The sequence below is a fragment of the Colossoma macropomum genome, unplaced genomic scaffold (genome assembly GCF_904425465.1).
Source record: "Colossoma macropomum unplaced genomic scaffold, Colossoma_macropomum, whole genome shotgun sequence".
Taxonomy (NCBI): Eukaryota; Metazoa; Chordata; class Actinopteri; order Characiformes; family Serrasalmidae; genus Colossoma; species Colossoma macropomum.
The window spans coordinates 31996286-32237949 of record NW_023494795.1 but is presented as its reverse complement, the minus strand read 5'-3'; the positions used below and the strand labels follow the sequence as shown (position 1 = coordinate 32237949).

General features: G+C 39.2%; 1 protein-coding gene across 1 annotated transcript; it reads right to left on the bottom strand.

Annotated features, from left to right (window-relative positions):
* Nucleotides 1-4511: 4511 nt before the first annotated feature.
* Nucleotides 4512-176578, bottom strand: gphnb (gephyrin b). The gene is given in 26 exon segments (XM_036582197.1): nt 4512-5750; nt 5753-5770; nt 7812-7908; nt 8439-8542; nt 9885-9949; nt 10041-10114; nt 11130-11217; nt 12937-13058; nt 13796-13949; nt 14041-14099; nt 15053-15172; nt 15774-15829; nt 20192-20284; nt 25454-25591; nt 27597-27639; nt 33376-33438; nt 43361-43435; nt 49680-49721; nt 78469-78603; nt 82109-82381; nt 86737-86803; nt 90373-90467; nt 93712-93804; nt 93958-94015; nt 113187-113265; nt 176508-176578. Coding segments are annotated over 26 exon segments (2388 nt in total). The 5' UTR covers nt 176572-176578; the 3' UTR covers nt 4512-5637.
* Between the last annotated feature and the right edge of the window lie 65086 nt (nt 176579-241664).

The window sequence follows — 241664 nt, the reverse complement described above, 5'->3', positions numbered from 1 at the left end:
AAAGACGATTTTATATAGAACCATGAACACTCAAATAACCATTTGCATACCTAAAATATACTTTGCATGGTGAGATGGTTCTTCAGATTGGTGGAGAATATGTTGTATATGGTCAAAAATAGTTCTTCTATTGTTACAGGCTTGACATTGTAACAAGAGCAGGACCCTTTTTGGTACTATTCAGAACCCTTTTCAGAAAGGTGGTACAGAACAGAAGTCATTCAGGGTGGTCTGGTGTGTACTGAGAGAAACTTGCCGAGTTGGAATTGTTCACAGTGGTGGTGATAGGAACCAGACGTCCACCTCTAAAAACTCCACCACAGGAAGTCATTACATGAAATGATTATGAATACACTGCCTGATGTCTGAGACATTGTTTTAGGGTAGTGTTGTGATAAAGTTTTGGGTTAAAATGTTTTTTAATCCATTTATTTTTATCCATTTATGCAGGGTACATAGGGTGTTGTGTCCCTGAAGAAAACTATTTTTTTCTGAGTTTCCACTATTTTACCATCATTAACGATTCCATATAAAAACTCAGAAGATGCGTGTAGGTTCACTGGTGGTTTTGGATAGTAAATTTAGATGACTATATCTGTGTTGTAGTGATGGTGACCCCTGGTTCCTATCACCACCACTGTAAATAAATCTGAGACTCTACAATCTACCATTTCACATCAAACTACTCTGAATGACTTTACAAAGTCAAAAAATTAAGCAGTAATTTTGGAAAATTGGTGGAATTCCCCTTTAAACCCACTTCTATCGTCTGAAAGGCGTCACAACAGCGCGTTCTACAGTAACGGGCTTTGTAACGAGGAATACCAGCCAATCGTATTGCAGGAGGACGGGGCTTGTCGGAATACAGGTGGGGAAAAATCCAAAGGGCGAAGCGGATAAGCAGTATAGTGGAGGATGAATTCCATAGAGCTCCACGGCGCCACCCTGTGGCTTCTTCATGAAAACGCTGTGTCTTTACCCAGGATATACTGCTGCATGCAAAAATTTGGGTTCATTTCCGTGTTTTGTTGATTTTCTAAGTAAACATAAGTGAAAATATCCTCTACAGTGAACACATTTATGCACATTTTAATGTGCAATAACTGTTTATTTATTAAATTTTACAAATTGGGAAAAATAAAATACATTTTAAATTGAGGTGGGGTGTTCAATTTCTTGCATATGGCTCTACCTCTGCCAGGTAACACTTTTTTTCAGACTGAGCACGAGTACAAATTTTTAATCTAATACTTGCCAATGCCGAGTACTGTACCATACTGAGTAACCGACTTAGAATAAAGTAGTAGTTGGTGTAAATGAGTCTGATTCAGCCAAATCTGGTTGATTCATTAAAATCTGGTTGACTTTGAGTGACATTAGCTAGCTTTGCTACACTGGTTACCTTGGACCGAGTAGCGCTGCAGTGGGGAAGAGTGGGTTTTGTTCCTCATCAAAAAAGCACTTCTGTACAGCTGTAAGTAAAGGCCCAGCTAACATGTCCATGTGGGTTTTACCTGGAAATGAGCTTGTAGTGGGCTTTTTGATAGGCTGTTTGTGTAACCCAAATGGTTATAGCCTTTGGCCCTAGTTAGGTTTCAGTCATGGGCCCCAAGTGGGTTAATGCTGTTGGCCCCAGGTAGGCTACAGTCATGGACCCCATGTGGGTTTCAGTTGTGGGTCCCGGTTGGGTTAAAATTATGGAGCTCAGTTAGGCTACAGATGTGGGCCCCCAGTTGGGTTAATGTTGTGGGCTTTTACATTTTTAGGAGAATACTTTTAGAATACTTACACATAAATAAAAAAATATATAATTAAAAGCTCAGCAGTTGTGCGTTCACAAAAAAAAAATTCCTAAAATTACAGGCTCTAAGCCATTTAATCCACTTTAAACTGTGAATTAAAAAAATCTTAAATCTAATTAGTTGATACTTGCAGATATCTTAAAGTAGACACCTTAAAGCAGTGTGGTAACTCACTACATTGCTCTTTAAAGCTGATTTAATAATGCATAAAAAATACTTTTTATAATACATGATACAGCAGACTCTGCACCCTGTGAAAGTATTTTAAATTTTGTGGTAAATAGTGTTTTTTGTTGTCAAATTGAACATAATAAATAAATGAATTCATGGTATGAAAGTACACTGGCTTAGTTAGTACACTGACTTCTAGAATTCATCATATGATTGAAAAGTGATGGCTGTGGGTAATTACAGTGTGAATGGGTTGCAGCAATGTAAAATATCACAGAAATCAGCATGTTGGTTTTTGATAACTGTATGAAATACACGTTATAATTCACTTGGGATCCAGGTTTACTGTCCATATTGCTCATAAGGGCCACACTTGTAGCCCACCTCTGCCCCATCATTAGCCCATTTAGGGGGATACAATAAGGCACCCGTGCAGGTCCAGTAGATGTTTGCCCAAATTGGCCTCATGTGCAGCCCTGCTTGGCCCCGTTAGTTGCCCACATGGGCTAACACACACAGGCCCACATGGAGCCAATGGACAGATCTGGGCCAAATTGGCAGCCCATTGTTAACCCATGTGGGGCCTGTGTGGAATGTTGGCTGGGGTATTTTTCATAGTTTTGATCCTCATCTGTCTCTTTCAACAACAGTCTCTGTAACACAGTGACAGCAGGAATCACATCCAAGGGTAACACAGCTGAGGAGCTCACATTTCAAGCTTTATGTCTTGTTGTTTGGCTGGTTAAGCTGTAGCTGAATGTCCTCTAAAGCCAGACACACTCTGTGCCATTTTAGAAGTCTTATTTGGTGGTTGGTTTGGTTTTGGTGACTCATACTGTATGTCTGAATAGTCTATTGTGTGCGGACAAAGCCTATAAACTCACACTGTATGAAAATTCTTGGTCTGATTGAAATATGAAACGCAGCCTCTACAGAAAGCTCTGTCTACGAACAGTTATCAATAAAGTTGTTTCATTTAACCATTATCTTCACTGCAATTTAATTATTTAGATGTTAAAAGAGCTGTCGGAGGGGTGTTTATAGCTGTGAATCAGGGTAAATGCAACAAGTTTTTACTTTAAGTTGTACTTTAGAACTAGTGGTACAGTTAGTTAACATTGCTTAAAGTCAGCTAATACTTGCTAGCTATCTAACTGCATGCTAGCTTACCTAGCACAAACTGTACCAACATAAAACAAACCATGTGATAGTCAAGTTAGTTCTTGGACCTTTTTCTGCCGTATATTTAATTAAGTAGCAGACTTTAATGTAGAAACTCACTTTTTGTAAGTGTAAATATGTGATTGCCCCAGCTAGGATACTGCTATTTTCAGCTAGCTATGGATTCAGCATCTGTGGGATTTACTGCATCATGTTAGTGCTACCAGAGGAGTCTGGCCTCTTCCTGTTTCCCTAGTTATATCAAAAACATGATGGCAAAACAGCAGAGCGCCCATGGAGCTCAACGCTTAAAACCAAAATAGTGGTAGTTAAAATAGTTTCTAATCACTAATAGTAATAGTTAAAATAGTTTCTAATCACTTGCCGAGAGCTTTCCTTTAATTTTAGAAAATAGAAGGATGTATTTTACTAAAAAAAGCAAAAGATAACTTACCTATATGTTTCCTATTTTCTACAGTAAAGGGGTTTTGGGCAGCATAACGCTGGCATTACTGCTACTGAGCGCTGATTGGTTGGCGAGCAGAGCAGTTAATTGGCTGTTCGCGCTCGCTGACGCCATGAACGTACATGAGGCCCATTTTAAACTCCTATAACTCGAGTTTAAAAGCTTTTTAAAATATAACAACTGTGTTAAAATGATATGATATTCAGAGTTCAGGAAATTAATTTTTACATTAAAAATGTTTAAGCATTTATAACCTATGATTTTGCTCAAATGCTCCATCTTAACCCTGTTCATTTTGGACTCGCCCTCTAGTGTTTGAGAAACCCAGATAACATTACAGAGCAGTGATTCTCCTCTCTACAAGTTCTCTGGCGCTACACCATGTGAAAGTTAAGTTAGTTTTTTGTGGTATATGTTATTAAATGAGAACTCCATTGATTTTGTAGCTATGTGAATGGTGTAGATGTAAACAAAATCATTCAGAATGGTTTAGTATGAAATGCGTCTTTCTAGAGAAACTTACGAGGTCAAAATTGTTTACCATTATAGTACTAGGAACCAGACGTTGTTATGTCTACACTACAAATATTATCATTTTATCTGCTATCCAAAGTGACCAGTGCGCTGGCAGTTTCAGTCTCTCTCTCTCTCTCTTTCTCTCTCTCCCATCCTCTCGCTCACTTTTTGTAAGTGTAAACATGTGATCGCCACAGCGAGGATAACGCTTATTTCAGCTAGCTATGGATTCAGCATCTGTGGGATTTACTGCATCACATTAGTTACACTGTAGTAGACTTACATCACATGGTATCAGGTGATATTGGATGCTGGTATCGGTGTAGGTTAAATGACCCAAACTTAAACACGTATAACATTCATTTCAAAATGTAAAGAAAACTCTACAAAGCATATTTTTATATAATGATCAAGGATTTTATTATCATAGTCTCTCTCATCAGTTTCATATCATTACAGAAAATGTTATTGTACAGAGTTGTTCAGTAATGTCTCCTCATTGCTTGGTCATTTTCCTCAGGAGTGCTGGTCACGTAGATCTGTACAATATGATTCTCATTTTTTTTAACTGTACATTTTTGTGTAGTAGGTTAAAAAGGCTTTCAGCACTTAAAGAAGCTGTTTTAGTCGTTTTTTTCTCTCTTTCTCTCTTCTTTTTGAATTTACTCAAATAAAAGTTTATCCAGTGGCTCCGCCCCCTGGGGGGAGGGGAGGGCTTCACCAGGTCAGGTGATTATAAGGAAGCTTCAGGGATTGGGCGGCCGGTTCGTGTTCCCCCAAAGCACAACCTTCACCCGCCCTCGCTTTTGGCACTGCGTACATAAACAAGACTCACAAGATAAACAACAAGCAAAGCTCTTTGTGAAGCCATAATGATGCATACTAATGGGAGAAAGAACAGAAGTGTCACGCCAATGACACCCGAGACAGAAAGTGCCACTTTCCAGTAGTACCACACACGGATTTCGTACTTGTTTTGTACTTGTTTTTCCCCCATTCTCAAAAAAACAGATTTCATTTCTTCATCTGTTTTTTTTTATCGTTAAGATGAGGAAATAATATTTTTTTTTTTTGTTAAATCCTGGCAGGCACCTACTGCTTTCTATTAAAATGCTACAGCTATCGATAAGGTCTAGCATTGAACACACAAAGCAATTGCAATGAAAAGAACAAAGTTGTCTTAATATAATAATAATGAAGAATAATGATAATAATTAATAATAATAATAAGAGTAATAATAATATATTACAGAATAAATCTCTTTTATAATTAGACTTTTTTTACTTAAAAGTTATATTTTTTTTTGAAATACTAGAATCTTTTTAATGCTTTTTTTCTTTTTTTTTAACGTATCTAGTTCTGTGATCAAGATGTTGACTATACTTCAACGTTATCCAAATCAATAAAAACTAGCTGTGCCATTGCATATTACAGAGATAGTCAATGATATGTGGGCATGCACCGTGAACCACCCTCGCTCCGTGGTCTTCCCTCCGCTCCTCCGTCCGTCTTTGATGACATCATAGCCGCCCTATGACCATGACGTCCACCACCTCACCCTTGTGCAGCTCCACGTATTGCTCTGTCTTGGGAGGTAGCATGAGGAGGCCGTTGGCGGTGCGCATGCTCATAGCCTGCTGCTCACCTGGTTCCCTGAGGCCGAGAGGGATAAACGGAAAAAACAGAAACTATTAATAAAGAATACCTAAAGCAATTCATTCCACTCTTTTCAGATTTCTAGGAAACTTTTGATGAAAACCTGCTTCCGCCCTTAGTTGGTTAGTTGCTCCTGGCTTGCTCACAAATTGATGTTTGCATAATGACTGATGCGCTTCTCAGCCAATCACAACCATCTCTAAGCGCTACTTCCTCCATCAAGCGAAGGAGAAACTCAAACCTGAGAACAGCTGTGGCAGAAAATTTAGTCTGAAGTATTAGACTCGGTCCTATTCGAGCTGGATTAGTTTCTTTTTCAATTTTTCCCAATTTTCTCCTTAGTTCTCACACGATACCACCAGCACTAGGAGAGCGAAGGAAGACATAGGCTTCCTCCGAGACCTGTGAAGCGCCACTGCATCTCTTGCCGCTCACGTAATGTCATTGGACAGCTGAACACCCTCGGAAGAGAACGCTAACAGGCAGTTCTGTAACATCAGCTAACAGACGCCTGCCAAGACTAGCATCACACTCACCCAGAGAGATCGAATGATGACCTTGATCGAGAGATCGAGGCCGAATGTGCTCTCTTGGACTTCCAGTCACGGACGGCTGTAGCATCACCAGGGATCGAACTTGCGGTCTCCTGATGATAGGGCCAACAACGCTCGAGCTGGATTAGCTTTAGCAGAATTTCATTTGTAAGGGATTCGACTGGCCACCTCACACGGATAAAGAGCAATTTCCCCAAATTACCTCAGGGTGTTTTCACACTAGAGTTTTTTACGGACCCAGGACTGCTTGCTTTGCAAGTTTGGTATGTTTGGCCAAGACTGAAAGCTGTTTTTGGGCTTGGGAGTGGTCCAGAGAACTGACGGTGAAATCAGTGGTCTGGGGTTCGCTTCCAGCCAACTCCGGTGTGGTCCTCTGTGTTTGTGGAAACAATCTGCTAACATATAACTTCAGCATATCGCGCCACTTCCGCTTTAAGTTTTGTGATGGCGAGCCGAGGATTCGGGAAGGGGAACATGCCTAAAATCCCTCCTGTTCCAATCTAATGCCCTATACCAGGTCTGTCAAACTCAACCACTAAAAGGGCCATATAAAAAATCTCAACAAATCTGTGGGCCAGCTGTTTTGTTTTTATTTCATTTTTACTTAACATTTTGCCATGAGCCCAACTGACCATTGTTTATTTAAAATATACCAAAACTGCAACAGAAAATAGACAATGAATACTTGAACTATTCAAAAACAATTACAAAAAAATAGATTGTTTTCTATAAAAATTGAGGCTTTACATAAAACAATAGGATACATTAGCTACAGATAACTGCTAAACCTCTTTAAATGTCCCAAGTGTACGGTAGGTTTTTTAAACCTGCCTGTTTGTTTGAACTAGACACCTGGCATCTTTTCTTTTTATGGTGCTGTCCCACAGATGCACATTATGTTGCAGTGCATGATGGGGATGGTAGGGATGCAGCTCATGGTGAAATGGGCTAATAATAATAGAAAATTAAAATAATTTTGTGGGTCGAATAGGGTTGTGCAGGCCTTGTGTTTGACATGTGGGCCTCATAAATTCACATTACTTTCCGTCTCCTGTGAAGAAGTTCTTGCAAACCATGCCACCACGCCATCTCCTCCCTGTTCCTTATTACAGGTCCTATTACAGTCCTACCTCACTTACAAGGGGGGTCTGGCTTTCTAATCACAGGCAGAAGCCGCCCAGAACTCCAGCCCAAGTTCTCAGAGTTCTCTCCCCTCCTTCAATCTGTCTTATTTCTCTACCACCACATGTGCAAGGCACAGTCCAAACACGCAACCTAGCTTTTTGTAAAGCTTCATCATAGTAGATGTGAAAGAACACATTTGTGGGCGGAGCATAGATAGATCAGCTGTTAGTTTTTGATGTGCGCTGAGTGAGTGTCCAGAATTACTCTGATATAAAAATGTCACCCACTGAGCACGCGGTCAGAGAATGTTGGTGTTTATATGAATTTATCCTTCTCGTTTGGTGCCTGTATGTACGTACCTGTGCTCTGGGCCCATGGCAGGGGCTCCTGATGGTGCCATGTCAAAATACAGCGGTGATACTCAGGACGTGGGTCAAGTTTTACATCACAAGACAACTGCAAACATCAGAGAGGACACAACTCACTGGGTTTGCATGTTTTCATGCTATAAATCAATCAATCAATCGATCAATTTCTATTTAGATTCAGAGTACATTGAAGGTGACCCTCATTTGCAATATAGCTAAGCGTGACAATACAGAATAAACAGGGAGTGAAAACAAAAAATGGTGAAAAATATATGCATAAACAAATTTAATCAACTGAAACAAGTAAACTATTAAAACTAAATTTATGCTATTTATATAATAATGTAAACATAACAGCATCATATGAATGTTATATAACAACTCACAAAGCTTTACAATAAAGAACATACAATCAACTCTAACATTACAAAATCAATACAGCTGAATCATCACCTTCAGGTCTGTTTACACCTCTAATGAAAACACTTTATAACACTTACATTAATAACTGCTGAACACAAACACATAATTGATCTGATGATGCCTGTATGTTATGACGCTAACACATTTATCTTCTACACCTTCAGCTGCTGCTGTGGGCAGCAGACTGACTCTTACCCTGGCTTTGATGATGGTGGGCCGGGGGTCCAAAATTCCCTGCATCTTCCTCAAGGCGGGGATGACGAAGAGGTTACACGTGACGACAGCCGACACAGGATTACCTGCGATAAAAAGAGAGCAGGGCTGAGACAGACATTCGGAATCAGACAGATCATGATATGAGGCAGGTTTTAAAAAAATCTGTTGCGTATCCTTTTCCAGCCCAACTTATTACAATATTCATCAGAAAACAGACTTCCATATATACAAAAAAGGGAAAAAAAAAAGAAAAAAAGAGAAAACCATGATCTCATGTGGGCTTCAATGGTCAGTTTTTCTCTCTTGCATTGCAAATGAGGGTAGTTTGATAATAAAAGTTGAATTCTGTTTCATTTCAAGAAATACGCATCAAAATTCAAGTTATTTTATGAACAATCAACATCTAACATAAAAGTAAAAGCAGACATTTTAAAACATCTATATATTTAACATTTTGATATTTTTGTGACATTCATCTTTACAGCATGGTATCTTGAAGACTTCTGAAAATAAGATGTGACATAAGAAATCCCCACCACTGGCTATATTTTGGCATCCCTGGGCTGGAAAGGGTCACTTTACTGTGCAAAAAAGTCAGAGACCACCCTTCATATATTTTATTTCCAGTCAAAACAGTCATTCAGTACAAGTTTTTGATTTTTCAGCCTCAGAAAATGATGAAAAAGCCTAAATATTACAATTTTTTCAGTGTTCAGTGTGTCACTCTTCACCTTTATTCCAGCTTCCATTCTTTTCAGGAGACTCACTTTCAGTTTCTCAAAGAATCTGCAGACACACCTCTAAAGTTCAGTCTTAGAAGCTGGTTGATCATTTTCTGAAGTAATCAAACACATTCAGTGATGTTGAGGTCTGGACTCTGGGGTGGTCAGTCCATTGTTCAGCTTCTTTGTTTGATGTATCCGTCTCCTTTTCTCAGTGAGGTTCTTCTTGACAGCTACACATCCTTTCAGACCCATAACAAAGAGTTGTCTTCTCACAGTGGAAGGATGGACAGAAACACCTGTGGATGTTTTCAGATCTGAAGCAGCTTGATTTTCTCCTCTCTCTCAAAGATGAAAGCTTTAAGTGCTGTTTATCTGATGGGGACAGTTTTGGTGTCTAGCAGGTCTTCCAGGTGATTGTTAGGAGACTTTCTTTTAATCATTTTTTGAATTCCATGTTTTTTTTGGGAAATTCCTGTTTTTTTTTTACTTCCTCTAACTTTTTCCTTAATTAAGAGGATTATCTTTAAACACCTCAGAAACATTTTCAGACAAATTAATAATCACCGTTTTGACTGCAAAAAATAATAAATGAATTGTGGTTTCTAACTTTGCACAGTACTGCATATATATATATATATATGTAAACAAACAAAAGTCATAAGGCTAGTAAAAACATACCAAATTTTCTCACCATCCCTACCTGGTAGAGCAAAGATAAGCTTTCGTGTACCATCCATGTCCAAAGTTGCAAATGTTGTAGGGAGACTATTTGAAAGAAAAAACACAAATCATATGGTCTACTGATTTTTACCCAGTTTTATTGTGCCTCTAAGCACCCATGCATCCATCCACTTACCCTGGTTTCATAAAGACACGTCCAAAATGGATCTGAGCATGGAGGTCAATATCAAGCACCTGCTTCAGGTAGTCCTGTCAAAATGGGCCAATTAACCATCCACGTTAACAATGATGGAATCATTCCCATAAAATACTCATAAAAATCTAGACAGCCACAGCATGACAGGCGAATCAATTTCATGAATTATTTATCACCATCTCTCACTGCTGTAGTGATCATCCTCTGAATTAAGAATCAGTCACTAGATGGCAGCATGGAGTCATGAGTAATGCCTGGAAAGATGTTTTCTAGGCCAGAAAGATGAATCTAGACTTCTCAAACACAGTGCTGGAGGGCCGCAGTGCTGCAGTTCAGTGTTTTCACTGATTCAACACTTGATTCGCACTGATTCAACTCACCTGAATAACTACGCTTTGACTTGAACTGGGTGAGTTAAAGCAGGGGAATGATTTAACTGCACTGAGCTGTCTCCCTCTGAGAATCTGTTCTCAGTTTTCCTTTTGAGTCCTGGTCCCTCTCAGTTGCTCTTTATGCTCTTAGCCAGTTTCTCAGTTTCAGTCTTGGCTCCTCTCACTGTTTCTTATGCTTATTGGGAATCCCTCTTTTAGAGTTTAGGGTCCCCTCAAGGGTTCTTCCTTATGCTCTTAGAGAGTTTATCAGTCTTGGTTTTTCTCAGTGGTTCTTCCCCATGCTCTTAGGATGTTTTTCCTTATGAGTGATGGTTCCTCTCATTGGTTCTACCTCATGCTCTTAGGATGCTTTTCCTTCTGAGTCTTGCTTCCTCTCATTGGTTCTTCCTAATGGTCTTAGGGTTTCTGTCCTGACACTTTCCCTCATTGACTCTCTTAAGGCAGCAGCACCCACATTTCTGAATAAGCTGCTATGATACGATAGCTGTTGTAAAAAGCATTACGTATATAAAACTGAACTGACACTGAACCGTACCGAACTGAGGCCCTCAAACACTGCAGTTTGACAAGTTTCTGGACATTTCTCCTTACTGTCTTCTAAAGTGAATAACAAGATGACTCTAAAAACTAAACCATATAGAAACAAACATGCATATAAAACACAGTGAGGCCACACCTTCTCCCCCATGGACACGCCCCCTGAGGTTATGATGACGTCAGCACGGCTTATTCCTTCATTCAAGGCGTTCAGAAGGTCGTCTGGGCTGTGGGGGGCGACAGCATGACAACAGATAAAATTACAATGAACTACTTCAAAGTTAGAGCTAGGCCTTCAGTTCGGGCCATACATTTAAAAAACTGGCCAAAACCTGAGAAATCCTCACCTTTACAATGATGCCAATTTTGGCTAGCTAAAGTATGTTAGCAATAAGGTAATGCTGGTGCACAATAACATATTGTGGTTGTTCTTGGTAAAGAGTCCTGGCATAGAGCTGCCACCACTGTTTTCCATTCCTAACAAAACTGAAAAACTTAAACCTGATTAGGATATAGCGCATATTCACACTCAGCTGCATTTAGGACATCTTGAAGGCCCAGAGTCTGACAAGGTTGGTTACATTTCAGTCAAAACATGATTGGTTGAAGGCCCTAAGTCCTAACCAATGGGACAGCATGCTTGGTGTATCTACAGAGATACCAAAACTTAAAGTGGAACTCCATCAGTTTTTCAAGTGGGTAAGATGTAAACAGAGTCATTCAGAGTGGTTTGGTGCAAAATGCTCTGTTCTAGAGAAACTTACCGAATCAGAATTGTTCACAGTGGTGGTGATAGGAACCAGACATCCACCTCTAAAAGCTCCCTCACAGAAGGTTATTACACAAAATGGTTATGAATGCACTGCCTGAAGCCTAAGACATTGTTTTACAGCAGTTTTGTGTTATGGTTTTGGCCTGAAACATCTTGTTAATCCACTTATTTTAATGCATTCATGGTGGAGGGATACATTAAGATTAAGATTAAGTGACCCTTATTAGTCCCACAATGCGGAAATTTCACCTCCGCAATACACACTAGTGAAGACACACACTAGGGGGCAGTGAGCACACTTGCCCAGAGCGGTGGGCAGCCCTATCTGCAGCGCCCGGGGAGCAGTTGGGGGTTAGGCACCTTGCTCAAGGGCATCTCAGTCATGCAGACATGCAGGGCATTCTAAGGCAAAACAGTCCAAAAGACAAATACATTTTTTCAGATTCATCACTATGTCATCTTCATCAACATTACATGTAAAACTCAGAAGACACGTGTAGGTTCACTGGTGGTTTTGGATAGTAAATAAAATGGCTGTATTTATGTTGTAGTCATGGCGAACCCTGGTTCCTATCACCACCACTGTAAAGAAATCTCAGTCTGTACGTTTTTCTACATTTACTCATTTCACATCAAATCACTCTGAATGACTTTGTAACAACTGAATTAGGCCAAACCTTTGAAAACTTGGTGGAACTGTCCTTTAACAACAGAATAAGAGTAGAACTGCAATGCTTGCAGATTATCTATTAGATAAAAATGAACTAAAAATTACAGAAATGTATTGTTTAATTTCCAGAAACTCCCAGTTTCCCACTGACAGTATGGCATAGCGTCAGAAAAGTGACGTTACTTAACAATCAGCGCAGTTTTAATAATTTACTCAATTCACACAGTGCTGATGTTCCCACACCAATTTATATAGTTCATGTTAACTACATTAGCCTTGTAGCTCCAGTGCAAAACTACAAAAGCAAAAGTCAGACACAGAACATACCTCGGCTAATCGATTACATTTTGGGTGATATGAAAAATGTGTAAATGAGATTTTTCATCGCTTTAATTAAAGAATCCTGTAAGCATTTGTGACTGGTTCAGTACTCTGGTACTCCTTTGCTTCGACTGGCTATATCTCTTTGTGCAAAGTGTAATGAGAACAATTAGAGAGTCTCACTTGTCTCCCACAATGCCGAGGTTGATGGTGGGGTAGCCGTGCTCCTGAATGGTGGCCAGCAGTGTGGAGCGGTTAGAGTCGCGGATCTTTCCGGGGTGCAGGTCATCCTCCGGGTTCAGGAGCTGAGAATCAAAAACACAGCCTGTCACACAATGTCCCAGCTGAGCGAAGGCACAGTTTAGTCAGCTATAAATATTAAACATGGCTCTAAGGCTCTAAATGACATGATGTTTCACTGAGGTAACATTCAAATCAGACTGGCACCATAAATCCCTGCGAGCGTGTTAGAAATTATTGTCTAAGTTTGACCTGACCTGAGTCTGAAACTGACCAAAGTATGACACCATTCTGCCCGAAACTGACTGAAACTGACTCATCATCACCCAAATTATTCAATAGAATCTGAGATTTCTGATTTTAGCAGGTAGAATTACTGTGCAGCAACAATAATAACCAGCATTAGATCACTGACAACTAAAAAATAATATAAAATAATATGCTATTACAAAATAATCAGCTGTCCAAAACCAAACCAGCAGAATCCTGCTTTGATGAATTTATTCATTAAAGATTCTGTTCTCTCACTTTGTGGTGCTGATATGATAAGATAGCCTTTACATGTTTAATGTGACACTGTTTCTTTACATACATGTTACATATTACATACTGAACACACAAAATAAAAATACTTTACAAATAAATTAAACATCTTTTCCTGAATTGATTTGCTGTATCATTTTCTCATAAGCATGAGCCATGCAGACCTCACTGCTAAATTCTGTCAACAACATAAATGTGCAGCAGATTAAAAACTGTTTTAAAGCAACAAATAGGAGGAAGAAGGTATGTGTTTCCTAACCTCATTTCCTGTGGACATCACTGCCACTACAGGGAATTTGTGCACCTCTACCTCAGTGACCCCCACTGTGGCCAGCAGGCCGATCTCCGAGGGGCCCATATGTGTGCCTTTTGCCAACACACACTCGCCGCGCTTTATATCATGACCAATGGGCCTTGGACACACAGGAGATTTTAAAAAACATATTAAAATTCATGTTGACACCTGCACTCAATCTCACACACACACACACACATACTGTTTACCTAATGTCCTGTCCTGGACGTGCTTGCACAAGAATGCGCACCTCCAGCTCCTCTGTGCCCTGAAGTGCAGAATTTTTGATATTAGTTAAAAATGCTCAGCATTGTGTGCCTTGTTTTGTATTCTACTCCTTTAATGCTATTTTTCATGCAGAACAGTGGGATTCAGTGGTAAAAAAAAAGAAATTCTCAAATGAACATCCTTATTATGACCAACAGCTGCCTAAGTAATTCCTTAACATAGCAAGTTCAGTAGACACTCTGATTTTGTAATAAATAATTGCTATAGATAAAGAAATGGGTGTAGTTTAACCATGAAAATAGGTGTAACATAACCATGGGAATAGGGTAACTATGAAAAACTGATGTAGCAAATTCATGGAAATGGATCTAACATAACTATGGAAATGGTTGTACTGTATCCATAGAAATGATTGTAGTTTAACCATGGAAATGAGTGTAGGATAATCTTGGAGATGGGTCTAGCGTAACTATGGAAATGGCTGTAGTGTAACCATGGAAATGGATGTAGCATAACCAAGGAAATGGCTGTAGTGTAACCATGGAACTAGATATAGTGTAACCGTGGAAATGGCTGTAGTGAAACCTTTAAATTGGGTGTAGTGTAACCATGGAATTAGGTGTAGTGTAACCATGAAAATGGATGTAGTGTAACCATTAAAATGGATGTAGTGTAACCATGGAATTGGGTGTACTGTTACCATGAAGTTGGGTGTACTGTGACCATGGAAATGGTGTAGTGTAATCATGGAAATGGGTTTTGTGTCACTAAGGAAATGGGTGTCATGTAGCCATGGAAATGAGTGAATTGTAACCATGGAAATAGGTGTAGTGTGACTGTGAAAACTAGTGCAGTGTAACAATAGAAATGGGTGTAGTGTAACCAGGGAAATGGGTGCAGCCCACTGATCCATATGCCTATCTACTTTATTTCACATAGATGAAGCTTTATTTTAAAAAGTGATTACAATGATAAGTGTAACTGTGTACTCACGTCCTCAGACTCTCTCAGCAGTTCTGTATCCTCCACCTGTACCACAGCGTCCGCCCCACAGGGGATAGGAGCGCCTGTCGTCACCCGCATCACCTGACCGGGCATCACTGTGTGTGTAGGCTAGTGTGGGGGGTAATCAGGACAAAAACACACACACATAAGATTTATCACAGTTCAGTACAGTGCAACAACAAATACAAATAGCCTATAAATGGTACAGTTGATGGTCAGTGGGCCGGCACTGCTCTGCTAGTCACTGGAAGCTAAACATTTTCACTACACTGTAGTGTTTTCTTTCCTCCGAATAATTTTGGCAGGCCCCCAACCCACCTCTACCCACAGACATGAGGTTGACATCTAGGTTTTGTTTAATTTGGCCATCAATAATATTTTCTGTTTGAATATTCTTGCCGTGTGCTGTGCAATGAGTTGATTTCACAATGAAATAATGACTACAGTATTTTACTGTGAAAATATACACACAGAGGTGGAAACATCAAAGTCTGGGACTGTTTTTCTTACAAAGCTTGTGTTTACTGATTGGATCGTGAACTCTGAAATGCACAAAGACATTCTGGATACAAGTCTACAGAAGTCTGCAAAGAAACTGCTCAGATCATGATGATGTAAGTGTGTGTGAGAGTGTGTGAGTTGTGCTGTGTGTTGAAGCGCTGCAGCATTTAGAGATAGAACACTACAGTGTGTGTGAATGTGGACACACCTGCTCTCCAGCCTGTGATTCTCCGATAATGAAACGATCACCAGGACCATCAGCAGCTAATAAAGAAAAAACACACAAAAAAAGTTACAAACTACATACACTAATGCCAGAATCAGACTACACAATATTTTGTCTTTCACGATGTTCACTATGTCAGATTAGGCAACCACAGTGCCATAACCTCATGCCGTTTCTTGGTTGGGAGACTGGCAACACTACAAGTCTGACGCTGTCCTGTTCCTGGGTGTCACAAAGAAGACAGCATAAGCCGTCTGTCCTTCAAAGAGAACTTAGGTAATGACTGTGTTAACTTGAGGTTAACATATCAAGAGCATTACATAAATGAAGCTAGCTACTAGGTCACTGTACATTTTGCTATGTTCTTTCAAATAAAGGAAATGTAGGGATGGCCTGCCCGGCAACAAGAGGAGAACCACGAGCAAGTAGGGGACGGCGCACGAATCCCGTACACCAGTGAGGGATGTGAGTGATGGCGGGAGGAGGACGTCAGCTGCCACAGAAGAGATGATAATGATGACGGCCACAAGAGGCACGAAAGCAGGATGCGAGTCCTGAACTCCACTGCATGGGCCCTGCCTCCTGGTCCGCAGCGAGGCCGCTTCTCTACACCTCAGGTTCGGTCCAGGCGGACGAGATGTCCTCCTTGAGCTCAGGGTAGCGCATGATGTGCTACAATAAGGTAGTTAATATTTTTTTTGTAAAAGATCTTTTGTTATTTTGGGCCTCCCTGAAGTTATATGTCCTTTTTTGTCTCCTTTACTTTTGTCTTATGTCTATATTAATTTTGATGGCTGGATAAAAGTGTAGAGCACCAAATAAATTGTTGACTTAAATTGTACTGTTGACATGTTTTTAGTTATTAATGAAATATTCCTTTTTGTTCTGGTCCGTCAACTAAGCGGGCAGTCTCGCTTCCCCTTTGTTGTGTCTTACCCCAAGGAGACGTAACAGTAAACATGCTATAAATGCTTTTTCTTGTCTTTTTGGCCTCTGTCATGGTGAAGTCAGGGGTATTGTTGCCACAGCTCAATTAACCTGTCCTCTGTTTCATTGTTTCTCCTGACAGCTGTAACAGGATCCAAAAAAAATAAGAAAGTCACACTATTCGTCAGGGTGTCGTGGGGTGTCCCAGACACCACATCACTGTTCTTTGATTATGTCACGCTACAAGACTCGTTCATCATTCCTGATGCTCATACTCGGGCCTGGCACTAAAAATTTGTCAGCTGCAACAAAACGTTTGAAAAAAGGGGCTGATTTTTTGTCGTCTGATCCTGGCATAACAAAGCATGCATAAAGGAATGGTTTAACAAAATTTTACAGAGTTTTCAGTTTTCCCTCCCTCACCCTAAATGTAGGCCCAATCCCATTTCTCATTTTTACCCCTACCCCCTTGTTTACAAGTGTCACCTTGCCCCTTGGAACAGAGTCACAAGAGATAGTGGTGGAAAACTTCCCCTATGAAATGGAACAACTCTCAAATAAAAAGAACATTACTTCATTAACAGGCTGCTAGCGGTGCTCTGAAGGTGACCCTGCCAGTCTGCAGTGGAGGGTAAAGTTCAGCAACCGCACTGCAGGGCTTTGGTTACATTTAGGGCATCATATGTCTTCAAAGAGGTGGGGCCAATTAGTTATTATCACCCCTTCTTGTCCAAATTTTCCCATTCCACCGTAAATGGAGCAGCAGTTACATTCTGGCACTTCAGGCATCAGTCAGTACTGGTGGACTATTTAAGGTAACTAGCTACAGAGACATTAGCATACTATTAGCGATTATGCTTGTTATGAAGAAAAGGACCATAATTCATTGAAATCACATTAAACTAAGATAAAACAACGGTTATAGTAATTTAAACAGAGAAGTTGTGACATTTGTGGGTTTCTTTGGTCATGTGCGCAGACATCTTGTCAGTTTTTCTTTTTTCCTCATAACACTCTGTTTGGAGTGTATCTCTGAAAAAACTCAATTTAGAGGGCCATAACACTTCGCCCTACCCCTCTATCTCAACAAAAATCAGGACACCCTACCCTTAGACGTGAATATGCAAAACGGCCGAGTAAGAGCTCAGTGGTAGGGGATAGGGGTGAACTAAGATTGGGCCATAGTCAATCAGCCAAGACTCTGAAGTTTGCATCTTAATTTTTAACTAGGCTAATGTAATAGAAGCCCATTGTTTGTTAGCCACATTGTCATCGCTCCAGTGCTAAAACTAAAGAAGCAAACTTCAGACACCAAACATGTCTTGGCTGATCAACAACATACGGAAAAAGGGGAAACTGTGTAAACCTGAGTTTCTGTCAAACCTTTCCTTTAAATATATCTTAAGACATCATTGAAAAGACTTCTTGTTTCCCATAAGCTTCAAATCAAAATTTAAGCTTTCATCTCACCTCTAAAATGTTTACTGATTATTGATTACATCACCGTGCACCAGTGGTCAGGTGCTATGTAGAACCATATACAACACATTCTCCATCAATCTGAAGAACCATTTTACCATGCAAAGTACCATTTATGCAAAGGGTTATTTAAGTGTGCATGGTTCTATATAGATTCATTATCTTTACTAAAGAGCCCTAGAAGAACCATCTTTTTTAAGAGGGTAGTGGACAACACAATGGCCACTTATGCTGTTCTTGGGAAAGACTTTTAACACTATGTTGGGCTTCCTCTGTAACCTGATCATCAGACTCTCTCTCTGGATGGTGGTGTCTGCCATCTCCTGACCCCCAAAATGTCTCTGCACAGGCCTGTTAATTTCTATGGTAAGACAAACACTGCAGTTACTGCTGGTTATAACAAAATCATGCTGAAAGAGAGGAATAGAGAGAGAGAGTGAGAGAGAGAGGGAAGAAAAGAGGATGAGAGAGACAGAATGGGAGAGAGAGGAAAAGAGAGAGAAAGATAGAGTGAGAGGAAAAGATAGAGAGGAAGATAGAGAGGAAGAGAGTGAAAATATTTAATATTAAATATATTAATATCTTGGTTTTATATATATTTTTTAATTAAATTTTAATATATAAGTAATTTTTGTAGTGTTTTGACAATACAAATGAAATGTGTCATATCAATAAAGCAAACTTGAACTGAACTGAGAGAGGGAGAAAAAAGGGAGATGAGATAAGAGAGAAACAGAGAGAAAGAATGAGAAAGAGACAGGGAGAAAAAGAAAGAGAGAGAGAAAGAGAGAGAGAAAGAGAGAGAGAAAGGGTGAGGAAAACAGAGAGGAAGAGAGAGAGAGCATGAGAGAGAGAGCATGAGAGAGAGAGCGTGAGAAGGGGTCCCTGTCCCCCGATATGTGCGCGGCCCTGACACACATTGATGTCTAGGGCAGGTGAAACACTCACACTCTCACAGCTGCAGCTATTGCTGTGATCAGAAAATGATGCTGAATATTGAAGTTAACATTTTCTCTCTCGTAGCTGTTGAAACAGGAACGCAGGGAACGGCAGGCACTTTAGACCGGGATTGCGGATCGGAGACGACTAAACTGTGTGAAAAATGCATTAGAAAAAAAGGGTTTAAAAAGGATAAAATAAGTAAAGCGGTTTAGGAGCACTGTGTGTGACCCCGGTGCGAGAGCGTGCTCCTCTGGGGAACGGTATAATAAAGGAGTGAAGCGTTTGACATTCATCCCCTCAGAAGCGTTTTTAGACCCACTCTGTAGCAGGAATGAGTGATCCGCCGAATATGGAGCTCTGACATGAGAAGTGGAGCGTGAGCTAACGAGGTTTGTCATAATGCAGGGCAAACACTCTCACTCATCATGACTTAGCGTGACTGAGAGAGAGAGAGAGGGAGAGAGAAACAAAATGAGAGAGAGAGAGAGAGAGGAAGAGAGATACAGAGAAGGAGAGGACAAGAAACAGAAAGAGAGGAAGAACGACAGATACAAAGAGGAAGAGAGATTGAAAGAGGAAGAGGAAAAGAGGGAGGACAAGAGAGATAGAAAGAGGATGAGACAGACTGAGAGTGGAAGAGGAAAAGAGAAAGAGAGGAAGAGAGATTAAAAGAGGAAGAGGAAAGGAGGGAGAGGGATAGAGAAAAGGGTAGGAGGTAGAGGGAGGAGGATGAAAGGAGAGAGGCAGAGAGGGAGAGAAAAAAAAGAAGGAGAGAAAGAGAGAGAAAAAGAGGAAGATGATTACTGTAATATCGGTGTGGATCTTGTGCTGAGGCTGCTGGATGATCAGGGTTAAAGAAGAGTGAACGCAGGTCGAGCTCCGTTTGTCTGGGAGAGGAGTGTCATTGAACTGTCTTATACCTTTACAAAATAAAAGTACTCAAGGCTTCACTGGGCATCAACCAATGAAAGAGCTGTATTTTTGAATGATTCCACTGTGATGTGAATCGTGTGAACTGTGTTCTGAATGTGAGTTCAGGACACGATACACACCTCGTACAGCGTAGCCGTCCTTCACAGAGGCGGGAAAGGGAGGCAGGTTGTCTTTGGCATAAACGTCCTGAGCCAAAACTCGACCCATTCCATCTGAAAGAGAGACAGCAAGAGATCCTACAGTCGATTACTCATCTCACACAGGCAGCGTCTCGTCTTTCACTCAGATGTTTTTACTCTGATCAAAACTACAAACTGCCCTTCCTGGTGCTCCCTAACCCTCACACCATCATCTAGAAATGCTGAAAGAAAGAAAGAAAGAAAGAAAGAAAGAAAGAACTGAAGGCAGGAAAGTGGAAAGAAAAAGAAAGGAAGAAAATAAAAAGAAAGAAAAAAGAAAGAAAGAAAGAAAAAAAGAAAGAATAATGCATAAAAACCAAAAGAATTATTTATTAGAAAGCAAGAAAGCAAGAAAAATAACAAAAATCAGTAGAATAATTAATATAAAGAAAGAAAGACAGAAAAAAAAGAAAGACAGAAAGAAAGAAAGAGAAAAGAAATACTAAAAAAAATAGAATTCATCTTTAAAGATGTAATATGTAAAATGAAAGTTTCAGATCACATAAACACTGTAATGGATTAAATATAACAGGGCGCTGCTGTGACTTACAGACCAGACGCATCTAATAATATATAAAATATTAGACTGAACTGGAAAAACAGAAACAGAGCTCAGATTAGAGGAGTCATAGAGAGAGATGAGGCTGGGAGATGAGGTGATGAGAGAGAGATGGCTGTAGATGAGAGACAGAAGCTGAGGGACTGGCTTATTAAGAGACAGAGCGGTTAAATATAGTCCCGGCTGTCTCTTCTCTCTCTGCTGATGTGTGTAGGTGTTCATAGATCAGCCTGGGAGCAGAACACCATGATATCAGTTCTAAATAATCACTCAACCACAACATGCTTTGTTATAAATATATAAGTGCACGCTCCTGAATATGAAATCATAAATATTAAACAGATATGAAATATCAAACGTCAGACTTATAAATACCATCTTCATTATGTCCTGTCACGCTGTTAAAGTCTACTGTAGTGTTTACAGTTTACTTTAAGGGTGTAATGATTTCAATACACATCAAAAAATCATTTGAAACAGTGTTACGAAGTTAAGTCAGTGTCACCAGAACCTGAACCGAAATTTGCAATTGTAACCCTGATTTTGTGATGCTGAACCTGATTTTGTGACCCTGAACCAAAATTTGTGACGTTGAACCTGAATTCATGATGCTTTTCAGGTTAAAAAATTCATATTGTAACATTCAGGTCTGGAAATTCTGGTTGTAAAATTCAGGTGGTAAAATTCAGGATGTAAAATTCAGGTCTGGAAATTCAGAATGTAAAATTCAGGTTGCAAAATTCAGGTGTGGAAATTCAAGATGTAAAATTCAGGTTGTAAATTTCAGGTTGTAAAATTCAGGTGTGGAAATTCAGAATGTAAAATTCAGGTTGTAAAATTCAGGTGTGGAAATTCAGGATGTACAATTCAGGTCAAGGAATTCAGGTTGTACAATTCAAGTTGTGAAATTCAGCGAAACATGGGAAAGAGAATGGAGTTAATTATGGAGTTAAATCAGTATCACCAGAACCTGAACAGATACTTATTTATAGTTTTATTGATTGTTCATACAGATATAAGCTGATACTGGATTTCTTTCTTATGACATACGCAAGGCGAACCACCAGTTAGCAGGCCAGCCTTTTCCTACACTTAAGAAGCCCAACGGTCATGTTATCATTCAAATAAATTTGTGTGCAAGTAAAGTAAATTACTTTACTATAAATACTAGTATCTGATGTGAGCTTATATAAAGAGAAGGAAGAATAAGCAACTGAAAATGTTCCAGTGACGTGCTCTTCTGCCAGGGTCCTTAATCGGCATGTACTCAATGGCCCCTCCCAGTGACCTCAGAGATGTTTATTAATTGGCAAGGTGTGAGTTTGATTACATCTATGCTTGTTTGCACTTTCTGAGTACACTGGATATTTCCCTGAATTTCCAGACCTGAATTTTACAACCTGAATTTCCCAACCTAAAAAAAAACCATCAGGAATTCAGGGTTCAGCATCACAAATTCAGGATCAGGATCACAAAGGCAGGTTCAGGTTCTGGTGACACTGATTTAACTCCATACAGTGTATGGAAATGTTGAATTGTATCACTGATACACCCCCCAGTCTTTTCGGAGGGTCTCTCATTTATCATTTTTAGTGGAAACCACTGTCACTGAATGCACTTAATAATCGGATCGGATTTCTGCTTTACAACCAGCCAACAAACTCACAGAATACGAAAACGTAATGTAAAACTCAAATTTCATGTTGTGGCTTTTTTTTAAAACATCACACCACTTCACCTGAAAATATGAACATACTGGACTATAACACAATTTCATCTAGAAGATGAAAAATATTTTAAATCCTTAATTCGTCAAGTGTTTTGCTGCCATTTTGCGACAACGCTGCTTATTTCCTGATTACTGATTCTGATTACTGAGCTAAAATCCAGCTCTCTTTATCAGATTTCTTAATCCGATTTCCATGACGATTAGAGCTAGGCCATCAATTTGGGCCATAAATGTCAAAACTCGGCCAAAACATGAGGAAAAACCCATCCCAAACCCAGCCTATTGAAATAAGAATTTATAAACATTTACGTAGAGTTACGTCAGTTTTCATGACAAGCTTATGTAGGTGTCATGTAGCCTTATGAACAACAGTAAAGTGTTACCGCTTCTCTTGAAGGGTAACATAACACATTAATAGCATCATCATCATCATCATCATGTTCATGAACGTTTAAATCAACATTCCTAAAGCATACATGTTTACATGATATTAATACTAAAAGGACTATTATGCCATTTTACTTAAAGACCTTTTTCAAAATAAAAGTTCTCATTTTTTATTTTGAAAAACTATATTATTTTCTGTAAAATGCCTCATTTCTAGACAGCCACTTTAAATGAAAATTCAGTCTAACGATTGTTTCTAAGCATATTTATGAATAATTTACTGTCTATATAGTAAAGTGACATGCAAAGCAAAAAATGCTTAAGAAAAAACAGATTAAAAAGAAAATTAAAAAGAAATTGAAAGTATAGGTGAAATGTGCCTAAGTGTCAAAGCACTTAAGGATCAAAGGAAATAAAGCGAGGTCATTTTTTGGCTGTCCAAAAAATAATTTACTTTTTCAAAATAAAAAAATTAGGACTTTTATTTTGATAAATGTATCTCACTAAAATGACATAGTATTCCATATCAATAGCATGTAAAACATGTACTCTTTATAAATGCTGATTTAAACATACATTGACATGTTATGAAGTGTTTATGTAAGATGTTATGAATGTGTTATGTACACACCCTTCAAGTGTTACCGGTATATTTCACCTTGTAGCAGCTTCACAGTGACTTTCAGTAGTGAGCTCAGGTGTGGAGCTGCTGCCTCTGTTTTCCATTTCTAACAACCCACTGATTAGGCTGCTGATCGCATTTACAGCCAATGATCAATCTAGAACTCCCAGAAGGCCTAGAGTGACACCCTTTCTCATAAAATTGCTCCCACTCATTGGAAATCATACCATGATTGGTTTAATCAGCAGTTAATCAGCATTACTATATCAGGACTTCTCTACAGCTCCTGAGCAGTAGGGTACCTCATTTTGCCATATCTATCTAGATACCACGGAGAAAAACAATTTCTAATTGGTCAACTTTCCGCAGGTCAGTTTTTGTTTCCATGCAAAACTTTACAATGAATAAAGAATAGTACTGTAATACATGCAGAGTTTAAATATGAACACGATTCTACTGAATAAAGATGAACTAAAAAATACTGACATGCATTTTTTAGTTCACAGAAATCATTAGGCCTTCTCTGAGCGCCTAGAAGGCTTGGAGGATTCCCCATTGATCTAAGGCAAACCAAGCTGTGTAGCTATGTAGAGCACTTTTCAACATTGTTAGCGTACAATATATCAAAAATTTATTTGAGTCTTGACCTCAAGTTGAAAATCAATTCAAACCTTAACATATGTGCACTGCACCAAGTGCTAATGAATGTAAGGTTCTTGCTTGGTGAAAGCATTAATGTTAACATCAACATATGACCACAAGGCTCATATTCAGGTACTCCTTATTTTTGCTGTCTCAAAAACTTTTCATATTGAGACAAGACCAAATCATAGCCAGTCAATTTTTAATGTTGTAAAGCCAGTTTGTTTTTGAATAATAAAGTGTTTCAGACGTCCTTTGACTTGAGAAACATACACTATATGGACAAAAGTATTGGGACATCCCTCCTAATTATTGAGTTCCGGTGTTTCAGCCACACTCTAACAGGTGGACAAAATTAAGCACATAACCTTGCAGTCTTGATAGATAAACGTGTCAACTGTAAGTGCCTATCCTCTGTTGAATCACTCACTAAATAGGGTTTGGCGAATGCCAGGAGAATGTTACCTGCCTGACTGTGCTAACTGTAAAGTTTGGTGGAGGAGGGATAATGCTATGGGGTTGTTTTTCAGGGGGTGGCCTAGACCCCTTAGTTCCAGTGAAGGGAAATCTTAATGCTTCAGCATAACAAGACATTTTGGACAATTCTATGCTTCCAACTTTGTGGGAATAATTTGGGGACCCTTTTCTGTTTGAGCATGACTGAGCCCCAGTGCACAAAGCAAGGTCCATAAAGGCATGGCTGGGTGAATTTGGTGTGGAAGAACTTGACTGGCCTGTCCAGAGTCCTGACCTCAACCCCATTACGCACTTTTGGGATGAACTAGAGCAGAGATTGCGAGCCAGGCCCTCTCGTCCAACATCAGTGTCTGACCTTACAAATGCTCTTCCAGATGAATGGGCAAAAATTCCCACAGACACTCTCCAAAATCTTGTAGAAAGCTTCCCTGAAGAGTGGAAGCTGTTACTGCTGCCAAGGGCGGACCAACTCCATATTTAATGCCTATGGATTTAGACTGGGATGTCATAAAAGCTTCTGTAGGTGTAATATGTGTGTGTCCCAATACTTTTATTCATATAGTGTAGTAACAGTAACTAAGAGAGCCTGAATTTTGCAAGCAGTCAATGAGGATTGTGCTAACTGCAACATATTTGCCTCAAAAGGTGTGGAGTTGTTTAGTATCTCTAATAGACTTACTTATAAGGTTTCTGACACTGTATGACTCACTGTTGTCTGTAAACATGGACCAAAGTGTCTTATATAGCTAAAGCCATCTTTTGTCTGCGTTTTTGTTCAGTATGTACCTCTGTAGTTGATGATCTCTGTGCCCAGCACTGGGGTCATTTCCAGCACAGTGATAAAGGCTTTATCCATGGAGGTCAGGGGGAAGGGGGACATACGGTGCCTCCGGGCAACCTTAGTGATGTCCACTGCACTGTGACCTACACACAGACACAAACACACACACACATAGAGGTTGAGGTGTTTGAGACATATGCATGTACCTGCTGTTTTTTATTTAATAATAACTTACACTTTAGATTGAGATTATATAAGCTAGACACCAGAAGCTGTTATGTCTCTAACATCTACCTCACAGAAAATTCTTACATGAAATCGTTATGAATATGCTGACTGATGTCTGAAACATTATTTTGCTATAGTTCTGAGATGAGCTTTGGCCTCCAAATTGATTTCCTAAAATTATTCATAGTGCGGGGATATACACAGCACATATGGCATTATATGGCAAACAATCACCAAAGAAAGCTCATTGTTTTGGATTAACCACTATTTCACCACTTTTTCACCATCATTACCTTTGATTTTGGTATAGTGTAATGGGTAACACCTCTGACTTCTACACTATTCAAATCCACGCCTGGGTAAGCACCCTACACTATACCAATAAGAGTCCTTGGGCAAGACTCTCAACACTACATTCACTTGCCTGTGTAAAATGATCAAATTGTAAGTCTCTGGATAAGAGCGTCTGCCAAATGCCATAAATGTATAATGTATAAATGTATATTGATAGTATTCAGACAATGTCATGTAGACAACTTCAAGTTCATTCAGTGGCGCAGTGGCAGATTGTTGTGAGATAACAAAGCCATAGCTGATCTAGCAAAGAGATTAAACTGTGTTTTTGGGAATACACACTTTAAAATTAGCCTTTAAAGCATACAAAACAATATATTTCAGTGTATTGCCTTGATTTTATTTGATTTGTTGCTGTAATGACAACAAATTAAAGCTAAAATCTAAATGGCTGAAATTTCCTGCTGTGTTACTTTTGCTGCAACTATCCCAAACCACATGCTAGCACACTAAACAGTATTAGACATTAGACATGCAATAATCAGTGTAGTAGTAAATTATAGCTCTGCTCAATAAACATTAAAGTGTTACTGTGGTATGGTGTTGGCTACTTATTAGCAGCTTCTTTTTCAAAATTCGTTCTATGTATGAGCTGCCTGAATGTAACTGCAGCACCTATTTAAGATGGAACAGAACATTTAAATAACAAAGCTGGTGAATGAGACACCAATTCAAGCTTAATTGTATTTATTATTTAAGAGCTTTGGCAGTATGGGGAGTCAATTTTATTAGTTTTTGTAAAATCTCACACATTGAAGTTTTCTGAATTTGAAGGATACACAGGTCAGAGTGATACAGTGCACCAATCAAGCTAATCTTCTAATCGCAGCTTTTTCTAAAGTGTCCACAAATCTTTTCATCTTTTTTGTGGTCATTCCAGTCTGTTTTGTTTTGGTCTTCATATAGATATTATCAATTTCTGAACTATTCAGTGGTTAATTCTGTGTGTTTTCATGCTCATATTTATCATAGAGAAGCTCGGATTTCTATACAGTGGTTGTGATAGGAAGCAGGGGTCACCAGTGAACCTACACGTGTCTTCTGAGTTTTAGGGAGCCTTTAGAGGTGGACGCCTGGTTCCTATCACCACCACTGTGAACAACTCTGACTCTAAGTTTCTCTAGAACAGAGCATTTCACACCAAACCTCTCTGAATGACTGTTTACATCTCAACCATTTAATCATGCAATTTTTCTAATCAGTGGGGTTTCCATTTAATTCAAGCTTACTGAAATAAGTGGAGAAAGTGTGTGGAAAGTGCAGATTCTGAAATTTTAGTCCAGACCGCGCTTGTGTTTGTAAGTAGAGGAGGAGATATTTTGTTATGTTTGATTTTGATGAAAAGTCATTGCTGAATGTACATGTCTTGTTTAAAGAAAATAAAAATATCCTATACATTTTTGTCTTTGAAACAAATATAATTAAAGTCAGAACTTTAGACTCACAGTAAATAGAATGTAGAAATCATTCATTACATAAATAATTATGCAATTAATCATGTAATTACATAATTACATTTAAATAGAACAGCACAGGGCTAAAAACCCACACAGACAAGTGACTTACTCGCCCGTAAAATATTTTCTTTGCTGCTGCATCGTGACTGCACCTGGAGAGAGAGAGAGAGAGAGAGAGAGAGAGAAGGAGGCAAGGGAAAAGAGAAGGATAAGGAAAGAGAGAGCGAGAGAGGCAGGAGATAAAAGCGGTTAGTTTGAGAGCGGTTGGTCTCCTGTGACAATGCTCAGTGAAGAACGATGGAAAATGTCATGTCACACCATGAAGCCGAAAATACATCATCCAGGTTTGTGACTTGGAAACAAATATGGAGCCTAGATTCCTCTCACGATGGAGCGATGAGCAAAGAGGAACGTTTAAATCTGATGGCCAAGCGGTCTAATGTACTAGCAGCTAATTCCTGCTTGTTAGCTGTTTTCCAAAGCGTAGCTGACATATTTCATCTGCCAACACGTCCTGCCGTCTCCCTCAGAGAAACCTCCGCTGTAGTATGACATCAAATCGATACGCTCTCACTGCACTCTCTGAAATAAAGCTGTGGACCTGCCAGTGAACTCTGACGCTCATTCAGGGATCAGAGAGGAAAACAGACTCTACAGTAGACGTGAGAGCAGCTTTCATTCTAGTGTTTATAAGAGCTAATATTACAGATGTGGTTGCGTGTGCAGTGCAGTCCATCAGTAACCGGACTGTGACAGTTTGTGTTGCTTAAGCTCCTGTAAACTGTATATATATATATATATATATATATATATATATATATATATATATATATATACACACATATGTAAACTTCATAATAGTGGTCATGATAGGAAGCAGGAGTCACCAGTAAACCTACACGTGTCTTCTGAGTTTTTATATGCAATGTTGATGATGGTAAAATAATGATAAATCTGAAAAACTCATTTATTTCCCTCACAATGCTTTGCATGTCTCTCTCTGCCATGAATGGATTTAAAAAGAGCTTTTAAAGAGGTTTTAAAGAGCTTTTAGAGGTGGGCGTCTGGTTCCTATCACCACCACTGTGAACAATTTTCACTCTAAGTTTTTTTAGAATGGAACATTTCACACCAAACCACTCTGAATGACTCTGTTTACATTTTAACCATTTAATTATGCAATCACAGTGGAATTTCCATTTAATTCAAGGAGATTTATGTCTATATTGGCCTTAGTCAAAATAAAGCCAAGTAAAAGTATGAGCGAAGTACAAGGGGTGTAGAATTGCATCACTGCATGATCACTGTGATAGATTTCTCTAAAGATGGTGGATTATCTGCATTGGATCTGCAATGTTGGAATTGATTATAATAATATTCGATAAAATATGCACTCATTTTTGGCCTAAATGAAATTCTTATGAACCTAAAAAGTTTAGTGTATTGCTTTAATTGTCTATTCTGTTTATACCAGGGGTCGGCAACATGTGGCTTTGGCCCTGTTGCAGCTCCACAGCAGAATTAGATTTTTTGGTAAACATGAAATAATTTGCAGTAAAACATAGTTCTGCTGATCGTTCTAACACAGTTTTAACAATAAATGGTCTTAAGCACTGGAGTTAATGTAGCCTTTATCTGCTAATTCTTTAAACTTTAACCCTGAAGGTTGGCGTGCAGACCGCTGGTCACCATAGCAATGCGGCCAGCTAGCAGCTAACAAAAAGGCAAAGAGAAAGATTTAAGATGAACATCGATAATTTGCTGAACGGACTTATTTGCGTTGATAAACACTCAGATGGTTTCCTGATATGTTTAATCTGCAACAAGAAACTGTCAAACACTAAAAAGCTGCGAAGTCAGCTTCGTGTTCACCAGCTTCACAAGGTGCAGCAGTTATATTCTGGTGCCTCAAACACCATTTAAGATAGAGTGGGAAAATTCAAACAAAAAGATGGCGAATGAGAAGCTGACTTCAGTAGAACATTAGTAGACATTTTACAAGAAACTGTTCTACTTTTGAAGAAAAGTTTCCTGCCAGAGATGCGAGAAAAGTGGCTATAGCTGAGCTACAGCTTAAAGCAGAGCAAAGTAAGTCTGTGTTTTCATTTATATTATATTTTTTAGGCTATACTAGAACATGAACACATACTAAGACATATTTACAGCCAAGATGGTAAAATGGACATGAAATGTTGTGGCTCCCAAATGGGTTTAATTTTTGTTATAAGGACAAAATGGCTCTTCTTAACATTTGGGTTGCCGACCCCTGATCTAAACTGACAAATCTAAACATGGTGAAATCTGGGATTTCCTGAATAATTTGCTGAAGAATGGTAAATAAATGGAGGTCAGAGAGTTACATTCACATTAAAAATGTCAATTTTAATCAAGATTGTTTTAATTCATCCAATCAGTTATGACCACCTCAAACTGGGCTTTGTGCTTTAACGTCAGTCATTGTTTTATTTCAGATGTGCAGCTGTACAGAGACAAAACGACATCTGTGTCACTGTTGGATTGCTCATGGACTTCACTGCACGTATGAATTTCTACTATAGTTAGTGCTTAAATCTCCCACAACAGCCCAAACAGCATGACTGCTCATGTGTGCACACTGTTTGTGTGCTTCATATTTTGATTATGGGCTGTAAACTGTGTGGGTTTGTGTGTTTCTCACTCTGATCACTCACACTGACCCTCATTTACCTTTCCATCTAAATCTGATCTTTACTGACCGACTGTCCTCAAAAGTGTGGGGACACCAAGCCGGTCAGAAGGTTTTAATAAAATTGATCATGTTTATTACTTTGTAGATGTAATAATATCTTTGATATTTGTCATTTCTCTTTGCAGAAACTGTAAAACTGAAGGTCTTCCTTTGGAAATGAAGCCAAATGTTGCACATTTTATTCCCTTGTCGTGATGTCAGCACTCATCAGCATTCATATGTTTACATTATTATTGTTTAAGTTTTAATATGAGCTTTTAACAACAGTTTGGAAAAACAAAGCTCTCAAATCATTACTTATTCAAAACCAGCTCTTCATCAGGACTTTTACAGTTTAAATTTTCTATCGAATATTATCTTGAATATTTAAATCTTTAATAAGAATAAGAAAAGCTGAAGACACTGAAAAGAAAAATATGTATTGTTAATTAATTAATAAAAATGTGAATTAATTATCTAAATTTATTATTACTTTTATTTTAGAAATTATTAACAAATAGTTCTAATCATATGTAAGTGAAAAAAATAATTTTATAATATTTGTGATACTACTACCACTACTAATAATAATTAAAAATACATTTTTTGTTAATAAATAAATAAATTAATTAATAATAAAAAATCTTGTCAAATTTTCAAATATTCTATCTAATATTATCTCAAGTCTTTGAATCGTCAATGAGAATAAGAAAAGTTGAAGACACTGAAAAAAGATCTATACTTAATTGATTAATTAATTAGATTTTATAATTGTTATCGCTTATTATTATTTTGTATTCTTCTTCTTATTATTATTATCATTATTAGTCGTAGTAGTATTGCAAAGATTATTAAAAAAATTCAGTTACATATAATGATCATTATTTTTTTGTTATTTTTGTTATTATTATATTTACATTTTGCACACATCCATTAGTTAGGAACATATTCTCATTAACCAATCTCTAGTCTGGGGCACAGAGTTGGCAACCGCATGCTAGTTACCATATAATAATAATAATAATAATAATAATCATACATTTCATACATGTGTATGCAGAAATTTGTGGTCTGGTGAAAGTGGTGGTTATTTGAATGGTCTTACTGGCCCATGCCAAAGCAGATAACTAATGTTTTTCATGTACTTATGTACATAATAAATACATTAATTATTGGCATATCAGTCAAATCAAAACTGTACAATGCCCATAATGTTTATTTAAGCAAACATCTGCTGATATCAGTATTCAAATATAATTGTGCATCCTTACACATCCTAAATATTATGTGCAGCCCTGATCTTCACGCCGAGGAGGACATTTTGATGAATATAAGTCTGAGTGTTGAAGATAAATACACACAGAATTAGCGTACAGCCGTGTTATGATCACTACACTTATACAGGTATCGAGAAGTAACAGTAGGAGAAGTCAGATTTCAAAAGAAAGCAAGGTGTCCCCAAACTTTTGTCTCTCTCTCTCTCGATTGACTGAGGGGTTAGATAAGAGGGTGTGCGTGTATGCGGGTCACCCTGTCTCTGTGTCCTAAACCATTCCTAAAGACAAAATACAGCACAGAGACTCTGCCAGACAGCCGGGAAAAAGAGAGGCGGATGAGACAGAGGAAAAGAGAAGGAGGGAGAGATGGAGTGATGTGGTCGTGGGAAAAAAAATGCTGTCTGTAAAGAGAGCACAAACACTCACACACACACACATACACACTGCATCTACAGCAAGTGGAGGACAACTTAAAACAAGAAGAGAGAGAGAGAGAGAGAGAGAGAGAGAGAGTGAGAGAGAGAGAGATATTACTGCAGCAGCATATACATACGCAGGACAGCCACTGAAACCGAGCAAACCACAAAGCTGATGGAGACAAAGCGTGTCAATGAGGAAGAAAGAAAGAAGGAATGAACTAATGAACAGAGCAGGAGAATTAAGAGTGGAATAGAGAGGAAGAAGAGGAGACTGCTCTGAACTCCTCAGAAACGTGAAAGATAATTATGTTATATATGTATTATGTTGTTATATTTATACAGCAATTTTCACTTTTAGTTATAAAACTAAGAAGAACATTACAATGTACGCAAAAAGCAACACTAAACTAAATAACTGTACAACAAGTTAGTCTGAATGCCAAATGTGCTCTTACCCTGGATTTAAAACGTTAAAGCCTAAAGTGCACTATTTAAGGTTCTCCATCTTAAAGTGAAATTTAAAATTTTCTGCATAATTACATGGTTAATATGTAAACAGAGTGATTCAGAGTGGTTTGGTGTGAAATGCTCTGCTCTAGAGAAACTTGCAGAGTCAGAATTGTTCACAGTGGTGGTGATAGGAACCAGACGTCCACCTCTAAAAGCTTCCTCACAGAAAGGTATTACATGAAATGTTTATGAATGCACTGTCTGATGTCTGAGACATTGTTTTATGATAGTTTTGTGATAAAGTTTTGGTTTAAAATGTATTTTAATCTAATTATTTTAATCCATTACTGGCAGAGGGGTACATGCAGGGTGTTGTAAGGCAAAATAGTCCCCAAAGAAAACATATTATTTCAGATTTTCCACTATTTTACCATCATCAACATTCCATATGAAACTCAGAAGGCACGTGTATGTTCACTGGTGGGTTTTTTTGTGTTGTAGTCATGGTGACCCCTGGTTCCTATCACCACCACTGTAAAGAAATCTGAACCATTTCACACCAAACCACTCTGAATCTCTCTGTTTACACCTCAAACACTGAATTATGAAGATATTTTAAAAGTTTGAAATTATGCTTCAAAGCATAAAGTGTCATATTATTCTGTGTCTCACTGAAAAGTTGAGAGAAAAATCTATTAAAAAATTGAAGTTAAATGCTAATAATATGGGACATGTATTACCTAAAGTGATTCCAGGACATTTAAATACACCATTTTGAAAGTTTCGTGATGGATCGTGATGAGGAATGAGTAAAAGATGATGGCAGACACCTAAAAGGAAACGGAAAACAACAAAAAGGGAGAGAATGAAGGAACAGCAGAAAGCAAGCGAAGAGCACGACCTCCACACGCAGAGAGAGAGAAAGAGAGAGAGAGAGAGAGAGAGAGAGAAAGAAAAAAAGGAGTGAAAGAGAGAGAGAGACAGAGCGAGAGTCTTGCATGTGGAGTGGGCTCGTGAGGGCTTGGGGATAGTTACTCGTGAGCTGAAGGTCCTATGGCTCCTTCGATCATCTTTAAGCACCTCCAACCTACACTGGAGCTACAGTGGAGACAAAGTCATCAAGCGTCAGTCCATCAGTCCCAAGCAAACGAAGGAAAAGAGACGCATGGCAAACAGAAGCAACGTAACGTCAGCGTGAGGCAACGCAAAAGACGGCTCACAGCAAAAGGAGGGAGAGAGAGAGAGAGAGAGAGAGAGAGAGAAAGAGAGAGAGCGAGAGAGAGAGAGAGAAGAGAGAGAGAGAGAGTAATAGGATAGTGCTAGGCAGGACTTTACTTTGAGGTGTAAAACAATGTAATTCAAATTCAGAGTATTGCAAACTTACCGGTTACAGCAGAAGAATAGACACCATATTCCTGTATATTACTGTATATACAAGGATTTTTTTATTGTTGTTTTGTTGTTTTATTACTGTATTATTACTATGGTTTATCTGTAAGACAGTGATTCTATTCATTTTATGAGTTGTTTACTGTGTAGAAGCACAAACACCAAAAAGTAAAGCTTTGTAGAAAGTTCTGTAGCTGGTGTGAACAAATATAGATTAAATGGAATGGACAAGGATGTGCAGAGAGAGAGAGAGGTAGAGAGAGAGAGACAGAAAGAGAGAGAGAGAGTTAGAGAAAGAGACTGAGAGAGAAAAAGGAGAGAACAGAAAAAAGAGAATAAGAAAGAGAGTAAGAGAGAAGGGAAAAAGAAAAGATAGCAGAGAAAGAGAGAGAGTGAGAGAGTTAGAGAATGTCACAGAAACAGAGAGAAGGAACAAAGAGAATGTTAGAGGAAGATAGACAGATAAATAGAAAGAGAGAATGAAAGAGAGAGAGAAAGCAAGAGACGGGAGATAATAGCATGTGTGTGAGAGCCAAACAGATAAAGAAATGAGAGAGAGAATAAGAGAGAGAATGTTACAGAGACGGTGATAGAGAGATAAAAGAGAGCTGAAAGAGAGAAGAGAAAACAGAGAGAATGTTAGAGAATACACAGAGAGAGAGAGAGAGCAGAATGTGAGAGAGCGAGAGCGAGTGAGAAAGAGAGCGAGAGAGAGAGGAGAGAGACAGAGAGAGGAGGAAGAGAGAGAGAGAGAGAGAGAGAGAGAGTGAGAGACATAGAGAGAGTGAGGGGAGTGTTAATGGTGGGTTTAGCTTTAGCAGGCAGCTGAAGCACACAGACTGTCCCACAGTGATTCCCAAAGCACAACAAACACTTCACAAAGAGAAGCTAACCTGGAAAATCCTGATAAACAAACCTGCCTTTTAGCTGATAAATGAGTTTACCTGCCTTTTCATATCAGATAGTTTGAGGAGAACAGTGAGATGGAAACAGACTGACGGTCCATAACATTCACTCCAAAACATTGGGATTAGTTCAGAACTGTACAGATACTGAGTCCCTAAAGGGACCTTATATGTGAGCTTCAGGAGTTACGACTTTTGGCCAAGGTCCCTTTAAGAGCTCAGTTTTAAAGTGAGAGGTGCAATTCGGTAAATTTCACAAAGGTTATTAACAAATTGATAGATTGAACGGTTTCTGTACATCATCAATATAAATCAGTATGATTCACAGCAGCGCTTGAGTGAAGTCCATCATCAGAGGACGTAGAGTTCTAATGTTCAAACAGAGAAATATGAAGAAATGAGGATGGACTGAGGATGAGGAAGATGGAGAGAGGAATGGAGGAAGCAGAGCAAAGCTGCTGGTCATACATGCACATACACGCAGACACACACACACACACACACCACACACAATCCTTCCTATACATACTCAACATCACATTCATGCTTAAAGGGCCCATATCATAGAAAAAAATTGTAGCTTCATTGAAAAATAAATAAATAAATAACACACATTCAAAATTACCGCCTATTCAGTCCATATCAGATTAACCTTCCGATTCTTGCTTAAGTTATAAAGGCTGTTTCAGCTCATACTTCTTTTTGAATCAGGCCCATTTCAGGGCAGCTAATCAGAACAGATCGATTTGCATTTATCAGTCTTAAAGGCACAGTAACAAAGACAGGGCAATTAATTCTGAAGGGTAAAGAAAGGCCGTTGACCAAAAATGTACAATATGGACCCTTTAAATACTACTATATGCACATAAGCATGCACACACACACACACACACACACATTTGTATTTCTATACTTTGAAGGACCATTTGTGCAGAAAAAAATCTTTAGCTTTTGATAGTCCTTTAAACTAAGGGTGGGCGATATGGCAAAAATATAACATCATGATACATCACAAGATTTTCTCACTACTCAGTATTTCATTTTTCTAACAGTTGAACAGAAAACAAAGAAATAGTGGTGCCACATTTAAAAAATATATTACTTAAAAAACCTTGATTACATCAGTTTTTATTTAACATTTCACCACTGTGCTTCATTAATCATCTAATTAAACAGGTCTAATTAAGCTCCTCTGCTTGTACTGAAACGTAGTTGGACGATATGCTGGGAAAACTGTGACAAAAAGGGATGTAATTTATCCCGATAACAATAAATGGTTATATTTCTCCCCCTCAGCTCTGCTTATAAATGTACTTTATACATGTACTGTATTGATGTTATACACCTATAAACACACATCAAAGAGATATAAGCTTGTATATTAACATTTTTATAATAGTATAGTAAAATTTCATATATTTCTTTCAAATTTCTGCATAATTCAAACTTGCAAACAAAGCTGCTCAGAGTGGTGAAATGGTTCACTATAGAGAAACTCATTTTATTTACTATCTAAAATCACCACTGAACCTTCTGCTGTGTTCTTGTATGTAATGTTGAGGGTGGTAAAATATGAGTAAATCTGAATTCCCCATGGGTGAAGCATCTCTCCAACAAGAATGTATGTTAAAGTACATTTTGGGCCAAGATCTTCTCTCATTGTCTATTGTAAACATCTCATTGAACATTAAAGCAGAGGGAGCTTGCCAGACATCTGGTTCCTAACAATCCTAAGTTGATTGACTGATCGATTGATTGATTCTTTTATTGCCACACGACGTGTTCATGTTAAATGTATCTGGTGCATCAAGATGTAATTCAGCTCTGTTGTAGCACAATACATATAAACATACGACATGATACATATACAGTAAACAATATACAATACAATACACAATATAAAGCATTTAGTATAGGTCAGGGGTTGGCAACATGTGGCTCTGGAGCCACATGCGGCTCTTGTACTGTCATGTTGCGGCTTATTTGCATTACAGTTCTATCTGTAACCTTTGTTACAACTACAAACAACTTAAAATATAAAAAATACAATACAAATATATATATTTAAACAAATACATTTTTGGCCATTTTCATACATTGCAAAAATATATTTGTTAAGTACATTTGGAATATATTTTTTCCATATGGGTAAACTTGGTATGTTTCTCTAGAATGGAGCATTTTACATTATACCACTGTGAATGAATTGGTTAACATCTTAACCATTGAATTATGCAGAATTTTTGAAAAATATGTGCACTTGTCCTTTAACTGTGGTCCATGTTGGAGTAATCATGGTCATTTTAACTGTATGCACACAACACTACTTTTTCTTTTTTGATGAATAGCAAGCTATTCTATGAGCACACTTTAGCTTAGGGGTGATGCATTACTCTAAGGGCCTGAGGGTCTGCAGGGGGTCTGTAAAGGTCTGTAAATGAGTGCACAATTCCTCACTCACATAACTACACATTAGCCTCACAGAAGATACAGAGTAGTTCATGGTAAGCCCCATTCACACTTCGTATTAACATGCGTCCTGCCTGATCTGATCTGAAGTGGACAGTGCTGAGTACAGGTGTGAACGGTGTACAGTGCATCTTGGAGAAACCTTGTTGTCTGATCAGGGACGCATATAACATTTACAAAGTGATGTGCCGAATGACCGTAATCAGCTGCATGATCACAGCAGAGATGAAAGCAGCTGAGCAGCTCATTTTTTTCCCCACTTCCCCATGTGTCAAACACAAGGCACGCAGGCCAGATCAGGACACAATCCTCTCCGGCCCACAAAAGTATTTTAATTTTCTAGTAATGTTAGCCAGTTTCACAATGCACTGCACTACAGTACATGCACTGCAACCTTAAGTGCACTCGGACTCTCTTACCCCAGCAACAGTCTATGGGACAACGGTTAAACCACAATTCTACACAATTCTACGCAATTTCACACCAAACACACTAACTGCATTTCAGCTGCAGTCCAACAAATATAAACACCTAACATTAGCTGAGGAGTTTAGAAATTTAGCCCAAGTATTAATGAACTTGCACTTGTGTCTAGTTCAAGCAAATAGGTAGGTTTAAAAGACCAAACTCCTGGGGACATTTACATTTTTAATATTTCAAGGTTTACCACAAGTGCCTATTTTTTAATAAACAAGGGTCAATTGGGGTTACAGCACAACATTAATTAAAAATGAAATAAAACGTGTTGTATAAAATAATAGGCTACATTAGCTACAGATGTATGTTAAACCTCTTTAAATGTCCCCAGTGTGCAGTAGGTTATTACAACTGCCCATTCGCATGAACTAGACATCTGGCATCTGGCAAGATCATTGTCGAGGAGGGGGTGGAAGCACACATTACGTTGCAGTGCATGCTGGGAAACTGTAGTGCAGTTCATGGTGAAATGGGTTAATATTAATAGAAAATGAAAATAAATTCGCTGGTCGAATAGGATTGTGCCACGGTCCTGACTTGGCCCGGGGCCTTGTGTTTGACACATGGGGTATAAGGGAGCCTAAACCACATGCCTGCATTTAGCTGTAACAAAAGTTAACATGATAAATGATTATAGCTAACTAATTTTTGATAGTTACCTTACCAGCGCATAGCCTACTTCATAATGTAGCTCACAGAGCAGCACTGCTGAAGAACCCAGCACACATTCACTCACACCTGTTTGCTGAGTCAGTTAGCCAATCACAGCAAGATATGCTAATTAGAAAATGTAGCATCATCAGAACTGATTGGTAGTTACCCTAATGGTAGAATTTCACCATAAAGCATAATTGATGTTTTAGTGATGAGGGCTGACTGATGATATCTCATAATCGGGGTGGCCAGATGTTTGACCATGCTTCATTCTGGGACCTCTGGCCACCCCTTGCTATGCCTCTGGGTTCCTGTGGTCGAAACGTTTGTAGCAGCCCTTTCATGTACACAAACATTGACTTTTCTCTAATAACAAACGGAGAGGTTTTACTGACGTAGTAAATGTGGGTGGTGCCCATCCTCCGGTCACTGGAGACACCTTTGGGACACCAGGTGTGAATGGCTACATGCCTCACTGTCCACTTATAATCGGATCACTCAAAAAGGATGTTAAAATCAAGCGTGAACAGGGTTGAAGTTACTGAATAATAAGTATAAGATTAAGAACTGAATATTAAGACAGCAGTTTAAATGGCTCATCTTTCATGATGGCAAACAGATGGCTGGATGAATCAAATTTGGTGTTTATGCAGCTAAGACAATTGAAAATGCATGCTAAAGAGTAGACCCTGTTTTATTACAAAGCAGCTGTAGATTTTTCTGAATGTTGGGTCAGTTCGGAGTCCCATCAGGGGCGATTAATTCCAACATCAGACTTGCAGATGCCTCCTTGATCTTCCAAGAGAAGAACGTAAGAGATCAAAAGGCCGATAATGAGGAGAGTTTGCTGAGCTCAGCACAAACACCACCCATCCAGCATGTTACACACAAAACAGTGGGAGTTTATCCTCCAGCCTGCATGAACATCCACACAGGACAGTGACAGAAATGATAATGCTACTCTATTGCTGTGATTAGTATATATTACAATGCATTGTGAATCAGTAATGTGACATGGGCCTGCATTATTCTGACCCACATAATTTCCTTTTGTTGGATTACACAACAATCTTGATAAATCTAAACACCCAAAGACACTCATCCGGAATTGTGATTGGCCGGATGCTCACAGAATGCTGTAAAAAACACTGTGACTGGTTAGAGCCTTATTTGCATATAGCAGCCTTTTGCAGTGTCAGCACTGCTAAGATCAATATTGTGCTGTCTTTCTCTGGCTTTACCTGACAGGGTACAAAAACACACACACACACACACACACACACACACACACACACACACACACAAAACATATATATGTATAAAAACAAAAGAACATGAATGGGATCGATGGGTGGGAGACTAGCAGCAAGGAAACAGGACAGGATCTACTCTTTGTACAGTGTCTTAACAGCATGCTGCCAGCAGGGGGCGCTCTGAGAGGCCTAAGACTTTCTGTACAACCTTTCTGTGTCTGAAGAGCTTGAATGGACTGCACTCAGCTATGTGATGCTTTACTGTGTCTGCTGGAAGGCCGTCGCTGTCCACAAAAAAACATAGCTCCATTTTTGTGGATTTTTATGTTTCCACATCATTTGAACTGTCCTTTACATCCTGTGAACTTTATATGATTAACAGACCAATAGAAATGCTCCAAAATGACTCGGAATGGAATCTTCTTAAATTAAAAGCTAGGAATATTTTTGCCCTCTCCTGTAAAGTTACTATTTCGGAGATACTTGTTTTTCTTTGAACAGCAAATACGCTATACTGTCTGGTGTGTAGGTGACTTTTGCATTCCCTGAGATACTTCATAGATTTTATACTGCCCCTCTACCATTTGGGGACATATGGCTTCTCAAAATGTTTTAATAAGTGACCATGTTTTATTTGTGGGTTTACAACAACTTAACATATACAGTACTGGGCAAAAGTTATATTAGATTTAAAAAACTGTTAATCTTAATTTCTTCTAAAAACCCATTCATGCATTTTTCACAAAGATTCTGACACTCACCAGCGTTTTCTTATTTGGGATTTGTTCATAGGTAAGAACAGAATCTACACACACTCAAGAGCACAAAGGTGAGAACAGTTCTGCTCTTTAAGAGCACATCATGAATCTGACTTGGACTTTTTCTTAAGACTTTTCCCAAGGACACATTTAAGAAAAAACGTAAGAATACATTGATGAATGAGGCTCAATAATAAGTTACACAAATAACAATAAATAATAATTAATAATTAATTTATATATGCCAATGTGTTTGTGTAAGCATTTCCAAACCTCTCCTCAAGGAAGCCCAGTTTTAACCGTAGTTATCATTCTATACCTAGTTTGGCTGATCAGTACTTCATTAAATTAAATCAGATTTGCTGCGGATGGAATTTAGTAAATCTATGCAATGGTTTGATGTATTTACTGTATTTACTGTATTTACGTTTATTTGTATGTATTCTTATGTTTTTACGAGCACAAACACATTTATTGCCAAGATGTATGTTTTTAGGTCCTTGGCTATGCTAATGGTTGAGTGGTTAGCTGTGTTAGTTTCTCTGTGGGCAGCTGTGTTAGTTCCTGTAAAATTAGCCTTGCTGACTGTTAGCTAGTGGGTATTTTAGTGTATGTTTAGCTGGGCTAGATACTGTGTTCTTAGCATGCTAATGGTTGAGTGGATAACTGGGTTAGTTTCTCTGAGGATTGTAGTGTTAATTTCTTTCAGTTAGCTAGCTAATGTGTTAGTCACCCTGTGTTTAGTAAGACTTTTGCACAGCACTGTAAATAGTGTATTTTGAGAAAAACACCATTAAAATATTTACATTTGTATAAATATTTGTGACAATAGTATACATAACTCTGTGCAGAAGTTCTGGCTTATAAGGGAGGTTTGTGCTTTTCTTTTGATGAGCATAAAGATATTTCCTTTTTTTTTTTGTTATTGCCATACAAATACATATAGATTCTGAATATAAACCTGATTAGTCTTTAGTGTGTTAAATTGTTGTAAACTGACAATGAAAACAGAATAATTTATTAAAAACATTATTTGTAAAGCTAGGTGTCCCCAAACCTTTGAAGAGGAGTACATCACTATGCTTTATTACTGCTGTACTGTGCAGCTCCATGCCTGTACATACTGAAACAAAAGCCATCAGAAACCAACAGACACACTTAATGGTTTCAATGTTTTTTTGTTTTTTTTTCAGCAGGAAAGTCATTGTTTGGACTGGTTGAGTTAAAATGGTTTAAGAAAAACAGTCACCTAAATCATTAGAGCTGTCCTTAGTGCACTAAAAAGTAAAATGAAAAAAAAAAAGATAGTTCTTCAAGGATTCTTTAGTAAAAGTAAAGCAGAGTTCTATATAGAACCATTTTCATGGTTAAATGGGTCTTTGCATGGTGAAATGTTTCTTTAGATTTAGAATGTGTTGTATATGATTCCATATAGCACCAAAAATGTTCTTTCACTGTTACGAGCGTGACATCGTAACAATAGCAGAACCCTTTTTTGTGCTGTATAGAACCATTTTCAACAAGCTTCTATATAGAACCATATGCAACACATTCTTTATGAATCTGAAGAACCATTTCACCATGCAAAGAACCTTTTAAGCATGCAAATGGTTCTATCTAGAAAAATTGCCTTTACTGAAGAACCCCTGAAGAACGTTTTTTAAAACTTTTAAAACGCTAAATTGTTTTGTGATCAGGTCAGATGGTTACTATGTGGTTAGATGTTACATACTTTGTGTTTGCTATGTTAGTTTCGCTGTAGTTAGCTGTGTTACCTGCTGAAAGTGTCCTCAGTCAGTAACTGAAAGTGTTTAACTGTGTTAGTGGCTGAGTGGTTAACTGTGTTAGTTGCTTTATGATTAGCTGAGTTAGATTCTGAGTTGTTAGCTGTGTTAGTTCCTGTACAATTAGCTTTACTGACTGTTAGCTAGTGGGTGTTTTGGTTGCTCTTTGTTTAGCTGGGCTAGTTACTTAGCGATGCTAATGGTTGAGTTTTTAACTGTTAGTTTCTCTGTGGGTAGCTGTGTTAGTTCCTGTACAATTTGCCTTGTTGACTGTTAGCTAGTGGGTATTTTAGTTGCTCTTTAGTTGGGGTAGATACTGTGTACTTGGCAATGCTAACCGTTGAGTGGTTAACTGTGTTAGTTCCTCTATGTTTAGCTGTGTTGACTGCTCTGTAGTTAACAAGCTAGTGTATTAGTTGCTCTAAGGGTGACTGTGTTTCTCTTTGTTCAGCTGTGTCAGTTGCTGTCCTAATTGCTGAATGGTTAGCTATGTTGCTCTGTATTAATCCACATTAGATGCTTTGTAACCACTCTGTGTTTGGATCTATGATTAGCTGTGTTGCTCTTTGGTCAGCGGTGTTAGTTGCTCTGTACTAGCTGTCTTAATAGATGATTGGTTAGTTATTTTGCTTTGTGGTGCTCTGTGATAACTTATTTTAGTTGCTTTATGGTCAGCTGTGTTAACCAATCTGTGTTTTAGTTGTATAAGCTGTTTAGTGGGTAGCTGTGATGAGCTGTGTTAATTGCTCTGTAGCAGTGCTGGCTCTATATAATAAGTGACATAAGCAGCTGCCCAGGGCCCCGAGGCCACCAAGGGGACCCACCAAACAACTTCTGCATTGTAAATCTGTAAGTTAAACTGCAACTTATTAGAACCCCAAATAAACATTCAATCATCCATACGCAGTTGATTAGTTATAAATGTATATAATTTAGACTTGTGACAGTCATTATTAGTTAGTATCTCATTTTACAATACATCAGCTAGCAAAATGGACGGCCCCCAGAAAATTCTGCTTAGGGCCCCCAAGAGGCTAGAGCTGGCCCTGCTGAATGACTAATTGTCTTGCTCTGTGGCTGGTCTGTGCTGAGATGGTTAACTGTGTTCAGCTGTGTTAGTTGCTCCGTAGTTAGCTGTCCTAATTGTTGAATGATAATAATTAGCCATGCTGCTCTGCAGATGTCTGGGTTAGTCGCACTGTGGCTGCTTGGGGTTTAGCTGCATTAGTTGATTAACTGTGTTGCTCTATAGTTGCCCTGTGTTTAGCTGTGCCAAAGTGTGCTTTGCTGTGAGTGCATGCTGTTGGAGGGAGGAAAGGTTAACTCTTTACCTGGTCCAAGGTAGAGTACCTTGACTTGAGCGTGATGACCTCATCCAGATGTGCCCTGAACTCTCTCCGTGAGGCCTGGGGGAAGCCACAGGATAGTCACTCACTCCACACACTCCACACATACATACACATGCGCACCTCTGCATACATACAACAGCAAATGCAACAGGCAGGAACACACATTCTCAAACATGCTGAACTACAGTAGCTACTCAGATACTGCGACACATTCACAGACTGTGACACCCACACAAACACTCACATTGAAAACACAACTTCTCATCGACAAGACACACCGAATTATTACAGCTGGACTGTGCCCTCAAACGGAAATGACTCAAGAGAAAAATGGAAATGAAAATGAAAAAAGTCTATTATGATTATATGATATCGTCAAAAGACAGGTGTTTAAGTTTTGGTCTTTAAGGAATGTTTCGGCGAAAAAAATCTAATTCAAACAATTTTCCACTTACCCCAGATGTAGTCAGCCAAGACATGTTTGGTGTCCAAACTTTGCTTCTTTACTTAAACGCTGGGACTACAAGGCTAAAGTTGCTAGCAAACAAGTCAATAGGCACACAAATCAATTCTGTAAATAAAACTTCTCTCCACCCATTCAAACCACATCCCAGACTTGTTTTGGAAAATTCCCTGTGGAGCTGAACGCTGACAACAGGTGTACCACTTTAATCTTTGCATTGTTTGCAGTTTTGGGGATGCATTATTAAATACTATTGCTAATTATCAGTGCACTGACACACACACAACTATTACTGCTGCTGTGGAACAACAGCTGGTCTATTTTCTATATTGCCCTGTGCTCAGTGGTTTTAAAGTTGTAGTTACTGTTTATTGTAGGGAAGAATTTATTGTATAGTGCTTGTGTAGTTTATCTGTATTCATTGTATTTATTTTCTGTCTGCTGCTGTGCTGTGTTAAATGTAGCACCATGTCCTGGAGAAACTACATTTCATCCCTCAATAAATGACAATAAAGCTGATTTTGACTTTGACTTTGAGAAGTGATTAGGTGTCTACTGACATGATTTGTTAGCAACATTAGCCTCACAGCTCCAGTTTAAAACTAAAGAAGCAAAATTTGGACATCATAACTTGGAAAGGCAGGTGAAAAACTTTGTAAATATGATTTTTCGCCAAATCATCTAATTCGCTAAATCACTGATTCGCCAAATCAAGAAAGTATCTTCTGAATGTTGACCAGGGAGTCTATATAAAACTAAACATTTTATGTATGAAATTGATATTTTTGTGTTTTTGCCTCTTATTGAAAACACACAATGGGCTTTATTCATCAATATCTTCCTAAGGTTTTTCTTAAATGTGTTCTTGAGAAAGGTCCTAAGAAAAAGTCTACATCTTCATTCGGACGTTCATAAGATGGAATACAGTGACTTGCCAAATTAATCTTCCAGTCTTTTTGGCCATTTGTACAGTCAACAGCACGTCTAGGAGGGACTTGGGCTCTATTCCAATAATCAATGACTGTAGGCAAAGCTCCTGCTGATTCCTCACAGTGTGCACTCAGCATTACGCTTCTTGAAGACTTTTTCTCTGCACTGTTGGGTGCGGGAAATGTGGCATGAGATAAAAATTTATGACTAGAGAGAGAGGGAAGTGCTGTAACTGCCCCCCGCACCATGAGCAGCCATAATCTTCTCTCATTAGAGTCAAAGATTGCATTTTATTGGCAAAGGAAATGTCCAAGAATGAATTAACAATCCTTCAAAAGCCCCAAAACTGCTGTGATCACAGGCGTTTTGATGAATTATTACAGTAAAACTCAAAAATTCACTGCCGGCTGCAATGCACTGAAAGAGGGAAGTATAAGGGAAGTAATGTGCAGCTATTTTTTAACCAGAGGACACTCTAAAGCGGTGGTCTGCACATATGCAGGCACCATCACATATGCTCCTCAAGCCTGGGTAATCTGATTAATTAGTGAATTAATTTATCGGAAACTAATTCATAATTAATTATTAATATAAATTAATTACCATGATGGGAGCGTGAAGGAATTTATATTTAATTTAACATGAATTAAATGTAATATAAATTTATTAACCTTCATTAAATTAACTTGACAAATGTTTAGTTAATATTTTGAATAAAACCGAAAACCTAATTGGATTTGCATTAACAAAGTAACACAGCCCTTTATGGACAGTGTGCTTGAGAGCTTAGAGGCTAAAGCTTTTTAACATTTGCTAAGTTAGCCCTAACCAGTTGTAGTAGCCTTGGACACACATCTAAAAAAGATGGTTCCTCAGGGCTTCCTTAGTGAAGGGATTGATTCTATTTAGAGTTCTATTTAGAACCATTCCAAGCTTAAATGGTTCTTTGCATGGTGAAATGGTTCTTGGGATTGATGGAGAACGTACTGTATACGGTTCTATATGTAACCTTTTTGAAAATGGTTCTGTATAGCACCAGAAAGGGTTCTGCTTTTGTTAGGATGTTAAGCTTGTAACAATGTTTTTTTTGGTGCTACATAGAACCATATTCAACACATTCTTCCTCAACCTAAAGAACATTTTCACCGTGCAAAGAGCCATTTAAGCAAGAAATGGCTCTATATGGACCTCTAAATAGAACCACCACCTTAACTAAAGAACCTTTAAGAAGAGTGTATCCTGTAGTAAACTACACTTTAAAAAAAGATGGTTCTTTAGTAAAGGGAACTGTTCTATTTGCTTAATTGGTTCTTTGCATGGTGAAAATGTTCTTTAGGTTGATGGAGAGTTCAATACACTTAAAAATGATGGTTATTTAAGGGTTTTTAGTAAAGAAAATGGTTCTATAAAGAACCATAAACACTCAAAGAACCCTTGGCATGATTAGAGTTCTTTGCATCATGCAAGAGTTCTTCAGAATGTGTTGTATATAGTTCTATAAAGAATATTTTTGAAAAGAGTTCTATATAGTACCCAAAAGGGTTTCCTATTATTGTTACGATGTTAAGCTTGTAACAACAGAAGAACCCTTTTCAGGTTCTATATAGAAGGTTCTACATAAAACCATCTACAGCACATTCTAAATCAATGTGAAGAAGCAAGTCATGATGCAAAGGACCACTTAATCACTCAGAGGGTTTTGAGTGTTTGAGTTTTTGGTTCTTTGTATAACCATTTTCTTTACTAAAGAACCCTTAAAGAACCATCTTTTTTAAGAGTGTATCCTATAGTAAACTATAGAAGTGGTATGAATTAACTGGAAGCTGCTAATAGGAATTCTGTAGAATTTCCAGTATTATTAGATCTTTTCAGATGGCTTGCTCTGTAGTTATTTGTGTTGACCCCTTAAATGGCCAGGGCCAAAGTTTATTACACACTTCTATAACCTAAGAATAGCTCAACCAGTTTGCATTGAAGTCCCTGTAGTTACTGAATAATAAGTCTTAGTATGTTAGAAGACAGGGATTTTAAGGGGTTGAGTGGTAAACTAGTGGTTTGCCTAGATAAAACTGACTGATTATAGGCTAGTAAAGACATTATCGATTAATGCTGGTCAGTTGAGGTCGTGCCCACTTCAAAAACATTGTGTGGGCCACTGCTCTGCTCTGAAGGATGCTACAGTAAGGCAGCATGAGCTTCACCCACACCCACTGTCTGAGAGGAAAGTATGAAGCTCATTACGTTTGATTCACATGCAAACCTGCTGTAACCCTGCAGGCTGAGTGTCCGAGCTATGTGGACACCAGCGTAAAGGAGCGTTCAGTTCATATCACCTTATCCAATACATTCTCCATGTAACATTTCACACTGAGCAGCATTAGACTCTTTGTAAATGTTTTGGTCACTCATGGCAATGTTTTTTAAAATATAATCTACAATACACCGACTGGTCACCTAATTAAGTCCACCTCCTTGTTTCTTCTCACTGTCCATTTTATCAGCTCCACTGACCATATAGAAGCACTTTGTAATTCTACAGTTACAGACTGTAGTCCATCTGTTTCTCTGCATACTTTGTTACCCTGTTCTTCAATGGTCAGGACCCCCATAGGACCCCCACAGAGCAGGTATTATTTTAGGTGGTGAATTATTCTCAGCACTGCAGTAACACTGACGTGGTGGTGTTGCGCTGGTGTGAGTGGATCAGACACAGCAGTAGCACTGCTGGTGTTTTTAAACACTGTGTCCACTCACTGTCCACTCTATTAGACACTCTACCTTGTTGGTCCACCTTGTAGATGTAAAGTCAGAGACGATAGCTCATCTGCTGCTGCACAGTGTGTGTTGGTCATCCTCTAGTCCTTCATCAGTGGTCACAGTGGAGATGGTTGGCCGGATGTTTTTGGTTCTCAGTCCAGCAGCGACACTGAGGTGTTTAAAACTCCAGCAGCACTGCTGTGTCTGATACACTCACACCAGCACAACACACACTAACACACCACCACCACGTCAGTGTTACTGCAGTGCTGAGAATGATCCACCACCCAAATACTATCTGCTCTGTGGGGTCCTGAACATTGAAGAACAGGGTAACAAAGTATGCAGAGAAACAGATGAATTACAGTCTGTAATTGTAGAACTACAAAGTGCTCCTATACGGTCTGTGAGGCTAATATAAAAAACAATGTATAAGTATTAGGACAGTTATAAAGTAACTGGAGTGATCTCTGAATTGAAACTAAACATTAGCTGAATAACACTTTAGTCTTTTAGTTAATTAATAGTATTTATAATTAATTCCTACTAAAATGTAATTATAGTTTTATAATTTGTTTACTGTGTGTGGGGTGTTAGAAACAAATGGAGGATGGAAATGTAGGACACAGGACAAAAATGGATTAATACTAATAACACCAGAACAAAATAAATCACGTGAAAGTGAATGATGATTTAAATCTAAATCCACAATGTCAGAAGACACACAGGCAGGGGAGACAACCACAAGACCTACAGACAACAGAGAGTCCCGAAAGAAAGAGTCAAATAAAGAAATGTAAATAAACTCAGAGGCCTGTGTCAGTGTTCCCTGCTCCAGTCCCAGACCCCCCTTCACTGAATAGGTCTGTTTTTAGCCTGAGGTAACCTGATTCAGCTTAAGAAGGGGTTAATAATTAGCTAACAGGGGTGTAAAGGTACTCTGTCGTGCTGCACTGCGAAAAGTAGCATTTAGTCAAGTGAAATTATCCTAGTTCAAGTCGATATATCTAATATTTCTGAATTTGAGAAGCTTGTGCACTTATTTTAAGAGTATTTAGCTTATTTTTAGACATTTTTTACTTGTTTTAAGTAATTTTCTGAAGTGAAATCATCTCACTATACTGGCAGATAATTTTGCTGGTTTCAAGCACATTTCTTAAAACAAGCAAAATGATCTACCAGTATAGTGAGATCATTTCACTTAATAAAATTAATTAAAACAAGTAAAAAATGTTTGGAATAATTTTACTTGACAAGATACTATTTCTTGCAGTGTGAATGTGCAGCGATTTTCGTAATGTTACAATTGATTATAATCAACTACAATAATATTCAACAAAATATGTGTATCATTTTTTGGCCATAATAAAATTCGCAATTTTAAAAAATTTCAAAAAGACAAATCTTGATTATATTGTCTGTATTTCTTAACTGTGTAAACTGTTCCTCCAGCTACATTTTCATATTTAGTGCATTTTTTAAATGAATTCTGAACTGAACCAAAATAAATTGAGTTTCGATAGTGCATTGAATTGTCTTCTTATTATTTTCTTTATAATAAAGCACATTTAATGTACTTTATTTATTATTAGTCATGACTGGAATTTATTATGTTTTCACTAAGCAATCTAGTTAGTTAAGAGAAGGCAATGGCTGCAAAGCAACGTAATATTTTTGCAAATTAACTGTTTAAACAGCCAAGATTCTCTATCAGCTCCAAACTTATACTGAATACTAATATACTTAAGAAATGATTAGCCAACAATTTGCTTTGTAGTTACTGCACAATAGGTTGTAGGATGTCATAAGCTGGAATTTTAATAGGTTAAAACAGACCTTAATTACGTACGTGTATGAAGTATTGATTGACCTTGGCTCAGCCAATCAGATCTCAGAGATTTACACCCCTGTAGGATAATCTTTTAAAGCAGGAAACTTCAGGGCTGGAAACACTGCAGGAGGTCAACAACACTTCATTCTCTGTCTAGAGACAGTTGGTGGGTGCATGCAGCACGACACAGGGGTGTCTCTCTCAGGTGTGTTTTGGGGGCAATCAGGGGGTCTTTCAGGGTTCTTTGGCTGCAGGCAGGATGCAACAGGAAAGGAGGGGAGCCACACGCATGCAGCGGTCCAACACTCATGCAGGGGTACCTCAGCAATGCTTAGGGTGGATGAACAGGAGGGGAGCCGCGCCTGGTGCCGCGAGAGAGAGAGAGAGAGAGAGAGAGAGAGAGAGAGAGAGAGAGAGGAAGGAAGGAAGGAGGGGGGAAAAGAGAAAGGTGATTAACACAGCAGCCAGCCAAGCCAAGCTGAGACAGACAGCGCCCTCCGCAGGCCTGGAGGACCGCCTGTGCACAGCAAGCCCAAGCAGCATGGAGCAGAAGACATTTAAACACACCCAGGGGAAAGGAAAAGGAACGCTTTTGGACTTCAGTAACACAATAATTCTTAGTAAGTCTGGAAAAACTTTCACGTCATACACTGTCTGTGGTTAGTTTAAACACATTAATGTCCCCAGGCATGCACACGTGATGACACAATTATGATACAACCATCGGACTAAATCAGTAGTTCTATTGGCAGACGAAAGGTTGTATCAGTGTATAATATAACAACATAACAATTTAGCCAGTCTATAACTCTTTCTTAAACAATTCACTGACAAATCAGTCACCACAGAACAAATTATAGAAATACTTAAACATTTTTCAGACTGTTCTCTCTCTCGCTGTCACATGTGTAATGCACAGTTGATTACCACAGAAAATAATTCTGATGTGTTTCCCTATACCTAGAAAGCATAAGAGAAAAATTGCTGATTTAAAACTCACTAACAGGAGAAGTTTCTGAGCAGTTGATAAAGCAGTGAATAAATTTATAAACACTTGACTGTATAATGCAAATTTGAAACGACAATCACTACTTTCTCACAATACAGCACTTGGTGTAGGACAGACCAAGAGAATGTCTAACCAAAGCTGTTCTTAGGGATGTTTTACTTAACTTTGCACTGGAGCAACACAGTGAAAAAGTAACATTGTATTTCCCATAGAGGTGCTACTGAACATTTTGTATATATATATATGTGCACTGTTGGAACAAAATGTCAGTTTTTGTCGTTTTTCAGTTTTTGACATAACTTGAAATGCCTGTTGCCCTTTCCATTGTGTGTAACCTTCTCAGAAAAAAAGTCTGGTTCCACAGACTTATATTAAAAGTAAAGTATGTTTTTCCTTCTCCTTTTGGAGATAAAGTTTTTGTTACAACAACAGCGATTTAGGAATGCAAGCTCACAAAATAAATATATTTAGGCTAGCATATACCTACAGTATTGGGTCTATTTTTCTCCTATTGATTGTAATTGTGCTATTATTTCATTTAGACTGTGGGGTTTTATTTTTATAATGTTTCTCTTATGTTCTTGTGTAAAGCACATTCATAATAAATTAAAAATAGCATTTACTATTATTAGTTTTGTCATTAGTATTTTTATTACTGCTCCTATTTTTACCTTGGTAATGAATAACTACGAATAATTCTATCTAAAAATCTAGTCCCATTTCTGAAAGAACAAATTATCACACCTTTGGCTGAAGAATTCAAGTGTTCTTGTTATCCATAAACGTTTTCGCACAGAATTCAGCAACTGCCCTTTGGCTTCTATCATAAGTGAGGTTTGAGTTAACAGGTTTTTAGTGGTTTTCTATGTAAGGGAAGCACATTAAAGCTATTGTCCATGGAAAGGCATACAGTACAGATGTGATAGATGGAGATGAGGTTAAAAATATTGGAGAGTTCCTATAAAGGCCACAGAAAGGCTGAACTGTATGGAAACAGAACAGCAGCTGATGTTGTTAACATGCTATTGGAGACTGTGGATCACATCTATGAGAATGGGAGTCACCTGACTGCCCGAGAATGTGACCTGTGCTGACAGATGCAGAGCGATGAGTTAGGAGTGTGACAGACAGTAAATCTGTGCAGCATGTGAGAGTCAGCAGGTGGATGCTAATGGTGTTTCACTGTCAGCAACTCTGATCTATCTGAGTCCTGGAGAAAATGGAGTCAGGGAGATCCGTAACAGCCAATGACAAAACCAGGACCTGCAACGAGGCCTTTAGTGTAGCCCACCGAAACAAGACGAGAGAAATTCTGTGGACACTTTCAATCCAGACCACATCTGTGTTTGTAAGTAGAGGAGGAGATAATGTATTATGATTTGAATTTGATGATGTTGTTGTGGTATAAAAAAGTTTTTGCCACCTAAACAAAAGTAAAAAAAAAAGTCAAGATAAATCATTATAATGAATAATACTTCATTTGTGCCTATGTAATTATTTAATTATATATATATTATTTTTTCATACAAATTAAATTAAATGTACACAACCATTGTCATTTTTTGTTATTTTATACACACTCATAACTTACACAATGTGGATTTAAATATTGTAAATTATTATTCTTTTTTAAAATTTAATTCAATATTTCAATATTTTTGGAGAGAAGGAAATGAAATGATAAATTCAGTGTAAATATAATAAATAACATAATTGTATTGTAAATACACTGTAATTATCTATTTGCATTAATTTTTTTTATTAATTTATCTACACTGAAATATGATCACCACTTCTGAAATATGATGAATTTGGGAAATTATAATATAGCTTAAGTATTGATGTTTCACAGCTTTTTCAGCCATTTTAGAATCTTCTACAGCTATGTCCATCGTTCTGGATCATCTGACATTTCATCATTTTTATTTAGTGCCCAACTCATCATTTGATAAGTTGTACAGGATGAGCAAATTAAAATCATTTTACACATTTTTAGAATATTAAAAACATTGAGCAACATACTCAATGTTTTCAACATTATAAAATGTGTAAAATGATTTTAATGCACTCAATAATTCAATCATAATCTGATTTCTGCAGTTATCTGGTTATTTAAATGGTCATGTAAACAGCACACTCTGATTTCTTAGATCAGAATAAGGTCAAGAAACCTGATTAAGAAATCCGATAAAGAGAGATGGATGTTAGCTCAGTAATCAGATTTCTCAGTGCATGTAAACTCTTACTCTGATTTCTTTTGGATTTCTCAGTCTGCACATGTGCGTTGCTACGAGACGCAGCAAAACACTTTTGGAGCGATGCTGAAACCGACTACATGCTTGACTTGAAATTAAGGATTTTAATATTCTTCATCTTCTCGCTGAAGTATGTTCGTATTTTCAGGTAAAGTGGCTCGATGTTTTAAAAAAAAGCCGCAGCAAGTTTTATATTACGTTTACGTCGTCTTCTGTGAGTTCATTGGCTGGTTGCAAAGCAGGAATCTGATTACTGCCTGACTCATGTAGACCCAGAGTTTTCCTATTATCTGATTACTCAGCTGCATGTAAACGAGTTGATCAGATTACTGACAAAATCAGATTTTCTGCAGTTATCGGATTATTAAGTGCATGTGAACACACTCACTGATTCCAAACTTGTGAACGGTACTGTACACAAACACGACAGTAAGAACTCAAGACTTCTGAGCTTTGGAAAACGAGTTACAATTTGAAAGGAAGACTGACAGAGACAGCATTACTACACGTTTAAAAGGATGGTTCTTCAAGGGTTTAGTAAAGGCAACGGTTCTATTTAGAACCATAAATTCTACATAGAATCATTTCATGCTTAAATGGTTTCTTTGCTTGATGAAATGGTTCTTTAGATTGATGGAGAATGTGTTGTATATGGTTCTGTATAGAACCTTTTTGAAAATGGTTCTATACAGCACCAAAAAGGGTTCTGCTGTGGTTACAATGTCAAGCAACAATAGCAGAACACTGCTTGGAGATATATAGACAATGACATTCTCCATCAGTCTGAAGAACCAGTTCACCATGCAAAGAACCAGTTAAGCATGGTTCTAAATAGAATAGAATAGAAAAGAATAGAATAGAAATAGAACTTTAGTAAAGGCAATGGTTCAAACAGAACAACTGCGTTTACTAAAGAACCCTTGAAGAACCATCTTTTTTAACTGTGACTTTTTTGCAAGTATTCAAAATGAACAGTGAAGAAATGTGAAGCACTCAAAGCTGTAAGAAACTGTCCTCACTGTGACAGTGAACAGCAGATCGGTTGTCCTAAATGAAGGTGAAAAACTTTAGCCTGGAAAGGCTTAAAAACAGCAGCCAGTGTTACAGAAATGACCACCTGCACTGTGTAATTCAGGACTTATCAGATTTCACAGTCATTTTATGGTCCCTGGATTTACGGCACAGAAAAAGTAGTAAAGCGTGCTGTGGAGAATCTGCAGCAATGCTGAGTTCTGCCAAAGTGGAGGTTCTATATAGCTCACTGGTCTAAAACAAACCAGGGTGAAATAACTTCCCAAAGCCTGCAGTGACTGTATGTTTAATATGAGTGATGCATTAAAGCAGAATTCCCTCAATTTGAAATTTTTTTTGCAGTGGTTTGGTGTGAAATGATTCCTTGTAGACACAGTGGTGGTGATAGGAACCAGGGGTCGCTATGACTACAACACAAACATAGCCATTTTATTTACTATCCAAAACCACCAGTGAACCTACACATGTCTTCTGAGTTTTTATACTTATCACTGACATTGGTTAAACAGTGATATATTTGAAAAAAATATTTTTTTTTGGGGCTACTTTTCCTTACAACACCTGGCATGTACTCTGCCATTTTAAAAACTTACTTTAGGCCAAAACCTTCTCACAACTATCTCAAAACAATGTCTCAGGCATCAGATGTAATGATATTAGGGCAAAAGCTGCTAGTTATGACTGAGTTTAAGTATCTGGGTGTCTGGATTGATTCTAACTTTTCTTTTATAACTCATGTAAAAAAAATGAGTTATTTTCGATTTATTAGAAAATCATCTGAGACTGCTATAATAGATATGAACACCATGGTCATTCCACATTTTGCATGACAAGCTGAGCACAGGCAAATCTACAATGAAACCAGTTAAAATTTTACGTAACCGTACTCGTAAAGTTGATCACAAACCCAACAGCTTTCATAGCTGTCAAGTCTTAAATAAACATAGACTTCTGAGTTGGGAAAGCTTAGTTAAATATGCCAACTTTTGCCTTGTTTTTAAGAAATTGCTAATACCGCCCCCTCCCCTTAGGACATACATCATGTATAGAACAAGCACTCACATTACTAGAGGTACCATAAGAGGAGACTGAATCATTTCTATTCAAAGAAGTGCTTTTAGCAAGTCAACGTTTCTGAATGGAACTCGCTACCAGTCCACATTAGAGAAAGCAATAGTTACAGCGTAAAAAAATGATTCAATGTTTTAACTTAACCCTTTGTGTGGTGTTTGGGTGTGTGGGACCCATTTTTAACGTTTAATTTATTATTATTTCAACCCCAGATTCCTTGGCCTTTGCTCATTTTCTGTGAAGAACATATAAAATAACACATTTTCAGTCACTTAACACTGTACACCCCCTACACATAAATGAAATCAGGCAGTGTATTCATAGCCATTTAATGCAATAATTTTCTGTGAGGGAGCTTTTAGAGGTGGATGTTTGGTTCCTATCACCACAACTGTAAACAATTCTGACTCGTTTTTCTAATCAGAGCATTTCACACCAAACCACTCTGAACGACTCTGTTTTCATCTTAACTATTGAAATATCTGTAGAATTCCCTTTTAATGGAACTCATTGATTACACTGAGGACAAATGCTGGATAAGCACATACGCTAAAATACACACTAACTCGGAATAATGTCTGTAGCCTGTAACTGACAGCAATACTGAGGCTGTGTGACCCAGATTGGAGGCTGGATGCAGATGCCTCAGTGAGTGGGTTAAAATCACCTGGACAAAGGAGCTCTGCACTGGATCAAAAGACTGACGGCTGCATCTGACCTACATGCCAAAATTACTCACCCTCACCATTAACATCCATCTGTTCAAAGCTGCATCGCACTCATAACCTCCATTTCCTCAGTGGAACAGACTTACGCTTTAAAGTAACCATTTGCAGTTCAGCAAAAATATTATATTTACACAATCCTCCCTCTTACATCCCCGAATGTAGTCAATCAGCCAAGACATGTTCAGTGTCTGAAGTTTGCTTTATTAGTTTTGCACTAGAGCTACGAGGCTAATGTACACTCTTAAAAAGATGGTAAAGAAAATGGTTCTATATCGAATCATGAACACTCAAAGAACCCTTGCATGAATAAGAGTTCTTTGCGTCATGGAAGCGTTTCTTCGGATTGATGGAAAATGTACAGGAGTGTGCTACAGCTCGTTCTATACAGAACCTATATAGCACCCAAAAGGGTTTTTCTGTTGTTCTCAAGCTCAACATCGTAACAGTAGAAGAACCCTTTTGGGTATTATATAGAACCATTTTCATAACGATGTCATATAGAACCATCTACAGCACATTCTCCAATGTGCTTGAGTGTGCTAGAGACAGTTCTATAAATAACCTTTTTGAAAAGGGTTCTATATAGCACCCAAAAGAGTTCTTCTATTGTTATGATGTTGAGCTTGAAACACAGAAGAACCCTTCTGGGTGCTATATAGAACCATTTTCAAAACGGTTCTATATAGAACCATATACAACACATTCTGCATCAATCTAAAGAATTTTACCATAGTTCTTAATAGAACCATTCTCTTTACTAAAGAACCTTTGAAGAACCATCGTATATAACACCAAAAGGGTTCTGCTATTGTTACAATGTCAAGCTTGTAACAACAGCAGAAACCTGTTTGCTGATATATAGACAGTGACATTCTCTGTCAACCTGAAAAACCATTTCACCATGCAAAGAACCCTGTAATCTAGCAAAGGGATCTTTGAGTGTTCATTATTCTATATAGAAACATTTTCTTTACTAAAGAACCCTTGAAGAACCATCTTTTAGGAGTGTAGCTAACAAGTAGTGGAAGCTTATGTACACCAATTAGCATGGTGCTGACTGCTTACCTAAATCACCTTACAGTATTGTAATCTCTAATCTCTAGCAGACCTGGTTATGTGGTTTCTGACACACTTTTATTTATTAATCATGGACAAAAGAGCAGAAGCGAGACTAACTGAGATTGACAGCATTCAGGTTAAGGGGAAAACTGTACATTTGATCTTCTTCCCATAAACTGTCCTAAAAACTGGCCACTGTTCATGAGCTTCGAAGCTGAAATGATAGAGACTGATGTTCGTCACTGCAGCTCCTGTTTCTAAAGAGACAGCTGAAGAGCTCTCGAAAAAAATCTGTGAAAACGCTGTGAGTGTTTGTGCCGCGAGTCTGGACAGAGGAAGCCGCTCAAACGTTCACACGCAAGCTGTTCTGCTCGAATGATCTCAGACAGTCGCTGCTTGTTTTTTGCTAAAGACCAATTACTCCACTGTTACGCCAAGTGTTTTTCCCCGAGATTTTCAATACCACGTATTTCTGATTTGCAAAACGCCATTGAAGCTGCTTGGCACACTTTTCTCCTCATTTATGTACACTGAGTATATCTCGTATATAAACTGAGTAAAGAAATGGAGCACCAGTTTTTAGAACCCAGCTGTGAGTGAAGCAGGGCTTTATCATGTTGAAGCTGAATGCGATCTGCAGCCGAACATTGAGAACTCTCTAGCCCACCTTTTACCCCTGTCAGTGTTGTGGTCTGCTCTGCAGTAGTGGGTACACTGTGGCTAACTGGAATGTGTTGTCCATTCGATCTGTAAAACATCTTAAGGTTCTGTTTTCTACTTGGCGGCAGCTTGATGAGAAGTGAGGTGTTTCATTTTCATGGCTGCTCACTATTGCATTTGAATGTTATTTATTTCAATTTTTCAGTTTTCAAGGGTTCTTTAGAAAATGCAATGGTTCTATTTAGAACTGTGAATTCTATATAGAACAATTTCATGCTTAAAGGGGTCTTTGCATGGTAAAATAGTTCTTCAGATTGATGGAGAATGTGTTGTTTATGGTCTTCTTGATAATGGTTCGACATAGCACTAAAAAAGATTCTGGTACTGTTACAAGCTTGACATCGTAACAACAGAGAAACCCTTGAACCATTTTCAAAAACGTTCTATATAGAACCATTTTTTATAATTGTGCACACTGGGACTTGACTAATGTATTTGTTGGGCAATATTAAAGATACAATATTTATCAGTATCAGCAAAACACCCTGCCATCTTAAAAGATGGTTCTTCAAGGGTTCTTTAGTAAAGGGGATGGTTATATTTAGAACCATGAGGTTCATTTAGAACCATTTCATGCTTAATAGGTTCTTTGCATGGTGAAAACATCCTTTAGATTGATGGAGAATGTGTATGGTTCTATATAGCACTAAAAATGGTTCTTCTACTGTTACAAGCTTGGCACTGTAACCACAGCAGAACACTTTGTACAGAACCATATACAACACATTATACTTCAATCTGAAGAACCATTTCACCATGCAAAGAGCCACTTAAGCATGAAATAGTTCTATATAGAACTCATAATTCCACATAGAACCATTGCCTTTACTAAAGAATGCTTGAAGAACTGTGTATTGAGCATATTCCTTTAATACTTCAATGGCGATGATTGATGATGCTATTTTCTACTATTTAGAAAAGAATAATAGGTATTACAGTTAAATTATGTTAAATATAGTATAATATAGTAAGTTATATCTAAATATAGTTCATTTTTTAAATTCCCAGAAATTACTGGCCCTTCTCTGAAGGCCTAGAAGGCCCTGAGGGTTCCTTATCACAAAATACCAGGTCATTCAATACTAGGCCCGGTCAATATAACAATATTTAATGTTGTCGTGATAAATCAGTTTAAAAAAAACAAACAAAAAAACACTCGCATGTTTGACTATAAGGAGAGCATAAGTAGTCCTATTTAAACTAATTAAGTGCAGCACAGTGTGTGAAATGTTAAATACCAATCATTGTACTGATAGTTCTCAATAGTATTGTTTAAATGTGGTGCTTCTTTGGCTGTTCCTACTTCTCAGATGCGATAAAAATAAATATTGTTACATATCATGTATTGTGAAAACTTCCTGAAGTATTGCGATATTACACTTTGCTCTGTCGCCCACCTCTTTAATACCAACTTACAATGTCTACGGTAGCTACCTAGACAGTCGTATCAGTGTCAGTGAGCCAATACGGATGTCTGCTCCAAAGTCCAGACTGCTGATTGACGGTCACATTTCATATGCATGTTATTAACAATCCATTGTGGTCAGTACACATACCCACTTCCAGCACCTCTCGCTCATTTCTGGTTTAAGCCACACTCACTTTTGGGTTCTAATTTACAAGAAGGCATCCAAAAAAGTATCATTCAGGAATAAGTATCCAAACTGAGGTACAGTTATTGGTACCAGTACTGAAAATTTAAATGAAACCCAGCCCTAGTGGTAACAGCCAAAGCCTACATGAATCTCTAACTGTTAGTGCTGTATCACCGCTTGTTTTTTAAAGTGGGTTTATGCAAATTCCAAGGGTTTCTTAGTGGGTAAAGGGCATTACCTTTGGCAATGCTGTGTGTATCTACACAGTGTATAAATGCATTTGACTTCATTCTCATTGGATTCAGATGAGGGCCTGTGCTCAAATGCTTAAAACACATTAAGTTAAATTTTCCCTTAATATTAGCCTTAAGTATTTTCTAAGGCTAAGCGTGTTGCATAAAAAAAAACCCTTTAAGGTTTCCTTAAGTGAAATCATCGTACACCCTCACATTTTCCCTTTACAATCAAATTTCTCTTAACCCCTGTTGCATTATCCCTCAGGATAACTGAAGGCCCATTACCCCTCAGGACAACTTGTCAGAACACAAGGCCTGCGGACCAAGTCAGGGCCATGACACAGTCCTATCTGGCTTGTGAAATTATTTTTAAATTCTTATTAGCCCGTTTCACCCTGAGATGCACTATAGTGCCCAGCATGCACTACAACATAGTGTGCATTCTGACTCCCTTCCATCAGCAAGAATCTCTGGGCCAGCAGATACAAAAATAGAAAAGATACCTGGTGTCTAGTTCAAATAGGCATTTAAAAAAAAAACAACTTTTTATTACTTTTATTATTTTTCAATAAGTATTTAATGCCTATTTTGCTGTTGCATTTTTGGCATATTTTGAATAAACAAAGGCCAGTTCGGGTCATGGCAAAATGTTATGTAAAAATGACATAAAAACACAGCTGGCTAACAGTTTTGCTGAAATTTTTTAATATGGCCCTTTTAGTGGTTGAGGTTGACACCCCTGACTTAAGGTAAGGAAACTGCTCCTTTAAGATTATTGGTCAGTGTGAGAAGCTGAGGTTAAGGCTGAGTCTGGGGATGTTTGAGGAGGAGAATGCACCTGTGTAAGTTTGTTTATGCAATAATCCAACATATTTCTTTGTAAAAGGAGAGATTTTAAGATGAGAGATAAGCTTTACTTTGCTGTGCTCCACCCATATAGAGACTGATAAATGCTTTAGAGGAACTTGGCTAAAATCCGCCAACTTTGTTAAGAATGGGACTGACCGACATGCAAAATGGCCAACCACAGTGATTTAACACAACAAGAGGTAGGCAAATGCAGAGCAAGTCAAAACATCACAAATTACATCAACTGTATTAAAAATGTCCATGAAATGTTTCCAGGGGAGTTTCATGCATGGAAGCTTTCTCCAAGAGTTTGGAGAGTGTCTATGGGAATTTTTGCCCATTCATCCAGAAGAGCATTTGTGAGGTCAGACACTGATGTTGGGCGAGAGGGCCTGGCTCACAATCTCTGTTCTAGTTTATCCTAAAGGTGTTCAATGGGGTTGAGGTCAGGGCTCTGTGAGGGCCAGTCAAGTTCTTCAACACCAAACTCACCCAACCCTGCCTTTATGGACCTTTGTGCACTGGGGCTCAGTCATGCTGGAACAGAAAAGGGCCTTCCCCAAATTGTTCACACAAAGCTGGAAGCATAGAATTGTCTAAAATGTTTTGGTCTGCTGAAGCTTTTGTTTTGGTATGCATTAAGATTTCCCATTTCATGAAGCTGTTGATGTGCAGTTTTTTTGCTGATGTTGCTTGAGGAAGCAATTTGTAACTCTTTAGTGAGTGACTCAATAGAGGATATACACTGTGAGTTTCAGCACTTGCCAGCCCCACTCTATGAGTTTGCGTGGTCTACTGCTTCATGGCTGAGCTTTTTGTTGCTCCTAGATGCTTCTATTTCACAATAATAGCACTTACTGTTGACAGGGGCAGATCTAGCAGGGCAGAAATTTCACAAACTGACTTTTGGCAGAGGCGGCATCTTATGACAGAGCCATGTTTAAAGTCACTGGAGCTCATCAGTACGACGCATTCTACTGCCAGTGTGTGTCTATAGAGACTGCAATGCTATGTGCTTAATTTTATCCACCTGCTACCAATGGGTGTGGCTAAAAGACCTGAACTCAATAATTAGGGGGGTGTCCCAATACTTTTGTCCACATATTGTACTTTAATATATATATTTTTTTAAATAAAATAAGCTTCTTATAAGTATCAGTGCTTTATTGGCAGGGTGTTTTGCCGATACCAATAGATATTATAACTCTGATATTGCCCAACACTGATCAGGGGTTCTTTAGTAAATGCAATGGTTCTATAAAGAACCATTTCCATGCTTATATGGTTCTTTTCATGGCAAAAAGTTAATGGAGAGTGTGTTGTATATCGTTCCATATAGAACCTTCTTTATTATGGTTCCATATGGCACCAAAAAGGGTTCTGCTATTGTTACAGGCTTGACATTGTAACAGTAGAAGAACCCTTTCAGAAGGGTTTTGTATAGAACCATATACAACACATTCTCCATCAATCTGAAGAAACATTTCACCATGCAAAGCAGAAAATGGTTTTATATAGAACTCATGGAACTCATTCCCTTTACTAAAGAACACTTGAAGGACCATCTTCTTTAAGAGTGTAGATTCAGAGTGCAACAGTTCCTCAGCCGCTGTGCAGAAAGCAGTCAGAAACAGTGCTAATAATAATGCTCCACTCATTTACTCTCTAAAACAATTGTCAGTGTGTTAGAAAGCAGCTCAGTTACTGAGAATGAAGGAATGGTGTCGTAAAATAGAGGAGGAGAGGAAGACAGGGAAGATATATATATATATACAGAGAGGGAGAGAGAGAGGGAGAGAGAGAGAGGCTATAAAGCGCCTTTACGTAACTCTCCATCCCCCCTCTGCAGAAAGCAAGAGGCAACATGGCACGTGTGTGTGTGTGTGTGTGTGTGTGTGTGTGTGTGTGTATGTGTGTGTGGTACACTTTCTTCCTCACTCTGCCTAATTTTTACGCTCCCTAAGGCTTCCTGTCTCATCTTTGTTAACCAAATTACACACACATACACACACACTCCTAAAGCAGTGCATTGTTGGAAACCAAAATAAGGAATGAGAAAAAACATACACTCACACAAACATCTGTATATAGAAAAAACACGTCTCCATTTTTGTCAATGTTTAGTTTTCTACATTATTTGAGCTCAGCAGTTGCAGAATAATATATGCATAATATGCATAATATACATAATATACATAATACATAAATATATATATATATATATATATATATATATATATATATATATATATATATATATATATATATATCATTGTCATTAATATATTTTCCTAGTTTGACCCTTTGAACCATCCTCATTTGAAGCCCAGCTGCTTGCACGCTGTTGCTCTGACTCCATGATTGCAGTCCTATCACTCAAACACAGTTTTTAAATGGTAGCTTCCACTGAAGGTTCTTGAGAGGTTATTTACAGCTACTACCATGCTGTGAACTGGTTTATCACTGAAGTACATCAACTACCATTTACAAGCAAAACCTACCACTGACACTGACAATTTCTGCAATATCAGTGACACTAGCAGCAGAGGACATCTTCAGCAGACTACACTGGACAGCTAACAGTAAAGAAGCTCCAGTTTGAGAGACTCTACTGTTCCATGTGAGCTGTATAAATGAGAGAGAAGCTACAATCACGGAGGAGCTGAACCACTGACTCAATATGATATATATATATATATATATATATATATATATATATATATATATATATATATATATATATTTATATACACTCATTGGCGGAAACATGCAGACACTGTTGCATTCACTGGACATCGGCGATGAAAATTGGAATCACATGAATTTCATGCTCAGGATCATGTGAACTCCACGCTCACACGCTAAATTACTGAAAGTAATAAACGCATTCTGATGAATCTCATTTTGTCCACTTCTATAGCTATTAGAGTGCAGTGCTTTATACAGGGAAATCTGAAATGAGATGTATTAACTACACAAAATGATCTGATTATTCACAAATAATTATTTAAATCATTTGACTGCCCTAATATTTACCCACAAACACATACACAGACACACACATACATATACACATATATATATATACATATACAGAGACAAAATAAAACTCCACTACACCAAAAAGCTATGCAGTAGAGAGGTACACACACACACACACACACACCCAGGAATAACGAGAGAGTGCAGGAGAAAGAGTGGACTCACCATCCTCTACACAGACTGAGATCAGAATGAGCTCCCACACACAGACACACAGCCACACACTGACACTCACAATCTGAGAGAGAGAGAGCCACTGAGAGAGAGAGAGAGGGAGAGGAGAGAGAGAGTGGAGAAGAGAGGGGGAGAGAGAGGAGTGAGAGTGGAGGAGAGGGAGGAAGAGAGAGAGAGTGGAGTAGGGGGAAGAGAGAGAGTAGAGGAGAGAGTGGGAGAGAGAGGGAGAGAGAGAGTGGAGGACAGAGAGGAAGGGAGAGGGAGAGAGAGGAGTGAGAGTGGAGGAGAGGGAGGAAGAAAGGGAGAGTGGAGTAGGGGAGATAGAGAGAGTAGAGGAGAGAGTGGGAGAGAGGGAGAGAGAGAGTGGAGGACAGAGAGAGAGAGAAAGGAGCGAGAGTGAAGGAGAGGGAGGAAGAGAGAGAGAGTGGAGTAGGGTGAGAGAGAGAATGGAGGAGAGAGTGGGAGAGAGGGAGAGAGAGAGTAGAGGAGGAGAGGGAGAGAATGGAGTAGAGGGGGAGAGAGGGGCGAGAGTGAAGAAGGGGGAAGAGAGAAAGAGATGAGAGAGAGAGAGAGTGGAGGAGAGAGGGGGAGAGAGGTGGAGAGAGAGGAGCGAGAGAGTGGAGGAGAGGGGTGAGAGAAAGAGAGTGGGAGAGAGAAAGAGAGGCAGAGAGAGGAGAGAGAAAGTGAAGGAGAGGGGGGAGAGAGGGGAGCGAGAGAGTGAGAATAAGTGAGGGAGACAGAAAGAGATAGCGAGAGAAAGAGGAGAGAGAGAGATGAGGAAAGAGAAAAAGAAAATAAACGAGGGAGAGAAAGTGGGGGCGAGAAAGAGAGAGCAAATGAATGATAGAGAGGAATAAAAGCAGTGAGAGAAGAGGCAGAGAGAAAAGAGGGAGAGAGAGAGGGAGCTGGAGTGGGGAATAAAACTCAGGAGCATGCGGGGTTCTGGAGCGCACGGCTGACTGAGAGAGCTGAGAGCACTCATGTGAAAGAGTGTGTCTGCATGCCTGCTGGCATTTCATACACACACACACACACACACACACACACACACTGTTGTCTTCAGCTGAAACAGAATTTTGTGAGTAATGGTGCATTTGTTAGTAAAGTAAGAGCAGAAATGAAAGAAAAGATATAAATGCACACAGAAGAGTGAAGAGACGTATGGACAGACAGACGGAGAGATGGATGGATGAGTGGATGAATTTGTCATGGACTCTTTTCAATGAGTCAGATCAATTGGCTCAGCTCACAAATAAGATAAATGAGGAACACTGTCAGATTTTTATTACAAAATTACCAAAGTTAGCAATATTATTGCTTCAATTTCAATAAAACTTTAATCTACCTTCTAATTAACTGATTACGTTTTCCAATAAGTAAAAAAAAAAAAATTAAAATAACTTACTTTGCTGTAGTACAAGCACTGTAAAAGTTCACTGTAAAAGTTAACTTTACTTACTTTATGAGAACATAAAGTAAGTAAAGTTAGTAAATAAGTAAGTAAAGTTTATTTATATAGCGCTTTTTACAACAGGTGTTGTCACAAAGCAGCTTTACAAGGAAATGAGCATTACAAAAAGAAAAGAAATCCGGGTCCAATCCCCCATGAGCGTCGCCAGTGGCGACAGTGGCAAGGAAAAACTCCCTAAGAGAAACAGGAAGAAACCTTGAGAGGAACCAAGACTCAGAAGGGGAACCCATCCTCCTCTGGTCGACACCGGATAGCAAACAGTGTTAGTATAAAGTATTATAAAGTATTATAGTACAAAAGTCCATGTATAATAACTAAACTGCAAAAATAGCCTGTTTTGGACTCATTATTTTTGTGGTAGCAAGTAAACCAACACATTTACATATTTCAGAACTGATTAACTGGTCCGTTATGACTTCAATTAATCGGTTAGTTGTGAAAAGAGAACCTTCAGATGTTTGTCTGGCAGTAATGTTTCATTCGGCAAATACAAAACCAAAATAAAATGATTACTCTCCCTTTATTAAAAAATCATTAAAACACCTACCAGCAACTGATTTCCTGCATCTGAAAACCTATAACAGCAATAATGGAACATAGACATAACAACAAAAATAATAAAAAGAAAAAAGTAAGAAACTAATAGAAAATAAATTAAATAGCTTCTGTGAGCCCTGTGATGGACTGGCGACCTGTCCAAGGTGTTTCCTGTCTTCCACCCAATGACCGCTGGGATAGACCTCCAGCTCACCATCAAGCCAACTAATCCATAACCTGATTCACTGGCAACATTTTTAACTGACGTTAGTGAAAATTATGATTAGTTGTTGCAGCCCTATTACATATATAGGCTCCGCCCATTCATGCTGTTATAGTTATAAGGAGTGTTTCAGACCGAACTGCTTTTAGAATGAGGCACGATACAGGACAGCCAATCAGAACGCAGGTCATTTGAATACATCAGTCGTAAAGAAACAGTAAAAAAATGTCTGCTTAATTCTAAGGAATATAGAAAGGTTGGAAAATCCTTATGAAAAATGAATGTGGTACATAAACTCACACAAACATTGTAAGTGGATATGCAGAATATATATTATTTTAACAATGATATTATTTTAACAATAAATTAATTATCTTTCATTTAAAGAAACAAATAGAGGCAGGGATCAGGGGACAAACAGACTAAATGAAGGCAAATCCATCAACCAATCATCAACAAAGGCACACTCTTAAAAAAATGGTTCTTCAGGGGTGTTTTAGTGGGGTGTTTAAAGGGTTCTTTGCATCACGAAAGCATTCTTCAGACTGATGGAAACTACTGTGCTGTAGATGATTCTAAATAGAAACTTTTTGAAAAGGGTCCTTCTACTGTTACAATGTCAAGCTTGTAAAATGTAACATTTGTAACATTTTCAAAAAGGTTCTATATACGCTTTCATGATGTGAAGAACCCTTTAATCATGCAAAGGGTTCTTTGAGTGTGCATGGTTCTATGTAGAACCGTTTTCTTTACTGAAGAACCCTTGAAGAACCATCTTTTTTAAAAGTGCAAGTAAAAGTTAAAAATCAGAAGAACTCATGAGGCACGCTTGGAAAAGAATTGCATGAAAAACCAGACACACTAACACAACAAGCAGCAGGTTTGGGGATAATGAGGGGGCAGAGCCGGAATGTTCCAAGGCGATCCAGGAGGGGGTCCTGTGACTTTCAGCTACAGTGTCATAAAATCTACCTAATCTCTCTTAATCCCCCCTCCCCCAAAAAATCCCAAACAAACAAATAAATAAATGGCTCTTCAATGTGTTCCCGAGCGATACATCACTAGCATGAATACATGAGTGGTGAACGGATGGATGGATGGATGGATAGAAGGGTGAATGGGTGGAACAGATGGTGGAAAACACATGTGCAAAAGTCAGTGTGAGGACAAGTGGACAGAGATGAACAGAATTACAGAACCTCATTCTCATTCTAGTCCAGCAAAGTGCGCTGTATTCACACTTTCAGTCAAAAACATGTTTGAAACTTACAAGATAACAAAACACATTTTTTTTTTCAGTCCAATGACATGCCTAATCAGAATACCCAATTAAACTGAAATTACACCAAATTTCTGCATAATTAAATGTTTATGATGTAAACAGAATTATTTAGAGTGGTTTGGTGTGAAGTGCTCTATTCTACAGAAATTAACAGAGTCAGAATTGTTCACAGTGGTGGTGATAGGAACCAGACGTCCACCTCTAAAGCTCTCTCACAGAAAGTTGTCTGATGACATTGTTTTATGATAGTTTTGATTTAGTTTTTCATTCCAAATATTAGATCTTTTTAAAAATGCATTATTACAGGGCACTGTAAGGCAAGATAGTCCCCAAACAAGGAGATTTACCATTTTACCACTATGAACATTACATATTCAAATTCTACTTCAATAACTGTTTACATCTCAAAGACTGAAATACACAGAAATCTTGAAAAATGGTGGAATTCCCCTTTAAGTAATGGAAGAAAGATGAGTTTGGATATATGAACCGTGGCCACCCTAATGAGCATCAAACGCATTTAATTTAAGGTTCGCTAGTATGAACATACTTAATAACACCACTGCCAAAGCATCAATGTGATAATTGCTGTAATTGTAATTATGTGTAATGATTATTCTATTGATCATATTAAATAAAAAAGAATTGAGTTCACTTTTGTTCAGTTGTCTGGATGGCTGAGGTTGTGTGTCCTGTGTTTTTGTGTCCTCGCTGCACTCTCTCTTGTCTGTGTGCGTAAATCACTGCTCTCCGCCGCTGCTGCAGACGAGCACTCACTTCCACAAGCGGCCGAGCGCGAGAGAAGAACACTATCAAATACCGCACTCACTCTCAACCGCTCTTCAACTTTTTTTTTTTGGTGACCAATAATATTTTTATATTTTGAACCACAGAGCTCTCACCCTCAGTAAGAATGTATCCTGCTCTTTCACCAAAAAAGGAAGAATAACAGGCAGATAAATGAATGATTAAGCAAATAAAATGACTAATAATAGAACAAATAGCAAAGCAGGTAAAAAAATGATAACATCTCCAGGCTTAAATTAGTGCCTCTGAGAACAAAGGAGAGTGAGAGAGAGAGAGAGAGAGAGAGAGAGAGAGAGACCGAGACTCATACACAAAGTGTACTCGCAGAGACCTATAAGATGACAACAACAACACACACACACACACAAACACAGTGTAAAGTCAGCGTCTGATGCAAAAGTCCAGCAAAAGTGACTCTGCATGTATATGTGAGAAAAAGCGAGAGAGAAAGCGGGAGAGAGAGAGAGAGAGAGAGAGAGAGAGAGAGAGAGAGAGAGAGAGAGAGAGAATGTCCCTTGCCATGTAATGATGACACACAGTGTAAAGCAAAGCACACTGCAGGACCTATATATGCGAAACTGACACACTAAAAGAGTCTCCGATCCACCTCTGTGAGTAATATGTCCCTTATATTTTTATACACTGACCGGCCACTTCATTAACACCACCTCCTTGTTTCTACTCACTGTCCGTTTTATCAGCTCTTCTGACCATATAAGGGCACTTTGTAGTTCTACAGTTACAAACTGTAGTTCATCTGTTTCTGCTGTGTCTGATCCACTCGTACCAGCACAGCACACAGTAACACTGACCACCACGTCAATGTCACTGCAGTGCTGAGAAAGATCCACCACACAAAAATTACCTGCTGTGTGGGGGTCCTATGGGGGTCCTGACCACTGAAGAACAGGGTGAACAAAGTATGCAGATAAACAGTTGGACTACAGTCCCTATATGTATCATATGTCTCATATGTGTCATATATATGCAAATATCTGTAAGTAAATTTTAATGATACCATTTTTATGAGCACGTTTGTAAGTACTTGGCAATGCCGTAATGAATTACCTACTTAGAATTAAGTATTTGTTAGTGTAAATGAGTGCAATGAAGCTTAACAGTTAAATTATTAATATCTAGCTGATTTTAAGTTATGTGCATTAGCTAGCTATGCTACATAAGTTACCTTGGATTGAGTAGCGCTGCAGTTGAGAAGTGTGGGTTTTGTTTTATGCCAGAAAAGCGCTTCTGTACAGCTGTAAGTAAAGTACACTTCACAGTTTTGATCTACATCTGTCTCTTTCAGCAGCAGCAGAGTGACAGCAGGAACCACATCTGAGGCTAACGGATCTGAAGAGCTCACGTTTTGAGTTTTACGTGTTGTTGGAGTCTTTTGTTTGGCTGGTTGAGTTTAAAGTCCTCTAAAGCCAGACAGACACTGTGCCATTTCAGGAGTCTCACGTACTCACAGTGTAAGTTTGAATAGTCCATCAGTACTGAGCTACAGCAGCCTTGTTAACCTGTACCACACTGTGGTGGTGATATATAGAGATAGAACAATACAGTCTCTCTACAGCCTGTCTATGTATTGATGTTTATACCTTGCAATTCTATTCAGTCAGCATACACAGACTTTGGTACCATAAATTTGACATTTTTATGCCTCTGTTTTGTTAGCCTACGCGTCTCCACCCATACTCGGGAAGCGGTTATGATTGTGTTTGTGTGTGTTTAAGAATGGCCTAAAATCACACAGTGTGTCCCTGGCAGGAATTTGCAAGGCAAAATGTTTAAAGTGACCAGTGGCTGTGTGTCCAACTGCCATGGCATCAGAATTACGTCTGTAGGTCTCTAGGTTGACCCTCGTTCATGCCCAGCTCGTATGTTCATTAGCGCGGCAGCATACACTCGGCTTACGTCACATGATATCAGGTGGTATTGGATGTTGGTATTGGTGAATTTTATGAGTATGAGTAAATAAGTACTGAACCGATACTCGATACCAGTAGTAAAACTGATATATCTTTTGTAATTTTGGTATGTCTTATATCTAAAACAGCGCTTGTCCTCAGTCATGTGTAAAGGGTGAATGCCATATTTTGAGGTAAAAAACATGTTTTTCTGCAATTTTTTAACTGCAATAATCTATATATGACTCAGAGATATATTATTTACATGACATTAAATAACACAAAGAAAACAAATGCCAAAAAATATTATAAAATACATAATAAAAGTTGTTGTTGAAATAAAAATTATACTGATGACATCACGTGACTTCCTTTTACCCTATTTTCCAAAGATCTATAAGGAAAGGACATGGTAAGTCCACGGTGTCTTTTCAGTTATCAGACATTTTCTCATTTAGCTCATGATTTCATATGAAGCTTTTAGTTGAAGTCAGTCATATGACCTACTTTATTCTTAGTTAATTGTGAAAAAAATAGAATACAAATGGATTATATTACATATTTAGGTGGATATTCCGCGATATATACTATATATACTATTTCAAAATGATGACGTCTGAAAGGCTAAGAAACACATTCAACCTATTTAAATTTTAAAGGGCTCACTGACTGGTGGCACAGATAAATAAAGGGGAAATCAGAGGCAGAAAAACTAAGTGTGACAGCAGCTCAGTGTAGGCTAAGAGCTCCACTCACCACAGACCATGCTCAGCTTTCACTCTAACACCAGTCACTCAACTCTGCGCTCTCAAATATCCTCTACGGAGTCATTTTAGCTTTACTTGAACATTGGACAACAGAAAAACATCATAAATGCTAAACCTAACCCCAGTCTTAACTGCAGGAACCAAACAGAAATGACCTTGATGCCCGAAGTCTGGAACGTTTTGCTAGCCCTGTATTTAGAGCCGTTTTACTCAGTTTGTCAGGACACTCTGAAAACATACAAGAACACACACATACACACATGAACATGTACACAGAACCACACACACACACACACACACACACACACACACACACACAAAGAGACAAAAATAATTGGGAGAGTAAGAGAGAGAGACAGACAGACAAAGAGACAGACAGCGAGACAGACAAATAGAGAGACAGACAGACTGAGAGAGAGAAAGAGAGAGAGACTGAGAGAGATCCAGAAGCAAAGAATCAAGAGAGAGTACACATGGTGGGATCAAGATAGATAGATAGATAGATAGATAGATAGAGACAAATAGAAAGAGAGAGAGAGATGAACAGATAAAGACAAAGATGAAGAGTTATTTGAGTCCTAAGTACAAATCTCAGAGGAGAGAGCAGCTTGGCAGAGAGAGCCAGAGGACATACGGCCTGTCCAGTCACACACACACACACACGCACGCACACACACACCCACACACACACACACACACACACTCTTATTCAGAGATAAAGGAGTGACACAGTTGGCAGCAGCAGTGAGAGAGTGTGTGATAGAGGAGTGTGTAGAGAGACAGATTCTGCTCAGAGGAAACTGCTGAAAGGCAAGTGGACACTACTCCTCACACAGAGACAAGTGAACCCTCGCCACTCAGAGATGACTCCTCTGAAGGATAGATACACATTCTCATGTTATGTCCATGTAATGGAGTTTCAACACGCTGTAATATTATCAGTAGTGAACCATGACTATTAGCTCAGGCCATTAATTAAAAAATAGAAAAAAAATCGCTGATTTCTGTTTGCATTCCTTTTCCTTGTAGTACACTATATGGACAAAAGTACTGGGACACCTACACATTACACCTACAGGGGCATTTACGACATTCCATTCTAAATCCATAGGCATTAATATGGAGTTGGTCCCACTTCGCAGCAATAACAGCTTCCCCTCTTCTGGGGAAGCTTTCTACAAGATTTTGGAGAGTGTCTGTGGGAATGTTTGTCCATTCATCCAGAAGAGCATTTGTGAGGTCAGACACTAATGTTGGACGAGAGGGCCTGGCTCACAATCTCCGTTCTAGTTCATCCTAAAGGTGTATGATGGGGTTGAGGTCAGGGCTCTGAGAGGGCCAGTCAAGTTTTTCCACACCAAACTCACCCAGCCATGCCTTTATGGACGTTGCTTTGTGCACTGGGGCTCAGTCATGCTGCGACAGAAAAGGGTCTTCCCCAAACTATTTCCACAAAGTTGGAAACACACAATTGTCCAAAATGTCTTGTTATGCTGAAGCATTGAGATTTCCCTTCACTGGAACTAAGGGGTCTAGGCCACCCCCTGAAAAACAACCCCATAGCATTACCCCTCCTCCACGCACTTAATAATCCGATCATAATCTGATTTCTGTAGTTATCTGATTAAGTGGTCATGTAAACAGCATGCTCTGATTCCTGAGGTCGGAGTAAGGTCTAGAAATCTGCTTAAGAAATCCAATAAAGTGAGCTGAATTTTAGCTTTGAGCTCAATAGGTTTCTCAGTGCATGTAAACCCTTACTCTGATTTCTTTCAGATTTCTCAGTCTGCGCATAGGCAAAAACAGACAGCGGTATCAGAAATAAGCAAACAGTGTTTAACACAGCACCCACAAGACAGCATCAAAACACTTTTGGAGTGATGCTAAAACCAACAACATGCCTAGATAATGTATGTTCATACTGTCTGTGAAAGTGACTTGGCATGACGTTTTTGATTACGTTTATGTCTTGTCTTAGTCGGTGAATTTATTGGCCAGTTGCAAAGCAGACATCCAATTACTGCCTGACTCATGTAGAAGTCTTTCTATTATCTGATTACCCAAGTGCATGTAAACAGTATGAATGGATCACTGACAAAAGCTTTTCTGCACTTTTCGGATTATTAAGTGCATGTGAAAGCACTCATTGAAATAAGAGTGTTACTACAGTAGTTTAAATATCACAAGCTTGTATTGATGTGCAGTGAAAAAACGAAGTGGGAGGAGCAGGTGAATGTCTCTGTGAATGATACCAGGGATGAATAAGTACATCATCATCAGTCTTTGTCACTCCATGGATAATGAGAGGGATGTTTTAGGTTTGCCAAAAGGTCAGAACGGATCTGCCCTCTTGCTTGTTAAGCTCCCATAATGTGTGTTAAGCATTTCTGCAGTAGCAGCAGTAGCGTGAAGAACTTTGGCTCAGTGGGGCTTACAGCTGATCAGAGGAGGGTGGGTGCTGTTCATCTGCCAGGTACAATCAGCAATTCCACAAAAATATACTGATAATAAATAATAAATACTGTTAGTGTGCTACAGTATAGTTCTGTTGCTCAACTCAAGTGCTTAGCAACAAAGCAAAGCACTGTAAAGCAGTGTCTGTGATAATCCATGTCTGTTAATGTTAGTTTATGCAAGTTTGAGTGTACACACATACATATAATTAACATAAAGCGAAATGTGAACTTACACAGAGACAGGTTTGGGCAAAATACTTTGAAAAAGTAGTGACCGCTGAATAGTGAATACACTGTACACACATTGATTTATCAGTCTACTCAGGCTTTAGCAGAGCTCAGTAACACTGAGATAAACATCTGATCACATTGATTTATCAGTCTACTCAGGCTTTAGCAGAGCTCAGTAACACTGAGATTAATAACTGATAATCACATTGATTTATCAGTCTACTCAGGCTTTAGCAGAGCTCAGCAACACTGAGATTAATAACTGATGATCACATTGATTTAGCAGTCTACTCAGGCTTTAGCAGAGCTCAGCAACACTGAGATTAATAACTGATGATCACATTGATTTAGCAGTCTACTCAGGCTTTAGCAGAGCTCAGCAACACTGAGATTAATAACTGATGATCACATTGATTTAGCAGTCTGCTCAGGCTTTAGAAGAGCTTAATTTAGTGGGTAAGTATTCTAAAAGTATTTTTCTAAAAAGGTAAAAAATGACTGTATTCTCCATAGTGCTTTACATAATGTAATTTGGACTGAACACAGATACTTAATTTCTACACCTCCTCTGCCCTAAATGGAGCCTGCTGGTCATATTAATCACTCAGAATGTTAAAACCTTAGATTACTCACTGCTGCTTCATGAACATTCAACTGTGTGGTTGTTTAAGACTCTAACGCTCACAATGTACTGAAGCTCCACAGTACACTAAGCAGCAGTGTCACCACTTCCTGTGCTCACAGTACAGCTTTAAGCATTAGCTGTGATTTCCTAGCCTCTAACTGGGCATTTCTGAGTCATCCTCTTTGCCTCCACACTGCTGCTTTCCTTAGCTAACTGACCCTCTCCAGACTCTGTCCTTTAAGCATACCTGACTGACTGGATGTTCACTATCTTAGGCCTTCTGATTTATGGTCTTTCACACACAATACTCAGAATTTGTTTTAACATCCATAATTAAGTTGATGCATATATATGAATTTAGCTCCAAAATAAAATAATACATACATATTTTTGAGTAGGTGTTGAGCAGCTGGCATGGTGTGCATGTATACGTGCCTCTTTTTCAGTCCTTTTAGAAAAGCATTCAAGTAGCACTCATGAACCTGCTTGAGAGAGTGATCCAGACTGTAATTACGCTCACTTTAATGGAATTTGCTGTGAAAAGCGGCTGTGCATTGCAGAGGTCTGGGGCAGAAAAAGTTTGGTGGCAAAACTTTGCATCATGCTCAGCTTTGGTGAACTCTGACATACGACCCACAGGCCCTTTGTATAGCAGCCAAAGACAGTTTAATGAGGAGAACTGCCACTCAATGTCTTCCGGGTTTGTCAGATGCTCAAGGGGCACTTCCAAGCGAATTGAAATGATCTTTTGTACAAAATTTTTGTTTGTGAATGCTAATGAGTTGTACAGACAAATGCACTCAGAGTAGCCTAAAATATCTATATCTGTGATGTCAATGAGCACAAACTGCTTTACTCAGTCAATGAGCTGCTCAGTTCGCCAACCAACAAGCACTTAATTGCAGTAACACCAACCAGCACTCAGTAGCAGTAATGCCAACCAACCAGCACTCAACTGCAGCAATGCTAACCGCTCAGCACTCAGTAGTAGTAATGCCAACCCATCAGCAGTAAGTAGCAGTAATGATAACCAATCAGCACTCAGTAGCAGTAATGCTAATCGATCAGCAGTAAGTATCAGTAATGATAACCAATTACCACTCAGCAGCAATAACGCCAACCAACCAGCATTCAATTGCAGTAATGCTAACCACTCAGCACTCAGTAGCAGTAATGCCAACCAATTAGCACTCAGCAGCAGTAATGCTAACTAATCAACATGCAATAGCAGTAATGCCAACCAATCAGCACTCCGTAGCAGTAATGCCAACCAATTAGCACTCAGTAGCAGTAATGCCAACCAATCAGCACTCAGTAGCAGTAATGTTAATGTTCTACTGCTTAAAACCTTTGTTGCTGTTGAAAAACAGAAAGATATTTGTAAATTTTCATTGATATTTTAATAGAACACACCTTCTTTCCAAAATTAAAGATCTTTTCATTCGTTTCATTTTAATTTTTTAGCCGTTTAGTTCCATTCTCTCTCCCATTTAGCTTCATTCTCTCTACCATTTACGACTTGGCCTTCTCTAGTATTTTGCAGTCATTTTTCTGGTGTAGTGGGAGAAATACTATTTGAGCACGACTTCACAGGCTCCCCACAAACTCTGTAGCAGCACTGAATATCCAAAACAGAAGAAAAGCTTATTTAACCACAAACCCTTTAACATTTCTTGCTAGCGATAAATACGCGACAAAGGGCCCAGATAACAAACATATATCGGTCTGCTGGCTTGATAAGGTCGGCACCCTGCTGAATGTATGGCACTGGTGGGCCACCCTCAGACCACCCAGATTACTGTCCTGTGTCAAACTAGTTTTTAATCTCCTCAACCAGATTTGCTAACTGTGATGTTAGCTCATTGGCTAACTGCAGTTGTACACACAGTTGATGTGTGTATGTATATATATATATATATATATATATATATATGTTAATATGTTATGTTCACTTTTGTGTTTCTAAGGTTTATGGTTAGCGGGTTAGCCAGCTTGCTAACTGCTATGTAAGCTCTTTGGCTGACCACAGCAGCGAGTCACAGCTTCTGCTGCCAGCCCTGCTGAAAAAAAACAGCACAGACCAGCAAGCATTCCATGCAGGTCTATGCTGGTCTGTACTGGTTTATGCTGGTCTAGTGCTGGTCTGGGGCTGGTTTAGCTTGTTAACCAGTGTGTTCATGCTGGTTGACCAGCATTCTAGCATCAAAACACAAATATGCCAGTTTTGGTGGTGATCAGCATATTAACTGCCACTGCCACTGACCAGCACACCAGCACTGAAAACACAGCATATGCTGTTTTGCTGTTGATGCTGGTCTATGCTGGTTTTTCTAGCAGATAATCTTGCCAGTTATCTATATATTTTTGCTACAAATCAATTGCTAACTGCACCAAAACAAAGCTGCATCAAGGCAAACGGGGGCTACTTTAAAAAAATCCAAAATAGAGTTTAGAATATGACATTTTGGTCATTGCATAATTCCATATGAATTATTTTATACTTCAGGGTTCATGAATAATAAAGAAGGTTTGCAGAGTGTATATATGCAACGTTAGCATGATATCAGGATAAATGTGTCTACAGCACATCTCCGCACAACTCACGGGTTAACTGTTGCACACCTGCCTGCGTGGCTAATAGGATCTCATACCTGTCCAAGCTCTGCCGGCTTACGGCTGCACAGCCGTCTCTATGGAAACCCCTGATTCCATGGCAACCGTCTGCTGTTCGCACAACGTGCTGGGAGACGCGATAGCGACACATGAGGTGACAAGTGAACACTTCTCTTCCAGTGGAGCGTTGGAGGCCAGACTGTGTCTCAGAGCGGAGTGTGTTCAGGATTGCTTTTTTTCAAATTAGCTTTGATTAATTATGAATCTACATACTCTCTGTGGGAATTCAGGCTGCACAATATATCATTTGTTAATCATTATAGCAGCATTTGCAATATGCATTTCACACAGGGACAAAATATAGAGGGAAGATATATCCTCATATGCCTAATGAAGGCCCTCTAACAAATCATGTGCTGTGAGCATCCTGACTAGGCCCAGTGATAGACCTGAATCATGAGTGGGACATCTGGAAAAAAAAGGGGGTGGTGGCTGGCAGAAAAAAGGAAAACAGGAAAATTATGGGGCACAAAATATACAGTAGCTCTATCCTAAGGGGTCACATATTCAGAAGCCACTCAACAGGAGAAGAATTTTTACAGAAAAACACCAGTTTGGTTTCACTTTTTCAGTGTTTTTGTTGCTTGTCTGTAGAAGCAATTATAACATTTTTGTGGGGCATGATGAGTGGTTGGTGGGACACTGCTCCTTTAAATAATCCCCTCATGCTGGGCCTGATCCTGGCCAATCTCAGATATTTCAAATGAGTTTCTGTAGGTGTTTCTAATAACCGAGATGTTCTCATGGGTCAGAATAATGCAGCCCATAGCTTTAGTGACTGCATGTATTTTTGTGTTTTGGTCTATTTAGTCATAAGATTTTAATATTGAATGTAAACTTAAGCAGTCATATTGGGTAAGCCAATGATAAAAATGGGTGGGCCTAGGTCCATTGGGGCCAATCACAGCACTACCACTGGTGCAGGGGCAGATGTTTTTATAAAAAAGGTACTACAGCAAAAACACACCCATATGAAACAAAGCGAATGCCACGTTTAGTAGCTTATGAATGCCTCAAAGAAAGCTGATGAATAACTTTCAAGGATGTGATGCTGAGAAGTTCACACACATTTTTCAATCTAGTGCTCTAAAAGACAAGTTTGAATGACTGTTTCCTACTGGACATATTAAAAGTGGTGTATGGTAGTGCGTACACATGGAAGTGCAGCTAGCCAAACAAAAACCATAATAGCTGTGGCCAGCTTAGCCTGTTAGGCTGTAGATATCCAAAGTGCGGTGTACATATGGGTGGCGCATCCCAGGCTGAGACTAGCTAATCTATAGCTAATCTATAATATTACGTTTTGTTTTTAGTTTTGCCCAGATATCACAATCACAGTATATTACAGTATAAGTTGATACTGCATTCACACTGCAGTGGAAAATCCAAGGGCTTCTTCATTGCATGGCATGCCGTACAGTTCAAGATGTATCTCTTCCAGCACCCTAGATGGCGCTACACTGTTTCTGTTCAAGGCACCAGTCAGTAGAAACAACAATGTGTATTTACATAAACCTCTTTAGCTGCTCAACTTCAGTTCAACATACATTATATGTTCATTATATGTTTAAAAGTTTGCAGACACCCTCTAAATAGTGAATTCAGCCACTTTAGGGTCACCAATTGCTGACACAGGTGTGCACACAGCACGCACCTCCATAGAAAAACACGGACCAATCCAATGGAATGCTCTGGAGCAGCTGCACGTGAGCCTGAGGACACCAGGCTGGAGGGGTGTAAAGCACCCCAGCATTGGGCTGTGGAGCAGTGGAACTGCATTCTCTGGAGTGATGAAGCTCCATCCAATACCTTTGGCATGAGCTGGAGCGTCCAGAACTGATCATCCACCATCAGCACCTGACCTCACTAATGCTCGATCAAATCCTCACAGCAATGTTCCCACGTCTAGTGTAAAGCCTTCCCAGAAGAGTAGAGGCTGTTTACTGCAGCAAAGGAGGACAAACTCCTTATTTACAACCTTGATTTCAGAAGAAACGTTGGTGTCTACACACTTTTGAACATATGCTGTACGTTGTTTGGCAGCGTTAGCCTAAATATTTAGAGACTTTCAACTGCTGAGGTTACGTTCACTCAGATGTTTCGTAGCTGCATGTTGTGTTGGATTAGAAGTGTGAACGCAGTCTAACCACCGAAAAAGGAAGAAAGCCCCCCAGCTACACCCCTTCTACACACACGCACCCACACAAACACACAAGCTTCGTATGGAATAGGGTGTGTGAGCAGAGAGGGCTGTGGCAGCGGAGTGTGTTTGTTTTTTTTTGCGGAGGGAAGCAGAGGAAGAGCAGACAGGAAGCGGACAGTGTGGGGACAGGAAATAAGAAGTGCTTCGTTCTTACTTTGGGCGTGGGGCAGGAGGCCGTGGAGAGGCGTGATGTGGCCTGGGCCCGAGGAGACTCCGAGGGCGTGGTGCTGAGGGACGCCGTATCCCGGGGCAAAACCTGCACTCCCCGAGAGATGATGGAGTCTGGAATCTAAAATATACACACAGGAGATACACTACATTACACTATAAAAGGGCTAATGATCGCTTGGCTAGTGGAACCATCTTAAATCTAGTCTAGTTTTGTCATTATGATTGATTTGGAAGCATTGTACCTGTGCTTTTATTTGTGATAACAATGGGTGTCTTTCACAATAACTGTGTCTGTAAGATAATTTTTGTTTAGTCAGATTCTGAAGAAGAGACTGACCGCTGGACTGCACCAAATTCCTAACCTATTGCACGCTTTTTTCATGGCAGCTGTGAACAACTAAACAAAAAGAATATAATCCAGCAAACAAGATGGGCTGTGAAATGCTTTATCGGCTGGTTGAAAAAAAAAACAACATTCAGGTCAATCTGGCAAATATGGAAGAAGCTGAAGGGAACTTGGGAACTGAAGGGATACTGCAATAGTTTTACAGCTCTATATGTAATGCAAAATTCTACTACTTCTTTTGGTGGAAGAAATTATCTCTATTAAAACATCTTTAATACAAGAGTTCGGGCTGCTGCTTTACTTCTCTTATGGTGCTTTTATCTTTTATGGAAAGAAGAAATGTACCATAAGAAACCTACACTTCCTGTAATGAATTACAATCTGTCAGAATGACATTATAACATTTTTAAAATAAAACAAGTCATATCATTACATTTTTTGTAGATTATTGTTATCGGTCAGAACTGTGTGGTTCATATGAACATTATAGAGCATTATAGAGTGCTTTTTAAATGAAACGATAGAAGCCATATCAGACCCTACTCTTCCTGTAGTGTATTACTATCTGTCAGAATGACCACATAACCTATATGGCCAAAAGTATGTGGACACCTGACTACCTATATAACTATACCTATATATCTTGTTGCACATCCTACAAAATCATTGGCATTAATATGAAATTGCCCCCCTCTTTGCAGCTATAACAGTCTGCACTCTTCTGGGAAGCTTTCCACAAGATTTTGCATTGTGTCTGTGGGAATATTTGCCCATTCAGTCAAAAGAGCATTTGTGAGGTCAGGCGCTGATGTTGAACAATGTTCACAGTCAACGTTCCAATTCTTCCCAAATGTGGATAGTGGGGTTGAGGTCAGGGCTCTGTGCAGGCCACTGGAGTCCCTCCACAGCAAACAGTCCCAGACCACTCTCTCTCCTTCACTTTACAGTCAGCACTGTGCATTCCGATAGGTAGCGTTCTCCTGGCATCTCCCAAACTTGTCCATCAGACTACCAGATTTTGAAGCATGTTTCATGACTACAAGAACATATCTCCACTGCTTCAGAGTCCAGTGACGTTGTGCTTTACACCACTCCAGCTGACGCTTGGCATAGTGATCTTAGGCTTGTACACAGCTGGCAATGGGAGCCCAGTTCCTAATGCAAAGCTCTTGAGCTGATATTGCTTAGCTCAGTTTAGTTGTAGTTGCACTTACAGTTGTCTGGGGCAGATTTAGCAGGACAGAAAGATCTCACACTGACTTTTGACAAAGGTGGCATCCAATGACAGTGCCATGTTTAAGCTCTTCAGTACAACCCATTCTGCTAGTGTTTGTCTATGGAGATTACATAGCTAAGTCCTTGATTTTATACACCTGTTAGCAAAGAGTGTGGCTGAAACACCTGAACCCTACTTGTGGCCATATAGTGTAAATGATATGAATACTACAGAGCATTTTAGAGCACATTTTAAATGAAACAATAAAAGCCACATCACCCCCTACACTTCACGTAGTGTATTACAGTCTGTTAGAATATCTGTGTGGATCATATGAAAATTATAGAGGGCTTTTTAAATGAAACAATAGATACCATATAGATACTACACTTCCTGTAGTGTATTACAGTCTGTCTGAATAACACACATAGATGATCTGAATATTATAGAGCATTAAAGAGCACTTTTGTAAAGAGCACATTAGCAGTGCGACAACAATATAGCAATGTACCATTTCCTCAAAATCGACATCACTGACTAGTAATCTACTTTCTCGGCTAATAGTTTGAGCTCTACGCATGTTCAGGTTATACAGCAGACAGGTGGACTGGATGCTGGTTGGCTGAACATACCTGTCAGTTTCTGGAGGGCATGACAGTAAAATCATGGGGTGGATGGAGATGGTCCGGCCACAATGGTGATTTTAGGTGAATGAAAGGTGCGCACACACACACACACACACACACACACACACACACACACACACACACACAAAACACGCCCAGACCAATATATTATGAATATAAAAACACACATGCAACAACAAAACAGGAGGATGAATGAATTTCACAAGACAGTACAAACAAGTGGAGCCCTAACATCTGCAATGTTGTTCATATTCCATTACACAAATAGCAGCCTAAAGAAATTATAAAACGAAGATGGGATAAGATATGGGCAACATTTATAGCACCCATATTCTACATTCTACCATTTCTACTTATTATGTTTGTGTGGTTTTTTGTACCCAAAACATGCCATAATTAGTTTTTATATGACCATTTTCCAATGTTACTGTGCCTTTAAGACTGATCAGCGCAAATGTGCTTTGTTCTGATTTGTTGCCCTGTATTGTGCCTCATTCAAAAAGAAGTATGGGATTAAATATGGAATAGATTATTAAGTTCAGCCTAAAATCATCAGGGCAATAAATGGTAGCAATAATTTTGACTGTCTGCAGGAACAACACTGCACATCACTTCACTGGGAATGAGTGGCTGCTACAGGTTGCACGGGTGGTCATAGGGACATGGGAAGTGGGGGCAATCCTAAAATCTGAGCACCCCCAAATTTTAGGATTGTAACTGCAAAAAATCAAAATAATAAAATGTTTTGAACTTTATAACAGTTTGAGCATAGTAAAGACATGTGTTCTAGTTTTAGAATGGAATTTGTATTTTAATATTTTATTAATATTGTGGTTTAAATAGTGGTTTAATTATTTTTAAAATCTGCAGTACTTGTGCACTGTTTAAGTGAAAGTGTATTGTGAGCCGACAACTGGTGGCACTAAAACACATGCAGGTTAAGGCGCAAAGTGAGAAAGCCTATGCAGAGTTTTAGGCCGGTAAGCCCCAAAGAAGCCTAATACTGTTTTTAAACTTTATTTCCTTCTCGGGGTGCATTCCAATATTAATATAATGCCATCTGCCTCGTTATAGCACTGCATGACACATTCTGATGTAAATTAGCAAAAAAATTAAAGGCAAATCATTTAGCATGATGTCATCGTTCACATCACATATATGCTACTTAAAATTTTAGCACGCTCATCTTAAAACATCCTCCCGCATCCCTGGGTGGTCATGCAAATGTGTTGAGGTTTGTGACATCATAATTTAATAATGTTTATACAGTAAATTAAACTATTTATTTATTAAAGAAAGTCAGGAAAATTCAGTTTTCTGTGATAAGGACCCTTATCTGTCCATTTTCAATAAAAAATGCATAAATATTTATAACACCAGCCCTGCCTGTTCACTCCTTCCCCTTTAGCAGTACCTTGGCGGCGATGGACGCGGCGGTGATGTGTGAGGATGAACTGTCCTCAGCAGAAGCGACGCCGCTGTCCTTCTTCTCCTCCTCTTCCTCCTCACACTGCACTCCTTTATCCTCAGTTTGGCGGTGAGGGCTGGAGACTGGGGGCGGAGACAGGGGTGGCGGGGGAGAAGGCAAATCCTCCAGCTCGTTCACCACCTCCTTCACTTTAACCACAGCCTCACGCAGCAGGTCAATGGCATGGGGCAGAGCGGGCAGGATGAACTGGAAACACTCCTGCAGGAGACAGTAGTGGGCGTTAATGTGCATTTGTAAGGTCGTCTAATAAAGCAATAAGCCACGAGAGGCTGTGCGATTTTTTATTACTGGGAAGGGTGTTCTTATTAAAGTAATTTATTATTAATAATAATGAACATGAACAAGTATTCTGCCAAGAAATAGTTTAGAGCATAGTATCGTTGCCAAGCAACAATGGACCACTAAATGAGGAGAACGTTCAGTCGCCCATCCCTGTATATTGCTGTCATTTCATTAACTTTTTAACTTTTTATTGTATAACAATGAACATATGGAACACAGCACTGTTTAATACAGAACCTTTTGATTTAAAAGTACTTTTTGGTCACCAAATTATCACCATGAGTCTTATTTAGCACCAATCCAGTGGTGCCCCTCTTCTCGTGCCGGGGCTGGATCTCATACAGCTCCCTGCTCCCTAAATAGTGCACTAGACAAAAATTTATACTATCTTCTGCACCACAACGATGCAAAATATAGCTAAGAAATAGTCATTTGGGACACATCCATACTCGATAAATAATGCACTATTTGGCTGTAGAGCAATTTCTAAACTTTCATAGCTAGCATACTTTTTAGGGAGTATGGAACCGTTTGGGATTCAGCCTGGTTTGACGTTACCTCTGACTGAAACATGATCATTTGAAGCGTGTAAGTCATTCAAGTGACATACTTTAGACTTTTATACTGCAGTTTTACAGTTAATCATACTGTACGTACTTTAATTCAACCCTGTGATATTAATGATGAAGTTTTTTAGGCTGTTAACTATCTTTTAGCCTGTTAGCTAGCTGACCAGCCTACTTCTAGTTAAGAACATTAGTTTCCAGTCCCTCAGTTTAAACAAAAAACTGGTTCTTATTTCATCAATATACTCGGTGGTCCATGTGAGCAGCATGACAGTCAGAGATTATTTCATCTACAGCACAAGGGTTTTTTGTGCCATGGTGTAGTAATATACAATTAAGCTGGTGTGAGGTGGTCATGGTTGAGATGTAAAGCCAGTCGGAGTGGTTTAATGTGAAATGGTTTGTTGTACAGAGACTTCAGATTTTAGAGAGACCAATCAGATTTTTTATTTATATATTTATATTTTGGTGGTGATAGGAACCAAAGATCTCAATGCAACACAGATATGGTCATTTTATTTACTATCCAAAACCACCAGTGAACTTACACATGCCTTCTGAGTTATTATATGTAATGCTGATAATAAAAATAAGTAATTTTTCATGCTCAAAGTAGAACATCTGATATAAAATACATCTATTTCCTTGTTTTAACATCTTGCATGTACCATAAAACAATATTTTAGACTTCAGGCAGAATATTCATAACCACTTCACAGCCATATAATAGCTTTCTGTGAGGGAGCTTTTAGAGGTGGATGTCTGGTTCCTATCACCACCACTGTGAACAATTCTGACTCGGTTAGTTTCTCTAGAACAGAGCATTTCACACCAAACCACTCTGAATGACTTTCTTAACATTTCAACTATTTAATGATGCGATTCGTTTAAACTGTGTAATTCCTGTTTAATAATGTAAATGTTGGGTCATAAAACACTAGGTCCGACAATTATGTCTGTAAATGGCTGACAAGCATTCAAAATGAGATGCTAGACAAAACTAATAGATTATAGATTGTTAACAATATCAATTAATGACAAAAAGCCCTTTGCCTGCCAGACATTCTAAAAGCGGACCACTGCTGTACACTGCATTCCCCTGTGTGTATATCGCAGGTTCTTGCAGTTTGGCCATGGCAGTGTGGTGCTGGCATTCAGACTGCCAAATCTTCTGTTCTTTGAGGAATTGAAGGGTGTGAGTAATTATTCATCTTGGTGTCTATTTTAAGCATCAGTTAATGTATATTTTATCAATGCCGCCCAAACTAGGCCTCAAACGGAATGAAGTTTAAAGATATTACTTCTAACTGTACTTTTGTACATATATATATATCTGTTGTTGGGTTCTTCAACTGTTCTACTGTTACAAACAAGACATCATAAAATATTTTTTGGTGCTATGTAGACCTTTTCGATAGAACCATGTACAGCACATTCTCCATTAATCTAAAGAACATTTTCATTATGCAAGGAACCCTTTAAGCATGTAAATGGTTCTTTAATTGTTCATAGTTCTATATAGAACCATTGCCTTCACTAAAGAACCCTTAAAGAACCATAAAGAGTGTAGTACATAAAACAAACACAAAGATAAGGATCATTTGCAAGAAGTGAAAGCTTCAGGGCGGATTCTGTCCTATACTGTACACAGGACACAGAGAGGGCGGGAGGGAGGGAGAGAGAGAGAGAGAGAGAGAGAGAGAGAGAGAAAGAGAGATGAAAGAGGTGGGATGGATGGTTATCTGCTGCTCGTGTTCAACACAGCAATACATCATGCCCTGGGGTGGACAGTGAAAAGAAAAAACCCTACTCCACATGTTGTAATGTTTGTATTCACATGCTTACGGCCTAGAGAGAGAGACAGAGAGAGAGAGAGAGAGCATTTGTGGAGATAAAGCAAGAAAGTAAGCAAGTGAGTACGAGAGTAAGAGAGAAAGAGAGAGATGAAAAGAAGAGAGAGAGCATATGTAGAGAGAGAAAGGAAGCAAGAGAGAGAAAGAGAAGAGAGAGAGAAAGAGCATACAACAGAGAAAGGAAGAGTGAGAGAGTAAGAGAAAGAGAAAGAAAGTAGAGAGAGAGAGACTGAGAGTGAGAGAGAATGAGAAAGAGAGAGAAAGAGTCAGAGCTGAAGAGGGACAGAAAGAGAGAGTGAGAGCCAGTTAAAGAGAGAGAGAGTGATGAAGTGAGAGACAGAGACATAGAAAAAACAAAAAATAATATGTGACATTCATTTAATAAACATCATGTGCTCACTCATCCGTGTTTTAGCAGAATTTCACCCCGATCTGCTGCCTCTGACTTCCTCTCCCTCAGAACTAAAGCTCAGCTCAGACTGTAAAACTCAGGAGCGGCTCATTCAGATCTTCAGGACGTCAAGAGGATCATAAAATCAATAAAGTCATGTGGTGTGTGAGACTCATTAAGGAGCAGCTCCTGCCACCCGGATCCCTTACATTCACACTCAATTACACTTTCATACCGTATACAGTCTAATAAATGCCAGGCGGCTCCTCGCTCGCCCGACCGCAGGAGCTGCAGGGACGCTAATACGGCAGCAGATGGGTGGAGGGAGTGTGATTGATTCTTAAAGAACAGGAGACTACAGTAATGATGAAGAGTCTGTAAGCAGACAGAAACAGATGGGAAGGAGGCTGGAGGAGAGAGAGAGGGAGACAGACAGAGAAAGAAGAGATAGACAGAGAGAAAAAATAGAAAAGACATTGAGGTAGAAAAAGAGAGGGAGAGAGAGAGGGAGACAGACAGAGAGGATAGAGAAAGAAGAAACAGAAAAAAGAGTGAGGTAGAAAAAGAGGGAGAGAGAAAGACAGAGAGAGAAAGAGGGAGAGAGAGAAAGAGAAAAAAGACAAAAGAAAAGCAAGTGAGCTAGAGAGGGAGAGAGAAGTGTAGAGATACACAGAGAGAAAGAGAGAGAGAGAGAGAGAGAGAGAGAGAGAGAAAGAGACAGAGAAAGAAGAAACAGAAAAAGTGAGGTAGAAACAGAGAGAGGGAGCAAGAAATACAGAGAGAGAGGGACAGAGAGAAAGAGATTGAGGTAGAAAGAGAAGGAGAGTGAGAGACAGGTGAGAGACAGAACAGTGAAAGAAAGGGGGGATAGAAAGAGAAGGAGAGAGAAAGAAGAGAGAGATAAGAGAGAAAAGAGAGAGAGATAAGAAAGGGGGGGTAGAAAGGGAGAGAGAAAGACACTGAGAGATGGACAGAGAGAAAAAAGAGATAAAGAGAGGGAAAGAGAAAGACAGAGAGAGTGAGGTAGAAAGAGAGAGAGGAAGAGTGAGAGAGGCAGGAGAGAGAGTGAGAAAAGAGAAAGAGTGACAGTGAGGTAGAGTGAGAGACAGGAGAAAGAGACACAGAGAGAGAGAGAAAGAGTGAGAGTGAGGTAGAGAGTGAGAAAGCGAGAGAGAGAGAGAGAAGAGAGAAAAGAGAGAGAGAAGAAAGAGAGGGGAGAATAGGAAGAGAGAGAGTGAAGTAGAAAGAGAGGGAGAGATTAAAAGAGAGGGGGGGACAGAAAGAGAGAAAAGAGAGATTGAAAACAGGGAGAGAGTGAGTTAAAAAAGAGGGAGGGAGCGAGAGGAACAGAGAGGGCGACAAGAGAGGAGGAGAGAAACAGAAGGGAGGATGAATGAGAGGAGAGGGAAGAGGAGAGAGTGAACGAGAGGAACTCCTTACACACATACAGTCAGGTCTTACCTGTGAGCCCTTCTTGCTGCCTGGCAGGTTGATGATGAGTGTTTTCCCACGGATGCCACACACAGGCCTGCAGGGAGGATATTAAACGTTTAAAGGTGCAGTGTGTAAAATTTAAAGGGATCTATTAGCAGAAATTAAACACAGTATACAAAACCATGTTTTCATTAGTGTATAATCACCTGTAGCTATGAGTAACTGTGTTTTCGTTAGCTTAGAATGAGCCCTTCATATTTACATAGGGAGCTGCTCCTCTTCCAACAGAGGCCGCATGTTATTTCACTTTCCTTAAAAAAGGTGGTGTGACTTCGGAATTTTGTTACTTGTATGTACACTACTGTTCAGAAGTTTGGAATCCTTTGTCAAAAAAATTGCAGTTTTTTATTTAGTACTTGTAGTTATATTTTATATATATATATATATATATATAATATATATACATACATACAATAACGTCTAATGTCTGGTTTATAGTATTTAAGTATTTAATAGTACATATAGGTAAATATGTATTTAATAGTTAGCTAATAATACTATGTTAGAAATTATTGGGGAACGTTTCATTTGGGAAAATGAGGTTAGAAGATTAAATGATAAACAATAAATAATACATTGTAATTACTAGAGGTGCGGGAAAAAATCGATTCTTAGATGCATCGCGATGCAGACGTGAAGGATTCTGAATCGATTCACGTTTTAGTGTGTGACAGTCTCTCATTGCAGATTTAACTTGCCAGGAAACCAACTGCGCTGCTTATAAATGAGAATAACGCATCGCTGCTATGTGACCTGCAGTCCGCACAGCAATTCTCAGTCGTTGCGAAACAGGGCTTTCGCGCTATGCTGCACACGTCCCGTCTCAAAGATACTTTACTGACACAGCGATCCCCCCGTCTCTACAATGAGACCAAAACCGAAGTTATAAAATCACTAAAGAAAACAGGTAGAATAGCTGTAACGTGCTGCGTGGACATCCATCACCACTGGATCTTATTTCACCGTAACTGCGCATTTTATGAGTAGAGCAGCTTCTTGTGCTCCAAACAAGAGCAGTGAATGAGAGCCTTCTAGTTCACTTGCCACATCACTTCCATTTGATTTATTAAAAAAGATATTGGAAAATTCATTATGGATCATTACAAATACTTTGCTTTAAAAGTACCAAGTCACTTTAAATAACAACACTGAGTCACTTAGTCACTTTAAAATGTATGTTGTCTCTATATTCTGTATATATTTTGTGTATATTTAATATATTTCAGTTGGTTTTTCTTGTATTTTTATTTTTACTTATTTACTTTCTGTAGAGTGATTAGCTGAGCCTCACCATAAGCATTTCAATGCATAAATGTCCTCACATGTTGTGCAAATGACAAATAAACTTGAACTCGAAACCTGAGCTCACACAGTGAGAAAATATAAATGCTATATAGAAAAAAAAGATGCATCGAGATGCATCGATAATCGTTTTATGATCGCATCGCGATAGAAAGCGTCTTTTGCCTTTTTAGATTGAAGCACCATCTTGATTTTGGTGGCCCTGTACCACCGAATTATGAAAAACGGAGGATCAAACTTATTAAACAAAAAGCAAAAGTGAGGGAGGGTGAGCTGATAATCGAAATCGGGACAGGTGATGGCCTGCTTTACTACATACTTGGGAAGGGAGGGGTGAGGGAGGGGGACTCAGCTGGTTGCAATCTGCAGCCTCACCGCTAAATGTCACTTCGTCTTACACACTGCATCTTTAAAATATGAATATTGCTACATGCGAGTTAACACTGCTGCACACTGAATTGACATCATAAGATTGGCAACTTCACCAAAATACCCCACACAAACCAGCAAGCTTTGTCCAGTGGGGTAGATAGGTTGCTTTGGCAGTAGTAGAGGACATTTGAAGTAGTTGGTGTTAAATATAACATTATATAACAGTGTTAAATTAAATGTTAAGCTGCGCGTTACTGTGATTTTATCACAGAGAATGGTGTTCTTAAGCACGAAGCACAGCCTTGAGTGGCTTTTTGCTTTATAAAATGGCGGCAATACACAATTTTAAGTAAATAATCTAATTCAAAATGAATAATAATTGCGATAGTATTCCGCCAAGAAATGTAGTGTGATTAGAGTACGGTATTGTTGCCATGCAATTGTGGACCGCTAAAGGACAAGAACGCTTAGTTGCCCATCACCGTATATTGTGATTATTTCTTGAACTTTTTATTGTATAATACTGAACATATGATAACACAGCACTGTTCATTGCAAAAAAACCTTTGCTTTTTGGTAACCAAATTACCACCGTGAGTCTTATTTAGCACCAAGCTAACGGCGCCCCTCTTCCCACACTAGCACTGAATCTCAAATGGCTCCCTGTTCCCTACATAGTGCACTACATAGGAATTTAAATACTGGCTCCTGCACTCTGACAGTGCATAATACAGCTTAAAACAGTCATTTGGGATTCAGCCACATCCATATTAAAAAATAGTGCACCATTTGGCTAATCTAGAATTCCAAACCCTAGCACACTATTTAGGGAGGACAGAGCGGTTTGAGATTCAGCCTGGGTTTGATGTTAATTGAGGCAGATCTGACAGAAAAACAGACATCTGAAGCACGCAAGCCATTCAAATGTCGTTATTTAGACATTTATACTGCCGTTTTACAGTTAATCATATCGTAAGTACTTTAATGCAAACCTGTGATATTAATGATGGAGTTTTTTTAGGCTGTTAGCTATCTTTTAGCCTGTTAGCTAGCTGACCAGCCTAGTTCTAGTTAACAAAACAAGTTGCCAGCCCCTCAGTTTAAACAAAAAAACAGGTTCTTACTTCATCAGTACACTCGGTGGTCCATGTGAGCAGCATGGGAGTCAAAGATTGTTCCATTAACAGCACAAGGGTTTTTTGTGAGGTAGTGCAGTAATACAGAGTTCAGTTGTTGTGAGGCGTTCATGGATGCGTATACCAAGTATTGTACAATGGCTTTGAATGCAGCTCAGCCAGATTTTAGGACCAGAACTGTCCATTTTGCATAATAGACTTACTTTCATGCGATGTCTTTTCAGTGCACAGGAGTTGTAGCTCGCTATTAGCATGGATGTAGCAATGCTCATATTTCAACTGCTTTAATAATGTTGTGATGCAGAGGATCCAGTGACATTTGCTTAGAAAATGTAACCTTTTTGTGTACAACAAGGCGTAATTTTCAAAAATCCCATTCATTTTTGCCATTAAAAAAGCAGCTTAGACCCAGAGTTGATAAAATGGGCATAATGCTGACATGCCACACAAATTCAGAGGCCTATGGAGAATCAAACTCTGCTCTCCAGTATTCAGTGTGACTGATATCCACTATACCATCAAACCACTTTATATAATATTATTGCTGGATGCTTCCTTTTTACTAAAGATATATACTTATATCTCTCTTAAGATCATCAAGATATTCACAATGTTGCCTAATTGTATATCTTTCAAAAATAAAACAAAGCAAATATATCAGAAATATTTGATATATCTCCCAACCTTAGCGATGCAGCAGCATAAAAAAAATCATGCCAACGTTTGTTTTGACAAATCATTGCATTCTAAACTCCGAAACTGCACACACCTGTACAGGAGGAGGTGTACTCACCTGGACAGCATGCCCAGAGGGGTCACATTCAGAGAGCCCATCAGCATCGCCAGAGACATTCCTGGAGCCTCTCGCTCTATCACCTCTTTAGTGGCCTGAAGAGAAAGAGAGACAAACAGTTTTAATTAAAAATTAAAAAGACTCCTGTCATCACTAAATATGTATACATTGCTCGTTAAAAGTTTGGAGCTAGCTTTTTTTTTAATATGTTCTAAGTACGTCTAATGCTTGCTTTTCACTTTTACTGTTGTTACAACCCCAGTCGTGATTATTTGGTAGATCTGCTGCGTGTCTGTTTTCTGTTTACTTGTCTGTTCCAGGTGTAGACTGGAACCATTCCTGTTTGCCATTCCTAATTGGCTAAACCCAGAGCCAGTCGGCCCTGTATGCTCACTTTGCATGTCACCTAGGGCCCTGCAAATTACACAAGGGCCCCACCGTCCCCTCGTGTCAAGGATGAGAGGATGAAGCAGAACCAACTCTCCAAGTTTGATGTCAGCAGATATATATATATATATATATATATGCTGTCTGTATTCCAGTACAGAAGCATGTAAATATTTTTACCAGTGATGTTTGTGTATCTATTGTAATTTTGAAAATTATTCTACCCAAATAATTTAATGTAACTGAATCTTGGTGAAATGTGAGAATTCATGACACACTGCATCATTTCCAAAAGAATCAGATCACTGCAAGGAGATTTACATAGTTAAACTCGCAAATCCACAAAAAAACATGCTCATCTTTATTTATTTATTTCCTTGTTTTTTCTAACACACCTTGAAGTCAAAGTGAATCACCCACCAAAACTCATTCTCCTTCCACACTGTGACGTATTTGTGAGCAAAACAGGGTATCAGGCAGAGTCTCTGAGCTAGCTGAGTGTTTTCTCTCCATGACAAGTGGGGGTGGCGGGATGGGGGAGGTGACAAATGATATTATTGGTTAATATTTTGCTCCACCTGCTGGTGCATGGTGGGGATCGGGGGGAGAGAGAAGGCAGAGGTGGGGAAAAAGTCACTACATTTTAATGGAAGATTACAGGAAAACAAGAATTCAGTCCTTTAAATGATGACATGATATGATGAATCATGCCTGATATGATGAAGGACATGAACTAACATGATTTAAAAAAAGGCCCATTTTGATTTAAGGCTGACTTTAACCCATCAGCTCATTCTTAAATTCTCCATGAGCTGAGTCAGGTGTGGTATTTCATACCCTTGTTGGAGTCTCTGGGACTGAGAGCCACTGGTGTGTTTGTAGCAAATAGAAAAAGAGAGAGAGAGAGCGAGACAGAGAGAGAGAGAACGTACATGTGTGAGCGTGGATGTGAGTGAAACAAAAAGCGAGGGTTTTTCCTCTCCCTGGTGTGTGTTCTTTGTCCTTGAGTTGAATGACACTTCAAACGCAGCACGAGAGAGGAAAAGGAACGAGGGAACAGATCAAAGGAGTGCTGAGGAGGACAGTGGGCTGAGATGCAGGCGAGAGAGAGAGAATTTACACGTCTTTATTGTACCAATGTACACAATCTACTACTACACTGATCACCATAACACAGATTAGAAACTTATCCTAGTTAAAACAGGCCATGTTTTCTCTTTATAATGCTTAAAGAAACATTTATCTAAATTTAAACAAAGATTCATCTTTACTGCTGCTTTAAGACACAGGCCTTGTTACACTGAAAACCTTTCCTTCACTCCCACTGTGGATGTTCTATGAGAAAACTCCTCTCTTAAACCATTCAAACGAAGGCCTGGGCGAAATGACTTTTGGCATTGATATGACTTTAAGAAGCTAAAATTTCAGAGAGTAGACACCACTAGTTCTAATTTTATATCCGAAACACCAGAGTTGTGGCCTCGAGTCATATGACTTGGACTCAAGTCCGACTCGAGTCACAACTTTGATGACTTTAGACTCGACTCGAGAAAATCGAGAAAGACTTGGGGCTCGACTTTGACCTCAACACCAGTGACTCGGACTCTGACTTGGACTTGAGCGTCATGACTTGGAAAATCTCGAGACTCAAAGTAGAAGAAACGTGGAGAGTCTGACTGATTAAATCTATCCCTAACCCTAAACCTCACCCTAATCCTAACCTCAAAGCAAAAACCTACACTTACTCGTAGCCCTAAACCTAACCATAATGTTGTTGATAATCAACTGATGATCACAAGAAAGGTTGTTCATGATTTAAGGATCTGTAGAACATCTACAGGGGACCATCCAAATAAAGTGTGAACAATAAATCTTACATACTGCAGCTTTAAAAGACTAGTCTACCCATTTTTCTAATTTATCCAAAATGTAGTCAATCACATAGCTACAAATGTAGTAGCAGCCACCCTGAAGCTTAAATGTCATTCATGCTTTCATCCAGGTTTATAGATACAGTGCGTCATATGGTTTTAGAAACCACAGGATCAAGCCTGTAAGAGATTACTGAACAACTAGACACAGTTTGAGGTAGCTGTGTGAAGGTTTAAGTGTGCAGTTAGCACCATGCTAATTGTTGGGCTATAGTGTCCATTACTTGTTAGCTACATTAGCCTGATTGACTACATTTTGGGTAAAGGGGAAAAGCGCATAACTTAGATTTTTCGCTTAAAAGTTCAGTTGTTAGTCATGCTAGTGGTTTTGGGTGCAATACGTCTTTAAAAGCTGACTGAGGCTTTGTGTAAAAGGTTTAAGCACAGCTTTGAGCAGGGATGGGTGGGAGTCGCTGCCTGTAGGAAAAAGGGAGCATGAAGTGTCGAACAAGGTGTTGGAGAGTTCAGACGAGGTCTGATCTTCATTTAAAGGTAAATTTCCAAAGAATTTTAAAAATATTCTGCCTAATTCAGTGATACAGATGTAAAGCAAGTGATTCAGAGTGGTTTGGTGGTTGATGGTTTGATGGTTCATTTGTAGAGACTCAGATTTCTTTACAGTGGTGGAGACAGGAACCAGAGGTTGCAGTGAACCTTTCTGTCATGAATAAATTATAAAAATACATTTTAAGACAAAAGCTTATCTCAAAAATTGTAAAACAAGGTCTTAGACATCAAGAAAGCACAGTTACATAATTTTCTGAGAGGGAGCTTTTAGAGGTGGACGTCTGATTCTTATCACCACCACTGTTAACAATTCTGACTCTGTAAGTTTCTCTAGAACTGAGCATTTTACAACAAACCACTCTGAATGACTCTGTTTACATCTTAACCATATAAATTCAAAAAAGAAAAAATCAGGAATTCCTCTTTAATCTCAACCCAAAAGCAGACTTCATCACACAGAACAACAGCTTTCTGCGTCGTCTTCATTCTAATAAACACACTGCTGCTAGCCTACCTCAGGTGTGACATCACGGGGGGCGAAGCCGGTGCCCCCAGTGGTCAGGATGAGGTTCAGTTCTTTCTCATCACACCAGTCCACCAGCGTTTCCTGAGGAACAGAATCAGAAAAAGAGTCAGAATCTGTGTTAGTGGCCCAGTAAGATCTCACTAAAAAGCAATGTGTCTTGGCAGTGGCTCACACTGAGTCAAATATAGCAACAAGTAAATAAATAACATAAAAGAAGGACGAACACAGACTTACCTTGATCTCATCGATTTCATCTGGGACAATTTTATAGGCTGAGATGGTTCCTCCTAGCCTGGAAAACAGAATCAGACACTTAGAGTTGGGAATTCACCAGGGAATTCGTTTTTAGGCTTTTTTGAACTGAATTATCGACATTTTAGGTCGGCATGGTGAGGCAATGGGTAGCGCTGTGACTGAATTTGGGAGTTCGATTCCCCGGCTGGGCGACCAGTGTGCTTTCTGTGTGTTTGCATGTTCTCCCTGTGTCCCGGGTTTCCTTCCATAGTCCAAAGACCTGCAGTCAGGCCAATAGGAGATGCTAAATTGCCCCTAGGTGTGTGAATGTGTGTGTGTGTGCCCTGTTATGCCCTGTTATGTAAACCCCCTGTGACTCGGGGATAAGCAACTTAGAAAATGATTGAATGAATACAGTCATTTTAGAATTGGGAACTGCACAGTGCACATCAGAACTCCAGAATTACTTAGACGCATCGAGTAGGGCTTTAGTTTGGATTGAAGAAATGAGTCAAATCACAACTGACTAATCAAATGAAAATGTCATTAGCAAATGTTTTCACCGAGAAAGAATTTTTGTGAGAAAAGATGAACAACACCTGCCTTTACTGACTCTTGTTTCAACATGTTTCCTGTTGTTGTATGTCAATACAGAGTTGTACTTCTGCTATATATTATTATATAATATTATTATAATATTTTTAGTAAAGTAAAACCAAAGTAACAGTAAAAACATACAAAATCAAAGTTTAAATAAATGCAGGAAACTAATAAGGTGTGAAAAAAAAGGAAAAGTCAGTTGTGTACAGAAAATGACTCTGAAATGACCCAGAAAGTTGTACACCTTCTAGAAGGATGATATAGCGAAATTAATAATCAGAATGCCTTGTTTCTCAAAAGTAGAGATCAAATGTCAAAGCAGATAACTTGAAAATTACTGTAAAAGGGGAGCCCCACTGATTTTTCAAAATTTCTGCATAATTTCATTGTTGCGATGTAAAGTCAGTCAGAGTGGTTTGATATAAAATTGCAGAGAAATTTACAGAATCCGATTTCTTTAGCTACAGTGGTGGTGATAGGAACCAAGGGTCACAATGACTACAACACAGATATTGCCATTTTATTTACTATCCTAAACCACCACTGAACCAACACAAGTTAAGCTTTTATATGGAATGTTGATGATGGTAAAATAGTGGAAAATATGTTTTCTTTGGGGACTATTGCACATTACAATGCCCTGCATGCATCCCGCCACCATAAATGGATCAAACTAAATGGATTAACAAGACGTTTTAGGCCAAAACTCTACCACAAAACTACCTCAGACATCAGGCAGCTTCAGACGTCTGGTTTCTATCACCACCACTGTGAACAATTCTGACTCGGTAAGTTTCTCTAGAACAGAGCTTTTCACACCAAACCACTCTGGATGACTTTGTTTACATCTTAATGATTTAATTTTGTGAAACTTTTGAAAAACTGGTGGAGTTCCCCTTTAACAGAGAATTAGGATATATGATTTTTCATCCCAAAGTACAGAATAAAGCTTTTGGTGATTAGTTCAAAATCAAGTTGACAGGTGGTTTCATACTTTTGAAGGGTAGTATACTTCATTTTGATCAGGACCAAAACAGGGTAAAGAGTAAAAAAAATAAAAGCTATAATTAAATACAATTGTTTATTTAAAATAAATAAAAAAAAAAATTAGAGAGACTGGATATGGGGTAGCAATAATAAAAAAAAATGACATCACTTAATGCTAAGGGGGCCCCCTGGTGGCTTGGGGGTCCTATGTGACTGCTAAGACTGCTTATAGCAATAAACAGCCCTGTTCATGTGTTCATGTTCGGCCTCCCACAGGCCAATGCCCAAGTGAGTGTCATGGCGCCCTCTAGTGGCCACATCAGTCATCCAGATGAGAGAGAGGTAGAGAAAGAGAGAGAGAACAGAAAAGAGTGAGAGAGATGGGGAAGCGTGTGGGGCAGAAGGTGAAGAGAGGCGCAGACAGGTCTTATGTAAGGACTTTTTTTTTGGCTTGTATGCTATTTTTAGGACACATCGTGTTTCCATTCCACGACAGCAGCTGGAAAGTCTCCCCAGGGGGCAAAAAAATACTGCAGCACCCCAAACACCCCCCACAAATACCCCTGGAAGCTGAATGATGGACAAAGCTGAAATTTGTAAATTTGTTTTGTATCACAGCAGCTCCTCTCCATCACAGAACAAGACATACTAATAAAACACTATAACAGCCTCCTTCAACATGGCTTTACAGCTAGAACAGAGTGCAATGGCCAGTTGTTCCAACGCATGTCTGCACTTGTTTTGAGTAGCCTACAATCTTAGTAGAGAAATATGACTAAAGAGTAATCAAATTGTACACCTATTAAAGCAGAATTTTTTAAAAGTTTCTGCATTATTCAGTCATTAACGTTAACAAAGTCATTCAGAGTGGTTTGGTGAGAAATGCTCTGTTCTAGAGAAACTTATTGAGTCTGAATTGTTCACAGTGGTGGTGATAGGAACCAGAAGTCCACCTCTAAAAGCTCCCTCTCAGAAAGTTGCATGAAATAGTTATAAATATGCTGCCTGATGGCTGAGACTTTATTTTATGATAGCTTTGAGAAGATTTTGGCCTGAAACATTTGTAAAAATCCATTCATGACGAAAATGTACATGCAGGGTGTTTTTTATTTTGGAAAATCAGTGGAATTCCCCTTTAAGTCTAGACCTTAGGAATAAACAGTGTGAAGTTACAACCAGGTGTTCACCATATGGCACATGCTAGAGGTCAGAAGAGATACTCATCAGGTCTGGAGAGCAGAGCATTACAAGTTATCTTGGGATTGTTTTGACTAAACTGTCATGTGATGAATAAAGCCTGGTCTAGAAAACTAGCTCTATATTTTCAGTATGTGTTGAGACTGGTAACACAGACTTTTTGCATTGTTAAAGAAGGTCAAGCAGTGTGAGCTTCTGGCCACATTACCAAATTTCCTAGCCGCGGTCTCCCACCAAAATTAAGACTGACTCGTCAGTGTTTTAAAGAGATCTGTGCCAAAAAGTGCTTTCAGGGCATTTAAGTAATTTCTAAAGTTTTTTCAGTACAGGTTTTTTCAGTTACTGAGCTGTTTGTGTGAATCACAAAATCCAACCTTATATTACTCTAATCACCATCTTATTTCCTACAACATAGCACCATTTTGAAGCAGCTGACAAGCTCACAGCAAGTGCTAGTTAGGCTTAAGTACAGCCTCTGTACTGCGGGGTTAGTTCTTACACAGCGTTACAGCTAAAACACCTTTAAATTTTAAGATGAAAAAGAGAAAAAATTTGAAAGCAGGAATTTTAATCTACTTTATTAGTGTCTTTCAGATGTCAGTATTTTGGTTTTAAATATGTATAATAATGAAATTGACATTAACAGTTGGTAAAGCTGTAGTTATTCAGAATCAATGTTCCATATTTTGCTGATGAGTCATGTTTTTATTTGCTGTCCTTCACTGGACAAAAAATAAGTCTGTCATTGTTTGACACACAGACTCATGTGAGTGTTCATATATAATGTGATGCGTGTTTGTATCAGATGATCTGTCTGTTTGCCTTATAGATGATAATATATAATGTAGTACAGCTGGAAAATATATTTGTTTCTTACAATATAGAATTATTTTGAATTAACTTTATTTGCACTGATTCATCAGACTTTTCTAGCAGGTTAAACTGTTAAACCGACCCTCTGTCTGTTACAGTGAACCCACCCATGGGCTAAACTGTAGCTCTGCTCTTCCTGTCTTTTTTGTGGAATTGTACATGAACAGTAGGAGCTAGAAACAAAGTTCAAGTGTTCATTTGTAGTAATGATGTATATGTTGCTTGTATAAAAATACAATTATTCCAGCTTAAATATTTTTAGTTATTCAACAAAAACCAAAATGTGTTAGGTTGCGCCTCCACCTCTCCCCTACTGCTCGTTCAAACCAGCGTAGAAAGATAGTTACTGGGAAATCAGAGAAAGGTACAGGGAAGCATTTCTAGCTGGAATCTTGAAATAAAACATCACTTTCAATGGCAGAAGTACAGTCAGTTCAGTGCCAGCACTGTCCAACCACGGCATATTAGAATTTACAAGGCAAAGCAATTAGCTATGCCCAACATGTAGCTCTGCCCCAACATCTAGCTCACATCAAATCTCCCACACTCTTAAAAAACGCTCCTTTAAGGGTTCTTTAGTAAAGACAGTGGTTCAGTATTGAACCACGAACACTCAAAGAACTCTTTGCATGCCTAAATGGTTCTTTTCACAGTGAAATGGTGCTTCAGATTAATGGAGAATTTGTCTTTACTAAAGAACCATTGAAGAACCATTTTTTTTGCACCTATTACCTGCTACAGAAAGAGTTTACATATCCATCCTGCTCCTAAGGCACAGCTCTAAAAGTCAGTATGTACATTTACAGTTGACCAACGATTAAATAATACTTTTTCCTTATGATTCTCTGATTTTTCTTTTTTTATCCTGTTTCATAGTCGCTCTGCATCTGTAAAACAGCTCATCACAAAACCAATTTTCAACATTTGAGAAACCATTTTTAATGTAAAACCATATTTTTAAGAGGTTTAACTTAGGAATTTGTATAAACAGATTAATGTTCACTTTTTATATCATTAACATTTTATTACATTTAAAAAATATGTATTTTATTTTAAAAATTAATCTGTCACAGAGATTTTGGTCACTGGTGTTGTCAGGACTCTTATGTTACATTTTAACACAGTGTTTTCAGCTCTATTAAACTGCTTCTTTGGGTCGAGGCTCATCAGAGAGAAAGCATCTCAAGCATGAGAAGGAGTCCACACTTGCTTATTATATTTCATTAATTTATTAATAATGTTGTTTATCAGGCAGCACATGACTTTTATGAGTCATTGGTGTTATGTGCTTTAATAGCTGGGGAATTCAGATTTTTTTTTGTCAAAATAATGTCACATATAATTTTTATTACTGATTTTAAATAGTTGCACAAGGTCACCTGACCACCAATGAGTCAGCTAATTTACAGATTCCTTCATTTTAACCAGAATGTCACTGGTGTCACAGTCACTGGTGTTACACCATATTCATACAACACCAGTGACATGTATAATATGTTTGGAATGAAGATCTTTTTGTATGTATGATAATAGGAGATGTTAATGGTTATATAAAGTTTATTTAGTTTTGGGATGAAAGACATTCATTTTTTTGAAAATGTATCCACTGAATTCACACTCCAAATGGAGAATGACCCATCTATATTAGCCCATTTCACCATGAGCTGCACTACAGTTCCAAGTATGCAATGTAATGTGTGCTCCCACCCCCTCCCCAACACTGATCTATGGGACAGCACCACAAAAAACAAAACAAAAAAAGATGCCAGGTTTCCGGGTTAAGCGAATGGGCAGCTTTAAAAAGTCTACTGCACATTGGGGACATTTGAAGAGGTTTAACAGTTATCTGCAGCTAATGTAGCCTGTTGTTTTGTATAAACAATTTGTTTTTATTTAAAATTATTTTTGAATGTGCCCTGCGATGGACTGGCGACTTGTCCAGGGTGTATCCTGCCTTCCGCCCAATGACAGCTGGGATAGGCTCCAGCACCCCACCGCGACCCAGAAGGATAAGCGGTTTAGATGATGTATGTATGTATGTATGTATTTTTGAATGGTTTGAATCATTCATATATTCAGTGCCTGTTTTTTGCCATTGTAGTTCTGGCATATGGCCAGTTGGGGTCATGGCAAAATGTTAAGTAAAAATGAAATAAAAACACAGCTGACCCACTGATTTGTTGAGATTTTTTAATATGGCCTCTATAGTGGTTGAGTTTGACACCCCTGTTTTGCACTGTAATATCAACCCATTAAAAAGCTAAAACACTACGTAAAACAATAGAAGCATTTAATTGTTTTTTATGGGTCTATCAGCAGGGTTGGAACACGTACACATGCAGTGCTGGAACCTCCAGCTCTCACTGAAGGACAAAAAGTCTCTTGTGAGAGGAGATATAGGAGTAAATGTATCATTGCTGACACAACTTGATGTCATAAGGGACACAGACACTAAACCTCTGTCCCTCTAACGATGATCTGATTACTACAGCATGACTTTTTTCAGTTCTGGTGAGTGACGCTCTTGACGGCTTGGCTTGTTTCTGGAGGTATCTGTTTTGTCTATGTACAGCATGCACGCAGTGACAACATCTCACAGAACAGTCTGAGCACTTCAATAATTCAGTGGAATATAACAAAAAGGGAAAAACAAATCTGGACCTGACAGTTTTTGACGAAAATGGGTTTATGGGAAAACCGTACTAGACTAGACGTCCCGTATCCCAGCCTTATACAGCTGTATACCTTCAAAACTGTGGAACATTTTTTATACAGTAAAACCCGTTGACATCTATGAGTAATGGTCCCCTTGGAATTATAAGGTTCTATCTGCGTTCTGAGCAGCTTTTAGATATTGAGCTTTGAAGATTTTGCATTCTAAATAGTAGAACTGATATGTGGAACACGTCTCTCTCATACAAGAAAATGACTGACGCTGTAAATGTTCAATCTAAATGTACAACATCAAAATCCTATCAGATTTGTAAGGGAGTTTTTGGGAACAGGTCAAAAGCAGATACACTCTTCTAATGCTTAGAACTCACTTTCTGCTCGGAATCATAAGGTTCCGTCTGGCAACACAAGAAAAGAAGCACCGATTTTCAAGGAACACAAACAGGTTACTCATAATTTGTTTTAAAAGATAAAATCAGTGTTCTAACAGAGCCACATTATTAGAAAGTTAAATTTAATGCTTTCTTTGACATTTTTATGACATTTACTGTTATTATTTATTTATTTATTACATTTTTAGGGCTTTTATTTCTTGTTTTCAGACAAATCATTGTTTTCTTGTTTAAAAAAAAAACATTTATTGATACATTAAGTAAGAAGGTCAGTGCTAAATATTTTGTCCAGTGCAGAGGTCAAATTAAGGTAGAAACCATTAGTTTAAGTTTCCTTTAGTCAGACAGAAACCAGCTACTGTAATAAACTGTCCCAGCAGTTTAGTTAGGTAATTTAGGTAATTTAGTTACCTTTAAGGCTTAACATTTATAACATAAAATTTTTGATTGGTCCCCTTGTGTGTATTCGAAGTGCTGATTGGCTCACAGATAGAACCTTATAAAACTAAGTTAGAGGTTGACTTTGGAGACAGAACCTGTTTGTTTTCTAGATAAAGAACCCAAAATGCACACAATTAAAAAAAAAAAAGTAATGTTAAGAAGTTGTCACAGAGAAAAAATTCAATTTTGACAAAAATGTCAGATAGAACCTTATAATTCAAAGGGGGCGTAATGCACGTGTATGTGTGCAGCCAGCACAGCCAGAACACTACAAGAGCAGAATTATTGTGATATACAAAATAATAATAGAGTGTGCATCTTTAGTTAACACAATACAGACACCAGAAACAAGTTCCTTGCCCTCACAGCCAGAGAAAAGGAAACAGGTGGTATCTAAGGTATCTAGCTAGCAAGGTGGCCAACTCACTAACTTTTCCTTTTTGCTTTTCATTCTTCTCAGCTCGCTGAATCAGTTATTGTCTTTCAAAATGGTTCACTTTCAAGATAAATCATCTGTCTAGATACTGATGTTTACAAAAGATGTATTGATGATTACATTTCTTATTCGTTGCTGGAGTATATTCCTATAAGAGTGGGAAGGTTACCATGCAGTTTTTGGTGCAAGGTGGTGGTAGTATCAGAGAAGATTGATTGAGAGGGGGGGGAGAACTATGGCTGGAGTTCTAGGCAGCTCCTGCCTGTAGCTAGAAGCCCGGACCCCCTCATAGCTGTAGCAGGACTGATACAGGACTAAGGAACAGGGAGGAGATGGGGTGGCGGTGGGGATTGTGAACACTTCGGATCGGGGATGGAAGGTGAGGATGTGAGTGTATAGAGCGTTAGATTGGAAGAAGGAGGGGTTTCAGGCATGCGCGCCCCCCCCCACCCCCCCCAACTTCAGTTATAACATTACTTTAAGTTAGCTTGTATAATTGAACATCACATGCAAAGGCTGCCTCTTGTCTCTGCCTACTCCAAATGTAAAAATTCAATTAAATATTTAGTAGCTTCATTATAAGTCAGTGTGTTACAGTCACTTGCACCATGCTGTAGTCCTATGAAGTTAAAACACACTAGGCTGAGTGCTTTTAAATGCTGAAATGTTAGTTGCTGTCATTATGTTAGTTGGCTTAATGATAGACTATCAAAGCTGTTTGTGTAGTTTGTTTGCAAGTGACCTTTCAAATATTCTTTAAGGGTTCCAATGTTCCGCTAATGTAATCCCCAAATGATTTAATCAGGTCATGCATTCTCATCCTCTAGATAGTAATTTACTATGCAGGAAACCAGGAGTCAATTTGAGACACACCCTAAATCTGTATACCCACACAGTTTTGCAGTGACAGACTGTGGTGGTCCCTCATACTATTTTCCTATTTCATATTTTCTTGCCTGGAAAATCAATCGTTTCATGCTGTTAGGCCAAATTCCAGCCCTACCATGTATGTGCCTCAGTGGAAATCCAGATTCATCAGACCAGACTATATTTACAGACTTTCCACTGTCCAGTTTTGGTGAGCCTGTGCCACTGCAGCCTCCGCTTTCTGTTCTTGGCTGCAGAAGAGGAAACCAATGTGGTCTTCTGCTGTTGTAGCCCATCCACCTCAAGGTTCAATGTGTTGTGCATTCTGAGATGTTTTTCTGCTCACCACAATTGTACAGAGTGTTTATCTGAGTTACTGCAGCCTTTTCTGTCAGCTCGAACCGGCCATTCTCCATTGACCTCCCTCATCAACAAGGTGTTTCTCTCTGCAGAACTGCTGCTCACTGGCTGTTTTTCCTTTATTGCACCATTCTGAGTAACTCTAGAGACTGCTGTGTGTGAAAATCCTAGGAGATCAGCAGTTATAGAAATACTCAAACTAGCCCCTCTGTCACTAACAATCATGCCACGGTCAAAATTACTGAGATCACTTTTTTCCCCCAGTCTGATGGTTGATGTGAACATTACCTGAAGCTGCTGGCCACTATCTGCATGGTTTTATGCACTGCACCACTGCCATATCACTGGCTGATATTTGCATGAATGTGTAGGTATACAGGTGCTCCTAAAGCGATCGGGGAGTGTATGACATATTCTGTTCCTGACACCCAACCAAATTATCAGTTTAACAAATAACAATAACTAGGCATTTGCTAGCTGAGCCTCCTGAAGCTAGCTCTCTCAAAGACTCTCTCAAACACCCAGCTACAGTATTCAGCTTTAAATCTAGGCACCAAATCATATTATGAGAAGTTTAAGTTTATAGAGCCCTGCAAAAGCAGAGATGCTGTCAGCAAGCTGGAGATAAATGTGGAGAGGATGGTAACATGGATTTAAGAACTGGAAGGATATAACCATGACTTGTTTTAAACCTGAGTGCCCAAACACAGCACTAAACAAATAGGGTAACTACAGTTATCCAAATCTGCATGACATACACTACATGAGCAAAAGTACTGGGACACCTACACATTACACCCACAGGAGTGTGTCTGTGGAATTTTTTGCCCATTCATCCAGAAAAGCATTTCTGAGGACGTGGATGAGAGGGCCTGGCTCACAATCTCCATTCTAGTTCATCCTAAAGGTGTTCAATGGGGTTGAGGTCAGGGCTCTGTGAAGGCCAGTCAAGTTCTTCCACCCCAAACTCACCCAGCCATGCCTTTATGGACCTTTGTGCACTGGGGCTCAGTCATGCTGCAACAGAAAAGGGTCTTCCCCAAACTGTTCCCACACAGTTAGAAGCATAGAATTGTCCAAAATGTCTTGGTGCTGAAGTATTAAGATTTCCCTTCACTGGAACTAAGGGTCCTAGGCCAACTCCTGAAAAATAACCCCACAGCATTATCCCTCCTCCACCAAACTTTACAGCTGGCACAGTGCAGTCAGGCAGGTAACGTTCTCCTGGCATTCGCCAAACCCAGACTCATCCATCAGACTGCCAGATAGAAAAGTATGATTCATCACGCCACAGAATGCATTTCCACTGCTCCAGAGTCCAGTGGCGGTGTGCTTTACACCAGTACCAACTTTAAAGTCGCTGAGCTCTTCAGTACAACCCATTCTACTGCCAATGTTTGTCTACTGAGACTTTAAGGCTATGTGATTAATGTTATCCATCTTTTAGCGATGGGTGTGGCTGAAACACCTAAACACAATAATTAGGACCAATACTTTTGTCTACATAGTGCAATTACCAGCCAGCTCATTAACACTTAAGGCATAAATGACAGAAATCATAAGCATATTAAAGTTATATTAGTCAATATTGCTCCTGTGTGCAAAGCAAGAAGTATGAGTTTAAATTTGTATCTATTTTTATCTCTTTTATGTGTTCATGGTGCCACTAATCCCTCAGACGTAACTTCAACCTTACAGGTCTCATAAACAAGTATGTCTTGTGCCTCATGATGAATCTGAGATTCTGCTCTATTTCTCCTCGCTCTGCTTCTGATTCTTATTTGTTTCTTTCTCAGTTCAAATGACAGGACGCTGAGCACAAATAACTTGGGTTTGTTCCCCTCGTTTCCAAGGTAACCACTTCAGGTTGAAGCCTGTAGTTGCAGAGAGTGTATGCATATGTTTGTTTGCCTGTGTGTGTGTGTGTGGCGTGTGCGTGTGTGTATTTGGGAAGCTGCTGCGTTCTCTGTTTTGTTAAGCGTGTGCCTCTGTGGCAGGAGGGTGGGCTGCTTTTCTATTTTGAGTACAATGGGTTTCTGTGAGTGCGAGTAATACTGTGTTTCATGAACAGATGCTGGATTTGGGCTCCTCTTGAATGCATGAGTACACACAGTACACACACCAAGACACTGATCTGGATCCTTACTACCCGCTGCATGAGATTCCTCAGATCGGTTTATAGCTCTGAGCCTTCCTGAGATATCTCGGCTATGGGACATTACTTTTAAAGGGGCCGTAACCTGATTTTTCTTAGATTTGGGTTGTTTCCCCATCAACATCCGCTTATAATGTGTATATGAGTTTATATACCAAAGACAGTGACAATTCACTTTTACACGACCATTTTTGGCCCTTAGAATTGCACAGTATTTGCTACTGTGCCTTTAAGACTGACAGAATGCAAATGGAAACTGGCCTTTATTGTACCTTCTTTAAAAAGCAGTTTGGGCTGAAATGCTTTAACATGACTGGGTAGACTACACTACTGTGAGCTGAATTGGTGGAGATATGAAATATGCAACTGCAATACTTTTTTTGACATCACAGAAACGGTGAATTCAAAACAAGCTGTTTTTGCAGCTTAGTTTCCCTACATGGACCATAAATACACTTAAGAAAGATGGTTTTTCAAGGGTTCTTTAGTAAACGTAATGGCTCTACTTAGAACCATGAGTTCTATATAGAAACATTTGCATTTTTAATTGTTTCCTTGCATGGTGAAAAGTTTTTTCAGATTAATGGAAATGTGTTCTATATAGCACCAAGAAGTGTTCTGCCATTGTTACAGGCTTAAAATCTTAACAATCATAAGGGTTCTATATAGAACCATATATAACACATTCTCGATTAATCTGAAGAACAATTTCACTATGCAAAGAACCATTTAAGCATGTAGATGGTTCTTTGAGTGTTCATGGTTTTATACAGATCCATTGTCTTTACTAAAGAACCCATGAGGAACCATCTTTTGTACAATGCTAATGAGGGGAAGTTCGTTCATGGTGCAAAATTAGCAGTACACTCTTAAAACGATGGTTCTTCAAGGGCTCTTTAACAAAGAAAATGGTTCTATATAGAACCATGAACACTCAAAGAACCCTTTGTATGATTAAAGGGTTCTTCACATTGTGAGAGTTCTTCAGACTGATAGAACATGTGCTGTAGATGGTTCCATATAAAATCATTCTGAAAAGGGTTTTATATATCACCAAAAAGGGTTCTTCTATTATTACAATGTCAACAACAGAAGAACCCTTTTTTGTGTCATATAATACCATCTATAGCTCCTCAGAGTCGCTGCTGGACTGAGAACCAAAAATATCCAGCCAACAGCGTCCTGTGACCACTGATGAAAGACTAAAGGATGACCAACATAAACTGTGCAGCAGCAGCTGAGCTATCGTCTCTGACTTTACATCTACAAGGTAGGAGTGTCTAATAGAGTGGACAGTGAGTGGACAGTGTTTAAAACTCCTGCAGCACTGCTGTGTCTCATTCACTCAGACCAGCGCAACACACACTAACATACCACCACCACATCAGCTTCACCACAGTGCTGAAAATGATCCACCACCCAAATAATACATGCTCTGCGGGGGTCTTGTGGGGGTCCTTACTATTGAGGAACAGGGTAACAAAGTATGCAGATAAACAGATGAACTACAGTCTATAATGTAGAATTACAAAGTGCTCAAGAATGAGTGAAGAAACAATAGGTGTTCCTAATAAAGTGCTCAGTGAGGGTGTGTTCGGTTGCAGACTATAGGCTTAAAGGGAGTCTCTCTACTTCTCTTTTAACTCTCTCTCTTTTTTTCCTGCACTGTCTGTTCTCTCAGCGTGGTCTCACTGCTGCTGTCTCTAAACGAGTCTGCTCTTCACACTCAGCACTGGGCCGAGCCTCCTTCACACCATCAATAAAAGAGAGGAGAGAAGGAGTCAGGGAGGAGGACAAAGAGCACAGCAGAGGGAGAGAGTCAAAGCAAGAGAGACAGTCTGAGCTAAAGTGAGAGAGTAAGATAGAGACAGACAGGGAGGTGGCAAAAAGAGGGAGAGAGGGAGAGAGGTGAGGAATGGACAGGGAGAGGTAGAGCTTTCCCTCTCTCATGTTTGCTCCCTCTCTCTCTTTCTTTCTCCTTTTCTTTCTGTACCGCTCTATATTTCCCTATAATCTATATCTCTTACTGTCCCTCTTTCTTTCTTCTTTCACTCTTTCTGTCCTTTTTCCCTCTTCTCTTTTTACTTTTTCTGTTCTTTTTTCCTTTTCTCTTTTTCCTTTCTTTCTTCTTTCACTCTTTGTTCTTTTTTCCCCTTTTCTCTTTTTTACTTTCTTTCTTCTTTCACTCTTTCTGTTCTTTTTTCCCCTTTTCTCTTTGTTCCTTTCTTTCTTCTTTCACTCTTTCTGTCCTTTTTCCCTCTTCTCTTTTTACTCTTTCTGTTCTTTTTTCCTTTTCTTTTTCCTTTCTTTCTTCTTTCACTCTTTCTGTTCTTTTTTCCCCTTTTCTCTTTTTTCCTTTCTTCTTTCACTCTCTGTTCTTTTTTCCCCTTTTCTCTTTCTTTTTCTTTCACTCTTTGTTCTTTTCCCCCTTTTCTCCTTTCACTCTTTCTGTTCTTTTTACCTTTTCTTTCATCTTTCACTCTTACTGTTCTTTTTTTCCTTTTTTCCCTTTCTTTCTTCTTTCACTCTCTTTCTCTCTGTTCTTTTGTCACTCTTTCTGTTCTTTTTCCTTTGCTTTCTTCTTTCACTCTTTATGTACTTTTTCTCTTTTTTCTTCCTTCACTCATTCTGTTCTTTTTCCCATTTTTCTACTCTTTTTCTTTTTTCTCCTTCACTTTCTCCCTCTGCTCTCTGTCGTATTTTCTCCTTCTCTTTCTCCATCTCACTATTTCTTTCACTCCCTCCTTCTCTTCCCCACTTTTCTATTCTCTCTCTCTCTCTCTCTCTCTCTCTCTCTCTCTCTCTCTTTCTCTGGCCCAGATGTGGCCCAGATGTGGCAGTTTGGACTCTCCCTGCCTCAGCTTCATAATGAGGCCCATCTGCTACTGTGATTTCATTAATAATGCAGGTCTTTGTACTGAGTAGAGGTTTCAGCTCACAGATAGAGGAGGACAGGGGACACCTCACTGCATCCACATGCTCTGCACAGGGGTGGGCGATATGATGGTGTGTTACAGTTATCGTGATAATTTAGGTTACAATACTCTTTTCTGAGTATATGATGGGTATGGACAGAACATCTAGACAGCTGAACAACTGCATGGGTCATTACAAATATAGATTTAGACCAATTACAGAGAGTCTGTAAACAACAACAACAACAACCAGTGCACAGTTACTACATAAGCTTAAAGTAGCTGACTGGATGCAGCCCACTGTCTTATTTTCTTCATTTCTTTTTACCAGTTGTGTGTAATTTCTTTGCTCCTTTTCCTTCTCAGACGGTGTGGCGCAACCGTTTTGCTGGTATGCTGCGTCCATATCATCTTGTTTACAAACTTGAAATATCGTGATACCGACCATGTATTGTGCAAATGCCTATGGTGCCAAATAGTTACGATGATGCTATATTTTTACCTCATATCCCCCTTTTCAGCCAGAGAAAAGAATTCAAACTGCTAGCTTTAACTTTTAGCTTGTTGTTCTGCTCATGTGATGAGCCCCCACAACCATTCAAGCAATTCATTATTTCCACTGTAATGATCATTCATTTTTAAAGCAGTTACTACGGTTGTACAGCTGCAAAAAGATTTTCAGCCTCCTAGTGGAAATCTTAGCCATCTGCCTTCATCTGCAAATAAACAGAAAAACAAAAATCCACCCCAGTTTTTCAAACCATCCAAGATACATCATTTCACTGAGTTTTCTAGTCTTTAAACTGGAAACTCTTACGATGAAGACTACTGCACAACATGAGTTAGTTGAGCTGAGTTAGCATGTTTACAACAGATGTAGCAATGGTTACATTTTTCATTTTGGTTCGAGTGTCTCTTTAACTCTACACACGCAGGCTGCAGGCTGAGTGACTGCCTGTTTTATGATGCTTTCTAATTTATTTTGTTTTTCAGAAGTGCACCACCCACTATGTGCAACTTCTAAACTCCATTCTGCACTAATGATGTGGGAGAATATATAAGTATCTGAAAGAAAAAAAAACACTTGATCTCCCCTGGTTATCTGTGTGGAAACTACTAATTAACAAGGGGTAGACTACCATGGGTGGGAACCACTAGAGACCCCACTATACAATTTTAGCACAGTTCTTGAGCCGCAATATGATTCTAACATGTCATTCAAAGATTTGTGATATGCGAAGTATTGCAGTATGACGTATTCATAATTATTCCAAAAGAAAACTTTATATATATATATATATATATATATATATATTTACTTTATATATATATATATATATATATATATATATATATATATATAAGCTAGTTTGGTGTGTTTGGTGAAATGACTGAAGTGGAATCGTTGGGGGCATGCATATATATATATATATATATATATATATATATATATATATATATATATATATACAGCTCCACATGCAAAAATGCATAATGTATATTCTCTAAACTGGTCAGCGTTCTTTAAATACAGATCATATACAACATACGTCCCATATGTCAAACACAGAGCCAGGGGAATTTATTTTTTAAATTTTCTTTTAATATTAGCCCATTTATAGCATTATGGATCATAACAATGTGCTGCACTACAATCCCCAGCATGCATTGCAACGCTCCCAACAATTCTGCACAATTCTACACAGTTCCACATCAGTCTTATCACCAAATACACTAGCTGTGTTTCAGCAGCAGTTCAACCAACACAAACACTATAAACACTATAAACACTACACAAATTATACACACTACACACACTATAAACACTACAAACACCATAAACACCACAAGCACTACAAACACAACATTATAAACACTGTAAATGCAACAAACACTATAAACACTTTAAATGCGATAAACAATATAAACACTATAAAGAATGTAAACACTATAAACACTACACACATTATACACACTATAAACACTACAAACACCATAAACACTACAAACACTATGAACTCTATAAACACTATAAACACCATAAGCACTACAAACACAACACTATAAACACTAAACGCTATAAACACTAAACGCTATAAACACTTTAAACACTATAAACAATATAAACACTATAAAGAATATAAACACTATAAACATAATTAACACTATAAACACTATAAACACTCAGCTCAGCAGTTCAGAAAATGATCCCAAGAACATGAACAAAGTTGCAGAAAAGAAAAGATGCCAGCTGTCTACATCAAACACATAGGTAGGTTTAAAAGACTCCTCCTGGTGACGAGGTTTAAGCCTATTGTTGTATATTTATGTGTTTATGTGTACATATATATGTATATATATATATATATATATATCTCCTGTCGGGACAAAATCTTGTATCTCAGTTCATGTCTTCATGTCGTATGTGTGTTTCTCACTGGCAGCGTGTCTGTCTTTAACACTCACACACATACATACACACACTGTTTCCCTGAATGCTCCAATCAGCCGCCTGTCTGTAAGTGTTCGGCGAAATGAGGCTTGTGTCAGTGTCTGATTTATTCCTCAACTATTTTTAGCGCTGACAGTTTAGAAAACGGACAAAGGATGTTACAAACCCCGAAGTCGCTCGAGGACGAGAGAGCAAAACATGATCTGCAACGCCTCTCCCCACCAGCCACTTTATCAGAAGCCCCTCTCTTGTAGATCCACCTTGCTGGTGTACAGTTAGAGACTGTAGCTCATCTGTAGATGTACAGTTCGTGTTTTCCATCCTCTAGTCCTTCCATCAATGGGCAGTTTCTGACCACAGAGCTGCTCTTGTGTGGATATTTTTAGATGGTGGTCCACTCTCACTCTGATGTGTGTAAAAACTCCAGCAACACTGCTGTGTCTGATGCACTCAAACCAGCACTCTGGCCAGAATGAACCACCACACAAATGATATCTGGACAACAGTGCTACTGTGGTCAATGATAAACATTTCAATGATGATATGCCAAACTGACCAATGATGAAGGGGGTAGAGGGGGCGGCAACAGATGGGCTACATCCTGTAATTGACCTTAACATGATTTGGCCAGAAATGTGTCCTTTTGTAGATGCTGTTGCTATGTTGGACAAGCTTTTCCCTATTTATAGAGCACTTTTCATACTGCTGCCTGCTTTACAGACGGGAGACAATGTTTTACAGTAATAGACGAGACAGTGACAGATCACGTTGAAAAGAAATACCAAAGAGACGTACAGTTTTAATTGGACAGTGAGTTAAAGAGATGCATTTTCAAATGGTTACAAAACGCGTGAACTGAGCTTGACTGTCAAATAAAAGGTGAATTGAGTACCACAGTTTAGAAGCAGAATTACTCAAAGAGTCTCTCTGTGTTTTCTGTGTTTTATGGAAGGTGTTTGCAGAAAGTATTTGCAGATCTAAGATCCCGTGCTGAAACATAAACAGATACACACTCTGTGATGTAAGCAAGAGCTTCAAGGTCATTTAGAGCCTTAAAAACAAGGAGCAGAACTTTAGTCGGTGCAGTTCTTTTAAAACGGCAGTGATTTGAGCTCTGTTTATTATTTTTGTGAGGATTCTTGCAGTTGCATTTTGTATGAGTTGTAGAGGATGGGTTGTGTTCTTAGTAAGTCCAGTAAGAAGAGCATTACAGTGATCAACTCAGCGGTAATAAATGCATTTACAGGTTTCTCTGCATGATTCTGAGATTAAAAAAGGCCAAACTTTAGTGATGTTTCTCAAATGATAAAAAGCTGCTTAAGTGAGTGACCAGTCAGTGGAAGTACAAGGTATGTGTTTCTAATAAAGTGTCCAGTTAATGGAAGTAGAATGTAGGTGTTTCTAATAAAGTGGCCAGTAAATGGAAGTACAAGGTAGGTGTTTCTAATAAAGTGGCCAGTTAGTGGAAGCACAAGATAGGTGTTTGTAATAAAGTGGCCAATTAGGGTAAGCACAAAGTATGTGTTTCTAATAAAGTGGCCAGTTAGTGGAAGTACAAGGTAGGTGTTTCTAATAAAGTGGCCAGTGAGTGAAAGTACAAGGTTGGGGTTTCTAAATAGAAAGCAAATGTATAACAATGTTTACTTGCGTAGAACTGAACATTTTGAACGTTTACTTGTATTTATCTGTAATTCCTTTGCGTTTATGTAAGCTGCTCCTTTATGTGCATGTATGCTCTTGTTGTTTGTGACACACTGTAAAACATACTCTGTCACACACTTACACAGGCCTAGGCGCATAGGGTAACCGTGGCAATAGGACCCGACAGGTGTGTATGTGTGTGTTTGTGCATGTGACGCTAGCGAGTTCAGACAGTGAGTCATGATAATGTACATCCCCATCACATTGCGAATAAAAAAACATGACGAGCATATGAAAGTACAGTCTACTGCTTTAGCCCTGGGAGTGGATATTAGCATTATTAGCGTTATTAGCATGGCATCTGACACAGCCTGTGTATCCTGTGTCACACACATCCATGCCATGAAGCTAATGAGCTGCTGTCTAACAGTGACACTGGAGTATTAGACACAGCATGGTGGCTTAATGAAGAGACACGGCTGTGATGCTGTAATATGGGGGTTGAAATGGGTACAAAAGAGGTTGAAAACAAAAGGCCGTTCTAGTCATGCTTGCTCAAGATTTTCATGCTTCATAAGTTTTCCTGTGTTAATGTGAGTGAAACTGTGCTGCACTGTAAAACATTTGGGGTCACTTAGCTTTACAAAATGTTTTTAATGCTAACCGTCTTGTGAAAACTTTTCATAGCAGATTTGTTCACACAATATGTCAAACACTCATAGTCACCCAATGCTTTTTCTGAAATGAAGGGTATAAATAGTAAATCTGACCCCCTTTTGCTGCAGTAACAGCCTCTACTCTTTTAAGAAAGGCTTTACGCTAGAGGTTGGAACATTGCTGTAAGGATTTGTTTGCATTCAGACATGAGCATTAGTGAGGTCAGTTGCTGATGTTGGATGGTCAGTTCTGGATCACTTCAGCTCATCCCAAAGATACTGAATGGACCTCCATCACTCCAGGGCGCGCAGTTCCACTGCAACACAGCCCAATGCTGCGGGGCTTTATACCCCTCTAGCCCACTCTTGGCATTGAGCATGGTAACCTTAGGCTCACATGTGGCTGCCTCAGAGCGTCCCACTGACTCGGTCAGTGCTTTTCTAAGGTGATTATATAAGATGTATGAAGGCAAGGTCTGTCTGAATATCGTGTAGCTGTTTTATAGTATCAAGAACATCCGAATGTTTTTACTTAATTATGTACGAATGTATATACTAGAATGCGTGAGTGTGTGATAACTTACAGTGATGGGTCGTGCACTAGGTCTTTGAGGTTGATGCCACTGCGATCCTCAGCAAGGTTACGAAAGCAGCTGTCACTCACTGTAAAACAATACAGACAGAACATATATGCATTTAAAACCAGCTGTAAAAACATCATTACAATAGACAAGCACTCAACAACCAACCTTGGAGATAAATATGTTGGGGAAGCATAGAACATTAAGAGCATTGATAAGCCGCCAGATTAGATTGGTAGAGTAACTTGACCAATGTTTCTACTGCAAGTTTCCCCCAGAGTGCGACATACTGTCTGAAGAAAATGTGAAGCTTAAGGGAATTCCTCCTGTGTCCTAGTGGCTCAGATGGGTTCTAAAGTTATGAAAATACTTTATGGTTTCCTGCAAGTGCCTATAGCTGAACTCGACAGCATCTGTTATAACATTGGAAAATATATTTCTTTTCTTTAAATACACAAAGCAGGCCCTGCATGTGTTATATTGTCATATTGACAATCCATGGATTTATCAGTATCGGCTAAAATGTTGGAGATAACTTGCCATTAATAATTAACATTAAAAATTAATTTTTGTCCTCTGACCATAAAACATGCTTTAAAATAACATGTAACGTACATCCAAAACTAAACTTTACCATGAGAATAACACGTTATGACACAAACATTTAACAGAACTGATAAAAAATAAGAATTAACATGGATAATAAGGATGTCTGTCAGTAAAGCACTGTATTACTAAATACACCACAGTACAAAATTAAAATCTAAAATCTAAATGTAAAATTGTACTGGCAAGTATTATTAGTCAGAATTTTAGGCCCTTCAAACTTGTACTGGGATAGGCCAGGCCTTGCTAAAGACACTATTCAAAAAAATCAGTCATATGATTGAATGTATTTAGACTGAATACAAAACGTTATTAACTCAGTACCCCGGTCCTCAACTTCATTTGTTTCTACTGCTGTGAAAACCACCAGCCTGTTTCAGTTACACTGGACTTCACGCTGGACAGACCGTAGAGGATCTATTTAGAGGAGTTATTCTCTCAAACAGCCCAACACACAAACTTCAGAGTCATTTCTCTCTCACACAAACGCTCACACACACACACATACACACACATGCACACACGTCTGTGAATGCTGTGTCCAATGACCAATGACGGCTGAGCAGGTGTCAGCCACATGAGTCACGGTTATGCTCACTGTCAAAGTGAGTGGCGAAGAAAAAATAAGAGAGGGAGAGAGAGAGAGAGAGAGAGAGAGAGAGGGAGAGAGGGGGGGTTTATAAAGATGACTAAAGATAAGCCAGTCAGGCAGAGTAGAGTAACTGTTGGAGTAGCTTGAGTAAGCAAATAGAGAGCAGAAAGGGAGAGATAGAAAGAAAGAGAGTGAGGCTAGTGGTTCAATACATCAGCCATATTTACTATGTGCAGTTTATTATGTTATAATTAAGGGCTAAAAAACACATAGTTTTGAAGAAATTGGTTAAATGCCACTTTTACACTGTAGAACCAAATGGTTCTAAGGGCCATACTGTGCCGTTCCGCGTGGGCTGCGAAGTGGGCTCGTGAGACCAGTTACAGTTCCTTTTTCCATCTGTTAAGCTGCTAAATCAGAATCAGGAAATACTGAAGAAAACTATGCAGGAGAGCGGCTAACAGCTAAGAGCCTAATACCTACACACATAAACACACTTGTTATTTGATGTTATCAAATATCTGAAAACAGATTATTTTGGACTTATGTGGACCTTAGAACAACAGCACCACCAAAATATCAGAAAAATACAATTTGCTCCAGTAATTGACATTTGGTATCAATGGCTATAGGAATTTCAAGCCTGTAGCAGACTTTCCATGTTGCAGTTTTTCCTGAGATATTAATGGAGGAGTCTGACAGCTTGATCACAGCAGCTTACTGCTATATTCTGTTGTCTGTTTGTGTTGTAGTCAATAAAAAATACATCACTGCTATGGAATGTCGTGATAGGCCTGTGAACCATTAAGCAGCAACAGACATCAACATTTTAAACATTTATGTATGACTGGCAGCTGGCTAGAAAAAGCATTATAGAGCTCTGAAGTCATGTTGTCATCATAAAGTGGCCACCATGCCCATATTAGGGTCTAATCTAATAGGGGTATTATGACATTCATGTTAATTTAAGTTTTTTTCTGATATGGGACATGCAAGACAATACACGCTCTGAACTGAATGCAGTTAGATTTCACATTATGAAATATGTGATAACTGGAATTGTTTCCACAATTTATTTTATTCCATAGTTCCATAAATTTAAAACATTCCATGATTTTCTAAGAATATGTTGAGAATGTGTTCCTCTGCATACTGCTGAGCTTTTTTGCAACACCAGTGCTGCCACCTAAAAACATAAGCCTACAGTCTTGAACGAATGCTGGTTGAAGTCTGTTCTTCCATGTTTTTTCCTTCCCCGTAGTTATGGATATTCAAATATCAAGATCAGTCCAAATGCACATCCCTACACTAAAAGGAACATCCAGGCGTTGACCTTTAAATCCAGGTTAATTGAGGGATTTTAGTAAATTACACTGGTACTTTCTCCTGAACCAACTGGCCAATCAAATCCCAAATTATATTACACAACCTTCCCTGATAAAACTAATCTAGCTTCAGTAGTGCTTACATGTGAGTACAGTGTTGGGTGAAAGTGTGAGCGCTGCAAACTGCATTCTGGATTAATGGAGTAATATGACACAACCTGTTGAATTCATATTTCACACAGTACCATCTCCTACTTCTTTACTCCTCCCGTTCTCTTACCAGTCTAGAAGAAATATCGCACATTTAGCCTTAAACTTTATCCCTTTACTCGCCAAGAGCTGCAGTCTCTAGCGGTACAAAGTAGCGCTAATGCTAACTGTTGTTTTGCTTCTATTTATGTCACTTCTTTTCTTTGTGGGAGCAGGCAGTTCTACTTCTTCATTCTCTAATGTTGGACTGATGACAGACATGATGCTACAGTGACTCACTATTGCCTCTTGAGGTATGAAGTTGTATTACAAGACAGGATAGGCCAGGGCTAGCTGGTTAGCATGCTAACTTCAGCAGATATCTCTGCAACACGATACACAGACATCTTTGACATAACATCAATGCTGTTATTTCTTTACATTCTATTGATAATTTTAGTTAATTTGGGAATATTTTAAAGAAAAAATGTTACATATTGCACCTTTAATGCTACTTTCTGCAGTAACTCTCCTCCCTCTCTCCCTCCTTCATCTGTCTCTTTCGCTTCCATCTTTCTTTCTTAGTCTCTCTCTTTCTCATCTGCATCCTGGATTAGAGGAGCTATAATCTCCATTCCCCTTTTCCCCCCTCAATCCTCCCATCTCTATACCCCTTCCTTTCTTTTTCCTATTTTACTCTTTCTGTCTCCATCTTTCTTCTCCCTTCCATTTTCTCTCTCCTCTCTCTGCTTCTCTCTCATTCACCGTCTTTCTTTCTCCCCTTCCTTTCTCTCTCTTCTTCCCCCTCTCTCCCCCCTCACCTTCCTTACTCTCATGTTCTTGTCTTTCTCCCCCCTCCCTCTCTTTCTCTCCTTCTCCTCACACTCTTCTCTCTCTCTTTCCCCCTCTCTCCTCTCTCACCTTCCTCACTCTCATGCTCGTCTCTGTCCCCCTCCTTCCTCCCTGTCTCCCCTCTCACCTTTCTCACTCTCATGCTCTTGTCTCTCTCCTTCCTTCCTCTCCCCCTCCCCCTCTCCTCTCCTCCGCATGCTCTTCTCTTTCTCTTTCTCACTTTCTCCTCTTCCTTTCTCTTCCCATCATCCCTCTCTTACTCTTCCTCTCTCTCCTTTCTCACTCTCATGTTAACCCCTCAGCTAAAAATAGCCTGTACACTCTGTTCCCCCTTTAAGGAGGCAAGAAACGGCGTGAACCGATCGCCCCTCGCACTATCAGCCTGCGTGTGTGTGCGTGGGGGAACTCCTAACAATGTTCCTCTGAACAGCAGTAGTAATTGTGCAGAAGAATAGCGTGGGAGTGCAGGAGAGATGGAGTGTGAGGGGGGGTTATAAAAACGAGTGCCGCACCAGAGTATGTGTGTGTGTGTGTGTGCGTGTGCGCACTAGAAGCATTCTTCAAAGGAATATTAATGCCGTCCTGTGCAGGAGCACAGCACATGACAGAAGATGGAGAAGAAGAGAGGAATAGATGAGTAGATGAATGCAGTCGTGCTGTGCAGTCCATCATTCAGCAGCTGTGGATTTCCCCCTGCTGTCTTCTGCTGAATAAATACCTCACAATTAACTCCACTGATGGGATTTTACTCATATACACTCAGGTTGTGTCCCCTTTAGTTTACTTTCTTTCTCCAAAAACTGTCTATAATCAAATAGATTGCACAGGCCCACTTCACCACAGGTCTTACAGAGCCCATGTCTGACATTTTTCTTTTTTATTTTTATGTGAGGTTCATTTAAGATGTTGAAGATTATGGTCTCACGTCACAACAGTGCTCTCTGTAAATAATGATCAAACTCGTTCAGGTGACAGGATCAGCCTTCAGGTGCTGAGGGTTTTTAGTGAAACTGGGAAAACTCGCTTTTAGCTGCAGAGCACCAGCGAGCGGAAATTTTTTACAGGGATCTCTAAAACTCCACTCTGCCAAAACTCCGCTAGTGTCACTTGACCATTTTAAACTTTTAATCTCTGACCATCTCAAGTCAGCCAGGGAATGTTTTTGTTTATTTTAGCTGTTTACTTGGTTGATTTTCATATTTTTTTTGTTGTCAGTTATTTGATATTTTTATAATTGTACTACTTTATCATTACTATTATTGGTCTAGTATTGTGGTCTGTTTTCTTAATTGTTTTAATAATGTTTTTTTATTACTAATTGGCTTAATTTTATTTGATTTGTTGACATTATTTGTCTTAAAGTTTGCAGTTTTTAAATTTAACTTATGTACTGTGTCAGTAATAATTTCTGGTTTTAGTTCATTCATTTTATTCATTCCGTTGGTTTTTTTGTATAATGCTCAGCTATGTTGTAAATGAGGGTCACCTTCAATAAAGGCTGACTAATTGACTGGTTGAAAATGATGATACGACTGACTATTTTTAAACCTGCTTTTATCCCTTAATGAAACAGGCCACTACTGTGTCTGATGATGTGTGCAAATGACCTCTGTTCTGATTGGCTGCCCCGTATTGTGTTTCATTTAAAAAGCAGTCCAGACTGAAAGACTTATAACATGACGTATAACATCAGTATTAAAGTAAGCATGAGTAGGTGGATATACAGAAATGTGATGGTTTTTTTAACAAATTAAAGCCACTGCTGAGCGGCTGTCACTGGCTCATGATCACAGCATCATAAGCATATACACAGTGGTGTCCTGGAAATGTTTCATAGGGGTGACCAAATGGGGCCACTGAAAATCTTGGGGTGGAACACCAAAATCCAAAGCCATAAGTGAATCTCAGGGATCCTATTATGCTGTTGTAGTGTATAGACTAGCTGAACTATGTCGATATGAAAGTTAAGGGATTGCCTATTGATATATTTTAGTTTTTTATTTTACAGTTAATGTTACTAATTATCTAAAGTGCACTAGGGCTGTCAAAATATACCAAAAAATGATTTGGGAACCATTTGAATATCTAGTTTTGTGTATTATGTCCAAAAGAGGCAAAGCAGTACAACAATTGTGTTGCATTAGATTCAGTTCCCCATCAAATTCACTTTCCCCTTCACAAATCAAGTCCTCAGGAGAGCACACTGACTGAGAAGAAATCAGTACCAAACAACACTGCAATGACGGAAAGTAAAAGTTCAAGAAAGGGCCAGCGATTGTATCAAGGAACCCCCTTGGTCCTTCCTTGATGGCACCATTGGAAAATACACATAAATTTAAATAAAGTGGTAAAGTCCAATTCAGCACAAAATCTGATTTGGACCACTTCAGCCTTGTAATGTAAACGCAGCCTTTGAGCAGTAGGACCTAGAAGAAACTTTCTTTCCCCATGGGTGACTAGCACTGCCTCCCTTTGGCAGTCTCCTTCTGATGATTTCATTAAGCTGGTTGTAAAAACGGCAGCTATATAAAGCCACAGCAACGTTAAAGTCCCCAAGGGTAATGTATGCTGTTGGGTTTTTAAATCAAAATGCACAAACTCAATCTACGAATGCAATCGTCCTGCGAACTGAAGAAGTATTAGCTAACAGTGTTGATCAGGGCCGAGCTGGTGTAAAGGATTTCTCTAAAGACGAGCGAAGCCTCCGTGTTGGCGTTGCTGTAGTTCATGCTGAGGCGAGCCAGGCCGGTCCAAAAGGTGTCCAGAACGAATGCTTTGCTAAGAGCCTCCCTGCTGCTCCCCCATCTGCACAGAACTATGGACAAAAGGGAGACCCAAATCTCAGCTATGACCCATCCTGCTCCAGACACACACAAACATACCCACTATAGTGTCTTTTCCATTGTAGAGCCAAATGGTTTTCACAGCCGTATTGTGCAGTTCCGTGCTGGTGCGGACTCATGAGATGAGATGGTTACGGTATCTGTTTCCATCTGCTGTGCTGTGAAATCAGACCAGGAAATACCAAAAAAAAAAACCTACACAAGACAGTAGCTCAGAGATGGCTAACAGGCTAATTGGCTAACAGCTCAAACCACAGAACATGTTCGATTTTAGCTGTCAGTCGACTTTGTGCTCTTGGATGTGAGTCTTTATCCACTAAATGTGTGCTGCTTGAGCATCAGTTAGCTGGAACCAGCCTATATCCCTGTTAAAAAAAAAACAGCATAGACCAGCATGGGTGGTCACCAGCAAAACCAGCATATGTAGGGTTTTGGATGCTGGTCAGCAGCAGTGGAAGTTCATATACTGATCGCCACCAAAACCAGCATATGTTATGTTTTGATGCTGGTATGCTAGACAACCAGTTAAACCAGAAGCTCAACTTTGCTCTCTCAGACAGGCTCTCTCCTTGTAGCAGCACTGTTTAACATTTAGTTGTTAGATTGATCTTTTGACATTTACTGAATGATGGACTGAAAATTGTGCACTGCTTTCATTTATTTGCTCACTTTTTTGATTATTTTCAGACTTGAAATAACGCAAGATGAGGCAGCACAAACTGGCATATATGTAGAACCAATCAGTGAATAGCTACGTCATTGAGTCATTCCACCAAACAGTTCTGCGGCCTTTTGCATGGTCAGCTAACTGTGTCATACTCAGCACGGTTTGCGAAAGTTCAGTGTCGAACCACGTCTATGTGGAAATGCCACTGGAACGATACTCTCTGTGCACAGACCTGTCCGAGAAAAGGGCTCTGTTTACATGCACACATGCGCACACCCATTTATAGTCTAAAACGCTGGACCAAACCAAGAGACGCTCTATAGACAAAAGTATTGGGACACACCACCTAATTATTGAGTTCAGTTTTTTTTTACGCGTTGCTAACAGGTGGAGTGGTGTAAAGCTGCTGCCACTGGTCTCTGGAGCAATAAAAACACATTCTGTGGAGTAACGAATCACGCTTCCCTATCTGGCAGTCTGATGGACGAGTCTGGATTTGGTGAATGCCAGGAGAACATTACCTACCTGACTGCATTGTGCCAACTGTAAAGTTTGGTTCAGGAGGGATAATACTATGGGGTTGTTTTTCAGGGGTTGGCCTAGGCCCCTTAGTTCCAGTGAAGGGAAATCCTAATGTTTCAGCAAACCAAGAAACCAAGATGAACCAGGACAGAGATTGCGAGCCAGGCCCTCTCGTCCAACATCAGTGTCTGACCTCACAAAGCTCTTCTGGATGAATGGGCAAAAATTCCCACAGACACTCTCCAAAATCTTGTAGAAAGCTTCCCAGAAGAGTGGAAGCTGTTAGAGCTGCAAAGTGGGACCAACTCCATATTAATGCCTATGGATTTAGACTGGGATGTCATAAAAGCTCCTGTAGGTGTAATGTGTAGGTGTCCCAATATTGTATTAATGAGAGCTGTATAAAAGACTAGTTCATTTACAGTCCCAGGTTACATGCACGCCAGCACAGTCTGACAACATGAAATGCCTCCTGCAGTACATTTATCATTTAAGAGTTTCTCGTCAATCATAAATACAAAATGTATAACATGAGGAATGTATAATTCTGTTCACAGAAGTGCAGCAGTTTCTCCTTTCATCTCACTCGTGTTTGTTTCAGTGTCAGAAGGTTATCATCAAATCTGTGGCACTGCTGAAGTTCAAAAAGTCACAAAACTCAAAAGTCAAAACAATGAAAGTCAGTATTGCAATTCAACAGTTTATTTATCTATACCCTCCTGGACCACATATGTTTAAGCTTAGGTCAACTACGACTTCAGTCAGATCATGACAATCCAACTGTGCTGTTTACATGACCAGATCTTTCTTACAGTAATATGGAACCACTGGTAACTTCAGTGCATGTAAACATAATAATTGACACCATCAGTGTTTTAAGCATGGGTTTCAAAACCACACCTGACTCCCCTCAGAAAGTGCTCATTAATTAGCTGAAAGCAGAAACCACAATAACCTGTGCAGTGTAGTGTTGCTCAGACAGTAAAGTGACAGTTTGGCCAAAAACTGGCTTCTTTATTTTAGCACCGGAGCTAAGAAGCTAATGAAGATAACAAATAATCGATGCTAACAATCCCACCAATTAGCATCGGACAAACTGCCGCAAATTGGTGGCGTATAAGCTTCCATTACTTGTTAGCTACATTAGCCTCCTAGCCCCAGGGCACAAACTGAAGAAGCAAATTTGAGATGTCAGTGATGAAGTGCAGATAAATAGCTCGCAAATCTCAATAACAGAGATACTTCCAGCCGTGCACACAAACTTTTGTCATATTGTACCCATTTGTATATATACATATATATATATATATATATATATATATATATATATATATATATATATATATATACACAGTGTATGTAAAGTGTATTTGATAATACATATTTCTTTTTTCATATCATCTACATGTGCACAGGGGTTTTGAACTGCTTATAATGTTAAAACAAACAAAATAAACCAAAAACAATTATTGAACTGTTTTAAACCACCAAAAACACATACCGGAAAGACATAACGAAAGTCTGGACAACCCCTAACCCCCATCCCCAGCCCGTCCAGTTCTGTCATGGGTAAAATCTAGCCCACACATCACAACAGCACTAAACCCCTTCATGCATTCGCTGAGAAGCAATTGTAATGACTGAACAAGCAAACTAAAGAACTGTTAGCATGAGTTTCAATAGTAATTAACCATGCATGAGTATACTCATTTTACTATAGCCTTACAGCTTGCTCCAGTTCCAGCACAACCTTCATAGCAGCTTACAGCCATAAGATTGTACATTTACACTCCTGCTGTCCTGCACGCTCCATTAGCAAAACAATACACTATGCTATGCTGTGCTAATAAACAATGAGAACAGCATAACTTAAAAATGTACTTCCCCACGATGTAGAACAAGCACTGGTAGCCATAATGTCTCAAACGCAAGAGAGTTTCAATGTTAATATTCACAATTAAAATTTGTTTGAATGCAACAAAGCCCAGATGGCAAGTGTAAGTGCCCGGTGTAGCATGGTGTTAGTCATTCGCTTCCACGGCTACCAGGTCCCACCATTATAACTCCCCACCCCACCAAAGTACATCAGAACACCATCAACTTGCATGCTAACGTTTAACAAGGCTGTGCTTTGTTACAGGCTCATGTTCGCTTCAAGTGCCACAGGTTTCACTGCAGCTTAAGTTCTAATAAAACTGCTCATGGGCAAAATGAGCGCTAGCTAAGTAATGCTAGCACAGGAATGGAGTGTCAGCACATGCTCCAGCTGTAAACGGAGGCTGTAGGAAGAAGAGCCTGATCGATACGGTCAATCAGATAATGAAGGATCAATTGATCAGTCAATGTAGAGCGAGAGCACATGCTGTAGAGCAGCTGGGACCTGAGGAGAAGAACAACTACAGGAATGCTAAGAGGAACAAGGACAAACTCACGGAACATAGACAGAGGCTGGAGCGATTTATTCATTTATGTATAAACAAAAATAAACTCACTGACCACTTTATTAGAACCTTCATCTTGAACTTCCTCTCTGTGTCCACTTTATGAGCTCCACCTATCTTTTAGGTCCACTATATAGGTGTCAAATTTCAGACTATTGCAGAATTTATCAACCTCCCCCCACGTCATTCATTATTGGTCAGTTTCTGACCACATGACTGCTGTTACCACAGACATGGTAGTGTGGAACATCTGTTTCAGGGACAGGAGTGTCGCTACTAGATTGAGATTGGTACACCATCCAAAAATATCCAGTCAAGAGAGGCTCTGTGGTAAGAAACTGACCACTGATGAAGAACTAAAGGGTGGCTAACACAGTCTCTAACTGTACACCATCAAAGTAGCAGGGGCGGGACAAATAATTGATTCTTAAGATGTGTTGTGATTCTCTCAAAAAATTCTGAATGAATCTTTTAAACAGACCTATGTTTTAACTTTTTAAAATGAAAAAAATGTCAACAGAATTAAACGCTGCAGCATATCGCTGCTCCAAAATGATAACTTTACAGGAAAAGTAAAAAACATACTTTACTTTTAATGTACGTCAATGGAACTGGACTTTTTTTCGGCCATTTATTTTGGTCTATTCATCATGAAATGGCAACAGCCATTTTCTAATTATGTCAAAAACTGAAAACGACAAAAATGGAGATACGAGATTTTGTCCCGACAACAGCGATATACCGTAATATAAATATTTTTAAAAAGCTTCTTTTGTAGTTTTTTTTTAAGCCTATATACGTAACAAGTGAACCATACGTAGGCTACATTTTCACATTTAGATGCATGAAGATTTGTTTCATAATCCTATCTTGGCACTCTGAATCGATATCAAATTAAATCTTGAGGGTGCACAGAGACTCCCACCTCTACAAGGTAGGGGTTTCTAATAAAGTGGACGGAGAGCTGTGACAAGTGGTGCTGGTTATGATAGCCAGTCCTCTCGTGTTGCAATGTTCAGAGGTCTCATTATCATATAAACCAGAATCTCCAGAAAGGCCAAGCTCCTCCGTCACTAAAGTAGCGGCTTATCAACACGCTAAACCATACGTGGGAGGACTGCGGCCTCCACCTCGGCCAATCAGCTCCTCTGGAAATGACATCACGGCTTTGTTTTCCTCACACGTCTTCTCGGGTATCAGACAGAGCCAGTGGCCCTGGGGGTGCAGATTAGCCGGGCTTAATGCTGCTGATCTGCTCTCGCTGTGTATAAAGGAGGGGCGGACATTAGGCTTTGGGGGGCTCCGTTTGCGCTCCCTGAATGCTTCGCCCAGCGCCCCAGGACGCAGGGATCACGCCAGGCTTGCGCTTCCTTCAGTCTGAGGCTGGGTAAATTTCCAAATGAATAAAGGTTTCACGGTGCTGAGGGAAAATATAGTAACAGCAATAACAGCAGATAACCTGATCTAATATAAGCCCGGCGTATCTTAGCAACCTTGTTAATTCTGAGTGGAGCAGTGGGGTAAGCAGCAGGAACACAGCATCCATCATCAAAGACACACCCAGCAGCGCTGCGGTTGCACGCATGCATACAATTGCACATACAAACAACATAGAAGCATAGAAACATGTGTAAGAGCAGGATGCTAACAGAGTACATATTTGCCCGTGTCACACGGCTCATGGATCCCGGAGCTTACTGTAGGCTGCGGAATGGAGGGGGTGTGAACAATAGGGCCCTAATCTCTCGGCTGGGTTTGATACCCCTCTCCACCCCCCTTTCTCAGATAAGACGGTAAAAAGCGCTCTGATATCCGGCGGAGGGGAGCCAACCCCTGGCTTGATTCTCATCTACTGAAGTCAGATCTAAACGAAGGGGGACTTATGTAAGAGGGGAGGTGGGCCAGTGCTGCAGAGACACAGAAACGGCTGTGTTCCAAATGCTCCCCTAATCACTACTCCCTGCACTGGAAAATCTGCTTGCTGTCTACGGTGCGAGCCGTGCCTTCGAACCATGGCTGCCGGAACAATAGGGCTGAGCTGGCACTTTTCAAAAGCAGGACTGGTTCTGTGGGGGTGGAAAAAGCACACATCGTACCCTCAGTTTGAATTTTTGCACCCTCAGTTAACAGTTAAACAGCCTAGCTAATAACTCGTGCAGACCAGGACATTAGCACACAGAGCCTTTTAGGTACTCAGGACAGCTCTGGTGGTGTAAAATGAAGACTACAATTAGCCCGAGCAGCATGAATGTGTCTAGTCATGCCTCAAGGGCTCAAGTGATCACTACAAAGAGAGTGTACAGCGCTGGGCTTTGTAACGTCTGTGCTTACGTTACTGGATGTCGGCGTGTAGTGGGAAAATGATGCAAACAGCTAGCAATTACTATTATGGATACATTTAAAGCTACCAGACAGCCAAAAACAGTATCTACCTCCATTTTAAACGCCAAGAGTGCTCAAGTAGGGGTTGGTTTGTGTAAGTGTAAAGTGTAAACTAATTTTTTGCCTCCATGATACACACTGTGTCCTCAAGCTTCTAATACACCCTCAAAGGTACAGTTAATTAGTTAAAATCTGACTGGGAACTTAAAACATTCAACATGTGACATTTCTCACTTCAGTAAAAAGAGCCAGCTGCCTTGATGGTAAAAGTGTATACAGGAAAAAGCCCTAGTAGCCTGAAAAACATGTACTTGTGCATTATTTTTGCACCAATACATTATAGTTTTGTTTGATTTGACCTCCTTTGCAGAATAATAAAACTCTGTTGATCATTTTAACACATGTTTAACAATAAATGGTCTTGAACACTTAAGTTAATGTACAACTGCTAATTCATCCTTTAACCCTGAAGATCAGCGCGCAGACCGCTGGCCAGCACAGCAACATAGACAACAGTGTGGCCTAGCTAGTAGCTAACAAAAAGGAAATGAGAAAGTTTTAAGACAAATATTGATCATTTGGAGACGAATGGACTTATTTTCATTTACAGTCACTCCAGCTGGTTTCCAAACACATTTAATCGCAACGAGAAACTGTCAAACACTAAAAGGTCACAAAGCTGAAATCAGCTTCTCTCTCGAATTTTCCCGTTCCATCTTGAATGTCGCAGCAGGCACCATTTAAGGTGGATCGGGAAAATTTGAACAAGAAGCTGGCGAATGAGAAGCTGACTTCAGCGTCATAAAAACAAACTATTCTACTTTTGGAAAAGTTTCCTGCCACAGAAGCGAGAAAATATAGCTGAACAAAAGCTTTAAGCAGAGCAAAGTAAGTCTGCATTTTTATTTATATTAAATTGTTAACCTATACTAGTACTTTAGCACATACTGATGTGCTAAAAGATGGTAAAATGAACATACAATGTTGTGGCTCCCAAGGTGGTTTGATATTTGCTGAAAGGACAAAATGGCTTTCTTTAACATTTGGGTTGCTGACCCCTGCCCTAGCTATTAGTATGGGGTTTCTTCCTCATTCAGAGGAGCCTGGTTTTGTATGAATGGAACTAACTGCCTGGGAGTGTAGCTAAAATTGCCGCTGAGTGGATGTATATGGCCTTTATTTTTTTTCAGGCTGTCTTTATTTGGAAAAATAAAGCCACTGGAATGACCCAGGTGTCATCTGTCAATCAGAGAAAGAGAACACAGCAGGTTTGTTAGCCTATTTAGCTGGTTAGCCTGTTAGCCAATTGCTGCCTTTTCTTCAGCATGCCTTAGCCGACTCGTGCCGAGCTGTTTTTGTGTGTGTCCCACCACTGTTGTGACCTCTGCTTCACACTTAAGAAATTGTGAGTTCCAGCTGAACTGGCAGTAAAACGGTAAGAAGAAGGAAATGCCCTTAGACCTCAGAGGGTTAAGGATATTCCATTCACATGTTCAAACAACTATGAATAGTGCTCTATAAGGTGAACAAAGCGTAATTCCTGACATAGCCCCAGATGAGCAGCAGCACCCAGGATCTAATAGAGTTTAATACAGACCACATGTTGGCATAGCAAACCACCAACACTCTGTACAACTAGGGCTGAGCGCTTTGAGGAAAATATCTAAGTGTTATGCTTCTGACAAATATTGTGATTTAAATGTGATTCTTTTCCATAAATTTAGCTGCAGGCCTTGATAAGAAGACCAGGAGCTTAAGGCCTTTAAGACTGAGTACAGTGTGCTAGACTGCCAGTTCATGAGCTCTGCATTAGATGACATTCCTCCACTTAAAATTAAGGCAACTTTGAATAATGTAAAACATGGTAAAAAAAACTGTTGTTGTAGATGTTTTATTATTACTATTTCTATTTCTATTTCACACACACACACACACACACACACACACACACACACACACACACACATTATCCAAGCCACTTATCCTCCTGGGTCGCAGGGGGTGCTGGAGCCTATCCCAGCACTCTTTGGGCAGAAGGAACACCCTGGACAGGTCGCCAGTCCATCACAGGGCAGACACACAGACATATTACATTCAGACCTAGGGGCAATTTAGCATGTCTAATTGGCCTGACCCATGCAGATACAGGGAGAACATGCACACTCCACACAGAAAGGACCCTCGTTGCCCAATCAGGGAATTGAACCCAGCCCCTTCTATTATTATTATCATTATTATTTTAGCATTTTATATGTAACACTACAGGTTCTATTTTGTCCATAGTAGCTTATTATAAATATCCTGATGCATATTGCATATTGTGAAATGTCTTGAAGTATCATGATATAACATTTTTGCCATATCGCCCACCCCTACTGTCGAGATGTTAAGTATTAGGTCACAAAGAAAAATCATGTTAGCAAAATTAGTGTGTTTGTGAAAGGGTCTGTGATATACAAAGCTCCGTGTTAACAGCAGCAGGATGTTCGCTGATAGCAGATGTGAAGTGTCAGCAGCTAAGCCCGAGGCTGGTTCCTGCAACATCTCTACATGGCCTATGGGAGTGCCCTCAGCAGGGGCAGAGAGGAGACAGGACTGAGGCTCCAGTTTAAAGGGAAATTCCACCAAGTTTTCAAAATTGTTGCTTAACTAAATGGTTAAGCGGTAAGAAAAGTCATTCTGGGTAGTTTGATCTCTATTCTAGAGAAAATGAGACAGAATTGTACACAGTGGTGGTGATAAGAACCAGATATCCACCCCTAAAAGTTCCATCACTGAAGGTCATTACATGAAATGGTTATGAATATGCTGCCTGATGTCTAAGACATTGTTTAATGATAGTTTTAAGAGGATTTCTGAGTAAACATATTAATTTAAATCTGTTTATGGTGGAGGAGTACACACAGATCGTTATAAGGCAAAATAGTCCCAGAAGAAAACCTATCAACATTCCATAACTCAGATAACACGTATAGGTTCACTGCTAGTTTTGGATAATAAATAAAATGGCTAGTCTTGTGTTGTAGTCATGGCATCCCCTGGTTCCTATCACCACCACTGTAAAGAAATCTGAGTCTCTACAATCATTTCATGCCAAACAGATCATGCTTTTGGGGACTGTGAGTGCATCTCAAACACAAGCCAATCATTTCCTGCTAGCGAAAAGCCTCAGAGATTTCTTCTATCACACAAAGAACATACAATCTATATTGTTCATTTATGTAAGCATCAATTTCAGCATGATGGCTGAAGCTAGCAGGCAGTAGAGATAAAATTCAATATCATGATATGTATAAAAATATTAGGGTAACAAATGATTTTTAGGTTAGTGTCAATAAAGTTAATGATCCCATACTGTCTGAGTGCTGCCGCTCTATGCTGAAAGAATGTCTTTAAAACCTGACATGGATTGTTTTGACTGGACTGCTTCTTTCTGTTTTCTCCTCTAAATGACACAATCTGAAGCATCCAGTGAATGACATATATTGCAGTTATTTATTTTCTTTTCTATCTGAAAATTAACACCACCACTACCGGCTTACCAGTTTAGATAATGCATTAGTGTCCAACACTATCTGGACCTACTCAACACTTGGGCTTGAGCCATGGGCTCTGAGGCTCAAAGCGGCCTTGACAGCATTCTGGCCAAACATGCTGAGCTTTGAGGGAGTGTCTAAGGCTATGTGCACATTACAAGTGTTACCGCTCAATTCTGCTATTTTTGCTAATGATCTTTCTAAGTTAATGATTCACATTTGTGTGGGTAGATGACCCGTATCTGTCGTTAATGTGAACGAACCTGTGTCCTAAAGACCCGCCTGCACACATCCAACTCATAATGTCATGAGCAACATGAACAACAACCAGACCAACCAGCAGAACAAGCCTTCATCGCAGAGATAATCTGCTCTGAATGGCTCTTAGCTATTCATTATCAGAGCAAGATGAATTCGAAAAAAAAAGTCAGCGTTTACTGGTCACCAACAAGTTTGGCACTGCAGCTATGTTAACGCTGAGTAAAAAAATACCAGTTTGACTGTTTTCACTCCCAGATATGAAAGTAACTTTAATGTGATTTAAAAATATATTTGTGTGATAAATCTTTTTCACGTTGAGGCACAGATTTGTGCCAATATCTGTAATGTGGACCTGGCCTAGTACAATTTTTCTGAACTCTGGTCCTGGAGGCCCACTCCCCTGCACCTTTTAGTGTTTTCCTTGCTCCAAACACTCCTGATCCAGTGAATCAGCTCATTAACAGCTTTTTTGAGTTAAAGTGGCTGGGTTAATGCAGAAAAAGCACTAAAATGTGCAGAACAGTGTGTCTCCAGCCTTACCGGCCTAGTAAAGGTCCAAGTAGAGTCTCTTTCAGGACCATGGACGGCAACCCAAGGCTTAGGCCCAATCCCATTTCACCCCTTGCCCTTCCACTCAACTCTTTCCCCTCCATTTTGCATGTTCACGTCTAGGGGTAGGGCGTCCCGATTTTGTTTAGGGTGAAGTGTTAGGGCTACACGGCCCTCCAAACAGAGGTTTTTCAGAGGCACACTCCAAACAGAGTGTTCTGAGAAAAAAAGAAAAACAGGCAAGATGGCTGTGCAAAGAAACACACAAATATGAATATTTTCTCTGTTAAAAATTGTGATAACCATTGTATTACCTTAGTTTAATGTCATTAAGTATTATTGTCCTTTTCTTCATAACAAACATAAAAAATCGATAGTAGTAGTAGCGTCAGAACTGCTGCTCCATTTAAGGTGGGACGGGAAAAAAGAAGCTGATGTCTCGGTAGCTAGCTAGCTAAATTTCCCGTTCCACCTTAAATGGTACAGTAGTTACATTCTGGTGCCTCAGGCATCAGAACTGCTGCTCCATTTAGGAGGGGATGGGAAAATTCGAACAAGAAGCTGGTGAATATCTTACTTCAGCTTCATATCACTGAGGAATCAGGGATGGGTGATAATAAATTATCACACCCCCCCCCTTTAAAGGCGTATGATGAACTAAAGCCCAGCAGTGAGGTTGCTGAAATCTACCCTCTTCTGCTATCACTGCAGAATACCAGGGTCGCCTACAGAGCACCACTAATAACCTATTAAAAAAGTAATGCTCGTTTTTATTTGATGGTTGTCCCATTTTGTAGGAAGGATTTTAACCACTACACCTTGTAACTCAATTCCTTTACACTCAAAAACAAGGAGCAGGGGTAAAAATAAGAAATGGGATTATGCTTTACCATGGATTCAGCACTAGGTAGTGGATGGAGGTCTGTATGAACTGGTGCTGAAAACAGACCACAACAGCAGCTCTGTTGAATAGGGTGGGGTAAACTGTGCAGCAACAGATGGACTAATTTTAAACCTACAGAGTCCACATTTAAAATTTGGGCTACTCTCAGTAAAACCTGGAAATAAACAACAGAAAGTTTTTCTAGGTCATTGTTCTAGGCCACTATTCAAATTTAATCAAATTTGTGATACTGACCATGTAAAGGCCTTTGTGCAAGAAGGTCAGATATTTTTTTCCTATAAAGCACGTGTTCAGACCACTCTCGGGCGGATTTGATCTGCTTTTTAGAAGCTTTTGTGGAGACATGCAGCTCGACTGCACACTGTCATTGGAACAATGGGGGGACATCCTGTACCAAATATAAAGGAGTTCATGTAAATATTTCAAAGACTCCGCTTCTCACTCGAATTGTTTTGCTTATAATATCATTTGTACTAACATTTTTTATTTATTAAATTACTAGTGGTCTCAGATTTTGGGCCCCACTGTACACTGGACCTCATAAAGTGGAAGTACGAGGTGGGGGTTTCTAACAAAGTGGACAGTGGGTATACATAAAAAGCTAGCTTGTTACAGATTAAATGGTGCATTAATACAAAATAAATCACATTTACACATGCATACGCACATGTGCCCTACTCATGAGGAGTGTGTGTTGTGATGGAAATGTGCTGACCCTTGAAGACTAGATTGCTGAAGTGCTCTATCCACCAGCTCTGCTATTACATCAGACACACATACACATATAAAACAGAGTGTGTGTAATCATGGACAACAGCCAGAATCCACAACAAGTCCCATTCTTGAAGGGACAGTTTTGGTCTGTGCATGCTGTAGATCGGACTGAGGGTGATTATTATTAATCCAGTGAACCGTCTTTGTTTTCCAGGAAGGCCAAAATAATATGTGCCCTTCATAGGTCTGAATACAGCCCACATCAATAGGAGCCAAGAGAAAGCAGCGCAGAGTGGCCTCCTCTCCTTTCGAGTACTAACTGGCCGCTAATACTAAGATAATGGGGCAGTCGTGGGCTGGCTTGTGACCGGAAGGTCACCGGTTCGATCACCTGAGCTGATAGGACATGACTGAAGTGCCCTTGAGCAAGGCACCTAACCCCTGACTGCTCCCCGGACGCTGTGGATAAGGGTGCCCACTGCTCTGGGCAAGTGTGCTCACTGCCCCCTATTGTGTGTGCATTCACTAGTATGTATGTTGACGTTTCACTGCACAGATGCCAATTATACTGGCCATTCCAAAAAGCCTGACCTTAAAGGGGAGCTTTTCCCAAATTTCTGCATAATTAAATGGTTAACATGTCAACAAAGTGATTCTGAGTGGTTTATTTAAAATGATCTTTTCTAGAGAAACTTTCAGAGTCAGAATTGTTCACAGTGGTGGTGATAGGAACCAGGCGTCCACCTCTAAAAGCTCCCTCAAAGAATGTTATTACATGAAATGGTTATGAATACACCGCCTGATGTATGAGACATTGTTTTACAGCGGTTGTGTGATAAAAAAAAAGTCATGGTCTAAAATGTAATTTAATCATTTTATTTTAATCCGTTCATGGTGGAGAGATATATGAAGGGTGTTCTACGCAACATATACCCAGGGAAAAGTTATTTTTTCAGATTTATCACTATTTTACCATCATCAACATTATAAACACAACATATAAACATTCAGAAGACACATGTAAGTTCACTGGTAGTTTTGGATAGTAAATAAAATGGCTATATTTGCACTGTAGACATGGCGAACCCTGGTTCCTATCAACACCACTGTAATCAGAGTCAGTAAACGTCTCTGTAAATGAGAATTCCACATCACACCAATCTTAATGATGTTGTTTATATCTCATCCCCGGTATTATAAAGAAATTTTGATTGGTGGAAATTCCCCTTTAATTCACTATTCCTCTACTATATTGGCACAACATTAAAAAGGAATGGCTCAGGGGACTCTAGTGTTGCTCAAAAGAGTTTCAGACATCTCTAACAGAGTCATACTATAATGTGTAATATGAACCATGTCATTGTGTAATAATACTGTTGCACATCCCTCTATACTGATTGTCCATTCTCCTTTGTTCACCTTTTACTCTTTTGCTACATCCCTGCCCGATTCTCTTCACCTGGCCTCATTAGAGGGCCCCAAAATCCTGAGCTGCTCTGCAGAGAGCCTGCTGGGGAAGGCCTGTCGTCTTATTGATGTTTTATTAACTCCTCTATGAATATTGAAGCAACACTTACTAATGAAGCCTCTGCAAAAACTTCCACTGACAAAACACAGACATTTTTCTTTCCACTACATTTCCATCCTTATTCTTTTCCTTTGCACATTCTTTTCCTTGGGAAAAAAAAAATTGTCCAGTGGCAAAAAGAAAATAAAACCAGAGCACAAAGCCTAAAAGAAAACAATATATTGAATCACAGCCATAAGCTGACAGCACAAGGCCAACATGTAACAAGACACAGAGTTCCTATATTGTGACCTTCAACACTAATGGACATAGAAGATTGACCACCGAAGAAAATTACAGCAGGTCAGCAATGGAAAAAAAAATTATGTTGGGAATGGCTAAACCATAAATAAAGGTACAAGCTCATAGTGAGAATAAACTGTTATTATCCTTTAAAAAATCACATATATATATATATCTATTGACGTTTTTCAGTTTTTGACATAATTTGATAATGCCTGTTACCCTTTACATTGTGTGTAAATTCCATGATGAATGGACCAAAAGAAATGGTCCAAAATTACTTGGACAAAAAGTCTGGTTCCATTGACTTACATTAAAAGTAATTTCATAGATATACACCTACTCCAAAGCCCTTATAGGAAAGTCTGTTCACTCTGCGACTCGTTAACTGCTAACCAGAAACACCTAGAAAACATCATAAATGACAAAACAACCTTGTGGGTAAAAAAAAAACATTTAATGTAATGTGCTGCAGCTGCAGTGTATTCTAATCTGATGCTGCTGCTTTACAGTCAGATAGCAGGGTTTGATGCAGTGCAGCCATCTTTTCAAAGCCGCCAGTTATTTCCAGTCATACAAGACCACACTCCTCACTCTTTGAATAGGGGAGACCTAAAAACTTAAAACTGAAGGTCAAATTATGGAAAACAGTTAAAATCACTGATAAACACTGACAAAAATCTCATAAATAGTTTGTAGCGTGTTTTTTCAGGTTGCTCTGGCTGCTGCACGTGTGCAGATCTCCACAGTGAGAGGGGTGTTTCCCACTTGCAGTATAACCGGCAAGCTGACTGGCTCTTTTTGTTGAAGGGCGGGACTTTCCCCACAAGCAGACGCATTATGAGTTTTCCCACTTATTGCATCTAGTGACTGTCTCTTCCTTGATAACGCCTCGGGCTATGCCCTCAAACTGTAATTTATGTGTGACGAAACAATAGTTAAATAGTTTAATTGCTGCAAATAAAGCCTAAAATTGTCCATTTAAACAATGAAGATTAAATGCTGTCTGTATTTGTGCATTGCATTTAGTACAACACAGTAAGACAATATTAACTACAGAGTTGGAGGAAATAAACCGAACTTTGTTAACTAGCTTGCTAACCGGCCTTCGTGCTCCACTGGCTTTTGAATGAAAGTCTGAATGATTTTCTCCTCCAAAGTGTCTAACAGTTTTTGAAGTGTTTGTTGATTGTTTTTGTTTCTTCCAACTTTTCTGTGCTGTGTTCAGACACTGAGAGGATTGAATGAAACGACCATAATGGCTGAAGCCTCACTTGATTAAAAAATTCAAAAAATGTTACATATCTGCTATGACCGGCTGTCAAGCTGGGAGTCGATCCCAGAAAGAGTCGATTCTCAGATTCTCTGATTCTCTGACTGAATTGGGGGATGCAGAGTCGACTCCAATGCCGGACTCGATTCCACAGCGTGACAATCAAGTTTGCCACGCAGCGTGTCATCCACTTGAGGCAGTCATGCCAATAAAGCTATTTTAAATTGAACTTTGACTTGATATTCTCTTTTTTTCTCTATCTAAAAAATGTTCTTCCACAAAGTACATGCTTTTATTTCATGCTGTTACTTTTTTGGACAGAAGTGATTCCCATACTGAAAATAAATACACGCAGTGTGTTTATCAGACACATTTGAAAAATTATGGAAGTGGCCGGAACATTTTTCCATAGGGGCTGACAAGGACAAATCAGAGTTTAGTCATCTTAGCCAGCGTTAGCTCTCCAGATTGCGTTGCTGACCAAATAGGTCAGACAATTAAACTAACATCTTGTGACCTTGACAAACTGAGTGATGGTCAATATGTAAAGATCTCTTGTCATTCATATCATAAATCAGAATGATGTATTATGTACTGCATTCATATTGTTGTGTTTATTTTGACAGACCCTGTTCTTGTTATATTTGGGAATCGAGAACTGATTCAAGTATTGTGTAGAATTGACTCTTGTAATCGACCCAATTGGAATCAGAATGAGAGTCGACTCCAAAATGTCTGGAATTGAACAGTCCTAAAATGGGCTGTATAGCATAATAAATATCGACTGGCTACATGATAAATATTCTAAAAGACTACTTAAGAAAATAATTTAGAATATCAGAGAAATTATGCTTTTCTCAGTGTTTGCCTTAAGATCCTTTGTATATGCTTTCTTTGGAAATCATGAAACTGAAAACACCTAGAAAACATCACAAATGACTAAACACCTCATGGGAAAAAAGCATCTAATGTAATGTGTTTCAGCTGCAGTGTATTCTAATCTGTCGCTGCTCTTTTAAAGTCAGCTGTTGTGTTTGGTGCAGTGTGGTGTCTTCTATTTTTCAGTGCTATTTCTTGATTTCTGTAAAGGCTTCGCATTTCGTGTTAGCGTTTTCTTTTTGCCCATGTGTTTACTTTGTAGCCTATTTTGCATTTTGTGAAACCATGCCACAGTCATGCCTAAAATAGCTTTCAGTTTCTTGTTTAGGGGTTGATTCACGATTCCACAGCCCAGTGGAATTGGGATTTGACTCAACATCCAGCCCTTGGCATCAATAATCCAGTAAATAAACCCCCTCTCCTCTCTACTGGGAGCTCATCCTACCTTACAGGTCCACTATATATACTATATGTCTAAAGATATTCAGGAACCCCTTCTAATTAGTAAATCCAGCTACTTTAAGGTGCATCTATTGCCAGTGGCATTGCCAATAGAATAAGATGCTCTGGAGCAGCTGCATGTCAGCCTAAGGTCACCATGTCCAGTGCCGAGCATGGGCTTGAGGGGTACAAAGCCCCCCAGCATTAGGCTGTGGAGCAGTGGAGCTGTGTTCTCTGGAGTGATGAAGCTCCATCTAATACCTTTGGGATGAGTTGGACTGTCCACAAGTGAACATTCAACATCAGAACCTGACCTTACTAAGGCTCAATCAAATCCTCACAGCAACAGACGAGCTACAGTCTCTAACTGAACATCAGCAATGTAGAGCTAAAAGAGAGGGGTTTCTGATAAAGTGGCCGGGGAGATGAATATTTTATGCAGATAGAACGTACTTTGGCTCACTTTCTTGTATTCCCATAATGCCACATGCAAACAGTGACAGCAGTTGGAGAAATATTTCTCAGGATTCACCATGTTGACTGTTTTTGTCCCATAAAAATATCTTTGTAATGTGTTTCAGTTACTATTGTGTGTATAATTCACAGGATCCACTCACTCTATCAAATTATTTACCTCTTGGTGGCTGTAATATGGCATTCAAACAACACAATATAAGTGCATTTACATGCACTTAAGTTCATATACTGCTGTGTATATGTATGTTATCTGATGTAACTTACAGATCACATCATGTTAAATATGTCTGCACCTTATTCCACTACCTCATGTCCAGAAATCTGTGCTGTGTCGGTGCTACACTGTCCGGTCTGTTTACTGCGTCTAATGTCTGTTTAATTTATCGTATTTATTGTATTGTTTCTAGCTTAATTTTTGTTTGCACACTGTCTGCACGTTTACACTTTGTAATTTTGTACTTTAGTACTTTTGTACTTTTTGTTCCTTGTTGCACCGTGTTGTTCCTGGAGGAATTTCGCTCCACTGTGTACTTGTACAAATATGGAATGACATTAAAAGCCTCTTGACTTAACTTGACTTGACCTGATAACTGCAGAAAATCAGATTTTGTCAGCAATCTGAGCAAAACGTTTACATGCACTTGAGTAATCAGATAATGGGGAAACTCCAGGTCTACATGAGTCAGGCAATTTGCAATTGACCAATAAACTCACAGAAGAAGAGGTAATCTAAACGTAATGTAAAACTCAAACTTCATGCAGCGTTTTCGAGCCACTTTATCTGAAACTATGAACATACATCATCTAGAAGATGAAGAATATTTATATCATGCATTTCGTCAAGCATGTAGTTGGTTTCAGCGTCGCTCCAGAAGTCTTTTGCTGCCGTTTTGTGGAAACGCTGCTTATTTCTGGCACCGCCATCTGTTCTCGAACATGCGCAGAATGAGAAATCCGAAAGAAATCAGAGTTTACATGCACTACTGGATTTCTAGACCTTACTAGACCTTGCTTATTTCTGGCACCGGTGTCTCTTTTTCACACATGCGCAGACTGAGAAATCAGAGTAAGATTTCTAGACCTTACTCTGATCTAAGAAATCAGAGTGTGCCGTTTACATGACCATTTGAATAATCAGATAACTGCAGAAATCAGATTATGATTGGGAGTGCATGTAAACGCACTCAATGAGAGCTAGCAATGTTAAAGTACAGCCTCCACATAACGGGGTTAGTTTTAACCCAGTGTTGCAAGTAAGCCTTACCAAATAAGCTCATATACTCCCATATAAATTTAGAGCAGTTTTTAAGCACAGATTCAACAAAAATGTGACTCTCATGTAAATAAAATGTTTCCATTTTATTGTGCTGTTATTCACTGTTTTACTTGAACAATAATGATAATAAATGTGCCAATTTGATGAACACAGCTTATTTATTTATTTATTGGGATTTTAACCCAATTATCTTCCCAATTTAGTCGTCACCAATCAACGCTAGGAGGGCGAAGGCTAACACAGGCTTCCTCCGAGACCTGTGAAGCCAACCACTGCTTCTTTTCGAGCTGCCGCTCACACAACGTCACTGGACAGCCGAACGCGCTCAGAGGAAAGCACCAACCGCCAGATCTGTTACGTCAGCTAACAGACGCCTGCGCTGACTAGCATCGCGTTAAGTGATGGGGGGAGAAGGAGGGGCCATCCTACCCACCCAGAGAGAGCGAGGCCAATTGTGCTCTCTTGGACTCCGGCTACGGGTAGCTGTACTCGCGATCTGATGATAGGGCCAACGCTTAGACGGTTGTGCCACTCGGGAGCCCAGCATATTTATTTTGATAAATGTGTGTGTGTTTGGAAAGTTTGTCTGGTTCAATCAGCATAGAATTGTATTCAATTAATTGTGTTTTGTATCAATTTACCTGATTTTTAATGACCGCTACAACTAGGCTGTTACAGTTAAACCCGTCTATGGGGGTAACTGTAACATCTACATTTGTGCCACACGTGCACAAATGTTTGGTGCTGGTTTAAGTTTTCATTTGTAGCGGAGATGTTTTGGTGACTTGCATAAGAAAGATATTTATCCTTAAATATTTATTCAAGGTCCCATGTAATAAATGTTTAAATAAATATATAAAGTAAATAAAGTAAATGAAGTCATATGCAAACATTGTTTCACACATACAAACTTCAACAGGTACCATTCACTACCCTGTCCTGATCCATACAGAGAAACTATACTGCCCATTTTCAATTGTTTCTGTGATGTCACAAGAGTCAACTCATTTACAGATATCCAATTCAGCCCACTGCAGTTTGGCCCCGCCCATTCACAAAGTTATAAGGAGTGTTTCAGAGCTTTTGGAACAAGACACAATACAAGACCACCAATCAGAACTAATTTTCATAAATCAGTCTTGAAGGCACAGAAACAAAAGTCCTGTTAAATTGTAAGTGATAAGAAGTTGGAAAATGGACATTTATAAATTCTGAATTATTTTGTTACAAAAAAACAGACAAATTTTGAGGTGACTTCTATGAAATGCAAAAATAATGTAGAATATGGGCCAGGACCCACCAGCAGGCCCAACACATCTCTAGAACCTAAGAATAGCTCAGCTAGTTTGCATTGAAGTCCCTGTAGTCGCTTAATAATAAGCCTTAGTATTAAATAACCTGAGACTTTAAGGGGTTAAATCAAAACACACATAGTAACATCACATGCTGAACGCTCAAACACGAAAGTAAGTTTAACTGTGTCTTAAAATAAAGAGTTTTAGCTCTACTTTTGTTCTAACAAGCACACAAAAAGTAAGAGCCAAACTTCATACAGGCCAATTTGAAAATGAGCGAGTCTGACACATTTACACTGATCTTATAATTTAACCGGCCTTGTAAAATAAACTAATAAACTACTCTAAAAAGAATGCAGGCATCTTTCCAACTCCTCTGAAAACTTTTTCTCTCCTTGATGTCCCTGTCTGTAGCATGTACTGCCCTCCATTCTCTCTTTCTTTGCTGTTTTGTCTTCTTGTTCTTGGGAGATATATGGAGGTGAATGCTGGATGCTCTCTCTTTCTCTCTCTCTCTGTCTCTCTCTCTCTGTGCGGCCCACCCGTCATCCTCCTCTGTGATTACAAGCACTTGAATAATTCCCCAAATAATTCACTGATATAACTGGAGCTATGGCGAATGGCAGCTGGCTGATTGGACCTGTGAGTGATGTGCACATTACACAAGTGCGAGGGTAGAAAACCTCTGCCTGTAGCTCAATACTGCAGCTTCTGCGCTTCTTCTGCCGAGAGAAGAGCTGGCTCTACCTAATAAGCGACATAAGCAGCTGCTTAGGGCCCCAAGGCCACCCAGGGGCTCCCTTAGCAACTTCTGGGTTGCAAGTTAAACTGTGGCTTATTAGAACCCCAAACAAATGCCCAATCATCAGCAATCCAGAGTTGGCCAGTTATAAATTTGTATAATTTAGACAGCTTGTGGAAGTCATTGTTATTAGTTAGCCTCTGATTTTACAATACATGAGCTAGCAAGATGGAGTGCCCCAAGAAAATCCTGTGTGCCCCAAAATTTAGGGCTGGCCCAGGCTGAGAAACAGAGGGATGACAACCCCAAAGTTTGTTTAGGCCCCTGCACACCAGATGCACCACGTCACGCCTCCAAAAATATTAAATCATAGTTTGTAATGAAGGTGGCATACAGCGCGCTAGCACTCTGTGTCTCTGAGCACTGTTTAGATTCTCAGTTTCTCAACGTCTATTTAGCATTTTTTGATTATGACATCACATTAAAGTCATACTGAGGCAACAGAAAGCCACAGTAGATCACATGTGGCACATATTTCAGATTTTACCAGAGTATTTCTTTACCAAATGATGTGTACTTTAATTTGAGTAAGGAACATGTGTACTTCTGCATCTCTGGTTACTCATCTTTTTTTCACTTCACACCTCATCTTTCAACTCACCAACAATTATATGAGAACAGTTTTCTATGTAGTATCAGTGCTTTGCATTGTGCTAAGCGATGCTATGCTGCGTGGCGCCGCGTGATAAATACATTGTGCGGTGGCCTTAAAGGTGCAGTGTGTAAGATGTAGCGACATCTAGTGGTGAGATTGCAGATTGTAACCAGGTAAATCTCCCTCCCACACCCCTCCCTTTATAAGCATCTAGAAGAACCTACGGTGGCCATCAGGTTTTCTGCCGTCACCTGTCCCAATTTCATTTTGCTTCCTTGATGAAGAGGATTCACCCTCCATCACTTTTTTCTTGGGCTAAATAATAAATACGGTCCTTAATTTGTCAAAATGTAGGTTCTCAAACTTCTCACAGCACAAAATGGTCAGCCAGCATTGTTACCACTGATTTCTCTGCCTACTGCAGCTTCCAACCAAAGCTATAGAGTCACCAATTCAAGCTGCCGCTTCAAGGTAAAAACATGGCGGTCCAACATGGCGGCCTCTGCTGGAAAAGGAGCCGCTCCCTATATAGATATGAAGGGCTCGTTCTAAGCTAACGGAAACACAACAATTTGTAGTTACAGGTGATTCTACACTAATGAAAACATGGTTTTATTTACTATATTCCTGCTAACAGATCCTCCTAAATCTTGCACAAGTAATAGTTCAGCCTAAAATCTAACCATTATCTCCTTAGACAAAAACCGAGACATGCTCTGATTCTGAGGTTTGCTTTTTTTTTAGTTTTGAAGCTATCACCACACCAATTAGCTTGATGCTAACTGCATGTCTAATTCTTCACACACTTGTCTCAAACTGTGTGGAGTTGTTCAGAAATCTCTAAGAGTCTTGCTTACCTGGTTTCTGACACTGTATAACACACTGTTACCTATTAAGATGGAATAAACACAATCCTGACTCTAATTTATGCACATATATATATATATATATATATATATAATATATATATATATATATATATATGTGACCAAAGCAACCTTCCGTTGTACATGCACAATGAAGGAAGACCTACATAGTTCCATCTGGATAGAAGCTTTTGAATTAAACTATGAAACTCTGAATGTTTCGATGTTTCATGCAACTGTCACAATGCTTTTTGTTGGCTTTAGAACTTTAATCTTCAAATTTATAGCCAAATACAGTTATCAAATCCTGTTTGAGCTGATGTGCATGCCATTGCTAGCCTGCTAATATATCTTCTAGTCAGCTAATATATACACTAGTTGGCTCAGGTATGTGCTGGTCAGCTAATATATCTGCTAGCTGGCTAATATATTTGCTAGCCTGCTAATATATCTGTTAGTCAGCTTATACATCCACTAGTCAGCTAATGTATCTTCTAGTAAACTAAGAAATGAGACAAAGAAATGAGGTACATCTTATCATACTTCAAGTGGCCTGTTTTCAGAGCCAAGTTGGATGAGAGGTGCATGCTCGAATAAGAAAAGACTTCATTAGAAATGCATGATTTTGTGACTGGCAGGTTTGTTTACATACTGCGTTGTAGACGGACACATGTTGAGAAGTCTGCCCAGTCTGCAGATGTTGCCTCATTCTGGCAGAGGCCTAGATCCCTATATATGTGAACAGAGTGTTCCTGTATTAGAGCATACACTCACCATCCACTTGATTACAAACACCTACACCTTGTACATCCAATCACTGGCCACTTTATGAGATTTGGCCAGAATCCCCTTCTCCAAATGACTGTAATGGCTTCACAGTGTCTCGCTGCAGCTGATGGAGGGGAAAGGGGTCAGGGTGAGGGACATAAAACTAAATCATAAGACAGCCGGTTTGCTACGGCAGGTGCTAATGTGTCATCGATTACTTTGCACAATGAGAAAACAAGAAGCCCTCTCAAAAATGGCTTCAGCAGTGTGCATGAACAATTAGCCTTCTGTTTGTGGCTTTAAACTACAGCCTTACAGACATATACACATAAAAATGATGATAATCCTCATCCAACTGGCTCCTCTCAGTGCAGCAATGATCAAAAATTGACTCTGGACTTTCGTCTTCCCTGAAAAAAACATTATACAAAAAAAAACATGACTGTTTGTTGTGTTTTGGATGCTGGTATGCTGGTCAACCAGTATGGCCATGTTAGGTGACCAGCTAAACCAGCACCAGACCAACAGAAAATTACTATAAACCAGCCTAGACCAGCATGGAATTCATTATCTGTGCTGGCCTTTTCAGCAGTTTTGTCCACTGGTGCTTTTTTAGACTGGAAAAAATCAGCTACACCTGCTTAAAAAAACAAGAGAAACCATTAGGTTTAAATGGGTTGGTACAACAGTGTGAAGGATCCTAATGGTTTAAAAGGTGACCAATGGATGATTCTAATTGGTTTCTTAATGGTATCTAAAAGTATTCTACAAGAAACTAGTGGTCTCTTATGGAAACCATTAAGCCAATTCCTATTAGAAAGCAAAACTATTAAGTTTTAATCCTAACGGTTTCTAATCATCCTTTTTCAGCAGGGAAGAGAAACTATAGAGGTGGGACTTGTCCGAATTTTACAAATGGTCAGTCATGTAGCTAATAATTAATTCTAAGTATTTGTTTTGCTAGCTAGTTAAGCACCTAAGTACACAAAATTAGCAGCTCAGTCCATTTTCCTGAACTTTCACCTCAGCATTTACCAGTGAGTCTGCTAACTAGTCAACCTTCTTGGTTTGTTTATCATGCTAATAATTCATGTTAGCTGTCAAAGGTGTATTTTTCTCCTTCTCCTATCAGTTTTCTCTTCTCTCTGTAGAGTTGCTGGATTTTGCCAGCAGAGGAGTGACCTACAGTCATATGGAGATGGCATCTGTGGCATCAATAAAGCTTTTAAACAACGAGAAATGACGTCCCGACCAAAATATGCAATGTGTGTATTTAAAATGCTCCGTCTTAAGCCAGACATACACTGTGTGATTTTAAAAGTCTTGTTTTTTGATGACAACACACACTGTACATTTAAACAGACCAGTGTGTACAACAAAGTCTACAATTTAAACACTCACACTGTACAAAGACGCTCGCAAAAGTGTTATAAAGGTCTGTCTATGGCCTGTCTCTGCAAAGACAGTAAAAAATTCAGCGTATTAAATTCATACCTTGCAATTTCATGCAGTCAAATGGCATAAACAGACATGGGCACTATTTTTGTGGTTTAGCAGTGGATTATTATTCAGGGACATCCCTTCACTAAACCTATCAATATTGCTTTCTAACACTAGTCCTATGGACCCAGCAAAATCAGAGCTAAATGTTGTTTCATGTCTCAGTTTCTACAAGGCTGGAGTTGGATTTTTATTTAATAGCTTTTTGTTAGCATTTTCTGTTCCACCTTAAATGAAGCATCAGTTACAAGTCTCATATGTGCATCCTGAACACTAGACCCCTCCACTGTCAGACACTGCTGGAATTTGGAAAATATTACAGTTATACAGCTGTCAGTACCAGCTGGTCCACAGCTTGTTTCACACATAAAGCCCTGATCATGGTTTTGTCTGATGTAGCTGACCGACTCAGGTGGTTTCTCAGGCAGCAGGAGAGAAAGTGCAGAAATCACTTTAAGATAGGCTAAGGCTAAACCCAAAATACCAGCCAGTCCTTTACGTCCACTGGCTTGAAAACAAAGTAGACTAGTTCAGATGAAACAGACTCGACTGCAGGAGGTGATTGAGTGTCTGCTGTGGTTTCATTTTCATTTGAAATGTGACTGAAACTTCCATGACTCAGATACTCAACTAACAAAGCTAACATATGCAGCCAAGGTAGGCTGTATTCCTCGGTCGCTACGTCATAGAAGGCTGTTCCAAAGTGAAGGACCCTTCTTATACAGCTTAGACATGCAGCCTATGTTCTGAGTGATTTCGAGGATGCAACCACAGTTCTCTGATCACAAACACTAAGGGAAAAAAAAACAGCACCAGGAAAATGATGGACAATGAAGCCGTTGGAGCAGAGCTTATTTTCAAATGTAAGCTGTTCGTGTCCTTGAATTCGTCTTCGTTACCTTATAAAGTGTAAAATGTAAGAAAAGTATTTTTGTGTACGTAATTTATCATACTACATAAGAACACCTCCTCCATTTCCGTGACGAAATGAAAAAGCAATAAACTCAACGCAACAGGCTCCATTTTCTCTCACCAGTTCCCTCACGAGTTTCGTGCCGCTCTGGTGACGTCATCACGCAGCCTTGTTAGTGCTGTTCCATTTCTGTGACCAATTGGCTACTAAGGAGGAGTCTTCATAGGACAGTCCTACCGAGGACCAGCCCTACCTAGGCTACAGCCTAGGCTTTGGAACGCAGCTATGCATATTTGGGGCATACAGGCATAATGGTTATGGCCATTACTTTATCCAGTATACCAGATGGCTGATAAAGCTGAAATTCTGATCCTGAAATTCAATCTGCTACGACCAAATCTGGCTAAAATCATGCAGCAAATGACTGGCTTTAGTAAACTCAGAGTTGGTGCAGCTATGGACCTGCTTGCTCGGTTTAACTAGCTGAAACCTCACCGCTGGACACACACTGACACTTTAAATCCAGCGTGCTTAGCTGCTTACTAGCCAGAGGTGAGGTGTGTGCGTGTAAATCCGCGAGCTCAGCTGTTCCTCCTGGCCGCTGCATGTCACCTGAGTAAAGCAGCTGACCTCGGCATGAACACCACATACTCCGCCTTTGAACACCGCAGGCAGCAAAGCAGATTTCACGCACAAGCACAATCTACCATCAAGCGCAGCGCCGCCGCGGTCACGGAATTAAACAAAACCGCGCGTCTGATCCACCGTCCCCCGCGAACGGCACGCCAGAAACACCACACTGTCCCGACTCGTCCCAGTTTCAGCACTCAAGCTACAGTCACGCTTTTTATTTTTTTATTTCCTCCCCCCGGGGTAACCTTGGCATGAACGTGAACGCTTTGTTGCACCACAGAATCTGTAATAAAGCTCAAAGAAAAACAAAAATGTTTGAACTCATGTCCACCAAGAAAGAGAGAGAGAGCGGGAGAGTGTTCCTGCGTTTGATTTCAAAGACGTAGCCAAGCCACGGCCTGCAGGTGGGGTTAAACATTTGGCAGCTGATATAGAGCCTGGGTGATTCCAGGCACCGTTAGTTAAAGCATTCGTCCATATATCTTTATCATATTCATGTTTCTTTAGTTTTGCACTGCAGCTACGAGGCTAATGTAGCTAAAAAGTAGTGGAGGTTTGTACCCCACCTCTTAGCATCGTGCAAACTGAATACTTAAATCACTGTCCATTGCTTACCTTAATCCATGCCATTTTAAATTTAAATCGTTAAAGGGGCAGTCCAGCCATGATGAAAAATGTAGCCATCAACACATCTGCCCACTCACCTCTGAAAGCAGTGCTGCAGTGGTCTCCACACAGCTATAAAGATTCTGTGCAGGTACATGTTTCATTCATCAAGGTACAAACAATGTAAATGTTCCCTCAAAGGTACAGCAGTGGTTTTATGGTTTTTCCAGGTGAAATGTACGTATTTGTACCTTTTCATATTCTAATGTTTTAAAACAGAACAATATAAAAGCCTGGAGACGAGACGGGGTGTGTGGAGTCAGTACAGCTTAGAAAATATCATTACAATGGATTGTGGTACAATTGTGTTCCCTGACTAAAGGCACTGAGATGTACGCTTGAGAGTACTACCCCAGTGACAAGAGGGGTACTGGCCCAGTGACAGTTTACTACCTGTTTAGTGGAGCAAATTGTCTGAACCACGAGAAATCTGCCTCACATTAGTGGCTACTGGACACCACCAGCAACCAACAGAAACTTTTAACGGTTTCTATGATTTTTTCAGCAGGGATGCTTTTACTTGAGTAAGGGACTTGGCCGCTGCATCTCTGACCATTATTGCTAAATGTCATGACAGGCATGGTAATGTGAGATGATGGCTACGTAGAGCGTACTTAGCAAAAATGGTAACACTTTACTGTAAGGTTCTGTTCATAAGGCCTCATAACACCTACATGAGCTTGTCATAACAACTAACACATAAAAGTTTATAAAGGGTTATTCCAATAAGCATCATCTGTCATAAAAGTTACTGATCAAAATTGGCAAACCTTTATAGCGAATACAATCTTGTTGGAATAAGCATTTATGAACATTTATGTAGCGTTATGTCAGTTGTCATGACAAGTTTATGTAGGTGTTATGTAGCCTTATGAACAAAAACTAGCATGTGACACTGTTATATTACTGAACCAAATCTGCCAAGACAAATTATTACAGTATATGAAATCAGCCCTGTTTATAGCACAGTTATGTCTGGTTCAAGTGTTACCAGTGATTCCCAATGGTTGTATGACATGCAATGCGTGCTGGGTATTGTATTGATTGGACAGAACAACAAAAAGGATTTTAATTGTGAGTTCTGTCAGAGCGATGAGGCTTTGGGATGCAATGCTGCACTACAGAACATTACATAACATAGCAAATAACATATTAAATACTAGTTTTAGGCTTGATTGCCTCTTTAAATAATCCCAAACAGATCTGTAGGTGGGGCCAACTCGCCCATCTCTTTCTCTCATACTGCTGTCTGTAAGCAGAAGCCCACCGTTTGTGTTCTCCATGTTGGAGCAGGGAAGCCCTGTGGAAATCACTGCACTGCCAGGCTTTATGAGGAAACTGCTGGAGCCCCTGCACACAGCCCGGGGAATCCCCAACACTGCAATTACATTATAACCCTGAATACAGAGCCTTCTGTAACATAGCCCTCACTCTCTCTCTCTCTCTCTCTCTCTCTCTCTCTCTCTCTCTCTCCTTCTCTCTCTCTCTGACTCTGCACTCTGCTTATTTCCCTGGACACAATCATATTCTTTTGCTCCTTCTCTCCTTTGTTTGTTATGCTGCTGCATTGATGCTGCTGATTCGTGCAGTATTGCTCTCTATATTACTCTGTTGTTGCTCTGCTGCTGTGGTATCACACACTCAAACGACTCAGCACAGTTTTCGTATATTGCTGTGCACAAATGGATAAGTGTCTTGTATTTATATTTCATCTTTTTTTATTTATTTATTTTTTCCTTTATTTTTATCACCGGGCATCAAACTCGGAGAGTTCCAATCTGAATTTTGTTGTACAGCAACAATCTTCATGTCTTATTTTTGGAGAAAAACTCAGCTTTAATGAACAGTAATGTGACAAGATTTTATTCTAAGGAATTTTTGATCATTTCTTTTGGCCCAATTGTTATGAAATGCTCAGACAGAATAAAGAACAGCTGGCATTTTCACATGATGTTAAAAAGGTTCTAAGGATGTCATTCTATTCTATTCTATTCTATTCTATTCTATTCTATTCTACTTGTCTATCTGTATTCTATTTTTTCAATGTCACTATTCTGTTCTATTCTATTTTATTGTGTTCTCCATCTCCCTCACTGACAATTCTGTTGGTCTCTCTCTCTTACTATTTGTTTAATTTTCTCTATTGTTTTCTGTTATCTCTCTCTCTATTTATATTCTATTCTCTTTTCTATTCCTCCTCTCTCTGTTCTGTTTTGCCCTTTTGGTTTCACTCTTTCTTGTCTCTATTCTATTTTGTTCTATTAGGCTCTCTTTTCTACTACTATTGTCCCTTTCACTCTCTCCTCTCCCTATTCTTTTTTCTTGCAGTATTTGTCTCTATTCTATTCTATTCTATTCTTTCTCTCTACATATATATTCTATTCTCTTTCATTCTCTCACCATTCTTGCTGTCCTCTCTCTCTCTCTCTCTCTCTCTCTCTCTCTTGCCGTCCTAATGAAGCTGGCTGTAAGCAGCTACCTTCATTACATTCAATCCTCTGGACGGCATCAGCAATTACACACACACACACACACACACACACATGCACACACACACACACACACACACACACACACACACACACACACACACAGAGCCATCTCCCTTTCCTCATATCTCATTTTTAGCTCTTCTTCCATCCTCTTTTTTTGCTCTCTCTGACATTCACATTTCTCTTTTATTTTTTTCCTGTTTTCTTCACACTGCTGTCTCCTTCTCACATTCTCTTCTCTGTTCACCATCTTGCTGTAGTTTTTTTTAGTTCACAATTTTGCTCTTTTTCCTTATTTTCTCTGTTAAACTCATTCTTTCTTCTCTCTCTTCCTCTCAGGAATCCCCCGCCCATCAGCACTGCAGGGGCTTCAGAGAAAAAGCCAAAAGGCAGCTGTTCTAAACGCAGACAAAAAAGAACGTGTTGTAGGTAAAAACTGGCCTAAGTGAGAAAGATGAGGAGAGAAAAGAGAAGAATAGAGGGCAGGAAAGAAGAGAAGAGAAGAAAAGAGAAGAGAATCGAAGAAGAGATGAGAAGAAAAGAGAACAGAAGCGAAGAGAAGAGAACATAAGTGAACAGAAGAGAAGGAAAGAAGAGATGAGAAGAGAGGAGAGAACAGTAGAGTGAAAAAAGAGAATACATAAATGGAGGAGACAAGAAGAGAAGAGAAAAAGAGATGAGAAGAGAGGAGAGAAGATAGCAGTAGAGGAGAAGAGAGAAGAGAAAAGAAGAGAATACATGAATGGAGAAGACGAGAAGAGAAGAGAAGAAGAGATGAGAAGAGAAGAGAGGAGAGAAGATAACAGTAGAGGAGAAGACAGAAGAGAAAAGAATACATGAATGGAGGAGAAGAGACGAGAAGAGAAGAGAAGAGAATAGAAGAGAAGAGAGGAGAGAAGATAACAGTAGAAGAGAAGAGAGGGGAAAAGTAGAGAATACATGAATGGAGGAGAAGAGAGGAGAGAAGATAACAGTAAAGGAGAAGACAGAAGAGAAAAGAAGAGAATACATGAATGGAGGAGAAGAGAAGAAAAGAGAAGAAGAGATGAGAAGAGAGGAGAGAAGATAACAGTAGAGGAGAAGAGAGAAGAGAAAAGAAAAGAATACATGAATGGAGGAGGCGAGAAGAGAAGATAACAGTAGAGGAGAAGAGAAGAGAGGAGAGAAGATAACAGTAGAGGAGAAGAGAGAAGAGAAAAGAAGAAAATACATGAATGGAGGAGAAGAGAAGAGGAGATGAGAAGAGAAGAGAGGAGAGAAGATACAGTAGAGAAGAGAGAAGATAAAAGAAGAGAATACATGAATGGAGGAGAAGAGAAGAGAAGAGAAGAGAAGAGAAGAGAAGAGAAGAGAAGAGAGGAGAGAACAGTAGAAGAGAAAAGAGGGGAAAAGAAGAGAATACATGAATGGAGTAGAAGAAAAGAGAAGAGAAGAAGAGATGAGAAGAGAGGAGAGAAGATAATAGTAAAGGAGAAGAGAGAAGATAAAAGAAGAGAATACATGAATGGAGGAGAAGAGAAGAGAAGAGAAGAAGAGATGAGAAGAGAGGAGAGAAGATAACAGTAGAGGAGAAGAGAGAAGTGAAATGAAGAGAATACATGAATGGAGGAGGCGAGAAGAGAAGAGAAGAGAAGAAGAGATGAGAAGAGAGGAGAGAAGATAACAGTAGAGGAGAAGAGAGAAGAGAAATGAAGAGAATACATGAATGGAGGAGGCGAGAAGAGAAGAGAAGAGAACAAGAAAATGTGAGAGATTTAAAAAACCAGGTGGAAGAGAAGGGAAGCAAAGAATAGAAAAGAGAAGAGGAGAAAAGAGGAGAACATTGAAAAATGTAAAAGGAGAGAGGAGAAGAGAAGAGAAGTGAGGAGGAAGAGAAGAGGTTGTAGCATTAGCGCTCTGGAGCCGCAGCAGGAGGAAAGTGTGGGGGGGGGATTCCACTGCTATTTTTATCCTGACGCATTCATACTGGAGCTGTGCTACAAAAGCCTTCGCCTCTACAACTTCCAAGCTTGATTTCAGAAATCACACCACAACCTTTTCATATAGGATTCTACATATTACAGTCCAGTGGACATGATGTGCAGTCTTGCTGTTCTCCAGCTCTAACACAGCTGACTCAGCTCATGGAGGGTTTGGAAATGAGCTCAGTTCAATCAGGAAGCACTGAAATGTGCAGAGTATCGGCTCTCCAGCATCAAGACAAGAAGAGATAACGTGTAGAACCAGATCACAGCGCTTAATCAGATTCTGCTTACCTGCAAGATCTGCAGATAAAAGTATCACAGCCTCAAAGAAACGTTACCCACGATTCTGTAAAACATTTTGAAGCAGTAAAAATGTATATATATGGCCACCACAAATGGAGATTAACTGAAAGATGTCCACTCTGAAAAACTTCAAAATCTTTTCAAAGAAACTCAAAATGGTCACTGCCCAGTTGCATAAAACATTAAACACAATAATTTCCTTTACTTTAAATGATTAAATAAAATGTTAAAATGTTAAAAGTATAAGGCTGTTTCCTTGCTTAACTGTCAGATTTCCGTCATTTGAGGAAGTTTTAACCTGCTAAAATCATTACTATAAACATCATTTCTATAGAAACAGTTTTGTTAGTTTTATGCAAACTGAGAGATGGAGAAGGGGCTTTTTAAATGAAACAATAGAAGGAGGAGAAAGGTGGAGAGAGTAAGTGAAAGGTAGAGAAAGACAGAGAAATGTGGAGAGAAGAGGAGAAAGGTGCAGAAATGTGGAGAGAGGAGGAGACAGGTAGAGAAATGTGGAGAGAGGAGGAGACAGGTAGAGAAATGTGAAGAGAGGAGGAGAAGAGTGGAGAAATGTGGAGAGAGGAGGAGAAGAGTGGAGAAATGTGGAGAGAGGAGGAGAAGAGTGGAGAAATGTGGAGAGAGGAAGAATGATGGAAAATGCAGAGAGAGGTGGAGAAAAGCAGAGGGTGGTAAAGAAGGGGAGAAATGTGGACAGAGGTGGGGAAAGCCATAGAAAGGGGGAGAAAAACAGAGTGAGACGGAGAATGGTGGAGAAATGTGCAGCGAGAGAAGAGAAAGGTGGAGAAAAGCAGAGAGAGAAGAGAGAGGTGGAGAAATGTGGAGAGAGGAGGAGAAAAGTAGAGAAATATGGAGAGAGGAGGACAAAAGTAGAGAAATGAGGATAGAGGAGGAGAAGAGTGGAGAAATGTGGATAGAGGAGGAGAAGAGTGGAGAAATGTGGAGAGAGGAGGAGAAGAGTGGAGAAATGTGGATAGAGGAGGAGAAGAGCAGAGAAATGTGGATAGAGGAGGAGAAGAGTGGAGAAATGTGGAGAGAGGAGGAGAAGAGTGGAGAAATGCAGAGAGTTGAGAAGTGCGTGAGGTCTGGAGGGCAGTGTCTCCTGTGTAGAGCTGAAGGGTGAGATTAAGATTTGATGGTGGTTGTATGATCTGAAAGGCTTTTCTCATCACTCACACAGCTGACACAGGAAGTAGAAAAGACGACAATAAATTATTCACTCCATCATACACACACACTCTAGAAAAGAACCATCCTCTATTATTCACACACAGCAACACAGTCTCTCATCCCAACACCTGTGTAGAGAAAGAGAGGAGACAGAGAGAGAGAGAGAGAGAGAGAGAGAGAGAGAGAGAGACAGAGAGAGAGAGAGAGACAGAGAGAGAGAGGGAGAGAGAAAGCTGAAAAGCCGCCAAGCCTTTGCAGTCAGAGGAACATATGAATAAGAGCGTATGATAGAGAGAGCAGCCGGCCCGGAGTGATGAAAGTAGAAACTGTCTGGGTGTTTTTACATGGAGTGAATGAGTGGACCAGGTTTAAAGCCTTTCTAAATATTTGATCAGGAATTGAAGACGTTTAGAGGCACGTGACATTATACTGGCAGCTGTTTATAATGTGCTGTCAGATGGATCATTAAAGGGATCACTTCACAAAAAAAGCAGGGCTGCTGAAAATGAATGAAAGTTAGTAACCACCAATTAACATGCTGAAAATAAATCATGCTAACTTGTTGCTATAAGCTTTCATTAATTGATAGCAAAGCACTGTGACGTTATAAGATAAACTTTTAAAACATTTTTTTGCATGTTTTCCTACACTACCTGTAGTGTATTTCAGTCTGTCAGAATGAATGTGTGCATCATATGATCATTTCAGAGCAGTACAGAGCGCTTTTTAAATCAAATAATAGAAGAACAGACTGACTGTGTGGATCATATGAACAGTATAGAGTGCTTTTTAAATGAAACAACAGAAAATATATCGCCCCCTACACTTCCTGTAGTGTATTACAATCTGTGTATTACACGTGCTGTATGTGTATTACGATGACTGACTATCTGGATCATGTAAACATTTAAGAGCATTATAGTCCCATTTTAAATGAAAAATAGAAGCTATATTTCCCCCAACACTTCTTTGAGTGTACTGCAATCTGTCAGAATGACTGCATGGTTCATATGAACATTACAGAGCATATTATAATCCATATAGTCATTCCGACAGATTGTAATGCATTACAATCTATGAGAATGACTGTGTGGATTATATGGAGATTATAGAGTGCTTTTTAAATGAAACAATAGAAACTGTATCACCCCCTACACTTCCTGTAGTGTACTACAATCTGTCAGAATGACTACGTGGATCATGTGAACCTCATAGAGCACTTTTTAAACGAACAATAGAAGTCATATCGCCTCATACACTTCCTAGTGTATTGGCATCTCTCAGAATGACTGCATGGCTCATATGAACATTATAGAGCATCATAGAGCGCTTTTTAAATGAAACAATAGGAACTGTATCGCCCCCTACACTTCCTGTAGTGTATTACAATCTGTCAGAATGACTGTGTGGATCATAAGAACATGACAGATTACAGAGCATTTTTAAAAGAACAATAAAAGCTGTATCGCCCCCTACACTTCCTGTAATGTACTACAATCTGTCAGACTGACTGTGTGAACCATATATTTTAAGTGAAAAAACAAAACTGTTTTCTATAATCGATTTTGTTGACTAGTCATTGCAGCCCTAAAGGAAATGTCCTTATATGTCAGGGTTTCCAAATGCCAGTGTGTGAGTGTTGCTGGGTCACACTTCTCTGTATGAGGATCTGCAGAAGCCAACAGTCCAAATCTCTGCTGGCATGCGCACACACCGCGGCTGCCAACAGTGAGTGTGCGAGACAGCGCGGCTACTGAACGCCCGCTGTGGACAAATCCCTCACGCAGATTAATCCTTACAAGTCACAGTTATCATCAGCGATAACAAGAGCATGCTGTAATTTTATTTGAATTATTTATGACTTGCAGCTCACTGAAAGAAGCAGATTGTTTAGACGGTACAGATTCTAAACTTTACATCCATACCATGTTTCGTTGTCATGTGTTGGCATTTAAATAAATGGAAACTGTGCAGACCCAAGCCTGTTGATACAGAGCGTAGATCAAATGTCAATGTAGTTCATTAGATGATTAGGTTTATACTATACAGGAGAAGGAGAAACACATTCTTAAGTTTCAAGGTGACATAAATTTTAACATTTTGGGCCATTTCTATTGGTCCATTCAGTGTAAAGGGCAGATGGCAATATCAAATTATGTAAAAATAAAATGTAAAAAATACACAAATAGAAATATGAGGTTTTGTTCAAACAATGATTGAATGAAAGTAATAACTATCACTATTTATAACAGTATGCATAATAATAATTACTTATTCATGCAATATGGTTTAGTTTGATCATGTAACTGTAATAAATTTTAATTGTTGACTACTTTTTTTTACATAATTTATTTTCTTGCTCTTTACTTCATTAACATTTTACATAAAAGTTAATGAAGTAAAGCTTTATTTTAAGTAATTTTATTTTAGGTTTATTTTAAGTTTATCATGAAATTTTGACACAGTATAAATGGCATTTTTCCAAAAAAAAAAAAACAAGAAATGGAGATACAAGATTTTTTTCCAACAGCATCAAGATCCACCTGACCATTGATAAACATGGTAAATGAAGAAAGTGCACCTATACAGTAAGTGAACCTGATCCATAGACAATAACTGTAGATACAAGACAAGTGTACTGGGCTTGATACAAGACAGGCCAGTGAAAGTATGAGAGAGAGAGACAGAGAGAGAGATCTTTATCATCCTTTGTCTGGAGCATGGTGAATCTTTAGCCCTTTGTGAATGTAACTGTGAGAGAATTCACACTAATTTGAGTTTTACGTCAACCTTTTCTTTAATGGCACAGAATAGAAGAAAATTGGATTCTCGGAAATTCCCCTCCGAGGAAGCTTCTGTCTAGACTACGTACATCCAAGTGCAAGATCGTGATTGTGCATAGATTTATCACACTCCCACAAGAATACACACATATTTCTGCACCAACCTACAGCCCCCCGTACACAACCACACACACAAGAGCTGGAAAACCCACTGCAGCACCGCACAATCACCCTCACATCAACAAGATATCTCTCTGTTTATCATGTCTTTTTTATAGAGGCGCAAAGCAGGTGCAATGAATCAGACTTAACCCCTTAAAACCCCAGGCTTATTACATACTAAGGCTTATTATTCAGTAACTACACAGACTTCAATGCAAACTGAGAATGAATGGCTGAGCTATTCTTAGATCATAGAAGTATGCGATAAAACTTTGGGCCTGCCGGTGGGCTTTGACCAGTTAAGGGGTTAATGGACATACACCACCTGAAGAACGCTCAGAGACAAAAAGCTTTTTTAGAATAATATATAGATACATTACTTGACTAATGGAGAAATTATCCCACTAGTCAATTTCTTTATTTATTAATATTAACCTACCAGCAGCAATAGTGTGGATATTAACCAATCAGTGAATTTAGTAGTTAACTACCAGATGTGTTAGCTGACTACCAGATATATTAGCCAGGTAGGGGATGTCTCACAAGTAGATATATAAGCTGACTAGTATAAATCAGGAAACTAATGAATATACAGTATTTGCCAACTAATGGACATATGAGCAGACTAGTGGATGCGAAAGCCAGCTAGTAATTGTATTAGCCCTCTTGTGGTTATATTTTAGCTGACAAGTGAACCTATATTAGCTGACTAATGTGTATATTAGTTGGCTAATGGATATATTAGCCTCCTAGTAGCTATATTAGCCCACTGAATATTAGCTGACTAGTGAACCTATATTAGCTGACTAACGAATATATTAGTTGATTAAAGGATATATTACTCCTCTAGTAAATGTATTAGACCACTAGTGGTTAAATATTAGCTGACTAATACAACCCTAATTCCAAAAAAAAGTTAGGAAAACATTCCTCTCCCAAAACTCCAGCAATTGGCCCTGTCCCAACTTTATTGAGATATGTTGCTGCCATCAAGTTCTAAACGAGTTAATGTTTTTCATGAAATGGAAAAATGTCTCACTTTCCACATTTGATGTGTTCTATGTTCTATTGTGAATAAAATATGGGTCTATGAGATTCACAAATCATTGCATTCTGTTTTTATTTACATTTATTTACACAGCATTTTGGAATTGGGGTTATAGATATATTAGCCCACTGGTAGTTAAATATTAGCTCACTAATAGATATATTAACTGACTAATAGATACGCTAGTTGACCAAAGGATATATTAATATTAATATACTAATGGATATAATAGCCCCCTAGTAGATATATTAGCCCACTACTGGTTAAATATTAGCTGACTAATAGATATATAAGCTGACTAATAGATACATTAGTTGACCAAAGGATATATTAATAGACTAATGGATATAACAGCCCCCTAGTAGATATATTAGCCCACTACTGGTTAAATATTAGCTGACTAGTGAACACATATTAGCTGACTAATGGGTATATTAGATGATTAATGTATATTTTAGTTGACTAATGAATATATTAGCCCCCTAGTGGTTAAATATTAGCTAGTGAACCTATATTAGCTGACTAATGGATATATTAGTCCTCTAGAGGATGTTCTAGCCCACTAGTGGTTATATATTAGCTGAATCATAAACCTATATTAGTTGATATATTAGTTAAGTAATCAATATATTAGTTGACTACTGGATATATTATCCTTCCATTAGCTACATTACTTGACTAGTGTATGCAACCCCTACCAGGAATCAGGATTTTTTGGATCTGCTGTACCACCAAACATCAGGCTCTTCTGCTAAATTGAGATCAGACAGGAAAGAGGGGTAAGAAGGGGTTGAGGGTTTGCTGTGAGAGACAAATTAGGAGTAAGAATGCTGTCATGAGATCAGTCTATGCCTTTTATATAATACTCAATAGAACTGTGTGAACTCTCTTTTACAGGAGTGTTCTGGCCAGCAACACATAAAAAGTTCCGACAACAACAAACAACACATTACAAAACATAAAATAGAAAAATCAATAATCAACAATCCACAATAAATCATTTAAAACACTGATAGACAGATTTATCCACTTCCACTGTTTGAAGAATGTTTTTAAAACAATTCAATGACACAAGTTCCTGAAGTTTTAAGTGTTTCTGTAACAAATTTCCTATCAGATGGTGCAGCATAACTAAAAGCTTGGCTTCCTATAACCAAGCATTAATTTATAAATTAAAATATACCAATGAATAAGCCCACACAAAGTTATTGAGGATGATAAACACAGTGGTGGGTAATCAACTTACAACTAGCAATAAATCTTAAAGCACCCTGATAAACAGTGTCTAATATGTGTAAACAGTATAAAGGTGTGTGGTGACATCTCCATAAAGGGTGTGTGATGACATCTCCATAATCGATTGCTGGTTAAAAATGAACAGAAACAAGTTTTCTTTCAGCTTCAAAAGGAAAACAAGACTTATTCCTAAAATAAAATTCCAATTTCATCTTCATTGCAAAATATGAGGCATAAGTGTCAACGAATTATCTAATCTTAGTCTGAAACACTTGCTAAATTTGGGCCCAGAAGAAGAATAACACACATGATGGAAATAAGAGAAAGAGGGATGTGAGGATGGAGATTCTGATAACCTGTTCATCCCTACAGCTCTAATTAACAGAGTCAACTTCACCGAGGGGGAGTGCAGTGACTCATCAGAACACACACACACACACACACACACACACACACACACACACACAACAGAACGCTTACACACCAATGCATGATCACACACATACACTACCCCCCCACCCCTCCTCTCTCCCCTACCTTGCCTAACTGAAGCTGACAGGCCGTCAGAATCAGGCGGTAGCTGGAGTGTGACCTGCGGTGTGTTTCTCTGCTTTAACCAACAGCTCAGCTTTAACTGACCTCAGCCTCGCACGCTGAAACTCTAACACATACAACAGCATCCTGATAAACAACAAAGCGCTGCACAAACAAACAGCTTTGTGACAACTCTTACACTTACTGGACATGGGGCTGATTTTCTGGTGTGAAATGATTAACACTAGCACCGTGACCAAACTGCACGAGCTGCAGCCACGCAGGGCCTGATATAAAACTTTTATCAGTGATTCCAGAGCTAAAAACTGCCTGATGTAATCTTATCAGGGGCCTTGATTTTTGGGAAATAAAAAATACGTCTATTAGGGGTGTGGGAAAAAATCGATTCTTAGATACATCACGATGCGGACGTGGACGATTCTGAATCGATTCACAAATGTCAAAAATCGATTTTCTAAATATTTAATTTATAAGGTAATGTTGACGGAACGCAAAGGGCGGAACCTGGAAGTGGGTAAGTGCAGCGCCCGGACAGTCTGTGGCGGCACATAACAGAAACACAACTGGATGAGCGAGAAATCCGACTAGCTCCCTCTGCATTAAAGCCAGTTTAGATCAGGAGTCACAATATTAAGAAGAGCCGTTTTGTCCTTTCAACAAAAATCAAACCACCTTGGGAGCCGCAACATTTAATGTCCAGTGTGTCTCAGTATGTGATAATGTCCTAGTTTAGGCTAAACAATATAAACAAAAACACAGACTTACTCTGCTCTGCTTTAAGCTTTAGCGTTAGCTACAGCCGCTTTTCTTCCATCTCCGCCAGAAAACATTTCCTCAGAATTTGAATAGTTTCTTGTAAAATGTCTCTCAGCTTTCGGCTGTTTTACGAGGCTGAAGTCGCTTCTCACTCGCCAGCTTCTTGCTGAACTTTCCCGTTCCACCTTAAATTCTGACTGAGACGCCGAATGTAATTGCAGCACCATTTAAGGTGGAACGGGGAAATTAGACAGAGAAGCGACTTCGTCTTCGCAACTTTTTAGTTAGTGTTTGACAGTCTCTCGTTGCAGATTTAACGTACCAGGAAACCAACTGCGCTGCTTATAAATGCGAATAAGTCCATTCATCTCCAAATGTTCGTCTGTCTTTCTCTTTTCCTTTTTCGTTCGCTACTAGCTCGGCGAAACCTCGTTGCTACGTGACCTGCAGTCTTTCACATCCCCCCCAAATCACGAGACCAAAACCGAAGTTATGAAATCCCTAAAGAATATATAATGTGCTGCGTGGTCATCCATCACCACTGGATCTTATTTCACCGTAACAGTGCATTTTATCGCAGATGAGTGGCAGCAGCATCTCCAAACAAGAGCAGTGAATGAGAGCCTTGTAGTTCACTTGCCTCATCACTTCCATTTGTTTTACTAATAAAAGATATTGGATGTAAATGCATTATGGATCATTACAAATACTTTGTTTTAAAACTACCAAGTCCTCAGACAGTAAGAAAATAGAAATCATGTATAGAAAAAAAAGACGCATCGAGATGCATCAATAATCGTTTTATAATCGCATCGCAGCCTCTGAATCGTAATCGAATCGAATCGTGAGGTGCCTAAAGATTCCCACCCCTAATATCTATCATGTTTAGACAAAAATCTATGTCTGCAATAATGCTTGCTGTATTTAAACTCAAGAACTCATTGTTAAGCTTCGGCTGGAAACAAAAGGGTTGAAATCTTGAAACACCCAACAAAATACTGCCCAATCGGGATTGTGTTCTTAGGTAGGTAGATAAAGCCAAGTGAGCTCTCTCATTGGTTAGGACTTCAGGAGCCGAACTGAAGGCCATATATTATAAACATAAACAAAAAGTCATAAACATAATTAGGAGGGTGACAAAAGAATCGACCAATCACGTTTGGATTTACAGTGGGAGCAATTTCATTAGAAGAACCGTAGTGTAACTAGGTTTCCAACCAGTTTTACAGAGGTTTTAGTTAAATAGTGCTTTACCGACAAATTTCTTGAAACTCAAACTGCAGACACTAGAGATGCAAGATGATATTAGAATTATATTGGTATCAGCAGATAATTGGTTTAAAAATTATTTCCATCAGACAGATGTTTGACTCATGTTTCAGCATTGATATCTGATGATGTAGTTATTGAACTCACAAAGAGCAGTATGTTTAGGTAACAGTGGGTTACTGTGTATTTTATGCACATTACTGCATTTGTAGCTCTACAGAAACACGTTATCTTCATTTGCAATGCTAATCCAGGTAGATGCAGTGTCAGCAGAGATATATGTGAAAAATATCAACATCGGCCCACGTTTACCATATCAGTAAGTCCCTAGTGAGTCCCCAATACAAACCAACATTATTCATGAATGTGCTTTTCTTACACAACATTCAGTGAGACAATATTACTGCTTCATTACATATTAAATAAATACAAAAACAGCAATGAGAAATCACATTGTGACAGGTTAGACAAAACATCAGAAATAGCCACTTTTTTGCATCTGTCTTAAAGTGTTTAAAATATCATATTATAAGATACACTGCAAAAAATGGTATCTTGCCAAGTAAAATGATCTTAAATATAGCCAATAAATCTAATATTTCTCCTGTTGAGATTATTGTAACATTATTTTAAGATTATTTACCTTATTTCTAGACATTTTTACTTGTTTTAAGTAATTTTATATAGTAAAATTGTCTCCCCATATTGGCAGTTAATTTTGCTTCTTTCAAGAAATGTACAAAACCATCTCAAAATGGGAATATTAGATGTATCGATTAGATTTAGGATCATTTCACTTGACAAGGTGTCATTTTTGCAGTGTAAGCAGGTGCACAAGTTTGGGTGCCTCTGGTCACATGATATTTTGTTGATTTTCCAAGTGAAAATGAGTTAACACATCATACTGGGGGAAGAACATATAAAATGAGGCAAAAACTGATCAAAATTTATTGTGCACTTTAGGTTTTATCATTTTTTTCTCAATATGTTAGATGCAGAAACTTGTGCACTAAAATTTACAGAAAACTACAAAAAAAAATAAAATAACCCATGATTATGTGCTGTCTTTAGAAGATGAAAGTCAACAAAACAGAAATCCAACAAAACATGCAAATTGACTAAAAGTGTTGCATACAATCTCAGAGCATTGTTCATGCCGCATCACTCACTGAGAATCTTATGTGTCAAGTCATTTTCACTTTGGCTTCATGCTCAGGTATGTCCCTCCCACAGAGACTCTATGTGTTCCAAAAACTCTGATTCAAAAAAAAAAAAAGAAAAAAAAAAGTCATCCCTGTTAATTTCCCTGTCACACACACACCACTCAGATTGAGCATGTGGGTGTGTGTCGTGAGTCACAATGCAGGAAAGTTGTGCCATTTATATACAAAAAGCAGCACATTAATAAACAGCCATAGCTGGATGTGGATTGTATGTAAACTCATGAATGCATGTTATGCGGTGCAAAAGTCAGACCAGCCTTCACTTATTTAATCTCCAGTCAAATCAGCCATTAAGAACAAATTATTCAATTTTCAGGAGATATTTCTGAGGAGACAGATATGAGATAATACTCTTATCAAGTTAAAGCTGCTTCAGGTCTGAAATCATCCACAGGTGTTTCTGTCCATCCTTCCACTGTGAGAAGACAACTCAGTGCTATGGGTCTAAAAGGATGTGTACCTGTGAAGAACCTCACTGAGAAAAGGAGACACATCAAACAAAGAAGCTGAACAATGGACTGACCACCCCAGAGTCCAGACCTCAACATCACTGAACGTGTTTGATTACTTCAGAAAATGATCAACCAGCTTCTAAGACTGAACTTTGGAGGTGTGTCTGCAGATTTCTTTGAGAAACTGAAAGTGAGTCTCCTGAAAAGAATGGAAGCTGTAATAAAGGTGAAGAGTGACACACCAAATACTAAAAAAAATAGAAATTGTATTTAGTTGTTGAGGCTTCTGGGTAATTTTCTGTTAAATATATTTAAATATATTTTCTTATTTTGTCCTTATTCTTGTCTTGTACTAAACAGCAGTTTTGATTAGAAATTGAATAAATTACTTCTGCGTGGTACTGTATGTGCGCACACACACACAGCAGAGTCCTGTCCGTTCTCCTCTCTGTCGTCTGTCTGGTTCCTCATCAGTGTGACAGTGTGAGGAAGTTAATGCTGCTGCAGCTCCTGCCTCAGTCACAGCCAATCACGCGCAGAGCTGAGACGGCCTTAATAAGCCCAGCAGAAGCACGCATACACACGCACACTGCTCGACACCATACTGCCAGCAGCACACAGCACACACACACACACACACACACCCTGCACACTCTGTGTCCTGTTAGAACTTCACACCTCCAACCAGACCTTTCCTAATAGTTTAGGCGTGTATCCACAAACTTTTACAACACCACGCCGCTCAGCTGATTAACTCTCAAATCACAAATATCTCTGCTGATAACATAGTAATTTTATGATAATTTAATCAGGGCACTGTCTATGGATAGTCAACAGCTGCCTGCTGTGCCATCTAGCAGATATATTAGCCAACTAGATATTTTAGCCAACTGGTACATATGGGCTATTAGTTAACTAGTAAATATATTAGACAACAAGCAGATATATTAGCCAACTAAAAGATACATTAGCCAATTAGCATATATATTAGCCAACAGGGTTGGAATGTAATGGAATATGAATTCAGAAGTCACTTTTTACTTTTTTAGAACACTAAATGTAATATGCTATTATCCCCTAAATGTAATATATATATATATATATATATATATATATATATATATATATATATATATATATATATACCAACTTTAAGATATACATCATCTATGACTGTTTATTAATCATTTTAAAGTCAGTGCAAGGTGTGTAAAGACATACTCTTAAGAAGAATGACACTGAAGCCTGAGTAGACTGATAAATCAAGGTGATGTACCAATGCAAGATTTTGTTATTATTTTGTTGTAAACTCTAGAGACTGTTGTGTGTGAAAATCTCAGGTGATCAGCAGTTATAGAAACACTCAAACCAGCCCGTCTGACACCAACAATTATGCCACAGTCAAAATCAACCCTATTCTGATGGTTGATGTGAACAGAATTTTCTGTGCTGCACTGTTGCTAGGCAATTGGCAGATTTAATATTTGCATGAATATGTAGGTGTACAGGTGTTCCTAATAAATTTCTTGGTGAGTGTACGTTAGCCAATTAGCACATATATTAGTTGATTGGTGGACATAGTAGCCAAAAATATATTAACTAACTATTAAATATTGACAGATATATTAGCTGACTAGTGGATATATTTGCTGACTAGCAGATATAAAGGCTGACTAGCAAATATATTAGCTGACTAGCACATACATTAGCCAACTAGTGGATATATTAGCCGACTAGCAGACACAATAGCATATATATATTAGCAGGCTAGCAAATATATTAGCCAGCTAGCAGAAATATTAGTTGACCAGCACATACATTGGCCAACTAGCGAATATATCAGCTGACTTGCAGATATATTAGCAGGCTAGCTAATATATCAGCCAGCTAGCAGATGTATTAGCTGGCTAGCACACATATTAGTACAACTAGTTCATGTATTAGTCATACTAGCTAACTAGCTAAAGTATTAAAAAACTTTTATTAGCCAACTAGTTGATATATTAGCTGACTAGTAGACATTAGATGATTACTGGACATATTAGCCAATTAGTGAAAATATTATACCTGATTAATTAGTTAAGTGGTCTCTGTAACCCCTCATACACACAGAATCCGTTCTTCTGTGCAGCTCATTTGATCTGTGCTCAGTAAGATAAGTAACTCTGCTCTGACCCAAACCTCTTTCAGACTCTGAGTTGGACTGTGTGTGAGGCTGGGGGGCTGGAGGTGCAGCGCTTCTGTGACTGGCACACACACACACACACACACACACACACCCACACAGTGGCCTGCCTCTGAGCCTGCGAGTGTGTGATCCAGCACTCTATTAGGACAGTTGTTAAGGAGGTCCTGTGACAAGCTCCACAGATCAGAGTGAAGAACAGTGATTAAACAGAGACTCATCAAACCACACAGACAGCAGAGACAGCACAGAGACAACAGAGCACAGCACACCAGCACAGATACACACCTATACACAATACGCTGAGAGAGAGGGAGAGAGAGAGAGAGAGAGAGAGAGAGGGAGAGAGAGAGAGAGAGATGAGACAGAGCAAGAGAGAGAGAGACAGAGTGAGAGAGATGAGACAGTGAGAGAGTAGAGACAGAGAGAGACAGAGTGAGAGAGATGAGACAGTGAGAGAGAGTGTAGAGACAGAGAGAGAGAGAGAGAGAGAGAGAAGAAAGGCACATTGAACACCTCTGTGAAGGATGCACGCTAATTAAACAAACGTGACAGTAAACGATCCCGGTTGAGACCAAATTTAGCCGCAGCAATTCATGTGTGCTGTGTGTGTGTGTTTTCTATGATGTATATGTGTGTGTGGAAGACCACCTACACTATCCTTAACTCTGTTGCACTGATCACATAATCTGAAACAGAGAAAGAGAAAGAGAGAGAGAGAGAGAGAGAGAGAGAGAGAGAGAGAGAGAGAGAGAGAGAGATAGAGAGAGAGATGTATAGTGTTTGCTGCAAAGAGATTCCTACAGCGCTCTCTTTTTGGCATTTCAGTTTCCCCTTGTCTATTTCAATGGAGGAGTGAAAATGAAAGAGGTAGTTCACCAAAAATATTCTAATGTAGTTAACAAGTAATAGAGGCTTATACTCCACGAATTAGCACGGTGCTAACTGCAGGCCTAAATCATCACACAGCTGCCTCAAACCGTCTGGAGGTGTTCAGTATCTCTAATAGACTTGATTATGTGGTTTCTGACACTGTATGACTCAGTGTTATCTATAAACATGGGCCAAAGTCCAGAAAAAATCAGGATTTAGATTGCTGCTAACATTTTAAGGCCATTAACCACTGTTTTTTAATTGGTTATTAATCTGAAACATTAGTATTAAGCAGATCCTGCATATTTACAAAGGATACTTTTACTTCTACTCAAGTATATTAGTGAATAAAATAATCTACTTCCCCCAGTTTCATTTTTAGTCATTGATATTTACTTCCTAATTCCTTTTTTATGTTTAATTCCAGCATCTGCTTATGACTGTTCACCCCTCTCACTTCAGCATTTTATATTAGGCCCAAAGAGAAGAATAGAGCCTAACAAACATCAGTTCCTATGCTGAAAGATGCTCTAGGGGCGTTTTCAAACTTGGGCCGTTTCAGTGTCTGAAGTGGACTCAGACCACTGAGTCATGGTTTTCTGTGCATATGTGAACATGCCAAGTGAACGTGGACTCCTCTAAACAGCCCCAAACACGAACCGAACTGAGACCACCTCTCAAGGTTCATTTGCAGTTTGTTTTGTGGCTCGATTGATTTGTGCACTGTGAAAACAAAATGGCCCCAGTCCGCTTTTGCTTTGCTTTATGGTGAAGACGTCAAGGCTCACCATACATACAGTCTCAGTCTTCAGGAATTCTGTGGCTAAAAGCAGACCACCAAGGGTCATTTATAAGGTTCTATGCAGGATAAAGCCTGTCCATGATCTGCGACAAGACAGCAGCGCTGACATATTAAAGCGATAAGATTCATGAGCCCGCGTAATTTTACCATGTTAAAGGCTCATGCTGTAAATGCACACATTGCTGAGTTTTTTAAACTGCTTTCTCACTCAACTCTGAATGATCTGATTTATCAGAGAACGCTGCCCATTTTGCGAGCATGGTGCACACCGTGACTGGTGCGAAAGGGGTCCGAGCTCTAATGGAGTTGTGGTCTGAACAAGAAGTGGTCTTGAGATCTCAAAGGACCAGAAAGAAAACTGAGTCCTCTTTATAGTTCACTTACAATGTGAACACAAAAAGCACCAAGGTTATTTTCAGTTGGTTCCCTTTCAGGTTCACTTTAACAGAACTCAGTTCATCTTCTTTTTCGTCTAAGCTGCTTATCCTTCTGGGTTGCGGGCGGAGCTGGAGCCTATCCCAGCAGTAATTGGGCGGAAGGCAGGATACACCCTGGACAGGTGACCAGTCCATCACAGGGCCAACTCAGTTCAGTTCATTTAAAAATAACTATGTGTGAAAACACCCTAAGACGTTCCACTGCAGTTCTATGTAACTCAGTAATTAAGCAGACCTAATATAGTTGATACGAATTAGTTCCAAATTTGTAGGTCAATCTTTGAAGGATGGCTTTACAAAAGCCTATAGGAAAAGTATAGAAAGATAACATGTAGTATTTTGTCTGATCCATTGCTATATGTGCTATATGGTGAATACAACATTTTGCCTTCAAACAGACATTTTAGTGTACTGAAGTCGAGACTTAACAGGTTTAGGAACTCTTTTATCCCTCAATCAATTGTAATGCTTTATCAATATGGCAGACTGTTTAAATAAGCACACATATAGCAATATATCGCAGCTGTCAGTTTTTGACATAACTTGAAAATACCTGCTGCTCTTTACATTGTGTATAAATTTCATGATGAATGGACCAAAAGAAACGGTCCAAAATGACGTGGAAAAACGTCTGGTTCCACTGATTTACATTAAAAGTAAAGAAGGTTTTTTCCTTCTCCTGTTACCATTTTGGAGATATAAAGTTTTGTTCTGACAGCAGCGATATACACTCATTGTGCAGTATTAGGGGCAGTAGGGAGCATTGTGGAATCAGGTGATGGTGTAAGGCATATTGTTGCGGTTCGTTTAAGGTGTGTTATGTGACTGGACTTCAAAAACTGATTAAAAGCTGCAGAGAAAATGGGGCTTCTAACAATCACCTGGAGGACCTGGTAGACACCAACACTGTCCCCATCAGATAAACAGCACTTAAAGCTTTCATCTTTTAGAGAGAGGAGAAAATCAAGCTGCTTCAGATCTGAATGTGTTTGATTACTTCAGAACATGATCAACCAGCTTCTAAGACTGAACTTTAGAGGTGTGTCTGCAGATCTTTTTGAGAAACTGAAAGTGAATGGAAGCTGTAATAAAGGTAAAGCGTGACACACTAAACACTGCAACATTTGATATTAGATTTAGTTTAAGGCCTCTTTGTAATTTTATGCAAAATATGTTTTCTGCTTTTTTAACACTAAAAAATGAATAACTTTTGCACAGTGAAATGAATGGGAGCTCTTAGAGTTTAAAAGTTTAAAGGCTGTAGGTAAAAGCAGTTAACTAACCAGAACACTGCATGTGTGTTTAAACCCAAATCTCGTCACACACAGTCGTGACCTGCAGTGTCTGAAGCTTTGAAAGGTGACAGCAACATGGCAGCTGTTCTGCTTTATCAAGGTTGGGTTCGGTGGGTTTTTTAGGTCAGTGTTCGCCAAGGTGACGGAGCTAAAAAAAGGAGTGTGTGTGCTGAGAAAGGGAGACACAAACACACTCCAAAACCATACACTCCAAAATCATACAGGACAAGAACACTACAGCCAGTATACAGCAGCATTTTACATGCTTCAGTTTCGGTGAATTAATATACAGCAGTTCCAAAAAACCCTCGTCACATACACACATATGTGTATATATCTATACACACACACACACACACACACACACACACACACACACACACAGTGCATTGCAAAATTATTCAACCCCCTTAAAAGTCGACTGGATTGCAAATGATGATATATAATATCCCATACATATAGTTATACATACATTTATAATATATATATAATATATATATATATATATATATATATATATATACATACATACATACATACATAAAATGTCCATTCACCAAAATAAGCCAGAAAAGCTGGGCCATTTCTCTCTCCTGCCCTTCTCAGAGTCGCTGTATGCATGTCAGGCTCCAAAAAAACGAGCGTTGCCATGCCAACCAAAGCTCACTTCAACCCTGGAGAAGGGGACATGTTTGATCATGTGACCCTGCTGTCATTGGGGAAGACGAAGCGAGAAGAGATGAGAAACCCCTGCCTTCTTCTTTCTGAACGAGCAGCACGAGACAAAGCAAGGACACAGCAGCAGACTGTGGGACAAATTGGAGCTCACACTGGAATCATTCAGAGACACCAGTGTCTACTGATTTACACTGACCAACATTTCTCTCCATACACTAGAAACGATAAGTTATGAGCATAGGACAAACCACTGCTACATTACAACAGCAAAGAACCTAGTTCTGTGAGGATAATGCAGGTAGCACTGCACTGGTACAGCAGGATTTTTTACTAATTCTGAGAGTTATTTAACCAAGACACTGGAAAGCTTTTTTAACCCCTTAAATGACCAGGGCCCACCGGCAAACCCAAAGTTTTATTATACACTTCCATTACCTAAGAATAGCTCAGCCAGTTTGCACTGAAGTCCCTGTAGTTACTGAATAATAAGCTTTTTCTAATGTAATAATCCTGGGATTTTAAGGGGTTAAACTGATCTTGCCAGGCCAACATTACAACTTTGTGTGGTTAACGTATAAAATCCAGTTTTGTTTTGCCACTGCACATTCATAAACAAGTTCATTTTGCTCAAAAGACAGCTGGAATGGTCTTTTTGGTCAGTTTATTTTGTCCAAAGCATCTAGTTTGTCTAATTACCCTGCTAGAAAAACCAGCATAGACAAGCATGGCTGCTCACCAGCAAATCTGGCATAAGTTGTGTTTTAAATGCTACTAAACCAACACTAGACCAGCCTAAACCACCATAGACCAGCCTAAACCAGCACAGACCAGCATACACGAGCATAGATGCTAGATACAATGTTTTTTTTTTAGCAGGGTGGCTACCTTGTTTGCCATTTCGCTTAACTTATCTGCTGATTTGATATGATACACTGCACTGTTCCTGCACATGCACACGACTACATTTACACAGAATTATAAATAGTATCAAACAAACCTGACATTTTCCTCCATCAAGTGTAAAAAAGAGCAAAAACACTCATTCTGTGGCTGTTAGCATAAATGCTAATAACATTAGCTGCTTATAGCTTGTGTCTTCTTATATTAAACTCTCTACAAACTACTAAATCTAAAAATGTCAATCAGCAGATCAACTTACTTTTCTAGCTAACATCCTGGTGGCCTTATTGGTCGTGTAATAGCAGTTGGTGACTTTATCTTCATTTGGAAGCGTAAAAAATCTGCTACGTTGTTGTTCGCTTTGGCTGCAAATGTTAGCAAAGACGGCGGAGCCCTCTCTGAGGTTAATACTGCATATAGCAGCTCTACCTGCTTTAGAAGGCTGGAAAACAGGAAAAACATAAGTAAAATCCATTACATACTTGGGTATATCTAACATTACAGCCTCAAACACGACAAGACTTAAGGGTCATTCTACAGAAACGTCCATTTTTGTGTCCCTAGCATTTACAGATATATTACATTGGAAAAACATGTTAGGGTTACAATTTATTCATATTTTAAAATAAAACAATAAGTTATTTTAACAATTACACATTCTTCAGCCATCAATTTGGCAATATTTGTTTTTTAAATCAATCATATAGAATTCCAAGCACCACAAAAGTGCTTGTCCCCACAGTCATGTGTAAAGGGTGAGTGCCATATTTTGAAGTAAAAAACATGTTTTTCTGCAATTCTGACTGCAATAATCCATACATGACTATGGAATATATAAATTAAATGACACAAAGAAAACAAAGGCCAAATAAATATTTGAAAAAATATAATAGAAGTTGTGGTCCCCAGGAGTCGTGACACTGATGACATCACTTGACTTCCTTTAACCTGTTTTCTGAGGATCTATGAAAAAAACACATGGTAAATCCATTGTGTCTTTTCAGTTATCAGAAATTTTCTCATTTAGCTCATGATTTCATATGAAGCTTTTAGCTGAAGTCACTGGTATGACCGACTTTATTCTTTGGTAATTGTGAAAAAATAGAATACAAATGGATTAAATTACATATTTTAGTGGATATTTCATGACTGACAACATGTGGTTTGATGCTCTGTAGCAGCCTTTTTGTAAAACGCATTTTGCATTAAAAATGTCACTGTGTTACTGTCTCTGGTGTTACCTTCCTTATGTCTAACACCAATGAGGATTGGTAACAACAGTGACACCTATGGAGAGATAGAAAAGTGGATGTTTCTGTAGAATGACCCTTAATCGTTATAGCTAATCTTTGATCTGGTATGTTTGAATTGATTAAAAATTGTGCTATAAACCGAGTTGCTACCATGCTGCAAGTTATACACCTGGAAGTACACCCAATTATTATTATTATTATTATTATTATTATTATTAAAAGATCTTGTTTAAATTCTAACCCTTCTTTTACTAGCTGTCAATCATTGTTATGGTTCTGCAGCACACCCTCTGGTTCAAGTCTGCTAAAGACACACATGACGTAGATCAATACTGGAAAAAATTGTGAGTCTAAAATATGAAAAGAATTGAGTTATAAGTTCACCAAGTTGTTGTCACAAATATATTTTTTTGCCTTACAACATAGTATTGTAGTAATACCACCCTGTTTCCAAAAAAGTTAGGACACATAATGTAAATAAAAACAACATGCAATGATGTGCAAATCATTTAAACCTTACATATCATTTATATTATATATTACATATCACATAACTGGGCATTTAAACATATCAGATGTTAAAACAGAGAAATGTTATTATTTTTTGAAAAATATATGTCCGTTTTAAATTGGGATCCAGCAACAAGTTCCAAAAAAATTGGGACGGGGTAATGTTTACCACTGTGTTGCATCACATCTTCTTTTAACAACACTCTGTTACCATTTGGGAACTGAGGAGACCGACTGCTGTAGTTCTGAAAGTGAAATGTTTTCTTATTCTTGTTTGATATAGGATTTCAGCTGCTCAACAGTTCAGGGTCTCGTTTGTATTTTTTATTTCATAATACACCAAATGTTTTCAGTGGGTGACAGGTCTGGACTGCAGGAAGGCCAGTTTAGCGTCTGGACTTTTTTACTACGGAGCCATGATGTTGCAATACGTGTAGAATGTGGTTTGGCATTGCCTGGATGACCTCATATGTTGCCAAAACCTGTGTATATTATTCAGCATTAATGGTAAGTCACTCATGCCATGTGCACTAATGCTCCCGCACACCATCATGGATGCTGGCTTTTGAACTGAGCACTGATAACAAGTCGGGTGGTCTTTAGTCTGGAGGACACAGTGTCCATGATCTCCACAAGAATTTCACATTTTGATTGGTTGGACCACAGAACACTTTTCCGTTTTGCCTTAGCCCATCTTAAATGAGCTTGGGCCCAGAGAAGGCGGCGGCGTTTCTTCATTGCATGGTGGAGTTTTAACTTGCATTTGTGGATTCACAGACATTGGTTTTCGGAAGTGTTCTTGAGCCCATGCAGTGATTTCCACCACAGAATCGTGTCTATTTTTAATGCAGTACTGCCTGAGGGCCCGAGGGCCCGAAGATCACAGCCAGCCAGTATTGGTTTTCGGCCTTGTCCTTTGCATACAAAGATTTCTCTGGATTCTCTGACATGATGTACTGTAGACAATGATGATTTGCCCCATAGTCTTTCACAGTGGTGAACCCCTCCTCATCTTTACTTCTGAAAGACTCAGCCTCTCTGGGATACTCTTTTTTATGCCCAATCATGTAACTGACCTGTTAACCACCACGTTTTTTTTTTAGTTTTTATTATTACACAACTTTATCAGTCTTTTGTTGCCCCCGTCCCAACTTTTTTGAAACGTGTTGCTGGCATCAAATTCAAAATGGACATATATTTTTCAAAAAATGAATCAAATCACATTTCTCAGTTTCACTTTTGATATGTTGTCTTTGTACTATTTTCAATTAAATATAGGGTTTAAATGATTTGCACATCATTGCATTCTGTTTTTTTTACATTTTGCACAGCATCACAACTTTTTTTTGGAAATGGGGTTGTACTCTAAATTCACTGTCACAAGATAATTAAACAGTAAGCATTATTTTATATGTGGCATCTACATAGAAACAGGCAAGCAATCTCTCCCATTGGTTAGGACTTCAGGAGCTGAGCTAAAGCCCTTACATATTAACTACTGTGAAAGTGACAGCATAATTAAGCCAGGATTCAACCACTAAAAACGTTACTCTAGTCCTTCTGGAAATTCCAGATACATCACTGACTGTGAATACTTATCATAGTCAACCTTTCACTTGTAAAAGAAGATGGCTTATGCTATCAGTTATCAGAATTCTTTGCTCCTTAAAATTGGTATCGGTATCAAAGTTTACATATTGATCAGGATGTCATTTCAGCGCTCTCAAATTCCATGACAGAATGGAAGGGGGGGGAGAAAAAACACCACAAACCCTCCTGTGTAAAATCAGACAGAGAGAGAGAGAGAAAGAGAGAGAGAGAGAGAGAGAGAGAAATAGGCCGAGATTTCTAAAAGGTCAGACGACACACAAAGACCAATTTACTTTGTGATGTCTCTCTCCTGCTTCTATTTACCCTGCCTTCTTTATTTACGTCTCTTACCACGCTGTCTACACACAGTGTACTTGTGTGTCATGGTGATGGTGTTGATAGCTGTTCGTTACAGTGCTGAAGGAGACACAGTGACAAATGCTGAACTGGCAACTGGATCAAATGTCAGCGAGCAAATCTGTTACAGGACAAGCGTGACGTGTGTGTGTGTTTTGTATATTAGTGGGGGTTTGTATGACTTAGAATCAGTGGTGACCCGTGACTATTAGAGCTAGGCCTTTAGTTTGGGCCATAAATGTCAAAACTAAAAAAAACCCTCCGCGTGGTATGGGTTTCTCTATGAGAAATGCTAATTTCTGCAAGCACCCCTATGGGATTCTAGCTAAGCTAATGCGCAACATGCACATTTTTTAGATCAAACATAGACATTTAAAGCTTGTAAAAGGCATTCTCTGTTTTATTTGAAGCTTGTGGCAGATACTATCATATATTTTTATAGTGCATGTAGCAGTTTTACAGTAACTCCTTTAGCAAAGAGTCCTGGCATAGAGCTACCGCCACTGTTTTTCATTTCTAACCACTACCTGAAACCTGCTTAGACCAAAGCTTGCATTCACATTCAGTGTAATATCCTTTTTCTCTTGAAATTGGTCTCATTGTAAATCAAAGTGTGATTGATTAGTGGTTAATCTATATAATCCAATAGTCGATACTATGTACGGCTCTTGAAGTCCTAACCAATAGGAGAGCTCACTTAATTGTTCTGATTGGATCAGTTTTCATTGGGATTTAACCTTTTTGTTTCCAACCAAAATTGAACAATGACATATGAGTATTACTGCAATACTTGTAGAGATTAAATAAAACAAGCAGCACGATTCTATTAAATAAAAATGAACAAAACATAAAATATACTAAATAACAACACAGCTAATCTTACTTATTTTTTTACACATTCTGTGACACTTTTAAAATGCAAAATGTGTTATCCATATCTGGGTACAGAAATATTTTAACATGTTTTTTATTAAAAGTAATGCAACTGTGCTGTCTTTAACACATTAATGTGGACAGCATTAGCTGTTTTTAACACATCTGTGTACAGGCATGTATTTTTTTAGTACACAGAAATATTTAATATTCACAGAAATCATTAGGCCTTCTCTGAAGGTCCCCCACTGCTTAGAATGTATAAACATGTGAATAAAATGGTTCACTGGCTAAGAGAAGGTAAAAAAAAAACAATAGGGGGCAAATTATATGCTAATCAGTTACAAGACAAGCATGACGTTTGAACATGTGCATTGGGTTAGTGTATGTATGTGTGTGTGTATTGGTGGGGGGTTGTGTGACTAATAACATTCGAAAATATGTATAAAGTGGTCCAATAGCTAAGATGCTGAGAGCTGAAAGGTAAAAGAAAAATGGAAAGCAATGACTTTTGGGTATCTGCTTTGGGCTAGCATGTGTGTATGTGCGTACACATTGGTGGGGGGTTTGCATAACTAATAATGCATAAAAATATGCATAAAGTAGTTTGAGTGCTGAGAGGTTAGATAAAAAAGAAAGGGCAAATTGCACAGCAATCAGTGAGAAGAAAAGCGAAACATTTAAGTATCTGCACTGGGTTAGAATGTGCGTATATGTGTGTACATTGGTGGGGGGTTTGCATGACTAAGAATGTGCAAAAATATGCACAGAGCAGTTTGATGGCTAAGGTGCTAAGAGGTTAGATGGAAAAAACAAAGAAGGGGAAATTGCACATCATTAAGTCACAAGACAAGCATTACATTTGCACATGTGCATTAGATTACACGTATATGTGTATGTGTTAGTGGGGTGTCTGCATGAGTAAGAACGTACAAAAATATCCATAAAGTGGTTGAATAATGAAGGTGCTCATAGGTTAAAGGCATAAAACAATGCAGGGCATGCTAACATGTGCGTATACATACTGATTGGGGTTTTCATGAGTAAGAACATAAAAAATGCATAAAGTGGTTCAATAGCTAAGATACCGAGAGGTTAGAAGGCAACAAATGGAAGGCACATTGGACTGTCTAGCATGTGTGTATATTGGTGGGGGGTTTGCATGACTGATAATGTGCAAATACATACATAAATTGGTTTGATAGCCAAGTCCTGAGAGGGAAGCTGGAAAAAACTAAACAATAGAGAGCATATTGCATGCTAATCATTCACAAGACAGGCATGACGTTTGTACATGTGCATTAGGTTAGCATGACGTATGTGTGCACATGTATTGTTGGGGGGTTTGCATGACTAAGAATGTATATGAATAGCCATGAAATGGCTCAGTGGCTCAATAGCTAAGGTGTTGAGAGGTTAGAGAGAAAAACAATGCAGGGCAAATTGTGTGCTAATCAGTTGTAAGACAAGCGTGATGTTAGTGTATCTGCAATGGGCCAGAATGTGTGTGCGTGTGTATGTTGGTGGGGGGTTTGTGTGAATACTAGCTACTTTGTGAATACACAAAAATATGCTTAAAAAAGTTTGATAGCTAAGATACTGAGAGGTTAGATAGAAAAAACAATGGAGGGTAAATTCTATGCTTATCATCCACAAAAAAAGCATGACATTTGAGTATATTCGTAGGGTATGCATAAATGTATGAGTGTGAGTGTGTATATTGGTAGAAGGGATCTACATCCAAAAATGTTGTCACTGTCCAATGAGAAAATGTATTTTAAGCACAGCAGCTGCCCTTTACATGGTGTGCAACTTTCACAATGAAAGGACCAATAGAAATGCTCCAAACCCTTTGTGTGAAATCTCTTTACAATAAAAGTAAATGACATTTTTGCTTTCTGCTGTACATTTATTTTAGAAATACTTGTTTTTTTGGACAGTAAAATATTAATAAAGCATATAAATACCAAGGGGGAAAGCACTAAATGGTATTAAGCAACCTAAATCAGTTGCATGACAAGCATTTGTACATGTGCTTTAGGCTAGCATGTATGTGTGTACATACTGGTGGGGGGCTTGCATGACTAATAATGTACAAAAATATGCATAAAGTAATATGCATATATGTGTAAAATTGGTGGGGGGTTTGCATGATTAATAAGTGCTCTGATGGGCAGAGTGTTGAGAGGTTAGATGGAAAGAAATGGAGGGCAAATTGCACACTAATCAGCAACAAGACCAGCATGAAATTTGTGTGTGTGCAAAAGGCTAGCATGAAAGTGTGCATGTGTGTGTGTGTGTGTGTTGGTGGGGGAAGGGGGTGCATGACTAATAAAGTACACAGATATGCATAAACAGCTTCAAACTTCAAGATGCAGGGAAGAACGTGCGTGCTAATCAGTGAGGGGTGCTGTTATTTCAGCACCACGGACAGCGCTCTCGCTCTCCATTGACTCAGCTCCAAGCGTGAAGGAGGAGGGATGGTTGGATTGGAAAGGAGGGGTGGAGGTGGAGGGATGGTGGGAGGAGTAGGGGTTTCCCTCAGTGATATCTGGAGCTCCTCTAGCTCCTCCATTGCTACACATCACCATCCTCCCAACTGGAGCAGACTGACACCCGTCAGGAACCCAACAGGAGCCAAGGCAAGAGTCATGAAGAGGCAGCCACAACTGTAGCCATTTTAATCTTTTCCCATCACGCCCCCCAACCTCTTTCTCTTCAAGATATTAACCACATAATGCTAACAGAATGGTTAAACCTCTCCTTCATTTTTTTCCTCATTCAAATAGCTCGCATTTCAAGCGATGGCTGCAATGCACAAAGCAAAAGAAATGGGTAACGTAGGAAAAACACACGTGCTATTTGGTCATAAATTGGTGGGAAGGTACAAAATTGGAAAATATACACGTCTTCATTGAGCAGGCGGTCATGAAATGTGGAAAACTCGCAATATCCCCAACGCTCAACTCTCCATCGCCACTGACATTCATACAGATCAGTCGCAAATCGCCATAGAGCTGGGAAACCGTGACAAAAATGCAATCAACGAAAAATGAATGACCGGCTGTGGCTGGACGTCTCAATGCTGTCCATCCTGCCTCGGTTCAGCCTCTACGGCTCAGGGTTGACAAGCCGATACGGAGAAATGAATAATTCAACACGGCAAACTGTGTCTTCCCGAAGAAAAGGAGACGCAGAGCGTCAGGAGGAGAAAAAAAAATCACCGTGCACGCGCATCCAGCACCAAAAGAGACGCTTTCCTTTAGTCTGGGTTTTTTTTAGGAGGGATGGCGGATGAAATTGTCAGCTGTAAGAGGAGAAAATTAACGGGCTTTAAACGAGCGTGGGCTTTCAAGGCGCTGATCGCTGACCAGCATAGCAGAGGGAGAGAGAGAGAGCGAGAGAGAGAGAGATGAAGAGAGAAAGCGCCGTCACGCAGAAACGAGCCAAAGCCCGGCTCTGAGGAGGGGGACACCGCTGCAAAACGGCCGAACACACACACTCACGCGCACCTCGCACACACACGCGGTTAGAGCCGCGCGGACGCGGTGTTTGGCGCTTACCTGTGAGCACGCCGACCCGTATCTGGTGGTCATGGTTGGTGAGGATCATGCCGTCCGTCGCCATCGTCTCCAGCAGCGCCGCACTGAGCTCCAGCGCAGCCGCGAGCCGAGCGCATCGAGCAGGGGGGGAGGGGGAGAAGGGGGAAGGGGGGGAGAGGGGCGGGGCCAGGCCAGAGCAGCTGAGCACAGATACGGACAGAACATGCTGCATACTACACATTTATTACACATACTACATACTCCACGCTTATTACACATACTACAGATATCACACATATTACAAACTTATTACACATGCTGCATACTACACATTTATTACACATCCTAAATATTCCACATTTATTACTCATACTACAGGTATTACACATACTACATGCTACACATTTATTACACATATTACATATTGCATGCGCCATATTACATATGTTATTACACAATTGTGTTATTACACAAACAAAAGGTATTACACATATTACAAACTTATTACACATGCTGCATACTACACATTTATTACATATACCACATACTCCACATTTTATGAACATACTACAAACTCCACATTTATTGCACATACTGCAGGTATTACACATACTACAAATGTATCATACGTTCTGCATACTACAGATTCATCACACTACATAACTATCAGGACCTACATATTACACACTAATGTGATACTGACTCACATATACTACAGGCATTACTCATACCACATAATTTATATTCTACATACTACACATTTATTACACATACTACACATGCCACACTTATTACATATACTACAGATAATACACATAGTACAAACTTGTACTACATGCTGCATATTACATAATTAGTACACATACTACATGCTCCATGCTTATTACACATACTACATGTATTACACATAACACATACTTATTGTACTTGCTGCACACTACACATTTATTACATACTATAAACTTATTAGGAACTACATATTTCACAAATATGTTACTGACATTACTCATACTACAGGTATTACACCCACCATTTGCTTATTACACATATTACTAGACATGTTATGATTTATATTATTGTCATATTGTCACACAGACATATGTATGTATGTATACACACACACACACACACACACATATATATGTATATATAATCTATCTATCTATCTATCTATCTATCTATATAAAATCACTCATTGAATGCTGTTTTTTTGGACAGTCAATTTTGGACAGTCAATCATGTTTTTATTTCCTCTTCATTTTTTTGTTCCTAGCTGGGTCCTGCAGATAGAGTTTGAAATCATAGCACTGTAAGCTTTACCATGAATGTGCTCAGATGCTGAAACAGCTGTACAAACATCAAATCAAGCATGGAATCACAGTGTGACAGCGTACTGGGACCTTGTGCAAGTAGAGCTGCTCTACATGTCTGAAAAATCCCAGGAGAAACTGGACCTTGTTTGAATGAAATGCAGTGACTGTATTTTAAAGTGTCCATGATGATGATATTGTGTGATGAAATCACAGCATATTGTATTCCTTAATGTATCAACACATTTACATACCACTCACTTAATACACATATTACATGTTTATTACACATCCTACATGCCTATTACACATACTACATGCTTATTACATATACAACAAACTTCTCAGGAGCCAGATGTTATATACTTAATACATATTAAACACAATCATTACATAATATAACAATAATAATTCCATAATCATTACAACATGGCACTGCATACTAAATACTAACTAAAAATTGTGCATACTACACATTTACTACAAAGACTATTAACTACACCCTTACTATATATTGTGCAGCTTTTATGCATACTATATCTCAGAGGCCAGTTGCCCCAGCTGTACATAAGTTAAAAGTAGTCTAGTTGTATCGTACGTGTTTACTAAGTTCAGGTTTACCAATTACTAAATGAAAGTGGGTTACACTACGCAAACTGGTTTTAACACAGAGCGTAGTAGTTACTAAATATTTACACCACACGCTGAGCAGGTGTAAGTGTTGGGGAGAGCAATGCAAACCACATAGCACAAAAAAGAAAAAGTCATGTTTTTTGGTTAAATAAGCTAAAACACTGAATCCTAAATGCTGTGAATTTATTTACAGCTCTAATCATGACCCTGGTTTTAACTCTGAAGCTAAAATCCACAGCTCCAGTTCAGCGAGGCTCTAACCATCTACAGTGGTCACCAAAAGATCTACTATCCTGAAGAGTTTAGTTTCAGCCTGCATCTAAAATGCTGCATCCTCCCTAACTAACACTAAAGTATCTGATCCAGTCAATCAAGGACTTCTGAAGAATTAGCTGAAGCAGGTGTGGCACACTGTGGCTGGAACTAGACTCTGCAGGAAGTCAGATCTCCAGGATCAGGGTTGGTGACCACAGGTCTACACTGATCCTGCTGTTGTGTTGGTCAGCCCGAAACTATCATTTAAACAAGGGCTCAAAGTGTCACTGATATGATGCAGCAGCATGTAGTCCCCCAAAAATCCTAGAAAGCACACACTCCTCATGTGTCCACAATGCCCAACAGCTTCCTCCATTTCAGCGAACACAAGGTTGTAATTACTAGAGTTACGAGAGTGCCAGTAGCTCCCCCTTGTGGACAATCATGTTAAATGTGAGTGAGTGAGTGAGTGAGTGAGTTACAAGCCAAGGGCTATATTAGAGAAACCTCTCAACTCTGATATTTTATCTGTTTAATCACCATGGCATCTTCAGCTAGGACTGAATTTAGGACAGAAGCTATTACAGAACAACAGTTCTTAACTTCATAATCTTATTATTAACTCCAGATAAGAAAACAGTATTACACAAACATTTTAACTAGACCAAATCTACTAAACTGTCCTAACTTTAAGATAAACCCCAGAGAGTCTTAACTTCTGATTAACCACCTGTTTCTATTGTTCTTTGCAGTGATAGGCAGCAGAGTTCACTATAACTACCATAATGATGTTACATTTATCTACACTGAAAATGGTGCTTTGACTTGTGAGAGTTTTTTTCTAACAGTGTTTTAAAAGTCTCAGACACTGCAGACACACAATCCCCACCATCCCCTCTTATTGCCTTCATGTGTTAATGTTGATGATAAAATATAACAGTGATGGTGGTGAATAATGAGGAGAAAGAGCTGAACGTGTGTCTGTTTATTAGGAGGAATAACGTTAGCGCACTTGGCTAAAGCATTTGGGAAACTGAAACTGAAACTAGAGAGCAGCGATGCTCGGATAAACAGCTAGGGGTGCTCTCACAATATTCATAATATCCAGTTTATTGCACTGTAGTTTTGTTTTGTCCTTTTTTTACATCAGTAACAGTCACTGTACTTACAATTTTAACATTATTTTGATTGCGTGTTTACGTTTCAGCTGTGTTCATATGGTCGGTTGCTAAGAGATAAGATAGCTGACTGTCGACTTGGGTCAAGTGGGTTAAGATTTCCTAACTGGAGATAAGATGCTGTAAGATAAGATTCCTAAATGAAGATAAGATTTGCTTCTGTAATATAAATTTGTGAAAAATCTTATCTTGTCCTGTTAGAGCCTAACCTAAGAGAAAAAGATAAGAATTTTCTGTAATACAGCCCCTGATCCATGAGAAGCTTCGCATCTAAAAAGCTGCATGTTTGGTTAACACAAACACATATTCAAGAATAAATAGACAACGGCTATGATTTTTTTTTGTTCAGTCCACATCATTCTCTTCTATACTGGATGTTGGTGTTTCAGTGGCAGCTGGTTTGTATGTTGGTTGTGAATGTGTCAGTGAGTGTGTTTTCTCCATTCGTAATCGGATTTCTGCAGTTCTCTAATTATTGAAATGGGCAAATAAGCAGCATAATTCTGATCGCTTAGATCAGAGCAAGGTCTAGAAGTCTGATTAAGAAATGCAATAAAGAGAGCTGGATTTTCAGCAATCAGATTTCTCAGTGCATTTAAACCCCTATTTAGATGTCTTTTAGATTTCCCAGTCTGTGCATGTGTGAAAACAGACAGCTGTATCAGAAATAAGCAAGCAGCGCTGCCATGAGATGGCAGCAAAACCAACAACATGCTTGATGAAATGAGAGATTTAAATATTCATCTGCTAGATGATGTATGTTCATATGTTCAGGTAAAGTGGCTCGATGTTTTTTTTTAAAAAAAAACAGTGACCTGAAGTTCAAGTTTTACATTGCGTTTACATCACGGCTTATTCTGTGAGTTTATTGGACGGTTGCAAAGCAGGAGTCTGATTACTGCATTACTCATGTAGACCTTGAGTTTTCACATTATGGGGTTACTCAAGAGCATGTAAAAGCATTGATCAGATTACTGACAAAATCTGATTTTCTGCAGTTATCGGATTATTAAGTGCATGCAAGTGCACTCATTGTCACGTTTAAATGATGTATGTGTTAGTTAATTGTTACTACTTAATAAATGACGATGATTTTTGGTGCAACCAAATTTAGTAAAATAGTAGTTTCAAACTACTGTTATGTCTTTACACACAAACTTAAATACAAACACAAACCCAGTGTAGCCCAGTCCAGGGTTCTGAACATCAGCACCACAGACAGCGCTCACTCCATTGATTTATCTCTCCAAACATGAAGGAGGGCTGGTTGATTTGGAAAGGAGGGGTGGACTGGAGGGATGGTGGTAGAGGTAGGGTTTTTTACATTAACACATGCTTATTACAGTGCAGTGCTGGGCAAATCCCTCCACCTAAAGTCTACAGTGATATCGATCCCTAATGCACTTCACTCAGCCCGATAAAGTAAATGGCTCTTAAGAAGGAGGTGGGCATTTCCCCCCCTAGGGGAAGGGTAGAGGGCAAGTGGATGAGGGAGTGTTAAAAAGAGGAATGAAGCGGTGCTGCAGACGTGGGGGCTGCTTAAACACTGCACATCAGTCGTCTGGCTGCCTGCCATGCTGCCAGTGTGGAGGCTAGTCCAGATTAAAGGAGTTCTCCAGCATTTTTTCAACCTAATGTCCATCTTCTGTATCTGTAGCATACAGTCAGTTACCATAGACAGTAATTTACCTGCGCTTAGTGAAAGAATAGAAAATGTATTGAGTCAAACCACAATTATAAAGAAGTCAGAAATGATTAATTGATGTTTACGGTCATCAACCACATGCTATAGGTCTGGACGATAGAAATTAAGTTGAAGGAACACTAATGTATTCCTGTAATGCTCATTAACAGAGACTGTTACCTTATAAGGACTCTCGAGCTATATTCTTGTCACTTAAAAGGTCCATATCATAGAAATTCTATGAATTCTGTGAATTTTCCTAAATTTCCATAATATTTATAAAAATGAAGTGATTTGATGTACTATGTAGAGCTATGGTCCACTAACCCATCCACGTGAGCAAACTAAGCTGCAAAAGCCCATTTCTTGTTCAATGTTTTTGTGATGTCACAAACATATTTCCATATATCTTCTTATTCTGCCCACAGCAGTTTAGCTCCACCCATTCATTTCGAAATTACAAGGAGTGTTTTAGCTGGGTATGCTTTTTAAAAGAGGCACAATATAAAACGGCCAATCAGAACAGAGATTATTTACTTATATCAGTCTTAAAGGCACAGTAAAAAAAAACAGTCTGAGTAATTGTGAAGGATAAAAAGATGGTCATGTAGAAAGGAATTATGTCTGTTTTTTGGCAAGTAAAACCACGCAAGCGTCAGGACTTCAGGAATATAAAGAAATAAAATACAAGAAAAACATAAGATATGAGCCCTTTAATCAGAGAGGACCACATGGCATTTTTGACGCTGTTGTTTTTGTGTTTTTACTCATTTTTGGGGGCCGTGGCCATCCCGTGTGCTTTCACAGGCGTGTGTGTGGACGCTCACAGCCTGACCTGTTTAAATGCAACCACATCCCGAAGGCAAAAGGCATGTTTCTATTTATAGTGGGCCATAGCGTATAATTCCTCTTGTTTATTCTCATGGAATAAAGAGACAGAGAGAGAAAGAGAGAGAGAGATAGAACACTATCAGCATTCATAATTTATAGACACACGTGTCTGTTAGTGTGTGCGTGTGTGTGTAGTGTAAGTGGGACAGTGCAGTGACCTCTCCATCACTGCTGCCCACACGGAGCCATTCAGCCTGAATCTGAGGCCTTATCAGAGAGAGAGAGAGAGAAAAAGAGAGAGAGAGAGATAGAAAACACATTAAAATGACATTGACATAACACACTGCCTTTATATGTGTCACACACAGAGTAGAGAGTGAAGTAGTACGCTGTAAGAAAGTGTTGTTTTAACCTAAAAAAGTTAGTGTTCGGGCGGCCTTAACGTTTTGAGTTAACAAAATTGTAAATAGTAAGTTAGAAGAACAGGAATCTGTGTTTTATGGCCTTCAATCTTCCATTCTTTTCTACGTTGATATCATTGCTATATTAAATATTCTGTTCATTGCTTTGGCAACAGTTATTTATTAAAATTCATGCCAAAAAAGGAATTTCTTTTAATAACTTTGAATTCGAGAGAGAAAGAGAGAGAGCTTCCACTAACTGGCCACTTCATTAGAAACACCTACCCCAATATTATTTAGGTGGTGGTCCATTCTCAGCACAGCAGTGACACTGACAGTGTGTGACTAGTCTGCTGAGTGTATCAGACACAGCACAGCTGCTGGAGTATTTACACATGCCAGTGTCACTGCTAGATAAAGAGTGAGCAAGAGAAACAGAAGAAAGAGAAATAGAAGTTATTTACAAGATTATTAGTCATTTTTCATCACCCTGCAAGACCTGACAGGAGGAGAGGTAAAGCAGAGGAGAGGGAGAGAGAGAGAGAGAGAGAGAGAGAGAGAGAGAGAGAGAGAGAGAGGGAATAGGTGGGAGGTAGTTGATTAAGAATGATTTAAGAAGATAAAGGAGTTACATGAAAGGGCAAAGAATGATGTGATGAAAGAGTGAATAAAGGAAAAGAAAGACAGAAGGAAAGAAAGAAAAAAGACAGAAAATGAGAGAATGTGGAAGAGAAAGAGACAGAAAAAGGAATGCAAGTGAGAGAAAATATGTGGGGATAGTTAATTAAGAATGATTTAAGAAGATAAAGGAGTTAAATGAAAGGGGAAACAATGATGTGATGAAAGAGTGAAAAAAAGAGAAAGAGACAGAAAAAGGAATGCAAGAGTAAGTGAAAGAGAATAGAGGAAAAAAGACAGAGAAGAAAAGTGAAGATAAGAAAGCAAAACAGAAAGAAAACAAGAGAGAGAAAATTATAAAGACAGAGAGACAGAAAAAAGAATGAAAGAGAGAGAGAAAGAAGCAAGGAAAGAGACAGAAATAAAGAAAGAATATCAGAGCAAGAGGCAGCAAAAGAAAGCAAAACAACTAGAAAAAACAAAAGAGAGAAAGAAAAAGAGAAAGATAGACAGAAAGTGAACCAGGGAGAGAGAGAGACAGAGCGAGAGAGAGAGAGAGAGCAAACAAAAGAGATGCAGATAAAAGGGAGGGAGAAAAACAGAAAGAAAAGAAAAAGAGAAAAAAAAATTAAAAGAAAGAAATAATGAAAGAAGAATGAAAGAGAGAAAGAGGGACAGAGAGGAGGAAAGAATGAAAGAGAGAGAAAGGGAAAGAGAGAGAGAGAGGGAGTTTGTACTGTAATAGGATTCTGTCTACAGTATAATATGCTGGAGTGGACAGCTCCTGGTGCTGAACGTAGCGGATTACTGACGGCGGCGTTATTACAGTTTCATAAATCTCTTAACACGCTCCTGTATCTGAAACAGAGCGATATCAGAGGATGAGACACATACAGTCGCAGACACTCAGTGTGGGAGAAGAGGTTTTAAGATTTGGATTGATAAATAATATTACTTTATTCCATTTTATTCCATTTTAATCTATTTGAATAAAGAGTTTATTAGACTTCAGTAAAAACAGAGAGACTGTTTGTTACCAGAGTCTGTATTTTGACCAAATGACAATATAATTTTAACAATGAATTCACCAAGAGAATGTCTGAGAATGCTCCAGGAAGCCTGTGTCATTAAAGGGCTGACATTATGGAAAACAAATGTTGTTTTGAGTCAGAGTGTACACTATATAAACAAAAGTATTGGGATACCCCTCCTAACTGAATTCAGGTGTTTCAGCCAGAGGAGCATAAAATTAAGCACATAGACTTGATAGACAAACAGTGACAGTCAAATGGGTCGTACTGAAGAGCTCAGTGGCTTTAAACATGGCACGGTCATAGGATGCCACCTCTGCCACAAGTCAGTTTGTGAAATTTCTGCCTTGCTAGATCTGCCCCTGTCAACTGTAAGTGCTATTATTGTGAAATGGAAGTGTCTAAGGGCAACAGCAGCTTAGCCATGAAGCGGTAGACCATGCATACTCACAGAGCGGAGCCACCAAGTGCTTCCAAATTGCCTCTAGAAGCAACATCAGCAAAAGAGCTTTACAAAATGGGTTTCCACGGCCAAGCAGCTACACACAAGCCTAAGATCAAAATGCACAATGCCAAGCGTCAGATGAAGTGATGTCAAGCACGCTACCAATGGACTCTGTAGCAGTGGAAACGTATTCTGTGGAGTGATAAATTACGCTTCTCTATCTATCAGTCTGATGGACGAGTCTGGGTTTGGCGAATGCCAGGGGAACATTACCTGCCTCACTGCACTGTGCCAACTGTAAAGTTTGGTGGAGGAGGGATAATGCTATGGGGTTGTTTTTCAGGGGCTGGCCTAGTCCCCATAGTTCTAGTGAAGGTTAAATCTTAATGCTTCAGACATTAAGACATTTTGGACAATTCTGTGCTTCCAATTTTGTAGGAACAGTTTGGGGAAGGCCCTTTTCTGTTCCAGCATAATTGAGCCCCAGTGCACAAAACAAGACATGGCTGGGCGAGTTTGGTGTTGAAGAACTTGACTGGCCCTCACAGAATTCCGACCTCAACCCCATCGGACACCTTTGGGATGAACTAGAACAGAGCCAGGCCCTCTCGCCCAACATCAGTGTCTGACCTCACAAATGCTTTTCTGGATGAATGGGCAAGTATTCCTACAGCCACACTCCAAAATCTTGTAGAAAACTTCCCAGAAGAGTAGAAGCTGTTATAGCTGCAAAGGGGGACCAACTCCACCAACTATTAATGCCTATGGATTTAGAATGGAATGTCATAAAAGCTCCTGTGGGTGTAATGTGTATGTGTCCCAATACTTTTGTCCATATATAGTGTAAAGGCTAGAATTGGCCCTGGTTGTGAGGTGAGGCACAAAGCTGGTGGAAGAGTACATTAAAATCTCAAGAGACTGTGGTAATCCTTACCTGACAGGATTGGTGCAGTTATTGAGGCAAATGAATGCATAACAAAGTATTAGAGAAGACGTGATGCATGCGACAGTTGTGTTTTTTTTTGTCCGGGGAGCTTATGTTGACCTCATTCAGCCCCACCCATTCAAAGAAAGTGCCACTTCTGCATTTGTCTTTCAATTGTCTGTTTATGTTGAGCAGAATTAGAGAACAGGGGGTGTTTCTCAAAACCATGAATGAGAAGAACAGGCTTGTGTTATTGGTAAGAACATTCCTTACCTATGTGATTACTCAAACACAAATGTGTTGTTTTTTTATTGCTACAGAAAAGCTAGTTTGTTATTTCCCGCAGGGTCTAGCACACATATAAGGGTCAGCATTTGTATTTTTTCCTACTTGGTTGGACATCAACAAACAGGAAAGAGTCCAAAAATAGTTCAGAACTCTTTCGCCATGTCTGTGGAAGAATGAAACAGAATAAATAGAAAGGAAAGTCCATCACTCTCTAAGCCCCCGCTCTATTAAACCAATCCACTTTAGAGTCTCATCTGAGCCCACATCCCTTAATCTGGTACACACACACGCACACACACACACACACACACACACACACACACACGCACACACACACACACACTCTTCTGTACAACAAAAATATGAGAGATGGAGAGAGAAGTAATAGTATGCATAAATCTACACAGTTGCATTACTGAACATTACATACACACAATCCACATATACATATATATATATATATATATATATATATATATATATATATACACATATATGTAATGTGTGTGTGTGTGTGTGTGTGTGTATGTGCCCTACGATGGAATGGCAACCTATCCAGGGTGTATCCTGCCTTCTGCCCAATGACTGCTGGGATAGGCTCTGGTACCCCCCACTGCGACCCACAACAATAAGCAATTTAAAAAATATATATACACACACACACTATGCACACACACGCCCCACCACACACATTTTAATTAAGTCCATTTATCAAACATTGATTGAGCCTAGTCTTAGACTGAACTATAGTGCTGCGGTGATAGGCTTAGTCTTCATCTGAGTCTGGGAAACTGGCCAATGTATGTATTTTTCCATGCAGTACCCCTATTTACCACCAGAGGGACAATATTATGCATCTTCAGGTCTGGGCTTCTAAAATAAAAAAGCACAAAGAAGGATTTTTGTGCCTTAACACTGATGCACAGATTTTTGGATTTGTTGAAAGGACCTCCTAAGCCTTCTGGAAAAGGCTTTCCACAATATTTTGTACCAATTCTGTCAAAAGAGCATTTGTGAGTTTAGGCACTGATGTTGGATGAGAAGACCTTGCTTACAATCAGCTTTCCAGTTTAAACTCTGTAGTGAATAATGCAACAGCTGATAGGCGATTTTTATGCACAACAAACTTTGCTCTGTGAGTTTGTGTGGTCGACTGCATTGTGGTTTGTCTGTTGTGGCTCCTAGATGCTTCCATTTCACAATCATTGCACTTACAGTTGTCTGGGGCAGATCTAACAGGATAGAAATTTCATGAACTGACTTGGGGCAAAGGTGGCATCCTATGACAGTACCAAGTTTAAAGTCACTGAGCTCATCAGTATGACCCATTCTACTGCCAATTTCTGTCTATAGAGATTGCATGGCTATGTGCTTGATTTTATACACCTGATTATAATTAGGAGGCCACATACTTTTGGCCATAGAATGTATTTAGGATCTAAAATAAAGTAATGTCTGTAATCCTTAGTTTTTATATTTAATAGAATAGAATAATGTTTGTTGTATTTAAACTTGGCAAGTACTGTAACAATTCTAATATGTACCTGTTATGTTTGGTAAGTTGTTAGTTGGAAATAAAAGGGTTAAAATCTCAGTGGTATCTATATAGATACAGTCAAGCAAGCTCTCCCACTGGTTAGGACTTAATGATCAGAAAAGAAGGCCTTACACTGGCCAGTCATATTTGATTTACATTGGGACCAATTCTGTGAGAAAAACATCACTCTTTGTCTTCTAGAAGTTCTATATACATCACAGACTGTGAATACGAGTCACAGTCTAAGCAGGTTTCAGATAGTTGTTAGGAATACAAATGGCGGCGGCAGCTCTATGGCAGGACTCTTTACTTAAGGACTCACTGTAAAACTGATACAACAAATATGTGTTGATATCTGTTGCAAGCTTCAAATAAAACATACAGGTTGCTTTTACATTTGTTCAGATGCCTGTCTTTACTCTAGAATAGCCAAAAAAAAAGGTTTGTGTGCATTACTGTCGGCTTAATGCAAACATAGTATTAGAAACCCTATAGGGATGCATTATTGCAGCCATGCTTACTTATTTCTTTACTTAGATTTATGGCCTGCACTGAAGGCCTAACTTTAATAGTCATGGTTCACTGGAATTTATAAAGGCTGTAAAAATACAAGGTTGCAATGCAGGCTCAGGGATGGCTGTGAGGTCAGAGATTTAAACACCTAGCTGTTACAAAGGAAGGATAACAATTAAAGAGAATGTATTAATGCTGTGCAGTGTGGCATTAGCATTAGTATCATATCATAACACTGTCAGTGTCACAGATCTTTCTGTGAATATGCACACATCTCTTCCCTCAGAAAGCCCTCTGTATTTCCACCCTGCCTCATGCTATGGGCTTATTTGTCCTGATGCGATGATGTCATCCTGACTTTAGTTATGCTCCAGTGCACCACTACAGCCATGTCTGCATCCATGCTGTAAAGAAAAGAGCTTTCACCTCTGCTCTCCCCAATAGAAGACTTATACAAATTAGTATATGTGAACAAACCTGTTAAAAATTTTCCATAATTAATGAAAAATGTTGGGGATATATGTGATCTAGAATTTAGACCAGCTTAAGCTGGGAACTCTGATGCTGGGATTGGGTTGGTTAAGATATTAAAATGATAGGTCAGTGAAAAATATTATTTATAGAGTATTTATTTTGGTTTAAATGTTCAGGAGCCGGCAGCGTGAAAAACTGAAAAGTGTACTGGGGTCCCCATAAATGTGGAGTTGTAGGTTCATATGAAAAAATGTAATGTAATCAAATTAAAACAAATTTCCAAATGAGCCTAAACATGCCTAATATGCTGATCTATGTGATGTACATTTCACTGCTGTCTGAAAAAAACCTTGTATCTCCAAAATAGTAACTTTACAGGAGAAGGAAAAAACATACTTTACTTTTAGTGTAAGTCAATAGAACCAGACTTTTTTTTCAAGACATTTTGGGCCATTTCAGTCCAGTGATCATGAAATTTACACACAATATAAAGAGCAACAGGCATTTTCAAATAATGTCAAAAACTGAAAAACAAAATGACAAAAATGGAGATATGAGGTTTTGTTCTGACAGCAGCGATATGCTAGTATACCACCTGCCTAATATGCTGATAATCTTCCACCTGTCCCCAAAAAAGCTCTGGCCCACCGAGGCATGGACACTACGAGAGCTCTGAGGTGCCCTGCTGAATCTAGTACCAAGACATTAGCAGCAGTTTCTTTAAATCCTGTAACTTGCGAGATGGAGCCACCACAGATTAGACTTGTTGTTCCAGCAGATCCCACAGATGGTGGATTGGATTGGTATTGGAGGCCAGTGCAACAGCTTGAACTCTTCATCATGTTCCTCAAACTGTTCCTGAACAATGTGTGCAATGTGGCAGCGTGTATTATCCTGCTGAAAGAGGCCACTGGGGTGTACCTAGTCAACAACGATGTGCAGGTACGTGGCTTGCATCAAATTGATGTCCACATGAATGCCCGGACTCAAGAACATCACCCAGAGCATCGCACTCCCTGCATAAGCTTGTCTTATTTTCACAGTGTGTCTTGGTGCCATCACTTCCTCAGGTAAGCAGCGTCCATGTACCTGGCTGTCCACATGAAGTAAAAGAAAATAGGATTCATTGCACCTTCTTCCATCACTCCAGTGAGCAGTGGTCCAGTTCTGACATTTATTTGCCCATTGTAGGTGCTTTTGATGGTGTACAAGGGTCAGCATGGTACACTGCATCTGCATCTGTGCAGCAGGGTGTGATGCATTGTGTGTTGTGACACATTTCTCCCAAAACCATCATTAAACATTTCTGTGACTTGTGCCACAGCAGCCCTTCCATCAGTTCAGACGAGATGACCTTCGATCAATCCAAGGTCCAGTTCCGACACTTATTTGCCCATTGTAGGTGCTTTTCACGGTGGACAGGGGTCAGCATGGACCTGTCTGCATCTGTGTCTGCCCAGCAGGGTGCAGTGCATTGTGTGTTGTGACACATTCCTCCCAGAACCATTTCTGTGACTTGTGCCACAGCAGCCTTTCTGTCATTTCGGACCAGATGGCAGAACCGGTCAGTTCTATACACTCACTATGCATGTTACGTAGGGCCCCGTTTCCCCCTCGTGTCAAAGCTGCCTTTTGTTTACAACTTCAATGAGAGGATGAAGCAGAACTCTCCATCTGGTCACAAAGAAAAAAGGACGCTGAGAGTGAATTGTGGGAACAGTATTCAGGTAAACTTGCGTTCTCTCCTCCCTTTTGGAAATGGTTCAATGTAGCACCAAAAAGGGACCCTCTATGGTATACAGGCTTGACATTGTAAAAACAGAAAAATGCTTTTTTGGTGCTATATAGCACCCTTTTCAAAAAGGTTCTATATAGAATCTTATACAGCACATTCTCCAGCAATCTGGAGAACACTACGATGCAAGAACCCTTTATTCATGCAGTTGGTTTTGCTTTGATTGTTCATGGTTCTACACTGGACCATATTCTTTGCTAAAGAACCCTTGAAGAACCATCTTTTTTAAGTGTGTAGCTGGTCAGTGCATCTCTTGGTCTGTCTGTGTCTTGCCACACTTCCAGAACTGTGTTCTATGACTTTGTGCCTGACAAAACTGAGAGTGAAATTCAACTATTTATTAAGTTTGAGGACTGTCTTGTGAGCACTGGGATGTCAGGTGTGACTGTGTGGCAATTACAAACGGTTTACATGGCTCACAGGTCAGGTGGGAGGGCCCCTTTGCAGAATTTGCTTAGGGCCCCAGGGAGGTCAGGGTTGGCTCTTCGAGATTGGATAGGCATTATTGTTGCTCTTGCTCACTGATGAGCCTTGGATGCCCAACACCCTGTCGCCGGTTTGTGAACCACTGTTGGTAGATAACACTGCTGACCGGGAGCACCCCACAAGCCTCGCCATTTCAGAGATGCTCTGACCCAGTCATCTGGCCGTAATGATTTGACCCTTGTCAAAGTTGCTCAGGTCTTCATGCCTGCCCTTTTCTCCCACATTCAACACGTTAACTACAAGCACAAACTGTTCTCTTTTTGTCTGATAGACCCCAGAGATGGAAGCTTTAGCGCAGATTCTGCCAGGAAGACTCTACTGCTAGTTTATTTATGTAGCGCTTTTTATAACAGGCATCGTCAAAAAGCAGCTTTACAGAAAAATAAGTGTCCAAGCACCCATTATCATCGCCAATGGCAACAGTGGCATGGAAAAACTCCTTAAAAGCAAGAGGAAGAAACCTTGAGAGGAGCCAAGACTCAAAAGGGGAACTCATCCTCCTCTGGTCAACACCAGATAGCAAACAATAACACAAGAGCAATATGAACAGAGGATGAGGTTTTAATGTTAGGAGGGTCAGTTCGTGCAGGTGAGCTTTGCACAGCATTGTACAGTGGGATGCCCCATGGTGGTCAAACTGGTCCAGAAGGCAGGCGAGCAGTGGGCACCTGATCAAGGCAGAAGAAGCAACAGCACCAGACGCACAGGATAGGCAGTTGTTCAGCTCAACAAAGAAACATACAGAGATTAAGTTCTGTTAAGAAACTGTTAATTACTCCTGACCAATCACAGGCCTACACCTGTCTTTAAATGACTTGACTTACATACCTGTTCTGTTGCTTTCAGGTGCCTATGTTTTGATGTTCACTACCACCACTTATTAGATGATCTAGGATAATTCTTTCTATTTGTGTGTGTGAGAGAATTGCTGTGACTCTGCATTGAGCTGCAAACAAGCAATGAGGGGAAAAATAGAAAGTGGAGAGCATTAGAATGTATGAATGGTTTTGGTTGATTGGGACTTCTCTATGATGGACAAACTGATGTGTATGGTTCTTTAAATAGCCTTTTTAAATTATTCAATATAGCAACAAAGAAGGTTCCATTATGGTTACAAGTCAAAGAACCTTTTTGTGTAAACGTGAAGTGATAAAAAAGTAGAAACTGACATTTTTCTTAGGGCTGTAAAAAGCCCAAATTAAGGCAACCAATAACAACCAAATAAGTACTGTGGCAGTTTGGGGTTATGACCAAATTCAGTAATAAGGCAGTTGAAAATGAAATAGTGGCAACGCATAGAACTTCATCACAAATTTATGCTAAAGAAGTGCAACACAGTGAAAGATTCTTCCAACAAAATGCAGTGAACTCTTTGTCTGCTAAAATTCCAGTATGCAAATAATCTAGCATGAGTCGTTCAATGAAAACATTAGTCATTATGAAACATAATTAGTAGACCTTTTTTTTCTCTATCAACTTTTGTTCTTTTTCAGACTGCAGTCATAATAAAAAGCTCTCCTGAGGAAGCCCCTTTTAAAGGTATTGACACTTTCAGTGGATGATGATGCTGGTGCAGCGTGATGTTTTTCATTTTCTTCAACCTTTGTGCTAAAATTAGCCACTTGCTGAATCATTAGTCTGCTTGCAGGCCATGTGAAAACATCCCATAAAAATCCATAATTATATAATTTATGTCTTCTACTGAGAGGTGGTAAGGTGGCACCCGCTGAATATTAAAACGGAATGGATCTACCATGATTGAATTTTTAAAAACAATAAGTTTTAGCCAAAACTTTGTCTCGAAACTATCACAAAACAGTGTCTCAGACATCATGAAGCACATTTGTAACAATTTCATGTAATAACTTTCTGTGAGGAAGCTTTTAGAGGCTTCAGACATCTGGTTCCTATCAACACCACTGAGGACAATTCTGGAGCATTTCAATTTCTCCTTGTGTTTCCACTCACTGGCCATTTTATTAAAAACACCTACCTTGTATGTCCATTCACTGGCCACTTTATTAGAAACACCAACCTTGTATGTCCCCTCACTGGCCACTTTATCAGAAACACCCTCCTTGTACGTCCACTCACTGGCCACTTTATTAGAAACACCTATCTTGTATGTTCACTCACTGGCCATTTTATTAGAAACACCTACCTTGTACGTCCACTCACTGGCCACTTTTTTAGAAACACCTACCTTGTATGTGCACTCACCGGCCACTTTATCAGAAACACCTACCTCATGCTTCCGCTAACTGGCCACTTTATTAGAAACACCTACCTTATATCTCCACTACGTAGGTGTACAGTTACAGGCTGTAGTCCATCTGTTACTGTCCAGTTTACCAGCCCCCTCTATTCCATTCATTACTGGTCGTCATTGGTTCTGACCACAGGAGCACTATTGTCCAGATATTATTTGTGTGGTGCTCCATTCTCAGCACAGCAGTGACACTGACATGGTAGTGTGTGGTGCTGGTACGAGTGTATCAGAGACACCGGTGATGCTGAAGTTTTTACACACATCAGTGCCACTGCTAGATTAAGAGTGAGTAAGAGAAACAGAAGAAAGAAGAATAGAATAAAAGAAAAGGTTATTTACAAGATTATTAGTCATTCTGGCCTGATGGGAGGAGAGGAAAAGCGAGAAAGAGAGAGAGAGAGAGAGAGAGGGAGAGAGAGAGAGGGAGAGAAGAAAAGCATGCTAGGACAAATATACACACTCATTCAGATCAAAATAAAACATCCACCCAGTCCTGAGTCCTCCAGCCCCTCCGGGCAAAGTGTTCATCTCTGTGTGACCAAAACAGCAGCAGATTCTGGAGGAGAAACAGAGAAAAATAACCATAAAATCACAATCTATTCTGCGGCATGAGAGAGAACAAAAACATAGACTCATATATTCATACCCCAAAATATACAGTACTGTCCAAAAACTTGCAAAAGGCACCCAAGCACATTATTTAAAGCTATTTATCTGAGCAATCAGTGTGGCTTTGCCAGTAAAAACACCAGATATCATCAGAATAGATGCAAATAAACATGAATACAGGAAAAAGTAACAAGATTTTTTTAGTTTCAAAATAGTAGTATCTTCTGCGCAATTTAGTTGCAGATTTCTCCTGAACGTCCCTAGTGATGTGTTCAGTTCCATCAGCAGCAAACCTGATTTAACACAATGAAGCACTGATTAGTCAAATCAGGTATTGGATGATAACTACAGTTCATACTGAGCTTTTTAAATGAAAACATTAAAATACGTCAAATCACTACTTACTATATTAACATTTTTTTGTATTTATTCTAATGGTGTTTTCTGGGCAAATAAACACAACAGCTTTTTAATCTAATTTTCTCTGATGCCTAAAACTTTTGCACAGTAGTGTATGTTAATGTCCAACAGCAAAATTTCAAGAGGAATGAAAATATACTTATTATATACTTACCTACATATATTTTAATATGCAAAATGTATGTTGATATACATTAAGTTAAAATTGGGCACCCTACATATTTTGTTGATTTCCTAAATGTAATTTAACACATCCTCTACAGAGGAACACACTTCTGCACATTTTAATGCGCAATTACTGTTTATTTGCTGAAATTAATGTTAAAAAAAGACAACATAAAATATAAAATATACCATAACTTCTGCACAGGCCTCATGTTTTATCCCCCCCACCAAACATTAAATTCAGCAAATAAACAGCAATTTTGTCTTAAAATGTGCAGAAGTGTGTTTTTGTAAAGGATGTGTTAACTTATTTTCACTTATAAAAACAACAAAAACATAGAATTTGGCCAGGACTGCCCAAACCTTTGATTTGAATATATCAGTCTTAAAAGCGCAGTAACACAAGAGCCTGTTTAATTCTAAGAGATCTAAGAGAGGTTGGAAAATGGCCATGTAAAACTTGATTATGACAGTTTTTTTTACCTAAAACCATACAAATGTTAAAAAATGTACCTCAAGAAAAAAAAATACAAATATAAATGTAGGATGCAGGCAAAACAGCCCCCACAGTAAACTCAGCTTTTCAGATTTTTCACTATTTTACCATCATCACACATCCATATTAAACTCAGAAGACACATGTAGGTTCACTGGTGGTTTTGAATAGTAAATAAAATGTCTATATTTGTGTTGTAGACATCGTGACCCCTGGTTCCTATCACCACCACTGTGTAACCACCAAGACTGTGTTTCTCTACAATTTAACATCAAATCACTCTGAACGACTTTGTTTACATCTCACTTACTAAATTATGCCGAAATTGCGTTTCTGCTTCCAGTGTTGAAATCACATAGGATTCCTTTTCACAGAAAAAAAATAACTATTTAAAAAAGCAGGAGAATCAAAATCAATGAAAGGCTGTTTTTGAACCTGAAGGATGCACCGAGACGTGAAGTGATTCCTGATCTGACCTCACACGCGCACAAACCCCAGATTAACATCGGCTAATTCTCATTTGCTCTTTCACATTCACAAACAGTACACAGAGATCAAGTCGAATTAGCATCACGGAATGATCTTTCGACACAGCGCAATCACAGACACACACACACACACACATACACTCCTGTCCCTCAGGATGCTGGCTAAGAGTAAGCACTGTGTGCCATTCTGATGAAGTGGCATATGTGTATGTGTATAAGGTAAATGCATTTAAGATCAGACCTCAAAGACAGAAATGAAGCCTCACTGTGTTGCATGGGTGCCCAAACTGTTTATCCTGAGGAGCCAAAGAGACAAAGGAAAAAACAATATACAAACAAAAAAGGTCCAGCAATGTCCAAAGTCAGGGACCACTCACATTTTATTTATGTCCAGTCACTTTGTCAGGAAAAAAGCAGAAAACTTATTGTCACTGTCCAAAGAAAAACTAGTATCTTCAAAATAGTAACTTTACAGGAGAGGGCAAAAACAGTCTTACCTTTCAATGTAAGTTAAGATAAAGAGATTTTGTTCCAAGTGATTTGGCAGCATTTCTATTGGACCATTCATCATAAAATTTTCACATGATGTAAAGGACAGCTGCCATGTTTAAATGATGTAGAAAAATAAAAATGAACTCAAACAACCTGAAGTGCCCACAGTTTGGTAAATGTCACTGGAACTTTCAGTGGGACAGTGTTCAATAGTCAGATGAGACCAAAATAGATATTTTTGGCAACAAACACCAGAAGTGAGTGTGGCATGGACACAAAGATAGATATGCAGAAAATACCTCAACCCCACTGTGAAGTATGGTGGTGGATCTGTAATACAGTAGGGCTGTTTTTCTTCCAAAGGCTCTGGACAATTTATTATACATGGCATCGCAGACTCCATCAACTACCAGCAGAAATAAAATCAAAACCTGACTGCCTCAGCCGAGACACTTAAACTGGGCCAGAGTTTGGATCTTCTAGCAGGACACAAAAAATGGTTCACCACCACACAATTAAGGTATTGACATAGTCACAGTTTTCGTTCCAAGAAAGCAGGAGATCACCTGATCAGCAGTTTGAAGACTAAAGCCAACTGATTAAACAAGTAGAATCAGGTGTTTAGCTTGTTTTGAGGGAAAACCTGCAGCCACACTGGCCCTTTGTGGATAAGATTGGACACCCCTGCCCTAAAGGATAAGCAATAAAGAATGTTTTTTACAGCCTGTTTTGCTCAGGGTACCAGGGGTGCCAATATTTGTGGAGGGCACTGCAGATAGATAGATAGATAGATAGATAGATGGATAGATAGACACAGAAAACATTGGATTGATGGAAAATCTTAGCAGTTCCCATTTTTCCATTTACACACTCTGAAATGTTTTTTAATCATTATTTTATCACAATAATTAGTTGCATTTGCAGCATTGGTGATATCAATACACCATTATTAAGGCAAACAAAGCAACATGGATTGTGCTGGAATGAGAGAGAGAGAGAGAGAGAGAGAGAGAGAGAGAGAGACAGAGAAAGAGACAGAGAGAGAGAGATGTTGACCAGTACAGCACAGTAAAGGCTCTTCTGCATTTCAGAAATATGCATCATGCATGCTAAAAGCTGCTCCAGCTCAGACTCCCCACTGTTACTGACTGCTTCATCTCTCGCTTTGTGCCGTTTGCTTTTCTCTCCCTTTTTCCTCTCTTCTTCTTCTTACCTTTCTCTTCTCTCTCCCCCCTCTCTCTCTCAAGCTCTCCCTTCCATCCATCTATCCACCCATGAATTCATTTCCTTGTTTCTATTCTCCTTTTCTTCTCTCTGCCTCTCTCCTTTACTGTTTTCAAATGTTCCCTTCTCACCTTTTCTCTCCTTCCTTTCTTTCCCCACCTGACTGAAAACAAGACGTGCCTTGCATAAGAGCTTTGGAGGGAGAAAAAAAAAAAACGGATGCTGTGAAAGTCTCTGTTTTCTGCACACAACCAAAACACATCAGCGCATAACACACATCAGGAGAGCACCTCCTCCGTCGGTGTTAATAGAGGAGCGTGTCCTCCATCGGTGTCAATAGAGGAGCGCATCCTCTTTTGGTGTTAATAGAGGAGCGTGTCCGCATTCGGTGTTAATGGACATTTGTGTCCTCCGTTGGTGTTAATAGAGGAGCGTGTCCTCCATCGGTGTCAATAGAGGAGCGCATCCTCTTTTGGTGTTAATAGAAGAGCGTGTCCTCCATCGGTGTCAATAGAGGAGCGCATCCTCTTTTGGTGTTAATAGAAGAGCGTGTCCTTCTTTGATGATAATGGACAAGCGTGTCCTCCGCTGATGTTAATAGAGGAGCATATCCTCTTATGGTCTTAACAGAGGAACGCATCTTCCATCGGTGTTAGAGGAATTTGTCCTCCATCAGTGTTAATAGAGGAGTGTGTTCTCTTTTGGTGTTAATAGAAGAGTGTGTCCTCTGAGGGTGTTAATGGAAGATTGTGTGCTCCCTCTGTGTTCATAGAGGAGCACGTCCTCTTTCAGTGTTATTTGAGGAGCACGTCTTCCATATGTGTGTTAATGGAGCATTGAGTGCTCCGTCGGTCATAGAGGAGCATGCCCTCTTTTGGTGTTCATAGAGGAGTGCGTCCTCCGTCAGTGTTCACAGAGGAGCACATCCTCTTTTGGTGTTCATAGAGGAGTGCGTCCTCTGTCAGTGTTCACAGAGGAGCACGTCCTCTTTTGGTGTTCATAGAGGGGTGCGTCCTCCGTCAGTGTTCACAGAGGAGCACGTCCTCTTTTGGTGTTCATAGAGGAGTGCGTCCTCCGTCAGTGTTCACAGAGGAGCACGTCCTCTTTTGCTGTTCATAGAGGAGTGCGTCCACCATCAGTGTTCATAGAGGAGCATGTTCTCTTTTGGTGTTCATAGAGGAGTGCGTCCTCTTTTGGTGTTCATAGAGGAGTGCGTCCACTGTCAGTGTTCATAGATTAGCACGTCCTCTTTTGGTGTTCATAGAGGAGCACGTCTTCTTTTGGTGTTCATAGAGGAGCACGTCCTCCGTCAGTGTTCATAGAGGAGCACGTCCTCTTTTGGTGTTCATAGAGGAGTGCGTCCTCTGTCAGTGTTCATAGAGGAGCACGTCCTCTTTTGTGTTCATAGAGGAGTGCGTCCACCATCAGTGTTCATAGAGGAGCACGTCCTCTTTTGCTGTTCATAGAGGAGTGCGCCCACCATCAGTGTTCATAGAGGAGTGCGTCCTCTTTTGGTGTTCACAGAGGAGTGCGTCCACTGTCAGTGTTCATAGATTAGCACGTCCTCTTTTGTTGTTAATAGAGGAGTGCGTCCACCCTCAGTGTTCATAGAGGAGCACGTCTTCTTTTGGTGTTCATAGAGGAGTGCGTCCACCATCAGTGTTCATAGAGGAGTGCGTCCTCTTTTGGTGTTCATAGAGGAGTGCATCCACTGTCAGTGTTCATAGATTAGCACGTCCTCTTTTGTTGTTAATAGAGGAGTGCGTCCACCCTCGGTGTTCATAGAGGAGCACGTCTTCTTTTGGTGTTCATAGAGGAGTGCGTCCACCATCAGTGTTCATAGAGGAGCACGTCCTCTTTTGGTGTTCATAGAGGAGTGCGTCCACCATCAGTGTTCATAGAGGAGTGCGTCCACCATCAGTGTTCATAGAGGAGCATGTCCTCTTTTGGTGTTCATAGAGGAGCATGTTCTCTTTTGGTGTTCATAGAGGAGTGCATCCACCATCAGTGTTCATAGAGGAGCATGTTCTCTTTTGGTGTTCATAGAGGAGTGCGTCCTCTTTTGGTGTTCATAGAGGAGTGCGTCCACCGTCAGTGTTCATAGATTAGCACGTCCTCTTTTGGTGTTCATAGCGGAGTGAGTCCACCCTCGGTGTTCATAGAGGAGCACGTCTTCTTTTGGTGTTCATAGAGGAGTGCGTCCACCCTCAGTGTTCATAGAGGAGCACATCCTCTTTTGGTGTTCATAGAGGAGTGCGTCCACCTTCAGTGTTCATAGAGGAGTGCGTCCTCCGTCAGTGTTCATAGAGGAGCACGTCCTCTTTTGGTGTTCATAGAGGAGTGCATCCTCCGTCGGTGTTCATAGAGGAGCACGTCCTCTTTTGGTGTTCATAGAGGAGTGCGTCCTCCGTCGGTGTTCATAGAGTAGCGTGTCCTCTTTTGTTGTTAATATAGGAGCACGACCTCCATTGGTGTTCATAGAGGAGCATGTCCTCTTTTGGTGTTAATAGATGAGCGCCTCCTACAATGGTGTTAATAGAGGAGCGCGTCTTCTGTTGGTGTTATTGCAGATGTACACAGGCAGCAGATGACCACGCTGCTGTGCTCAAAGCTCCAGCTGAGCGGTGTCCTGTCGTCCTGTCGTTTCTGATTTGCTGTTTATGTGGAGGAGGAAGCCCACTGCCCTGCATCTTACTGCAATCCAACACACACACTGCCAGCTGAGCTCTGGTCTGTCTAATCAAACTATTCTCAGGTTCCAGCTCATATTTAATGTTATAGAGGTCCAGTAAGACATAAATGCAAAATAATACATTTTGATTGCCATATTTAGAAATCATAATCATTAAATGGGCAAATTCAGAAGCTGTGATCACAATCAAGGCAAATCACCGTCATTATCTGAGCATGTTAATAAATTGCAATTATTCATTTGGCATTTACAGAACTCCATTATCTGGATATACAAGTTAATAAGGCACACTCATAAATCATTATCTTTATTGACAGATACAAGAATTGGAATTTTATAAAAAACATTAACTCATTAAGAACTTGACGGCATCAACGCATTTCAAAAAAGTTGGGACAGGGCCATGTCTTCCACTGTGTAGCATCCCCTCTTCTTTTAACATCAGTCTGTAAACGTTTGGTAAGTGAGGAGACCAATTGCTGGAGTTTTGGGAGAGAAATGTTGTCCCATTCTTGTCTGCTAAAGGATTCCAGCTGCTCAACAGTCCTGGGTCTTCTTTGCCAGATTTTTTGTTTCACAATATGCCAAATGTTTTCTGTTGGTGAAAGGTCTGGACTGTAGGCAGACAAGAACACCAAATGACTCTTCTTCTGTGAAGCCATGCTGTTGTGATGGATGCAGTATGTGGTTTAGCATTGACTTGCTGAAATATGCAAGGTCTTCACTGAAAGAGACGCTGTCTGGATGGCAGCATATGTTGTTCTAAAACCTCTATATACTGTTCAGTACTGATAGTGCCTTCCCAGATGTGTGAGCTGCTCATGCCATAGGAACTAATGCAACCCCAAATCACCAGACATGCAGGCTTTTGAACTGTGCACTGATAACAAGCTGGGCGGTCCCTCTCCTCTTGAGTCCGCAAGACACGGCGTCCATAGTTTGCAAAAAGAATTTCAAATTTTGATTCATCTGACCACAGAACAGTTTTCCATTTTGCCTTAGTCCATTTTAAATAAGCATTGGCCCAGAGAAGTGTTTCTTGATCATGTTCACATATGGCTTCTTCTTTGCATGATAGAGCTTTATCTTGCATTTGTGGATTGCACGGCAAACTTTGTTTACAGACAATGATTTCTGGAAGTGTTCCTGAGCCCACACAGTGATTTCTAGTACAGAATAATGCCTGTTTTAAATGCAGTGCCACCTGAGGGCCCGAAGATCAAAAGCATCAAATATTGACTGTTGGCATTGTCCCTTGCGTACAGGGATTTTTCCAGATTCTCTGAATCTTTTGATGATATTATGTACTGTAAATGGTGGGATATCCAAAGTCTTTGCAATTTTACATTGAGGAACAAAGTTTTTTGCAGATTGGTGAACCTCTGCCCATTTTTGCTTCTGAGAGACTCTGCCTCTCTAAAATGTTCTTTTTATACCCAGTCATTGGAGCTGTTTTATTAGTACCTCTTACTTTTCCAGCCTTTTGTTGCCCAAAGTCCCAACTTTGAGATGCATTGCTGCCAACAAGTTCCAAATGAGTTAATGTTTTTCATGAAATGGAGAAATGTTTCACCATGAGTCTATGAGATTCGCAAATCATTGCATTCTGTTTTTATTTACATTTATTTACATTTTACACAGCGTCCCAGCTTTTTTTGGAATTGGGGTTGTAAATGAAACAAAAACAACAGAAGAAAAAAATTAAACAAACAAAAAACAAGCATATTTAAAATGGCAACTTTACAGGATAAGGCAAAGTGTTATTAACTTTTAGTGTAAGATAGATATTTTTATATTACGCAATTTTGGAGCATTTCTATTTGTTCATTCATCATTCAATTTTGGCACTACTTAAAGGTCCATTGCTGTGTTCAAATGATGTAGGAAAATTTAAATTAAAAAAATGATTTAGATTTAGATGATGATAGGCAGATAGGGTCAACACAGGGCTAAACTGCCTTCACTGGGAGCAACATGAAAATAGATAAAGTAGGATTTTCAAAACTCAGAAGCAGAGAAAGAAAACTAAGAATCCAGAAGCTCAGAAAACAGGAAACCAGGAACATGGCTCAGGGGAAACTGCAAGGGGAAACACACAAGCGAGAGTCTGCAAAGAGACAAACAGCACTAGGATTATAAATACACACAGGTCTAAGAAGACACAGGTAGAGACAACGAGCATGTTTCAAACACAAGACAGTCATTTTCTTTCTAGTGGAGCAGTCGAGACAGGTGGGATTTAGTGCCTTCAGCGATCACATATGCCGCAATTCCACAGCGAAGCTCAATGTTTTCATCACTGTGCATTCTCTGTTTTTTTGGACTTGTTAACGCAAACATTAACATAATCCTGCATGCCCAGAAGTTACCCAAGCCTAGAGTTGTTTTGAACCTTAAATTCTTTTTTGATCAGCAATCTATTTATATTTCTGTATTTTTATAGTTTTATAAGCCTTAAAAATGTCTTGCTAAATCATTTGTGCACAACTTGGATTTGCAGTCTGTTGAGAGAGTTGACTGAATAAAATTAAAGAAATAATCTTGCAGAGTGAAGTTGTTTCAGCCCCAAAGGCAGATTTTTGGTGGTAGATCTCGCTCAACCCTGCAGTGACCAGAAAGTGGAAGAGATTCTAATGAAGTGGAGGTTTTGCTGCTCTAATTTGTCACCCAGCTCACGCTGGGGCTGGTTTCCTAGGCCAGGGTGTTTAAGAACCACTGACCTGATCATTAACCTCCATATTTATTTGTATATGGGCTATCTAGTGCACAGTGGGTTTTCTGTCTAAAAAGAAAAGAAACTGAATGGAAAAAGCCAGAAACACCCAAACAACCCAATGACCCAAATGTTGCAAAAAACAGCTAAGCTAGGACGAGGTGAAAAAGTTAGGAGATCACTAAAGCAAAAAAGGGTCATGGAAAAGATTTTTTCAAGCAAACGATGACATGTCAAGCCATATGTGAGAAATGATTGGCCCTACAGAATCATGCCAGATTGTTTTTGAAGGTTGCTTTTGACTTTCTGAAATAATCAAAGCTCTGAAAAAAGAATCTGCACAATGTGCTCCCAGCACTGTCTAGTGCCTTTTTGGTCCCAGATGCCAAGTGGGCATTGTCGGAGTGGTGGAGTGATTTCAGCCCTCATTAGGTGGGCCATTGCCTTGTCCTGCCCAGCATCTCTGAGCTGCAAATAATCATAAAAAGATGGCAAAAAGCTGTACAGATAATTCTACTTAAAGCAAAAGCAGAGTTAAATCTCCCTGTCTTACTTGTTTCGATGCAGCCTCTTCACACACACACACACACACACACATACACAGAGACATTTTCTAAGCCGCTTATCCTTCTGGGTCGCGGGGGGAGCTGGAGCCTATCCCAGCGGTCATTGGGCGGAAAACAGGAAACACCCTGGATAGGTCGCCAGTCCATCGCAGACAGCCCCTAATCATGGTAGCATAATCATCTAAAGTTTCTTTGCATATCTGTAGTGCACAAAAACATGACTTAATTTGCTGTTTTTATGCTGAAATTTTGTACATGCATATAACATTTGGGAGACGTTTGAGTGGAAACCCAACCAGCGAGATATTATTTAACCCTTTCAACATCAGGCTTGAAGTTCAGGTATTAATCTTGGGGCTTATTATTCAGAGACTGCTACTTATCCAGCATCCACTGTAAAACTAACATGTTAATTCTGTAGTTATGAGACAGAGAAATTGAAGTGTGGACCCACAAACAGGCCCTTAGTGTTTTTCCACCAGGCAGTATTACAACAATTATCCATCTGAACCCTGGTTGAATGCCTGGGGACAATTTCTATCACATGACAGAACAATGAAAGTTGAGTCTTCTTGAGCTTGTGTGGTCACAAGGTTTAAAGCAAGAGGCTGTTATTAACAGTAAACACAAACAGTGGCTACAATGGAGAGGTTCTGATTTACCATCTACTCTGCTCTTGGTTTTATGTGAGTCACAGACAGTGATTCTGGACAGCTTGTTTGTCTTTTTTAAATGCTGGTCATCTGACTCAAGTGATGCTGCATGACAAATTTGTGACCAATTAATAATTTGAACCATTACTAGCTCCTAGTGTTGTAGTCAAGACCACCACAGCCGAGTCAGAGTCAAGACCAGGACCAGATTAAGATTAAAAAAAAAAAAAGGGGGAACAACTGAAATTAATTTGTAGTTCACTGTACATTCATTGTATATTTCACTAAATATTATACAACTTATTTTATGTAACATTAAATAATATAAAGCATATATAATATTAATAATTATTATACAGGGTGATTGAAAAAGATTCGTCCGATTTCAAAGCTCCATATTTTTGCAACCGTGAGGCGCCCAGGAACCAATCACATACCAATTGAAAGAGGGGGTCATAGAGTTTCTGACTGTCACTATAAGATGGCTCCCTTCAGTCTGCGAGGAGATGGCGACCCCTGAGCAGAAAGCGTTTTGTGTTCTCCACTTCAGTAAGAGTGAATCCATCATAACTGTGCAACGTGATTTTTGTCGGCAGTCATTGGTCATTTTTGTCATTGGTTCCACAACACTGGATGACCTCAGTGACATGCTCAATCCAGTATGGGCTGAATTTTACTGTGGTGTTGATGTTGTCCGTACAGCTGGAGGAGGTTCATATTGAGCACTTGTAAAATTACATAATAAACTTTATGCTCACTTAAACCATTTACAGTTTACTGCATTGTTCTGTAATGATTTACAAGTGAAATAAATCATTTTGAAATTGGATGAATTTTTTTGAATCATCCTGTATTATAGTTTTAGCCCAACATTGCAGTGTAACTTTTGGAAGTACATGATGGTGAGGTTCTTCTCTAAAACTTATTCAGAAACATCACCTAAATTCAACTAAATATAAACCAAACAACCTGCACTTTTATTATGAAATTAAAACAGTGATGATAATATTCTGATCTGCCTTCAGGAGTTGTTTGAATTCTGTAACCAATGAATGTCAACTCACAAATAACACCTAGCATAATGAAGCATAGCATAATGAAAAGTAGATCCTCAACACAACTGAACAGATTTCAGCCATCAGTTGTTTTTTTTGAACCACAAAGAAAATGTTACAAAATAGTCATTTAACCAAATAATTTTTATATAATTTTAAATAAAACATTTAAATTCGGCTTATTGATTGTTCTGGAAAAATACTAGCGAGTTGACTTTTTATTTTTTGTGCAAAGTCAATGTAAAACATTTCACTTTTTAATCCTATAGAGCTCATCCATTATGAATAAGTGGAAAAAAGTAAAGCTCCTGAGGCTGAGCCATGCAAAAGTGAAGCAGCCACCACATCTCAGACTGAGATAAATGAAGAAAATGCAGCAGTGAATAGCATGTGCTGGGCTTCATGTGTGTGAGAACTGAAAACGAGCTGCTATCACTCTGTGTTGTATTAAGTCTTCATGTGGATCACAGAAGCTTTGGTGGTTGTTTCTGTGTGCTGTGAGGTGCAAAAGGTTGAGAACCTTTTATGTAGAGAAGGGACTTTTATTCTGTTTGAGGTTTTTATTGATATTCAGTAATGATTGGAAAGAAAATTCTGTTTCAGGTACTATCAGCTCTCAGCTGGTCTTGAGAACAATTTCCAAGTCCACTTTTCTCCAAGACTGAGAAAAGTCCAAATGATGCTGAGACCAAAATGAGACTGAGAACATTAATTCATGGGATTAACAGAATTAGCTTTTTGTGTTCTCCTCCCAGCATGTTGAGCTCCAGTGATGTTGCGTTAGCAGAAGTTTGAAAAGATGAGCATGTGCAGAACTTAAGACGTCATTTTATTCGTGGTCTGTTCAGTTTTGCCCATGACATGAACTCACCTGTCCACTTAATGTTATCTCTGTTGTTGGCATTGCAACAAACAAAACAGATAGGATGTGTCCCAGCAACCAAAGCTCGTTCACAAACTTCAAAAGGACTGGAGTCTCCAAAACCAGCACAAACTGGGCTACGAACAACTGAGTTTTATGAGGAAGTTTCAGCTCCTGAAGGAGGTGTCTCATTTTGCTTTTCTGAAGTGGAAAGCTCTTGCACAGTGTCACACGTTGCATGTTTCATGAGAAATGAATGTTTTTGATAGATTTACTGCTTTTTTTAAATGGTCTGAACACGACAAAATTAAAAAAACAAAAATAAAATCATAGAATAACTTTGATGCAGAAGTGTTTTTCATGTTTCTTTTGGTGTGCAATAGCTTTGAATTGGAGAGAAAGATTAACATAAATAAAGAAATAAAGGTTCTTATTGGTTATTGGCTTGGAAGTATGGTTCTAGGAAAACAATTTAAGGTAACACTATTTGGAGTGGTCCTTTGTAGATGATTAATAAACTTTACAGATTATCATCAACACATCAACAACATATCAGTGAGGTAGCTGTAGTGAAGCATCTGAACACATTGAAGTAAATATCTTGTAGATGTACTGTTGATACATTAAGTAGATGTGTTGTTAATATGTTACTTCCAGTATGTAAAACCTATCCTCACCCAACCTTACCCAAACCCTAACCCTGGCCCCAATCCTAACCCTAACCTCAACCCAAAACCTACTCCTAACCCTAACCCTGGCCCCAATCCTAACCCTAACCTCAACCCAAAACCTACTCCTAACCCTCACCCTGGCCCTAATCCTAACCCTAACCTTAACCTCAACCCAAAACCTAATCCAACCACTCAAAATAAAGTGTCACCAAACTAATTTATATAGAAACTTTACATAATGGGGAAATTCTTCAAACTTTGAAAAAGGTTCTTCTTAAAAGAACCAACATTTGAAAAGTTCTGTAAGGAAGCAAAAGTGGCTCTTCTATTGGCAGGGTGCCCAATCCTGGTTTTGGAGATGTACCACCCTGGAGAATTTCACTCCAACCCAATCCAACACACCTGATCCAAGTAACAAATGCCATGAGCACTCTCTGAATGTTACGGTCAGGTGTGTTGGATCTGAACTCTGCAGGGTGCTCGATCTCCAGGACTGGGCACCCTTGTTGTACAGCATCCCTTTCTGGCACCTTTATTTTTAGTGTACTGTTACACTGTGTGCCAAAATCAGGCTGAACAGCAAAACTGAACATTTACCATGAACAGGTAGGAAACTAGAGAATCTCCAGATCAGTTCTAGATAGTGTCCGTATTTTCCTCTCACACTCTACCCCTCCACGGCCTACTTTCTGTACCAAGCTCTCTCTCTTTCTCTCTGCAGCGATCCCTCTCTTCAAGCAGGACAGTGCACTATAGAGGCTATAACAGATCAATAGTTAATGAAATGGTAGTGTTCCTGATAATGGACTAGAGAGAGAGAGTGAGTGAGAGAGATTGTGAAAGAAATGAGAGAGAATGTGAAAGATAAAAGGGAAAGAGAGAGAGAAAGAGAGAGATGGGGTGGGGGGTGGTCACACGTTTAGCACACAGCCAACAAACCCAATGAATCTTAATAAACAGATTTACAAATATCTTAATTAAAATTTTAAAATAAAAAAAAATGATTTATGCTGCCTTTACTTCATGAAAATCTTCAGTCTCTGAACTGAGTCCTTTAGCAACACTCGAACAGAGAAAAGGAGGACAGGATGGGACACTGATAAAACAAAATCGACTCTCTTGCCTGATCTAAAACAAACATTTCAAATGCTTATGTTAACCCTTTCATACCTGCAATAAATGGTCTGCTATTACATGTTTGTTTTTAGCATGACCAACACAAATGAACCAGATATTAGTGAATAAATGACCTCAATAAATGCTCCCATACACTGGAACAAGAGATATTAGTCCACAAACCTCAATAGATGCTCCTATACACTAGGATATATTAGTCCGTAAACAACCTCAGTAGACGTTCCTACAATCTACACTAGGAGATATTAGTCCTTAAACAACCTCAGACTCTCCTACAATCTACACTAAGAGATATTAGTCCTTAAACAACCTTAGACATCCCTACAATCTACACTAGGAGATATTAGTCCATAAACAACCTCAATAGATGCTCATATACATTAGACTAGGAGATACTTCTTCTTAAATGACCTCAAAACTCTTCTAAATGCTGGAATAAAAAATATTCACTACACTACCTCAATAAATGCTTCTGCAAAGATATTAGTCCAGGAACTACCTCAGTAAACGCTCCTATATGCTAGGAGATATTAGTCCTTGAATAACCAGAATAAGCACTCTTATATGCTAGAACAGGAGCTCTTAGTCCTATAAACAACCACAATAACGGTTCTATACACTAGAGTAGGAGATATCTATCCAAAAATAACCCCGCAGACTGGGAGATATTAGTCCTAACCTCCAGACTGGGAGATATTAGTCCTTAAATTAGTCAGAGACTTCCTCAATAGATGCACCTATCCACTAGAATATATTATATTATATAGGATATATTAGTTCACAGACTGTCTATATAGACACTCATTTACTAGGAGATGTTAGACCACAGATTGTCTCAAAAGATGTACTTATTTAATAAAATAGGAGATATTAGTCCCAAGACAGCCTCAGTAGACACTCGAACAATACTATAGAATTCTTGACGAACCATCTTTAAGAGTGTAAAGAAAAAGGTTCTGTATAGAACCATTAATACTCAAAGAACCCTTTGCACTATTAAAAGGTTGTTTGCATTATGAAAGCGTTCTTCAGATTGATGGAGAATGTGTTGCATATGGATTTATGTGGTACCAGAAAGGGTTATTCTATTGTTATGATGTCAAGCTTCTAACAATAGCAGAACCATTTTGGTACTATATGACAACATTTTCAAAAAGGTTCCATATAGAACCATATACAATACATTCTCCATCAATCTAAAGAACACTTTCACAATGCAAAGAACCTTTAAGCATGCAAGGGGTTCTTTGAGTACTCATGATTCTATATAGAACCATTTTCTCTACTAAAGAACTCTTGAACCATCTTTTTAAGTTTAAAGGAGGTTGGTCCATACATAAGCTCTAGATGCTCAGACAGCTTTTGTATTCTAGAGCAGAGCCTTTCAGGCCATAAACAATCTGAATAAAACACTCCCATACATTAGAACAGGAGATATTAGATCATCAACAGCCTTTAAAAAACTATCCGACGTGCTAGAACAGGAGATATTAGTCCATAAATGATCAATATACAGTATAACATCTTATATACAATATATTGTGGTCTACGATTTACATTGTATTGTCTTCCAACGATCAGGGCACTGCAAAGTCAGCAAAGATGGGAGGAAGGAGAGCGAGAGAGAGAAGAGGGGGTGTGTTTTTTAAAGCAGAAGGCTAGTAAGGATGGATTTTCTAAAGCTCACGGCTGACAGACCACCCTCGTTTTCCCCTCATCTGGTCTCTAATCTGAAAGACAAGTGAGGCAGACGAGAACTCATGCATATATCTCAGTGCTTGCATCCAAAATGTTGACCACCTCTGATGTACCTATTGACAGATCAATTTCAGGTGACGGATGCATTGCTGAGACTGCAGCCGTGTGTCAAATACAATCAGGGTGCTTTCATTTGGGTTCAGGCAGCGTTCGGCTCTCCTCTGTCAGCCTTTTCACAGGGATGCACACACAGGCTACATCAAGCATCAATGACAAGCATTTGACATTCAAAAAGAAATTGCTGTAGCTCCTTACAAACAATATTCTGTTTCCTTCTATTGTTCTACTGATATGTCTCAACTGAAACATGTACTACAGGCTTCATCTGACAGCTACAGCAAAAAGACAAGATAATCTCATTTACATGCTGTGTACAAAAACCTTTAATGTTAAAACTAGCTTATACCATTTATCATTTAACAATTAGAACTTAAGAATGTAGATTGCCAAGCAATTCATTAATTCATTCATCAACCAATCTATTTATTAATCCATCTGTCAATTAATTAATCCATCCTTCAATGTATCCATCAACAAATCCACCCTTCCTTACATCCATCCATCTATAGATTCACCAATCCATCATCAGTTCATTCATCAATTCATTCTTCAAGGCATCCATCGATCAATCCATCCATCCATTTATAGAACAATCCATTAATCCACCATCAATCCATCTACCAATCTATTCATACATTCATCAATCCATCGGTTCATTCATTCATCAATTCACCAGTTTTTACATCAATCCATCACCTATAGATCCATCTACAAATTGATCAGTCCTTTGATCCATTCATCAGTTCATCCAACAATCCATCATCTGTTTATCCATCAGTCTATCCTTCAATGCACCCAATCAATCCATTCATCCATCTACAGAACAATCCATAAATTCAGCATTAATCCATCCACCAATCTTAATACATTCATCCATCCATCTATCAGTTCATCCATCCATCCATCAATTCACCAGTTCACACACCAATCCATCCTTCCTTACATCCATCCATAGATCCATCTATAAATTGATCAATTCTTTGATCTATCCATCAGTTCATCCATCAATCCATCCTTCAAGGCATCAATCCATCCTTCAAGGCATCCATCCATCTATAGATCCCTCTATAAATTGATCAATCCTTTAATCTATCCATCCGTTCATCCATCAATCCATCCTTCAAGGCATCCATCAATCCATCCATCCTTCAAGGCATCCATCCATCTATAGATCCATCTATAAATCGATCAGTCTTTTAATCCATTCATCAGTCCATCAATCCATCATCAGTTCATCCATCAATCCATCCATTATTCTATAGAACAATCCATAAATCCACCTTCAATTCATCCACCAATCTATTAATACATTTATCATTCATTAATTCATTAACAGATTCATCCATCCATCTATCTGTCAATCAGTCCAGCTGTCAATCAGTTCTCCCAGAATCAGTTCATCCACCTGTCAATCTTTCAATCATCGATCCATCCACGACCCTTTGAAGGTAATGAAAAGAGCTCTGTACAGGTTATCTTTAGGCCTGAGATCTGAGAGCATGTTTTCTGAGATTTTCTGAATCACATCACGCCCATGCCTTTTCAGAAAAAAAAAAAAAAAAAAACTGGACTTGACAATGTGTCCATTCCAGGAACTTCCACCCCAAACAGACTCAGGTGCTCAGACTCCTGCTGAAGTAATCCCCTGGATTCTCCTACATCTCTGCAAAGTTGTGCTTACAAGCTTTTTCCATTAGCCACCTTCAGTCCTGAATCATCCCCGCCCTCCCTCCCTGCCATCTCTCCAGGCCCTCCACAAATTAACCATCACATGTAGTCAGCTTCAGAAAGAACCTGAAGGAGAAAGAGAGCAAACTCACAGATTTACATTTGGCTAATGACTGGAAATTCAACTCTAACACTGGCCCTACCTGAACCTGTAATGTGGAGCCAGAACACTAGATGGCAGCATGACTCTTACATCTCAACAAAACCAGGCGGTGAAGCACAGCTGAGGACATGAAGAGTCCGAGGAGCCACGCTGTACCAGTGTGTGTTGATGTAATAAACAAAAACTTTCTCTGCTTTATGAGGCCCAGCAAAAAGGATTTATTTATTGCATTTTGGCCCCAGTGCCCAGGCTGGGAAATACTTTCAAGCCTGTTTTTGTACAGGACCACTGTTTCTGTTGCTTTTAAATGGGAGCCAGGGATGTTTAGATGTTGGTGCAGAGTCCTTGTGTTAGAATCAACCCTGAAACTGTGATCAGTGATTAACACAGAGATCAAGTTACAGGCAGTCAGGTCCACAGACAGTGAGGATAGCCCAATAGGAATGCATGAGCATGAGCTGTACTCCTATTGATCAGACTTGACTTTGGGCTTATGTTGTGGCTATTTCAGAAATCCTGCTTTGTGAAATCCACTTCTCAGGACACAACAACACAGCTCAGACCTGCTGTGGAAATAATGCAAGACTTTGTAACAGTACAAACCAAACAAAGACGATTTATGCACACACGGGGACAATCGAGCAACAAGACAAGACTAGTGAACACAATGATGAAAGGGAGGAGCTGGAAAGCTCCCCAAAAACAAGATCTTCAGCAACATCAAACATCGAAACTCACCCAAAGAAAAAAAAAACAATTTCACAATGAATTAAATCTAATTTTCATGTCAGTTTGTTACATGATTATTCAGCCTTCTCGGTTTTTGTTATTCTGGGGTCTGTTTCATGAAGTAGGATTCCTTGCTTATCTGGCTAACTTAAGTCTTAGACCTTGTCCAAACATATCTGGATGTTTTAAAAACCATTTTTCAAATCTGCTCGCTTGATCGTGCCAGCCCAGTAATGGGTAATAATCCACCTTATTCTGGTACCCAGTGGTGCTTTGAGTGACCTATGGACAGAAGTTTTGGCAAAGCGTAAACAGACAACACACTGAATGCTTATAACATCCTAACATGATACAAATGTGGAAATAAATAAAAATATAATCTTTATTGTTGGGATGATTAATTGCTTGTGTGCCGATGTTTGTAGCTTAATTGATCTGTCAGCAGAAACCTGAACCTGCAGGAGAGAAACGCTTTAGTCAAAGAATCCTATTAACAGTCTACAGCAATCACTCATGCTAATAAAGTCATTTAAGCTTTTTAACTGTGTTTACACTGAGAGGCAGAAACAGGGAGAAGACCATTAGTTAATGCCATTATACAGCGATGTCTTTTTTTTAAACCAGAACGATCATAATGCTGATCATATTTTCACCATGGTAACTAGCCATGTTAGTATCAAGCTAGCAGGATTAGCTTGGTGCTATTTGGGGTTTTTATGTCAGCTCTGGTTTAAATGCAGACATTTTTAGCTCGAAACAGGCAGGTAAGATTATTAACCTTTATGACTCAGTTTTTAAGTAACACTTTATTCAATGGCCTTGGAGTCTGTCTTTTATTATTGTAGCATTAGCTTGTTAGCCAGCTAAGATTCTGCTACCTATCTAGCCTGCTAGTGAGGGCAGAATATAGCCAGTTATAAAGAGAATATAACATGCAAACCAGTCTGTTAGGAGCAAATAGTGATGTTCTTCTGGTAGCTTATCCTCTGGTTGCATTTAATATGCAGAAACTGGGCTTTTTCAGTGAGTCATTATTAAGTCACATTCTCTCTTTGGTTTTTATGCTTGTAGCATTACTGTTCCTGCCATAATGTCATCTTAATTCAGCTGTATTGACAACCGCAAACAGCACATTGTCCCAGAACACAAACTTCCTTTGACTTTGCTAAAAACAGTAATGATTGGCACTTCAGTTCCCCAACCAGATATTGAAGCCATAATTTTGAAACACGGTGGTCACAACAAAAATAAGGTGGAGACCCCATAAAATATAATGTCCTACACCTCAAGAAGAACACTGGGCATGCACACTGCACAAAATATAGAGTGCCATGTTAAAACACTGTAGACTTTGACCTGCCAGCTGTCAGACCTCCGTAATTCAATATTTCACACAGATTCAAAGTCCGATTTTTGCTTGAAAATAAAAGACTAAAAAAAGCAAAAGAAAACCTGCCGCTTGCTGTGGGTTTATTTATGTTACCATGGCTACACCACCATCTCTGAAATGTCAACGCAGTCATGATCAGGCACAGAAGCTGAGTTTTTCTAGCCTTTCACCCCAGTTGAATTAGGGACTTAGAGTTTATTTAGAACCTGACTTTGATGATGAAGTGATGGAATTTTTAGAATCACTGAGGTGTTCTTAATATTTGTAGATAAGGTGATGCTTCATTTACAGAACTGAGCACAGTACATTCTGATCCTTTGGCACTGCAGTTTAATAAAAAAGCAAAGTCAAATGTAATCATTAACATGTTAATCACAAATAAACGGGCGAGTGCATAGAAACAACTCGTCAGTCTTATATCAGAGTTCTGCATTCTGAGTAATTAATATGTGAAAAATAAATACAGCCATTAAAACTGGCTTTCAAACACCTTCCCTGCTGAGAAAAACAGAAACCATTAATTGTTTCTGTTTTTTTCTGATGGTTTTGTGATGTTTTGGCTTTTTTGATGGGTTGATGTCACAACATAAAGGATCTTAATGACTTAACAGGTGAGCAGTGGCTGATTCTAAATGCATTTGATGGTTTTCTAATGGTATCTTAAGGTGTTCCACGGGAAACTAGTGGTCTTGATTGGAAACAATAAAGCCAATTCCCCATTAGAAAGCAGAACCATAACGTTTTTAATGGTCCTTTTTCAGCAGGGTCAGTATTCAGTGACTGAAAACGTTGTTTTCATGTGGGGGCATGGCCAAAACACAGAGAAAACAACTATTTGGAATTGTGTGGACAGGGTTTGATCTGACCCTGGATTTTCTGTCTCACACTGGTGAGTCACTTTTTGCCAGACTGCATCACCACAGCAACGCTGCAAGTTTTGGATTTTGGATTATTAGCTTGGACCAAACTTCAGGGACAGCCTTCTGATGGACCCCTCTGGTCCTTTTTTCTTCGTGACGTTTGTGGTGTCAATCACGTGAAATCTCTCTCATCAGTAAAGGAAGCAAGTCATGCTACATAGATATGAAGATTGCCACTACATGGCAACAGCTTTGCACTGTGCCTTCATAAATGCTTTACTTTTCCACATATTTACATAGTATGAGTTCTTTTTTCTTCTTTGAAAAATAAGCTGCTTGACTCCTGACATTTCACATGACTAGCTGTTTGTCATGAATGCCACACTTTCATGTGCAAACACACAAAGATTAAATCATTGAGTATCAAAACCTGAGCTGTTAACTGCTGACGTAAAGCTGGCCTTTGTTAGGTTGGGGAAGCTGAAACTTAGTCTGGAACCTTGTCTCAGTTGAACGTGAGACATAACCCAGGTTTGAGAGGTGTGAACTCAAACCAGAAGATAATCTGAGTGTAACTACCCAGATAGCAAGGGGGTAGTGGGCCACTGTTGGCCTGTTGGCTGTACAGCTGGTGGCCCATTGTGTTTTTGCTCAGTGTTTTTTCCACTCAGCCCACTGGTGGATAAGTGGAGTATTCATAATCTTTGACTGCATCATTAAGAAGATCATGCCGCCATGTTGGTAGGTGAGCTCTAACTCTGAGTGTGCTCTGATAAAGCTTGACTCATCACCGTTCCAACCTTGCGTGCGCACACACACACACACACACACTTTCTAAGCCACTTATCCTTCTGGGTCACAGGGGGTGCTGGAGCCTATCCCAGCAGTCATTGGGCAAAAGACAGGAAATACAGGTCACCAGTCCATTGCAGGAATGACCTGCAATTCACACCTAGGGGCAATGTAGCATCTCCAATCAGCCTGACTGCATGTCTTTGGACTGTGGGAGGAAACCCACACACGCACACACACACACACACACACAAAGAACACACAGAAAGGACCCTGGTCTCCCAGCCAGGAATCGAACCCAGGCCCTTTGTGCCTATCTACTGCACCACCATGCTATCACATAGAGTCATCTGCAAAAGTCTGGGCACCCTTGATCAAATGACATGTTTTGTTGATTTTAAGTCAAACTAAGTTAACGTCCTCTACAGAGACCACACTTCTGCACATTTTAATGCAGAATTACTGTTTAATGATTTTAATGAAATTTGGCCAAAAAAAATGTGGCCTGTGCAAAAGTTATAGCACATTTATATGCTATTCTTGTCCAATAATTAAACTAATGTTAAACTTCCATGTTAAACTAAATTGAAATGAAATCTGAAATCTATAGAGCATGGGATATTTTTCATTTTGAAAATCAACAAAACAATTTGACAAACTTTTGCATACATTGTATGTGAGAGTGTAGCGTGTGGGAGAGAAGGGCTGATGTATGTTTTTGAAGCAAAGAGTAGTAAGGAAGGGTTTTATAAGGTCACTACTGACAACCCACCCTTGTTTTCCCCTCATTTGCTATAGAATCTGAAAGGTTAGTGCGGCAGATGAGAACCTGTGAAAATATCTGTTCCAGACTGTGTTTAAAATTGTTGAGCTTAAGCCTCAGTCAGTGCTGCACTCTCATTGTTGTAGTACTTGTACCTTCACAGATCCTGTCTTGCTGAGTTTTGTTCCCTAAATCTGTAGACACTACTGATTCAAACAGACCTACTGCGTTGGTGTTGGTCCACTCCACTGTTGATTCTGTCATCATTTGGTGACCATAAACAATGGGCCACATTGAGTTTAGGGCAAGAAGCATAAGCTTGGGGACAATTTTCTTTTTATTTTTATAAAATCAGCTTGTTTGTGCATTTGCATCTTGCAGAGAAAATAAAAAAGCAAGATGAAAGATGTGCATCTGTTTTTCAAAAAGAGAGCAGGAACGAGAGGGAGAGATGGAGTGGGGTATATTACAGCAGTGTGAGATGAAAGGCTGCAACAACATCCCATTTCTCCAATTAATCCAATTTACAGACGAACTCTCTGCAGAAAAGCGCCATTCTGTTTTTCCTCTGAAAATAAACCTAGTGGGAAAAGAGGACCGAGTGGGCGGTTTGGAAGGGAGGCAGAAAAACAATTAAACAGGCACACACCACGAGTGATGGCATTAATGGACAGATCTAGATATACAACATGAACGTCAAAAGGCCCGAGCATGAGACAGAGTTCGCAAAGTGACTGAGATGTGCTTTTTGAATCACTGGATTGAGGCACACCATAAACTCGCAATTTGGGGAAAAAAAAACATCAAAACATTGAGAATTTGTTCTATTTCACTGACCAGCATGCATTTTTTGCAATGACTCACTGTCATTGATGTGAAGCACTGCTTTCATGAAGCATCTAACTCTATTAGACTGCTAATGTTGCCTTCTCTCTAGTCACTCATCCAACATGGAGGAAAGACAGTTTTAGCTGTTTTTGAACACACACAGTTGGACAGCACTCGATACAGAGGTGACCACAATCTAAACCCTAAAAAGAGTTAGTCATTTATTGTTATAATATAGGTCATTTTATAGGTCACAGAATGTTTATCGATGGCCTCCATGGGCATCACTAGACGTCAGTATATAATGAAGTTTGAGTAGCAATAGGCATAAAATTGATCAAAAAATAGGATTATTTGGTAAAGCTGGCACAGAGAAGACCTGTGTCTTCATAGTTTGTATTAGACACAGATATAAATGACTCATGCAACATTACTGAAGTCCAGCAATCCATATTCTCTGGCATGTGAAAGATTCTATTAAATCTGTCCCTAACCCTAAACCTAACCCTAACCTCAAGGTGAAACCTACATCCACTCCTGAACCTAACCCTGACCATAACGTTTTTGATAATCAGAGTTTCACCAGAGGTTTGTTAATAATTTATGTAGCAGTAGATCATCTATAGGGGACCATCCAAATAAAGTGTGACCCAGAAAATAATTAGTAGTTCTGCTCAGTCAGTCTCATTCAGCTCAGTTAGTCTCCTTTAGCTTCTTTCTCTCTCTCTTCACCTGTGTTGAGTAACAATTTTTATTAAACCTTTAAGCTAAATGGTTGATAAACTAGTTCAGTTTTTTAAAATTAGCAAGTAACTTTTTACCTGACTGGCCTTCAACAGAGCCGCTGCTTCTCTTAACCCTGCTGTTATGTTGCAGATTAAATTGACCCTTTTCAAAGTTTAAAAATACAGAAAAAATATTTATAGTAATTTTTGGAGCATGAAACCAATTTAGAGTGATTTGAATTGAAAGGGTCAATTTGACCCACTTCAGGTGTTTTGTTTGTATTGAGGCTGGAAAGGTCTGGAAAACTTGATTACACTGTATTGATTAAGTTGATAGAGCCTAAGATAACATGGAGAAAGATATTTTTTTTACTTTCAGACAGTTAAACATGCACCGGGTCGATTTGACCTGGGAACATTATTGTTGTTCATTACAGCTGAACGCAGCAGGAGGGCTAAGGACATTATATACGTACATCTCTACAAGTTGAGGAACTGAGGGATATAAAACTGTTTGGATCAACAGTGAAACATTTTCACCAACATGAACTTACTGTAAACAGTGTGGCTTCTACTGATGTGATGGTTTCAAATGCTAAAGAGAAATCTAAAAACAAAGAATATAAAGAGCTGTCAGTAATGTGACTATCTCTCTTTATCAATGCTAAACAGCAGAGGATCACACCCTGCTATACTGTGAGTAACAGTTGAATGAGGAAAAAATATTGATTTAAATTAATATTTTACATTTACTGGGGGTGGGGCTCAAACAATCATGTGCACAGGTGTCTCAAAAGGACATTTTGTGGGGGCATTTCTGGTCTTCACATCAGGACTTACAGCATATGAAAATACCAAATATTCTGTATGCAGATCTGATTTTAATTACACTAACATAATGTATATTCAGGTCCATATATCTTGTTGTGAGAACCAAGAAGTGACCTAAAAATGCCCAATTAAATAAACATTTTATGTAATCAATCATTTCAAACAGTAAAATGTGTAATAATAATACTAATAATAATACTAATAACTAGAGTGTGCAGCTTAAGCGATTTGAGAACAGTTGCTAAGGTGTTGCCAAGTGGTTGCTATGGTATTTTATATGGTTGCTAGGGTGTTGATAGGTGGTTGCTGTGGAATTCCAGGTGGTTGCTAAGGTTTTAAGCTGGTTTTGATTGCAAAGCAGTGAGCAATCACTTCTACTACTACTACTACTACTACTACTATTAAATAAAACTATGCACTGTACCTTCATCTTTTCCAGCTGTTTTTTTTTAAAAAAAAGCTTGTAGAAGGTTTCAAATGAATTTTTATTTTTTGGCCAAATATGTAGAGGAATTCGACTCTGGTTTTCAGTACGCCTCACAGCACATACATAAAATAAAAGTGCACGTAGTACTGCACAGTGCTACAAAAGCTGCTGGCAAATTGACTGTATATATCAAACCTTTCAATAATCCTACGGCTGTGACTTGATCATTAAGTCAAATTTGTAAAAAATATTCAAATGGGAGCTAAAAGGTATAAAAACTCTACTTCTCTGCTGATCAGGACCATGTGTGGGTTTCAGGTTGCACAGTGAATGTAACCATGGCAACATAAACAACCCACAGCATCAGGCTTTTCCATTTTCATTCCATCTTTTTTAAGGTTTTAATTTTTGGCATAGGTTGGACTTTTATTCGAATGATGCAATCTGATTATACAGGGAACTGTTAATGACTATAGTCATCATGACAGAGTTGAAGTGCTCGATTGAATTTTTCATTACATTTTAAGTCATGCAGAAGCCAGTGGGCACCTGTACAGCTGTCAGAATATAACTGCTGTGCTATTTAAGGTGGAACAGAAAATTCAAATAAGAAACTGGCAAAAGGGAAGCCAACTTTAGCCTTGTGTAACTGCGGTGGTGTGTGTGTTTGAGACTAATGCAGGTGGAAATTCAGGTAGCTAACCAGGAAAGTTTCTCAAACCTGTGTATAACAGTGAGCCTCAAGTTTTTTTTTCTTAAAGCTGTTCCTGAGAAAGGTCTTACGAAAAAGTCTACGTCAGATTCATGATGTGTTCTTAAACTGCAGAACTATTCTCACCTTTGTGCTTGAGTGTGTGTGTGTGTGGATTCTGTTCTTACCTAAGAACAAATCACAAAAAGGAAAACACTAATGTTTGTCAGAATTTTCGTGAAAGCTACATAAGTGGGTTTAAGAAGAAATTTCTTCTTAAGAATGGCTGGTGAAAGAGGCCCAATGACTAAAATACATGAAGCCTTGTCAGGTGCTGATTAATCTAGACTCTTAAAGCTATACATGTGGACATTTTGTTAAGACCTAATAAATAAGAGTGACATACCTCACAGTGCTGCATGCTGTGAAATTTATGCTGATGCAGCTATATGATGTAAACTGAATGTGGCAAAAAAGTTCAGGCATTAGTGCAACCAGGCAGCTGTTTTTAAGCAATTTTATAAAATTATGGATGCAACCAAAGTGTGCTGCCCTCCAGGGACAATTTGAAATTGTAATTTGCACAGTAGCATACTAAGCATTTAGAGCTCATCAAAAAGGGGACTATTAAATCTGAGATATAAGAGACTCAGGCCCCAGTGCCCCCCTCCCCTGCCTGTGTGTATGCCAGCGATGATCCTGATAATCTCAATGTTTCGTGTTCTCTCAAATCACTGTCCTGTATTAAGTAACTTGTGCATCTTGTAGGGTGGCGAAAGGTTTACAGTCCCCACCGCCACCCATCTCCTTCCTGTTCCTCGGTCCTACATCAGCCGTACTACAGCTATGGGGGTCTGGCCTTCTAGCTACAGGCAGAAACGGCCCAAAACTCCAGCCCAAGTTCTCAGCGGTCCCCCCCTCCCTCAAACTACCATCATGTTGAGGACATGGTCTGAACTCACACAATTTGGATTTGTCATGCAAAGTAACTCGGCTGTCTATGTATAGAGTGATTTAGAGAGGCTAAAGCTTTAGCACTAGCTAGAAAACAGTTACTAAGGTAGTTATAGTAGCCTTAACCAATAGTTGCTGTGGCGAAAATAACAATTATTTTTGAAAATGGCAGACAAATGGAAGCCCACGACAAACATACAAACACTGAATGTGATGCCATATAAATGTAATAAAAGATCACAGGCTTTCAAAGACAGTATAAATATTGACAAAAAGCATTTTGCCCAGCACACTAGGATGAATTTAAGGTTGTGACTACTGGAAAAATATCATGATATAGACCAGGGGTATTTAATTAAAATTCAGTAAGTTCCAGTTAGAGAAAATTTCCTCAAGCAAAGGTCCAGAACATCATAATGTCTAACTTGCATCATGATTCAGTGCCATATACTGTTTACTGAAGTAGCCTAGTAGTTATATCAACATCTTATGTATTCAACAACTGAATGTCAAATCAAATGAAGTACAATTGACTAACATTTCAACAATATTTATTGTCAGTTTTCTCTTTTTAGAGAACGCCATGTGAAATAACTTCCCTCTGATTCACTTTCTTCTCTGACACCTTATCCCTCCCCTGTGTGTGCATCACTCACTCGAGTCTCAGGGCTCATTGTAATGCACAGATCTGATTGGCGTCACGTGTGATATGTATAACGACTAGAAAAGCTACGCCGATTAAAACAGTAAACCAAAATTTAAATAATTCTCTATTGTTTATCGGTTATAGGTCCAGGTCCGCATAGGACAGCATCTGGGTCCGGACTCGGACCGTGGTCCGCCTATTAGTGACCTCTGATATAGACTGTACCTACCATAAGATTGCTCATTAGATTTACTCCCATCCAGTGAGTTTTAGGGTAAACCCAGCACTACCCACACTCAACACCAGGGGTAGGGAGTTGAGGCTGTATTCAGACTTCAGGCAAATCAGATCTGCACTGTTATTTGCAAGTGATCAGATCAGATTTGTGTGTCCAGACATCACATTTATCTGCATGGATCTCTCTGGTAACAACATACGTGTCAGTAACTACATGGCTACGCTGGTGATGCTGATTTCAAACACGGATGTGGGAGAGGTGGAGGTGCATCATCTCGCCCTCCAAACTCTTCAAAATTCTTTTGCATACATATGAATCTTTGGCGCACTTCTGGAATCCCAGCACTTCCGTGACTCTGGATTTGACGTTGCTTGTCGCATTGTGAGTGACGCAAAAGACACTGCGACATCCAATTTGAGTGGCCAGAGCATCCAGACTGAGATGGATCTGTAAAGTTGCATTTCAAACCTCCAATTTGCTGTCTAGACTATCAAAAATCAATCTGGATACGTTCTGAATATGCCAAAAATCATATTTGGGCTGGGAGTCTGAACAAGGCCTGAGGGCCAGAGTCCAGCACACCCTGCTCTAGCACACCAGCCAAACCTGGAAATTAGCTGATGAGTTGAATCAGGTGTGTTAGAGTAGGCAAAGCACCAAACTTTGCAGGAATCTGACCCAGGGGAGTACCCCACCCCTTCTCTACACAATAGCAAACCCCCAATATAGGATGAATGCCTCAGTGCTTCTCTGTAGCCCACCTGCCCTGCACACACTTTCCTGCACCTGAATCCCATCATTAGCTAAAGATCAAGCCCTTCTGGAGCTGATATAGGAGTGCTTGCGCAGGAAAACACAAAACTGTGCATTGCACATGGACTACAGCACTGTAGCTGACCGAAAGTGTGGATGGGCACAAATGAGCCCATTAAAAGTGAATTCAGCACTCGGCATTTAGCAGTCTAGCAGCTATCTGCCCCCAGATGAACAAGCTGAACAAGTTAAAGAGTAAGGTGAAGAGCTGGAAAGATTATTGCAGGAATTAGCACAAAATATCTGTTACCTTTGCCATTGCCCAAAGCGCTCTTTCCATTTCTCACTGAGAAAGGTGAACCTTTTAGCACCGAATGTATCTGTTAAACTTATACAGTTGTTACTTAGCATGGAAAATGAACAAAAATCCACATTCTTGTTGCAGCTCAGCTGGTGAGATACAACAGAACTTGACAAAGGAAACTTGATAAGAAACTCAAACACCTTGTTCTTCTGCTTACTGGCCACTTTAGGAGGCCCACCTACACTGTTAGAAATAAAGGTTCTGTGCATTTGCATTTTTCATTACTCAGTGTGTACAAACAATGTAAATGTCTCATCTGCACAATGAAGATCGTAACTTTAAAGTATTATGCATTAAAGTAGATGTTTGGACACAGCCTATTTTAGCTTTTGTACTACAAGAGCATTATCAGTACCAAATTTCAAGACTGTAACATTTTTATACCTGTTTTTAGCTTTGAAAATGGGTAGAAATGACATACTCCACTGGGATGGGATCTCAGTTTTACACATCTCCCACATACATCATTTGACTGCTGCTGGAGCTTTCTATTCAAATACTAGCTTGCTAATAAAATCTGAAGGCTTGAGGCAATCATAGATTACACGTGTCACTACAACGTTAAGTGGTGGAGTTTGGTGGAGGAGGGATAATGCTATGGGGTTGTTTTTCAGGGGTTGGCCTAGGACCACTTAGTTCCAGTGAAGGGAAATGCTTAGCATAGCAAGACATTTTGGACAATTCTATGCTTCCAACTTTGAGGGAACAGTTTGAGGAAGACCCTTTTCTGTTCCAGCATGACTGAGCCCCAGTGCACAAAGCAAGGTCCATAAAGGCATGGCTGGGTAAGTTTGGTGTGGAAGAACTTGACTGGCCCACACAGAGCCCTGACCTCAACCCCACTGAACACCTTTGAGATGAACTAGAATGGTGATTGTGAGCCAGGCCCTCTCGTCCAACATCAGTGTGTGACCTCACAAATGCTCTTCTGGATGAACAGGCAAAAAATCCCAGAGAGGTGCACATTTCTTTGATTTTATTTAAAATAATTTTGGCCCATATGTTTCTGAAAGAATAATACATTAATTTTTTAAATAAAACAGTAGTCTTGTAGAAATGATTTCATATTAGATAAATCGTAAGCAATTTTTTTCAATCAAATGATTTATATTAGATAAATGGTAAGCAAATGGAAAACACTTTTGAGCAGCATTTGAATCATTATATGTTATATGTATATGCCTATGATTGTTTTGAGGATTGGCAATAATTCTTGAGTTGACTGTATGTGTTGTAATGCTTATTGAAGCTGTGTATTGTATTTTTTAATATTCTGTTTTTGACCATCTACACAAGCACTGATTTCACCATGTTAAATCCCTACATATCCCAAACATACAGCTAAGTTTGGCCAGTAAACTAACTCTTATTCAGATACTAGTTTAAAAAGTGGGGCTGTATAATGGTACTGAAGACACATGAGGGACAGTGTCATCGTTCCATTGTGGTAATTAGAATGGTGAAATCATCTACATTCTAGACCAAGATCTTTCAATTTGCTGCTTAGGAATGAAAAGTACGTAGACTAAATTTAACATTTAACATTACAACAGCCAACCTTCATCTCCACTCACTTTAATCAAAGCTCACATTTACAATCTGACACAAGATATAAATTTTGAAGAAGCAGTCTTATATGAGAAAATAGGGGTGATTTAGCATGGTTAAGGAGACATTTACAACAGACCTGAATGGTGCAGGCCAAGAGTTTAATAGATGATCTAATCCTCAAATGCATCGTAAGCTGCAGACTCCCAGGCTGACAGGCCACTCACACTTTTCTGTCTGTTCAGCAAAGAATTAAAGACACTGGATATGACTTGCAAACTAAGTTTGCCTCCTGACAATTAATGCAAAGCCAACAGGCCATGACAGAATGATTAATTAAAGTTCATCATGGATGAGACAACTGCACTCTGACTGCAAACAGCCTCATACAGAAAGAGCTGTGCAGCACTTTCCTGTGACAAAACAAGTGAAAGAAAGCTCACATCCTCACCTGAATACAGAAATCAAAAGTGGGGGTCCACTAGGTTTGGCCATCAAAAGTTTCTCTTCTGTTGACATTTTCAAATGCTTGATTTCCACTCTAACTTTTTATTTATGGATTAAGAATTAAAAATATGTGCAAAAATTTATGTTCAGCACTCAGCTTCATGTTCATCAAAGAGACTTTCTTGGTGTGAAGAGCCGGTTTTGCGTAAATAATGATTTAAAAGTTTTCTTCTCCAAACTACCGTTAAAAGCACTTATTGAAACTTGTTTGGTGCAAATGTGGTTTAAACACACCTTTTGTAGAAATTTAACAGTTCTCTTAAAAATGACATCTAAGCAAGTTTCAAAGTCAAAGTCAGATTTCTTCTCATCACAGATGTGTTGAGAGAGGAGTTAAATGTAGTTTCTCCAGGATGCGGTGCTACATTTAACACAGAGCAGCAGCAGGCAGACAATCAATAAAACAAACTATACAGACACTATGCAATAAACTCTTCTTCACAGCCAACAAAATCTACAACTATACAACCACTGAGCTCAGAACAATAGAGAACGTAGACTAGCTGTTGTTCCTCAGCAGCAATAATTGTGCACATTTTTCTTTTTATCAGTGCACTGATAATTAACAACAGTATTTAATAATGCATTAACAAAGTTTAATAAAACTGCAGATGATGTACACACGAAAGCTAACATTGCTAATAAGTAGCATGTAAAGTTATTGCACAAAGAAAACATTCTCATTTACTAAACACATTTTGTCATTGTGCACTGGATTCTACATCCAAAGCAATTTGGGTTTAGGTCAAAGCATTCAAAAGAAATGGCTGCATGTTATGTTAGAGAAAAGATTAAAACGTATTATGTGCAGCACATGTAATATATATATATATATATATATATATATATATATATATATTATAGCAAGCCAAACAGGGAATATTTAATGAACATTGATATATATGGATTGAACTTTGATATATATTGAATGGAAGTCGCTGTTGAAGGGTTGAGGATGGCCAAGAAAAACTGTACATCAATAAATGGACATTAACAAACTCCAGGTGGAGCTTAAAGGAAGGGAATTCTGATAAAGTGACCAGTATCTATACATAGTGATCCCGTGGACAGAGTGACCTGAGAGTGGCTGATATATGATGTGAAGACACAGATGGGTGGAGTTTCAATATATACATAATTTGACATGGTGCAGAAGAAGAGTCAGATGAGGCCATAACTTCTGTTTGAAAAATGCTCTTTTATGGAGAGCAAGGGAAAACAGTGCCACTTGAAAAGCAACTGAAAATTGAGGTAGGTCACTCCTAGCCCTACTCTTTCTTCTGATGGTCACCAAACACAAACACACTCTCCCTAACTCTGAGCTGGACACAGAATAACACAGTAAACACAAACACATACACACACTGTAACTGAAGAACAACAACATAGCAACATTAAATAACAACATGAACAGTCTGTTTGGGGTGCAATGCTACAACACACATAACCCCAAAAGTCCCTCTCTGTCTAAACAAAACATTTTATAAATTATATTATTCATTTTTTCATCTCAATGTTCGATCCATGTACATCAATGTTCATTCAATATATATCAATGTTCATTCCATATATACCAAAGTTCATTGTATATATATCAATGTTCATTGTATATATATCAATGTTCATTGTATATATATATATATATCAAAGTTCATTAAATATTTCCTGTTTAGCTTGTCATAATATATATATATATATATATATATATATATATATATATATATATATATTACATGTGCTGCACGCCTTATGTAACAGTGTTTTTCTGTGTTGTCCTTGTCAAAAAAACTATTATAATGGCATAATTTGCCTTCTGGCAGTGATGCTACATGGCCCACTGAACACATCTTCTTCTCCAAAAATAACAGACCTTATCCAATTAATCAGAGGCTGAACATGGAGGGTAACTGCATCTAAATGTTTATGTGTACAAGACAGAACAATGAGATAGCAATCTTGCACAGCATTACACAAGTTCATTCATGCCCTGTGCTCATACTGAACTGCTTCCATACAATATCCTTATATCTAGTGTTAGACTGCAATTTCTCACTGCACAGGTTTCCTTGGGAACTTCACAGTAAACAACAACAACTCATAGATTTATGGAACATATAGCTTATGTGTAGTTATTATTGGTCAACAGAGACACCAGTTGCTACACGCCAGGCCTACAGCAGGTTCATATCCTGGCTGGCTCACCAACTTGCAAGACCACAGTTTCTCACTAGACAGGCTTACTCAGGAACTTCACTGTAACAACCAACAACTCACAAACAGACAAAAGCAATTTGTATTTGCAGATTTGCCAACAGCAAGAACTTCATAAAGAAAATTCAGCTCCTGGCTGACACGCCAAACTGAAGACATAGCTAAGCTCCTACATGTTGACTATAAGCTGTAAGAAGTATTTAAATAATTATGCTATGAATTTTAAGGGATTAAGTGCTGACAAACAATATTAAGTTGTTTGATGAAGATGCTTTTAGATTTTAATTACAAACTAAATTTATTAGAAAATGTTGAAACTAGAACAAATTATGTATATAAAATTTAATTGTAACATTTTAAAATTCAGCTTTAGTTGTAGGAATTATAGTTTTGCATGTATGATTTCATCTGTCATTGGTAAGAATTAAAGGCTTTTTCCTATTCTTTATAACTGCAGTCACAATTTTTACTAACATGAATAAAGGTTTAGTATGTTGTACTTAGTAATTAACCAACTAACCTCTTGGACACCTTAAAATTCTGGGGGGTCATTGAAAAAACTTGTTATGACATTATACTTTGTGCTAGGGAAAAAAACATTGCTCAAATAGAAATTCAGGGAAAGCTCATTGTTTAGCTGCCTCACTCACAAAACAGTCATCTTCTTTTCTTTGATATTCTTAACTAACTAGAGATGCAGCACTGTTGGTCCTTCATAGCCTACACAGGGTTTCTCAACTTGTGGGCTGCGGACCACTGGTGGGCCAGGAAGCACCCTCTAGTGGTCAGTGGGCCTGCACTTAGAGGAGGCCATAATTCGTAGTGGGCTGATAACGTCACAGTAAGTCATAAAAACAAAAGTGCAAAAAGATGAACATAATAATGAAGCTATAAATGAAATGTTTTCACATTAAAGCCAATGTAAATATTAGTAGAGATGGACAAATAAAAACATCACAGTAGTGGGCTAATTAAACATGATCAGTCTGAGACAGTGCAACCGCGGGCAGTTTCTCAGAGTGCTTTGTTTGGTGAGGACTTATCATACTTTTTTCTTCAGTTCGCTCCATTTTGACATGTGTGAGCGTTCCACCCGTATTCTATTCTGCAGCAAACAGTTGAACCAGTCCAGCAGAAACTGCAGGTCACTGTCCACTTCAAACTGAACCCTGTTCAGTTCACTGCTGATGGAAACACGTTCTGTGATCAAACAAGGGAATTCATCAGTAGAGCTGGCTTTCCTTCTTTTCTAGAGGCACATCGGCGCTGTACAGTCACCGTAACACTGTTTTACAGACTGACTCCTTACAGAGTCTCAACACAGTTTTTTATTTTTTTTTACATACCTAGAAAATTTGCAAACATATCGACAACTAGAATGGCTGATCCAATGTTTTTCAGGCCCTAATTCTCAGGTTTTTAGTGTCAGCATTTGTAATAATTTATATAATAAAATTGATGTAATAAAATATATTTAAGTTCACTTTAGTTTTCCTGCTATGCTTTGTAGTTATACACAGGTGGGCCTTGAGGTGGAAAATGTTGAGAACCCTTGGCCTAGCACCTGTGACTATGCCCGGAATACCTCTGAAAATCCTTGCAATATGCTGTAGCATACTTGCAAGCCTAAAAAACTTGCCCAGTTGCCTAAAAGATTGGTGGAAAAGGTGAATTCTTACTCATTTCTCACACTGAAGACAGAAAAGGAGATGTCTAAGATCTCAGTTAATGTGAGGAAGAGCACATTACCAAACTAGACAAGAGCATTTCCAGAAGAGGAAGTGTTGAACCAAACATTTTGCTACCATTGAAGCATAAGCACCGACTTTGAACATTGAAATGTGTTACCACCATGTTGCTTGCTCTTAAAGTCATGGTAAATCTAGCACCATGTTTTATGAATCTGGCCCACAATCTTACAAAAACCCAAAATCTGCTGTGGCCTTAAGCAAACAAAGACAGCCTTAGACCAGGAGCGGTGAAGTGTCCCTTTCCAAATGGTGGATATGGCCGTCCCGAGGAGTCCATAATAATAATACTCCTGCAAATACTGAGTCTAACACTAGTGCCTTCTGAGTAGATCCTCCAGATGTTTGACAGAATCATCACCGTATCTCCCAAATCTTTTCCTCTGTATGATCAGTGCCGCTGTTTAATCTTCCTCTGTGAACCTGTCCTACATGTATCAGATCTCCACCATCAGTGCAGCCCTGTTATTACAACTGACTTCAAATAACACTGTTTCTGATGGTTATATCATTCTGATGGAGACTGAGAGATGAAGAGTCTCCACTTCAGTTCCTCTGGCAAATCTAAGCGTGATTGCATGTATATTAGGTGCATATGTGCACTTTCGGGTCACAGTATTATTGGATGCACAAGCAGAATATTTTTCATTCAGTATTAAGTAACATGAACTGCACAGAAAATGAGTTTTTTTTTTCCTGGCTGATAATACTGGAGCTTTTCTGTTCCCACGTTACATCACTGTAATTCAGTTAGTTCCTGTGTGACTCTGTAAAATGAATTGTAGAGATGAACTCAGGCGGGTGGTGTGCGGGCGCTGGGGTCTTCTACTGTTGCCCTGCATGAAACCTGGAGTTAGATCTATTGTACCTGCCAAATCTCGCACCTAGCACCATCGTGTTGAAACCTGAGGGTCTAATTATGATACAAACACATACAAAGCTTTGATACATAGATATAAACAAAGCCTGCATTAAATATTTAATCATTCACATGAAGATGTGAGGTAGTTCTTCAGCTTCCAGCAGTAACACACTGCTACATTTCATTTTTTCCCTCTTTTCTCTGAAAACATCTTGCACTGTAAATGTCTATTGTTTTAATTCAGCCCAATTTCAAGAAGCATGGCTGCACACTGTTAGCATTTTCTATCCTCTCTCTCTCTCTCTCTCTCTCTCTCTCTCAAATCAAATTCAGGCAGCATTACAGTGGAAAACAACCTATGTTGTCCATGCTGTAGAATTTGTTGACTGTTACTGTTTGTATTAATATACAAACACACCAAAAAAAGAGAAGAGTTTAAAGGGAAATTCCACTTTTCAAAATTTCTGCATAATTCTGGCAATGAGATGTAAAAAGTCATTCAGAGTAGTTTGGTGTGAAATGGTTCAGATTTCTTTACAGTGGTGGTTGATAGGAACCAGGGGTCGCCATGACTACAACACAAATATAGCCATTTTATTTACTATCCAAAACTACCAGTGAACCTACACATGTCTTCTGAGATTTTGTTTGAAAGGTTCATGGTGGTAAAATGTTGATAAATCTAAAATAATATGTTTTCTTTGGGGACTATTTTACCTTTCAATGCCCTGTATTTACCTCTCTGCCACAAATGGAGTTTAAAAATTATGTTCGGAGCTTAAACTTTATCTTAAATCTACAGTAAAACAATGTCTCAGACATCAGGCAGTGTATTCATAACCATTTCATCTAATAACTTTCTGTGAGCTTTTAGAGGTGGACATCCGGTTCCTGTCACCACCACTGCGAACAATTCTGACTCTCTAGAACGAAGTGTTTCAAACCAAAAGTAAATAAATTAAAAGTAAGGTCAGATCAGAAGCACCATTATTCTCTTTTTCTTTCTCTCTCTTTTTATCTCTCTCTCTTTCTCTCTCTCTCTCCATACTCCCTCACATCTTTGGATTTCCTTTATTTTTCCTCTTCCATCTCTCTCTCTCTGTCTCTCTCTATCTGTTCCTGTTCTCCTTGCTTTGCTTCTTTTATGTGGGGTTTTCTTTGAACTGCTGGCGTCTCCTGAATATGATATTGTTTCCTTTTCTCCTCTGTACGCTCTGCTTCTTTATTTATTTCTTTTGACTTATGCACCTCATCCCGTATTCTGCTCTTCTACCCTTCACATACTCACGCAGCTCAAAGGGTTCAAATGGTAAAATGCACTCAGATAGTGACCTTCCTCATCCCCCACTCTATCTTTTCCTTTCCATCTGTCTCTGTCTCTCCACTCTAGAGATGGACTATCTTGCAGAATGCTTCCAGCCATTCACCCATTTACAAACATACTTACACAGCAGTGCATTCTCAGAAAAAAAGGTACTAAACTGTCACTGGGGCAGTGCCCCTCTTGTCACTGGGGTGGCACCCTCAAGGTTACATCTCAGTACCTTTAGTCAGGGAACATAATTGTACCATAATCCATTGAAATTATATTGTCTAAGTTGAATTGACTCTGGGCGGCATGGTGGCGCAGTGGGTAGCGCTGTCGCCTCACAGCAAAAATGGCCTGGGTTTGATTCCCCCTGTGTCTGCGGTTTCCTCCCACAGTCCAAAAACATGCAGTCAGGCTGATTGGACATGCTGAATCGCCCCTAGGTGTGTGTGTGTGTGACTGTGTATGTCTGTCTGTCTGCCCTGCGATGGACTGGCGACCTGTCCAGGGTGTATCCTACCTTCTGCCCAATGACAGCTGGGATAGGCTTCAGCACCGCGGCCCAGAAGGATAAGCGGTTTAGAAGATGTATGTATGTATGTATTGACTCTACACACCCTGTCTCGTCTCCAGGCTTTTTATTTTATTGTCCTGTTTTAAAACATAAGGTTATGAAAAATATAACCCCATTTCCAAAAATGTTGAGATGCTGTGCAAAATGTAAATAAAAACAAAATGCAGTGATGTGCAAATCATTTAAACCCCATGTTTAATTGAAAATAGTACAAAGACAACAAATCAAATGTTGAAACTGAGAAATTTTATTGTTTTTTGAAAAATATGTGCCCATTTTGAATCTGATGCCAACAACACATTCCAAAAAGTTGGGACGGGAGGCATGTTTACCACTGTGTTTCATCACCTTTTTTTTTAAACAAAACTCTGTAAGCGTTTGGGAACTGAGGAGACCGACTGCTGTAGCTTGGAAAGTCATATGTTTTCCATTCTTGTTTGATATAGGATTTCAGCTGATCAACAGTTTGGACTCTCCTTTGTCGTATTTTTCATTTCATAATGCACCAAATGTTATCAGTGGGTGACAGGTCTGGACTGCAGGTCAGTTTAGCACCTGGACTCTTTAAATGCAGAGCAGTGCTGTTGTAATACATGCTGAATGTAGTTTGCCATTGTCTTGCGGAAATAATCGAGGTCTTCCCTGAAAAAGACGTTGTCTGGATGGCACCATATGTTGCCAAAACATGTATATATCATTCAGCATTAATGGTGCCTTCACAGAAGTGCACGTCACCCATGCCATGTGCACTAATACACCCCTATACCATCATGAATACTGGCTTTTGAACTGTGCACTGATAACAAGCTGAGTGATCTTTAGCCAAGAGGACACAGTGTCCATGATTTCCAAAAAGAATTTATTAACTTTATTAACAGCTACATACAGAGGATCATTATTATAAAATGAAGTATATGAACATGTGACTAAATGGTTTTTATAAATGTGTAAACAAAACCTTGATTTGATTTCTGTCTGATAATTAGCACACAGACTAAACTGTGAATGAATCATACTAGTCATACTATATATTTACAGGCCAAAGTGCACTTTTTACAGAAGTACTTTACTGACATTTCAGTGGGTTATTTCAGTTTATTTAGTATTTTGAAGCAACACATTCTCAGATTTATCCAGTAAGTAACATAGAAAGGAAGCAATGCAAATTGATTTATTCTTCAGTTATAAGAAATAGTAATAGAAGTCTGGACCCGCTGGTGCCTCCAGGTCAACTTTAAAACACTGCAAATTAGTCTAAAGATACATATTTTACAATTTTTTTTGTTTTTGTGTTTGACACTCTCAAACACCTGGTTGCAATGTAATAATAATAATAATAATAATAATAATAATACTAATCATAATGTTTGCCTCAGCTTTATAAGTGTAGTGCTATTCACCACATCTGTACTGCAGCATGATTAGAACTGAGGTCTCTCTCTCTCTCTCTCTCTCTCTCTCTCTCTCTCTCTCTCTCTCTCGTGTGTGTAAAGGATGATGACTGAGCTGTAGAAGAGAGAGTTAACAGGTCACTCAGCCATGCGCAGCTTTTATATTTCTCTAAATGTCTTTCTTTTGTCTGTTCTCTCTTCTTTCCTTTTAGTCTATTCATCCTCTCTCACCTCCACCTGTTATATAATCCTGTTCGTTAGCTCTCTCTCTCTCTCTCTCTCTCTCTCTCCGCTCTCATGGTCTTTGATAGGGACGGACGGCATAGCGAGAAGAGTGAAAAGATGATTTTTACCACTCTTGTATAAAACAATGAAAGATGAGAGAGAGAGAGAGAGAGAGAGAGAGAGAGAGAGAGGGAGAGGTAGAGAGAAAGTACAGTGTTCAAGTATCTTAATTCTTTCATGCACAGTATGTACAGGTTCTACAGGTTCTGCCAATACAAAGAGCGTAATTTAGAATTATTGTTGCTACAAGTGCAGCAGTTTCAGTAAAGTAGCAGCAGGCGAGACAATCATTAGCTCATTTGATTGAGATCCAGACCAACACTGGGATTCACAGAGCAGGCAGAAACAAACAGAACCAGGAATCCATTAAGACTAACAAATAAACTACAGTAAAAAATGCTAAAACACAATGTAAGGGTCATTTCCATAACCCAGCACTGGGTCACTATAAACCCAGCATCCCTGCATTGTATGAAAGACACAACAAACAAGTGTGTTTTTCTTTAGTATTATTATTATTATTATCATTATTATTAACACATAACTAACCATTGGAATTGGCAACAAATAAAATGTAGAGAAAATCCCCTCCAAAAAAAATTACTTAAATGGTTCACTATAAGGAAAAACATTAAATAGCAATTAACAGTAATATCAGCCATAATGAAGCTTGTATCAAGTGTTATTTGCCCATTTTTACACACTGCAGTATATCACACAGTGTCAGAAACCACATAAGCAAGTCTCTTAGTTAGCTACAAAGAAGCAAACTTCAGACACTAAACATATATTGAGTGATTAACTACATTTGGAGAGGGGGGAGGGGTCGGGTTTAAATGTATTTTCTCACTAAACTCTTGAATAGTTTATCCCTTAGATCACACGTGTTACGCTCTAGTCCTTGCAGGCAAAACACTGCAGACTTCAGCACACTGCCTCATTAAACACACCTGATTCAGCTCATCAGCTAATTAGCAAGACCTTCATGAACAAAATTCAGAGTGTTAGGTGAGGAGAAATGCTAATATTAGCAGCCCTTTGGCCTGGAAGGTCCCCTCTTTGACATGCCTGTCCTAGATCTTGAGATGCATTGTTGTATGTCATTATGGGATGAACCCTGCACAAACTCACTGCTGTAGTAACCGGATTCCAGGGATTATGAGTATTTTTACAAGCAATAGATGGTTCCTGTTGTGCTGTTAGCCTCAAGGGTGCCATAAGCAGAAAGTTCTCCTGAATCAGTAATGTGTGAGGATGAAAGAGGAAAGTTTCATATCAGCTCTTAGCCCAGTTCCATGAAGAAACAGAGCATGGATGTGCCATTTGCCAAAGCGCTGGTCATCAAAAGTCAAAATCTCCCGGTCTCTCTGGGCGATGGTGAGTCTTTTCTTTCTCCCATTAGCAGTGACTTATCAAAACTGGACTGCAACACAGCCAGCAGCCGTTCTCTAGGGTGAATGGCTCTGTGGAAGATGCTACCACACCTTTAGCAAGTTTCTCCTCATAAACAAACTACATTGTTCAATAGCATAACAAGCTAACTGCTAACTGATTAAAGAACATGACAAATGACCCAACCTGATCCAACCTAGAAAGGTCTAGTACAATATGAGTATATCTCCCTATTCTCTCTCCTCTGAGTGATGGGGCTTTTATTCTGCCCATTAGCACTGACTTAGGAAAAATTGTCCCCTTGGGTGGATGGGCTGGATAGTGGGTCTGTGAATCTAGTACACAGTACATGGTCAGTGTTTCTAATAAAGTGGCTAATTAGTGGAAGTACAAAGATAAGCATTTCAAATCAAGTGGCCAGTTAGTGGTAGTACTAAGTCAGCATTTCTAATAAAGTGGCCAGTTAGTGAAAGTACAAGATAAGCATTTCTAATCAAGTGTATAGTTAGTGGAAGTACGAGATAAGCGTTTCTAATGAAGTGGCCAGTTAGTGGAAGTACTAAGTCAGCGTTTCTAATAAGGTGGCAAGTTAGTTGAAGTACAAGATAAGCGTTTCTAATGAAGTGGCAAGTTAGTGGAAGTACAGGATAAGTGTTTCTAACAAAGTGGCCAGTTAGGGAAAGCACAGGGCAGGTGTTTCCAATAAAGTGGCCAGTTAGTGGAAGTACAAGGTAGGTGTTTTTAATAACGTGGCCAGTTGCTGGAAGTACAAGATAAGTGTTTCTAATAAAGTGGCCAGTTGCTGGAAGTACAAGATAAGTGTTTCTAATAAAGTGGCCAGTTAGTTGAAGTACAAGGCAGGTGTTTCCAGTAAGGTGTCCAGTGAATGGAAATACAAGGTGTTTCTAATAAAGTGGCCAGCTGTTTTTTATACCATTTGAAATTTCTTATGAAACCAATAGTTTTTGGAAGAAAACCTTTCATTTTTTTAAGCCATATTAACATGTGTTTAAAACATTTTGGTCTTTCTTAAACGTACTATTACCAAGATATGAGATTTTTTTTAAACATTGTGACGATATGTAAATCTCCCTCAACCCATTAGAGTGCTAAACTTGCTTGACGTGAGGCCAATCACACTCAAGGGTGTAGTGCACACTCCTCTAAGTGCCCTAACTGACCCATCCATCACCGCTGGCTCTCCATCCAGCTCCATGTTCTATCAATCACCACCGCAGTCGCCTCGATCAGGGCCAGAGAGACTCCATCAGACGATTAGATTTGATTTACGTCTCATGAATCTTCATTATTATCGGTGTGTGTCCCTGTGGCTCTGGTGTGAATGTTCTGGAGGAAACAGAAGGGCTGCTTTAGGCAGAAACAACAGCCAGTATGAACTAGCCGAACCCAGATGTGTGATTGATAGTGTGGCAGTTAAGGCCCAGGAGTCACAGCAGCATTGATTATGGACTTTAAGCATCAACAGCGGCAGGAACCGCTACAGCCACAGGCACAAACACGGGGTATATACCATAGATAACGCACACAGGTGGCAGTCAAAGGGGAGTCATGATTTCAAAGAAAAAAATTTAAATGATAAAACACAGCCAGCAAATAACCGTACACCAGTGAAGCTGTCATCAGTAAGCCATGAAAGAACAATATGAAGTCAAAATTGCAGAAAGTTCCAGAAGCTAAGTCAGACATACAAGTTGAAAGATGATATTACAGTTGTTTGCAAAAGGTTTGGGCATCCCTGGGCAAATTACATATTTGTTCATTTTTGTAAGTAAAAAGAAGTAAACATGACCAGATGTGTGAATGCTCCTGAATGTTCATCATGCCAGTCAGTCACATTTGCAGCCCTGTGAATGCAAGAATTGTCATCTTGGAATACAGAGACAGGAATGTTATGTTTCTCTGTAAGATGATGAGCAAATGGCAAAACCTGGTTGTCCAGCAGCTCAATGTGGTTCAAATATACTGTCACCTCAACCAAAGGACCCATTTCCGCATAATTATAAAACCCCAAGAACATCTCAGAGCTCCTCCAGCTTAAACCATACCTTGCATGCAATCCTCATTGCAGGCTTCCTGAGGTCTACGATGAACATGACGCCGAGTATACAGGCCGAAAGGAGATTCATCTGACCAGATAACACGTTTCCAGTCATGAACAGTCCAAATTTGTGTCTTTTCACCCACTGTAACCAGGCAGCTTTGTAAGCAGAAGTGAGCAAAGGCCTCTTGTGTGCCTCTCTGCTCCATATGTTCATGATATGCAGTTCCCTGCGAGAGTTCTTTCGAAAATTGGTTGTGAAGGACCTGCGTTGACTTCTAGAAGCAATTCCTGCCTGGAAGTGAAACAATTTTTATTCACAAACTGTGAAACATGCCGGCAGTCCCTGTCCGTCAGTTTCATCTTTTGGCCACAATTCTGATGAGAATTTCCTGTAGATTGGGATTTTTGCCACTGCTGGTAGACCCGTATGACCGTACGCCTTAATACACCTGCAAATTCAACTACTTTCTTCACACTGTGATGTTTGGCAAGCCCAAATGCAATCACTTAATTTTGCCAATTATTAACATCTGCTTTGCAAACCATTTTCCACACATCAAACGAGACATTCACTGCACTGAGCCATCATTTCTGAATCTATGAACACACACCCGCACACCCGCAGGCATTTATAGCCTGATCATCCTCATGCAACGCCATCTGCAGGAGCCTGAAGTTACTTACCTTAACCACAATGCTGAGCGTCATTCTATGCTCTCTGGTCATGGCTGAAAGGGTAAGACGTTCAAAAGTGTGGGCTTACTTCACTAAATTTGATGCAGCTAAATGCACTAAAATGGTTGTAGTGTGTAAAAGTGGTAACTCCAGCAATCTCACGAAACATTTACAGATAAAGCATTCTATAAATCTGAAGCAGTGCAGTGTTTGACTGCTATAGCAAAGACACACCTACTGCACTTACATCCTCAGGACTGAGCTGCCTTTTTGAAATGTCCTACCACAGCACATATTTATAGGTAGTTCCCTACATAACACTCTAAGTAGGATAGTTTGATAGTCTAAATCACCTTATCAAAAATCCTATCAGCATTAAACTTTGAAGTCAGCTTCTTATTTGCCAGCTTTCTTGTTCAAATTTCCCCATTCCACTTTACATAGTGCAGCAATTACATGTTGGTGCCTCAGGCATTATAATAACTGCTGCACCATTCAAGGTGGAACTGGATGAACAAGAAGCTGGTGGAGAGGAAGCCAGGTTTCAGCCTTGTGTTAAAACTACAGGTAAGATAATGTTACTTTGATAGTCTGAATGCTCTTATCAGAAAATGTTTCCAGCATTAAAATAATAATTAAGATATTTTGATAACCTAAATCAGCTTATATGGGGTGAATAGTAATATTAATCTGAGTCTGTATTTAAAAGAGGGCGGCACGGTGGCGCAGTGGGTAGTGCTGTCGCCTCACAGAATGGCCTGGGTTCGATTCCCGGCCGGGTGACCAGGGTCATTTCTGTGTGGGGTTTGCATGTTCTCCCTGTGTCTGCGTGGGTTTCCTCCCACAGTCCAAAGACATGCAGTCAGGCCAGTTGGACATGCTAAATTGCCCCTAGGTGTGAGTGTGTGTGTGTGAATGTGTATGTCTGTCTGTCTGCCCTGCGATGGACTGGCGACCTGTCCAGGGTGTATCCTGCCTTCCGCCCAATGACAGCTGGGATAGGCTCCAGCACCCCACTGTGACCCAGAAGGATAAGCGGTTTAGAAGATGGATGTATGTATGAATTTAAAAGAAATAATGAATTAAAGTAATTAATTAAAATGATAAATTAAAATTCAATAGCTGTCCTGATAACCAGGGGTAACTAATTTTGTATTGCTTATGTCATGTTTTGTAATGCTTATGTCATGTCTTTATTTTTTGCACCAAATTTTGGAGAGTAGTATCAATAAGAGTATCGGTAAGTATCAGTGTCTATAAGCAGTATCAGCATCAATGTCAGTAATGATAAAATTCAAACAATCTGAAAAGTAAGCTTATTTAAGCCTACAAAGCAATGGATGGCTATAAAAAGATGAAAACATTTCCACTGAGAAAAATGTCATTAAGCAATGGCAGTTAAGGGGAACTGTAGATGTCAATGAAAGAGCAAGAAAAGTTTCATGTGACCAATCAGGAGAAACAACATCAGTGGAAGGGGAGGAGCTTCAGCTATAAGATCTTGCAGAGACAAGATGGCAGGAGGGCTGCCAAATGCCATTCAGAACCTCTCAGACACACTGTTAAAATTATGCTAGCTGCTATCCTTTTGCATATGTTTGTACATTTGCCATATAGTCTGCTGTTGTTGTCAAAGAGCTACTGTAGAAAAGTTGTTTTATAATATTTTGCACAACTAAGAGCTTAGCTTGAATTTCATGTTGGTCTGTCGGTAATCTTGTGAAGTCTCCTCAGCAAATTCGGTATTTGGTATTTTTGTATAACTTAGGGAAACATGTAGGCTGGTTTGGGCACATCTGTACTCTAACAACACATAGGAAGCCCTGTGTTAAACACACTAGGTAAGAAGATGGGCGCCGCATATGATATCTAATTTTTAGTTAGCTTGGGTAGATTATTTGGTTTTGTTTATTTATTTTCGTTGGTGCTGTCCACAACTGTTACTCTAGGAAAGCACCAATCTGTTTTAACTGGTTTCTGGAGAGGGTGACATTGGAACTCTGTATGTAGGTTAATGTTGAACTGTCTACCTTGTATATGTTATAATATATGTGATGGATTTCCTGCTTAAAAGCCTCATGTTTTTCAATCAAAGAAGCAGCATTTGATGAAAGGAACACCTTGTCAACTCTTTGCTCAATGCTTTGGGGTTGTGTGGCTGCCAGTGGTTCAGGACACATTACATGGCTAGATAGAAGAATACATTTATTCATAACCATTTCATGTAATAGCTTTCTGTGAGGGAGCTTTTAGGGCCTTTTACCTCTTCAGACATCTGGTTCCTATCACCACCACTGTGAACAATTCTGACTTGGCCAGTTTTTCCAAAACAAAGCTTTTCACACCAAACCACACTGAATGACTCTGGTTACCTCTTAGCCATTTATTTATGCTGAACGTTTGAACAGTCAGTGGAGTTCCCCTTTAAATAACTGCATACAACAATGTAAATGGTTCTTCGAGTTGTCATGGCTACACATATGACCCTTACTTCTACTAAAGTATTCTTGAAGAACCCCCTTTTTAGGGGTGTAATCCTTCTCTTGCTTTTTGAAATGACATTTATGTTTTCTTTAGTTTCCATGGTTACGGCATTAACACAGATTTATTTCTGGTTGCCATAGTCATCCCAACATCCATCCATGCTTACAGTACAGTCTCTGTTTATGTCCCCAGCTGAGACTCAACGGCAGAGCGGTAATCACAGCAGAACTGAACTCAGAGTGACCCTCACAGCGTGGACACAGACACAGCCTTCTGAACCATGCAGGAAATACCTGTGAATGAGAGAGCGCCTGTGAGCTGTTGTCTGTGTTAATGACACTTCAGAATCCATGCAACATATTTTGCCTTGCAGTGAGAGAGTGATTGAGAGAGAGAGAGAGACAGAGAGTTGTCTGCTCTCATTCCTGTTCACACCATTGTAGTGTGAGTCTGTTTGTGACACTGAGGTTCACACTGTGCTGCATCAATAGTGCAATCACAGGATTTAACGCACACACGTTCTGCACAGTGTTTCAAAACAGAGTAATCTGTCATTAAGATACAGCTCTGTGCGCAAGTCAGAGACCACCCTTCATTTATTTAGTTTCCAGTGAAAACAGCCATTAAGTATGAGTTCTTTATTTTTCAGTGTCAGAAAAAAAAGCAGAAAACATTTATTTTACAGAAAAATACACAGAATCCTCAACAACTAAATCTGATATCAGCTGTTTGAGTGTTCAGTGTGTCACTCTTTACCTGCATTTCAGCTTCCATTCATTTCAGGAGACTCACTTTCAGTTTCTCAAAGAAATCTGTAGACACACCTCCAAAGTTCAGTCTTAGAAGTTGGTTTAGCATTTTCTATTTTCTCATTGAAACACATACTTTGAGGTTTGGACTTTGGGGTGCTGTTACAGGAAATTAAATAAATGATGGGTGGGTGTAACTCTTGCACAGCACTGTGAACTCTGTGAATTATGATGAACAGAATAGAATAGAATAGAATAGAATAGAATAGAATGTGGATGAAAGGTTCCCTTTAACGGATCACCTTCCTGTGACATCATCACCCAAAAAACCCTTCTATAACATCAGGGAAATCTGATTTTGATCACTTCATATCTAAGAAACTCATTAGTGGCATTAGCATCGAGAACACATGAAGAGTTCATTTGCAAAAGACAATAAATGGCATTTAAAAAAAAAAACGAGCTGACCATCATGAATCATTCTTCTCACACGGCACATTCTGAACCCTAAATATGTTTTGTTACAAAAGCTGTTATTGTCCATGGTCAAGGCATTGCAAGATCACATTTTACAGCAGAAACAGTCAAACACCAGCGCTGTTCTCCAGCAGAACCCAGTAGAACCATTCAGCCAATCAGCATGCAGTATTCAGGTTAGACGATGCAACACTGCTGCCAACTGTTTCAGGCAGAATCTCAAATGGCTCCCTTCTCCCTACAAAGTGCACTATGTAGGTCTTAAAATAATGGCTACTGCATCTAAACAGAGCACAGTGTTTCTAACGGGACCACTGTGGATTCAGCCATGTGAGCACAATTCATACTGGATATGAAGCGCAATTTTTGGGTGTTAACCCAGAAGGATAAGCGGTTTAGATGATGTCTGTGTATGTGTGTGTGTGTATTTGGGTGTTAAGGCCAAAATTTCATAACTCACACAGTGCACTATATAGGGAGCAGTGAGCCATTTGAGATCCATCCTTAGGATTTTACGAGGTCTGATCTCATAAATCAGGGGACGGCAACTCAAATGTTAACAAGAGCCATTTTGTCCTTACAACAAAATTAAGCAACTTTGGGAGCCACAGCATTTTATGTCCATTTTATTGAAGTAGGATTTTACCATCTTGGCTGCAAGTATGTCTCAGTATGTGCTAATGAATGAATATAGGCTAAAAATATAATTTAATTGAAAATGCAGACTTACTTTGCTCTGCTTGAAGCTTTATCTCAGCTATAGCCGCTTTTCTCACATCTCTGGCAGGACAAGAAAGTAGAACAGTTTCTTGTAAAATGTCTCTCAACGTTCGACTTTTTCCGAGACTGAAGTCGGCTTCTCATTCACCAGCTTCTTGTTTGAATTTTCCCGTTCCACCTTAAATGGTGCCGACCCCTGTTGTAGATGTTTATTACTGACCGTTAATGGGCTGTTTTTTGTTGCAGGTTTCAGCTCTTTACCTGCTCTTTTTATGTTAAAGAATGTTAAATATTGCACTTAAAAGAAAATTGTATCTATTACATGGCTTTGTTTAACTCTGAAATATGAACTGACCATTGGAGTTATCTGCTTTTGTTAAAAAAACAAAATTTAAACAAATTTTTTTTTTAATGGATTTAATAATTTTAAATAAAGTTTAATTTTGTAAGTTAGTGTATTTTATTGAGTTATTTGTACTTAAATAAAACAACCCAACAGCAGTTTGATTGATATTACCCAGAATGCACAATAAAAAAACATGATTTATGAAAATGTATTAAAATGGAGATATTTGTTTTTGCAAAAGAACTCTTCACATGTCAGATCAGGAAATAAACACAATTTTAT